Source organism: Topomyia yanbarensis, chromosome 2 (assembly GCF_030247195.1).
Source record: "Topomyia yanbarensis strain Yona2022 chromosome 2, ASM3024719v1, whole genome shotgun sequence".
Classification (NCBI taxonomy): Eukaryota; Metazoa; Arthropoda; class Insecta; order Diptera; family Culicidae; genus Topomyia; species Topomyia yanbarensis.
Genome location: NC_080671.1, coordinates 146,182,641 through 146,470,998, shown reverse-complemented (window position 1 = coordinate 146,470,998; position 288,358 = coordinate 146,182,641). Strand labels below are relative to the sequence as shown.

At 37.5% G+C, this 288,358-nt stretch overlaps 1 protein-coding gene and 1 long non-coding RNA gene across 2 annotated transcripts; one reads left to right on the top strand and one right to left on the bottom strand.

Annotated features, from left to right (window-relative positions):
- Nucleotides 1-78,438: 78,438 nt before the first annotated feature.
- On the bottom strand, nt 78,439-262,444 carry LOC131681653 (serine protease filzig). Its single transcript, XM_058962577.1, has 13 exons — nt 262,015-262,444; nt 213,143-213,441; nt 212,262-213,010; nt 153,178-153,337; nt 115,397-115,554; nt 113,776-115,336; nt 112,816-113,691; nt 112,170-112,715; nt 92,181-92,358; nt 91,951-92,103; nt 91,772-91,887; nt 79,662-79,817; nt 78,439-79,600 (listed from the first exon to the last, which is right to left on the bottom strand). Exons 4-13 carry the CDS (start codon nt 153,335-153,337, stop codon nt 79,440-79,442), a joined length of 4,065 nt encoding a protein of 1,354 aa, XP_058818560.1. The 5' UTR covers nt 212,262-213,010; nt 213,143-213,441; nt 262,015-262,444; the 3' UTR covers nt 78,439-79,439.
- LOC131681654 (uncharacterized) lies at nt 241,096-243,906 on the top strand. Its single transcript, XR_009303965.1, has 4 exons — nt 241,096-241,360; nt 241,420-241,626; nt 241,681-242,492; nt 242,555-243,906. It is a non-coding gene; the product is annotated as an uncharacterized LOC131681654 (long non-coding RNA).
- Nucleotides 262,445-288,358: the final 25,914 nt, after the last annotated feature.

Sequence of the window (288,358 nt, the reverse complement as noted above, 5' to 3'; positions counted from 1 at the left end):
TCGATTTTGATGAGCATTTGATTTTTGTTGTATGACCAATCATATGTATAGGTCAAATGTTCAAAAACAGTAATTTAAGGTCAAGATAACATCATTTTGAAACCGCCAATTTCGGAGATTTAGTATCTTCGATGAGTTTTACAAACGTTAAACAGTGCATCATTTGATAAAATAATTTTGACGGTATATCGTCCAAGAAATATTTATGGTGAATTTTCTCAGGTTAATATTCATGACTACAATAAAGTCTCAACAAATTCGCTAAAGACACGAACTCTGTTACTATTTTCTGAAAAATTAATTCTGCATAATTTTAAAACCTCAAAAATTACGGTTTCGGAATTATGCCGTTTGGACAGTAAGATCGATTTTCACCAAACCCCCACCAATCGTAAAATTGGTATTGTAAAAAAACGTAAGGGCGATACTTCAATGCTGATAGGTGTTACCGAAAAAGTAAAAAAGTAAACAATCGCCAAAGGGGCGATACTATCATTTTGTCAATTTCAATAGCAAACACAAATTTTAATTTAATAGCAAACACAAATTTTAATTCGATAGGATGTAAAAAACACAATAGTTCTTAAATAGGAAATAAAATCAAGTCTGGAAATATTCACTGTTGATTTTCTTTGAATGGTATCACTGCTAGTATCGCTTTTTTAAGAAAAAGCGTTGATTGCTTAGTTCTCAGTCGCGTTGGAAATTTGAGTAAAGTATGAACTTCAAATCGATTAAAAAAATCGATATTTTTGGCTCAGTACAATATAGGAAAATTCAGTTTTCCCACCACAATGCATTGATTGAGGAATTTAGATATTTTATTAACAGAGAATTAGCAATAATTCGTTTGTATGTCTATTTTATGGGCCATTTTTTCGCTTTCCCATTGATTTGGTTTGAGATTTCTAGCACTGATGTTGTCCTATGCTGATTTGAGCGATTCTCTAAGTCCTGTCACTATCCCATGTAGTATGCGTTATCAAAAACATCGCGAAGCATCAATTTCTAAATGTTCTCAAATGATATAATATCCGAAGAGAGTGATAAGAGTTATAAGAAATGTCTCATCACACTGTTAGGTGGATTAAAAACGTTTTTAACATTTATTTCAGTCGGGTCCAGGTAAATTGACCGAAAGCCATTTGGCCGAATGCCGTTGAACCGAATGTCGTATGGCCGAATATGTATTACTGAATACCGTTTGGCCGCATGATACTTATCCGAAAAGGTTAATTGTTCGAGTGCCATTTAGCCTAAAGGCCCTTTAGGATAAAAGGCCATCATTTGGCTGAAAGCACCATCATTCCGTCGAAAAGACCATTATTCGGCTGAAAAGACCAACATTTGGCCGAAATAGTGATCAATTGACCAAATAGCCCATCATTTGGCCGAAAAATCCATCATTTGGTGTAAAAGCTATCATTTGGCCGAAAAGGTCATCGTTTGCCTGAAAAGGTCATCATTTGGCAGAAAAGGTCATCATTTGACCGAAAAACCCATCATTTTACGGAAAAGACTATCACTTGGCCGAAAATGACAGAATTTCGCCGAGAAAAACCATCATTTGGCCGAAAAGGCCACCATTTGGCCGAAAAAACCATCATTTGGCCTAAAAAGCCATAATTTGGCCGAAAAGATCATTTGGCCGAAAATGCGGTTTGACCGAAAAGGCCATTTGGCCGGTAAGCCGAATTGGTCGAAAAGGATCAATTGTACGAAAAGTGATCAATTGGCCGAAAAGGTAATCATTTGGCCAAAACAGTAATCATTTGGCCAAAAAGGTTATTATTTGACCGAAAAGCCCATCACTAGACCGAAAAGGCGATTATTTGGCCGAAAGGCCATTATTTGGCCGAAAAGGCCATCATTTTGCCCAATATTCCAACATTTGGCCAAAAAAGCCATAATTTGGCCAAATGGACCATCATTTGGCCGAAATCCGTCATGTGATCATTTGGCCGAAAATCCGTCATTTGGCCCAAAAGGTGGTTTGACCGAAAAGGTCATTTGGCCGATAAGCCGATTTGGCCGAAAAGGTAATAATTCGGCCAAAACGTAATCAATTGCCCGAAAAGGTAATCATTTGGCCAAAAAAGGGCCGGAAGTCAGCCATTTGGCCTAGAGGCTATCATTTGACTGTAGAGAACACTATTTGGCCGGCAAGGCCATCATTCGGCCGAAAAGGCTATTGTTCGGTCGAAAAGGCCATCATTTGACCGAAAACACCATTATTTGGCAGAAGACGCTATCATTTGGTCCAAAAGGTCACCATTTGGCTAAAAGTCCATTATTTGGTCAAAAAGACCATCATTTGGCCGAATAGCCCATCGCTTGGTCGAAAAGCCAATCATTTGGTCGAAAAGGTGACCATTCAACCGAAAAAGGTATTATTTGGCCAAAAAGGACATTATTTGGCCGAAAAGGCCTTCATTTCGCCGAAAAGCCCACTAAGGCCATTATTTGTCGAAAATGCCATCATTCGGCCGAAAAGCCCAGCATTAGACCGAAAAGGCGATTATTTGTCCGGGAGGCCATTATTTGACTGAAAAGGCCATCATTTGGCGAAAGGGCCATAATTTGGCCGTAAAGGCCACAATTTGGTCGAAAAGGCCCATCATTTGATCCAAAAGGTGATCGTTTGGCTGAAAACGTGGCCATTTGGCCGAAAAAGCCGTCATTTGGCCCAAGAGGTGGTTTGACCGAAAAGGTAATTTGGCCGGTAAGCCGATATGGGTGAAAAGGTGATCATTCGGCTGACAAAGTAATTAATTGGCCGAAAAGGTAATCACTTAGATGAAAAGTGATAATTTGCCTGAAAAGTTGATCATTTAGCCGAAAAGCTGATCATTTGACCGAAAGGGCCTCATTTGGCCGAATTGGCTATCATTTGTCCGAGAAGGCCATCGTTTGGTCGAAAAGGCCAACATTTTGCCGAAAAGACCATCATTTGGCCTAAAAAGCCATCATTTGGCTGAAAAGGTAATCATTTGGCCGAAAGGGTGATAATTTGGCCAGAAAAGCCATCATTTGTCTGAAGAAGTCATCATTTTGACCGAAATGGCTATCATTCTGTCGAAAAGGTGATCGTCTGGCCGAAATACTGATCGTTTGGCCGAAAAAGTCATTTGGCTGAAAAGGCGGTTCAACCGAAAAGACCATTAGGCCGGTAGGTCATTTTGGCCAAAAATATGATCATTTGGCTGAACAGATGATCATTTGACCGAAAAGGTAATTATTTGGCCAAAAAGGTGATCGTTTGGCCTTAAAGTCGATCATTTGGCCTAAAAGGTGACCATTTAGCCGAAAATGTGATCATTTGGCCGAAAAAGGTATCGTTTGGACGAATAGGTGATCATTTGTCCGGAAAGGCCATTTGGCCGAACAGGCCATTTGGTCGAAAAGGTGATCATTTGGCCGAAACGGTCATTTGGCCGAAACGGTCATTTGGCCGAAACGGTCATTTGGCCGGAAAGTCGGTTTGACTGATAAAGCCATTTGGCCGGTAAGCCGATTCCACCGAAATCATTTGTTCGAAAAAGTCATTTGGCCTAGAAGGTCTTTTGGTCTAGAAGGTCATTTGGCCGAAAAGGCCAAATGACTAAAAAGCTCATTTGGTCAAAAAGGCCATTTGGCCGAAAATTCCGATTATTTGCGCCTGCGACCTATCTGAGGACTCTTTTACAATTCTTAGTCCAATTTGACCTAGACCGTGGCAGAAGTAAGAAGTGCGTTTGTTTGGCGAAGTGTTGTCCAGGTAAAACATGAGAAGTTTACTAGTCGAGTTATTTTTTTAAAACAAATCTCTCTTTCCCATCAATTAGCACGTACGATGAAACGTGTACGGGTAGCATAGAAAAACTTTGTTAGTGTCTGTGGAAAAATCCAGGAATATTATGTTTAGAAATAGTATGCTAGGTGGCTTAGGTTAACCGAACAGCCCTTCAACAGTGGTTTTACCTTAAAGGATTTCCGTCGCCGGTGAATTTTCTAGCGATCCGATCACCGTTTCGTACCTGCTTTACTACCATCTAAGTTCTATCGATGCATAGGCCAACGTTCAGCACATTGTTAATGTATTCAACGCACGGTTCCTGCGTCAACAAGCCAAGCACATTGATCGGAAGAGGCCCTATCGTTCTACTGGCGCAAATCAACTAGCCGTACAATTCTAACGCCGCTCATCATGGCGTAGAATTGACACAGAATTTGTCTAGGCGGTGAGCGTCCGTCGGATTGCTTTCATAACTAGGGAAAGTTAGTAGTTTATGTTTTAGTTTGGCCGCACTGCTGATTCTTTCCTGTGTGTTGGATGCAGAAAGAATGTTTTGATTGTGGTAGTGTATATGAAGTAAATATGGTGAAAAATTGAACCGTCATAACGAATGCTTTGATTAAAATAAAAGTATGTGTCAGTGTAATATTTACTATATTTGTGGCGAAATAACGAGATATGAGGCGGTAATTGCCGGCTGATATTCGCTGTTCGCATAAAGGATTAAATAGAATGCTTATTACACCGCAAAATAAATCTATGTAAGTTTTAAGCTCAACCGGACATAATTAAGGGGAGGCAGCGTTCGAATATTGATTTTTAAAATTCGAAAAAATCCAAAGGGAGTTGAAAATCGAATAAAAATTTTCGACGGAATGTGTCTGTAACTGGCGGAACAATTTTTTCGAGATTACTTCAAATCGAATTCCGATCGACACAAAATTCAATAGCAAAAGGAGAAGCAACCTCTCATGTAAACTAATGGCGTTTTCGTTTTTTCTTGGTGCTACACCGGTGTAGTGCAAAAAAAGAGATAGACTGATTACACCCAAGTTTGAATGAGTGTAGCACCGACTTAGGGTTGCCACCCCTCCGGGTTTGACCCGGAGACTCCGGTTTTCGGGAACGATCTCCGGGCCTCCGGGCTTATCATCAATTTCTCCGGGTTTGGTGGGAAGAAGCATAATTTCATTTTTTTTGGAATTAATAGTTTCTTTACAAAATATTTAAAAAGTCTAAGTGAACTATTACTCTGGTTCAAATTTATTTTGCCCGACTAAACCCTTCGTTTCAAGGTGGCGAAGAGTAGTTCAACAAATATTGCTGATTTCTTTTACAAAGCATTGAAAATGAAAAACAAATCAAATTAACTACAAATTAGGGAAAGTAATATTTCGCTATATGCTACAATTGAGTCATTAGGCCATATTCTTTTTTTTTGATTTTTTTCGATGCAGCCAACGTTAAAGATACGTAATCGAACTTCTTTTTCACATTTTTGTATGCAAAAGAACAAATACAAATTATTTTATAAAATTAAATTTTCATAATAAACACCTTCCATTGAACTACATTGATCCCTATACCATTGCTGGGATAACTGCTAAAAATGCTAACCTATGTGGCTAAATTCACCGTTAAGGAAGACCGATATTGTCAAACGAGGACGTATTTACATGTTTTTAGAAAATGAATTAAAAATCATTCTGAAGTTTTAAAGGTTGAGCATATATGTTGTCATATTTAGAAAGATGAGTTCCATTGGTAAAAGGAATAATATAAGAATTTTATTCTTCATTTTATGACCCAATTGAAGTGTTGCATCCCACTAAGTCACTTAAAATGGAGTAAAAAAGTTATTTTGCTGCAAATTTACCAAATCACTTCACTGTTAGAGGTGCTTATCACAACCTGCACCAAGGTATGGCCGATTTGCTCTAATTCAACTGACTAGGTCAACCGAGTTCTTGCGGTATTGTTGCTACTCCTGCAGCGACTCTTAACTATTGGCTTAGGAGGTGAGTTTTGCCCCCTTTGTTGCGACATTTGGTGATGAATAACCGACACCACATAGTGCTTCTCAGGTGATGCCGCTGTCATGCCCCATTTGCTCTCGTTTTCCCGTTAGTTATGACGGAGAGCAATGGACGTTCTACTTATCCTTCACAGCGAGAGTAGCTGGTGCTTTTGTATTCTTGGCACTTAGTCGGGGAAGTGAAATACTACACCAGATTAAACCGATAAAACGTCCTCAAACGCGAAAAATTTACAGCTTTACTTTAACGTAGTAATAAAAAGCGATGAAAGTGCTCTAAAATGCCGAGCAATCACTTTGATTCCAATTTCTGTCTAGTTCCGCTCAAAATCCACCACAAGGTCAGTGAAAATCTCCGGGTCAAAGCCTCTCCAGAGGTGGCAACCCTACACCGACTACACTGGTGTAGTGCAAAGTCAAAAACGAAAACACCATAAGTTTGTACAAATCAGTCTAGCCATCTCTGGAGCAAAATGAATGACATTGATACATACACACTTACATACTGAATTCCGCCACCTTATTTTTGGTTCTGCTCCCCGATCTTGTGTTGAACAGTATATTCGGGACATGTTACTTACAAGAATTCCGATTCAACAAAATGATTTTAGAAATATGAAATCTTTCGCTTCAAAATATAAATAAAAGGATTCAATCGGAGGAAAAAAGGATTATTGTTGTTTCAGATTTTAAATAGAGTTTTTCACATAAATATGTACTGAGTTATGAGTTTATCCGAAATTTACAGATTGAGAATGCTACAATCAATGCTCGACAAACATATGATTACGGCTTAAAAGCCAACTGTCGAAATTCTCTTTGAAAGGAAATTCCGGACAAACCGTTACTTGCTAAACACAGTTCATAGTAGTTAATGGAAGAGAAAAGTTTTCTCTTTTGTTTACTACCATCATCTGTGATTGGCGAGTAACGGTTTGTCCGTAATTTCCTTTCAAAGAGAATTTCGACAGTTGGCTTTTAAGCCGTAATCATATGTTTATCGAGAATGTATTCGACCGCCTGCGCAGGAACCGGTCATTGTGCTGCAAATCAGAATCTCTATGCAAACAAACAAATGTAGTACCTACGTACATTTCCCATCTGGCACGGACACCTGGCGTACAGACGTGCATGATGCCACTAGGTAGTTCAGGATCGCGATTAATATTTTTGTTTGAGAATGCTTGTTCGCGTGTCATGGAAGGTGAACTGTTTGTTTAAAATGATGGTGTTCTAGTTTTCTACACTCCTTGGATTGGCGAGCGACAAGCTGCCTGTTTTCACCTTTCAGATATTTTGACAATTCGCTTTGATTGTTATAAGTGTTGAAAACGCAGGGAACTGTATAAAGTTTTTTTATCATCGACAAAACGATAAGCATTTGATAAGCAAAATAATATACTATTCACTTTTTCTCATTCGTGTGTATTTTATAAATTATATTTCTCGCACAGATCAAATAACATGCTGCTAGTGTCATGGGCCATTCTTATTATTATCCCTATTATCAACCTACTCTTTTTTTTACCCCTATCAGCAAAACTGAGTACATTGGCTCAAACAGTGGGGTAAAAATTGTCTCGCTTAATTCGAGGCTCAAACGCGAGTATTTCAGCATTTTAAAACCTTTTCTGTTGTTAAACTTGTTTTGCCTTTCTCATATAGAAAGGTTATGCAATCACTCTGAAAAACGTCAACCTAATCCCGGCCCGGAGGGCCGAGTGTCATATCCCATTCGACTCAGTTCGTCGAGATCGGAAAAAGTCTGTATGTGTGTATGTATGTGTGTGTATGTGTGTGTATGTGTGTGTGTATATATGTGCGTCTGTGTCAAATAATGGCACTCATTTTTCTCAGAGATGGCTGGACCGATTTGCCCAAACTTAGACTCAAATGAAAGGTGCAACCTTCCCATCGGCTGCTATTGAATTTTGGATCGATCGGAATTCTGGTTCCGGAATTACGGGTTTCAGAGTGCGGCCACACAGAAATTTCTCATATAAACTATAGGAAAAATTAAAAATAGAATTTTTATTTTTGATGCTAAATGTGTTCAAGGTGCATTAAACGTCGAGATTTGATGCAAACTCAAAAAAAAAATTTGACGACGATTCACTTTTTTGGATTTTGGCACATTTTTGCCTTTCTCATATAGAAAGGTTATGCAATCACTCTGAAAAACGTCAACCTAATTTTTTTTTTCGACTCGCGTAAGGTTTCTGGATTTTATTAGGGGCATAGTTGATGGTTTACGGAGAGGGGTTACACCCCCCCCCCCTCTACTGTTCACTCCCCTCCTTTAAAAATCTCTTTAAATCACCCCTCAGACCACCACCCCTTCCAGCCCTCATACCCCTCCCTTTCAACCCCATCATCTAACCATCACTATATCACAAAGCATACCAATTTAAGCTGGGGAGTCGTTCGTTCATGGGACTTTCGCCCTCCTCACATAATGGACATTCCCACAATTATGTTGAACATAAAAAGCTTCCGTGCCATAGTTTAGAGAAATGAGAAAGGCACAATTGCACCGCTAGGTGGATTAAAACAGGTTTTTTGATAAAAGCAAAGATATTGATAGCAATCGACCGAAAGCCGAGGTTTGATCGAAATAGTGCGTCACCCTCCCAGATAAAGCCACGCTCTTTGCCTTATCTACAACTGCAATGAAAATCATGAGTCCGTTTTAAAGAAATCTTGAGCGTTTTTTCAAAACGTCATATCTGCAATGAGTTACTCTCTGTTTATACTTTCTCTTTCGATTTTTACGGCGTCACTATAACACTTTTCACTTATTTTACAGTACAGATCGAAAGACGGTGGTTTTAACTAGCATATTATGCAAAGAGCTGAGGGATAAATGTTAAAGTGACCGAATAATTAACAGAAGAGAAAGTAAACAAAGAGAGTAACTCATTGCAGATATGACGTTTTGAAAAAACGCTCAAGAAATATTTTAAACACTCGGTAAAGCTGTTCCCCACTGCCAGATGCGAAATGGTAGTGGGCTTGTACGATGACATGGGTTATCTTATCTACCATCATTCAACAACCTACATTCGTGCCATTTCTTTTGGTGTGAATGCCAAACAGTGTTACTGAGCAAGGATGCATTCATTATTTTTCATTGCCATTGACATCACTTTCCTTTGTGAGTAGAGCATCTAACCTACAGCTTCCACTGCGCTTTATTATGGTCTGCTGGAACTATGAACGTACTAGTGTTCGTCTGACAGACCCAAGACGCAAGTACCACAACCCACCCTCCTGTCTAAGTTCAAGCTCATAGTGTACATATTGGTCGGAGACCGACGTGAGTCATGGTGTGGTGACACGGGCGTGGCGGAATTCGATTTTAATGCTTTTTATTTGACTTTTAATGGGAAAATCCTTCGTCTCAGCTTTCCGGCTCGTTTGAATCAAATAGAGTATTTGTGTATTGATCCAAGCATGGCAGTGAAATTCGCTCTCTGGCAAGCATTAAGTATTCATTTAAGGTGAAGATTAATGGTTTAAGCAAAGAATGAATGATTTGATGATGAGTTATTTTTCTGACGGTATGATATTAGTTATTATTGTGATCGTGGTAAATACTACACTCGCACCACAAATCTAGCATAGCCAAGAAGCGCTGATTGCGAGATACAAGGGTTGAATTGAAAAATAAATTCTCGACAAACATATGATTACGGCCTAAAAGCCAACTGTCAAAATCCACTTTGAATGAAAAATTCCAGACAAACTGTTACTAGTCAAACACAGTTCGCAACAGTTTATGAAAGAGAAAACTTTTCTCTTTCATTTAATACCAACCTTTAGTGATTGGCGTGTAACGGTTTGTCCGGAATTTCCATTCAAAGTGGATTTTGACAGTTGGTTTTTAGGCCGTAATCATATGTTTGTCAAGAATTATTTGTTCTGTAAAACCGCAAGAAAAAAAAATTGTGTGAAAAGTCTAGACTGTGGTACAGAAAGTTTTAGGCATAACAAAATTCATGTTTTTGCCTTTCTCATATATAAAGTTTATGTAATCACTCTGAAAATCGCAAATCTAATGCTAATCCCATATCACATCCCATTCAACTCAGTTCGCCGAGATCGGAAGAAGTCTGTAAGTGTGTGTATGTGTTTTATAGTAAGGTTTAAAAAGCTTCAACAGCCTGGCCTGTATTGTATTGGCACGACTCACGTTCGTACCTAACCACCAAAAACACTCCGTCAGCTCTGCAATTGTCGGCTGTTTCGCTGTCTTTCACCTTCTTGGGCTTCCTCTTCCTCTCCTGGTGTTTCCTTTACTCTTTACACAGTTTGAGAATACCGGTTACCCTTCGGCGTCTCGTAGCGTTTTGATTTAGCTATCTACGTGGTCTTCAGATTTTTTTCAGCTCGCTCTAGTAACGTCATCTGTTCGCCTTCGGCTGCTGCTACGGCAGATTTGATGCTAATCACTAGATCCTTGATTTGTCCGTGCACGTTGCCCTTGCTTTTCACGAAATCGCAGAGTTCTTCGATTTTTTGCCTCAACTTCGTCACTTTAGATTACCCAGACTGCTGGTGTTCTTGGGTAAGGCTAGGCTTTGGCGTGCGTGCCTGAAACCCTAGCTTACCGAGGCGTCCAATTGGTTTGTCGCTGCTCGTGCTCGGTATGGCCTCCCGGTCGTCAAACGGTGAGATAACATAGACTTCCCTAAAGGGATTAGAATGGCAAGGAGACGCCATGTTCCGTTTGAAGTTTCAATTCAGCTGTAGAAGCTTATAGCTGAGTTCGGATTCAGGACGGAGCATGTCGTTTCTTTGTTTTTTTAATCTCTTCAATTCTCACAAGTCTCCTATAGGGGTGGGCGTAGCGTAGTTGGTAAATCGATTGCCTTGTACGCAGCGCATCTGGGTTCGAGTCCCGACCCCGCACACAGGGTTAGAAATTTTTCATAAGTGATTTTTCTAACCCGAGGATGCGAATGACCTTAAGGTTAAAACCTCTATAATCGAAATAAAAAAAGTCTCCTATCTTATGCCTCCATGCGAGTCTAAGTCTTTTGATGACATTTGGTACTTAGACCGGCGATGACTGGGTGCTATCAGCCTTCTGTCGATAGTAGCAGAATGAGAGGGTGCGAACAGATCTAATCAAGGAAACACTACCGTAAAAATAAATATCTGATCCAGAATCAGCCGCAACAAGACTTTAATCTGACTAGTATCGATGATCACGGGTCAATACGTACTGAAAATTCACAGCGTCTGTTTTTATGAATCTAATTTCAAGTTCCATTATCGCTAACCAGCCCGTGTATCAGGTTAACAATTCTTTGTATTTCTCTTCAATGGTCGTTATTATCGCTTGTATACGTGTATTTTACAAATTATCCGATACGTAAAATAGGAAATACATATCTTGATTTATAACATCTCGCGCTATCATAACTCTTTGTCTGTATAACGTGTTATCCCTCGGTAGTTTTCAACCAAATAAATATACCGTAGAGAAGTAGTAGCCAATTCTGTCCAGATACTGTTACAATAGATAGTGATCCGGCCCATTACGCAGATATGATTAGCTTTTCTAGGCTATATTCCCACGGTCGGCTATGTGGAGTTCAAATTGCTTTTGTTTAGGAAACATAGGATACTCTCAGTAGCGGGCTGCCCAGAGTTTAAAAAAACCAAAAACTAAACAAGATCTTTTCCTTTTTCGAGTGATCGTGTACTCGGAAACTAACTAAACAACTACCTAATAAAATATGCTTTACAGGTCGCATCGCTTATTTGGAGCGAATCCTAGACCTTATACTCTCCAAACCACCAACTCCACGACACCTATGGAAGAGTCTGATGAATCGTTGTCCTTCCGATAAGTAGGTGGAGCATCAACACTTCCCGTTTACCTTATCCTTTATCCTTCCCCGTGAACGATGGAGATGGGGGCGGCCGGCAATAATGGATATCATACTGTTGAGGTTTTAATATGGGTCGGATTGGTATGAATTCCTACTTACCATTTCCTAAGCGACAGCAGTCAAACATGATTAAGTCAGTGTGCAATCCGCCAAAATCATCGTCATAACGCAACGCATGTGCAAAATAGCCTTCGTGATCACCCTGCAATAATTCGGAAATTCGTTAGTAGCAGAGAACGATATGGTAGTACTCCCACTGACGTTTTCTTTGGAAACGGAAGTGCGCAATCTCCAGCTGATGTCGTAAATTTGTTTATGATCTCTTTCGCGGAGTGTTTAGAAGCGACTATACCGTACCTTCGGAAGAGTATTTGGAAACATTGCCATAGTACAACATAAATCTTCCTCGTTCCGTTGTAAGTCGAGCTGACGTCTTGAAGGCTCTGACTGCTGTTGATTCGTCGAAAGGGCTTGGCCCCGATCATCTCTCGCCCCAATTTATAAAAAGCTGTATCCACGTGCTGTCCCTTCCAGTGTGCTCGGCGTTCGTGAGTATAAAAAACACGCGCTCAAGCACATTCAGAACACCCACAGGTGTCCCGCAAGGCAATTATCTGGGACCGCTTATTTTTATTTTGTTTATTAACGATATCTGTAGTCGGATCAAGTCTGGGAAATTGCTATACGCGGACGAACTCAAAATCTTCCGAACTATCGCTTCGGCACTTGATGCCTTAGTATTTCAAGAAGATATCTGTATTATTCAAGAATGGTGCACGTTTAACAGAATGGAAGTCAACGTTAATAAATGCAAAGTAATTAGTTTTGGACGCTTGCTTACCCCAGGACTTTATGAATACAGCTAACACGGAAGAACAATTGAAAGCGTCGACTCGAACCGTATCTTGGGAGCGCTCTTCGATAGGAAGTTGTGCTTTTCCGACCATATCACCGCGACAACTGCTGAGGCTTTCGGAATGCTGGGATTTTTAAAGCGGAGTATACTGTGCAAGTGTGGGCACCATATCATTCCGTTCAAAGTGACCGACTAGAACGTATACAAAGATGATTTATGCGATTCGCTGTCAGGAAACTTCCATGGAATAAACCAGTTGTATTGCCTCATTATGCCGATAGATGTATGCTACTCGGTCTGCAGACTCGGGCGACTCGCCGTATCGTCCTGCAAAGAGTTTTTGTTTTCGAATTGCTGTCAGGTAATATCGACAGTCCAGATCTTCTCTCGGGCGTTAATTTTGTATGCGTTATTCGTAACACCACTCTGTTGTGGATCCTTAGATACCATACTTCATATGGACAAAATAATCCACTGGAAAAATGTTGCCGCAGATTCAACGAAATTTTTTCAGTGTATTGTCTTTTCGACGATAATTGATCTAGATTATTCCACGACCTAAGTTACAGTTATATGGAGCTGATCTGCTTTTACAACCCATGGATAAATGGTTTTAAAAGTTGAATCTATTACGGACGGGGAGAAATATGGTTAGGAGAAAAACAGAAGGATCAATATAATCGAAAATCTTCAAAAAAAACTATCCACAATATTAGATGGTTACAGAATTTGAACCAACGGCTAAATCTTTAAAAATTAAAATTTAAAATATTCTAACAGTTCTTTCATAGACTTCGATGGCAGTTGGATTGGAAAAAGACTTCACTATGACAATATTCAGTGATACAAGTGTATGTACAGTAGACCGGCAACAATTTTGACTTTTTTTCGGAACACTGCTAATTCGAATGGTAACTGGTAATGGTAGTCATGTGCCAAATATGAACTTTTTCCGATAGCTCTAGTTCACCCACAAGAGGTTTCAAGTTTCTATAGTAATGTATATGGAAATTCGGAAATAAAAACTTTAATTCCAATAAAAAATTCACAGTAAATCTTACGTAAAACTTACGGTCACGTAGTTTATTTTATAACGAATAGCTTTGTCGAAGATCGCATGTTGATTGGAAGTTCCCCTAAAAAGTTATTTTACTTTGAAGACCAACCAATTTTTTTTAAATTTCCTATTCTAAGCATGTGCGAGAAAGAGAGGCAACACATAACTTTATTTGAGAATATCTTTTTACTGCAAAATCGGATCAATTTGCAGGCTTCGGCAATGTTGATTCTTATACTTTAAGCTATATATCTACAAATTTTTGGATACACAATATGATACTGGCATTTTGTACTGTATTTATTGTTTTAATTGCCTATTTTTCATATATTTTCACATACAAACTTGAAAACTCTTGTGAGTGAATTAGAGTTTTCGAAAAAAGCTCATATTTGACGAGTGTTATGTGAAGCCAATTACCGCTTGGTTTAACAGTGTTCCGAAAAAAGTCAAAATTGTTGCCGGTCTAATGTACACTTCCACTTTCAATAACTAAAATTTTAAAACTCACTTATCGGCTGATTTTTCAACACTGTGTTCAGCACAGATGGCTTCGGTTCAATGCGCTCTCAAAACTAGCTCATTTTAAGGTGTGACGCTGTACAAAGTTTCACAATGCTAAGAAAACACAAACGTCAAAATGAGACACTCCCTTAAAAGAAATTATCCGCGTGATACTGCTATATCACTGTTGGCCAATACTAATTAACATTGCATAATCACCATTGAAAGCAAAATGGTCGTAGATAGCATATAGTTTCACATTGTGCTACCTTATTTGCTCTGCGCACGTTGATCAATCCAGAGCGACTGTGTCCGAATGCAAATCAGCTGTGAACGAAAGGCTAATAATAGTCCCCTCCCCTACATGTAGCTGTCATCAGGGCCGGCGGAATGCGCGGGTAGTATTGGTAGTACTACCCACTCGAAAACTACCGAGGGGGGAATTACCCACTCGAAAGTTTGGAACAAATCAAAACCTGAGATTAACCACGTATGTGTTTTTTTCGCACAAAATTCTTGCGTTGGAAATTCTAGATGTAAAACAATTGCATATTTTAATTGAGATACAAATTTATTTGCTTTACAATTTAAATTTCTTGAGAATAATTAGGATTTGTTTGAAATTTAAATATTTATTATATTTGTACTCATGGGAACACATTTTGACACATCTACATCTTAAAACAATGAGTTCAGATCGATAGACAAAAAATATTAATATACAATTTTATTCAGACTATGGAATGCAGTTAGAAATATTTTTAAGGACAATATAAACAATTTGTAATTTTTTAACATGAATATTCGTTTAACGCAGATCTGGCACCATACAACTAGAAAAATCGTGTAAATTTACGTCTCTTGACCATGACTATACGAGCATCAAAAATGAAATAGTTTTACATTTGATTTTAATTTAACATATCGTTGAATTTTGCGAGTCACGTAATTTTACTCCACATATGGCGTTTGTTTAAAATGTGTAGCTTTATGGCGCTGCGCTTGGAAAGTACATCTTTCATGTAAAATTAAACAGAACATGATTATATTTCGTCATTTCGTCAATTACGGTTTGTTAGATTGTGGTAAATTTCGAAATACCTCAACGGTCAAATTTAGTTTTTTTGGTGTGTAGAACACTAGGCGCATGACCAGACAACATGTTTAATGTCGCGATAGCCGTAACCGCAAGCGCAGAGAACGCTTTTTACGAACCCAATACGCCGGAGATGCGCATTCAATGTATAATGAATGGACATGACCCGAGTTGCCACCTGAAGGAAGTCACGACGTTCATCCATCGTTTTTAACCAAGGTTGGTTGATGCCTTTGGGATTCTTAAACTTCCATTATCCCACAAAATTTGCCAATTTTCGAGCGTTCTCTAACTCTAAATCTCACTGAAAAATTCGTTAAAGCTGCGCGATGTTTCACAACTATTACCTTCTAATGCCTAAGTGTCCGCCTTCTCATTACCATTCTAATCTAAGTGTCACTTTCCTTTAGTACCCGGAACAGATCAAAGCGAATGAACTCAAACTATTATTTATATCAGGCAATTCGGAACGATTTCAATATAAAGAATCTAGGCTCCTATATTCTCTCCGGGAAAATTAGGAGTGCTTTTCATGCTCCATCGATCGAAGCGCCTACTTGGAACTGTAACGATGTAGCCATGGTTGTAGGTAAATATAAAACCATAAGTTTTGTGGGGAAAATGTTTAGCACGAGTATCTTTTCTGTCAGATAAATTTGTGTGTTTGAAGCAATGTTGTATATACAGGTATGGCGAAGAGGGCTCTTTGGTATTCGTAAGATGAATCTTACATGAGTGGTTTGAGTGATCACAGAATAAATCGACTTGCTTTCGTCATACCGTTCGTACCGCTCCCATTGAATCGTGTGAACGCTATGACGTCGACCCGATGTGCTTCAGGATTGTTTACATATTTTTGGTTGCCAATACTAGCAAACCGTGTGATCTGCCACACCTATATATACCTCATTGTGTTTGAAGAACAATTATTACATTTATATACATTATTATAATTTCACCGCGAAACGTCTATCATTTGAATGTAAATTTACGTGGAATGCTGTTGTCGCCGATAAAGAATTCTTAGTTCCGTGTATTCCGATGAAAGTTCGAATCGAGTACACGACGTAGGGCCCAGCTGCTAGACGAAATATTGTTTCTTTCGTTAATCCGTTGACGAACCGGTGCCAATAACCGCGTTTTTCAGTTTGTATCAAGTTTTTTATTTGCGTTTCTAACGTCGCGTAAATTCGGGCGATCTGACGTTCAAAAAGTCCTCATAGGACCTTTTCGCAAACAATTCTGAGCACTCTCAGCTCACAACGGAGTGGAAAACCGTCCAAGATTGTTCGCGCCAGGTATTCGTTTCGTCTGACCTTTAATCTCGGTGTAGAAAAACAAGCCAGTCAAAACGTTGCACACTGCCACCGGAGGAATTTCTTATTTTGATTCGATTGTTTCGGATATAGTGGACGCGTAGCTCTTTCAATCAATGGGCACACTAATGAGGTAGAGTACAACGATAAATCTAACGCACTTGGCCGCGCTGGTAGGCATTCGTGTCATTTCCACTGTATTCAAGATAAGTAAGATAGATCAGTTATCAGCATGAACCCCTTGACATGCCGTGGGAGTTGAAATCTTCTCGAATCAGTTGAGATGCGATGTATATGGAAAGAATATCAATAAATCTTTGCCTATGATTCGGATTTAACAAGCGACAACTTCAATACCTGGTACCGAGCAAATGCTAATCCGATTGAAATAATAGCACGTTTTGATCCCCAAAACGTTCCTCAGTATTGTTTTCGGCCATGGCGAATAATGCTAAAATTGAGGAAGATCTACGTCGGAAGTAAACCTAGAAAAATAATAAGACTAAAATATAGAGACACTTGAAGTTTTGGATATCCCATGTGGACTTTCCGAGACCAGGAGTCAATGTCTTGATCCTCTCCGCATTTTCCACATCGCGCCTTATTTCTACAATAGTATCTTCAGTTCATGCCCGGGTTACAAAAATGCGAACAAGTAGACGAGCCCCGTTCAAAAAAATTTAAAAATCAAATTTTGGTAGAACAAATCCGGCGAAAGGCTCGAAATGAGGCTGATGGAAAATAAGTTTTCTGATACTCCTCGACTTTTACTGAACATACGTGCTTGCATACCAGAAGTTACACTGACTGAAACACAGGGATCTCGAAGGAGCCACCCCCTATTTCGCAATCAAGGCCCTTCTCGGAGTCTGCACCATCAATCTCTACTTCCCGGGCGGATACTTTTTCGTGCCCGGTCGAGTGTTGTTTAGTTGGATCACGCGATTTATCGATGACGTTAAATGGCTTATCTTTGGTCCGGAAGTAGACCATCCGGGGCCGGTTGTATTAGATATAAATTGTATCGTAAATGAGACTTATTGGTATTATTTTTACCTTCAGAGAAATATTCAAATCGACTTCCACTAAGCCTGAAAGGATGTCGATCGCCGGAGATACCCATCGGCTCAAACACAGCTAGCTTCAAAGCACAGCCAGAAAAAGCCGACTCGGAATAGTGGTGGGGTATTTCGGTCGTAGTTAAATAGAATTTTTTTCCATCACGAACGTCAACAGCAAGGTAGCGACTGCACAAAACATTAACAGTCCTTCCCGTCATGTACGGAAAGCAAGACATATAGTTTGGATCCACGTATGCGATCCGAGAGTCCAGACTCTTGTTTGGATCCAAGCAACAAATCTGGGCCTGGTTCAAGTCCTGACCTGGTAAGGGGAAAAGGGGATGGGCTAGATCCAGGGACTGGTCCATTACCAGGTATTGGTCCAGATTCGGGAACTTGTCCGGATCCGGAAACAGATCCGGATCGGGAACTAGTCCAGATCCGGAAACTGATCCAGATCTGGGAGGTCCAAATTTTAGAACTGGTCCAGATCGGGAGCTGTGTCGGATCCGGAAACTAGGCCGGATCCGAAAACTGCCTAAAATTTTTCTTTCACTATCCAAGTTACCCTATAAAAAATCCGTAATTCCGCCTATTTCTGCCAAAATTGGTGCAGATTTCGGCCTGAATTTGGGTAGAAATCCGCCAGAACTCCGGCTGGTTTGACTCAATACTAATACTAATCGACCGAATTATCCTACATCAAAGGCAATAGAATCTTACCCAAAAGTAATAGAAACATGTCCGTTGGATTTTGGGTGTAGTATTCAACAAACACATTTTCGCTGAGCCGTCGGACAAACAGCTCGGTTAACAAAGAGTGTTTCCAAATAGCCACCAGATATCAGGGAAATTTCATTTTTACTTACACACGACATATCTGAACTTTCGTTAGTACGAGGAGAAATCACTTCGAATCTTACTACCCACTCGGGAAAAAGGTGTTCCGCGGCCCTGGCTGTCATACTCTAGAAACAGAAAGACTATCCGTATCCCTTCGATGACGGAGTAGAGGGAAAGTTGTATTTGTATGTTTATTTGTGACGAAAGCCTGTTAGCGTATTTGCCTTATATCAGTTGTATTAAATAGAAAAAGTTGTATTAATTGTTGTCTTAATTTTCGGACCGCAAAATATGCAACATTAACTCCGTACAGACGTCTATTGGGGGATCTGCTAATATTTCATTATATCGAATGGCGAGCATGGAAAATGGGGCATGTTTCACACTATTACCGCGAGTGGGTAGTAAGATAAGAAGTTTTGTCCGATCGAGTTTATATCTTACTACCCAGGAAAAGTTACTTTTCAAAAATTAGACACTATGCATTCGTGATGTTTTCGTTTCATAATCTCATATATTTTGTTGTAGACCGTTGTCAACAAATACTACATATTCATCAATTTGGCGCCGATAATTGAAAGATATAGTGTCAAAGCATTTCCTCTGCTAATTCTAAAATGTCTTTCGATAGAATCAAAATTTATCGCGAAATGCACTCAGTAAAAGGGTTGAAAAGCGATACCAGCACGAGCCACAAGCAAATCTTAGCGGTGGAGACACTTGACACTATCCCCGCTATGGAAACAGTTTTCAATTATATTTAATATCGCATTCAACCATTTTTTGTCCTTTTTGCATCCCATCATAATTCTTTCGACAGGGGCTTAAAAACTCGACTGAATCGCACTGAGCGCGCAACCACAACGTCACGCACAGCTGCTGTTTCCCCATTGCTGCCAGGGGTAAATACTCCAATCCCCCAGGCGGGTTTGAACACATGTTCGGTAAAACGTCCGAGAACATTTTTCCGACTCAACCAAAAACAATTTTGGTGAGGGTTGTTTTGTTTTGCGGTTTCCACTTGTGGTGGGTGGCAAATAGGGTGTTGTTACGGGTGGTCGGCTCCACTTTACCGGACTCTTCGATGGTCGCCAAGCAAACCCAACAGAAAGCTCGTGGGAGCGTTATTAATTATCCCCGCATTTAATTGCGGTTTCAGTTCGTACGCTGGTCCCAGCATATGCTTTGAAATTTTGTACGATTTTACATGTTCCACACCACATCTAGGAGAGCCGCTTTAGTGTCAGGCGCGCGTACATGCATTTAGTGCGAACTGCTGGAATCGTTGGTTCGTGGTGGGAAACTTGTGCGGAGTTGATTTATATTTCATGCGCGTTTTAAATAATGATAGGGCACGTTTTGCTTGCTCGAAGACATGTTTATGGCTAAAATTTTAGTGCTAGAATATTTAAATCGTATTTTAATAGCTTCAAATGATTGAAGGGAAATTGGCATGAAACAAAATAAATAAATAGACGAAAAGTACGATAATATAAATTTGCCCATGATGGGAAGACTAATGGGTTTGATATGCTAATGCTAATTATTTTACAATCTGTGCGATCTTATTAACTTATTAATATGAAAATGATGTAGTAAAGTTAGGTATTAACATGTTTTGAATTACATTTATAAACTTTTCAGGCTTCAGTCATTTGATTTGATTTCGCAAATACTTTATGAGCTGGAGAAATGCCTTAAATTACTTTGGGTCACTAAATTCAATGAAATATGTCACTGGACACACTGTAATAAACTTATGTTAACACAATGAGAAAGGCCTAATTGAACTACATCATCGATTGAGATATTCCATTATTAAGCATAAAATCGATGATTCAAATATTGGTTGATTAGTGTTTCGGATGTTTGCAACCTTATCATTAGAAAGGGATAATTTAATATGGGTAATCGTTAACAATGTATATAGTACAAATTATGAAACCTTTGAACTGATTCTGTTGCTCGCCTATCGTATCGAACCGATTGTATGTTTTTTCGGTAGGAAATTAATTATGAACGTGTGAACTGCACGTCACTGAAACCACTTCCACTGACATCGATCCACGCCAGATTCCTACCTACTGGGCGAGATGAAATGTTCCACTGCCCTGCATGCTGTGCCGGTGTTTGATGTGGACTTCGGATGCTAGAAATAGCATCCGTGTGTCGATAGAATATAGGGCCCTATATTTCGATTCACTGATGGTGCAGTGGTATAGTTGTGGTTTTTGAGGAGGAAATTTATGGCAATATTCTCCCAAACATTTCAATGGTGCGGTAACCGCGATATGTTGGGAATTTGTGCTACGTGCGTGCTCGCATATGTTTGTGTGTGAAAGTTTTTGCTCTAAAAGTGGGAAGAGCTACTAATGAGCGTATAATAGATGTTAATAACGGGTAAGGGGTTCTGATGTTGAATTATACACACCATTTAATGGCCAACTTTTTACATAATTATAAATTATTCGTGTTGATTTGGCAGGCTCTGTTGGAACTCAGATAAACGGGGCTGCTCGCGTTTGAACGATTTTAAATTAACCGAAGCAACTAAACACCTTTCTATAATGCAACATTGGCTTATCTCGGGTATTTTCGAAGGATTTCGGCGATGATGGTTAATTGCTCATGTTGAAACGGTAGAATTTTCGGCGATAGATAGTGTCTCGGTAGGTATGTTGGAAGGTACTTAAAAACTGAAACGAAAATTTGAAAGGTTTGTAGGGAGAATAATTCCTAGATAAAGACAAGAGAAGCAAAGAGCCGAAAAATATACGCAATTTATTTCATTTGTGCATAATGAGATTTACAACAATATATTACAACAATGTTCAATAATTAAGTGGAACGTTTAAAAAAAGCCGTAAATTTTCTAATCTGGTGGGCGATTTGTTGATCTGGTGAAGTAATGATCTTATGAATTAAAAATATCGCCGACAGGTTTTTCTCGTTCAGAAAAATTTTTCAATTATTTATATATGGTAACTTTTTGTTTGTTAGCCTTAATGATCTTATAATGCTGAGGAAATATTTTGAGGCGGTGGTCAGCTATTTTCGTCCTCGTCTTATATCACCTATTTTATAAGGTGATTTATCAACAGTGTTATCTTTGAAAATCTTAGTTATGCAACTAATTTCCCTGATCGATTTTTATTGCAAGGAATTAAGTAGGTTTTATTTAATTGTATTCAGTATTGCACATATTTTATCGTATATAATTTTAAATGTTCTTTGATTTGATGGCATTATAAGGGAACACCATAGGCGGCTCCAGCTGGCTGACAAAGGAGGGGCACGCCTTTCTGACAAAATATTGTTTATAGATGAGATTTTAAAAATAAACACATTTAGAAGCGTAGACTCATTTCTTATTTCTTAACATGGTTAATATTTAGGGATTTGCTACTGGTGAATTAAACACCATCCATGAATGAAATCACTATACGGCTCATTGCGGTGTCTCAACGGAGCCGAGGGTCTTTTATAGATTTACAAAATATAACTAAAAACAAGACCAAATGTTATTGAGTGTTCGTCGGATTTCGTATGTACTACTTTCTATAGCTTATTTCGTGGCGGGGAAAGACGTGGCTGCTCGCCTGCTGTATCTTGAGGTTCATTTACTTTTCTCTTAACATTCACGTAAAGATGGGAAATCTGTTCGCGCACGGTTCAAGATAACTGGTTCTTCAAATAGAAAGAGTGAAAAGGAGTTCCTTTTCAACGCACATTAGTACTTACCTAATTTGCTTAGAAACGAATTGGTCAGTTCATCTAAAGCAGGTCGCCAAATTCAAAAGACCAGGCGAACGGATAACAATGAACTGACCCACCGTCCAACAAACTTTCGTGGATGCTCTCTTAATTTTGTACTGGAGGAAGAATGACATTCATGAAGAATAGAAAAATTCCTCAAACTTTCTATTTCTCTAATTTCATTTTAAACGACTGGCCCCCCTTCAACGAACCTGTGTAACAGTTCAGCTGGCAAATGCTCAATGAGAGTTTTCGCTCCGAAATTATACTGCATACGTCTTCCAGATCAGACTGTTTCGACAATTATTCGCTATATACAATGAAAAATTCAACTGAACGGTAAAATGGTTCATATCTCGACAAACATATGATTACGGCTTAAAAGCCAACTGTCAAAATTCTCTTTAAAAGGAAATTCCGGACAAACCGTTACTGCCCAAACACAGTTCACAGTACTAAATGCTAGAGAAAACTTTTCTCTTTTGTTTACTACCAACATCTGTGACTGGCGTGTGACCGTTTGTCCGGAATTTTCGTTCAAAGTAAATTTTGACAGTTGGCTTTTAAGCCGTAATCATATGTTTGTCGAGATATGATCTAATTCTTTTTACAGAACTAGTCTGCTCATCTCTAATCGGTAATGCCCGAACATGGCTCACGATCAGGTGGTTTTCGTTGTCTTTTGCACTTACAGGTCACTAAACCCGCACTGAAGGTGCTGGCTGTTGATGGTGGGGTGCTTGATGCTGTGTTTTCACTTGAATAGTTGCCACAAAATCGGTTGTGGTGTATTCTCCTAACCATATTCCGCGCAAGGTTTTCCGGTATGTCCCGTTTAATTACAGTACTTGCACATAGGAATCTGTAGCTCATGGATGCGTGGCATGTTCAATTATAGTTCCGTTGGGTTTTAATTGTATAGTCAAGAGGGAGTAGATCTTACGACCCGCATTCTCACCACTAGAACATCATTAGCCATATTCGGTAAAAAGTATCAGGTGAAACGGATTCTACTTCTCCAATATCCATCCATCTCCGTGTATTTTGCATTTGGCTTACGGGCGTTGATAGCTCATAAAACCTTACCTCTATACTGTAACTTTCAGTCACGTATTTTAAGTTGTTCTGCAAAACGAATATTTCTGAGTGGTATAGTATTAGTTGCCATTGATTTTGGGCAGATTCCTCGTTCAACGGAATGCAAATGCGCGAGAAATTAAAAAGTTTGAGCTCATCTCTGAAAGCCTTTAAAAGCCTTTTATTGTTTGTTTTGCTCGGTCTATTTATGTCACGGTTTTATACCAATATGGTGCCGAGTTATTTCTCAAGTAGGAGAAGAAAGCAAAAATAACTGTGAACAGTTACTCGAAAAATCTTCATAGTCAACATAGTCAACTCGGGAACTAGACAATTCTGAATGCAATGTGGCTCGAGCTCCCACTACTGCCATCCATTCTCGTCAACTGTGGTTGAAGGTCATTCGGAAAATGAAACCTGATCTCAATACCTTGAATTATGGTTTGGCGAAAAAACCTGTACGACGAGGTACTGACTCGATGGATGTGTCTTCAGCGACGATGAAGACAGAATTTCAAGCAAATCGGGGCTCAAACTCTACAACGCTTCTGCTCATGGAAAGGTTCGTAGAAGATGCAAGTTTGTTTTCGTGAGTAAGTTCACGAAAAAATGATTTGGCGAGGGCTCTGTTCCTTCAGCAAGAAAACCGGTTTTTTGTGACTGATTTGACTATGAATGTGGAAGTATTTCAAAGGGAGTGCTTCAATAAACGAATTTTACGCTTCATTAATTTGCATGTTAATCCAGTTACGTGTTGGTCAAATCTAGTAAGCTGCCATAACAGCAGGTCCATGTACAGAAAATTCTCAAGCCTTTTCTTACAAAAGAAAGGTACAAAAATTCTTAAACTCTGAAGATTATTTCCGAGCCGTGGAGGACCCAGTCTTACGTACAAATCGATTAAGCTTAACAAATTGAGACAATATCTGTTATCGAGAAGGATTCTTCAACAAACATCGCTGTCTGCTGGCTCGTGGTAGTATCGGATTCTTACTGCAGTGGTTTGTAGTAGTTACGCCTACCGACTAAACCTAAACTTCTTGTTTACCCTAATTCTCATCCCCCGGTTCCATCGTTAAATATTACTTCAGGATGGATTGCGCTCCTACTTTTTTTATTTTGTGTTAATCGTTTATGTTTTCTCCATTACTACTTTTCTAATCCTTCTTGGTGCAGCTCGTTTCTATTTATATGCTAGCTTGTGCTGAGAATTCCTAGGTGGCGGTATTTCTCTCGATATCGATGCCCGTTTCGTGTGAGCCATATAGCTCTCAATAACTCCGACGGAGATATCATCGGCAGTAAAATTTTTCCTGACAACGACATCCCGATTTTCTTCGACTTCGTGTGGTTCGTTCGTGTTTTTCCTTTCTTTAATATCCCGTTACTAGTTTGCTGACCGACATTTGCTGTGTCTACTCACAAATATTGCTAATATCGCATCTTGTCGAAACAGGGACCGATCCAGAGAAGCCGACCAGTTTGACTCACATCCCTTTCCCGCCACCCTCGCAATATTTCTTCCTTGATTTCTTCAACGGATTGTTTCTAGAGTGTCTGAACTCAAATGTCATTTTATGTTTCAAACGGCTTGCAATAGTGTTTCCTGTTAAGACATTTTTGAAGGTAATTATTCTAAATCCTCATGCGATGGGTCTGAACCACCAAAACCCTCCCCGTGCGCACGGACTGCGTGCTACAATTGTCCAAAAACATCGGAGTCATTTCATCTCAAACAAGCTGAATCCGCAAAATTGTTACCAGTTCCGTCCAATAGAAAAATCATGGGCGATAATGAAACTCGAAGTGTAGATGAAAGGAGCAATCACCAGCATCGGCGCACAGATGGAGAATCGGTTAGCTGAGGCAGTGACTAAAAGAAGGTGAGTGTGCCATTTACCGCATAGATTTCTGAAGGTGATGGCATTTTGATTCTCTTCAAGTTTTAGTTAGATATATCAAATAGAAACAATTTTATCAAAAGTTTTGCTTGGTACCGAATATACCGGTACATACTTATTTTTATTCCATATCAACATTTCCGTACCAAAAGTGGATCGGAAACAATACTTTGCGTATTGCTTGCGCAAACTCGAAATTGCTTTTATTGCCAAATTTAAGTCAATTAGCTCTTACTTGGTTAAATACAGTATTACAAAAAATAAACTGATCACCTTGATGATCACCTCTAGAATATTGACATATTGAAGTAGTCAAATGCAAATATCATTTTACCAAAACAGCTTCTAGTCGAATAGGGGGGCACGTGCCCCTGCGTGCCCCTCCCTGGAGCCGCCAGTGGGGAGCACGTATCCGCCGGTTGATGCTAATCGAGCTGATATTTCTTTGGACTGATCAAACTAATTTATTTGTTTAGTGTTTATTTGACTAACTAGGAAACTAATCCACGGAGCATTTAATGTGCGTGGAGAATACGCAAGGTCTTGTCTGAGTGAAATGATGACTGTTGATTAATATATTGGGGGTTGAGAATTGGCAGTTGGTGAGAAGACTCAGAAGCTATTTACCAATTTGTAGCAGTTATATCAACACGAAAAATATATGGTCGGTGTTGAGTCAGACCGGACTAAGTCGCAAAACCTTAAAAATGAGTTAATCATAGCACTGTATAAATAATTTCTTCAGCTCGCTTCGATTTTTAACTGATTTGAAATATGTTACAATAAGCAAGAATTATAGCAAAAATTAATTTCAAATTATAATGTAAAGGATGCTGCGATTCAAACTTTAAACTCGTTTTTCTCAATACAGTGTCGCTTAGTCCGGTCTGAATTAACACCGACCATATGTTTTATTGTCATATTCATTTACTTACTTTTAATCTCATAAATTAATTTAATGAAATCAAATTAATTAATTGTTCTCACTGTATGGAGTACTTTCAACTGTCATGTTAACTTTATTGCTTCATGAGTACCGTAAACCGGGGTGACTTTGATCATCGGGGTGGCTTTGATCAATCGAAACTTTTTTCGTAGATCACTTATTAAACCAGAATGGTATACCGAATCATTTTAATTTGAAATGATCTTTACTCTAAACTTACAAAATACTGATTTGCTATACTTTTTGAGTATATTGTTCGGTTTTTGGGTACAAAAACTACAAAAAACCGAAATTTGACTTTACCTTATTTTTACGAAGCTTCGTAAAGTGTCAATTTTTTATAAAACAAATAAATCTCAGATATGAGCAAGAGTAATAAAGTTTTTATTTTCCTTTGGATTGGGATGTGCCAAATTTAGTTTTAAGGGTTTGTTTATTTTAAATACATTTTTTGTGAAACTAGTTGGCAATTATTTCAAATTATTTTAAGCTAAAATTCGCAACATTTTTTATTGTTCAATATTCCAACGTGTTAAAATGGATGAAAGTTTTTGTACATTGATAAAACACTGAAACAAAACAATTTTAGCAGTTTTAAAGGTTTTCAGAACCCTTAATTCTAGTTGGACACAAATTATACGAATTTTGGTTACTCGAATTTTACAGTACATTGAAATACTTTGTATAATACCAATTAGCATCTATTTAACTATGAGTATTTTTCCAGAATTAGTTTAAACAAACATTTGAATGAAAAACATTGACATCAATAGCTTAATGTGGGTGAACATGCAGGTTATCAAAGTCACCCCGGAACACGAAAACGGACTTCAACTTGAAATCATTTTGGAAAAAATAGCTGTAAGCGGACAATTTTAGGTAAAACCATGCAATCTTGTTCTTCATACATCAGTACACGGTTTAAAAATATTAAACTTGAAAAAAATGTGTTGCGTCTAAAGATATGTAATGATTACTTCTAAAAGTGATCAATGTCACCCCGGTTTACGGTATAAAAATATTCTAGCTTGATTATTGACGTAAAAGGTGACATGTTACTTTCTTTTCGCTCTTATTGTCTGTTAACTTAACAACACGCGCGAATAATGATAACATAACAATCGGCACCATATTCAATTGTTCGCGGAGAAAGAAACCAATATATAATTGTCATTTTATTTGCTGTATAAATACCAAAGGATATACACGATAAATATACTTGTATTATGAAATCTTCAATTACATAGGTATTGCCATATTTATATCGACCAATGTCTCGAAACGTTAAAGGTAATCGCTTTTCATGGTATTGTTTTTAGAATGTCGTGATTCGCCGGAATAAAGAAACAAGGAATAATGAACTCGTGAACATACCGTTAGATTCAATCAAACCTGAGCAATACTCCCAACTGTCGGCAGTCCGGAGCTGAAGTTGCTTTTGTACAAACCGATCATTTCCAAATTAATTCAACAGACGATAAATCTATCATAAACTTTCGGCAGCCGGCTGCCCAGAGCAATAAACACATGATAACACTATTGAGAGTTGCATAGATCGTATCACTCGTCAAGGTGAATCCAGATTTGTGTAACTCTTTACCCCTTCCTACTAACAATAACTCTTTTCCGTGGCAAACGTGGAGATGCAGAGGTATACACGGTCTCCATAACAACGTTTGCTACACTAACATTCTTTTCCTTCTCCGATGACTGTAAGGATGTGGCCGGCGCCGTGAATGGCATTTCAAAGTATAGAACTCTCGAAACTTGCACATTGAGGATGGATAGCTACTACCATGCCCAATTCGTTGATTCTCGGTGCAATTTCGCTTGTTCTAGCAATTACGAATTATACGGTCATCATGCTCATGATCATGCTCATGCTCATGCTCAGTAACTAGCACCAATTTAGGACCAAGTTAAACTATATCTCAACTAGTACCCAAATTAGCATCAGTTGGTCAATCTATCCCAACAGTCACACGACATATACAACGCAGGTTTTTCATTATCAAGTAATTCCCATTTGAAATCTTTCGTTGCATCTGTTGTTGTTTCAATGCAAAAATAATTACCACAAATTAAACACACAGAAAGCTTAATCGTCAGCGTTATGAGCCACGTATAGTTTACAAATAATATCAAATTATCTGCATGAACCTGTTTGTTTGTCAGCAAACATTCATTGAAGCGAACATTAAAAAATAATATTTGCTTACATCGATATTAATGGAGAACAAACATTTACTAACAGCCAGCTCGCGACAAGCAGGACACTGGTCTTCCATCTATTTGATCCTAAATTAAATATAAAAGATCCATTGAGTTAGTAGGATCACTAGCTAACTAATCCTGTAATTGTCTCATGTACTAAGAGTTGACTGCAAAGTCTATCAATGTTAAAGGTCAAGTCCGGGATGGGATGTAATTTCAAGGCTTTGCTCTGTTTTTCGCTCTATTTTGTGCTTCCATTGCATAAATAAATGCAAACATCAGTTAGCCTTTGCCTGTAAAAGTCGGTCTTTTCAACGCTGCTCATTAAAATGCATAATCTTCAGCTGGCAAGTTATATTCGTTTAGCTGAAAAGTTTCTGAATTCTTTTCAATGTGGATTGAAGTATACCGTGAAGCTCAAAGCCGTATCTAGAAAGGGGTTTTTGTATAAGCAAAACGAAGCTAACGTTCTGCAATATTGTAATTATTTTGAAGCTTCGTTGGACTTTCAAAAAATATTAGCCTAAATTTTGCATTGGTTTTAAAATAGACAACTAACATTTTAAAATTTTGATGGTATGCTGAATAAACGAAATTACTCAATGTCTACGTATTTATTTAACCTTCTTTAGGTGTTAGCTTTTTATAATGAATAAGGTGTTGCGGGTCATATAGACCTCGATTTTGAACTCAGCTTTAAGACACATTTTAGTCAAATCTATATGTGGTCGGTAGTCGGCACACTTGTTTTTTGCTCACAACATTGCTCCAATTGTACAAGTATAATTATTCCACTCATTAAGTTCTAATGCTTTAGTTATATAACATATTGTCTATTTTAATTACTAAAATATGGTCATGAAATATTTATAATCGTTTGTTTACGCTTATGAGTTCGTGATGTTGAGCTATAATGTAGGAGGCTGCATAAGCAGAGATGCACAAAACTGGAACTACATGTACGACATAGCTTGGCTCATGAGGACAAGACAGCCATTCCAAAATCGGCAGCTAGACGGGTAATGAGCCAAGATTTTCAATGTCTACACTTCATCAGCCGTAAATACACCAGGAGACTGATAAAAACGGGTCTTTACTGTACTGGTATCATTTATTTCCAGCAACACATGGATTGTCTCTATCATCAATCCCTTTGATTTCATTACTCATTATATGCACTATATTTTTTATATTGTTCATCAACATAATTAAATTCATGGTATACATTATATTAATAGCATGTTGTTATATGATATTCATAATGAATCATAATTTCCATTACATACATTATCCTGATAACATGTAATACTGTAAACACACTACATAACAATTGAATACTGGGAAAGGATGGGAGCAACAGGGTATCATACGAATTGAGGACTGGACGAGGGAACGTGGATAGCCAGCCCAAGTCACTTGAAAGAAACTTGTTTTCTTCAGAAGGTCTTATATGAGTTTGACGCACCCTTCTCAAAACAAACCATCAGGTGGGTAAAGCATGTATAGCGAAATTGTTTACCTTTTGACTAGAATATTATTGTTGGAAGGGACTCTCTCCTCCTTTTCCCCTGCGGGGTGTGCGTAAGTGTCTCTGCTTATGGGCCCATCCAACCCTTTTTGATTTCCCTTTAGTAACAGTAATAATGTGAAGGTTTCACGATAAACTATTTCGGGCCTATTGTAAGTCTACCCGCATTCACTGGAAAAACCTTGAGCTGATGGTGGCTTCAAATCACGTCACACATCACTTCTAGGTGCAAAACTTAAAATGTTATCGCATTTTGAAAGTTCATTTTGGGTCATATTGACCCCAAGAATCAGGAATCAGTAGCGACTGACTCAAATGGCACGTTCCCCATGTTGGTCGGAGATTTGCGCCTTGCCATGATCTGCTTTTTCATCATTTCCCTGATGCGATGGGTTGGAGAAGTGATAAGGTTAGAGGTAAGGATAATTTTGCACCCCGGATGGATGCTGAACGATCTGCAGGTGCTACAATAGCAGAAATGAAACCTCCAACCCCCGGAGGGATTTAGAATTTTTAGTTAAACAGTGAGCGGATATATCAATACTTTCGAAAGGATATTGAAATAACAGAACTACAACACTCCCGAAGAGATATTGTCATTCAAAAATGGTTTAATGATTTTCACCACACTGGGTGAGGAGCGATAGCATATCCTTGAGTTTCAGCTCTCTATACATTGGTTCATCTATATAGGGAGAACCAATAATTCGGATACGCAATTGCATTACTGCTGGGCAGTTACATATCAAATGATATGACGTTCCGTAATCGGATTCACAAAGATCACACGAATAATACTCAGCACGTTGAATAGTAGATATGTTATAATTGAGTTTCCAATGTCCAATCAGTGCACTGACTAGAATACTGCAATTGTGTTTTCAAAAATGCAGCAAATTCACATTGAAAGTTTTAAAACGGAAACTACGTGTGAGCGTAAGGTCACAGGAAGCAAGTGTAAACTCATCCCAAGTAACCATTTGGGGCAACAGTCAACAGTTGCACGATCTGTTGGGTTACTGGTCCAAAGCCCAGTAACTTTAAGACGGAATGTACAAGAAAGTGATTCTAGTTTACTTATGATCAGATAACAACGGTTCGAGCTCGTTTGATATGAGCCAGTTTTCCAACTCTTACGTAATACTGTCAGAGCAGAGAATTACATCTAACACCTCCTCTCTGCCAGCTCGTGCAAATGTCGGATGATTTCCTACATCAACCCTCTAGTGCCCAATTTTTTTTTTGCTTAAAAAACTTTTTTAGGTGGGCTTCGTGATGAGAAAAACGAAAATAATGTTGATAATTCTTGTAAGTAATGGATTTTTCATTAAAGCCTTAAATTAAGTAGGCCGCCTACTGGTCGAATAAAAAACTAAAACTTTTTTTCTTCGAGTTACTTCAACATAGACGAATACAGACAGTTGCTTATATTTTGGACTTCATCAGAACGCAAATTACCTAAACTGTAAGGAGTATTTCGCTAGTACTTTGGTTGTTTAATTATTGACTTCCAATTTGTAATAGGGGATTCCAGGGTCTGCTGGCGATGGTTTCACTTATCATGTTTTATCTTTTTAATTTAAGAAGATGGTGTAAAAGAGAATGCGTTGCATAAAACAGCAGACAGTCGTCATATTTTTACATGAAAGTTTATTGGCACTCACAGAACTTCACCGGATAAATACAACCCATTATAATTTAAACCGCCGGAGAATGAGTGAATGAGTTTATCACGGCAGCTTTGTGCTCGCTGCCTTTTTGGCGCTATTCCAAACCACGACAAAACAAGTTTAACGTACTATGCGTACTTCTCCGTCGGTTTTCTTTGAAATTAGTATATTTTGACACATTTATAAATTTCCACGAAAATAAAATGTTATCACCTTCTCCGGTGAGAAGGAAAAAATCTGAAAAATTTTATCGGAAAAATTATTGCCACGCTGTTTGTGGAGACGAAGAATTTTGTGACTCAAGTTATCCCGGAAAAGTTGGACATCGGATAAGCTGCTTCTCGCGTTAGTGAGTGAGAATTACAATGCCTGGTGATGGGCTTTTGCATCACCCCCGATTATGAGGGAAAATCCATATCTGCCTCAGTATAATACAACCCTTTTGAAATCATCAGAAGGCGAAATATGCCGAACAATGGACGTATTTCTTGTTTATGTTGTCAACATTCATATTTACTGTGACAGCACAAATATCGCGTTGTGAGGTCGGTCGTGGCACTATTCGCAAGTATACATGCACGAAGCATTTCACGTGGATTTGTCATGCCATTTTTGTTGATAGCTATGAAGACGGGGTTAAGTAGCTTTCCAACGTAGAAGTTTTCTTTATGAAAATACGGTTCTTGACCCAAAGCTATGGAAGCTTTTCCTTCCTGCACAAGGCGGGATAGATTCATAGTTGCTGTACGTTTATGCTGAAGATTAATTTAAGCTACTCTAACCATAGTCGATGACAGCACTACAAATTTCACCATCAGCATTTGTTGTACAGCAGTTAGAAGATACCAAACACCTAGATGGGTACTAGGGACATGGCCGCCATTAGAATCCCACGATTTGAGATGAAACAAACGTCCACTGTGTCAGAGATTCATTTCACAGTAAGGGAAAGACCCACGACACGACACGTGCGCGATTGGCATATTTTAGTCCTGACAGTCATACAGTGCTCGACACGGAGAAACACCTTGACCTGAGGACTCCTGTTTTAAGTCACCGCTTACGACATAGGAACAGGAACCCAGTGAATCAATTCTTGGTTGAGATACTTCAATCCGCCGGATGTCACACGGTCTCTAGGCTGGTTTTGTCCGGAGAAAGATAATAGACTGTTATCAACCTCCTAGTGGACCCCAGCCACGCACCTAAAGAAGGTTAAATTTGATGAAGTGGGGGGCGTCTGGCGTAAAGTGCTCAACCCGCATGTTATTTTGTTTTTCGATTTTGAAGGCAAGGCAACAATCGATCTTTTGTGTAATGTTATGATTTATTTATACATTCATTGTGTATGGAAAAAAAAACATTTTCAGTCACACCATAAATTCAATAAGATTTGTAAAACTTAGACTTGTAGTTACTCGATGAACCAACAAAAATAGAAACAGTTCGAGTTTCGGAAAATGGTTTTACTGTAAAATTCGCTCACTTTTCTTCAAAATAATAGGGAGAAAAAAAAATTTAATTTCCTGTGGTTCATCGACAGGCTACACATAAAAAATCAAGTCAGCTCGTTGATTAGTTTTTGAGTTATCGTGTTCGCTAATTTAAAAACGCGGTTTCAAGGAAAACATTATTAAAGGGTGTCCCACATCAAATTGGGAAAAAAACCGCTGTAGAAAATAACTTAATGGGTACTTTCTCTTGAAATTTCCCTTGAAAAATTTTCTCTTGAAAATCTGAGTGTTTCACAGCAAATACGCGCATGGCTGTTTAAATCAGAAAGAGTTCAGCATGGCCACCGAGATTGCGGGAGACTATTCTAGAGATTCAATACTCACAATTAATCGGATAAAAAAGTCGCGTTTTTTTGGACTCCTACGTCAGATACCCCATTAAATGCTATAACTTTTGGAGCAGTACTCAGAAGATTTTGGTTTACATATTTTCATAAAGGAAATATTCAATCTCAGTATTTGAAAAGGAGTGTGCTCGTTCCTTAAAAACATTCCAACATTGGAAAATATTTTTTTTCCAAAATCGTTTTAATCTTAGAGAACTTCTTTCTTCTAAAACACCTTCCTACTAAATATTGTTACGGAGGGGACAGCCATGAAGCTGCCGAAGACAGGCCACCTCACTGGGCACACTAATGCTGGTTTTTAGCTTCAATGCATCCCTCTTGAAAACATGAACAAGATTTAAACGATTTAAAATGCACGGAACGCAGAGGTTCCGTTAAATTCGCACATGGAAGAAGACTAAAATGTCAAGCATTTTTTGCACGTAGCTACTTTAAAAGCTGTTTTGAAAGAGCACAAACAGCATCGTTCGTGAAGATTAAGATAGGTTCTATTTTCCATTCAACTAGCATTTCTCGGGATCAATTTCGCCATTCGATTTTCCGTGTACCTGACCAACAGTACGCTCCCCGTTTGAGTACAGATAGAAAATGCAGAGGATTTATTTCGGTTCCGAATTTTTGCCGGTGTGTTCCAGAGAGCTGGGCTGAAGATGGTCTGTAGGAGAATGAAACTCATGCTCCAAAGCACTGCGCTTCGAACGGTGAAAGCATCCATTCAAGACGTAGAAAGCGAAATTTCCATGAGCTGAAAGTTAAATAACCATAAATTAGTAAAGTTGTGGGAGAAGATAAGGGCCTGCTGATGGGTCGCACGGGGCATTGTATAATTTATTTGATTTATATCTTTCTAATGCGAGTTAACCTGAAGCATAATTGCTTCAGTTTGAAGGTTTTAACGATGCCGAGAATACGGATGAAGCAACTACGGGGTATATTCAAAACTACTCTGGCAAATACTGGCCAGGTCTTGAAAACATTTTGCTAAACTATGAGTAGCGTCCTTCTATAAAGTTTAATTTCAGTAGATAAAAGTTAGTTTTTGTTTCACCAACTTGTGCGGCTAACTTTTTTCTTTTACACCAGATTCCAGTTACCAGGAAGTGGGGACGAGGAAAATGTGCTCTAAAGTTTTGCCTTCATTCACTCTCAACACGAGACGAGCAGTACTGCATTAAATATGTATAGCATTCTTTGTCGTTGTGAAGCCCAGAGATGCTGTACAGAATTTCTACAGTCTCGGTGAAAAGGATAATGAAATTAATTTCATCCAAGCACTAGTTTGGCGTATTAGTAATTCACTCTCCGATTTTACGTGAAGCGAAACTAATTAGGCGCTGCCATAATTGGTAGGACTGGCGGCAGTTCCGGCATCATCGGCTTGTTTGTAAACGATAATCTTATTTTCTGTGAGACGATCCGATATCATGGAAGATAATCGCTTCGATAGTCATTTAGTCTTGGTATATAGGAAAATGTTGAACCGTATCGTTATCCTACCGTCAATAAATGCCTAGTGCCTTTGGCTATGAAAGCAAAAATGGTTGTATTACGGGAAAATTGGCATTTAGCTTTATGTTGTGCAATATGAGTTTATTGGTTGCACTGTAACAAAATTTTCATGGTCATAACACTAAGCATATTTTGTTGGTTTCGAGAACTCAAATCTGAAATCCCTGAAATGTAGGAAAATCGTTCTGAATTATTCTGAATTTAAAGAGTAGCCTTCAATATCAGAGGCTGAAAATAAATTTATGAAAGACAGATTCTGCTTCGCAAAATTTCTTTCGGCTATTACTTAAGCCAATTTTTACCCCCCAAGGTTATGTGTAGTACAAAACATTTGCTCAAAATAGTTTTGAACGTGAATCAAAAGATTGGATTGATGTTTGAATTTGTTCAATACCATCCTGGTGATCCAGGCGTGCCAAGTTTCCTACAGATGCAACTACTCCGCCTGCTAATTCGATGTACCTTTAACGCCTTGATTACTTGTGATAAGGCGCAACGTGCGATTAAGAGCTGCTGCTGATCCATTGTTACCACTAACTAAATACCAAAACGAACATCGTAACTATGACATAAATACGAGGGAGGCCCAATTACGCTGCAGTCGATATCATGCTGCATAGCTCCGTAACCTAATTAAACTATGTGTACGTACAACACTATACACTACTATTTCTTTATGTTGCAGTGGTTTGACGCTACTTTAATCCGCAAATCTCCTTTTTTTCAAATATACTCTTATGTCGAACCTTTTCACAGTTTCTGAAAGTAGATAAAATTTCTTATATGGTTCAAATGGTATAGTATTGGATGCACATTAGAGTGACAAGAAAAAACAATGACCCCTATCGGCCCACCCCTGAGTCGATGCCTAATCCTACCAGGAGCACTTGCTTCAAATTTCAAGCAAATCGGACAAGCCTAGTTATCGGACTAACGTGCCCGAAGTTTGTATCAGATTTTTCGACAATTTATATGGAAAAAACCCACAAGCTCGCATTTTTGCCGCTAGGTGGCACAGTGTGCATCGTATTATCACTGTAAGTGAAAATAAGACAGATAATTTAATTGCCTACAACTTTGTCGAAGGCTGCTAGTCAATCAGGCTTTTTTGAAGAAGTTATTACAGTTTAAGCGAAGTGATGTCTGAGCAGTTTTCCATGGGGCCTAGTACTGCCTGGTTGTGTATTAGGACAATCATTTATCAGAAATTATTTAAGATGTTTCACAAGGAAGCCACTAAGTACTACTCGTATCTGCTTTATTCATCAATAATATTGATTGAATAAGCTACAATATACTAAATAAACACCTAATTTTCCACTGGAACACTTCCGAGTTGAATAACGGGCCACGCTCCCCCTAGTTTATACAAAAACAAATTGTCCATTCAGTTTTAAAATAATTACGGTTTTATTGAAAATTATTATTACAAATACGTTCATACTAACGTTCCAACTAAACGTAATGTTTTCGGATGCATGACCCGACTCCATTCTCGCCATTTATTAAATAATATGAGAGCTTTAAAAACGAGACAGATTTCATTGCATGTTTCTACATTGTCGCATACGTATCATGCCATGTTGACTCTTTGAATTGCACAAACAGAACAGAATACACAGAGCTAGGTGTGGGACTGGGAATAACTTTTCTCACTACCACCCGCACTATTCACTGATAAAAGATTTATTTACTATATCCCACTTTTACAGTCGGAGTACGCTAAGCGCCAAGCAATTCCTATGTGCGAACAAATCTTTATTTAATCTTGCAACTGACCACGACTCCCTTTGGGATCGTTAGTAATTAAAATGTAATTTATTAAAAGGTGGTTTAAGAACAAAAAATATATTCAGTAATACCTCGATATAAAGCAACTCAAAAAATGTTTTCGTTACTTTTTATCGAGTTACGTTTTAACAAAAAAAAATCGTGATGAATCCAAAACTGTTTATAGTAACTTTATAGCTAACTAGTTAATACCCATCGCACGTTGCTGCGACTTTCAACGAAATAGGAGGCGGGCGGATAATCCCCAACCAATAGCACACAAACAGGCTCCATGACAAATGCCTACTATGTATACATTTTTACGGCAATTGGTTGAGCCAAAAATCATATACATACAAACATTGACTTTTATGTATTTAGATATGAAAATTGATAGTTGGTAGTTTGATGGGCTTTAGCAGACGAACCATGTTGAATTCGAGAAGATCCTTTCTTGAGCATATTTTTTTTATCTTAGAGATCCGAAATGCAAAAATAAAATTTTTAATTTTTTATTCGATTATATTCGAAAAATATATGTCCCGATTTTGTCATTGTCCCTGTTTTATCAACCTAAAATTCACCAAGGAGCTGATAAAAACGGGTCTTCACTGTATTTCTTGTCATCTAGTTGGTGTACTGGATCTTTCTTATTGAATTTTACTGAATTTGCTTGATATGTTCCAAAAGCAGTAATATCAACGGGTGTACCCCATTAGGCATAAATACGTTAGGCATACGGTCGTTTGGCATACGTACGTTAGACATAATGGACATTAGGCATAAAGACGTTAGGCATAATGGACGTTAGGCATAATATACGTTAGGCATAATGGACGTTAGGCATAAAGACGTTAGGCATAATGGACGTTAGGCATAATGGACGATTGGCATAATGGACGATTGGCATAATGGACGATTGGCATAATGGACGATAGGCATAAATTATCATGTTGAAGTATCACTTAAAAGATTTTTTTTGCGATTATGGCCTCGGGTGGTAAGAGTATGAATGTTTGAACTTTTTTGATGTTGAAGAATTCTACTGGAAACTGATCAACCTCGGTCAACATTTTATTCTGCTGTATATACTTGAAGGAATCTTTGCCCAAATAAAAGCATACTCAGATTGCGAAAATTTCTTGGCGTACAACCAATAAATTTCACATGACTTAAATAGTTTTATCACTTTTGTATAAAATCAATCCCAGATGTATCAACCCTTTCATGTTCATCTTTATTATAGTGCATATAAGGTTCCAAAATTATTTATCTTTGAAAAGGGTCAAGAAACACGGAAAACCTTTTTTCATAAGGATAGGTGCTTCCCTCGCATTGCTGGAAGCCGCTCAAATTTTGCCTTCTGCTCAATACCATTCTGCTAGAATAATTACAATAGTCTAAGTGCGCGGAAAATGCAATTGAAGACAGTTTAAATTGATAGGTTTTATCAGTTTTTAATAATATAGCAAAATAACGATGATATATTAAAATTTAATTTTTCGTTGTCAACTTAAACTGTCGCTGGCAGCACTGATTCATTGGAATTCAGATTCATTGCAATACGCAATGTTTATAAACAACATGAGCATGAAGAGGTTAAGGTATGCATAACGTACATTAACTTAGATTAGCTCTTACATACATGAATGGTGCAAAAGTCAAAGAAATGCCTTGAAGAACAGCTCATGAAAGAAAGAATGATGCATTTTATTATTTATTTATCTAATATAAGAATATTATAACTTATATATTAATTATCTTCAATACTCTTCAGATCAATGATTATATTCCTGAATCCATCAAAGAACACAAAATATATTTCTTCATTACGGACCGTTTTTCGGATAATTACTAAACCGCAACGTTCGTGAGTCAGTGGCAATACGAAAAAATAGCTGAATGTGACTATTGCACCAATTACGAAGATGTGCTTGCCGATAACACGGCAACTAGCATAATTCCTTGAAAAAGGCGCAATACATGCCGCCAAAATGTCGGATGAAAAGTAAATGTTTCGTTTGGTAAATGCTTCAAAGACTGGAAGCCCACCAACAGTCGTTAGTTTTTCTCACAATTTCAATATTTTGATACAATTGTATTAATAGCCTTTTTTTATTTCGACTAATATGTAGTCACAGTTTCTTTTTATATTTGTATATATTTGTATATATTTACACCAACAGGTCCCTTGGCCCCAATGATGACTGCTTATAGACTAATTACATCAAATTAATTTCAACAGAACACTTAATGGTAAAACAGATAATTTACAATCACAGTGGCAACATTACAGAAGAAATAAACATGATAATATCCACAGAAACATATTTCACATATTGCATAAATTAAACAAACAAAACATTTTTGATATTTTAATTTCACGTTGTCCGAAGCCGCAATCCATCCGAAATGTGCGGTGAAGTTTATCGTCCAGGTTTCCATGTTGTGTTAATTCGATTTTCAAATTTCCTACATCGGATGTTACGAGGCCAAGTTGTGGCTTGCAAAGCAAACGATTCCCATTTGTTGTTGAGCCTAACTCTGAATGACGCATAGTCAATGGTGTCACACGATTTCCAGATGGGCACAAGTTTTTTTACCTCAACTGTGTCACTTGCACTAAGGCCAAGACATTGTGAGACTAAAGCACTAACTTCGCCTTCACTTACATGGGGTTAATGTTTGACAGGTACAGAGAGAATTCTATATTATTCTCCCAAGCGTACAAACTGTATACAAACTGAAGCTATCCGACCTCCATCGCTTGATGTGTTTTGCAAATTGACGGATGAGACTGGAGTTGAGTGATGATCACACATTTGCTTATTAGGAACTATTTGAGATAAGGATTGCTCAATCTCCTCAATTTTTGTTTTCATGAGAGATATATCCTTCTCCATGCATGTTGATGGAAATTCCAATTCCGGTGAATCCAGTAGTGAAGCAGTTAAAGTTTTGTTAAAAGATTCCAAGCAGTCATCACATAACCAAATTATATTTTTTGTAAGAGCATCGATTTTTGCCTCGTTTAGTCCAACGCATTTGGCATGGAACCGTTTACTGCACCTTCCTCCACATATAGTAAACAAGTCCGCTTTGCAGTCAATCGCCGTATAGCATTTTTTGCATTCCATTATCCACCGCTACGGAACAATCGAAAACGAATAGCCAATGAACAATGGCTCCTCGGCAGTTGTAAGCAAACGAAACTGTTGGAGAATTATCGCACAAAACACTTTTTTTATTTAAACGTTCTTAATCACCACCTATAAACCACAATGTTTAGACGTTGTAAATTAACAATTTAATCTACGAACACCGCGTAGTTTTCGTATAACATTCAACTCAAACGAAGAGCAGAGAATATAACAGCCGATGATATGACCGATGCAACTGTTTACTGTTTTTAAAGACCTTTAACGATCTTCAATTAGCTAAAGATTACTAGTACTCAAGTGAGAGCAAGGATATGAAACATAGAGATCGGAAAACTAGAAGTGGCTTAACATCTTACGGATTAATCTTTTGTCTTCTGCTGGCAGGAGTCGAGCTTAGGCAGCATTACTACGAATCGCTCAAGTCTCCCAACATATCTCAAGGCAAAGACAGACTGTCCCTCTTTACCATGAGAACCGACGGTATTTTTGCTGTCTCTCGTTAAAAGGCATGGTATAGCAAGCGTATTGTTTTCTAAGCCGACAAAAGCGAGTTTAAGGTTGAGAATCATACAATAATGAAAGGTTTGCGATTACTCTTATATTTTTATGAATTATGCCTATCGTTCATTGTGCCTTAAGTACATTATGCCTATCGTCATTTATGCCTAACGTATATTATGCCAATCGTCCATTATGCCTAACATCCATTATGCCTAACGTACTTATGTCTAACGTATGTATGCCTAACGTACTTATGCCTAACGTATTTATGCCGAACGTCGCGCACCCAATATCAACTGCTTTTTACTCAATTTTCTTCAGTAACTCTGCATTTTGAAATCAACAGAATGTGGTATTTTGAAATCTCCGGTTCATTGTGCAATGGAAACATACCTCTGGTACAGTTGCACTTTATAACTTTATAATTTTGATAGTTAACAGTTTGACGCATTAACAGCGATGAAAGGGTTTTTTTTCGAAAAACTAAAATTGCACAATAGCGAACTGAATTAGAAAGTAAACCGGTACTGCAATAAGAAATTTGCTCAAAATGCAACTCAAACTAATGGATTTTAGTGCTAAAATTTCATTTTGAGTGTTTCCATCCTTAGAGCTATGATGTTTGCAAAAAGGCACATTAAAAAATTCCATAGAGTGAATTTGAAAAAAAAAATAAAATAAAGTGTTCTTAGGTCAAATTTATGTATTTACTCTGCATCTTTAAATCAGTCGACAGTGGAATTTTGATGTTTTTCGACAATCTTTTTTAATGTTTTGATGAACAACTTTGTCGAAGACAGCACTTTATAAGCACTAACCCTTTAATAGTTATATTACAGTGCCATCTATACAGCATAGTTAAATATTAGATCGTGAACTCAAATAAAATCTAGGATGTTTTAGCAAACTTTGCCGAAGATCTCGAATTTGTTGAACGTAAGCTATCAATTTCATCTTGTTAGATTGCGTAAATGGAACCATTGTCCCAAATATGCATTGATCAGAAAAATGACGATAAAGATGAGTGGGTATAAAACCGGCCACAATTTTGAAAACTTTCGGAACTTTGCTAAATCAAATGGTAATGTACTCCACATACCATAGGGAAGCCCGGAGCTAGTTGGCGGTTGGGGTAAGTTGGCGGAATCCCCTTTTCTCCGTTTCTATTAGACATTAGACATGTTTCTTGTTGTGAACCTCAAGTAATATGAAACGTATTATCCGATGTGTTTTTGTTGCAAAACATTTAGTTTTGTTGAAGCTGTGGGCGATATTGTGTTTTGAGCATACTTTGTAAATTTTCTTAATTCTAAACATTTTGCATAATTTAAGATGGTTTTCAATATATTCCCTGAATGATTATATTTTTCGATAGTGCGTGAAAAGCGCTTTCAGTATCCGTATATATATTACACCTATCCATACACAAAAGTAATTTTTGAGACCCTTTTTTATAAAATATGCGGTTTGGGTAAGTTGGCGGTAACGTACACGGGGTAAGTTGGTGGTACTATTTACAGTGCAAGAATATCATCAAATATTTTCATTTCTGGATTTCACTCCAAAGTAAGAGAAACTTGTGTTTCCCGTCAATGCAGGGGATAATAATTTCGGCCAATTGTCTGACGAATTTCGAAATTTTGCTTTCGAATATGGAGTACACGTTGAAGAAATGACGGGGTATTGAGACAAAAATATAATGAAAAGTGTCGAATTATATACAGTTTTATTGAAAAGATAATCGGCAAATTACTCCGGGGCTGGGGTTAGTTGGCGGCTTTTCCGAGTCACATATTTTTGTCTCTAGAAATGAAGACAACGTATCAAACTTTTTCTTAAAATTCAGAGATGTTGCCAACAGTCTGCCCTTTCATGCAACGTGTTCTATTTTGCAAGATCTACCAAAATCAAAGCGGTAAAAAATGAAAACTGAAAACACCGCCAACTAGCCCCGGTCTCCCCTATGTCAAATATGAGCTTTATTCCGATAGCTCTAGTTCACTCAGGAGAGTTTTCGGATTTCTATCGAATATGTATATGTATATATATATATATATATATATATATATATATATATATATATATATATATATATATATATATATATATATATATATATATATATATATATATATATATATATATATATATATATATATATATATATATATATATATATATATATATATATATATATATATATATATATATATATATATATATATATATATATATATATATATATATATATATATATATATATATATATATATATATATATATATATATATATATATATATATATATATATATGAAGAATCGGTAGAAGGAATTCAAAATTCATTAAAAAATGACAGTATTTCTGTACATCTCAAAACATATGACCGCGTTCAGTCTACTTTCTACTTCTGCCGCAGTCAGACGTACGATCGAGCGAAGTGAACAACAGGCCTCTCGATCTAGTGTGCATTGCCTCGAGAACAAAGGAAACATCGGATTATTCTTGTCATCATTAGTAACGTTGACGAAAAAGCTCTACTCCGACCCAACGCTGCGGTCGTTGACTTTAAGTAGTGTTTAAAACGACCGAGTTTTAGTGAAGTGGAATACCTTCTGAAGGCAAAAATGCAACTTAGACTTACGGAAGCGTTGTACATTCAGTATCATCGTCTTCGCAGGGCAGTGTTAATATCATTCAACACTTTAGCACAAGCCGAGCGTTTCGTTTTGAAGAACAACTTAAAACACGTGGTTGAAAGTGACAACGTTGGAATTAAGATTCCCGTATATATTGAGAATGATTATATAGATGTAAGGCCTATAACCTCGTGCCCCTCCTGAGCCAATTGCAAAATGCATGTCGCAATACGGAGAAGTAGAATCCGTTACACCTGATACTTGGAGAAACTTCTTACCAGGTACTCCTAACGGCGATTTTGTAGTGAGGATGCGGGTTGAAAGGCCTGTACCCTCCTACTTGACAATAAAACTTAAAACTCACGGAACTACAACTATGAAAACTACACTATGCACCCATGAGGGGCAAACTCCTACGTGCAAGTATTGTAATCAGACAGCTCATCATGGACAACCTTGCGCGGAAGATGCAGAGAAAGACGCATCTCAACCGATTGCCAACTCATCTACGGCAAACCAACCCAAAACAGAGTTTTCAATACCAATGCCTGAACCACAAACGGTGGCCAAATTTATGGCAGTAGTTGCACAGACCATAATGACAACCACAAAAGAAGCATCCAGTACCGCATAATCAACTGTAAGCAACATTGCCAAGGATAACAATAACAGTGACGGATTTACGCTGGTCAACAATAAATGCAAGAAACAGGGAAAACATCTGATCGCGGACACCAAGCCGGCTTCGACATGGACGTGAAAAACAAAAAGGAATTAAATGACCCCCCAGATGCAGATTGTCAGCAAACCCCGCGAAAGAAGGTCTCTGCTGGCAATAAAAAGTTGCGCGCGAGATCCAATATTATAATAATATTTGTTCATATTTTTATTTTTGCATTTGTAAACATATAAAAGATCCACGGCTCCATTAAGCTACCGCAATGACCCGTGTCAAATAAATGAATTATATAAAAAAAATATGACCGCGTTCCTTTTTTATTACAAACAGTTTTTTTGAAGGTTACATTGATTGGAGGTGACTAAACATTGGAGGTGATTGGAGGTGACCAGACATTTTTATAACTTTGAAGGTCAAGAGTATTTTTGAGAATATCTTAGTAACACAACAACGCATAACTTTATATTAGGATATATTTTTATTACAAAACCTAAGTGTCGTGATTGACCATTTGGCTTTCAATTCAGACATAATTTAAGTTCAACAGATTTATTTACGTGTTTTAATTAAGTCTAGTTAGTTAAAATAACAGAAATTTATAACAAATAATAATGCGAAATATAGTTTTGAAATATTTCGGTTATGTGTTTCTGATCGGGATGGGTACGATGAAGTGAGGTACTAAGATGAGTTGGGGAACTGTTACCACTCTCACGAGTTTTCCTACATCGCAATTCACTTCACTGAGTCTGCCGGTGGATGACGAAGAACTACCGCGGGACGTTTATTCGTGCTGGGCAACGAAAGTTACCTTTCGCTCTCAAAGACCCATATTCCAGTAAATAATAGCTACAATTCCAGCGACAATTTGAAAAAAGAACAAGTTTTGCTGTACATCGCCATATCAAAGCCGTGGTTCAAGCCGAGCGGTCTGGCCATAAATCAACAAGTGTACCAGGAGGAGTGTCGTGAGAAAATTCTGCTGTTCTTAAAGGAGTATCACGCGGATGGGAAATACGTCTCCTGACCGGACAAGGCGTCTTCCTATTAAGCCAAGAAGACGCTGGAGTATCTTGAGCAGAAAAAGATACAGTACGTGCCGAAAGAAAGGAACCCGATCAACTTGCCCCAGTACCGTATCATTGAGGTTTTTTATCGGCTCCCTCAGTGCCCTTGTGTGCAAAAATAATTGGCGGGCCAAGGATACGAAGTAGTTGACCACCAGGATCCCGAATTGTATCCGAAAGACGGACGTCAGTGCCGTCCAACGCTCTTGTGAAAGCATCGCGACTAAGTTGCGTCGTACGGCTGACCAGGGCCGCTTCTCCAATATTCATTGACGTTTTCTTGTGGAATAAACATTGTTTTAATAAAAAAAACTGAATTCGTTGAAAACGTTTTTTTGTTTTTTGCTTACTTGACTGAAGAAATTCTTATTTTTCATTGAACACCCGATAACTTTTTTCCTGGCGGTAATGCATTAGCTGTGTTGTACACCACAACTTGGGCTCTTGTCCATTTTCCTTCTCTTACGCCCATGTATTGATCGGCATAACTCTCATGATGTTCGTAGTTGCAAGTTCATATATCCTTCTTGCTCTTACGGGTTGTTATTGTAAATATCTCTTTATCGGTATTTATTGCGCTGGTTGTTGGTTTGGAGACACTAGACCAATTATTACTTCGTTTGTTGTTGGGAAAGAAACTTCTCTGTATTTCGACATAAATCTTTCAATGTACAATGTCGTGCGTTAGGTACTGTAGGAGCACTTCAATTTTATCGTCTTCTATATATTAAAGGATCTTGGTTTTAACGTTGTCATGTACGATGCCGCGTTGCATGTTGCTCTTCACAATGAAGTTTTCTGCTTGTGCTAAACTTTTAAATGTTATCCACACATAATTTCTCACGTGGTTTTACTGTATGTATGTCACTTTCTTGATATAAGAATCTGTTTTCACTTTCAATTACAGTTCAACATCATGTATTGTAGGTCAAAGAAGAGTTTATTTTCAGTCAATAGAAATTGTATTGCCCCGCTTTACAAGCACTTTTATTTTCTGGTGCTGGTTTATTTCACTGCGCAGACGGAGGTGACGGTATAATACTGTGTGTGAAGATTGATTTTGTTTGCTGTCAATATATTATATTCAATTTGTTGCGGAAAATCTTTAAATTTCAATAGCCAACTGGAAAAGATAATCTTCGCGGACCCCCAGAAACGTCCACGTGAATTTTTCTGGGAGGGGGTACAAAAATTTTCGCACTAGTCTACGGAACAGGAGATGATTTTTTGCTATTAACCTATTGTCACTGAAGAAAAATCTCAAAGGACTGAAGAAAAATCTCAAAGGACCAAAGGAGTGACTTTAACCTTCTTAGCCAAGTCACTCCCAACGATTCATTTATTATATCCCATTTAAATTGAAACGGTCGGTCCGGTTGTCCTCGTTTCTTTCGGCTTTAAGATTCAAAACAATTCGTTAATTAAATTATTCATTTAATGGATAATTTAATTGCCGTCTAATTTTGAAACATCTTCAAACCCAACTCTGCACAGTAGGCTAGGCCGTTTTAATATTTGCGACATGTGAAAATATGCTTCAAATATTAGTGTTGACAAGAAAAATACTACAGAATAACTGCAGTGTTTTCCAGGATGCTTTTCAATACCTACTGTGTAAGGGTTAGAATAGAATAGAATAGAATTAACCTATTTGCACTGAAGAAAACATATCTAGGAACTATCTAGGTTCTAAAGTGGTTTTATAGTCGCTCATAAAACTTACACTTGTAGCGAACTATAAACCTTCAATTGCTACTTGGGATAAACCGTGACGTGTTAGTCCCTTCACACAGTATGGTTAAGTAAATATCTGACAATCAGTAACATATGAGTAGGGGTAGTCAATGAGTATGACACGGTTTAATAACCTTCTTTACACTGGAAAGCGGAACATTGACTCACACAGGCATAAAGCGGTACTCAAAATATTCTAGTCATAGAAAGCTACAGTAGCTGGAGCCCTACGCAATACGAAACCTGACTGTAGTACCTATTGTGCAAGTGGAAAAGGGAACGATTGCAATTTCCCAACACTAGGGATTGTGGCAACCACATCCGGAAAGGCATGCGATAAAAATCATCGGTAAAATTGGATATCTACAACATTTCGGTAACCGTTGGAGAGTGCCACCAAACAATTTAATAATTTATAGCACCTAATCCATTGGGTGTTGGAATGTTTGGCATTTTCGATTCGGATCCGAAAATCGAACCAACCATGAGCGGTGGTTAGGCCTCGTTCGCAATATTTTCGTTTCTCTCCCTCCCCAAAGGCTATCGTTCTCGCCCTTCTGCCGGCCAGGTTTGACTAGCCATGAGCATACTTTTGCGGTTGGTAATAGCTGGGGATGTGGTTTTGGCCGAACTGATTTGTGTTGTTTTGTGTTTGAGGACCAACGTTTCGGATTGGGTTAAACTGGGGCGAACTACTGCGATGGGATTGCGGTTGATAACTGATTGACTGGATGTATCGTCGATGATGATTGATACTGAGATGAATGGGTATGTTGAATAATTTATTTCAATTGATTGTTTCGTACTGGTCAACAGCATATTAAGATGATTACGATTCGATAAAAAAGCATTAATTAGAAGATGGTCGCTTACTTTAAAAATGTATGATATCTCTGTGTATCTTCTTCGATTCGCGTCATTTGTGTACCGTAGAGTGCCCAGAAAAATAATGAATTTTCGAAAACTTAATCGGCCCACCCCGGAGTCGATTCCTAGTCCCACCAGGAGTACTTGCTCCAAATTTGAAGCAAATCGGACATGTTTAGCTACCGGACCAACGCGCCTGAAGTTTATATGGGATTTTTCGACGATTTACATGGAGAAAACTTACTAACTCGCATTTTCGCCGCTAGGTGGCACTGAATGTATCGTATTATTACTGTAAGTGGAAATAAGAAAGATAATTTAATTGTCTACAACTTTATCGAAGACTGCTAGTCAATCCTGCTGTGTTAAAAGAAGTTATTAAACTTTTAACGAAGTGATGTCTGAGTCAGTTTTGCATGGGGCCTAGCAGTGCATAGTTGTTTATCATTATTTTACAAAAATGTTTAGGTCGTGTGAATCGTGTACTGATACACAACTATGCACTGCTAGACCCCATGCAAAACTGACTCAGACATCACTTCGTTAGAAGTTTAATAACATTTTCTAACAAAGCCCGATTTACTAGCAGTCTTCGACAAAGTTATAGGCAATTAAATTATATTTCTTATTTTCACTTACAGTGATACTACGATGCATACAGTGCCACCTAGCAGTGAAAATGCATGCTAGTGGTTTTTTCATGTAAATCGTCAAAAAATCTCATACAAGCTTCAGGCACGTTGGTCCGGTAGTTAGATTTGTCAGATTTGCTTCAAATTTGGAGCAAGTACTCCAGTTGAAGTTCGTGATACTTCAACGATTAAATAATGTCATTGCACATTTCAGTTTTCGGGGTACCCAGGTACCCTTGTCAGAATGTTACGGGGTAAAAAAATCCACAAGTACTTCTTCAGGCCCCCATTTCCCACATCATCAATTTTATTCTGTCCAAATCTATGCTCGTTGATGTTCTAATATGTCAATAAATACTAATTTCCAGGTTGCTTGAAATCTGAAAAGGTACCCGGGTACCTTTTGGGACACATAGCGGTTAACTAAAGGCATACATTCGTATCGAACAGCAGTATGGTAACTCGCTTTTGCTTGCAGTTTGCCCTTCTCGTTCGTTCTGATGTATGAGGTAAAGGTCTCAAAAACAAACAATTTTCAAATAAACGCGTTTTTTGCGCGGGTGTTCCCTTTCAGGCGGTATTCCATGGGTTCTTTGCGCAGTGTTAAACTCCATTCATTTTTTGCTTCTGCTAAAGTGATTTCCCATGGAAAGACCTTTCACGAAATATGTAATCCAATTCCATCTGAAACCTTCCTGTCGATGCAAATAAATGTTTGCTATTACACTGAACGTATCAGTGGAACAATATTTTATTATTATAAACTTTTGCCACAGATTTGTATACGCGATTCTCTGTTATGCCATGGAATGCAATCCTACACCGGAACCGAACCGGAGAGAAACCGAACAAACGGATAAACTTTCAAGCACATCTAGATTTAATTTATTGTTTGCCCATGTTTAATGAGTGAATCCTTGCACGGTTGCCTGGCATTCGCGTACATATTCCGAGATACAATAGCTTCATCAACAACAATTTATCATCGGAAATATATAGCCTCCTTTGTTTCTCTTCGAAACCGACAGGTTTTCCGGTTTCCCGTTGGCTTTTTCAGCCCTTAATTACGTTTTATATTTGCAATGAGGTTTTATTTTCGTTAAAGCCAGTAGAAGTTTTTTTTCCGAACCTTCTGGCTGAACTGGAAAACTTGGATGGATAATTGACAACGATACTGAAGAAACACCAAAGCCGAATTAAGATGTTATCAAGAGCAATCAGTTTTTCTTCTACCACATAGATCCAAGTAGGGGTGGAGTGAGTGGAATGGGTGCGGGAAACTTGGCGGGAAAAGTTTCTGGCGTATTGTGTACCGATTTAGTGCAAAGTTTTCTCATCAACTGAAGCGGTATCAAAATCAAAACAGTCCGATGAGCTGCTAGGGGAGCGAGAGGAAGGTGACCGAAATATCCACTAGGACTAAATGATGGTGTTTTCAAAGCATAGTAAAGCATAGCAAGGATAGGAATGCATAGGATGGCATAACGCAAAGGTGAGCATTGGAAAGCATAGCATAGCAAAGAAAAACCAAGCTAGACATATAAAAGTAAAGCAGAGTTAAGCCTAGCCATGTCTCAATCAATATTGGTTTCATTACTGATCACCGGAACTTGTTGGAAAGAAGCAGACCATCGCCATCATCGATATCAGGCAGCAACGAAAAACAGTTTCCGTAGCAATTTTCTAGTTGACAAACCACCATGACCTACGAGTATCCGTTTGTCCTCCCCTGCTATTACCCTTTTCCGGTTCGGTCGAGACAGAAAGCAAAATTGACAAAAATAATACTCGTTTCGGGCAAGTTTTCTTCGGCGCAATGTTGAGGGAATGACTTTTTCTTCCGGTTTTTTATTCGTTTTGTGCTGCTGTATACAAGTTTTCGTTCCGATCTGAAACATCGATTCCTAGTCATCACTTGTACATTTCGCCTTGGAAAAACTGTTAAAGTAGAAAGTTCTGGTTGAGGAAAACGATTGTTTGTTTTAGTTTACCCAAAAACTCGAATACTCTGTTGGTAGAATTGCATGCAATAGAGATGAATCTTCTCACCTTTGAACGTAAAATAAATACAAAGATAATAATCGTATTACCACTCCAATGCATACTTAAGCTTTTCTTCAGACCAGTGACTACTCGCTCCCAGTTTCGCAGAATGTTGGAATTTCTTCATGATACTTTAGGAGCGGAAAAATGCATTAACGTTTCCTTTTTACCATTCTGCTATGCTCAATTGGAGAATTTGTTTATTGCTGCCGGGTTAGTCGGAAATATGGATGCCATTTTTGTTTGCATCGTTACACTAGAAGTCTACAAAAAAGTATGTAAATTTGTGGGTAGATGCGATGATAAGGGCAGGTTCATATTCAAAATTTAAAAAAATATATTTTATGCTTTTCATTATTTTAAAGGTATAAATGTCTACAATATTGTGTTAAACGGGTGTTTCGATCCGCGCATCAAAAAAGTTTGTGCAGGCCATTGTTTGAAGCGGCGTCCTGGCCGCCATGGGTCGCCGTCGGCTCGAAACGCGCGCCTCAGGTAGAAACCTTTTCATGGTATTATGCACGTTCCCATAATGCTCCGCGGTCTTAGGTAGTTCCTCCAATAAATTTAGTTTACTTTAGAGCCTTATGATTAGTTTTGTGTTCCAGCTCGATCCTGAGGCCTGCGCCTGAAAAATTAGTTATGGAATTTGGATGGTTTCGTCAGAATCCGACACTAACTTGGCAACAGAACTAAACTAGCACCTAATTGACGCCATTCCCAAAAACGAAAACACTGTTTGTGTTTCCGAGCCATCCCCTAGTCCTGCATGATGTCCCGCAATAAAAAGATTCACTAAGGAGAAATAAAGCATAGTGCATATTGCATTGGATTATTAAGCCTAGGTTGGCTTACAACTTCGACTTCATTAATTCTCATCAGCTTAATCAGTACTACTTTTCTATCGGGGCATCACGCAGGACTAAGGGTTTAGAAATCCACTATACTATGATGAGAAATTATTGAAAAATAAAATAGATCTTCCAAGTGACTCGAATTATAATTGGCATTTTAAAGATCATATAAAATTGACGCTAGCAATAGAAAATTAGATATTTCTTTAGAACTTCCATAACGACGCATAAATCGCGTGAACATTAGAGTGGCTCGCGGTTGTATGGGAAAACTTAAAAATGATTTAAACTAGCGGGCACAGCACTTTTTGAGTTCCGTTTGTGGTCCCAAATGCCTGTGCAAAATTTGGTAGCGATTGGTTGCTTCCCGGGTTTGCGCATTGCCTTCAAAGTTTGCATGGGATTTTATATGGGGAAATTAGTTTTTTTTATTTCAATTATAGAGGTTTTAACCTTAAGGTCATTCGCCTCTTCGGGTTAGAAAAATCTCTTAGGAAAAATTTCTAACCTTATGTGCGGGGTCGGGACTCGAACCCAGGTGCGCTGCGTACAAGGCAATCGATTTACCAATACGCTACGCCCACTCCCCGGGAAATTAATTATTTTGCATTTACGTTAATAAAGATCGCTATTTCACTGTATATAAAAAACTATAGTTCAAACCTTTGTTAACAACTTTGTCGAAGACCGAGCTACGGGTTTTCAAAAAATAGCTATAACGATTTTAAAACTTATGGTAAAATCCAAATGCAGAAAATGATTACTTTTTCCAACACTGCCTGTGCACCACTGACATCGACATTAAAAACTTCAATAAATGAGAATATATTCGTCGCAGAGACATGGTACCGTTGAATGAAATGTTCAGAAAGAATTGCTGAATATCATAGACGTAGTCAGAAAATGAAAAGAAGAAAGGGAATGGGGGGAGTATGTGTACTCCCCAGTCCCTTTTTAGATTGTTTTGTATAAGACAAAGAATCATTACGTCCTTGTAAATGTCAACGACTGAACTTTCTTAACATTTTGATAGACCCTAATATGAATCATACTACAATCTTTGTTGTGGGAAATAACATTTACAATATTTAGAATTTACACCTACAAATTTATGTGTTGTTTTTGCTTGGGGCAAAAACTAACTCAGGTCTGGAAATCGCGTTGGATTCTAACCTAAAGTATATTTCTGGTTCGCCAACATTACCTCTGTTTTGCGTGAACCTAACTTTCATCAAAAAAATTGTTTGAAATAACTATTCTGGTTTCGTTTCCAGATTCTCAAACGAAAACGCCAATAGAAACAATTCCGAGACTTCAAGGAATCTAAGGATATGCAATTTTTAAAATTCTGACTCTGAACGGCTAAGAAATAGGGTTTTCAAATATCTAAAATTTATAAACCGCTGTACCATTTTAAATAAGACAACAGTAGAGCTCTTAAATAGTAGCACTCAAACACGTAAGATTAATTTCTAATTCGGCGGTATGAACCTGCGTTGAAGATGTGCTCTTTATGTTATACTAAACAATCTAAACAGGGAACTGGGGAGTACAAAAGCCACACCCCCTCTTCTTTTCATTTTCTGACTACATCTATGTTATTCAGCAATTCATTCTGAACATTTCATTCAAAGATACCAAGTCTCTGCGATGAGTATATTCTCATTTATTTAAGTTTAAAGTATCGGTGTCGTGGTGTACTGACAGTGTTGGAAGAAATAATAAATTTCTGCATTTAGATTGAACCATAAGTTTTAAAATCTATTAATAACTATTTTTTGAAAACTCGTAGCTAGTTGCCGTCTTCGACAAAGTTGTTAACAAAGGTTTGAATTATCGTTTTATAAAGCTGTTTTTTCATATTGAGTGAAATCGCGATATTTATTAACGTAAATGCAAAATAATTGATTTTCCCATATAAAATCCCATACAAACTTTAAACGCAATGCGCAAACTTTGCCGTATCGGTTCAAATTGGACGGTTTTATGTAATTTTGGTACGCTGAATTCGTTTTGATATTAAATCAGATTTGAAATAATCATTTACTATTCATTGGGGTGTCTCAAAAATATGTATTTTAACGATTGTTTTAATTTTTATATATTATGTTTGGTGTGCCAAATTGTTTGTGATAATAACACCTTATACATGGGGGTGTCTCAAATTAATTATTTACGAAGGTTCAAAAATTGTTGCACACTGAATTCCTATTTTGATTATAAAAATAGAAATTAACTTTATTACTTATTCTGGTGGCTCAAAAGTAAGTATTTTGTCTTTCATAATGATTTTTTCAATAGTAATTATGGTACCCAAGTAACCATAAGCATTAAGTCATTGCACTATATTGACTATACATTTGCACTAATGTTTCATTGAAACTCCATTACAGCATTAACAACGCAATAAAGCTCTTTATTAGCATCAATAATGCATAACTGGACAGCTGACATATAGCATCATAGCTTGCTCTATATGCGTATATAAAGCTGGATCGAGGATCTTTAAAGCATGTAAGCTTTACAAGTGCATTTAATGCCATTAAAGAGAATATAAAAAGCTGATATAATGCTATTGTAATGCTGTGGGTTTATTTGTTATGCTAATCTTCTTGAAGATTATATTCGGCATATTTCATTTCAATCGAACATATGCAATATAGTCCAGGAAGCAAACGCAGCGCACTTACCGTGAAGGACGAGGCAAGATACCTCAGTTCGAGACTTACTAAAGGTAATTTTCGTAAACATTCATATCATGTGAGAACGAAAACCCATTAAGGATATTCAATACAATGCATTAGAAGTGAGTCAATTACGGTTTTAAACGGAATATTTTATTTTGAAATTTTTCGTTTTTGCTAATCATACCGAAAGGAAACATAAGAAATGGTTTTAAAACCATGGCGAACAATGACAACCAACTGAAGCTTTTTAATAGCATTAGTAGTGCCAATATTAGGCTTTCAAATTTGAAATTTTTGCGCTTTTGCTATATAATAGCATTAGTACTGCAGAAACGAGCTGTCAATCTCCGCACAGTAATAGCACTCTATTTCGCCTTTTCTGGCATAATATCGGCATTAAATAAGTATTTAGGGCTTCACGGCTTTTTAGGACAGCTTTATATGTGGATCTAAAGCAGATATTAGGCTACGTTATAATGCTTATTGGTTACTTGGGTATACTGAATCTATTTTCCACATTGAATCGAATTGATTTACATCACATTATGGTGCTTCAGAAATGATTATTTAGATTTTATGGATCAAATAAGATATGCTAGACTAATTTTGGAACGTTTAATTCATTATTGGGTTACTTGATATGAAAACACATTTTCTTTAATTTTCAAAATAAACCTTTTGAGCGTCTTAGTTGAATGTTTAATTAAATTCACTAATCAACAAGATGGTTAACGATTTTTTTCGCTGGTGTGTTTTAAGTTACTTAGGTTGCTTATTTCGTATCTTACATAAAAATAAATCAAAAACCCTTTTTCGCGTACATGGTTCATTTAAAAATGGTTTATTTTATTTGGATAAAATCGCTTACCCTTAAGATTTATCAGTGCTATACAAATTCTGATCAAAATAGTCTTACCAAAAGATTAGAACTCAACTGTGTTCATTCAATTTGGCAGTTATTGCGTAAGTTAGCGAGAAATAGTCCCAGAAACATTTCATTACATATTTCAATTGGTTGAAAATATTTACTGTTTTTTTAACATTCTGAATACCTTTACCATCTAAACCATACTTGCCACTCCGCTCCTCATAAATAGTAAAACTTGCGTAGGTCATGCTCTCAATGCTATCTGAAAGTTGTGCATGCATTCGTGTCATTATTCTAGCTATAAAGTGATTATTCAATTTCAATAATAGTAATAACCATGCGTCTCCATTCGCAGTTTTTTTTTTAATTTTGACTGCTTATCGCAAGTTTTCGCAAAACTAGCATAGACTTATTAGTGTGATAGCGGGTATTCACGGGCGTCGTTGTTGTTATCGCAGTAGAAGTTCGCATTCAATAAAAAATCACGACAAACAGCTATCTACACAATAACTAAACCAACTAGTGACTTATTTTTGGCGATTTTACGCTGTAATTTCATCACACGGATAATTTTGGTGAAGTAATGCAATGCATAAAATCAACCGTTTCTTTGAAAAACGAAAATAAGGGATGTAGTTCCTATGGCGCAATAATGCAAAAAACAGTTGAGCTATACCCTTCAAAAAGCTGTCAAAATTCATTTTACGTTCAATTCACCTAAAATTTCTCTAAAATGTCTCTAATGGCTCAGCTGATACAAGCAAAATACTAGCGAGAATATCGCGTATCCTTAATATATGGTTGTATGTCCGGGCTCGTCCCACTGTGCGTTGTGAATTAGGGAACTCGCAAGATAGTTGCTACAAACAATGTTGCTTTAGAATCTTCTTCGCAACGAAGCACGGTGAATATGAATCAGCTGCATTCGTCCCATATCGTTCTTCGCTCTTATATTCAAGTTGCTGTTGATATTCACCCACGAATGAAGCCGACGGCCAATCCGTGTTTATCCGAATGCCTTATCCACACGTTCTTGCCTTGCTACTCATCGAGCGACCGAATGAACTGCACGAGGAAGCTATGAAGTGAATGACGAATAAACGAAGCAGCAAACCATTCCTCACCATAGCGATGATCGCTTACAACTATTGGCGAAGATGACTACAATTTTATCTTCGCAGAATGATGACTGCCGAAAAAAATATTTGTATTCTGATGCGTTGTACTGTTCGGAACAACCCAATGCGCTACTTGTTTTTAGTATGTACAAAACTATGGGTAAAATTAACTGGTAGCCGAATCAAGGCAATATATGTTATACATATATAGGACAATCTTAATAGAAGCCTTGTTTATCAAGCATTCAAAGGAAATTGAATCCATGTCTGGTGATAAAATTCGGCATGAGGCAAATAAAATGAGGATGAAGTTTTGATTTTAATCTGCGCATGGTGATATACCATAGTAATTTAATCTATTGCTGATGTTTTGCTAGTATCACGACGAAATCGTTCAATCAGCACGACTGTTAACATATCTTAAGCAGTAGGGGAAGATGGGGTAAAACGCACCCCCGGGGCAAAATGCACCTCTTGATTATATCGAAAACAGCTGAAAGTTTCTAGAAAACGGTAACACCAGTCGGAAGTCCGCCATAGTAAACATACACTGTCAAAGTTTGGCAATTGTACATCAATAGCTGCTCGAGAAATAAACAAAAAACAATAACGTGCTCTTCTCATGTAATTATTGTGGCTCGTGCAACAAGGATTTTCAGCTCTTATAAACACTGTTTTACTATTATATTAGAGCATTTCAGTTCAATTTATACCGTTGCTCATTATTCTGTCGCACTACATACGAAAAATCTACTAAATAATTCACTTTTTGCTAAATTTATATCTCTACTCCATCGGGGGCAAAATGCCCTCTTTTCTGATTTATTATATGCTGGTTTTTAATCGAAAACAGAAAAATCGTTCTGAAAACCTACCAATTGCATAACCTAAGGCTATTTAATAGCACACTTTTGTAAAATCTCGTTAGAAAACAAAACTACTTGCTTCTTTATCGAGCATTCTGCCCCGTCGTTGCGATGCATTCTACCCCGTTGTTGTAGTGCATTATGCCCCGTTGTTGTGGTGCATTTTGCCCCCGCATAGGTGCGTTTTGCCCGCTTATTTTTCAAAAGGTGATTTTTAATGATTTTGAAAAATTGAATTATTTTCATGTTTTTGAATATTTTTCAAAGCGTTATGATTTTGATTACAGATGAAAATGTTGGCTACGCGATATCATTAATTAAATTCTCTCAATTTATGTTCTATTGCTTAGTTATGATCATATTTCCTTAGGGAGTGCATTTTACCCCATCTTCCCCTAAAATGAACAGTTTTTGGGGGGTGAAATATGGATAACGCAAATATTATTTTTTGCTCCCCCATGCGGGAGACTTGACGAAGAGTGTTGTGAAAAATAAAAATCATGCAAATAAAGGCATAAGAAAAAGGAGCTGCAATTATTTTTTTCAATATTGTCGAGATCCTTAGATACCAATAAAAATATAAAATGGTTGCATTTCATGAAGTTTGATTTTTTTAAATGCATTTCCTTTTAGGGATTATCTATACAGCATACATTGCATGCGCACACGTCTTAAATTCAGCCATAAGACTAACTGCTAACTTTGTTAACTAGTACTATAAAGATAGATTGATGTTTAGGGTGAGTTTTTTTGTGACGTGGTTTTCATTAACAGCAGGTACAAACATTTTGTATCTTTCTTCAGCCTATTACACAGTGGTCGGAAACACCAAAAACGTAAACTTAATTCACTAGAGGCCAAACCATCGAATATATCACAGGGTGCCTTTGGATGAATTGTTCGTATGAATATTCCCACAATCTGATAACAATTGAAATTAGGCATGGCTTACTATGATCGAACTAAAACAATTAACTTTTTATATTGATGAGGTATAAAGTTGATGTCTTCGACAAATTTGGAAATGCTCGTAGTGAAGAATTTTGTTGAAGAACTTGAGCTTGTAGGACTAAAGGTTATCGATTTATAAGGCGTTTTCTATGGCAAGTTGTAATTGAATGTCTAGTTTTTTTTAATATAACTTTTTTAATTGTGATTTTTCGTACAAACAATGTTCGAGACAAATGTGTAGGTATCAAAACTACATAATATTGTCGAAGACTGTATGTAAAAATACTCATTCGTTTCAAAGTTATTGAAGATTTTGACATTTATTTACACCAACTTCAACTACGTATAAGAAAGAAAGATGCAAACCAAAATGCACGAACAGGCTTTTTTTCACTGTCTAAACTATGCACAATAAAGGTAAGAAGGTTTGGTGCGTGGCACTCTACAACCCTATGAATAGAGTAAGCTTACTTTATCTTTTATGATTTCAATTTTTATTAGATTGTGGGGAATATTCATGCGAACAATTCCTCCAAAGACACCCTGTGATATATTCGATGGTTTGGCATCTAATGAATTAAGTTCACATTTTTGGCGTTTCCGTGTATTGTCACTTGGTTAAGTCTTCCCATTAAATCTTGGCCATGTCTCCCCAACATTTCTTCATTGAACGCAAATTTTAGTAGTAACTATTCCAATATTCCGATTTATGTAAAATCATTTCACTACTTCATAAGTAATAACATGATATGAGTTCCATAAAAAATAATTTACTCGAATAAATACACAAAGTTTGATTTAAAAAATACATCATTGAACGCAAATTAATTGATTACAGAATATTTTCTATGATGAAAGGATTTTCCATTTCACACTTTAAAAAAAAACCTTGAGTGATCGAAACAAGTATAAAAAGATTTTTTTAAATTTAAGTGCCAAATAGAATACGTTACAGCCAATTGTAGAATCTTACGTCAAGCCTCCCTATGTTCCTTTACTCTATTGTCGGAGCAAATAAATTTACGTACATTTTCGAAATATATTAGAAGTACCAAGTTCCAATCAATCGTAAATCTAAGATTCACCCACATAAAATAAATAACTTGATCAAACTGATTTGAAAAGAAATCCGAATATAATCTGTATTCGACCTATAGTCATTTGATTTCTTACATTTTGGTTATTCTAATATTATAAAACATACTGTTACTGAGAAATAAAATACATAATCTGCGTCCAATATAATTTGGCACCATTTTTTTACGACATATTTTGAACACTATTTATTTTATACTTCAGAGGTAAAAAATTACAAACGATCTTTTTCAAATACATAAAACTCACAATACAATTATTGAAAATCAATTGAAATGTACTATCAAATCCAATTTAAACATGCATAATTTCTCCCGATTCCTCATGGCAATCGTGGAGTTATGAATCGTTTTCTATGACATTTTCTCAACTGTGATTTTTGATTAAGTTGGAGAACTTAAAGATTAACTAATAATACTGAGACCAAACCAAATGAATTTGGAGGAATTAGCAGTAAAGGAGACAAATGTATGAAAAGCGTCCAAAATAAGGAGGGGTCCAAATTACGTAGATTATCTTATCATTCGTTCTTCAGCATCGTATTTCTATCTCTTGATTTTTGTGTAAATTTGCAATTTTTCTGCAGTCCGTTTTATAAGACTCCTTATCAAAATGTATTCCACATAACTTTTTTTCGCGTACGTCCATTGTTCGTCCAACTGGGAATATTTTCTACCAAATTAACAACTAATATTTTCAGTTAGGAGTATTTTGTGACTTTTTGAAAGTAAAGCTTTCGAAGTTAGTGTAGGGTATTGCGGTGTTTTGTGTTTCTCAAAGACAGTGACAATTGTTAAAGTTAGTCCAGATGCCAAATTTTGCAAAGGTTGGAAAATTTTTAATCCCCGCCAACTTCAATTCAAATTTTTGCCCTTGGCATTATGAACAAATATTAGAAAAAATACTATTATTAGCTTTTAGAAAATTACAGCTCATACATTTTTAAGCGAGCAATCTTAGTATTATAATAAGAAGACATCCATTTCTTGAAAAAAAAAACGAAGTTAGGGTTTTGGGGTATTTTGTTCCAAAAATTACCTTTGTAATAACATATCTGCTGTATGCTGTAAATCATACATCTTTTGCAGTTTTTCAAATCTTCAACAACTCTATACCGGTTGAGATGGGATTCCTAATGAGATGTTATGTGTAGAACGATTTTTTCATCAGATATGGCGCCGTTCTTATTGATAAAATCCAACATATTTTATGTCACTGTACTGGGATTATATATAGAAGTACTGCTGTTTTCCTTTAATTTTTTGGTGAATTTCCTTTAAGAAATAAAGGTAATTTTTACTACGAAAATGCGAAAAACGTTCATTTCATTTTCATGTGTCAAATTCATTGCAAATATGAAAATCGAAAGAAAAAAATATACAACTTCATTATTCCATTTTTTCAATTACCTGAAGGATAAGTAAATTAAAAGTCTTTCCTATTAACTGCAGCGGCAGAACGTTTTTGTATGTATAATGATGAAATACAGCTACATTTCACAGGACTGCAGTGCTATGCTAATATTTAGAGGAATGAAAATGTTTTACCTTGTTTCGAAAGTATTTGTCTAAAAATGTACGGCATTTTATTAATAATACTTGCAAAGTTGAATTTTTTCATAAATGTTACATTCTGAGGAGTCCGTCAAAGTTAATTTTCGTGTAAATAAGAATAAGATTTTATTATATATGGTTATACAAAATAAACGAATAATTTTTCAACACAATTTTAAAAAAAATACATGAATTTTACCGCATTACCGCGCGGTGCGGTGCAGTAAATGCAGTGCGGTTGCGGTAAGCGGAGCGGTTTTATTATTTTTTTTGCGGTTGCGGTGCGGACTATCCATTTACCGCCCACATTCGCACCGCAACGAACCCTATTGGTTCGGGTTACTAATTTAATCTGACGATGATTCGGCTAAGCTTGGTTTAAATCAGAATGCATTGAATTGACAAAAACTTGTAAATGAGCTCGATTACACTTCTATGGACACGGAAATTGTTTTTGATTACCTCGACCATTATGATTCATTGAAGTTCCAATAGTCTAGTGGATTCATAATAGGAAACATGGTGTTGAATAGTTTTCACCCGCGAGATATCCGCAAATTTACAAAAATAATTGATTTGTTTTGCTTTGCTTACGAAGCTTCCCGCTTCGACTCTGATCATTAACCAAAAAACATCAACAAGCAATCATTATGTACTACTAATGCTTCTTTATAACAAAAGTCATCCAATTTCGAACATATCAAGCAAGCATTTCTGTACAATTTCGGTCAAGAAACTGACCCTTCCAGCAATGAACAAGGAATTTGTTTTTCTATGACGCAATGCAGGAGGAATGAAGAACGAAGAATCCTAAGCGAAGAATGGCTAGTGGCGATTATCATCTAGGCCATTCGTGTGCCGATCGGCATGATGCGTGAAGATGAACATCGCATGAATGGTTAAATTCAACAAACAACGATGCGAACAAGCAGCGAACAGTAGACATCAGATTCGAATTTTTTGTTTCTTTGTGTTGTTCATTTTCGGTGATTCGGTGCCTTCGTGCGGCGAACGGGGTAGCGTTATTCGAAGCATGGGTGAATAACACAACGAATATCGCATTGAGGATGAACGAATGAACTAGTTTGGTGAAGAACATTTGCAACATTGGCTACAAATTATTGTAGACATACAAGATTCTTGCATTTATCTATCGCTGAAGTAGTTCGATTTTGGCAAGTAGCCAGAGGGAGCAGTTGGGAGGCTAAACCCCTTGAATTTTTGAAAAATTTATTAAAGAAAATATCATTTTTTTCGGTGACTCTTAACAAATTTGTATTTCGTTTTATTTTAACAATTGTATTGTATTGTATTGTTTATTGGGGCTTTAAGGGGGCGTCTGGTGTAGAGAGCTAAAATAATCGACATTTTTGACATTGAAAATGTCTTACTGCACTATATAGGGCAGGGTGTCATTCTAACATCCAAAATCAAACGATGTTTTTGCATCACTATTTTGCACGCTAGTAACTTTGTTATTTATGAACAGATTTCCGTCTGTTTATCACCAAACAATTCGGAATTAGCTGAAATTACGTTGTATTGCTATACTGTTTTTGTATTTCAATAGCACACTATTGAAACACAAGCAAAAATGAATAGATCTCGGAAAACGTGAAAACTCCCATACATCAGTCAATCTATCCCCGGCAGAGCCGTCAATAGGGAGCTCCTAAGCAACTCAATCAGATACGGGAGGTTATTTATAGAGGTACCGCGTGTTCGTTTGCGTCAGTCTTTGCTCGATTTTCGCACGAGTAGGATCTGGACAATAATGTCCGGACGATGCAATTAGTGAGGCACGACAGTGATGGCATGGCAAACATTGCACAGACGAACTCATTCGTGTGTGCAGTTTCAAAGGTGTTTGGTTTGAATACTGCAGGGTGTTTGTATGCCGCTTGTATGTTTGTGTTGGGATTGGGACAAATTAAGTTATTTTTATGATTGTGTGTGCGTTCGGACGCCAAATGTTTTTGGTGGTTGGTATGTACGTAGAGTAATGAGCCTATTGGCAAACACGTTTTATATTTCGGATATATGTAATGTGTTGTTGGCACTAATGTGGCATGTTTCTGTATGTTTAAAGCACGGGTAAACTTAATTGGATTTGCGTCTAATGTTGCCACAATTCAATCTGCACCGAGAGTTGAAAAATCTTTTCTATCTGTACTCATGTATAGAAAAATCTGTACCGGATGCTGTACCAAAAGAATAACAAGGTTGTTTAAAAATAATAATATTTGTTATACATATTTTTCCTTCGTGGAAATCAGGTATTCTGACTCGGTTGTTTTATTTGAGCTGGAATTCCGCAAGAAACCAATTAGAATCCCGGATGATTTTGACTGGGTAATGGCAATATCAGCTCCAGCTCCAATTCTCGCTACCACCTTGTTTGCAACCAAAGGTGGCCAACAGTGTAGCGGTGAGAAGGTGAGATGGGGCTGGTAATATCAATAGGATGAGAGAAACCTGCTTGCAGGAATTTAAATGGAGCAGGTCAAAGTAAACTTATGCACTCCAAAAAGATTCGGTCGGCTTTCACTTAGACATCATCCCTTTGATTTGCTGATTCTCGCATATCGCATTCTAATGTCCGCTTCAGTTCAAGCTCAATCAGTACTAGCTGCACTTCAAATTATTTCCATCACAGCTGCCTAACTCAACGTTTACCTGTTCTTGCATCGCAGGGTTACATTATTTTACCTTGCTGTCATGTAATCTGCACTTTTTTTTTTTTCAAAAATCTGTAATCTGTACGTACAGAAACTGTTTGCTTCAAAAATCTGTACCTTTCTAGATAAATCTGTACTTGTGGTATAACTGGTGGTCGTGTGTTCATGATGTTGGAGGATAAGCAAAGGTTTATGTTAGAGTAAAAGAGATTATAACTACTAGAGGGAACAAAGCGCTACTGCCTCCATGTATGCACTGACTGAAACATGGGGTCTCGCTCTAGCATATTGTATCCCATCACTTTGACATGTGTGTACCCGGGGCAATCTGTGTCAAACTAATGGGCCTAGCATATGTAAGAGCGAGATAATAAATTATCAGTGTTAACAGTGGCATGCGACCTCTAGTAGTTATATTCTCTTTTGTTAGAGCAGCTTCAGAATTGATCTTTGTTTTAAAAAGATTAAACTGAAGCGGACTTTGGTAGTCAACCCAAAAGTAAAGACGAAGAGACAACATCGTTTAGTTTTTATCCCAGGTTTGCAAGCATTACTATTGTATGTAGTTCAAATTCCGTAGGGCATATTAACCCTAGAACGTTGCACTTACATTTTCCACCCTAGAACGTTGCACTGGGGTACAAATGTACCCTACGGTTTGATCGCAATTTTCGCAGGTAAAAATGCAATCAATTGAATCAATGATATATAAATTGGTTTGAACAAAAAAAAAGAGTGAAAAAATGGCGGTTTTGACTTTGTTCATTTGAATAAAATCAAATGATTTTAAAAGTTGAAAAAAAAACGGTATAAAATGGAATTTCGATTTTTTTGAAAAAGTGCAATTATTTGGAAGAGTGAAAGTTTAAAAATCGGGTTTTGGAAAATACCACGAAATGGGGTGGAAATTGAAATGAAAAAAAATATTTCTGACCAGGAATACATTGGTAACACGCAACGTTACTGTTAGAGTAGTTACTGTGCGCAAATTATACTTGCGAGCTATTGTTTTGAAAAACTATAAAAAAATAAACACTTAAACAATATAAATCAGCAAAACTAAGAACGATTTTTTGTTTCTACTTCAAAATCAGATTAAATTAATTGAATAAATGATTAGAAACGGTTTTATAATACTAATTGTTGCTTACGTAGTAGAACAACCAGTATTTAAACTAGTATTGTAACGAGTCAAATTTCCACACGGGAACAAATCCGTTCCTCGAAATGAGAAAACTGACTCATGATTTTCGGAATATAGTGTTTTTTCATGTTATGAAAATACACCATGATTTCTGTGCATCATATCATGAATTATTTGTCCGTAACGCAGTATAAGCGTTACTCTTTTTTCGTCGACGAGTATAATTTCAGGCGTTTTAATGACATGAACTAATTTTCTGAAAATTGTCAATTTATTTTATGAAATTGAAAATAAATTATGCATTTATCAATCAAATTATAATTTATTTACTAATTAATTAACCTAACTAATTAACCTCTCACAATTACTATTATTAAATTGGCAGAGTTTTCATGCAAAAGCCTTAATTTCACCAGGGTTTTGGCTCAAAAGCCGTGTTAGAATCCTAGTGAATAGATTTTAAAATCGCTATGTTGAAAATGATTGAGCTGCAGTATTTATGTATTGCATGATAAATGATGCATGATGCAACGAATAACTGCTGTTTGAACATTTTAGAATAGTCCTTCGTGTTTAAACAAACCTGTCACCATTGAGATCCTAATGTGCTTATTGAATAGTCTGCGCAAAAAAAAAAAACAATACTCGCTTGATTTTCAAGTTAATTGGGAAATTGGTCATTATAAACAATCGTCATTGTGAGCTTTCGCAACCTATTTCTAACGCGCAATTGGACAACAGCGGTGTAGTGCTGATCGTACTGGTAATATTCCCTAAATGAAGGGCCTTTTAAGATCAGTGCTTTAGCCTCTGCACCACCAGCATAGGATAGAGATAACTTAAATACTGTTGCTATTTTTACTTCGTTGACTGGTTTGGGAACTTATGGCTTATCTATTTCTTATTTGGCATGCGAGAAAATTTTCACTTCTAAATAACACAAAACACCATGAGGAGAACTTTCGTAATTTTTAAATAAAGTATGCTGTAATTTTTCTGTAAATTAGTGCTAAAAATTCGCGATAATTTGCCTATATTCAAAACATATTAGCTTGCGAGCTGCACTTAGCCTCGAATAAACGCCCATGGCTAGTTCCTATTATACACTTTGGTTTGGGCCTAGAAACCAATTATAGTTAATGGACTCAAACTTGCTTTATTTACGTGATTTTAAAGTAGTGTTCATTGCGAAAGACTCAGAGTTTTTTTTTCCATTAACGTGACTTCAATTCTTTTTTATTCGTCGCGCAAAGGTTCGGACTGCATTTGTTCAATTTGACTCATTCAATATGATGTCCTGAAGGAAAACAGTTGAATGAATACCCCTAAATAGCGGCAACCAGGCTCTCACATGCCAAACATTGCCGGTATGTGTTACACAAGTAGCGACCATGATCTGTAATCATGGGAGTGCTTGTTATAGTTCATGATCTTCGTCTTTTTCATTATGATATTATGAACCATAATCATGACTTCTAAGGATGACAAAATTTTTGGTTTCATGATTTTTTATTCATGAAAACGATAAAGGATTTGTTTCCGTGCACTAACCACACAAAACCTGACGAAACGCTAACGGCAACCGTACACTGGGGTACAAATGTACCCCACGCCAACTTTGACACCTGCTTCCACGAAGGCTATAAGCAAACTGGCTATACCACCTTTTCCTACTCTCACTAGGAACTCTAAATTAAATTATGGTTAGGGTCCCAGATCGATAAATGCCGAATTCTCGCCTTCACACGGCTCCAAAGAAGGCATGTGATACATTTGTACCCCAGTGCAACGTTCTAGGGTTAAGCAGCGTAGTATTTTATATAGCTGGTTCAAAGCAAAACTAGAACGGTAAAAACCCTTGTGTATTGTTTTATTATTTCAAAAATTAAAACTGGTATACGCTGCCATTCTCTTTATTGCTTCGTTTGAAACACGTTTAGATCTTCTGCAGTACAGTTCTAGATTTATAATTGTGACAGTTCTATAATATAAAACTGAAAATTTCAAAACTTTAGTATTAGAAAGTGAATTTTACTATAACGTGGTAGTTTTGTAACATATTCTGTAAAAAAGAAACCCCGGCGTAAAAAGCTTTTGCAAATGCTGTGTCAAATAAACGTTCTATGAAAAAAAATGAATTATGGAAAATTTAATTGGAAAATAATATTTCCTATTTCGTTATTAAACCAAATATTTAATTTAGAGAGCGTGGGATTATCCTCAGCGTTCCAGAGCACTGAGTTCATCGATTATGTTTCACAAAGTTGCTAATTGTAATCGCGATTAATGGTAAGAGATAATTGATTAATTGAAAAAAAATCAATTAGATTAAAAGCATAGCAGAGAGTATGGTGTTGTACTAGAATTTGCGATTGTCGGAGGGCAAATAATAAATTATGTTTACGGAAAGGGTGTATAACAAATTGTAACATATAGAATCGGAGAGTAAACTAGCTTGTGCCGTAACCTGGTTTTACTGAAGACACGCACGAAAAAACTGCATTTTCAATGTCATTATGGTTGTGTCCTGTACACAACACTTTAATTTTTGTTTATTTCGACGATAGAGGTTTTAACATTCGGCTCGTCGGGTTAGAAAAATCTCCTATGTGCGGGTTCGGGACTCGAACCAAGGTGCGCTGCGTACAAGGCAATCGATTTACCAACTACGCTACGCCGACCCCTCTAACCCTTTAATTTAAATTTTTGTTAGTGTTGATCCTCTAGAAAGTTCTCCCGAAATCTCAGGGGCCACGCAGAACTTGTTTTGTTTTAAACAGCCATGCATTCCATGCGCGTATTTGCTATAACACACATAACATAACCATGGCCATTTTCCGAAACTGGAACTTTTTTTATATTTTTTGTGGTTCATCGGCTAAGTACAAGTCTAAGCTTTACAAATCTTATTGAATTTTTCATATCAGATAATTTTATCGAGAGTTATCGTGTTCGCCGCGGCGCTCTTCGACTTGGAAATGGTTGGAAGTCTACTCTTGGAACGCTCTGTGTGACTGGAAATATTTTTTTCGTACATAATGAATATATAAAGTAATCCTAACATTACACAAAAGATCTATTGTTGCCTTCCCTTCAAAATCGCAAAACAAAATAAGTTTCGTTTTGAGCACTTTACACCAGACGCTCCCCTTAAGGAAATAGTGCGGCACCTTCCATTATAGGATGAAATAGGCTCTTTACCCTACATGCTATGTCTGACTTTACAACTAGATTTTTTAACCGTTTTAAGGGGTGCGGTCAGTAATGTCAATTCTATTTTTAATTGAAACATGTTAGATAATATTAGTAATTCTTAATTTGCAAATTAATCAAACGTATCGAAACCTACAAACTAGACTACACAGAGCCAACAAAACAAGTGTTGCTCTATGAGAAAAAATGAAATACGAAAACATGCTGCAGTTATTAATAGCTTCATCCTTCTAGAAAACCCGATTGCGCGATTTGCTATTGCCTTCCTTATGGCGAACCCATCGCAATATCCCTCGATAGTTCTGCGCTGCACGGGATCCGGTGCAACTGCCGATTGTATAGAAAATCACGGTCGATTAATTTTTCATCCTATCCTTCCTTGTTTGGACCAATGAGTTCAAACTGTTCTTCGATCGTTTCGTTTCTTTCGCGGAAAAAAGGCTATGAACTGTTTGGTATAGGTTCTTATTCGATGGACGGTTGATAAATTTTGCATCAATGTTCTTGTTACTTGTTGTGAACATTTGATTCTTTCTTTTTCATAGAAGTCCCATTACGGTGCACATCAGTTGATGTATGTCCAAATAGTTAACGGTGACTACTTAGAATACCTTAGTTGATTTCTCAACCAAACAATCTGTTCTTTGAAATTCGTGAATGCTTCCGAAAAAGAATGTGATGTCCGATATTATCGTATGCGAGAGGCGAAAAACCAAATTTTGTAATCGATGGATATTTTTTTGCAAATATAGTAGAAAATATACGAAATTCAAAATTGTTTAAACGAGAGAATTCGAACGACTTCGAATTTGATTGATCAGGAAAAATATTAACATAATGTGAATAAAACAATAAAGTACTCATTAGTCACGATCCGATGAACAACAAATTTACTAATTCCCAAACTTTCATTTCCACGCGACTTGGTAGTAGTTGTAAGCGAAATAAATTAGATTATAATAATTCAATTAGAATGATTCAAGGGGCATTCAAGCTCAGCAATCAAACCAATCCATAGGATACTTCCCATTGACGAACGAATGAGCTACATTCACAGCTATTCGATGAGCTTTCCAATGTCGGTAGGAAGCTTTTTAGCTCTATGTTGGCATTGGCAGCTTTACGGAGAGGGCGATAGCAAACATGGAAACGCATGATGATTTCTTTAATAAGCTTTCACCACAAAGCTTCTACTCTCCCTATACTTTAATTCGATTCTAAGGATTTTAGGAACAAATCAAGTTTGTAATTGTGAGGTGATGCTTTCCTTTTAGTATATGATTTGTTTAGTTAGGGTAAAGCACTAACTTTGGCTGTATTAGGGAGGGTGTCACACTATTCCATTAATTACTCGGCCTACAAGTGATCAAATTCATATAATTCATTAACAAAAATGGCCTAATCCATTACCGAAAATGGATTGAAAACGGTAAAATGTCCTTGTTTGAGCACAACGAAAACTCGATTAGAGTGCCTTAATTAACGCACTGGCAAGTTTTTCCGATTTTGGAGTAAAAAGATATACTAATATTAAATTATGTGGCGCCGTTACCGCTCGCACATGGTTAGAATAATTTTTTTAACTTGACTTTCAAAGTTAAATAACTTTATCCAATCAGTTTGAAACCTTCAAAAAAGCAGGTCGTATTAAAAAAACCTGTTTTAATCCACCTAGCGGTGCAATTGTGCCTTTCTCATTTCTCTAAACTATGGCACGGAGGCTTTTTATGTTCAACATAATTGTGGAAATGTTCATTACATTCTTAGTACACTTTGCACTTATACACAATGGCATGCCAGCCACGAACTTGATGAGCTACGTGTCGACGGTGAAACACTTGAAACAAAAAAATATCATACTCCATTAGCCTAATCAGCATTAGATCAATGTTATCTGCTTGCAAACTCATTTTGTCATGCGGGGATGGGTATGTGAGGAGGGCGAAAGTCCCGTGAACGAACGACTCCCCAGCTTAAAATGGTATGCTTTGTAATATAGTGGTGGTTTAAAGATGATGGGGTTGAAAGGGAGGGGTATGAGGTGGTGGTCTGAGGGGCGATTTAAGGATATTTTTAAAGGAGGGAAGTGAACAGTAGAGGGGGGTGTAACCCCTCTCCGTAAACCATCAACTACGCCCCTGTTAAAATCCAGAAACCTTATGCGAGTCGAAAAAAAAATTTGGCCGGGATTAGGTTGACGTTTTTCAGAGTGATTGCATAACCTTTCTATATGAGAAAGGCAAAAATGTGCAAAATCCAAAAAAGTGAATCTTCGTCAAATTTTTTTCGTGTTTGCATCAAATCTCGACGTTTTATGCACCTTGAATACATTTAGCATCAAAAATAAAAAGTCTATTTTTAATTTTTCCTATAGTTTTTATGAGAAATTTCTGTGGGGCCGCACTCTGAAACCCGTAATTCCGGAACCAGAATCCCGATCGATCCAAAATTCAATAGCAGCCGATGGGAAGGTTGCACCTTTCATTTGAGACTAAGTTTGTGCAAATCGGTCCAGCCATCTCTGAGAAAAATGAGTGACATTATTTGACACATACGCACATACATACACACACATACACACACACATACACACACATACACACACATACACACACACATACAGACTTTTTCCGATCTCGACGAACTGAGTCGAATGGGATATGACACTCGGCCCTTCGGGCCGGGATTAGGTTGACGTTTTTCAGAATGATTGCATAACCTTTCTATATGAGAAAGGCAAAAAGTAATCCTAAGCTTTGAGATATGCTGAGTTACTCTGGCAGTTTTATTGAATTTTGAGTTTCCGATTTAATACATATCTGTACATACAGGGTTAAGAATCCCTCAAGGGTGATATGGGATCATATTTGGGGAACAATCGTTCTACAAGTTCCATAAAATCACAACCGTTACAGAGTTATGTCCTTGTTTATATTATCGCACATTTGTGTTCCTGTTTATATTATCGCGATACTCCGAGTACAAAAACCGATGATAACCATTAAATGACAGATCGTGATAAAGCGAAGAGAAATTACGAATATCATAATAAAACTGTCATGAACATCAGTCACATCACTACACGGTTCAAATTCGAAAGTAAACTCTAGAATAAAATATTATGATAACGTGCAAATAAATTACAAAAATCGTGACTAAGATCCTAAAATCAAAAACATAAATAATACTATGACAAAAATATTAAAAATCGTGACAGAGATCCTGAAGTCTGGACATAAATGACTCTACTCGTTACTAAAATATCACGAAAACGTGAATTGAAATTATGAAAATCGTGACGATGATCCTGAAGTCATGAGTATAAGTCACATTACTCACACAAAAATCGTGACTAGTATCCTGAAATGAGCATGAATCACCTTACTCATAGCTAAAATACCACGAAATAGAAATTACGAAAATCGAGACTAAGATCCTACAATCATGAACATAAATCACGCACTCTGACAGAAAAATCTGATACCAAACTCATGAATAAAATATCACGATAACTTGATGAGAAATCACTTCTGCAATCATGAACATCGTTTAACTGTTGCCTGTGTACTCCCAAATTGTGAACAAGGATCACAACAACATGTCCAGAGAAGAACCACAGTAAACCTACCAAACATTCGAATGTAACGCCATGAATATATTTGACGCTAACTGGTTTTTTGGAAACACAAATAGTTTCATGAATACGAGGATTATTATTCATAATTTCACGAACTTGGTTACGGTTTTTGTAAATCCTCCAGTTCGCGAAATTGTGATCTTGTTTTCATGAATTTATGAACGGATTTTTTTTCCGTGTGCTGGTGATAGGAGTCGGCAGCATTACTACGAATCGCTCAACTCTACCAAAATGTCTCAACAGCACAGACAGACTTGAGAGCCTCTCTAGCTAATTAAATGTTAGTTATTTACTATTTTGAAAATAAAAATAGTAAAAACGCTAATAACTAATAATAGCTAACTTTGAACTTTGCAGAAATAAATTTCTAAGAGTACTAAAGAGTACTTAATCGATTCACTGGGATCCAGTTTCCATGCCGCAAGAGGCGACTGACAGCAGGAATCCTAAAGTTAAGGTGTTTCTCCGTGCCGAGGACTAAATGGCTATGAGGACGAGTGGCTTACCATTGCTGTGTTACGCGAATCTCTGATACAATGGACGTTTGCTTCTTCGCAAATCGTGGAAATTCAAATGATGCTCATGTCCCTTATACCCATTTCGGGGTTCGCCTAGTCAATTATAAGCCAACGTGTTTGGAGTCTTCAAGTGGCTATACAATATTTGCTGATGCTGAAATGAGTAGTGGTGTGATCGAGTATGGTTAGAGTTGCACACAATAATCTTCAGCATAAACGTACAGCAACCGTATTTCCATTAAGTAAACTTCTATGTTGGAAAGCTACTTAACTCTGTCTTGGTAGCTTTCAACAAAAACGGCATTAGTCATGGGTGCGTTTCAACTTCGTGTCTTCAGAAACCGACACTAACTTTTTGTCGGAATAGATTAGCGCCGGCTTGACGCTAAATACCAAAAACTAACTTTGTGTGATTTTGTTCTCACTAATTTTTGGTAAAACCAGTCTTTGTGTTTGAAGGACCAGTTACATTTTGTTGTTGTCGGTCCTATGTAGGGTTGCCACCCCTCCGGGTTTGACCCGGAGACTCCGGTTTTCGGGAACGATCTCCGGGCTTATCATCAATTTCTCCGGGTTTAGTGGGAAGAAGCATAATTTCAATTTTTTTGGAATTAATAGTTTCTTTACAAAATATTTAAAAAGTCTAAATGAACTATTACTCTAGTTGAAATTTATTTTGCCCGACCAAACCCTTCGTTTCAAGGTGGCGAAGAGTAGTTCACCAAATATTGCTGATTTCTTTTACAAAGCATTGACAATGAAAAACAAATCAAATTAACTACAAATTAGGGAAAGTAATATTTTGCTATATGCTACAATTGGGTCATTAGGCCATATCCTTTTTTTGATTTTTTTCGATGCAGCCAACATTAAAGATACTTAATCGAACTTCTTTTTCACATTTTTGTATGCAAAATAATAAATACAAATTATTTTATAAAATTAAATTTTCACAATAAACGCCTTCCATTGAACTACCTTGATCCCTATACCTTTGCTGGGATAACTGTCAAAAATGCTAACCTATGTGGCTAAATTCACCGTCAAGGAAGACCGATAGTGTCAAACGAGGACGTATTTACATGCAATAAATTCCCAAAAGGGAAAAATTGGACTAAACCGCTTTGTGCGTTAAGGGCACAAGACCTAACTTAAATTAAGTTTTGCTTTTTTGTGTTTCGAATTCATCTCGTGAGTAACTAGCACCATCTGGGTGTCTAGTTAGACGATGTATCTAAAACTAGTACCCAAATTAGCACTAGTTAGACACAAAAAATTCCAAACAGTTCACACGACATATGTGAACGCCTAAAGCCTAAAGGAATTTTTTGTGTCTAACTAGTGCTAATTTGGGTACTAGTTTTAGATACATCATCTAACTAGACACCCAGATGGTGCTAGTTACTGACGAGATGAATTCTAAACACAAAAAAGCAAAACTTAACGTATTTACATATTTTTAGAAAATGAATTAAAAATCATTCTGAAGTTTTAAAGGTTGAGCATATATATTGTCATGTTTAGAAATATGAGTTCCATTGCTAAATGAAATAATATAAGAATTTTATTCTTCATTTTATGACCCAATTGAAGTGTTGCATCCCACTAAGTCGCTTAAAATGGAGTAAAAAAGTTATTTTGCTGTAAATTTACCAAATCACTTCACTGTTAGAGGTGCTTATCACAACCTGCACTAAGGTATGGCAGATTTGTTCTAATTCAACTGACTAGGTCAACATCAATCGAGTTCTTCCGGTATTGTTGCTACTCCTGCAGCGACTTTTAACTATTGGCTTAGGAGGTGAGTTTTGCCCCAAATTGTTGCGACATTTGGTGATGAATAACCGACACCACATAGTGCTCTCGTTTTCCCGTTAGTTATGAAGGAGAGCAATGCACGTTCGACTTATCCTCCACAGCGAGAGTAGCTGGTGCTTTTGCATTCTTGGCACTTAGTCGGGGAAGTGAAATACTACACCAGATTAAACCGACAAAACGCCCTCAAACGCGGAAAATTTACAGCTTTACTTTAACGTAGTAATAAAAAGCGACGAAAGTGCTCTAAAATGCCGAGCAATCACTTTGATTCCAATTTCTGTCTAGTTCCGATCAAAATCCACCACAAGGTCAGTGAAAATCTCCGGGTCAAAGCCTCTCCAGAGGTGGCAACCCTAGTCCTATGGTGTAAGTATCGCTTTCGTTGTTTCCGGAGTACGTTGCGTAGGCGACCCAGCTCGGCGTTCCACATCGGAAACTCATAATCTGCTTTTCTGCTGACACGTTTTTTTAGGAACATTAGGGTGGGTGCTCCTATAGTTGAGGTGTACCAATAGTTGCAGTAGAGGGTTATACGCCTAACTAAGGTACCAACCATCAACAAATATTTTTTTGTCGATTCATCGCACTAAAATTATGCGACAATGAAACTGTTATCCTTGAAATTTGCTCAAATAACTATTGAAAAAATTGATTTTCTTCGAATTTTGAGCTCTTTTGTCCATAGTATTCATAATTTTTTTAACAAAAGTTTTCCTTAAATATGCGACTATTGGTACATCCACCCTACGGCGAAGAATCTCATATATGGCATCATAGAACGCCGCAACTGCCATTTTCAGCCAGCATCTCACGCCAATTGCGTGTACCAATGGCCATTGAGACTTCATCGAAGTTGCATCAAGTAAAGTCAAAGTTTAAGTGGTTGTTAATTGAATCAAAAGCTTCACCATCATCAGAACGCACATCGAATCTTAAAACGAAAGGTTTATGGTGAGGGTCTCCCTTCAGTATAAATGTCGGAGGCTCAATCAGTTCGGACACGTCTGTGTCATTAACGAAAGCTAAATCGAGGGTCCGTCTATTTACGTTACTAAAAGAGCAGATTTGATACAAGTAGGGTTCGTCGCGGTGCGGATGTGGGCGGTAAATGGATAGTCCGCACCGCAACCGCAAAAAAGTAATAAAACCGCACCGCTTACCGCAACCGCATTGCATTTACCGCACCGCACCGCGCGGTAATGCGGTAAATGCGGTAAAAATCATGTATTTTAAAAATTGTGCTGAAAAATTATTCTTTTGTTTTGTATAGCCATATATAGTAAAATGTTATTCTTATTTACACGAAAATTATCTTTGACGGACTCCTCAGAATGTAACATTTATGAAAATATTCAACTTTGCAAGTTTTATTAAGATGGGTAAGGGTTTTGGCGTGAAAAAAACACTTTTTCACGATTTTTTTAAAACATTGCGTGAAGCGAACTGATCAAAACTTTTGTACATTATAATGTATCATTTCAATAACATGCTGTAATTTTTCCATGCAAAAATATCGACAAACGACTCAGTGACGAAGCTTTTTGCAGAACGTCTCTGGAAAAATATGATTTGCGGTGTTACCTGCCTTTCAAAAACTACTTAACCGATTTCTTTTAAACTTTGTATACAGATTCTATGTGAAATTACCTAACCCCTACGTTGAAGTTTCGAGATAAATTTTCAATTAAGGCAAAAACTGTCCAAACTATGCAAAATTTGGCATCTGGGCTTACTTTGACACTTGTCACAATATGAAGGAAGACCTTAAGGGAGAATTTGAGAAACACAAAAAACGCAATGCCCTACACTAACTTCGAAAGCTTTACTTTCAAAAATTTACAAAATTCTCCTAACTGAAAAATATTATTTGTTAATTTGATAGAAAATTCCCAGTTGGACGAACAATGGACGCACGCGAAAAGAAATTCATTTGGTTTGATGATGATAATTACATTCTTTGGATTGTTTTTAAGTCGTACCATTAGTGCATCTCTAAGTTCTCCAAATTAATCAAAATTCACAGTTGAGAATGTCATCTAAAACGATTCATAATTCCTCGATTGCCAAGAGGAATCAGGGGAAATGAAGCATTTTGTAATTGGATGTGACAATAAAATTCAATTGTTTTTCAATGATTCAAATTAATTTTTTTCTTTGAAGTATAAAATGAAAAGTTTTCAAAATATGTCGTAAAAATAATGGTGCTAAATTATATTGGACACAGCTTATAGATTTTATTTCTTAGTAACAGTATGTTTTATCATATTTGAATGACCAAAATGTAAAAAATCAAGTAGCGATAGGTCGAATACAGATTATATTCGGATTTCTTTTCAAATCATTGTCAAATCTATGGAAATTAGAGCAATTAAATGTTTATCAAGTTTCTCTATTGTAGGGTAATAAATAAAACTCGAACGTTCTGACAGAGAGGTTTTCCTAATAATGACATTGCTAAGCATTTGTTCAGAAAATAAATCCAGTTGCGTCCTTCTCAAATGGTAAAAGTCATAGTTTTAATTCACTTTTTAATGCAGACTGCAGACTTTATCAATTATTTTTTTAAATGCGGTTGCGGTAATACCGCGCGGTAAAAGCTCATTTCCCGCACCGCATCCGCGGGAAAAAGTGTCTCACCGCACCGCAGCTTTTGCGGTGCGGGTGCGGTAAATACCGCGCGGTTGCGGTAATTACCGCAACCGCGACGAACCCTAGATACAAGCCACCAGCGACCAACGTTTCTGTGATGGCCGTCTCTTGTTCCGATGTTGCATTTTCAGGAAGGTAACACTTATGATGGTAGTCAAAAATCCACCGAAGATGAGAAAGATTATAATCATCCTTACCAGGCCGACGAGGGCACCCTTGGAACCCACAAAGTGAAATGCTCATAACTATGGTTTCCTTTAGCCGACAAGTACATTGTCGCGCCTATTAAGTTGTCCAGGATGCTTGGGACTGCTGAGGAGTGAATGTTGTACAAGTCAGGATCACTGTTCGGCCTTAGATAAATATGGTGTTCAGAAAGCGGAGTACGAAAACCGTCTCTGCCATGTGCGTTCTCAGGATTACGGACTCGATGATCGGTAGCACCAAAAGTAGCGTTGAGGCGGCATACGGTAGCATTATCCAAAAGAGGGACACGATGCAACACGGAGTGAATGGGCGACGGGATTGTCAAAAAATTTGTGTAATACTCGCCTGAGATGGGAACCCGAGAGCTCCCTCGCTCCATTAAAGAGCGTGTTAATGTAGTGTTATACTCGGCTATTGATGTGCTGCTACTACGGGGTTATAGGTGTTAGACTTAGGTCCGCAACGAGATATTTGTGTAGAATATTCCTCGAACTGACGGAACAAAATCCCTTAAGGCCAGGTTGATGGAATCAATGAGATCGTTTCCAAGCCAGGGTCTGGACCGACTTTGAAGGAGACGAATGTCATGTTACTGATGTCCGTTCCTTTGGTAACCAATTTAACCTTCTCCGAATTCTGCGTCATATCTAGATTGGCCCGTACCATTGCGATAATTTCATCGTTGGTGACATCTGGTTGTATACGGGACAAGTTAAGCCAGAATTTATTCGCTGGCCTCGCAGATAGTGGGAAGCACAAAACATTTTCCCTTATCTGTTTTGAGCCAGACAGGCATTCTGATGTTTTTGTGCCACGTCTGGTCCCCGGGGACGTTTGGCTGCTCGGCGAAAGTCAATTGGAGGCCAACGGTTAACTATCGGTGTCGGAACGGATGGAGTTGATCTAGACAACTGCTTTATTTCGGTCTGCAAGTTGTTGAATGCATCCTTGAGTGATACCAGAGGTGACTATTCATCAACCACTTTTGTGATTGAGCGGAGATGCGAATTATCAAATAACCCAGCACAATTATTTCACATCCAAAATAGATTTTTCCGATGTGTAGTAAAGTAGCCCAGCAGAGCACAAGTAACACCTGAACAGGCCATATGGAACAGGCATCCACGGTACCCATGGCAGACAACTGAGTCGATCCCGGCGATTAACTGGTTGCATGGTTATTCATATTGATGAAGCATCCTTTAGACCGGCAACAATTTACTTTTTCTGGAACGCTCTTAAATCAAATGGGAATTGGCATCACATATAATTAATCAAATATGAGCTTTTTCCGAAAACGCTAATTCACTCACAGGAATTTTGAAGTTTGTATGTGAAAAAATATGAAAAATAGGCAATACAAACAATAAATTCAGTACAAAATGCCAGTGCTATTTTGTGTATCCCAGAATCTGCAAATATGTAGCTTAAGGTGTAAGGATCAACATTGCTGCGAACTGCAAATTGATCCGATTTTGCAGTGAAAAGATATTATCATATAAAGTTATGTGTTTCCTCTCTTTCTCACACATGCTCAGAATAGGAATTTAAAAAAAAAAAAGAATCGGTTGGTCTTCAAAGTTAAACAACTTTGTCGGGAAGCCTCCAATCAATATGCAATCTTCAACAAAGCTGTTCGTTACAAAATAAGTCACGCGAGCATAAGTTTTGAGGTATTCAGAGTTACTGTGGGATTATTTATTGGATGTTATGTTTTGATTTCTGAGTTTCCAAATATATTACTGTAGAAACTTAAAATTTCTTGTGGGTGAACTAGAGCTATCGGAAAAAAACCCATATTTAGCATAAGATCTGTGCATCCAATTTCCATTTGAATTAGCAGTGTTCCGAAAAAAAAGTCAAAATTGTTGCCGTTCTAGTACCCACACAATCCAGTTGAATTTTAGACGTTATTTGTCTGTAATAACCATATGTCTGTCTTATCCACAGTTCCCCTAAGTATCGACAACCTCATTCAAAATGATTATTTCAACTATGTCTGAGCGTTTCACGTATCTCAGAATTTATTTTTAATTTGTCTTCGTTTTGGAATTGATTCGCTTACATTTCAGCTAGTTTTCGTTAACTGTTGGATCGGTCATCTATAGTCGTCATAGCTGATTATATCATACATCAAATTTTTGAGTCCCTCTCGAAGTAAAATCCTGAGCACGGACTTGGATCACAGTTAATGTCTACTGGAACCCATAATATTATAATTATAAAATTGTTATTATAATATTACATTTTTTTTATTTCGATTATAGAGGGTCACGGTCTTTCGCTCTTTTTTAGTTAGGAAAAATTTCTTCAGAAGAATTTCTAACGCTTTGTACCCGGAGTTGGGAAACGAAGCCGGGTGAGCTGCTTACAAGGCAATCGATTTTATGCCCACCCCCATATTGCAATTCTCTTCTATATGCAGTCTTGTCATATGTTTATGATTTAAATGGTTTCGTTAACTTCAACTAGCTGTTCGATTCGGGACAAAAAAGTAAAGTGTTTGGGCTCTGTTTCAATCTAATCAAACATAATCTTGTTTTTGTGAAAATTGTACAAAATTTTATTATATTTTTTCGATCCAATTCTTAACAATTACCTATTTACAAACAATATCCGTTCATATTAGCATCCGCACGATCCACTCCACACTCTTCTTCATTTTTTGTGTGCAAAATAGTACGCTCGATCGCCCTTCTTAGTCGGCACAATGTAAAATTAACCCAGACCTCGCTTTCAACCGTAAGCGTCTTTGGTCTGTAGAATATAAAAACTCCTAGATTTGGGCTAGTTTTAATTAAGACGAAATGCTAAATAATTTTAATTTTAATTTAGATCATGTATATAAATAAATAAATAATTTCATTAGGTTTAAATCTAACGCAGCAAAAATTTGTTCATAACTAAGTCTCACTCATTCTTTCATACCGGAAATAAAAACATTCGAACCACGTCCATTCACAAATACATATTTATCACAACTTAGAGAAGACTGCCTTATACTATGACATAAAATTCACAATCAAACGCTCACATTCTCACATGCACTCGTATAAGTTAAACAATTGTGTTCTGTTAAAATGTCCGAATTCAGTTAAAAGTTTCGTACCGTTACATACGATCGAGATGATTTCGTACACTGGTTCAAGCTTTGAGCAATTTATACTCCCATTCAAAATAAATGTAAAATTTTTCATAGTTCCCTCACTTCCAATAGAAGGGTGTTTCCTTTCTCTCTGTCTATACTGTCTATTGCCAGTATCGATCTATCGATGAAATGTAAGTATTAACACCTAGCCTGACTTGGTGTTTAACTGGTTTAAAACTAGCACCCTTCAGTCGTCGATTCCATCGACAGATCAATGTGTTATTCCGAGTGGCGCTCAGGCCAGATTAAAACAAATCAACAACTCAATCAAAGTCTTCGACCTTGGTTCGACTTCTACCCCCCTCCCCGACCAAATCGACTCATGTGCCGCAAACACTGAACACTGCCCCTTGATCCTCCCGTTCGAAGGTCCGGTTCCAGAAATGCACGAAATGGTTGTCCTAAGAGCTTGTACGTAGATTCAGGCCGTATCTCTTTCTCAAAACTGCAGTATCTGGTTGATCCAATCCCGGAACTCTGATATTCGGGTATAGACACCGGGTTGATTTGGTTCCGCGCAACCAATACCCCAGGAAATGACACCTGCCAGCAGAAAACGTTTGTCTGGTCGCTGGATTACCATTGGGCCACCGGAATCACCTGGAAAATGTATAGGACATTGATTGTCTGTTTTCTCGTCGAGGTTTCAAGAATAACGTACCTTCACATGAATCATATCCGCCTTTTTTCCACCCAGCACAGATGAATATGTGCGGAATATGTTCAATGTAACCCGCGCTCCGGTACATAGTTTCACAGATCTTATTCTCGATCACGGGTACCGTTACTTCCTGCAGCACGCTGGGTAGTGGTCCATCTGGAAATTGAGATAGGTTTGATTATTTACGGAGAGAACGTCAGAATTACAAAAAATTAGGTTTCAGCTGGATGCTGATTTTTTATTGAGAACGCTTTGTTACGAGGTTGCAGCACAGAACCAATTTTTAAGTTTAGATGAGAACGTCGAACAGTGATTGTATACTTTACAATGAACCGGATCTTCCTATCATCTGAAACAGCATAATCTGCTGTTAGCAGCATACAAGCCAGGGTGATAAAAAATACAGAACAATTGGCATTTATACCGATTCTTCAGCCATTTTCAGACCAAGAATCTCTATATACAGATATACAGATTTTAGAGAAATCAAGTTACAAAAACTTCAGCTTCAATTAAATTTCCTTCTGTCTCTTGCAGCTTACCCATCTATATTTAAACTAACTGACCGGGCAAACTTCGTCCTGCCGAAAACAGTATTTATTTATACATCATTGAAATTATTTCGAGCATTCATGATATCAACAAAATGAAGAACAAATTGCGCAAATCCATCATGCCGTTCTTAAGTGATGCGCGGTCTTACGGACGCCAACTTTGTTTTATATATATATATATATATATATATATATATATATATATATATATATATATATATATATATATATATATATATATATATATATATATATATATATATATATATATATATATATATATATATATATATATATATATATATATATATATATATATATATATATATATATATATATATATATATATATATATATATATATATATATATATATATATATATATATATATATATATATATATATATATATATAGATTAACTTCAATTTTGAGAGTGTCGCTCATACTGAGAGGTGAAGGTTTGTAATACACTCTGGTTAGCACCCAGTTCAGCTTTGCTGAATTCTATACCCAGAATTGAAATGTAATGTTCTGTGACTTTGTTAATTCTCAATTTTTTGGATGAAAATTCGACAGCTACATTGGTCGTAAAATATCAACGATTTTTATTGGTTTTTTTACGAAAATGTAAATGTCTGATTTCAACCATCTTCGACAGATAATCCAGCAAAAGGCTAGACAACTCAATGGTTTCGATACAGATATCGATACAAATTTTTCAAAAATTGAACACAGATTAAAATATTTTGTAGGACAAAAATACAGATTTGCTTTTGGCAGCCTTGCTCGTCGGCACAGTAAAATTGAAGAATGGCGGAAGAACTACGAGCTGTATCAAGTATACAAAAACATACTGAAATTCGTAAAACTGCTAAAATATGGCAGACTACAGTCAGCTGGACATGGATCGCGAGAACAGCTCAAGTAATGTTCAAATGAGAACCAATTATCAATTTCGGACAGACACCGTGCAATCGAGGAAAATGCGCGTGCGGCGGTAACCCAGAAATCTGAAATGCTTTCAATGATAATTCGGAATACCCGACTACGATGATGATGACATGAAACAGCAAAACTGCTGTTTTGCTTCTGTATAGGTCATTAAATGAGTGATTGCAAAACTCTCGAGTTTTTAACCGTTGTTTGTCCAACAAAAAAGCATCTTTTACAGGCCAACGAAGGTATCCGGGTACCCACAAATTGAAATGCTCATAACTATGGTTTTCTTTAACCGATTTCGACACTTTTAGATGTTTTGGATTCAAGAGCTCGCCCAATTTCAATTCTGTGAAATTGAACAGAATGAATGTGGCTGGTTCTTGGTAATCCGGATTGCCAGGAATAATGTTTCATTACTAGGGTATGAGTATCAAAACTGTTCCAATTGTCTTGGAAGTCTGTTATTTATTTTTAGAGGACTATATGGCAATTTGACCTCACCCAGTACCGCGGGAGCCTGCTCCGGAATGTCCGTTCCGGGGTCAAATCCATTTGGTGTACCATAACCACGAGATTCAGCCTGCTAATACAATTCCAAAAAAATTTATACCCATATTGCCAGTATTTCATTGAAAATTACAAATAGTATCCCAACAGTGGAACATGCTTCCGGAAATCCGGATTCCCGTGAACCGAATTAATTAACCCGATTAATTTTTACCAAGTCTTAAAGTGGATGAGTTCCTGAATCCAAAACACACAGAAGCGTCGAAATCGGTTGAATATTGCCTTAGTTATTGGTATTCCAGTTTCGTTGGGTGCCCTCCTCACTTCCCCTCCCCACCCATACTATATCTACAATATTATTTACCTAAAAGCTTGACTCAGTGAAATTCTAAGATGTCACAAAGTTTCAATTTACAGCTATGGGTAAAACATTCGAATTTCATTATTTGAAACCTGAAAAAGTACCCAGGCACCCTGTCAGATACATTACGGTTAATGAAGAACAGCATAAAGATAAATAGCTTGGCCTATATGTTGTCATGAAACATCCAACTCCCTCTGTTCCATATGCTGGTGCATTATTCATGGAAGTACCCTAAACAGATGATGTATAAGCGTAAATCATCATATCTCGTCGCTGTTGTGCTATCTTATGAAAAAAGGCATTTTGGGGTAAACTGAGTTAGATATGCCACATTACTAAACTGAAAATTCTTTACAAAATGGCGTTTTCAGAATTCTGAAATTCTGCTTAATGAGGTATAGCGAGAAAAATGATGAGAAATTGTCAGTTTTTTGCTACAAATCACTGTTTCTTGAGACTGGCTCAAGTTATATAGAAGTTTTAGATCTTTTTATATGTAAAATTTTTCGAGGAACATAATGGAATAATAATTTTCAAAATAAAAATATACGTATTTCAAGATAAATGCAGTTTTAGCTTTAAATAAAAAATATTGCATATTTGGAAACACTGTAACCAAAAAATACTATTTTTTTTCTAGATTCCTGGACTAATTTTCTTTAAAATGCATCTCACCGATTGTTTCTAGATGCAGTAGAGCCGAAAATTGATATCCTAATAAAAGTTAATAATGGATTCTTTATTTGTATAGAAAATTTTCCATGTACAATTATGACACGTCATAGAAATTTTGTCATCAATACATATTTATGACACGGGTAGTGCGACTTTTGTTTACATTTTTAATAAAAACTCTCAATATAGTAAATCGATCTTCGTAATATTTTAGAGACCAATACAAAATAGATAGAAGCATCAATTGTTTTCTATGAATTGTTTCTACCATTTATAAGTTTCAAGATATTCAATTTCAAACTTTATAAATCGTTCTTCTTGAAATGTGAAAAATGGCGCTTGTCATAAGATAGCACAACAGCGACGATCTGATATGGTTTGGCAGATATTTATAGAAAAAATATTTCCATTTAGTTATGTACATACATGAATGCAAATAACTTGATCCACGGATTTCTGTAGGTTAGCTCAGTTGACTTTCCGATGACCTAATTTGTATACAGGGTAAGCCATATTCCAAAGTCACCTTTCCATCAACCAGCTCCGTCTCAATATAATGTTCATAAACATTTTTTTTTAAATTTTAACATTACAAGCAGACTTCCCATGAACATCGACAAGTTTGTACCTGTGTACAAAATTTCGTGCACGCACTTTTGAGATTGAGTTTGACATGTTTCGTCTTGATGTATAGGTTTGCCGCGTACGGTGTACAAACATTAGTTCAAACATCCATATATGTACACCGGTTGCGTACACAATAACGATCCGCACAAGGCAAAAAGGTCAACGCTAGTGATGAGGAGAGTGAAAAAGAGATAACTGGAATTCGGTTGTGCAGGCGAACATGTGCACGTGTTTTGGAAGTGTATCTAGAGATATACGCACGAGAAAATGATGCAATTTAATAAATATGAATGACAAAAGGCACTATAGCCCCACTTCTCATATTCGGATAAAAGTCGCAAAGGTTCCGTTTGATTTCCGAGATTTTTTTACATTATGAAAATTGCAAAATGTGTAGGGGAATTATGGTTAAAACCGACACCTTAAGCTTAACGCTTTTTCTAAGTTACCACAAAACCAATAAAATTATAATTTTTATGCAGAATTCTTCTTCAGAAAATTCTTAACAAGGCTTAATTTTTTCAGCGCGTCAAAAAATTAATTTCATTAAAAATTATTGGTTGTAAAACTTGGAAAACAAAGTGACTTTTTGTAGGCACTGCGGGTAAAACCGACACCCCATAGAGGTAAGATCGACACCCCCTTTAATTTATTTTCTTTCCACTTTATTAAAATCTTTATCTTTATTAAAAATGAGATATAGGGTGATGAGCCTATTCGTGCCATGTTTCTATTATCACCCTACCCATTTGAAACCGTTGGTTAGAGCAGTGTTTGCCATCTTTGTTCAACGCATTGAGTCAAATGGTAGCGCAACAATAGGGGCACTCGATTCGTGTTTTCGTTGCGCTCAAACACGAGAATGTCACTGTTTTCAACGCATTTGTGTTATTATATTGGATCTTAACAACGAAGCAAAGCGGTTGATGTCAATTTTGACGCACTCCATTGATTGTAAGGCAAGAAATTACCGAATTAGTGAGGCACCTTGCTTAGTATGGTGAGAAAAGGCTCATCACCCTATGCGTGATTAATAAAGTGTGAGTATGTATGATGCAAATATGTGCTTTTTATTGCTTCATCATGCAGTGAGGGGAAGAAAGTTCGAAAGCGTAGTACTATAAATAAGAGTATTTTATGCTATAGGATTATTTCTTCATATGAGTATTTCCAAATAATCCTTGTGCACATCATCGCAACCTCCAGTGTCATTTAATTTCATAAGAGAAGATTTGCAAGCGTTCTACGTTCTGCTAATTGGATTCATTCACTTATAAGTGACACACACACTTCTTAGTAAAACTATCTTTTTCAGATTTGATTTTTCGGATTCTGATCATCAACGATCTATTGGGGTATACATAAGATCATTGCCTCATTGTGATAAAGTTCGTCTATGACAAACCAAGAGAACACTATAAATTCGGTTTGATGAGCTTTTTGCAGAAATAGCAAAAGCTTCGATACAATCAGATAAGCAAAAATTCCATTTTTTGATTTTTTAAGAGACTTACAAGAAATAAACACAATAAAAGTATTTCTGCGTATTTCTGCTAATACTATAGTGTTCTAATAGGCTAATTGAAGTGGCACAAAGATCCCCAGTATTTTGAAATGGATCGCAAGTATACACAACCATCTTAACAGCGTGTCGGTTTTACCCCAACAGCGCACAATTAAAAATATTGAGTTTCTCAAACTCGTCTTCAATGCACCTAGTTGATCATAAGAAAGGCCGATAATAATAGGTGCTGAAAAATGTGGTGATATGAAAAGCTTTTGTTCGGTTAAAACCTTAAAATCTACCAACGAAATTTAACATCCAGACGAGTATGAACGCTGCTGTTGTTTATTTTTATCACATTCGGCGCACTAACGTAAATCAAATTTTTCTTCAAATGTTCTAAATAAACGTACTAATAACAATGTATCATTATGAAAAAAATAAAAATTTGATTTCTAGAAAAAGTTGTGGGGTGTCGGTTTTACCCACAGTGTCGGTTGTTCCTACAATTCCCCTATGATTTGCAGCACGGAGCAAAAACATATTAAAAATAGGGGGCTTTTGGGACAAAATGACTCAGTGCCTCATTTTCCCATATCTTTCGAGAAACGGAAATATCCTGAATCAAATACTAATGTTATTTCCTTCAAAAAGCGGTGTGAATTGTAATTTTGTTAGTGCAACTTCAGAAGTTAATAGCATTTAATATATTTTACCTCCCTATTTTCCAATAGTACCAATTTCAAAAACATCAAGCGAAGTGGGTGGGGGTCTAAAATTGTCCAAATGATCTTAGGCATCTGAGCTTACTTTGACATTTGTCACAATATGAAAGGGGGGACAGTGAGAATTCAACAATGAGCGATTTTTTGCAATGATCTAACGTATGCGGAATGAAATTTGGACAACGCTTCCAGTATTAAAACAAAAATGCAACCGGTTGCAAGGCATCATACTAAACGTCATACTCTAGGCACACTTATTTTAAACATCCAGTGTTAATTTCGACCCGCTAGGAGATACCATGTGAACGAAATGGCAGCGAACGCCCAATCTGGCACCTAGCTATTATGCCAAAAAAAAGTTTTGGCGCATTGGAGGATTATGGCATACGTTTTGTACAAAAGGCTGATAAACCTCCAAATGTACCAAAATTTCGCCCAAATGAGGATTTCTGGAATAATTTAAAGCAGAGAGTATATGCCAATAATTTTCGACCTAAAACAAACAAACGTGATAATCAAAATTAAGAAAGAAATTAAGAATATGCCAACATCAATTTTTTGACTCCTTTGCAAAAAGTTCCTGTAAACTATCATAAAGCTTCTCGAATGGGCTCAATTTTTTTCTACATTAAGTTAATAAGCTGACAAATGTTTTCATACAGAGAGAACATTTAATAAATGGTTTTCTACAAAAAAAAATGCCTTTTCAATTTTGTCCAAATTTTATTCCGCATACGTTAATGTGGAATCGAGACTATATGTCAAAAAGTCTATTGTATTGGGGGTGGGGGTGTGGCAGTGAGAATTCAAAGATGAGTGATTTTTTGCAATGCTCTAATGTGGAAGCGAGACTAAATGTCAAAAACTACAATGTATCTGAATTTTACCGATGTTAAATCTTATTTTATTTCGTTCCTTAAGATTTTTTATGTTTAATAAGGTACATTTATTAAAATTTTGTTGAAGAATATTAGAAATATATACACGAGAAAATGATAAAATCTAATATGTATGACGAAATGCTCTAGAACCTCAGCTTCTCGTATTCTGACAAAGGTCGCAAAAGTTCCGTTCGATTTATGAGACTTTTTCGCATTAGAAAACAGCAAAATATGTAAGATTTGCAGCATAGAGTAGAATTGCTATAAGGAATAGGGGATTTTTGAGATAAAATGCCCCAAAAGAACAACTTCCTGCATTTGTCGAGGATTAAAAAAAATAGTTGAAATGCTAAGAACGCTTCGTTGAAAAAAGGTATTGTAATTATCTGAAAACCACTTCAAAATTATAACAAACAAACACTTGTTCAAATACCTTGAATGTACACCGGGTGCGTACACAATAACGGATCCAAAAACATATTAAAAATAGGGATTTTTTGAGACAATATGACCCAGCATCCCACTTTCCCATATCTTTCGAGAAATGGAAATATCTTAAATCAAATACTAATGTTATTTCCTTCAAAAGGAGGTATGAATTGTAATTTTCTGAGTGCAACTTCAAAAGTTATAGTATTTAATATATTTTTCTTCCATATTTTCCAATAGTACCAATTTCAAAAACATCAAGAAAAGTGGGTGGGGGTCTAAAATTGTCCAAATGATCTAAGGCATCTGAGCTTACTTTGACATATGTCACAATATGAAAGGGGGGACAGTGAGAATTCAACAATGAGCGATTTTTTGCAACGATCTAATGTGGAATCGAGACTAAATGTCAAAAAGTCTATTGTATCTTAATGTTACCGATGGTTAATCTTGCTTTATTTTGTTCCTTAAGATTTTTTACGTTCAACCAAATGCATTTATTAAAATTTGGTTGAAGAATATTAGAGATATATGCACGAGAAAATGATAAAATTCAATATGAATGACGAAATGCTCTAGAACCTAAACTTCTCGTATTCTGACGAAGGTCGCTAAAGTTCCGTTGGATTTCTGAGACTTTTTCGCATTAGAAATACAGTAAAATATGTACGATTTGCAGCATAGAGCAGCATAGATGATTTTTGAGACAAAACGTCCCAAAAGCCCAACTTCCTGTATTTGTCGAGAAATGAAAATATTTTAGTTGAAATGCTAAGAATGATTCGTTGAAAAAGGTATAAACTGTAATTTTGCGAAAACTACTCCAAAAGTAATATTATTTATTATACTTTACCAATGTCAAAAACTTCAAGCGAAGTGGGCGGGGGTCCAAAATTGTCCAAATGATGTGAAATTTGGCATCGGAGTTTACTTTGATATTTGTTACAATATGAAAGGGGGCTTTGAGATTTAAAAAGTTGCAATGCCCTAACCTGCACCGAAATAACTTGATGGTATTATCTTTTCAACAATAGGCAGGCATCTCCCGAATCGCAAGATGGTTAATACTTAAAATGTAATAAGACTAATTCTCGGAACAGTTATGCCCAGTTAATTTAAATTCTACCTGTGTCGCATTCATGGATTTTTCATCTTTCATAACCTGCAGTGAAACTTGCCTCATTCTTATCTCGTGCAGAACTGATACTAATACTTTGTCCGCTATAGTTACAGTAAAGCAAGCAAACGATTTTACTTATAGTGCTTTGTTACTTATCCTCATAAACAATATTATGTCGTTGCCTCCGGTTGAGCAGTGAAACGAGTCAGTCACAAGAAATAATTGGCCATTTTTTGGAATAACATTATTTCGATCGAATTGAAAACTTACCTTAGGGCTACAGTTCAGTTAGTGGAACTACTAGTAAAAGTGAAAATAAAGGTTAAGCTCGAGGAAGTGACCGACATACAGCTGCATCATACGAGAAGCTGTGTATTAAAATGTTGTACAAGTTAGCACAGGCATAAAACTTCATTACAAAAAACAATATGCAACTAGACTCGTATACAACCTCAGATCCGCACACTTAGAAAAAATCGTGTATCTGCTGACCCTGACATATACGAGCATAAAAATGTTTCAAAATTAGACGGCAATTAAATTATTCATTTTATGAATAATTCAAATAACGACTTATTTTGAATCTTAAAGAAGGAAGAAACCGTACCGACCGTTTCATTTTAAAGGGGTTGTAATAAATCGTTGGGAGTGACATGGCTAAGAAGGTTAATGTCACTCCTTTGGTCCTTTGTAATGGGACAGAGGTATTTACACCTTGCCCTGGCTAATAAGCCTAGGTTAAAGCGCCTTTACTCGCTCTCAAATCCTGAAATAAAAAAAAACATTGCAAAAACAAATGTTGGTAAGCGGGATCGATGTTATTTCTTTTGGCTCACATGCCATTTTCGTTTTTGACAGTGCTTTACACCGTTGTAATCGAAACTGCACTTATTCAAACTTGGATGTAATCAGTCTATTGCTTTTTTGCATTACACCGAAAATGCCATTACTAGAAGCAGCCGGGCGCTAATCTAATGTCCGGTTTACCAAACAATTGTCATTTACAATGCACAAAAATGCTTCTTTGTAACCAAACCCAAGGCCTGAAAATGTCCAGAAACGAAAAAACCTTGACGAAACACAATGGAACGACAATGAAACTCTTGCGAAAGCCGGTTTCAAACATATCTCAGAATTAAATTCTTCAAGGCTTTGTAGCTGAAGATGTGCGCCGGTTGATTAGCGGCATCAAAACATGAAACAAAATGTTATTACCTTTGTTTCATCCTTATAAAGTTTTTCGATTAAATGAGTAGTTAGAAAGATATGAAAAACTGTCATACAAGGATAACATAAAACGCTCTCACCAGTATGCTGCTCTGAATATATTTGTCTCATTTTATAAAAACTTGAGTTCTTCATTGCCAATTCATTGCTGCATGTTGGTTAAAAGATTATCCTATTGGCGTAGTTACACAAAGGCCCCATTCCGGCCTCCATTGTCTGATCCCGCAGGTGGAAACCGCTTCACACTTCATCGATGCATCTTCCTTTTAGAGCGGGTCCTGCAGCGAATAAGCAACAGGACCGAAACTTTTGTTTGTATGGTACACACATCCACACTCTTACCTAATTTTAATTACTAAACCACTCAAATCTATGTAGAAAATCTGTCTCAAAATACAGATTCAAACCGATGAAAACTTGGCACATAAATCCACTATTTTTAAGAAAAACGACGCGCGAAAAAAAAAATTCGAGAGCATGTATTGTCGTTGATTTAGACGAAAGAGGCACAATCGTTATTATTCTCATCCATTTTCGTTATTGGAAAATTTCTTGCATATGACACCTTTGGAAAGGCCCCAAAGCATAGTGAAAAATTCAGCAAACCTTGCAACATTTATTATTTTTTTTAAATTCGTTTATTTTGCACGGCTCAAGGCGTTAGCTTCACGAAGCCGTGGGTCTTTTATATTTTTACAAGATGTAAAAAATAAAAATAATAAACAATTAATACTACTCTAAGAGTCTATCCGATCCCGTGCGCGCGACTTTCCATTGCGCGCGGAGATTCGTTTTCGTGTCGGTGAAATATTTGCATCCACGTCAACTGTATCATGGAGGTCAACCATATCTCTATCGTCGTCGCAAATGTCCGGGTCATCAGCGGGGTTACTGCCTTGATGTTCGCGATCAGGTGTTGTTCCTATCTTTTTCCCTTTCCGGGTCACGAGCGTGAACCCTCCGTCATTGCTAGTAGCTCCCTCATAGCTGTTGAGTTTGTGGTACTTGACGCGTCTTTCACAGTTGTCATTATTGCTTGGACAGTAGCCACAAATTTGGCAACCGTTTGTGGCTCAGGGAATGATATTGGAGAATGAGTGTTGGCATTTCTTTCTGTAGATGAGCTTTTCTTAGCGGTTTCTGGGCAGGGTTGTCCATAATGTGCCGTTTGTTCACAGAACTGGCACGTGTTAGTTTGTCCTTGGTATGTACATAGAGTTCGCTGTATAATGGTATCACCCCCTTCTGTTTTGTACTGCAGGGTAAGGTAGGAGGGAATGGGTTGGTCTATCCGCATTCTCACTACAAAAACACCATTTGCAATACTTGGAAAATAGTTCCTCCACGTGTCCTCCGTAATGGATTCCACTTCTCCGAAATACGACATGAATCTTTTAATGGCCACTTTGCAAGTACGTGGTGCCAAATCATGTAATTTGACTTCCACGTTTCCGTTATCCATATACACAGGGATCTTGATTTTAGCTGTGACACTGCACGTGTTTCAAGTTGTTTTGCGAAATAAATCTTTTCGCCTGGGCGAATTTGTTGAACGTTATCAGCACCGCGTGTCTGACGTGCTCCAACTGGATGAAGCTGACTTACGAAAACCGAAGCTGCATTTTCACCTTCAGCAATTGTTCTACATCACCAATACTTGGTCTTATGTGGAAAGACCGGAAGTCAATGGCCACCGTGTTAGCCCGAAGAATCACATTATGTTGATGAGGCTCAGTCATCTTGATAGATCACCACACACGAATAATAGTATCGGTTCCCTTTGTTCTCAAGACAATGCACACAAGAAAAAAGCAACTGTTTGCGCTGGCTTGGGTAGCAGCAGAGAACACACTGGTATTGTGACTGATGCCTTTGGTGGTTGAGAATAGACTGAACATTTATTTTTAAACTATTTGGAAAATGACAAGCGAGGTAGAAAAATTTCGAAAATGATTTTATCTTAAGTAGCAAACTAAATTCTGATTTTGACTGCAATGATAACAAAGCTGAAAAGCACACACGAAAAAAATACATTCTCTCTTTCGCGTAAGTCTAAACATAACAAAATTTAACAAACCGTACCAGGTTTCATTAAAGTTTATATGAAGAGTGTATTTTTCATGCGCAGTGCCATGAAATTATATCTTTCAACAATTAAAAAAACAACTTTTGTGACGTAAAATTACGCGGTTTGCGAAATTCAACGTCATGTAAAATCAAAATTAAAATTAATCGTTGGACGTAAATTTTCATGATTTCTTCTAAGTGTGCAGTATAGATATTACGTTTTCCTAATGAATCTGGTTTCAGTACCTCGGAGCTAATGAACTTCTAAGTTTAGCATCGATGAAAGTGGATTTAATAATATGCAAAACCAAAAAAGCTGCGTAAAAATGAGTTGTTTGAACAATTCTAGAACTTCAAAAAACCACTAGACATCTCTGGCACCATGTAGAAATTGCTTCTTAGAAAGCAACATTCTAGTGTTTGGCAAAAAATTCAAAGTGTTATTATTTCTTCAACTCTTTTTGTTTTTGAAAATCATCATTATACTCACCTTCATACAATCGTCCCCATCCGGTTACGAACGCCGTTCGACCGATGAAGTTTTCATCCCCATCCGGTACACAAACAGGGATAATATTTGGCTGGAATATCACTGGTTCGTAGAACCTAAAATAATTATTGTTGATCTGTGAACCCGTATTATCATCGTTAGTGCTAGCAAAATATCACCTCAACAGAGCAAGATCATACTCGAACGTCCGGGGGTCAAACTGTGGATGAGATGCCACAATCTGCACCCGTCGCTCCTGATAGCCGTAGGGTTCCTCCTCCAATGCTAAATCATACTCTCCAAGCCGTAGTAACAGGTCCGAGGGAGGTACACTGAAAGTGTCAACAATGTTGTAGTCAGTACAAAAAACAGCAAACAAATCTATATGATGGCTGAGTTGGTTACTTACTTATCCACACAGTGAGCCGCCGTGATGGCCCAGTTCTCGTTCAACAGTGCGGCACCGCACTTGTGCAGATAGGTTGAGGTTCGCCACTGGCGCAGCGAAATCTGCCAAGGCCACCGGCCGAAAGATGCCTTAGTTCCGCCGACTATTCGAGGCTCTGGGAACATCCGCTTCCCGCACACTGCCAAAACGAGAAGAGTTGAATTTAGTACGTTATTCATTCCAGGATTTAGGAGGACCAATAAAATTGTAGCAATCTTAAAATGAGCCTTCTGTTACAAAAGACGAGCTGCTGGACCACCGAGAGTCTAATTGATGCTGCTCGCAGTTGGTGGTAGAATGTTCCTACCATAAACCTGTTTGCTGGAATTGCTTCGTTTTTGCTTAAACACCGTATACGATTGTAGGAGGCGGTACTTCAGAAGCAATCAAGATTAATGCGCATTGATTCAGATTCGATTGCTGCTGATTTGTTCGCCGGGATTCATCCGACAAACCGGAGAAGCTGGGTTGTTTATTTTTACTATCGCAACTAATGTGGCTGATAAAAGAGATAGGGTAAACGGGGGTGATACGCCTCCTTTCAGCAAATGTATCTCAGATTATTAATTAAATATTAGTTCTAATTTCTAGTTTTTTGCTGCACCAGTATACCCCAGTTCCTCTGTAATATATGAATTTAGTAAGGCGTGTTATCGGGTAAATGCACACATAGTTACTAATAATTCTAAAAAATATGATTGTAACGTTAATATAAAAGTACATTGAAATATTTTTATCAAATCTGACTCGTTTAAAACTAAAAAGTGAAATGTGAATAGCAAAATGGCGGAAGCTTATATCGAAAGGCTTTTTTTGAAACTTTTGTGTATATTGTTGCTCTGAAGCATAAAAGCAATGTCAGACCAACTTATTACGTGAATTTCCTAAAATGTTTCTGTTTTTATATAATTTTTACGATTCACATAATTCTGGATTCCTGTGAATAGAGGTAGGGCGTATTTTACCCTCTTACCCTAGCCACTGATGGAGAGGAGCATGACTTGCTGCCAAGATCAATCCCTGTCTGTTGATTTCCCTTTCATGATGGCTTGTCTTGATTCATAGTTATTTTTGAACGTTGTCGATGGGTAGTTGAGCGTGATGGTAGGTGGAGAAGGTCTTCGCTGTTTTTTTTTTAATTTTAGAGGTCATTAGAACGAACATTGATTACAAATCGTTGTTTTGTTGGGAAGAGGTCAACATATTTAGCAGGGCCCAGCTTTTAAGCAAGATGAGATGTTCTGATAGGGGATTCATTTGGTTAATCATCAGTGCCTGTCAGTGGCATTTATTGCAAGACTGGTTGAGACGTCTGCTGGGACAGTGAAGATGAGTCGGTAGAAGCAGGAATCGAATTTAATGTCATTAGTGACTGATTTTTGGATTATTTTTGCGCAGCGGGAATGAAGAATATGCAAAAACTGTATATCTCTCCTCGAACATTGGATGCTAGACGAAGGGTGGGTTATTAAAAATGATTAATTAATTTTTGAAGTGGATTAAAAATTGGTTTAGGAGTGGCTTTGTAATAAATTTGGTATTGTTTAGAAAGCAATCAAATGGGTGGCCTGCGAGTCTACTTCCTAAAAAATAAATAAAAACCGATTTAATCCACCTAGCAGTGAGATGAGACATTTCTTACACATTTCACTATTGGATTAATTTGCAGAACTCACGAGAAGTAGGCACCCAACTAGAGGTGGAATGAAAACAGTTTCTAGTCTTGCACGAATAAAATCTCGAATAAACTGAATAAATTATAGAAATCAACAAAACGACCGAAATAAAAAAGTAAAGCAAAAAATTAAATAATAGGTTTTTAAATTCATAAAATGAATAGAAAAATTAATGTAAATCAAAATTATACTATACACGAACCAAATTAGATTAGGTTATTGAATAAAAATTAAGATTATATTTAGATAATATATTATATATAAGATTAATAGAATAAATTGACTCATACTAACAAATTGAATGAAATAAAACGAATAACCGAACATGAAATGCATGAAATTAAAGATATGAATAAAATAAATCAAATGAATCAAATGAATCAAATTAATGAAATGAATCAAATGAATCAAATGAATCAAATGAATCACACGAATAAAATGAATCAAATGAATCAAATGAATTAAATGAATCAAATGAATCACACGAATCAAATGAATCAAACGAATCAAATGAATCAAATGAATTAAATGAATCAAATGAATCACACGAATCAAATGAATCAAATGAATCACACGAATCAAATGAATCAAATGAATCAAATGAATCAAATGAATCAAATGAATCAAATGAATCAAATGAATCAAATGAATCAAATGAATCAAATGAATCAAATGAATCAAATGAATCAAATGAATCAAATGAATCAAATGAATCAAATGAATCAAATGAATCAAATGAATCAAATGAATCAAATGAATCAAATGAATCAAATGAATCAAATGAATCAAATGAATCAAATGAATCAAATGAATCAAATGAATCAAATGAATCAAATGAATCAAATGAATCAAATGAATCAAATGAATCAAATGAATCAAATGAATCAAATGAATCAAATGAATCAAATGAATCAAATGAATCAAATGAATCAAATGAATCAAATGAATCAAATGAATCAAATGAATCAAATGAATCAAATGAATCAAATGAATCAAATGAATCAAATGAATCAAATGAATCAAATGAATCAAATGAATCAAATGAATCAAATGAATCAAATGAATCAAATGAATCAAATGAATCAAATGAAGCAAATGAAGCAAATGAATCAAATGAATCAAATTAATCAAATTAACCAAATTAATCTAATTAATCAAATTAATCAAATTAATCAAATTAATCAAATTAATCAAATTAATCAAATGAATCAAATGAATCCAATGAATCAAATGAATCAAATAAATCAATGGAATCAAATGAATCAAATTAATGAAATGGATCAAATGAATAAAAAGAATGGATGAACAAAATGAATAAAGTAAAAAATGAATGAAATACATAAATAAAACAAACGAATCAAATAAACAAAATGAGCTGAAGTGAGTGATAAAATGAATAAAAAGAAGAAAATTAGCAGAATGCATTGATTAAAATGAAAAATTGAACAATGGTAAAAGGTTATTAATTAATATAGAGAAAAAATTGAATCAAATAAATTATTTGGATGAAATGATTAAAACTGAAAAATTAGTCAGACTATTAAAATGAAGAAGCTGAACAAAATGAATAAACTGGAAAAAATTAATAAAATGCATACAATGAATAAAATAAGTTAAATGAATGATATTAATCAAATGCACAAAAAGAATAAACTGATCAGAGTGAATGAAACGAATAAAATAAGTAAAATGAACGCAGATGAACAAAACGAATAAAAAGATGCGGAATGAAATAATTAATTAAAATGAAATGGTCATATATTTGAAGCTAAAAACATTTTTGAATAAAGAAAATGAATAAACCGGATTGTACGAATTTGAGAACCATTGCATCAGAAACTTTTGAAATGTTTTTGAAAATCCCATCTTCTGAGAAAAAGCTAATAAATATGCAATGGACTTTCTAGGGCTTCCATCTTTTTTTGGTTTTATACTTTTTGTTTTCATGCTTCTTTACTTGACGGCGTCGTTTTAAGATTATCTTGTGTTTCTACTTTATTGTTGGACCTTAATTAGTTATCAGGAACCTGGAACGTTCAATTTGCTTTGGAATTCGAAGTTTTTGGTTTTTGGTCGTATATTCCCGAAAAAAAGATTTATGTACAGAATAGAATTTACTGGTTCAGTATTTTAACGCGCAATTGAATATAGTAAAGTGAGACAAGGTCACATGTGCTTTCAAGCCCCTTGAACAGAGAACGACAGGGAGAATGCGATTCGTGAATGAGACAGGTAGATATTTCAAAATTTTTATTTGCATTTATGTGAATAGTGTGAAATGTCTACACACCTAGAAAAAATCGTGTAAATTTACGTCTCCTGACCCTGACATATACGAGCATCAAAAATGACTTAGTTTTACGTTTGGTTTTAATTTTACATGACGTAGATTTTCGTAAATCGTGTAATTTTACTCCACATATTGCGTTTGTTTTCAGTGGCAGTAAGTGTAATTTTATGTCATTGCGCATGTAAAGTATATGTTTCATGTAAAATTAAATGGAATACGGTAATGTTTCGTCATTTCGAGAATTACGGGTTGCTAAATTGTGTCATGTTTGCAATTACGTCAATGATAAAATTCATAATTTTTTGGTGTGTAGGCTATGTCGATAGCATAAAAGCCGTGCATTCATTTGATTGCAATGCAGTTTCTTTCCATCCATCCGTATAGCTTTCATATTGTTTCGTTCGGAATTCTCGTGCAGGAAATATGCATAAATGAGTCCAGACCAATACTGTGAAAAAGAAATGGTCCAACTAGTCAGTATATCCAGATATGGACGACGATAAGTTAGAAGACACATTGCAGTTGCATCCCCCATCGAGAGTGGGTACTTTGGGAGACTTCTTTTCCTAGATCTAATTTGTGGATATTTTTGGTCTTTGATCCGTTATTTTTCATGAAAGTTCGTACCAATACAACGAATGTGCAGCTGATACAACTCATGGTTCATTCGCCTGCGCAACGTTCCGTCTTCTATCTGCACGCCATCATAGATGGTACGCAACACCTTTCGTTCGAAAACTCCAAGGGCGCGTTGGTCCTCCACGAGCATAGTCCAGGTCTCGTGGTCGTAGAGGACCACCGATCTAATCAGCGTCTTGTAGATAATCAACTTCGTGCGGCGGCAAATTTTGTTCGACCGGAGCGTCCTCCGGAATCCAAAGTAGGCACGATTTCCCGCCAAGATCCGTCTCTGAATTTCTCTGCTGCTATAATTGTCGTCGGTTACCAGTGAGCCCAAATATAATAATTCGTCGACCATCTCGATTTCGTCACCGTCAATCTGAACTCGGGTGGGAGGTTCACATTGTCATCTTTAGAACTTCTTCCTCTCATGTATTTTGTCTTCGAAACGTTGATGGCAAGTCCAATCCTGCTGGCTTCAGCTTTCAGTCTTTGAGCATATATTTCATTCAAAATTCAATAGAGATACGAATAGTTTAAATATCGCACGTGGAATGCCTCTTTTGAAAATTTCCATCGTCAAGCTTTCATATTACCCAGTTAAGCCAAATATTTTTCTGATATAGCTATGAATTTCCTTAATTATAGTGTAGATACAGGCTTTGAATACAATTGAATTAAAGTTGAGTTGATGTAGCAGCAGACAAAAAATAGTTTTGTTTTCTCAAACCTTCACAATTACAATTAATAAATATTTCAGATTGGCAGAAGATCTTATCACACAACTTAGAAATGGATACAGAAATAGCTAGATAGATGCGATAGAAGAGAGACAGAGAGAGAGAGAAAGAGAGAGAGAGAGAGAGAGAGAGAGAGAGAGAGATGGGGGGGTGGGGGCGTGTGAGGAATGGCAAATGATGGTTAATGCAGTCTCATTATTTTTATAGGTATATTATGATTTCTTACATTCTTATCATAAATGATGTAAGGAGTGATTTTTGTGCCATAACCAGTATATCCTAAATCTTGCAAAAGAGCTAAATTTTCGCTAGATTTTTGGGCATCAAACATACAGTTGCTTTCGGTGACGCCACGAGTATAATTATATGAGAAATCTTTTATCTCACTACTAGGTGAATTACTTGTTGATCTGTGTATTGATATACAATCCAACATTTACCTCATAATTGAACGCAATGCGTAATCCAAGGAATAAATTACTAGAACTCACTGTTTCTTTATCAACGCATTATTTTGTCTTTGAAGTGAACTTATATATTGATTTTTGATAAATAGTTAATTTATTATAAAGGTAATTCACAAAATGTTCTCAACATCGAAATCCTTGAATCACGTAGATGTGTTTTCATACCCCGATATTCAAAATCGGTTTAGTTTTGCCCCCAAAACACCAGTAAAGCAATACTCTGTATGAAACAATCCCATTTTTAGTTAGTGAAAATTGGTAAGCGAGGAATAAAAATACAAAATGTTAATAATATCTCCGCCGCTCGTGCACGGATTTATACAATCTATAGCTTGTTAGAAAGGTATTTTTACAAGCTTTCTATTTATGTGCAGTTTGTGGGACAATGTTGTATTGTTCGAAAGTTATTTGCAAAAAACCTGCTGTGTTTTGACAAAATTGCCCATATCTCAGAAAATAAACAACATATCGAAAATCAAAAATAATAGTGTCAAATGGCAACGTTAGGCCTTTCATTTGAAAGTAATTTCATTAAGATCGGTTCAGCCATTGCTGAGATAATTACATGACATTTTGTACATACATACATACACACATACACACACACACACATACAGACATTGTCTCAATTTGTCGAGCTGAGTCGATTGGTATATGAGACTCGGCCCTCCGGGCCTTGGAAAAAGTTTTTAAAGTTTGAGCGAATCCTATACATTTCTTTTGTAAGAAATGTAAAAAGCTTTGCTCCAACCCAACGCTGCGTTGACTTTAAATTTTGTTCAACGCGACCTAATTTTCGTGAAGTGGAATACATTTTGAAGGTGACAGTGGAACTTAGGTTTACGAAGGTCCTTTATCTCATCATCATCACAGCAATGCAGTATTTGTATTATTAAACACGTTAGCCCAAGTCGAACGCTTTGTTCTGCGGAACAACTTAAAACACGTGATTGAAAGTGACAACGTTGGAGTTAATAGCGTTTTCGTTTTTTCTTGGTGCTACACCGGTTTAGTGTAAAGAAAGAGATAGACTGATTACACCCAAGTTTGAATGAGTGTAGCACTACACCGGTGTAGTGCACTGTCAAAAACGAAAATGCCATAAGATTCCCGAATACATAGAAAAGGACTATATAGAGGTAAGGCAACATGACTTATCATCACGTATCCCACCTGAGCTAATTGTAATATGCACGTCGCAATACAGAGATATAGAATCCGTCACACCTGATACTTGATGTTCTCGTGGTGAGGGTACGAGTTTAAAAAGCTATTCACACTTAAATCGATGAGACGATGTCGAAACGCGAATTCCTCAACTAATATAACTATAGGTTTGGTGCTCTTCACGCGCAAATATGGTTTTAAGGGGGGCGTCTGGTGTAATGTGTTCAAACCGAAAGTTTGTTTTATGATTTTGAAGGCAGGGCAACAATTTTTCTGGTAATGTAAAGATATATTTATACATTTATTGCGATCGAAAAAAAGAATATTTTCAGTTCACACGAGCGTTCCAAGAGTAGACGTTCAACCATTTCCAAGTCGAGGAGCGCCGCGGCGAACATGAAATCTCTTGACAAAATTGTCTGACACATGAAATTAAATAAGATTTGTAAAGCTTAGATTACAGCTACTTCGAAAAATGTTCGAGTTTCGGAAAATGGCTTCATGAAAACCGAAAAATCTCATATTTTATTGTAAAATTTTCACATTTTCCTTCAAAATAATAAAGAATTCTATTCATTATTCACTACACTACACTACTCTATCGTTTATCCTTCCCCGTGAACAATGGAGATGGCGATGGTCGGCAATGTTGGCCATCAAGCTGATATTACACGGAAAATAAAATAATTTCCAAAATAGTGAATTAAGTGTCATGAATTCTAGAACAATGACGTTTTTATGTTACGTAAAACAGGACCATGAACAAAAATCTTATAGAGACGGGCGTAGCGTAGTTGGTAAATTGATTACCTTGTATGCAACTCACCTGGGATTGATTCCCAACCCCGCTAGATTTATCCAGAGATTTCTATCCCGATAAAAGAGGCGAATCGAGTTTTTATAATTATGCTCAATTTACCTTCAGTAATGCCCGCATAAGGTTTTTATAAGTGGATATTGGTTTTGTTTTCTGATCTTCAATCACGGTTTCCACCATTACAAATCGAATTCGTGAACTATTCTATGAACATTATTCATAAACCAAGGGTGTATAACTAATGTTCCTAAATCTATGAATAAAACCACGGATCCGTTTTATTCATAGATTTAGGAACATTAGTTATAGTCCGACTATATCATCTGAAATTCACGATTTATTACATCTTGATTGGGATCTGTTTTTCTTGGATGTGAATTAGTTCACAAAATCAAAACAGTCGAAGTTTTCTCGTAAACTATTTCACGTAACTCGGAATATCACTCATGAATCTTTTCAATCATTGTTAACTTATTATTCCTAATTAATTGGTCGCGATTTAATATCCGTGCTCGTGAAATAGTTCACAAAATCATAAAATATTTATGTATTCACGAACTGGTTTATGATTCCTAGTATAATAGTTACGACTAGCCATTCATTCTCGTAAAAAAGTTTACAAAGTCCTAAAATATTCATGGATATTTGCACTAGCTCACCTTTCGTGCTCGTGAAACAGTGCACAATATCATGAAATATTATTCGTGTATTCGTGGACTGGTTTATAATTTCTTGTCTAATAGTAACGATTGACCATTTGTGCTGGAGAAATAGTCGTGAAATATTCATGGATTCTTGAACTGGTTCGTGAATCAGGATCTATCTAGCGTGCTTATGATATTTAGATAATATTTTAAACATTTTCAATTTTAAATTAATTTTAATTAAATTTTCACGTGAAATATTTTAGAAAATTCGGCATTTTATTCATGGAATCATTTTTGTTCCTGTATTTTTTCATGGGATATCATACAGCTATGTCTAGCTGCTTGCAACCAGTAGTAACCAATAGTACGAGCAGTAGATATAAGAAAACAATCAACACCTCGAGCATGGTTATTCATTAGAGAAGGTGAAGTGTGATGTCTGGACAGAATACGAAAGCTGCGTTGAGCTCCAAAAATACATTATAGAGCCACAAATCATGTTCGTGATTTAGTTCACAAAACAAGATACCACCCATCAGTCACCCTTATATGATACATTTCATATCGTCGTGTTACTCAGGCTCAAAAATTCGAAGGGAACCTAAAACTAATATATCACGATAAGGTCAGGAGAAATTACGAATATCGCGATTAAGCTGTTGATATTGAGCTGTCGGCTGTATGTATCCTTAAATTTTGATCAAAAAATCATAACAAAAACTGAATATGCCCAGGGAACAACCAATGTAACCCAACCTATCACACGGATGTAACGGCATGTATACTTTGGCGCGACCTTGTTTTGTTAGACATATAAAAAGTTTCATAAATCAGAGGTTTATTATTCCTAAGTTCAGGTTTCAGGTCATGATTTTTGTAAATCCCTCAGTTCATGATATCGTGATCTACTTTTCATGAATTTATGAACGGATTGTGTTACGTGTAGATCATCAACATAGAAACAAGATGAAGTGAGTGTGAAATCTACCACTTTACTACCCGTACTATTATGTGCTATTATAAGCTTCACACGTATGATGAATGTGACGAGTTCGTTTGTCTCATCGACGCCGCCGGACTTTCCGCATCGTCATTGATGCAATTTGTATTCCACCAGTTTCCCACTATTATAAATAATTCATACGTATGAATGTGGTGGAAGTTAAGCTTCACCAGAAAAAAATGACCAACGGGTGGTTTCAAGACTAGAACCGAAAAACATCTACTCGTTAAAACACTTCTTTACACCTTAGGCCATAACGACATTATAACCCCTATTTTTTCGAATGTTCTTTATAAATTTCACATCATCACAGCTCAGCGAGTTGGATAGCAGGAATATGGTGGCATGGGTTATTTAAGTTATCCATGAACGACGTGTAGCAATGGACTTTAATACTTTGTACGAGTTTGAGTGACTACTAACAAATCATTTGGGAGTTTTTCGCTCACAGTTCGAGAGCGAAGAAAACAGATGCACTTGCGCTTCAGAGGATTTGTTTTGGGTGTAGTAATGTCGTTGCTAAGTAGTCGCTAATACTTTATGGACATAATTCACTCTGAAAGCAAACATTTTTGTTAGCTGATGTATGTACAATGGAAAACAGTAAAAAAGCGTAGACGTGTTTTTTTTTTTGGAAAGGGCCCGCGATCGAAAATCTAACTCTCGTATTTTTTTACTTAGAGCAAAAAACTAACATTTTTTGGATCCCTCGGAACAATAGCAAGCGACGTACGTGTCGTAAATATCGAAAGCGATTTTTTTTTTTATAAAAATTAGCTGAAAAAGTCATTAAAATCGACACAAAATATTAATTGAAAAAATGTAGGGGAACCTATTCGGCTAACTATTCGGACCTACCTAAATTATCGGATAAAGGTCCGAATTGTTAATTTGAAACCTCAGCTACATTTTGGCCCTTGGCAGCTCTAGGCGACGATTCGCAAAACTCTTCGTTTTTAAATTCTTTTACAATGCAGGGATAATTAGAACCTCCCTACGGGGCAAACCAGACCGACATTTTTTTAACAATGGAATTATGTTTACCTATGAAATATTTACTAGATAAACTCCTTAAGAAGCAACAAAATTGCGTTACATAAACATAATCTGGTAAGTCACAACTATCGATTGGCGCATCATGTATTTTCATTGCTGTGGCGTGTGCAATCGTGAGCGTAGCCGCAAGCCGCTTAACGGTAGTTGATGGAATAGGGGGTACGAATAGCCCCGTGCACTCATTTCGCACACAAGTGGTGAGCATCTTGAAAATCTTTGTGTCTTCACCCAAATAAAAATAATTTCGTAAAATAGGAGCCTCAAACTTTCCAAAACGCTTTCCTGTTATTTTTTTCACTTTTATTTGTTGCTTTAATCACGGTTTTACCATTATATTAATTTTTGTTTTGAGGATGGCAAAGAAATGAAAAACGTTGGTCCGAATCATCCTCACGGTCTTAATAGCTCCGGGTCCCCTAATGTAATAAAAAATTAAATTCTGTGTACTTTGCTGGGGAAAGCAATATACTGCGAAAATTAAGAAATTTGTGACAATTTGTTAAATTTGAATAGTTTTTGCATTACGCTATTTATGAACGGTCTCTGGAAAGGAAATACAGAACGGCTAAAGCGTCTGCCTTTGATATTTTGCGTTATATAGTTTGCATAACCGTCAATAGTTCGGTTTCCGTATCATCTATGCATACAATTTCTAGTTTTTCTTTGCATGCATGTAAACTACTAACTCTTTAACAGTCGCATCATGACAATGTAGCAACATATTCGAAATTTATCCCACTAGCTAATGTCTCAAAAAGACATTTCAATCGCAATAGAAGGCTCTTGGTGGACCATTATAAGGGTTTTAGTCCGAGAAAAAAAAGTCCAACTGTTTGTCAAGTTATCCACAGGTTGTCCGAAATCAGCTCGTATTCCGATAGTTATTTATGTCATCGAAAGGAACATTTGGCTTAATTCTTTGCGTGCCATGAGGATAATGGTGAAGGTACAGGGAATTTGCGACTTAAAGTAAAATTGCAAGGCTAGATCAAAACGAGAACTATGAGTCGAGCGCCATAAGAAGACTGTGAACTTCCTCAAGCATAAAAATCTGGTGTTTCTGTTCCCACGCGAGAGCATCTTTACCCTACAACCCGTGTCCAATTCCAAACCGATCGTTTTGTAAGCTAACTTTCGGTAAAAGACGTGGTCAACGAGTACAGAATTGTGTACTTGACAAAGCATCACGCTAGTGTTGTGGTGTTTGGGTTGGTGGCTTCGGATGGTATAAATTGGATCCGGGGTTCATTTCAGAAAGCGCTAAAGTGAACACGAAGGTTTACATCGGCATTTTAAGTAAGTATGTCCATCCGTGGATCGAAGAAGAATGCGGTATGTCAAAAAATGGGGCTCCGTGTTCAACCTCAGAGGTGGTTGCGCAAACATCTGCCGTTTTGGGTACAGTATATGTGGCCACCTTCTAGCCCCGATATTAATCCTCCAGTATGGAGCGTAATGAAAAACATGGTTTGTTCTAAACGCCACACAAGTACAGCAAACCTCAGAAAAACGTTTACCCGTACCTTAGAGATGGATATATGAGCCCGGACCTGATGTGCGTCCCGGAAGCGAATTGAGACCGTAATTGCAGCAATTGGAAACTCAATCGATGATTTACGTAGTTAAGACTTTAAGAAACCTATCCACTAAATAAATAAGAAATAACTAAGTCATAACTAAATTTTTCTCGGATATTTTTTTAAATTTTTTTTCATTGCTTAAAGGTGCATTTAATATCACGCATACGGTATCGCATATAATTATAAGAAATGAGTCCAAATGGTTTTCAGCTTAAATAATCGCCAGCGGGCACGCATTCCATCAACTCGATCCAGAACACAACCCATTTCCAGCCAGTTCAATGCAGGCACTTTCAATTCCACTACATTACAGAACAATGCACATGAATACAGCCTGATATACTGGTTTACAAATTCATACCTTTCTTGCTCTTTATTCAGCGCCCGAGTTATGAATTATACTTGTATGTATTTACTTAATGTTCTCATTACCATCGGAACGGCGGAAAAAATTGATTTATTTCATTAGTCCCTCTGACTATGGACAATTCTGCTACAATGGATATGCGATCGGCCGGTCTGCTTTACCCCGCCGTTCGCATCATTTCGTTGATCACGCTGTGGTGAAGCGCCTAAACCTTCTTTGCCATTCCGAGGGTCTGAGCATTACCGCATCAGAACGAGTTCTGTTGAGCACTAGTGCAACACAGCATGTGTCATCCCACCACGATCCCCTGTTGTCACGATTCGTTTTGTAACATTTGTTAACATTATGTAATTGATTGTTGTTACAACAACAATAGCAACGATGATGTCCGCAGCGGCGACGACCACAGTCAGTGATGACGATGACCCTTAAACTGGATCGTGCGTCCTGGCGGCTGAATCGAACTGTATCCTCGTCACAGGTTATATTGAACTACGGAGAGGCAAATGGGCAAGACTCGACGTGGTGAATATAATTTCAGGCTTGGGTGTACTGGGATAGTTATTTATGAAAGTTTGGGCGGCACCCGGCGAGAAGTGAACAACCGGTCGGTAGAGTTGTGGCGTAGAAGAAAATAACATTACGTTGAAGTTCGGTTTGTATAAATCGAGCGGCGCTTCAGTTCCTGCCTTACGCAGTAAGATGATTTCAGAATCTAGATGTGTTGGGAGATGTACTTCCGCCTAGAGAATAATGTTAACTGTAGTATGACAATGATTTTTTCCTTTTATTAGCAGCGGTTGCTATGATAATTTGGCTACCTTAGGATTTCTAAACGGTCCACAGTTGGTTGCTAATATGATGGCGATAGTGTTTGGATTGATATTGTGACAACTGTAAAAGTAAGCTGCCAAATATCACATCATTTGGACAATTTTTAACACTCGCCCACTTCGCTTGATGTTTTAGACATTGATACTATCGGAAAATATAAGGAAAAATACAGCTATAATTTTTGAAGTAGCACTCGGAAAATTACAGTTCATACCTTTATTTAAAGGAAACATTTTTAGGATTCCAATGAAAATATTTTCGTTACTCGAAAAAGACGGAAAGTTGAAATTTTGGGACATTATGTTACAAAAAAACCCTATTTCTACTAACTCTTCTACTCTATGCCGGAAATTATTCATATTTTGCAGTTTTTCCAATATGAAAAGATCTTTGAATTCGAATGGAATCTTTGCGACCTTTATCAGAATACGAAATGGTTGGGTTCTAGGATATTCTGTCATTCATATTAAATTTTATCATTTTCTCGTGCATATATCTCTATTATCCCTCAATGAAATTTTATGAAATGTACCTTGTTGAACGTAGAACATCCTATAGAACAAAATAGAAGGAAATTTTGCTATCGATAAAATTCACACACATTGACATTTAATCTCGATTCCATAGTTTTCATTAAATAGTACACATCAACTTCATTTAACAATAAATTATTATTTAATTTTCTGTTGCTGGAGTATAAAATGCTTCGAAATCAGCATGAAAAAAGGAGGTTTCTAGACTAAATGTGAAAAATCTGAGGTTTCTGAATTTTATCGGTAACGAATCTGTTTTTATTTTGTTGCTTATAATTTTTCAATGTCCCAAAACTCCAACTTCCTGTATTTTTCGAGAAATGAAAATGATTCCTTTGAATTGCTAAGAATGTTGAGTTTGAGCGAATCCTATACATATTTCTTTTGTAAGAAATGTAAGAAAATAGGAGTCTTTGGGGACATTGTATCCCAAAACCCAAACTATTCGTATATTCATAGCAGTGGTGTAGCCAGATGGGATCTGAGAGGTTAATCCCTTCCCTCCAAACCGAAATTGGCTGGATTCAAGGAAACAAATTTATTGATTTCAACTAATTTAATTAAATATTGTACTATAATAATTTTAGAAGCATATTGTCTGATCACTCCATTGAGAACCTACACGCATACGAAATACTACCGAAAATTGAGTTATTTTGACTCAATTTTATCGTGGGTATGGAATGAGATAAAATGAGGTAAACCGTGTTGAAAGTAGTTTCCGTTTAACCACGGAAAAAATCACAGCTCATTGATAGGTTTGTTATACTCAACCTCGTGTTAAATATACTTGAATTTAAGTTGAATTTACATAATTTTGAGTATACCCCAACAAATCAGTACCTTATTCCACGGAAGACCTCGACTAAGTCGAATCTTTTGTTTTGTTTTTGGCAACACTGATAAGTTCGAAAACGACGCTAAGCCTCAAAAGTACGTAAATTTTAGTCAAAATAACTTATTCTTTAGGTTGTTTTATTTTTCAGTGTATTGTTTTTAGCATTATGAAGACTTTGGAAAATTAGGTCTCATGGTCGTCAAATTATCATAAGCTCTTTTTTACAGAGATTCTCCGACATATGGATTAGGAACAATGCCTCGAATGGGAAGCACAGTTAATGTTTATAAGCATAAATTTGCTCACAAAAAAGCGCATGCAGTTCAATATTTGCTAAAAATGTATTGTTTCGAGAATTGGTGGAGTTGAGACAAAAACTCAGTGTGATTAACAACGACAATAATATTTTGGAAAGTAGAAGTAAATTGATGAAAAATGACGTTTTCCGTTTGTCTTTAGCAAAGAGCCATTTTTCATGGGTATTTCTCGGTAATCTTAACGTTGTTTGTTCCCCCTTTCGTGTACTAAACTATATTGCTAGTTTTAAGATAACTGTAAAATATTTCGTAGAATACTATTACTCCCCCTCTTGTATACCAAAGTTAATCCCTTGTTTTAAATTTTTTATAAAAAAAAAATCTTTTGGCCCTCTCTTGTATATAGAATCTTATTTCTAGTCTTAAGATAGCTGTAACCTTTTTTTTCTTTTGTAAAAAAATATTTCATCATTGTAACCTCCTAGTTTTAAGATATCCAAAATGTAAAAACAAAAGAATTTGGCACCGCCAAGCTAACGTATTTGTGCCTATCAAATAAACGAAATGAATAAAAAAAACCTTAACGTTGGAATTTTTGGGTCGGGCTTAACTAATAAATGGTAAAAACTGATATTAGAAACCCTAACAATGCAGCTATTTTTGGAACGACTTGAGAAGGAAATGACAAAATTCGATATCTGAAGTTATTTTGAAGGTCAAGATTAGCTTCCGGCTGAGCAGATCATAGATATCTCATTACTAATTACTATATCTATATCTACTCTATCTTTTTCCATTTCCGAAAATGCTCATGTTGCTTAGGATATAGAGAATTGAAACCGGAATTAGCCATCTTGGCCATTCAGATGTCGATTTTCGTTATGCATTCGTCAACCGAATATTACGTAAAACACCTGTTTTAATCCACCTAGTGGTGCATTGTGCCTTTCTCATTTATCCAAACTATGATTCATTATGTTTATGTTTATGTTTATTACCTTCACCAACAGACCCCTTGACACCAACGGTGGTTGCTTAAATTAAGGGATCATCCATAAATGACGTAGCATCTTTTGAGTAATTTTAACACCCCTTCCCCATCGTAGCATTTCGTCGCAAACCCCTAAATACCCCCTGGTAATTATGTAACTTGACGGTAAACCTCCCCCCCCCCCTTGACCCCGTAAAAAATTTAAATAAATAAAAAAACGATGTCAGTTAGATGAAACGGGTAAAGCTACGCAGCATGACATGACCCCCTACCCCTCTGTCGTCACACATCATCACAAAATACAAAACTCTCCCCTCCCCCATATAATGCTACGTCATTTATGGATGGTGCCTTAATAAAATTCGTCTCCTCGTTCGCCTTTTCATCCCTCGTGTGATGAATTTCCTCAATTGTAAACAGCTTGGCCACACAGCCACTTACTGTTTTACCAAGGTACGGTGTGGCAAATGTGGGGGGTCTCATCAAGAGGATACATGCAATAAAAACTTAGAAAAATGTTTACATTTCGGAGAAAATTCACACGAGCTCCTCGCATGTCCCATATATAAATTGCGGGAAAGTAAAATTAAACGATCCTTGAAGGAGAGGTCTAAGCGTTCTTATGCAAAAATACTGAAAAATGCTACTCCTGAACCCACGGTCCCAGAAAACAGATGCGCTATTCTATTGCCGAAAGAGTCTGACTCTGACGAAGCGTCCGAAGGTACATCATTTTTTTTACCTAGAGGATCGAGGAAAAGAAAACCAATCCTTTTTTTCGCAAACTGCCAAGCAAGGGCCTTAAAATTTCTCCTCCAACAGTCCCTCCCGGTTTTGGGAATGTACAATCCAAACATTACTGGAAATAATAAAATTGCGACTTCCACCGAGCCTTAACCGGGGGTAGGTTTATTGAAATTTTCTGAAATTGTTGATTGGGTTTTCAAAGCATTCAGTATTTCTCAACAAGTAAAGAGTATACTTTCATCGTTCCTCCCAACAATTAGAACATTTTTAGAGCAGCTGATTGCTCAATGGCCCATTCTTGCAGCGATTGTATATTTCGATGGATAATTCACCTCCTCAAGTGAAAGATACCATCACTGTTTTACAGTGGAATTGCAGAAGTATCATAACTAAAATTGATTCCTTAAAATTTTTGCTGCAAAATTTGAAATGCGATGCTTTTTCTTTATGTGAAACATGGCTTACCTCAAACATTAATTTCAACTTGAATGATTTCAACATTATTCGCCTAGACCGAGACACCCCGTAGGGAGGAGTGCTTCTAAGAATTAAAAAGTGCTATTCTTTCTATAGAATTAACATCCCCTAGATTGCTGGCATTGGGGCTGTAGCTGTCTAAATTGGACAACGTCGGATTTTTGAGGTAGTGGAATCAATGGCAGCTCCGCGGCTGATACTGGAAGACTTCAACTCGCACGGAGTATTGTGGGGTAATTCAATCAATGTCCCTTATGATTTGACACGAAATATTGATTGGAAAAAATACCACGCTTTAATTTCAACTTCTCTTGTTTCGACGAAAGAGCTACCACCTACCGAAGAATATGAATTTCTAGCGGGTTTGATTCTTGAAGCAGCAGAACAAACCAGAATGAAATGCAATCGTGGCATGACAATGAATAACCGGCCTCCTAATCCCTGGTGGGACAAAGAGTGCTCGGATGCAAACAAGTTGCTTACAAAGAAATTATGAAACGGAAAGGGTGTACACGTGCGCACTTTGAAAATTATTCGATTTTGCAAAACAAATTTGACAGTCTCCGTCGTGCCAAAAAGTCTAGTTATTGGAGACACTTCGTTGATGGCTTGTCAAGAGAAACATCAATGAGTACTCTTTGGAGTCTACTTTCAACCTCTACCGCTGTCAGATCTACAATCGAGCCAAGTGAACAACAGGCCTCTCGATCTAGTGTGCATTGTCTCGAGAACAAAGGAAGCATCGGATTATTCTTGTTACCATGAGTAAAGTTGACGAAAAAGCTCTACTCCGACCCAACGCCGCGGTCGTTGAGTTGAAATTTTATTCAACGCGCCCGAGTTTTTGTTAACCTTTTGAATGTAAAAATGCAACTTAGACTTACGGAAGTGTTGTACCTTCAATATCATCATCTTCGCAGTGCAGTGTTAATATCATTCAACACGTTAGCACAAGCTAATCGAAGAACAACTAAAAACACGTGGTTGAAAGTGACACCTGCTACTTGGAGAAACTTCTTCCAGGGTACTCGCAACGGCGTTTTTGTAGTGAGGATGCGGTTCGAAAGGCCCATACCCTCCTACTTGACAATAAAACTCAAAACTCACGAAACTACAATTAAACAAACTACGCTATGCACCCATGAGGGGCAAAATTCTACATGCAAGTATTGTAATCAGACAGCACATCATGGACAACCTTGCGCAGAACATGCAGAGGAAGACGCATCTCAACCGATTGCCAACTCATTTACGGCAAACTAACCCAAAGCAGAGTTACCATTATACGTTGAATGCGCATCTCCGCCGTATTGGGATCGCAGAAGATAATCAATGTGCTTACGGAGAGGATTACGAAGACATTGAACATGTTGTTTGGCCAGAAGAAAACCACCCTATGTTCCTGTTCGTGATATCCTCGTTTTACGAGATCTTACATATATGGGCCATATTTTATATAATTTCCTGAAAACAATAAATATTTAAATATACTTATCCCCACTATGTTCCTAGTTTTTTCCCTTGCTATCTATGCTATGCTATGCAAACAATTGAGATATCTTCGCAGTTAGTTAAGTTAACAAAGGCTACAGAAAAACTATCAATAGGTTTATAATGAAATTCAAGAAAATAGAATAGAAATAAAAATATTTAAAATGATGGTTATCCTCAGTGTTAGCATTAGAAAACATTGAATTTTTTTGTTTAATAAAGTGAATTTTTGTTATAACGTGATAGTCTTAAGAACTTTTGTAACATGTTATGTAAAAAAGAAACCCCGGCGTAAAAAAGCTTTCGCAAATGCTGTGTCAAATAAACGTTTTATGAAAAAAAATGATTTTCAAGCTTCTCTTTTGGTTGCAGGGATATCGTGCTCCTTGCAAATGCTAGATAAACAAGAGCAATGAAAACAATCCTGTCCAAGTTTATGATAAATGGACTGGAAAACTGACTTTCATTTACAACAAATTTATTAGCCTTAGGACTCGACCCGGAGGTCTCCAGACATGTTAATTGCACCTAAACCAATTGCAATTGCTCATCGAAAAGGCGTTTCATTACAAAATATCAACATCCTACGGGAAGCTCTCAACTAGCGATCATCTCTCAATAAGTGCTGTTTCAAGTTGCTTTACATTATGTCAGACAACAGTCCCTCTACACCCACGGTTGTTTTCCTTCAAGCCCTGCAACTAATCGTGATATTCTACAATTACAGTGACGTTGGTAGAGGTGCAAATAATGACGACAACCTTTCCACCTCACACTCCTGACAGCGACTACCGCAGCAAAAACAAAATACCACCACTATCCAGCGCAGCAGAAATTGGTCGTGACTACGGCAAACATTGAACTTCATTCTCAAGGTTAAAAGTGTTTTGCGCTATTATCAATTATATTTGTTATATTTTTATTACCCTTCTCGTCTGCCTCGAGAAGATGAACCATTACGAAATGCTGCCCATCGATGATGATCACCTTATAGGTTACAGTTGTGTGTCGTCCTTTAGGGCAAAACAAAGACTTCTAGCTTGCGGATTGGTTGGTGAGGATGAGGAAAAAGAGGGGTCACTTAAGACGAGCGTTGGCCTGCCTCCACCACAGCGAGGCGAGAGATGAACGATAGCCGGTATGCCTCATCATCACGTGCTAGCCCGAAGAGAGAAAGAAGTTTCTTTCCGCGGGGCACGACAAGGAATGATAAAAATGTTTGACTCTGCACGACGCGACGCGACCGATCGACGACTCGGTGTTTGAGAGTGAGAACTTTTGTTTCACACACAATGAGCGAACTTTCGAACTGGGCTGAAAATGATAAACAAAAAGCATTCATTGCACTCACCGGCACGATAGTCGATGCCCTCCAGCGAAGGTACGGTCGAGGTGGTAATGAAGTCGGGTGATATCGTGACGCCGTCGGTAGCGGGACTGGTGGCTCCGGTGGCATTGTCTATGGGAAACCGGACCGGCATTCCGGTGCTGGTAGAAATGTTGAACATGGATGCTATCGATTGCAGCGAGCTGGTGATGTTGAGGGTTGTTGAACTGGTGATGGTAGTACTTTCGGTGCTGGTGCTTTCGGTTGTTCGTGGCGGCGAAATGGTTGTATTACCCCAATATTCCAACTCCGACAGTAGGATCGGTGTTGGACTACCTGGTTCCAACGTTGTTTCGTAACTCTCCGAGCTAGAACTTTCTTCCTCACCCGATACTTCCTCGCTGCCACTGCCTTCTTCGTAGCTTCCCTCCTCAGTGGTTATTTCAGTGATGAGTTCTACAGCAGTTGAGGGTGGTGAAGTAGCAGGTTGCGTCGAGGAGGGTTCCTTCGGAGAAGAGGTTGTCGGAGCAAGGATTTCAATCAGGATCGCCGGAGTGTTGGTAGCAGTAGCTGGCGGAGTATAATGAATGAATGATTAGTAGACGAGAAAAAATATTGACCGTAACGGAAAGATGGACAGATGGAAAGCTAAGTGAACCGACAGTATTACCCGATGAGGTTTCCTGATGTGTGATTGTGGAGGCGGGCGAAGTGCTTGTTTGTGAGACAGCGCCTGACTGAAGCTGTGTAAGAAGACCAGTCAACAGGATGGCAGTATCGTCAGTAACCGTATTGCTACTCGTAGTGTCGGTAGCTGAGGTACTTGTACTGATTGTAGTTTGCTCGCTTGTTGTTGAAACGGTTGTAGTCGACGTAGTTGTTGGTGGCATTGCTGTTGTGGAAGGTGTAGTAGTTGTGGGTGGTGTTGTAGTTGTTGGTGGCGTTGTAGTTATTGCTGGTGTCGTAGTTGGTGCTGGAGTGGTAGTTGCTGCTGGAGTCGTAGTTGGTGCTAAAGTCGTAGTTGTTGCTGGAGTCGTTGTTGGCTCGGGAGTTGTGGTTGTTGTGATATCTTCAGTAGCTTGGGTTGTCTCTGGACTTGTACTACTGCTTGTAGTACTGATACCGACTTTTTCTACCTCTTCGGTAGAAGAGGAACTGGCACTGATGGTCGTTGTTGGACCGGTACTTGTGATAGTACTGGTGCTGGGCTCTTTTGTACTGATGGAGAAAGAGCCCAAGGTGTCTTCTGTGGATGACGATGATGAAGCGAGTTGTGAATGAGAGATGAACTCGTCGGTCATGGTTTGGTTAGTTTCATCATGAATGGTGTAAATGTAGGCTGCTTCGGGCAGTAGCGATTCTAGCGCAGGCAGTGCAATGTTCTGCGGTAGTGATGGCAGTGCCTGATCTATCAGCGTACTGGACGACGCGGTTTGAGTAGGCGAACTGTGATTATTAGTTTGATTACCGCTGGTGCCGAGCACCTCTTCGGGGGTTAGTGTATGAATCAGTACCCAACTGTTTGAAGTAGTAGGACCTGCCGGGGCTGATAGGTGAACACAATTAGTGACTTTGGGGTTATTGACAAATTAATTGCGTTACTAAAACAGATATGAAAAGTGTATTTTACCTTGCTCCGGTGGTTGTTTTTCGCTTGGAACATAATCGACAATGCTGGACCAGGTAACTAAACCAACCCCAGCCGTTGTCTCGTCCAGAAGATTGTGCATTTGGGATGTTTCTGGCGGATAATCGATGTCTGCTGGTGGAGTGATCCGTCCAGATGTTGTTGTTTTTGGCCTGGATGTAGTCGTTTTTGCAGTAGAGGTAGTAGTTGTAGGGGAGGTAGTTGGTTTAACTGTCGTAGTAGTAGTAGTAGTAGTAGTGGCAGTGGTAGTCTTTTTGGGTGCGGTAACAGTAGTTGTAGTGGTAGTTGTAAAGATGGCAGGTTTAACAGTCGAAGTTGTAGTTGTTGTAGGTTTCTGTGTAGTTGTTGATGTAGTAGTTGTACTTTGAGTAGTGCTCGTAGTTGATGTAGTGGTCGTAGTTGGAGTAGTCGTCGGAGTAGTTATCCGAATCGTCGAAGTCTGTTTGGTAGTAGTTGTTTCTTTAGCCGTTGTAGTTGGCACGGTGGCTGTGGTTGTAGATTTCCGAGTTGTTGTCGTAGGCGTTGGTGTTGGGGTTGTTGCTTCTGTTATATTAACCGTCGTAATCGGATATCTACTACTGATAGTTTTAGCTTCAGTCGTACTTTCTGCAGAAGTATTCTCCCGAAGTGTTGTGGTTATTAGATCTTCGAGCAAGTGATCTAGAGACGTGGCTGGAACAGTGGCAATTTCTGAAGTGGGTCTAGGTCGTGGTCTTGGAGCTCGAGTAGTCTGTGGTTCCTCTGTAGTAGTCGTGGTTGGTCTCCATCGGTTGATGGGTCTTGTCATTGGCAGTATTGAGGGCGGTGTCGTTGGCCTTCTTGTGGGGAAAATTGGGTCTTCCACTGACAACGTTGGTATCGTAATCGGTCTCTTGGGAGGAGTAGTAGTTCTTCTCACAGTAGTAGAGCTTGCAGTGGTTGGTCTTACTGAACTCGTGGGTGTTTCGGAAGTTGTAGCTGGTCGACGAGATATAGTTGCCCAAGAAGTGTTATTCTTTTTGCTCGCTACTGTAGTAGTAACAACAGTCTTTGGAGTAGTCGTTTGAACTGCTGGAGCTCGTGTGTTGTTTCTGATGGGCATTGGTTTTCTCGTTATTTTCGTCTTGGTAGTTGTCCTGGGCGGAGGCTTCCGCGTGGTGGGTTTAGCAGCTGCCTTCGTAGTCGTACGACGAGTAGTCTCCGTGGTTGTAAGCCCAGGATATCTACTGCTTTGAACATATTGAAATGTTGCAAATTCTTGGTAATTAGTGGTCGAGGGTACATCATCTTTCACTTCTGCTTTCATTGTTGTAGTCGGGGAGGTCACGTTTCTTCGCGTCATCTTTGTAGTTGTGCGGAGGGTGGTCGTCGATGAAGTGCTGACGAGTTCATATTTCGTCCCATTTTGCGGCGCCACTGTCGTCGGCAACCGGGTCTCAGTGAGCGGTGGTTTTTTATTGGTATCAACCACAGAGTGTGATAAATGCTGAAAGTGCAAGCCGGAACTGTGATTATGGTCTATACTGTTGTCCGTTATTTCATGGTTGAACAGTAAGCTATCATCCTGAAAGTTCGAGGGCTCTTTGTTAGCTCACAATTTCGAAACCGGTAGGTTGGTACTTACGCGAACCTGGCAGCAGGAGCCGAAGAAAATCTTATCAATACAAACGCCCAAATGGGTACCGTTCGCCTTGAAGCAGTCGATGGCAAACATGCAGATTCCCTCATCTCCGGTACTTCGCACCACGCACGGTAGATGTCGCAGGTTTCTTCCGATCGCCACTGTAAGAAAACATAATGATGAATCATTGAGAAATCTGAATAATTTTGATGTATTAAATTACTAGATAACTAATATTAATGGCCATGACCATGCCAGCCAATACTCTAAGCGCGAAACTAATTCAGCCCAGAAAAAAAGTTTACAGCCGTGACAGTAAACATTGCACGCATTCGTGACGGATATATCTGGAAACGAAGATAAGTTCTAACTGGCTTTGCTTCTGTGAACTGGTGACTGTTCAGTTTGCTCGCTGTTCGAAGAAAAGATCCGCAAAACTGATTCACAAAGATCGTTTAAATAATACTCAGTAGTAGCCATGTGATAATTGAGTTGCAAATGTCCAATAAGTGCTCTTAATAGAAACTGCAAGTGTATTTGGAATTGTGCAACAAATTGTTTATCACTATATTTTCCGGAAAGATTTGCACTATTTTCAGCCGATTTTGACGTAGGACTACGTCTTTGTTTTCGATATGAGGGTGCACTTTGCAAATTCTACAAAAATGCTATGTAACGAAAAGTGGTCCAATTTTAAACGCGTATAGTTCAGCCATCTCACGATAAATTTTCAAATTTTTTGCGCATATCGCCCCGAAATACTTCTAAGAATAGATTTCAATAGATAAACTCAAAGATTTTTGATATCATGGCATTAAAACTTTAAATAATGTACAACCTAGTCAAAATATCGCGCACTTACACACAATATATAGCGCTTCCCAAGTCCGGCACGACAGATTTGTGTACCTAGGGCACTACGCTTCCATTTGGCTGGATAAGCTCAGTTGCCTGTTGAACGGCAGGTGGAGCAGATTACTGCGCTGTGTGTTTTCACAGCCAGTATAGCTAAGTTAGAAGTCCGTTACACTGGCTTTGGAGGTACGCTACCCAGTGCCGTCCAACACGCGACTGAGCTTGTCCGTTCAAATACTATGCTTTGTTTTGTGTTGTGCTCGTTTCCAGTACACTTTTATTTTTTTTATATTGTAACGACATATAATTAGCAAGGGACTGGAAGGTGAAGTATTTTTCAAATATTAAGAGCCATAGTACTCAAGGGAGAGCAAGGATTTGAAGGAAGAAAGTTTAGAAAAGCGTGGAGTAGGGTCAATGAACAAGCTTAGAGTTTCCCGGTTACTTAGCTTTTTGTCTTCTGCAGCGCAGTAGTCAGGATCTTTTGGCATTAAATGCGAATCACCTGAGTCTGCGGCATGTCCGGACAAGCGTAAAGTCAATTTAATGACGGAAAACTTCCACCCTAAGCATATTCACAGATTTTTCTGTAATGTCACAGATTTTTCATAATTTTTTATAACAGATGGCAGATTTTTGGCATATTGATGAAAATTTCACAGATTTTTGGAAATATTGTGATTTTTCGGAAATTTATCATAGATTTTTTTCCTCTTTCAGTTATCACAGATGGCAAAAAGATATTTATGACCGAAACATTTAAATGTGGCATCCCTGAATGTTAGCGGTTGCATGCGTAACCTGCATGATAGCAATCTGTGCTTTCGTTGCGCAAAGACGAAATCTTTCTTAGCAACAAATTTCCGCGGATCGATGGAAAGCACAACGAAACTTTATTATTTACATTCGATCAATTAATTGATTCATTTCCACTTTACGTGATTCATTTCAACTCAACCTATCCTATTCTGATTCTGCTAATAGGTACATACTACAAAGCCTATGAATGAATACACTGCCACTCGAAAAACCGTTGCAAAAACGCATCTAAGTCCATACATAAAATTGTTTTCGATTCTTGTATATTTATAGTGTCGATATATGATTGAGACCAATGCATTCGCTACATTTGTATGCGTACTTTAGGAAAGATACAATAATGGCAAAATATAACTAGAAAGCTTGGTCTTTACATGAAATGTGATTATATTGTTTAAAATTTGATATTTGTGCACCTGTCCGGGTTTTTTAACACACACAATCGAAAAGTTTTTACAATTTTTAAAATCTGATCTTGTGCTATAAAGATTTAGTTCCAGATATTAGTTTGGTCACGGTTTTCTGTTTTCTTTCTTCAGATCTTCTCAAACAAGTTTAATCGGATTCGATCACCCACTACTAATTAAATAACCTGATAACCAAGAAGGTTTGGTTCAATATGTAACGTACGATGTCGATTGGTTGTGCTTAAACCATACATAAGAAATATATTTGATTTGTATTAATCTAAATGTACGAAGAAAATAAATATTTTACATTAAGTAGTATAGTCCTACGTTTACAATTCGTGCAAGCCTATAGGGCTGCCCCTTGTAGTTTTCAATCTAAAAATAGATCCGAAAGACCCTAAGCTCCAAGCCTATATAAACAAAATGAAAAAAAAAAAATTGTTGAAGACATTCCATAACTAATTTTGTTGGAGACATGAATACTCCTTGTATTCAGAATATCGAAATATATTAGACTAAAACCGAAAGAAAACCATTAAAACAAGTTATTCTGATATTACTGTAATTGATAAATCTCATCTGCTAATTCACATTTTATTCAAGGTGGTCTCTGAAGCTTACAATAAAACTTTTATTGAAAAGATCTGGCTCTAAGAAAAGTTCTTCGAAATCGTTTTATATCTCGAAATAATGCATTTATACAGCTTTCATATTTTCAACAAAGTCGTTTTAAATGACATTATCAACAAGTCTGCTGAAGACACTAACTATAATACTATTTCTAAAGAGATAATTCTCCATAGAAGTAGAAGTAGAAGATTTTATGTTACAAAGCTTCTTCGAGTTTGTTAAAACTCCAAAGTTGATGCTTTCGAAATTATGTGTTTTTTACTGTAAGAAAAGTTTTGGAACATTTTTTCCCTTTTAAAATTACACTTTGTATTATCATACTTTGACTTAAGTTATATATTATAAAAGAAATTATAAAAGGCCTCTGTTGAACTAATTTTGTTTTTGAACTTTCAATTCAATCAACCTTGCTTTAAATTTAAGCATTTTCGAAAAACCAACGATTTTCATCAACCCCCCCCCCCCAAACCAAATTTCTGGCTCCGCCACTGTGCGATTGTATATGTACCGAGGTAAAACAGCCGGTTTGTGCCGGAGTTCTGGTTAGTTTCTGCCGAAATACAGACAGAAACCAGCCAGAATTTCGGAATTTTTGTCCGTGTTTTGTGTGATTCTACAAAAATTTAAATCGATACGATGCTTTGTGGCGGACTGATTAAGGATTCGAACCTAGCGCCGTCTTAAGACCCCTCGGGGCCGTTGGCCACAATTGAACTAAGAGGCCCCTATTACTTAAGTGTCGGTATGGAGAAACATCCTATTATACATCTGTTTATGTTATAGGATGTTTCTCCATGCCATTCTGAGATTCTTCCAAATTTGAGCCAAGTAGGCCAAGAAATCAAGATGATGTGTGAAAAAAATCCTGTCAAAAAGAAAGGGGTCGTTCCTTTTTTCAGTTTTATGGCGTCCAAGTTCATGGTTAAAAGATAAAAAGGTCAAAAAACATGTTTGGCTCCATGTCAGTCTAAGCCGGTTCGGGCATAGTGGAAGGTACTTAACTGTGTCAAGCCTTCGCAGGCCCGTGCGCAGAAAATTCTCAAGGGGGGGGGGGATTTTGATTTTTTTTAACGTTTTTTTAAAGAAACCCTCAAACTTTGAAGATTTTTTCAGAGGCCTGGACCTAGTCTTGTGAACCAAACGACTCTGCTCAACAAATTGGGTAAATGTTTATTATCGAGAAGAAGTCATCAAAAGACACCGCTGCATAGTGGTAGGAAACCCCAAAAACGTGAACTTAATTCACTAGAGGCCAAACCATCGAATATATTCACAGGGATACCCTGTGAATTGTACGTAAGAATATTCTCCGCAACCTGATAAAAATTAAAATTAGGCATGGCTAACTACGATCAAATTAAAAAAAATGAAATTTTTATGCTGACGAGGTAGAAAGTTGGTGTCTTCGACAAAGTTTTAGAAATGCTCATAATAAACAATTTTGTTAAACTAGTTGAACTTGTAGGATTTAATGTTAGCGATTTGTAAAGCGTTTTCTACGGCAACACCCTCAAATTTAGTTTTTAGTTTAATAACTTTTTCCACTGTAACTTTTCGTGCAAACCGTGCTCTAGACAAATATGGAGGCATTAAAACCACATAATATTGTTGAAGGTTGTAAGTAAAAATACCCAAGTAAAAACATTACAAAATGAGCTTAAAACCTTCTTACCTTTATTTTTCGTAGTCCGGACATTGAAAATAGTGCCGGCTCGTCCATTTTGGTTTGCACCTTTCTCTCTTATACGCAGTTGAAGTTGGTGTAAAAAAATTAAAATTCTTCAATAACTCTAAAACGAATTAGTATTTTTACAAGAGGTGTGCGCGGCGCTGCCGATTTCAGGTAAAATTTTTATATGCAGTGTTCAACAATATTTTTACATGCAGTCTTCAACAATAATTTAATTTTTACATGCAGTCTTCAACAATATTATGCGGTGTTAATACCTCAACATTTGTCTGGAACATCGTTTGCACGAAAAGTCACAGCGAAAAAAGCTATATTAAATAGCTAAATTTAAGGGATTTACCTTAGAAAACGCTTTAAAAATCGATATCATTAAGTCCTACAAGCTCAAGTTGTTCAACAAAATTCTTCAATACGAGCATTCTTAAAACTTTGGCGAAGACATCAACTTTCTACATCGTCAGTAAAAAAAAGTTAATTTTTCTATTTCAATCATAGTAAACCATGCCTCAATTTAATTTTTATCAGGTTGTGGGGAATATTCTTACGAACAATTCCTGCAAATGAATATATTCAATAATTTGGCCTCTAGTGACGTTTTTGGCATTTCCGACCACTGTGCGTTGAATGCTGGCTCGTGGTGGATTCGGATTGGTTTGTAGTAGTCGTTAATCCAACCGACTAAACTTAAGCCTCTTGTATCTCGTAATCCTCATCCATCCGGGGCAACCGTTAAGTACTGCTTTAGTAAGGATTGTGTTCTTGCTTATTTTGTTTTGTGTGAATCGTCATGTTTTTATCCATAGCTACTTTTCCTTACTTGCTGTCAAACCTTCGCGATATATCTTACCAGCTCAGGTCTGCTGCAAATATCGTACCCTGTTGAGACATGAACCGGTCCGGGGTGTCGACCATAAGAATTTACATCTGTTTACAACCACCTTCGCCGGGTTTCTTATCCTTCTTGGTGCTAGTCGTTCTTATTTATCTGCTAGCTGGTGCAGAGAACTTCTTGGCGGCAGTATTTCACCCTATACCGATGCCAATTTTCGCGATCCATTTCGCTGCCACTCTAACGGAATAATCATAGGCGGAAAAAAATTTCTACACGACGATATCCCGATTTTCTCCAACTTCGTGTTTTTCCTCCTTAACTGCCGTTGTTATCCCTCTGACCGACATCTGCTGTCTACTCACTACTTTTGCTAATATCGAAGCTTGTCGATACGTTAACTGATCCTTCAGAGAAGCCGTCCAACTTGATATACATCCCTTTCCAGCCACCCTCGCAAACTTTCGTCCTTGGTTTCTTCATTGACTTGTTTCTAAAGTGACCGAACTCAAATGACATTTTATGTGTCCAAACGGTTTGCAGTATATTTATTTTCCTGAACAGGAAGATAATAAATTTTTAAAAGTAATTCAAAACGATCATGGGGGGTTTGAACCACCCAAACCCCCTCCCCCCCGTGCGCACGGGCCTGAGCCTTCGTAACATGGCAAAAAGAAGAATTTGAAGGGGTTTTATTTTAATAATTTGTCCGGTGACGGTTCCAAATGTGATGAGGAGTTGAATCATTTTGCCACATCCGCAGAACGCTTGCCAGACACAGACTTGTTGGCCACCGTGTTTATCGCTACGGTTTGGTCCCTTCCGAACTTTGTATACGTGTAGGGGAGTTGGAAAGCTAGGGTTTCAGGTGCACACGCCGGAATCAAGCATGACCCCAAAAAATCAGCTGTCTGAGTTACCTAAAATGGCTGAGGCAATAAATCAAAGAGCTCTACGAGTTTGTTGAAAGAAAGGGCAATATGCACAGATAGATCAGTGATCAGCATCCAATCGTCCGTAGCAGACACCGAATGCGAACAGATGGCGCTACTGAAGAGAGCTGAAAACGTCGAAAAAGAACTGAAGACCAGAGAGGTAGCGAAAGTAGAAGCCTATGACACGCCCAAGGGTGACCAGCATTACTGTTCCGTGAAAATAGTGCGAGAAATATCAGGAAAGGAGAAGAAACTGAAGAAGCCCAAGACGGTCGGCGAAGGACAGCGAAACAACCGATAAATGGAAAGAGGACGGCGAACGGTAGAAACCGTAGAAGAGAGGAGGAAGAAAACACAAAGAAAAGGATGAAAAGAAGAAAAAAAGAAGAAAAAAGACCTTCGATCGTGCCAGGAGAGGTAAAGGGGAGACGCTCTAGTCAACAATGCAAACGACAGCGTGACGTACGCTGCGATCCTCAAAAGGTTGAGAGAGGATCCCAAGCTGAAGGAGCTTGGAAAAAACGTATTAAGAACATAGCGCGGGCGTCCGGCGAATTGGTGGAACGAAAAGCTCATCATTCTCCGTGCTGCCTGGCTAAAAGCCAGAAGCCGCGTTCAGAGAGCGAGATCTGAGGCAGTCAGAGAAGAGTGTGAGGTTACATTCCGGCCGGGTAAGGCCACTTTTAGTAGTGCTCAGTACGTCCACCTGCTACAAGAAGATGGGTAATGAAGCAGACGCTAACTCCTGAGATAACGCTTGCCGTGTCATGATGGCCAATATCAAAGTTCCAACGATGCCAGCTGAAATGTGCGCTGACAAATTGAAAATTGTCGTGGATGGTGTTTTACCGAAACACGACCCAATCACATATCCGCCTACACGCAAGACAGTGGAAAAGCTGGCGACAATCGAGACTCCACCGACGAGCTATTCATAATGGCAAAAGGGCTGGAAGCAAAGAAAGCTCTCGGTCCGGACGATACACCCCACATGGCAGTGAAGACTGCCATCCTGGCGTTTCCGGACATGTTCAGGATAGTTACAGGAAATACCTGGACGAAGGCTCCTTCCTGGATTGATGGAAGATCCAGAAGCTGATGTTGTTACCTAAACCAGTGAAGCCACCATGAGATCCAGCATCGTATAATGTACAACGGAGTGTTAACAACTCAGGGGAGTCGAGATCGTCCGCTTTGCATATGACTTTGTCCTGGCGATGACTGGCGAGATTCTCGAAGAAGTGGAGATGTTGACGGTAGGGACAATAGGCATTGTGGAAATCTTGATGGCCGATGTCTAGTTGCAGCTAATGTTATGTCATGCTTTAAAGTTATCGGGGAATTGTCGCCGAACATTTTATTGTCGCAACAACGTGAAGCCATTCTACGGAAATTATCAATAGAATATAAGCCAGCGCAGACATTACAATCCAGGAAAAATTTCGCGGTTGGATTTCCAGGACTTCCCGAATATCATAACCCATCTTGGCATATATCATGTGGAACGAGTTCCTACTGTACCCACGATAGATGATTCGTTCTGAGTCATGAAAGACTTTCGACTAGTTGGTACAAGCCATGCTTTTGAACGTAGAATTAACGCCACGCTGGTATGCAATATGCGCAGGAAAATAAATAACTCTGCCGGGTGTGATATCGTATGAGTCGATAGAAGCGACTTGCACGCAACGTTCGATAACTCAGCTGAGTGCGATGTGCGATAACGTCAAGTAAAAATAAAAATCGCAAAAAACTATCGCTTTCACGGAACAACAGTCACAGTAACCAGGTATGGTCCTGAATGAAGTCACAAAACTTCAATACACCCGTACAATCGTTTCACGAAAAAACATATAAAACAAAAATAAAACAACTTGCGATTGTAAAATAACTAAATATTTGAAAAACCTTAAGCTCTATTAACGACCGGGATATAGCATGATACCAAATATGTTATTTTTGCTCTCAATCTAGTGGAAACCAAGCTTGTCCAAAATCCAGAGCATTCTCTCAAAGCATGGAAGATCAAACTTTCACTCGTCGCTAAACGCTTACAAATGTCAACAAGAACCAGCAGCCTTCAGACTCATAAAACTAGCACGAACCACACCGACCCCCATGTCAGCAACTATTTACAATTATTATACAAGAACAATCCACACAGTCCCTGGTCCCAAAGCACCAATCGTCGTCGTGGTCGTCATCGTCATCGTTGTCATCGAGCTACAGGAAAGAAAGTAAAGTGACCCACTTAACAATTTACTTTTACCTTCGCTTTCTCCACCAGCATGATCGTGTCGGGGCGTCACATTTTTTTCTCTGCCACGCGTGGATCGACGGCCGTATCGCAAATACATCCCGATGGAGGCAATCCAGGCGGAATGTAGTCGCAGTGGGAGTAGCAAACAGCATCACGATTGCCCTGCGGATGCTGATCACGTGATCTTCTGGCGGGGACACGACCTGCCATGATTTATCCCATTGTTGTGAGGATTTTTTTTTTTATTTTTGCTTGTTTTACTTTTTAATGGAATATATGGTAATCGACTTTCAGCCTGTATTCGGAGTCAACAAAAAACGATTAAAGATATATCGGTACGTGACGAAAATGAGATTTGGGCAGAGGCAGACAACGAGATTCTCTGCATCATTAAGATGTAAATAAGCTGACAGTGTAATTGAGCGATACTGACCTATTTTGGCTGGCGCATGGTAATTTTTGTTCATTTCGAGGCCAAGGAGAAATGCACTCATAACTAGCTGGTTGGCTTGAGTCAGTGCATTGCCAGGTTGCTGGAGACGCGTGACCGACACACTTGCAGCCGGAAAAGAAAGTGAAGACTTTTCGTGCAAGTGGATTTGCGACTCGGGAATTGCGGGATGAGGAGAATCTGTTTTCCATACAGATGAAGTCAATTGAGAAAGCATTCAGTCTCAGTAGATGAGCCGTGAATGGAATGTTGCAGTGAAGGTTTTCACAGTTGAAACTGTTTTGAATAACTTTCAAGTTTTTAGTCTTGATAGAGTCTTTTTTCTTTTCAGAATTTGACAGCTGTATCATCTCTAGCTGCCATAACGTATAAATGTTTTTGAATGCTTGGATGACCTTATTCCGCCAATATAAAAAGTTATAATTTATTCTCGTAGAAAAAAATTAAAACAAATATAATTCTCATTTTGATATACATTTGTCCTATAAGTCAAAGTGTATCGAATGAACGGGACTATCCATAGATTTTGAACTGGAAGTTCATCATTTAAATTTTGTTGTACTATTAAACAAAAAATTTATCGCTTTTTGTGAAGTTTCTCGAGCAGTTTTGAAGTACATTTTAATGTTGTAAATTTCAGAAAGAGAAACAAATGTATGGGAAAGATATGTATTGTATGAGTTCTATCGATCTGTTAGTCTAAATTAACCACCAAATATCAAAAATTGTAAATTTTGTATGGATTTATTGACAAAAATGTTTGGCGTTGCTACAAAATTTATTGATAAGTTTAATTAAAGAGGAATATACACGAAATTATTCCAATTAATCAAACATATGCAGATAAATTGTATTTTTTTCAATTGCAAGATCACTTAATAAATTACAAAATAATAAATAGAATAAAATTTACGATTGTTTAAATAACTTTTGGAAGAATTATTCTTATCGAAAATTCACTAAAAGAAGTCTCGTATATGTTCAAACATACCCCGATTTTAAGGTAAAATAGTTTCGAAAATAGTGTCCTCGCATCTCACTAACTACGTCGTGATTGGCGGCAGTTTCCATGTCAGGTTTTGTCGCCGAGAGGAATCTGGAACTGTGGTATTTCTGGTTAGGTTCGCGTGTAAAGATTTATGCCAAAAGATAAACTAATAATAGGGGAGCCCCGGCCTAGTTCGCGGAAGGCGTAAGTTGGCGGAGTTCCTTTTTTTATCGTTTGTATTAGACATATGTCGCTGTCGCTCATTTTTTATTTCAAATTGTGTACAATTTGTTTTCATATGTTGCATTTCATTTTGTTTTGTAGAATTCATGGGTGACAGTTTTCGGCCGTAATAATCGCTTTTCCTTAATTTTGTGAAGTTTGTGTTATTTACAGTGAGTTTTAATCTATTACGTGGATGATTTCATTTTTCAATAGTCCACAATCTACTTAAATCAAAGAGATAAAAAATTAATATACTCAATATATACGCGAACGGAGGTCTTAGTGGAATGTACGTAATGTTTCAAAGGTTTTCTTCCATTTAATTCCACTAACATAGTGGAATTAAATGGAAGAAAACCTTTGAAACATTATGAATATACTGCCAACTATCCCAGGGCTTCCCTACTCCTTCGAATCGAATAGGTTAAATTTATTTATTCAATATGGGTTCGGGTCGGGCACGGTTTTTATTTTTTTTAATGCGGGTGCGGGTCGGATACGGGACGGGTTCGGATTCTTTTTCATTCACGGGTACGGGTCGGGTGCGGGTTTTGTTTTTTTTTATAAAATCCTGGTACGGGTCGGGTTCGGGTTAGCTTACAAAAATAATATTCGTGTTCGGGTCGGGTCCGGGTACGAAAAATCCCATACCCATCTCTATGGCACGACGAGTGACACAACCCCAAAAATCAATATCTTGTACGTCTTTTGTAAATATTTATTTTATTTTTCTTTCAGTTTGAATAAAATTATCTTAAAATTTTACGATAATCGGATGAAAAATGAATTTTTAACATGCCGTTGAAGCCGGTGATGTCGAGGACCTCTGTTTAATTCAATCCATAAGAATTGTTCGTACCATCGATCTTCAAATGGCGATATCTATAGAGCTTCATGGCCGATTGGAGTAGTTTTGAGTTAATTGGATAGCATTTACGTTTATTCTGCATCAAGTAAAAGCAATTGAGAAAGTTAATGTCATGTCAGTAATTTATCTCTATACGTCTTACAATTTTTGAGATGGTCTCCCATGGGTCACTTATCGTGAATCTGACTCAAAATTTAGTATAGTTTCAAGATATACGGACCTCATCTTGTTCATTTTTGCGCCGAAGTTTTTATATCTATGTTTTTAAAAATACCCATATGGAGACTAGAGTGGGACATTGTTATATGAAAAAAAAATTGGCTCCGAGTAACTTTTTGGGTTCCATTTAGCTCCCAGAACAACTCTGCAAATTTTTGGCTCGATCGGTGAAGCTATATTTTTGCGCCCGCGGTTCAAAGTTTACATGGGATTTCGTATGGGAAAATTGTCTTTTGTAAATTAATTCTTCCAAGAGTCGCCCGTTATCTCATAAAAATAAATGAATGTCTGTTTTTTATAGGAAATTTGTCAAGGAAATAAAGACTAGAAGACTGCGAAACTATCTGATGCATGTGGAAAAAGTTATTAAGCAAAAACCGATTGATGCCCTGGACATTGATGAAAATTTCACTTTTCATAGCATCAACCAACCGCATGTTACACGGTACATTTTATACTTGGTTTGGGAAAATCGGTTCAGTTAACACCGAATAAACGATATTACTTAAATTCTGGAATATGTCTGGAATAGATTTGTGTGCTTGTGCTTGCTTGTGCTTGTGCGACCACCCCTGGCTGCTACTCCGTTATCGATCTGGACTAGCTGAAGTTGCACAGGGAATCAGTAGATAATTATGCTTGGGAATAGCGGAACATCTTTCAATGTGCAACTCCTGGTAATCCTAAAGTGTTTATTGATCAATACCGACACCGGCCAGGCCCGAACGTAGATCGCGGAAGGAAAGGGAAGGAATGGTTAGTCCGATACTTGCTTTTGCTAGAGGCCGTATATACTACTGCGCACTCCACAAGTATCACAGGAGGAGGATATTTTTGTTAGTAAGGGTATAGAAGTTGGATCTACTTCTTCTTTACCGACGCCAGAGAGGTGACTGGACTAGATATCGATCCATCAAAAACTCATAGACCGGGGAGCAACGGTTTTACTTCCCTTCCGAAGGAAGACGTGACAACAGATTTTTTCACCTCAGAAAAATCTCAACGACCTCGGCTGGAATTGAACCCAGGCAAACTGGAATGAGTGGCGGTCACGCTTACTACTCAACCACCGGCGCCGTTTTGAAATATGTCTGGAATAGATCTGTGATGCAAAATAATTTGATGCCCATTTCAGCAGATTTTCAACCTCTGAGGTATTATGAATGTAATGGTTTCTATGGGAAATTCTTGTTAGAGCGTACTAACCAGCCTACAACTCCGGATCCAAAAATCAGATCGGAATAAAATTCAATAGCGGGTTATGGGATTGTCATATCTTTCATTTTTTTCGATGGAACATTACCTTAGGATTTCGGCAGGTTCTCCGGGGACATTGAAAACCGTTATAGGAGTCAAAGGTACTTTGATTGGTGATCGAGACCCGCAAATCCAAGTAATTTTGTTTATATTTTAATATGTTGCCTCATGCTGGTATCAGTTTATATGGGAATTTGCACTTGGGAATCACTCCACGCAATCAACGGTGAGTCGTGTGATCAGGATCACAAGCGTGTACTGAAAGCGTTTGAGTGGAATGCCAATGCTTCGGTGAGGCATGTGGCCAAAAGTTGAATCTGTCCAAGTCTTTTGTTACGAGAGCCAAGGACCGGGAGGGACTGCATACGTACAAAGTGCAGAAGGTTCCAAATCGATACGAACGGCAAAATACGGTGGGAAGGTCACGGTCCCGGAAACTGTACATCCAGATGGTGACGAAGCCTTATTGTCTCATCATGGAAGATGAGACTTACATCAAGGCGAACTTCCGGCAGCTCACGGGGCTACTGTTCTTCTCCGCCCAGCACATGTTTGATGTTCCGGAGGAAGCAAGGAACAGTTTGCCAACGAATACATGATGTGTTTCAAAGTTTGCCAACGAATACATGATTTGGCAAGCGATCTGCTCATGTGGCAAGCGTAGTGCGCCGTTCGTGACTACCAGGACTGTAAACGGTTAGTTCTATCTCAAAAAGTCTCTACAGAAGTGTGTACTTCGTCTGTTGAACGAGGGCCCTACAAGCCTCTGTCCGGATCTCACATCGTGCAACTATTCAAATGTTGTCTTGGAGTGGTACGAAGTCAACGGGGTTACTTTCGTACCCAAGGACAGGAACCCCCCTCTCCCCATCCAACGCACCGAAACTAAGGCCCATCGAAAAATACTGGGCAATTATGAAGCAATCCCCAGGAGGTCAAATCTGAGGAAGACATGAAGAAAAAGTGGGTTTCCGTACACAAGAAGCTGTTATATAGAACCTAATGAGTGGTGTTATGCGTAAGGTGCGAGCGTATGGTTATGGTATTGAAGTTGAATGAAATAAATATTCATTAAGCTTACTAATAAGTTATATTTTATTGTCTGAAAGTTTGAAAAGGATCGTTCCTCTAGATAATTTTCTACAGCGTTTTTTTTCCGTGATGCAATTTGATGTGGGACCCTTTAGGTTGGAATGACATGATAAAAATAAAACAACAAAAACCAGCACATTTACGTAAATCGAAACACTTTTATAGAATTAACACAATTCACTAAACACCGCAAGAAATTCGGGAATAAGCATTTAAATAGAATTTTACACACGGAACACAAACAAAGCACTCTCGAAACTCAATCATTCCATTGTTGTTGGTAGATACAGAAAAAACTGGACGTTGACGAAATTGACATCGGGCATGATTAAACTGTCAGCAATAGCCACGAAAAAGGAAGAGGAAGAGGAAGATAAAGGTTTTTGGAGCCACCGGCACATCATCAAGCAGAGTATACTAAAAAACGATCTCAGCGTATTTATAGCAATATGCCAGCATCCGCATGTTCCAACTTGGAATTATAAATTATTAATAATTAATATTTCAGAAACCGTGATTATTAAATCTGTCTATCCGAATCAAATTGTATATGACAAGAGATATGTCAGAAATTCTGATGATTTTCAGAAATTCTTAGATGCAAGTTGAATATTTTACCGTAACATAGATTATAAAGGATGTTTTTAAATCATTTTTATTTAATTTGTTCAGTGTCCATTAAAATTGTATCACGACAAAAATACACGCTTGAGCCTGTTCAAGTTTGGAATTTTCGATCAAAAATGGCAGTTTGATCAAGCAAACTTTTCGCCCTTAACTGCCCAAAAATCATCGTTTCATATTTGGTGTACGGGTGTTAAATAAACAAAACTGCCTATTCAGTTGATGGCTCATTGTTTCTAAATGTTATTACATAAGATCCTTTCGTCTAAATAAGATGGGGCAGCAAATCATGCGGTCGGTTTTTTTTAAGACGTTTTTGGATAGACGAATCCTATCGAAAAACGATTATGGCAATTGGCTGGTTCTTCATATTCTCCCATAGTGTCAACTGGTTAAAACTTCAGTCGAAGTAGGCGAGAGTCAGAAATTTTCGAAATGATCACTATCATTTGCCACAATATAGGAAGGGGAGGGAGGGGACTGAGATTAAGATTTAAGAAATATATTTTTTTAAGGTCCTAGTTTGCAGGCAATAAAAATAATTTGTAAGTTAGCTCCCATCCTATAGAAGAAGGCTACACACACCTATGATGAATACTGTCCCATTAGGTCCGCTGACCCGTCTCTGCGTCCACGCTTTGGGGTCATTGGAATGACTTCGCACGTTGCGCGACATCGACAGCAAGTTGCTGGCAGTGCCTGCACTACTGCAGTAGCCGGCTTTTGTGACCGGACACGAATTATGCAAGGCTCGGTAAGTGGTGGGACTGGAAATGACAGATGGTTTGTGTGAATTTCGTAGTCAAAATCTTGGTGCAGCGGTAAAAATACTCCAGACAGGTTTGATTAGGGCAACCAAGAATTGGGATTTGAATATCACTAATGGTAGAAAAAAAAGTCAACGAACTTTTTTGTGAAGGTTGCATCAAAAGTGACATATAATTCATTCAGAAACTTTCACTCGTAATTATTTCTGTAATGTTCATTTATGAATCATGGCGATCCTTAATTGTATTTACTGCGCGTGCCTACGAATGACGTTTCCGCAGTGCGATTTTCAGTGACTAAAATGGGTCGTCGCATCAATCGAAAATAGGCTAGTCTGAAATCGTGCATCAGCAAGTCCCTCGGCAAAAAAAGAGCACGAGAAGCAGAATTGAAAGGCACGCAATAATTTTCATTAAAAATGAACCACAGCACCGACAAAGCATAATAACTTCTGACGAAATCGGTCTAGACCCCAAATACGGCAAAAAGTAGATCCCACCGAATGTCCGTTATTTGGTGGTGTAACTGGACTCAGTGCTTTGTTACGTGTTGTATGTACACACTGAGCGAATAACAACTGTTGTACACTGGTTCTGGACTGTATGTGATCGCTTGTTCCCTGTCTGTGGCGTGTGGACCGAAGCTTCCCGCGGTGAACGGTCCTACTTGAGAGTGAGTCGAAACGGTCTGATTTTGACTTGTTCATACCGGAGATTAGACCAGTTTCTTGATTATGTCATAACAGTTTGTATATTATGGCGCGGCATTTCAGGATAGTGACCTGTTGTAAGTATAAAACACTTTTAATGGCTGGTTGATATACAATTAACAGCTGATATGGAATGCATAGTACCCGCATGATGATCAGAGATTGCACAGGAGGAAATAATTCAAATTTCTTTTGTTTCTGCGAGACGACAATTATGTTTTACATTACTTAAGAATTTTGTTCACAGATGTTTCTGGGTTTTACGAACAAATCTGTTTTGCGGCACTTTCATAATTTATTTACTGCAAATCTTTAATGGCAGACTCCAAACAATCATCGGTAGGGATAATAGAACAACAAAATTCTATTTTCTTGTACGCAGCAGATCACACATAAGGTTAGAAATTCTTCTTTTCCGGAAGTACCCTAAGGAGGACCCTCATTGAAATTTGTTTTATATTTTGTCAACCAAATATAAATCGAAAAGAAACATATTGAATGCGATTACATGGCGGAGAACTTGTCGGTAAAAAAGTTTTTCTAACAATAACTTCATACATGTTTTTAATTTTCATGCCAATTGACACACAAAACTGTAATTTTATTACAGAATATAATTCTTAGTATCGTTTTAAATTTAAATGCTTTCATCAAAAAAATTCCAAAATGCGATATTTGTCGAAATATTTGGAATTTTGCTCCAACAAAAACAATTAATTCGTGTAATTATGCCCTTTTTAAAAGTTATTAGCATTACCTCACCGTGAAATGTCAACAATCTAATGTCTATCGTTTTAAATACGTAAAAAAAAACTTTTTCAGTGTATGTGGATCATGGAAAAGCTTTCAATAAAAAAGTTTTCTTAACAACTTTTGACATATTTTTATAATTTATACTATCTGCAGTCAAAAATACAATTTTCATTTTGAATGTTTTATAATTTCTTATAACAAAAAATTTCTGAAAAGGAGTAGTTCTCGAGATATTTTAAATTTTGTTTTAACAACACAATTATTTTGTTTTATTACGACCTCTTCATTCGTTATTCGCTTTTCTCCATCAACAACATCAGGTTTTTGAAAAGGCCATAAAATTTCCTGTAACTTTTCTTTTGGCATCAAGACGATATTGTAAACTATTTGAAAGCGACACGAAAGCAACCAAAACATGATTCAACTACATAGTTTTATCATAAGACCCTATGGCGTTGGGTGTAATTAGTAAACATAAAGAGCGACTAAAATGTTGCTACTAGATGCAACGCGCATGCTCCCCGCGCCTAAGAGCGATCAATGGAAGTCGACATTGATAAATCTTGAAGTGATAGACTAATCAATAGTGGTTTGCATCATTGTTTGATTGATTTAGTTATTGTTTTACTTGGGAACAGAGAAAAGCCTACTGGAGCTGTAATTTTTTCTCAGGGTAGTGTCAAGCTTAAAACGAACTTAAGTTCATTACCGAGCCATTGACATATTGACGAAAAAACAAAACATAAATCTCAGTGCCTTTAGCTCAATGGAATTGGCATATTCTGGGTGGTTCATTAAATGTTGTCTATAGTTTAGCTGATGGATGAAATTAGATCGAGGTATCTTGTACTTATACTGAAACGTTGTGCGTTTGCAGAGAATCAGATAACAGGACAATTGGAGAGATTCAATCCCATCATGATGCACCAGTTTGATAAGATACCGTGGTCTGCTAAAAGAAGTATCTTCAAGAAAGTGTCTACCAAAACCAGTGGCTTAATTAGAATAAATCAATTCAATTTGACGGCTAATGCTTATTTAATGCGTTGCAAATAGAAGTTTACATAATTTAAACAGAGCAAGGTTGTGCAAACTCCAATTGGCCGAACTACATCGATCCGATAAAATTGGAGCCAACCCAGAAAAGATTAATAAAATTCAAGCAAATGATGCCTCGTTTTGATAGCAGCGGAGATAACAGATGGATAAAGGGAATGGTTAAAATTTGGTCAAACATGCACACCAAAAAAATCTGAATTTTATCGTTGACGTTATTGCAAACATGACACAATTCAACAAACCGTAATTTACGAAAAGACGGAACATTACCGTGTTTCGTTTAATTTTACATGAAACATATACTTTACATGCGCAATGATATAAAATTACACTTCCTACCATTCAGAACAAACGCTATATGTGGAGTAAAATTACATGATTTACGAAATTAAACGTCATGTAAAATTAAAATCAAACGTAAAACTAAGTCATTTTGATATGTCAGGGTCAGGAGACGTAAATTTACACTATTTTTTCTAGGTGTGTGGTTAAATGGAGGTTCTCATTCAAATGACCAAAAAGTAAGCAAAATTTGGATTTTTTGTAGGCCAATGAAAAAACATAGAAAAAAAAGAGTTTTGGGATTAAAAAGGCTTACATTTTCGTCTTCATTTACAATTTTTTTTCTAGACGAAAAACCAATTTGGTGCCGTGATGATGTTCTGTCTAAGGTTAGGTGCATATAAAATTCCTAAACTGCGTACAGTCTGCTGCGTCACGATCGATCTGAAATACAAAACTAATAATAACGCTCTAAAGTAAACTAAATTTATTGGAGGAATAACCTAAGAACGGGCAAAAAACTTCAAATTTGATGTAATGGTGTGATCTGAAACTTTGAAAACGATTTTTTAGCCTTTTCAACTATAAGGCTTTATTTAAAATAGTGAATACAAAGAAATTGTAGATTTTATTGGTCATTAATCTAAAGAAAATGGGTCTCTTTCGAGAAATCGATAGATGAAGTCATTAACCCATTATAACCCAGCCATGTTAAAACTTCTGATAATTTATAAAATACTTCGTGAGCCCTCATATTATGCCGAATTAAATATGAGAAAAAATAACCACTTTGGAACGTTTTGTTGTGCAAAAAACTAACATATGAAATTTCATACGCTGGGCTGATAGGGTATCAAAAAATCATTACAGAGAAAATTCGTAATATACTTATATTTAGCATAAAATCGAATAATATCTTCAACCTTGCAGCTTTTTTGAATGATTTTAACACTTCTCTCCTTTTTCGTGCCGTTTCGTCTTATGATAGGTTCGTTGCAAAAAACGATCTTTCCCTCAATCATTGCAATTATTTAAAAAAAAGAATATTTTCTTATAAGAATTTACATAAATATTCTTGTTAGAGCCAGGCATGATTTGCAACGTATTAAGCGATTATTTGTTAACCTTAAATGCACTGATTCAACGTTAAAATTAGCGAGAAATTTTGCCTTAGGAAAAAAAGATCAAATTTCATACCTTGAACTACCAGCAGAATTTTCACAATTGTTTCACCAATTTCTTCCATTTTTTCGCACTGAGTCACATGGGTTAAATTGAACTGTTTTCAAATAAGATTGCACGCAGTTTTGAAAAATTATTTTTGAAGTAAACGCGTTTAATGTTTTGAGAACACTTTCGATGAGTTATTCGTGGTAGAATGTCAATAATTTGTTAGAATTACATAAAATTATGGGTTTTGGATATCGCTGATTACGAATCTGAAGTCAGTTTTTCAAAATTTCAAAAGACATGGCGGATCCTCACTAAAAATAAGTGGTATTTCAGCTAAAATAGAGAAAAAGTGACTTATAACCACGAATATAAATCCCATTGATTTCTTATGGGACTTGTAACTATAGGTACATTAGATCAACTATAGGTGCAAGGGAGCTCAAAATTCAAAGAATATGAATTTTTTATTGAAAAAATTTATTTGAGCAAATTTCAAGCATAACAGTTTTATTGTCGCGATAAATTGATAAATCGATAAAAAAATATTTGTTGATGGTTGGCACCTTAGTTAGGCGTATAACCCACTACTGCAACTATTGGTATACCTCAACTATAGGAGCACCCACCCTAATATGTGACAAAATTAAAAAAAATGACAATTCCAATATGGCGAACTAAATTTGACTTTAACAATTTTAACCAAAAATTTTCGTTTTTCAATATTTTCTGTGGATTTTTGATAGCTTACGATTAGCTTGCGATGCCTCTACAGATCAAGTAAAGAAAAGAGTTAAGTGATTCCAAAATACAAAAAAAAAGAATAGGCTTCGGATATCCCAATTGCGTCTGGCTTTAGGTTTCGCACTCTCCGTCTGATACTGTACCACTGTTGTGTTCGTAGTGACAGAAATCTGGGCCTGGACAAAACAGCACGGAACAACTGTGATTCTCAAAAAAGATGATGGTGGCTTTTACAACATAAATTGATTGACAGTGAATATTTAATTTTTCGCATTTTAGGCAACATATGCAAATCGCCTGCCAAAGCAAGTATTTTTTGGAAGTTTTAACAACTTTCTCTGCTTAAACTTATCTTAAACCTTCCTTTTACCAGTAGCCGTGTAAATCTCTTGACCAGTGAGAAGCTCGAAATCTGCCTTGACGTTTATTATATCGTTCATTACGACACAATCCAACTAGGTGAACAAAGTTGTGTACAACATAGATATGTTGGGATTATGTTTGTGAATTACAACTTTGGCCCACTAGCACTTTAACTACGGGCATGATCGTCATCAGGAACTGTACTTATCATTTCAATGAACAATGAAATTATATTTCGTTTTTTCACTGCCTTCTTCGATGTTAGAAACGGATAGGGCCAAACCTATACTACTTTAAATTTAACGAAAATGATTTGCAGAAGTAGCCACGTTTGTTTTCCTATGTCCGATTCATTTATCTCATTCTTATTGGCGTTCAATCAATTTTAATGTTATTTCAATAAAATAAAATTACAGCAAATTACTTCATTGAATACAAGTAGAATGCAGTAAATAAGGGGAATATGCACGTCCATAGCGTGCGGTTGGCCCGCGCAGACATTCTGATCTGCTTTATAAAATAAGTCGAACTGAAAAAGAAAGCCGAAGTGAAGAACACAAGGACAAAAAATGTTCCCAATTCGTGGATGCATTTTTGAACAATGACGTTTATGATGGTTTTCGCCATTAGGGAGTTTTTCTGGCCGTGAACTAGTTTACGAAAAAAATGTTCCCAAAATCGCAAATTAAGTGCCAATTTTCGTATCGTTAACAGGCCAATTAATAAATATCGTGTGTTTTATAGTTATGTTCAATTTCCATTCAGTAACGCTTGTCTAATGCTTTTATTAGTGGAGATATTCGTTTTTGGTTTGTGAAATTTAATCACAGTATCCGCCATGTCATTACCAAATAGAGTTTCTGTACGTGAACTAGCTCCCAACTGCATAAACAATATTCATAAACACTCGTTCACACAGGTTCACTCGTGATTTTTCCTTAGACTAAGAAACATTATTCAGAGTCTGCCTATAAGACGTGAACTGAATCATGATTTATTACATCTGGATCATGATTTGGCTTAAGTGGTTGTGAATTAGTTCACAAAATCAGAATAATCTGGTGAACTTTTACACGACGCTCCTCCTTATTCAATAATCCTTTCGATGATCATGAACTAATTCATCATTACTGAGATATTAATCACGCTTGAATATCGTGAAATAGTTCGCATAAATTATTGTTCATAGAACTGATTCATAGTTCACGATTCCTAGCACAGTTCCTACTGTACACTATTCGTGCTCACGAAATAGTTCACGAAACCATAAAATATTAATCATATATTTATAAGCTGGTTCCAGATTTCTAAAAAGTCACGACCCACCATTCGTGATCGCAAAATAGTTTCCAAAATCATAAACTATTATTCATGGATTCGTAAAGATAACCCTAATTGTTTTAAATTTCACGCAACTCTGCACATGATCGGTGTTTGCAACCTTTGCGTTCTAATTTGAAATTTTTCCCATAATTATTGCTTACTGCCACATATTTCAAATCTCGTAAATGTCGAAGGTAAAATAATAAAATTATTTATCCAGTGCTATTATTTTCCCAGTTTTCAAGATTTTGTGGCTTAGTCCGGTCTGACTTAACACCGATCACATGGTCATCAAATATTCGCGTGAACTTTCACAAAATCTCATTTCTTACATGAATCGACATGAATTTATGAAGTTTTTTTTTCTGTGCAAGGGGCGCAAAACTAAGACACCGTCAAGGGCACCAGAAGACTACGCTACGGCCCTGGAAATATGTACACCCTAGTAACAAATGAGGTTTTATGGTAGTTTTATAGCCACTGATAAAGCTTAGATTGCACTTGTAGCGTGCTATAAAACTTCAATTGTATCTTGGGCGCCTTTCATGATTACTTCATGGAGCCGAACAGCTACAAATAAACATCGGTACTAGTTTATTTTTTGTTACCAAGCATCACAGTTCAATATCAAAGGAACAAAATTCATATTTAATACAAAACAAACCCATTGAAGAATGCAATTCAAGGCAAGATACACAACAAGAAGCAGCGCCATATGTCCAATAGAAACGGAAAAATTGGGACTCCGCTAACTTACCCCAACCACCAACTAGCTGTGAACTCACCGACAATGGTAATTAAATATTTACAGCAAAACGTTTGAACTTAAATATAATAGAAAATAGGCTTGTTTTCATCATTCATATTATAATTATAATAAATCAATAGACCCCGATTAAAAATGCGAAGGTGAAAGCTTCCGTCGTCAAGAGTCTATGTGAAATTCTTTCTAACAAATATGGAACTAAATATTTACAGGGTTCGGTTCGGAATGAAGGAAAGCGAACGGTGGGAGTTTTGTTACTTTCATTTTGCAATTAAGTGCTTACAAACCTCCGTCTGTTCACAGTCGCCCTGCTAAAAGCCGCTTCAGAAACAATTATCTCACGCCAAATATTGTGATTTGTTTGGGTTGTATATAAAAGTCACCCATTGTTTGGGGGTAAAAGTTTGTGAGTAACATTTTAAGCGAACAATTTCACAGCACATTGACAAACAGCTTTCGAGGGAAATTTGAGCATTTTAGCTATCAATGAAAGTTCAAGTGTGCGTGAAAATTCCATTATTGAGATACTCAGGTGCACGCAAACTAGCAATTATGTGCGTTTTGTCTTTCACTTCACATCCTATCATCAATTTTGATTCGATTCCAAAAATATAAGAGTGGGAGTAATCATGTGTGTAGGAGTCGTTATTTCCACTTAGTTTCATTGGTTTCATTTATTTTTAGGCCGCTAGATAATTATTACTACCAGAAAGGTAAATTTCACCCACTCAATTGAAGTTTCTGACGCATTTAGCATCTGCTTATTTCTAACGAGTCTTATGAATTTTAACATGAGGTGTCTAGTTTCTCCCTATTCTACTGACAAATGTGCATGTAAATATGCCACACCGGCGCCTAGTTTTTCATTTATTTTGACTCCGAAACACGAGCTTCCTAAATGCTGAATAGTATCATTCAACTGAACAGCCCCATCAACCAAAACTGCGTGTAATGAAAAGTGAAAGTGTAATCATTCGCTAAAATGACACATCAGTCAAGCTGGTTGCCATAGAGAGCTGGTCGATTGGCGGGTGCCTTGCTTGCCGGTGCCCGTAACAGTACGTGGATTGAGTGTCGGTCTTGGTGTCGGTAGGTTTGTTTTCCGCTGTCTAGATGTTAGCTGGTAAGCGCCCTGTCTATCGAATTTGCGTTGATAAAAAAAACGATTCGGCAACAGTTACTAGCAGATATTTATACAACTTTGTGCTTAAATTTTTTTTACGCCAAAAATTGCTTAGCTATTGCGGATCTAGCTGGATCTTTGTGAGGATATGCAATGAGTGTGTGCACTCGAGGGTGTTAATTTAGCGGGTGTCGGTATAACAGCATTTTCTTTTCGCCCAAATGGCTTACAACGTTTTCTTTCACAAATCGATCCTCTGCTGTACACTACACAATCATCAAGCCATCTTTACTGTTTTCAAAGATACTAATCTTGTGTATTCATTGATCCAATTTATTGATTAATTCTTTCCACGTGTCGTCACTCGATTGTAACGACTCGAGTGGATTAATCACAGTGACCAGGCGAGCCTTACGCTCAGTTTGACTTCTAGTTTTAATTTTATTAAGCTCAATATTCCCCGCCAAAACATTTGCGTAACGATTCTATCATTTTTATCAAGAACCGTCATTCTTTTTACCGTCGTCTTTATTCGTCAGATTTTTTAGTTTTCTTCTAGGATTACCATCAGATTCAGAATGAATCTTCCTATTAATACATTTTCTCTTTCTGTTCATTCCAACTAATTCAATTTCGCGCGTATCTTTTTTGCATTTCTCATATAAAGAAAGGCTATGCAATCACTCCAAAAATCGGTTTTTTTTTAAAATAAAAATCAACATCTTTAATCTTGCAAAGCTTGGTAACACCGTATTTCAAGCAAGATAATTTACTCTGAAGAGTATCATTGAAAAACCTGATCAGTTTCTGCATTACATTCATGCGATGTTCATCTGTGTTTTTTGGGCATTAGTGAGAGATTCAGAAATGCAAGTGAATTGTTCCATTTTCTTATCCAACCCAATGATTACATGGTGCTACAATATTAAAAAAATGAATGAACTTTTCAAGTGATGCAGTAAAGGTTGTAAGTTTTGCCAAATAGGGGAACATGGGGAGACTTGACCAATCGCGAAATTCTATTTTTGGCTATTGGCGTCTTCTATTCGATTCTTAATTTTTTTTCAAAAATTTGGTTATTCTTGTTTCGATCCCTTAAGGTAATTTTAAAAACTTGGAATGAAAAATCCTTTTCCTTCAGAAAATATTACGTGATTACTAAATTAGCATTAAATGATGTAACTTTTTATCAAACTTTTTATGGACATATCTACTCGACTACTAATTACTATCAATGTACTAATATTTCATCTTAATCCTTGTGAAGCAATGAAATGATTTTACATAAATTGGAACATTGGAACAGTTATAACTAGAATTTGCATGACATTGAACGAAATAACTAATGTTGGGGAGACTTGACCAAGATTTTATGGGGAGACTTGACCAAGTGGCAATTAGCTGAAGAAAGATACAAAATTCCTGATATTTATTATGCTTTGGTATCTACTGTTAATGTTAATCACGCCATAAAAAAATCTCACCTCAAACATATATCTTTATATTTTAGTATTAGTAAACAAAGTTAGCAATAGTAGGAGTGATTTCGTGTAGTGTGAACATTCAATGCAAGCAGTACAGTTAATCCTTAAAAAGAAACGCTTAAAAATCGAAATTTATCAAATGCAACCCTTTTATATTTTTTTCTGCTACTTAAGGATCTCGACAATATGGAAAAAAATAATTACAGTATGTTTTATGTCATTATTTTTTGTTATGATTTTTCAAAATTCTCTTGGTCAAGTCTCCCCACGTCTCCCCGCAGTGGGAAGACTTGACCAAAAAAACGATTTTTAAAACGATCACAGATAAACTTTTGTAACTTTCAAAAATTTAATTAAAAATTCTGTAAAAAATCACGAAGACGCACAACAACTTTGCACATTAAAGCTCAATGACTTTTGAGGGATTGAAGGCTTTTTTAGAGATTTAAGCAGTTTTACCTGAAAACCTGGTCAAGTCCCCTACAATACAAAATCATACAACCAATTCAATATACCCTCAAAGTCTTGATTTATGGCAAAAACATTATTTTGCGGGACGTTCGGCAGTAAAAAATTAGCTACGCGGTCATTTTGCAACGGATTTTAAAAGCTGTATATGCCACTCAGTATGCATTTGAAAGTAGATGAATCACTTGTATTCGGTTGTATTCATGTATTTAAAGAATTTATTTGTCAAGAATATTCATAAAATTGTTGAGATGAAGTGGTGGTACCTTCGGCAAAGTAATGGGTAATGTTCTTTTAAGAAACAATGCCGAAGAAACCAGTTGTCTATCTTTACTAGTTTCTTAGATACGGTGCGTTATCTATGGAAATCCTACTAAAAGCGATTCATTTGGTAATCGCGAATGCTTTGATTACTTGTTTAGAATTCGTCGCTGGTGTGCTATCTCATGACAAACGCCAATTTGGGGTGAACTGAGTTAGACATGCCATGCTACTAAATTTTAAAATGTCCACAAACTCAATTTTTAATTTCAGCTGGTTTACTGAGATATAGCGAAATACGATTATGACAATTGCCAATTTCTCGAGTGATCGGGTTGTGCTATATTGTGACAAAGAAAAAACAGACAATCCTAGATGTCTTTGATGAAATACGTAATTCCTATGCAGATCAACCATAATCATTGCCTAGGTTCTTGTCTTGAGAGCAAAACTTTTTCTACCATACCTAACAAATTTCGTTTTGATATTTTTACTATTTTTGGAAAGTATGCCGAAATGTAATGTTTGATTAAGCAAGAAGAATATTTTTTTCTTCTAGTCGCCTGTCAACAATAACATTGTTTGAAATATATATTGTCTTCACATTGTTAATGGAACTTTTACTTATTGTTTTCCCCGAATAAATGAGGAAAATTGTGAAAACTTTGTGTTCCAATACCATCATTTTGTAACCTGATATTGTTGATACCACATGGAAACAGTAAAATATTTGGCATTGTGAGCTATAACGCATAATTTTACAAATCATTTATGATTCTTTTTATATGAAATCTTATGTGTACATTTGTGACACGTCATACATATTTTATCATCAATATATACTTATGACACGTATGAGAGCGACTTTGGTTTACATTTTAAGCAAAAACTGTAAATATAGTCAAACGATCTTTGCATAAATCGTGAGATTGCTACAGAGAAGATACTAGATAAATAGTGTTACGTCAGATTTGATGTGCATCAAAACTAGTTTGTTTGTTTGAAGGATTTGTATTTGCGGTAATCGCGATGGTGAACAATAAACAAATTTCTATAAGGCAATAGTTATTATATTTTATAGCAAACTTAAACAAGCAAACCATTATTGCTAGTCACACACCATAAAACACCACCCTACGTTTTCCGCTGATCAGATGGAATTAAACACGACTACATTGGATATGAGCTATCTCAAACCTGCGTTCATAAATTATATTCGTCTCGATAAGCTCTAAAATTTGGTGAGGACGCTTTTGAAGGAAAACCTTTACTTAAAAATTTCTTGCAAAAAAAATGAATTTATTAGTGATAAACTATCATACATTTTAATAGTTGTAAAATTAAAACCGTAAAAGTTAAAAATATGACGTTTTTAGCAAAGTTACTTGACTGTTCCATCTCTTCTTATTTCAAAAATAATTTCCAGATCATACAAACAATTCAATTCTTCAAAAGAAATAAAGAGATTTTTGTAAACAAACTAGTTTCGTTTATTATTTATTAGCGGAATTGCATGAAAAATATATATTAATCCACATCTTTACCCTTCGTATAAGCATTTCAAAGGTTTTCTGCTTTAAAATGATAGCAAATTAAGAGAAATTAGTAAAACAAAAGTTTGTTTACAAATCTCATTAGCCCTATTTAAAAGTTAATATGGAATTAAGACCACCCTAATGTCAACTCTCTCAAAAGATGCCTCATTTGACATAGATTATTTGTTCGGAGATATGAAAGTCGTATAATCAGTAGTTTATTTACAAATGTTTTTGTCATCCTAAATTCGGGATTCGGACCACTGTGCATTGTTCAGTACAGGTCGGATTCGATTATCCGTAATTCAATAGATTTTTTTTGCGGGGAACGGGGGGTCTAGGGTTAATCTCCTCTCAAATTTTGACCTTGCTCAGAAATAGCTTATATATGGGTTATTCCGCGCAAAGTGGCCAAAAAATAAACCAAAATATTGAATCGACCTTCACGGATTGGAACCAGTTTTGAAGATATTGTTCATCTAGAGCCAATATATAATAACCTAAATTATTGTGTCGTTTGAACCACTCCTCCAATTTCAGAATTTCGATTGAATCTTTATCCGTATTTCTACGATTTTTCTCTGAATTTTAATGTAGGACTATAAAGAAGAGCTTCTCAAAAGTACCGTGGAAAGATAGAATTCTGCTGAAGATGATGATTTATTCAAAATGCTGTTTTCAATGAAATCTTGTAAAAAATCATGATGAATATCCTGCTCTGAGTTCCAGTGGACTCTGACACAATATTACTCTTTTCGCATTACCCCCTTCAACACTTAAATCCTGCTCAGAATTCCAATGGTATCTTCAAACCGTTCATGCCCGTGATATTGATAAACAACCACGTTTCTAAATGACTATAACTTTTGGTTTACACAAGGTATGTTTACAACGACAAGTGAGGCTAATAACTGGGACTAATATCTTTCTTTTGAGCACTAATAGTTATACATATTATCAGTAGAACAGAAGTTATTACAATTTATATGATTGGGTTCCGCTGAAGCAGTGCTGCCAGGGATAGTTTAGGTTAAGGGGGGCGTCTGGTGTAAAGTGCTCAAACTGAATGTTTGAATGTTTGTTTTACAATTTTGAAGGCAAAGTAACAATCGATCTTATGTACAATGTTAAGATTTATTTATACATTCAGTGTGTTAGAAAAAAACTATCTTCAGTCACGCAGAGCCACACATACGAGCGTTCCAAGAGTAGACGTCCAACTATTTCCACGTCGAAGTGCATCGCGGCAAGCACGATAACTCTTGATAAAATTGTCTGACACATGACATTCGCTCAGATTTGTAAAGCTTAGACTTGTAGTTACTCTATGAAGCAAAAAAATCGAAGAATAATTCGAGTTTCGGAAAATGAAAACCGAAAAATCTCATGTTCGCTCACGTTTCTTCAAAATAATAGGGAGAAAAAAAAATTATTCAGTTTTCTGTGATTCATTAACAGGTTATACATATTTTTCATTCTCATAAAAAATCAAGTCAATTCGTTTTTGAGTTACTGGTTTCGTGAAAAACTCTATTAAATTGCATCACAAAAAACGCTGTAGGAAATAACCCATTGGGTAGTTCCGCTTGAAAATTTGGGTATCGACTCCTTTTTTCGCAACGGTTGTACAAATGCTGGTGAGACTTAAATAATGTAAACATTACACATTGAACTAATTTAACCTAAAATGTCAATAGAGAACACCTAATGGAAAAAAGTTACAGCAATTTGAAAGTGACACAATTTGATTCTTTACACCCTTTAAATTGCTTAAACTAGATTTCGTGTAGTATGTGACCAGATCTCCCAAGTAACAAATTTAGTTTTATTGTACACTTGAAGATATCTTCAAAATTAGCTTCATAAAACGTAACATAAAACCAATTACTCTACAACACTGCTTCAAGACAACCATAAACCCCTCTTAAGACGAAAAAGGCCAATTCTTAAAATAGTTCTCAAGAGCATTTTCCAAGGCTTTCTTAAAACTTTTAGATCCTATCAGTACATTCTTATAGTGGTGTTCAAGAGCTGCTTAAAACTAATATTAGGCTACCATAAATCTTGATAGTTCTATGATATTTTTCAAGAACACTTCTAATGCGCTATGAAACTGCTGTGTTAGATAGAGAGGTTGATGTATAGATGAAAAGAATAAGCTTGGGAAAAAATATATCCAACATTTGATGTTCCATTACAAAATGGATACAAATAAAAATCGATAATATAAAAGGCCAGCTTTTTAAGCTCATAGTTGATAAAATTTGCTTGCGATTGTCAGTTTTCCGATAATATGCAATATAAAAGTGCGAAAAATTCAACGCGCCGTCAAACAATCTCTAAAACATTGATTTTTAAAGGAAACTAGCTAAAACCCATCGCGCGTTGCTGCGACTTTCATCGAAATAGGAGGAAAACACAATTTCTTCCGAAGTGCCATGCGGGCAGATAATCGCCAACCAATAGCTCACAAACACAAACGCCTACTGTGTATAAATTTTTATGGAAATCGGTTTAGCCGTTTAGGAGTCTATAAATCATATACATTCAAACTTTGATTTTTATATATATATATATATATATATATATATATATATATATATATATATATATATATATATATATATATATATATATATATATATATATATATATATATATATATATATATATATATATATATATATATATATATATATATATATATATATATATATATATATATATATATATATATATATATATATATATATATATATACTAGCTAATCCCCGTCGCGCGTTACTGCGACTTTCAACGAAATAGGAGTAAAACACAATTTGTTCCAAAGCGCCATCTGGTGGGCAGATAATCCCCAACCAATAGCACACAAACACGCTCCATAACAGATGTCTACTACATAGCAATTTTTACGGCAGTCGGTTAAGCCGTTTGGGAGTCCATAAATCATATACATACAAACATTTACTTTTATATAGATAGACTAGCTAATACCCATCGCGCGTTGCTGCGACTTTCAACGAAATACGAGAAAAACACAATTTGCTTCGAAGCGCCATCTGGCGGACAGATGATCCCCAACTAATAGCACACAAACACTCTCCATAACATATGCCTACTATGTACAAATTTTTACGGAAATCGGTTAAGCCGTTTGGGAGTCTATAAATCATATACATACAAACTTTGACTTTTATATATATAGAAGATAGAAGATAGAAGATAGATAGATAGAAGATAGATAGATATATAGATATTAAATCGTTTCGAAAATTCAATAGTATGTGTAATTGTTCATAATTGTCATATTTTGGATTAAACGCGTGCATAAACATTTTTCTAGTTCAGAAATGCATTTCAATCGGTGAGAATCGGTTCAGTATATGAAAAAAGTTATTATTTTGATTCTTATGCTAATGGCTACCATTTCGAAGCATTCAAAATTATACACGACGCCATTACATGTCAACGTGTATTATGCCAATCGTCAACGTCCATTATGTCAATCGTCCATTATGCCTAACGTATATTATGCCTAACGTCCATTATGCTTAACGTCTTTATGCCTAATGTCCATTATGCCTAACGTACGTATGCCAAACGTCCGTATGCCTAACGTACTTATACCTAATGGGGTAGACCCTGTTAAATAGAACTATATGAACAACTAACGACATCTCGCTATATGTGCAGCACCTACAGATTTGCAAAGTTGAATGATTAATTTATAATCATCGAGTTTGCTGTTTATACATGATCGTGATGTACCAAATCGGGTTGTTATAATTTTCGGGAAAAACCCAAGTTTTTTTCCCGGTTAAAACGGTTTTTTCGCGGGAAGATTGGGTTTTTTGCAATTTTTTGATATTCTAGTAATTGAACATTAATGTATTGTTATCCAAACATTTTTATTTTATTTAGGACCATTATTGTCATAAAGTATTGCATGTATATGAATTCTGAATGGTTTTCCTCGATTGAACCATTGTTATAGCGGTTATCCAACAATTCTTTACAAATATTGTGGTTAAATTAGTAGGGTTGCCACCCCTCCGGGTTTGACCCGGAGACTCCGCTTTTCGGGAACGATCTCCGGGCCTCCGGGTTTTATATCCATTTCTCCGGGTTTGGTGGGAAGACGCATAATTTCAATTTTTATTCATTACAAAATATTTAAAAAGTCTAAGTTAACTATTACTCTGGTTCTGATTTATTTTGCCTGACTAACCCTTCGTTTCAAGAAGGCGAAGATAAGTTTACCAAATATGTCTGATTTCTTTCACAAAGAAATGAAAAAGAAATCAAATTTACTACAAATTAAGGAAAGAAATATTTCACTATATGCTACAATTGAAATGTTACATCCCACTAAGTCGCTCAAAATGGTGTAAAAAATTTATTTTGCTGCAATTTTACCAAATCAATTCACTATTAGTGGGGCTGGAGCTGCACCAAGGTATTGTAAATTTGTTCTGATCGAACTGGCTAGGTCAACATCAAACGAGTTCTTCCGGTGTTGTTGTTCCAGCGATTCGTAACTGTTGGCTAGGGAGGTGAGTTTTGCCCCTTGTTGGGACCTCTGGTGATGAATAATCGACACCACATAGTGCTTCCCCGATCAGAATGAAATAACACGATTATAACAGAATGCAATTTTCGTAACATATTGTGTTATAAATTTGGTCTCGTTAGTAGTTAAAATAACAGAAAATTATTACAAGTACAAGTTACAAGTTCTGATTACTGTTCATACTAAAGACGATTATCAAGGCCACTCGCTTTCTGCATATTACTCACTTTTACTTTTCACCGAACTAAATAGTTATTTTCTAAATTTTGTATGAATACTTACCTTATTTCGCTAAAAGTATAGCAACCCCTAAAATGAGTAACAAGCAGAATAAAAGTAGTTTTGGCATCACACGATTATTCTAATTTTCACTAGTCAGAGTAACAATGACTATTGTTCCCAGTATTATGTGAAACAAGTTGGAATATGGAATGGACCGAAATTAAAGTCGCAGGAACAGAAATTGCTTCGTAAAACCCGTTATAAAGATACTAGAATGTGAAAATTGGATTTGAACTTCAAGTTTCAAAATCGGACCTTTTCTATTATGTCCTATAGAATAAAAACCGTAAAAAGTATATCCGGTTCTTACAAAGGATTTTTCTTTATCCAACTTTTAATCTTGAATGTAACGTTGTACGGAATTTTCGCGAAGCGAATTATACTGGATGTTCATACTTACCGACTTTTTCGGGTGAGAATATTCTAAGCGATTCTCATGCTAAAGGATCTCTGTCCGATTTTTACGCTTGATTTTTATATTCGATTTTTACATGCTAAGATATCTGGACTGGGTTCTACAAAGTATATTTTATCCTTGCGACTTTTATTTTCGGTCTCCCAAATGTAAATGCAAGATTCTTTAACCCTCCGGAAGTCGCGCTTATGGCCCACTGAACGAGCAGCCGCTGGTGCCCTAAGACGATTTCGCTAGATTTTCAGAACAGCGTGCACTCATTGCACTAGCGCGACTACCGAAATGTTATAAAACATTAAATGAACATCATACATTCGATAAAACGAAAAAAACCCATATTTCATCCGGGTTAAAATGATTTGGGAAAAAACCCGGTTAAAACCCAAAAATAAAAACCCGGGAAGATGGAATTTTTCCCATCGGTACATCACTGTACATGATTGAGATACATGTCACGTCTTCTCTGTTGGCATACGTCACATATCCCGTCAGTTGTTACAGTTTGTTTGTTTATTGTAGAACGCTCTTATGCAAGAGTAATTTCACTTCGTTTAAAGGTTTAAGGAGGTTTTATGGTAGCATTCTTAAGATACGTTATGCTTCAACAAGAATGTCATAAAGCAATCTTTTGGTTTTAAGGAGGTTAGAAAGTGATGTCTTCAGAAGGGGCTTAAGATTCTCTTAAAACTTCTCATAAGACTAATTATTCTTATGAAAAATGTAGTTTTATGGATATTTCTTCAAGAGTTCTTGAAGCACTCTTAAATCCCGTCAAGCATATAAAACTAAATGCCCTTTTCATAAGCAATGTTAAAACCAGATTCACTATGTAATGCCTTGATAAAACTACTATAAAACCTAAATAAAACCAATTAGCATTTGGATTGTTACTTGGGGCTACAACCTATACTAAATAACTAGAAAAGTACTCTTTTATTTTGTAGCACCGTGTAATTAGTATCATCGTATTCCTGAATCATATACTGCCGTTCTACGCACAATTTTCCCATGTTATAAGGAATCCCATAGAGCATGGGACAAATATGCTTTTAACGGCAGTATATTATAACTCTAAACATATCCTAGCGTTTAACGAAAACTTTAATTGTGAATTGATCATACATGAACTCTTCATACAAACTAAAAGTATGTCTAAGGACAATGTTCAATTAATTTGTGATGTAGTGAGATAGCAAACGATGATTGACCACAGCTATTCGAGAATTTTGCTAGCCACACTTGCATCCTGTTTCGATTCATTATTCAAGTAGTAGCGGACATTTCAAGCAGGTAACATTTGAGTTAAAAGTTATTGTTTACCGAAAGTTTTGAACAAATGTATAATCAATTATTGTTGAAAATAGCCTGGTCTAATCCCAGCAGATCTACTTTAGTCAAGTTAATGTTGCCACCATCTGCAATTCTTAATCCTAAACCAAGTCTCGTAAAATTATGGTTGACAACCCCCCCCCCCCCCGGGGTTTGACCCAGAGATTCCGGTTTTTTTGAGACGATCTCAGGGCCTCCGGGTTTTATATCAATTTCTAGTTCTAGTAGTTCTAGGTTCTAGTGAGACGATCAATAATTTTAATTGATTTTTTTTGCTTCAAGCTAGTTCTTCCAGTGCTTATGTTGTTTGCTCTAGCAGTGGTACTTAACAATTGGCCAGAGAAAAAAACTTTGCTCCTTTGTTGGAAACTACCTAGTGACTGTGATGATGAATAACCGAATTTTTTGTGCCCAGCGAAAATTTCGGAAGGCACCGTAGTGTGCTTTCTAGACATTGCCGCTTTTCTACCTGCTTCGATCTACTTCTGTCTGCTGTGGACGAATACAATCCTTGTTCGGTTTGTCCACCACAGCGAGAGTGACCGGTGCTTTTGGATTTTCGTTTCGTTATCCAGGGAAGTGAAATACCACACTTGTCTAACTCGACAGAACGGTTCACAAATCGTCGCTGTTGTACTATCTTATGACAAACGCCATTTTGGGGTAAACTGAGTTAGATATGCCACATTACTTGTCTAAAAAATCTCTACAAAGTGGCGTTTACAGAATTTTGACATTCTGCTTGGTTACTTAGATATAGCGAGAAACGCGCTGAGAAATTTTTAATTTTTTGCTTCAAATGGCTGTGTCGGGGGATTGGCTCTAATTATCTTTATGTATGAAATGTTTTTATATGTAACACTATCTGATAAACACAATGGAATAATCATTTTCGAATATTTGATGATTTTTTTCTATGGAAAATTTTCCATGCACGATTATGACATGCCATACAAATTTTGTCATCAATACACACCTATGACACGTGTGAGATCGACTTTTGTTTACATTTTTAAAGAAAACTCGCAATGTAGTTAACCGATTTTCGTAATATTTGAGAGATTAATGCAGAATAGATAGAAGCATCATTTGTCTTCTTTGAATTGTTTATACCATTTATAAGTTTCAAGATATTCAATCTCAAACTTTAAAAATCGCTTTTCTCGAAATGTACAAAATGGCGCTTGTCATAAGATAGCACAACAGCGACGAAATGCCTCATGAGAAAAGTGGAAAACAGATGTGTGTATTATGCTTTGTCAAAACAAAGCACTAAACGATGAATGTGAGTCATTTTTGCAAAATGATACCTCGACGAGCTTCAAAAAGAATACTTGTCTCCTTCAAGCTCAGCAGCCAGGTATACTTGCAACGTATGCTTGTGTTTCTATAAAGACCTATTCCAGGTCAGTAAGAATCTCCGGATGAAAGCCACATCGGAGGTGGCAACCCTACGTAGAATATAGGAACTCTCTTGAAATTGAAGTACTGATGAATTTTATGACAACTACTACTAGTTGATTGCGAATAACGACATCAATTGACTAGTCATTGTATATTTTGCTTTGCATAACCACCCACTGTACCACTTTTAAAGGTTCGAAACGAGATCATAAAAGTGCTACCAGCAATCCTAATGAGATGGTACAAACGTTTCTGTATTGATAGTTGGGTGAAGGCATTGTCAGAGGCCAATTGAACATGTTAACTGCCGGAGTGCATATCTTTTTCTTGGTGGATCCATGTGGTTCCTCTTAGCTTATGTTTTCAAGCACAGGGGAACCAATCTGAACAACATTATTCAAGAGACATCGAGAACGAATAAATAAAAAAATAACACCTTGTTGAATGCGTTCAGTTGAAGCTAGAACATTTGTATGAGATAATAGTATTTTTTCAGGATGCTTAGAGGATTGTGTCTCCGCCTATCTATGCGTATATAGTAATATATGGTGTATGCGGGAGCTGTTTCTTTCTTACTCTTACTATAGACTGTCAAAGAAAATTATAACAAACTCGCCGCCAAAACGTTCTGTTATGAATGTGTTAGGTTGCGTACATTTGATCGTAAAATTTATTTCAATAAAAAGGATAAATTGCTGCTGAAAAATGATGTGCTTTATACCCATAAGATAAAATGTTCTACGACTATCATTAACCCGTTGGCTCAATGCAGCATTTTCATAACTGTTTCCCATATGAGAAGCGCGATAGTGGAGCTTAATGGGTTAAGATAGGACAAAGGCAGACTAAACTCGAATTGGACAACAAGTATCAAGTAAATTTTACATACAATAGGACTAAATGAAGATGGATAGTGTAGACACTAAAATAAATATTTTACATATTTGAAGTGTTTTATTATTTGTGGGGCAGATTATATGAAGAGTATACATCCGTACATTCGTAAATCATGAAACATTCACTGAAGCAAAAAAAAAACGAATGGTGACAATGAAGCTCCAATTCGTCAGTCACGACTAGCCGGAGAAGCACCGTTAATCGTTAGTTACTTTTCGGCAGTGTGAGACATGACCGCCAAACCAATGAGCCGGACTGGGTTAACCCCGTGAGTGCCAGTGGTGGGTGTGTGCCTGCAACAGCGATTCCGCCTATCCAAATATATACCAAAACTGCCGTGTCGGAACTCCGCGGAGGGGTCTTAACGGGTTGGATTGGATTGTCTAGCTGTATTTACCTGTTGTGCTCGCTTGATACGAAAAGCTTAATCAACAATTGCGCCCGCACCGGCTACAAACCAGCTTTCCCGCTGAAATGAAAGTGAATTTCAGTTTTACCTACTTCAGTGCTAGTCAAATTTCTTGTTAATGGACAGCGAAATTTTTTGATATTTTGTTTCCGTCGTCGTCGTCGTCGGAAGTTTTCGTTTGTTGTTGAGCTGGCCTAATGACGCTCTCTCGTCGATACAGACAAGTCGTTGAACTCTGGAATATGACGCTGGGGGAGATGAATTGAAATTGGTGCTTTCCTTGAACTGCTGTTCGATATTGATATTCATTAATAGTTGCGTATGGTAATGACTGATTCAATGCTGGAGCTGGCGTGATGCCTGGACCGTTGTTGTCATGGCTCCAACAGGCGTCTATCGTGTGCCTTGGTATATGCTTGATGCATAATAAGTGTGTTCTTTCTCTACATAGGATCGATGAATGATGCAATCATGGCGAGGGATTTTGTTGTTTTTTTTTGCCGCATATGAGCTTGGTTCATATTTTTGTTACCATGTAATGAGTGTATGGATAAATTCGAATATTATTGAATTCATTCACATACGGCGTCATAATGGTTTTCATTAATACAGGTTCGTCGCTTGAACACAACTTTTTGTAGTGACTGCAAGCCTGTTTCGGAATTTCAATTATATTGGCAGTTTAAAAATATAAAATCAAATTCTTGTGAGTCATTGCAGGTCATAGCAAAACATTGGGAAAAAATGAATAACTAATTTTTCGTTTTAAACAGATATTTTTTGAGCATCACCTCGAAAATGTTGCAAATCGATACCAAAAATAAGGTCATGATTCATTTCAATATTTGCAAAGTTTTGTTGGTAAGAAGCTTGTAATATTTCAGCTGCCAAGACAATATACATCGTACTTAACACTCTCTTCAAACAAGCACACATTATTCGATGTGTAAACATATATTTGAAAATAAATAACCGCCTTATTTTACATTGCTAAGGTGTTATATCATTTAACTACCCAAAAAATGTTGCAATCACTTTCAATAGCTTATAATAAATAAATATTCAACATTTTCATCCATCCATCTTTCGTGAGCAGTAGCTACTGTAATGATCAAGAAAGTAAACAAAAACTCATTCCATCACATAACCGATCCATGGTTGGGCTCTGCCAAAAACTTCTTTCGGTCGGTTGCCTCGGTTCGGTTACCTCGGTTTGGTTGCCTTCCGTCAGGCTTCAAACGATCAGAAGCGCAAATTACCGCTTTAACCATGTTTATATTATTTTGATGTTGGCTGTGTCTGCAGTGCAAAGTATTCGTTTGATACAGTTGGGTAACTTTTCGACCCAAACTGAAGAATCTTAAAGGCACGGTCTAAGGGGCATGAAATAATTGTTGTTGTTTATTAATGCTTTGACCTTTCAGGTCATTCACCTGGGTGTGAAATTGTAAAACTTCAGAGGCAGTGCTTTTTACGAGTGGCTGGCATGTAGCGGAAAAAATAATGCAAAATACTTACGCGCCGAGGAAAAAGGATGCATCGGGTTCCCGTGAGCTGTGCTGAGCAGGTTGCTTAGAAATACTGTGAGGGAGGTTAGTAGCAGAGCATTGGTGGTACGGGAGGCAGTGCATCGCTGATGGCTCCATCGGACTGTCCCTCGACGCGGCTTACTGGACATCTGTTGGAGGAGATATAAAAATGAACATTTTTAAGTATTCTTTGTGTAAAGAACAAACGGTATAATCACTTATTTCGCAATTTTTTAGATGACATGATATCCCAAGGTCTTTTAATTCTTTTTTTTTGGGTTTTGATGTATGAGAATTAAGAAATTTTTGGTGATATCTACCAGGATAACAGATTGAAATTTTCATCATAGCCCAAGGATAACATAAAGATTTGTGCAGTGGGCTGGAGTCCCAATGGTTGTCGGCTCGAATTCTGTCTCTGGGCTGATTTTTTACACTTAAATGTTTTGATGTTTATCTTATCATTTCTATCTGTTTTTCCCGCGTTGGATTCCACCAAAAACCTCGAGGTTTTTGAAGCGATATAGCTATAGCTGCAAACAAGGTAATCGTTGAAATAAGTAATTATTGCTGGCTGAAAGATATGTATCAAAACATGCAAAATTCAACCATCAGACTGTAAAAATCCATCGCAATGTTGTTTACGTCAAATTTATTTTAATTTTATCTAATTCTGTATATTCACGCGTACAATCTCATTACAGCGCCTTAATGGGATGAAACGCACCTTTATTTCGATTTTAAAAACTAATTTATGATTATTTAACAATTGAATCAGCTGCCAAGCGCTTGAACATGTTTTGTTTTGTTTTTTTTTTTTTTTTTCATAAAACGTTTATTTGACACGGCATTTGCAAAATCTTTTTTACGCCGGGGTTTTTTTACATAACATGTTACAAAGGTTCTTAAGACTATCACGTTATAAAAAAAATTCACTTTCTAATGCTAACACTGAGGATAATCATCATTTTGAATGTTTTTAATTATACTATATTTTCTTGAATTTCATTGTAAACCTATTGATAGTTTTTCTGTAATTTTTGTTTATTTTTTTTCTTTATTTATATCGTTTTATCTAACTTAACTAACTGCGAAGAAATCTAAATTGTTTGTGGGTAGCAAGGGAAAAAAACTAGAAACATTGTGGGGATAATTATATTTGAATATTTATTGTTTTCAGGAAATTATAAATATGGCTCATGTATGTAAGATCTCGTAAAGCGAGGATATCACGAACAGGTACCTAGGGTGGTTTTCTTCTGGCTCGTAAGGAGTCTATTAATTGGGATCTGGCTTCACGATATTCAGTGCAAGACCAAACAACATGTTCAATGTCTTCGTAACCCTGATGGCTTTTGTGAAAGTGAATATGGTAACTTGTGTGAAAGAGTGCGTAAACATCAATCGGTTAAATCGTGTGAAATACTTTACTTTTCGTTGAAAACTTTGCGGGCGCCTATTGCTAATCGAAATATCATTCAGATAAGTATAGTGTGTAGTCATACAGACTATTATTGTTCTGTGATTTTCAGATTTCATTTCGCTGCGGCTGGCTTTATAAGCTTGCCCGCAGTGGAAGACGCAGTGTTATATTGTTCTTTGGTATTGTCCCGCTTCTCCAGCTGTAGTTTAATTTGCCTATAATGAGCGGCCTGTGTGCAAAGTGTACGAGCACGGTCAGTCTCGCCGAAGGCCTGGTTGTATGTCTTTTTTGCGGTGATAAATATCATCAAAAATGTTCCGGGCTAACAAAGGCCATGGTAAATTGGGTGGCAGATAATGCAAGTCTTTGCTACAAGTGTGCGAAGTGTTTATCAGATCAGTCTTCTGGTGTGCAGGATGTTAGTTCGATATCCATTGAGTTGAATAAGAAGATGGAACAATTCGCTTCCATTTTTGAGTCTTTCACTGATGCCCGAAAAAACATCGATGCACAGATAAACATCGCAGTAGAAAACGGAATAGAAAAACTGATCAGGTCTTTCAACAACTCTCTCGAGAGTAAATTGGCTAGCTTGGAAAACAGTGTTGCCAAAAAGTTGGAAGATTTGAAAAGTTGTTTAAATGAAAATGTTAAGCGTGAAATTGAATTAGTTGGAATGAACAGAAAGAGGAATTTCAGTAATAGGAAGGTTCATTCTGAATCTGACGGGAATCCCAGTAGAAAACGAAAAATTTTGACGAATAAAGAAGATGAACCGATGTTAATTGAAATAGACGATGATGGAAATAATGACGAGGTTTTTGATAAAAATAGTAGAATTACTTACGCGAATGTTTTGTCGGGAGCTACTGGGACGAATAAAATTAGAACTAGAAGTCAAACGAAACGTAAGGCTCGCCCGGTCATTGTGATTAAACCAGTCGAGCCGTTGCAATCGAGTGACGACACGAGGAATGAATTAAAAAATAAATTAGATCCAAAGGTGCACAAAATTAGCAACTTTAAAAACGGTAAAGATGGCTCGATTATTGTGGAGTGTGCAACTCGGGATAATATTGAATCGGTGAAAGAAAACATTGTAAGCAATCTGGGTGAAAAGTATAATGCTGTTATACCGATACCCGGTAAACCGAAGTTGAAAATAATGGGGATGAGTGATCGATACTCTGAGGAAGTTTTCGTTGACTTATTAAAGAATCAGAATGAGGGCATTCCGGTCGATTATGTTAAAGTTGTTGCCAATTTTGAAAATCCACGCTTCAAGTATAACAAATACAATGTTATAATTGAAGTTGATAAGAACACTTATAGCGGCCTGATGTCAGCCCGTACGGTGAACATTGGTTGGGATAGGTGTTCTGTTTTAGAGGCCTTTAACGTGCTGCGCTGCTTCAACTGTGGAGAATTTGGTCATAAGAGTACGGGATGCGTTAATAAAGAAACATGCTCCAGATGTAATGGAGCACATAGAACATCTGAATGCTCGTCAACTGATTTTAAATGTGTAAATTGTATAAAAAAGAATAGTGAACGCAAAATGAATTTGGACGTAAACCATGCGGCATTTAGTAAGCAGTGTTCAGTATATCGGAGACTGCTAGAATCGAAAAAAAGCAACGTTTTGTTGAGTGAATAGCAACTAACAAACGGGAGGCTGTCTGAAATATTATGCTTAAATATAGCTGGGTTGTCTACAAACTTTGTTGCAATGCGACATCTTGTAGAAAACAAACGTCCATTGTTGGTTTTTGTATCAGAAACACATATTGTTAATGCTGATGCATTTGATCAGTATAGCATTCCGGGTTATAAAGTTGCTTTTTGCCTATCTCATTCCAGACATACCGGTGGAGTTGCTATTTACGCCAAAGAATCGATTAAATTCAACGTTCGGTTAAACGAAGCAGTTGATAATAATTGGTTCTTGGGTATATCAGTTGAAAGAGGCATGCAGATGGGAAACTTTGCAGTAGTATACCATTCTCCTAGTTCTAGCGATCGACGATTTTTAGAAATTTTAGAAAACTGGTGGGAGAATTTCGTTGATTTAAGCAAACTTAATGTAATTTCGGGCGATTTCAATATTGATTGGCTCAACGATCAAAATTCGAATCAGTTGAAGCAGTTGGCTGAGTTTTTCAATTTCAAGCAAACGGTTAGTGAGTTTACAAGAATTTCCAGACACAGTAGAACATTGATAGATCACGTGTATTCCAATTTTGATGGGGTTCATTCGTATGTAGAGGCCGATTGTAAAATTTCAGATCATGAGACAATTTCAATTTTGCTGGAGAGTGAACCAAACCGTGAGGAGGATAAAGTTAAAATTAAGTGCTGGAAAAGATATTCGAAACAAGCCATGTCTCAACTGGTTTCGAGAAGCCTGGATTTTACGGAATTGAATGGAAATTTGGATAACAAGGCAGCTGTTCTAACTAATGTGTTAAAAGAGTGTACAAATAGTTTAGTTTCTCAAAAGTATATTAATTTAAATAACTCGAACAGCTGGTACTCTTTAGATCTTTTGCGCCTGAAACGTAAAAGGGATAAAAAGTACAAGAAATTTTGCAGAACTAATAGTGAACGTCTTTGGAATGGGTACACACACGCGCGAAATATTTATTCACGAGCTTTGAAAAAGACCAAATGTGAGTACATTCAAAGGAAGATCGATCAACATCAAAACAACAGCAAAGAGTTATGGAAAATCCTAAAGAATTTAATTAAACCTAAACCTAGTTCCTCGCAGTCCATAACTTTTAACGGGGTAGAAGAACAATCTGAGCAAATAATAGCTGAAAAATTGAACAGTTATTTCGTTAACAGTGTGCAACTGATCAATCAAAGTATTGAGCTGGTCAGTGAACCTGCGGAAATAACACAGCCGATTAATATTAACTGTAGATTTGATGGATTTCACCCAATCACTTTTGAACAATTGAAAGATATTTGTTTTTCTTTGGGAAAATCGGCTGGTATCGATAATGTCAATGCAAAAGTGATACAGGATTGCTTTCATGTCATCGGACACGATCTGCTGGACCTTGTAAATGAATCGCTACAAACGGGGCACGTGCCGACAGTTTGGAAGGAATCACTTGTGATTCCTATTCCCAAAGTTACTGGGACGGATAAAGCCGAAGAGTACCGCCCCATTAACATGTTGCACACATTAGAGAAAATTTTAGAACTTGTTGTTAAGGGCCAGCTGATGAGTTATTTGAATAATAATAATTTGCTAATTCCGGAGCAATCGGGATACCGAGAGGGACACTCTTGCGAAACCGCTTTGAATCTAGTGTTAGCAAAATGGAAAGAGAAAATCGAGGTTAAAGAGACTATTTTTGCAGTATTTTTGGATCTGAAACGCGCTTTTGAGACAATTTCGAGACCATTACTTTTGAAAACTTTAGAGCGATTTGGTATCGGAGGGATAGCGCATAAGTGGTTTGAAAACTATTTATGTGATAGAACTCAGAAAACTAGTTTCAACGATTTTGTATCTAGTCCTCTCGGCAATCCTCTTGGAGTGCCGCAAGGTAGTGTCTTAGGTCCTATTTTATTTATTATGTATATAAATGACATGAGGCGAGTTTTACGATTTTGTGACTTAAATTTGTTTGCTGACGACACTGTTCTGTTCATTGCAGCTAAGGATATAGATGAAGCCGTGGCGCATTTGAACGAAGATTTGCATTCCCTTGCTCGTTGGTTAAAATTTAAACAATTAAAGTTAAATGTTGCTAAAACTAAATATATGATCATCTCTTCGGCTAATACTAGGCCTGACGTTAACGTTGAAATAAATGGTGAGACTATTGATCGCGTTAGTGAATTAAAATATCTTGGAATAATCATTGATGACAAGTTAACCTTTAAGTCTCACATCGACAATGTCATCAAAAAGATTGCTAAAAAGTATGGTATATTGTGTCGTCTGAAAAATGATTTAACAATTAGTAGTAAAATTTTATTATATAAATCTATTGTTTCACCACATATTGACTTCTGCCCATCCATTTTGTTTCTTGCCAATCAAACACAAATATTGAGGTTACAGCGATTGCAAAATACAATCATCCGATTAATTTTAAAATGTAACACTTCCTCTAGTTTCATGTTAAGCGCATTACATTGGCTCTCTGTGAAGCAAAGAATTTATTACTTAACAATGGTGTTCATTTTTAAAATTATTAATGGAATGCTGCCTCGATATTTGTGATCGAATTGAAAGAGGAAGTGATGTGCATAGGTACAACACTAGAAACGCGTCGGATGCAAGAACACCTAACTTTTTATTTAGTAGATCACAGAACTCCTTGTTGTACAAAGGAATAAGTTTTTTCAATTCGATGCCTAGACATATTAAACGTGCAGCAACATTGGCGGAGTTCAAAACACTATGCATTTCACACATTTTTTTTCTGCTTTGTAGACAGATTTTTTGGATTTTTATATTTTGGAGTTATTTGAATAACTATGTAATACCTCGAAGATTGTATTTTTTTCACTTATAATATTTGCATTTAGTCACACTAAGTTATTATATTCGCTATGATGATGATGGATTTTTGTTACTTGTTTATTAAAGCTATTAAAAAATAATGAGATGTCTACAAAAGTCTGAGCCACGCGCGCGCTAAGCAGATAGAGACTAACTTGAAATCGAACATGGTGACCAGCACTAAAAGCTCATCGGGTTGAATCGAAGCTTTTAGACTTTTGTTGTGATCAGGGTCTGATTTGATGATGGAGTTGTGTTGACTTTGCTCGACAATAGAGTTAAGTTCGGTTATTGCTGCGATAGTGGTAATAACGGAGTTAGCTCGTTGAGTATGGGGCTTGATGACTCCTTCTGATAACTACTAGATATCGGGTTCAATTCCTGATCAATCAAGGATGTTCTCGGATAGGAGTATCCCTTGATTGCCTTGGGTTAATGGTAGGAAACTTTCAATAAAGGGGTCTGATGTGGATGATATAACTCGACCGGACTCTGCACTGCCACTAGGCTCGTCACTGCTCACCTTAGCAGGTGGTAGTACCGATGTCTTGGTCAGGCGGGAGGAGTCTTACAGAGAATTATCGGAAATGGAAACTATTGGGTTCAATTCCCGATTCTATCAAGTATCTTCCCGGAATGGAAATTTTCTTGATGGACCCTGGTTGTTGGCGGAATATTCGAAATGTATCTGGTTACGTTCTTTTGAAGGAAAGCTATGTCTGCAAATTGAACCAGTCCGTTTCTTTTTGTTAACTGGTTTTGTTATGGATCAAAATATTAATTATCTTTTAGATAAATCGTTCAGCTCACACCTTTGTGGGGGTATGAGGTGGGACCATCATCATCTCCGATACGGCGGAGATGCGCATTCAACGTATAATGGTTGGACATGAGTCTAGACATCACAAGAATGAAGTTTCGACTTACATCCAACCCTTTGAACCATGCCTTCGTTGATACTTTAAGGATAATTGAGTGCAACCACCGTCCCAGATCTCCATTGTCCCATGATGTTTGCCAACTAGTAAGCGTCCTCTGACGAGAAGCGCTATAAAATTCATTGAAGGCAATAGGTCTTTCATAGATGTCACCGTCCAGCGCCCCTATTTTGGCTAAATTATCCGCTCTCTCATTACCCGGTATGGAGCAATGAGCGGGAATCCACACTAAGGTAATTTGATAAGATTTATTTGTTAATTTAGTTAAGTATTCTCGTATCTTCTTCAAAAAGAACGGAGCGTGATTATCAAGCGTTAATGAGCGTAGTGCCTTTGTTTTGTTTTGTTTTGTTCTGATGCACAGCACATCAAAGTTCGATATTCATCCCTTTCTTTCCAAGATGAAAACTTTTATGTCGAAAAGGTAATAAATCCATCTTTCGTAGCCTGCAACAAAAATGTCATGGTCTAATGACGTGAAATGACTAGTACACTCATACCTACAAATAGTGCTATTGACGTACATATATCTTATTGCCAATCTGACAATCTGCAACATTTGTGTTTTTTTTTGCAATTAATCTGACTATTAATTGCAATTACAGAAAATACGTTTACCGTTCGGAATATTTGCCACATAATGACCTTCTGATAATTTAAAATGGATTGTGACACACTGTGGCAGAGACATAGATTTACACTTACAATCCATAGTAATCATCATTTAGGGCTGCTCAGATATCAATTTCGAAGGCTGTAAATTGATGGAATGCTTAAGAAGCACGAACTTGCAAATACTCAATGCAGAAAATCGGCCATGCACGCTCTGGGAGGAGAGACGTGTTTGATCTAACATTCTGCTCCGACATTATTACGTATCAATTGGCTAATTAACTCACGTTAACGAGTTCGAGCGTTCGATATTCTCCTAAGCAACTCGCCGTATGTTCCAGTCCCAGCCAGGAAGGAACCTGAAATTGACCTATTTACTAAGAATTGGCTGAAAGTGTGTCGAAATAGAAGATTAAGTTTCGCAACGGAATTTAGTACCAAGCTAATGTTGAAACTATCTATTTTGTACCAAATGTATGCAATACATCGTGGAACACAGCCAATAGCTCTAATTTCAACTTTTCTCAAAAAATTGTCAATTTTTAATGCCTCCTTGAAAAAAAAAAAGAAACAGTTCCATTTCTCCGTTTTATACCATTCTGCCGTGTTACGCAAACAACCGCAAAGTGGTCGGAATGGCGTATAAATGTGAATTAAATTCACTAGAGGACATCAAACCATAGAATATATTCACATTGCATTCTGCATCTGATAAAAATTTAAATTAATAATCGAACTAAAAAAATAATTTTTATACTAACAAGGTAGAAAATTTGTGTCTTTGACAAAGTTGTAGAAATATTCATAATAAAGAATTTTATTGACGAACTTTACCTTGTAGGACTAAAGGTTATCGATTTATAAATCGCGTACTCTCGCAACTCTCTTTTTTTTATTTCGATTATAAAGGTTTTAACCTTAAGGTCATTCGCCTCTTCGGGTTAGAAAAGTCTCTTATGAAAAATTTCTAACCCTATGTGCGGGGTCGGGACTCGAACCCAGGTGCGCTGCGTACAAGGCAATCGATTTACCAACTACGCTACGCCCACCCCATGCAACTCTCTTAAATTTAGATTCTTTAATATAACTTTTCCAAATGTGGCATTTCGTGCAAACAATGTTTCTGGCAAATGTGGCGGTATTAAAACCACATAATATTGTTAAAGACTTTATGTAAAAATACTCATTCGTTTCAAAGTTATTGAAGTCGTTTACATTTTACATTTTTTGAAGGTAAGAAGGTTTGATCCATTGCACTCTAGAGTAAGCTACTTTTTCATGCTTTTTGACTTTTTCTCTATGAAATTCAACAATTTTTTTTTGGTCAGATTTTTTCGTAAAATTTTTAAACTAAATCATCAAGTTTCATAGTGTTGGTCCGGTCAGAAATCCGGATTTATAGAGGGTATACCCGAAGGTTCCCAAGTAGCAGTTCAGGTTTTGTAGCGCACTACAAGTACATTGTAAGTTTTAAGTTTTAAGAAGGGTTTCAAGAGTGCCATACGACTTCAATTGTTACTAGGATTATTAAAAAAAATATTTTAAATTATTTTTCCAGTGTTTAGCTTGAAGTCTAGCATAATTTGAACATACATTTCTTATGCCTTCGTATATTTGAACAGTAGAAATTCATGTTAGAATCAGACCATTTGCGGATAACTTGGAACCGGTTTTGGGCTGGGAACCTAATAAGTCCGAAATGCGCCAACTGTGGATGTTAAACTTTTATATCTGAATATAACCGTCATGAGGCACTTCAACCATCATCTATGAACAATGCAAACACGTAAACTCTTCTGGGCCGACGGGGTCACTGAACGAGACGAAACCATTTTGTGAATAATTCCGTTACCCTGTGATTTTTTAACAATTTGACATGCAAATATATTTAAAATAAAAAAAATGCATTCTTAATTACAGTCATTAGGACGCATAAGGGCCCTTTATTTCTGATTCTGGTTATTTGAAATATGGAAGTTCAAATCAAATTATTTTAGTAAAATGCTTTTGATGAAGCACAATAAACTCTGTAGTCGGGGAAAAATGCAATTATATTCGAAGATATTTGGATACAGCGTCCCAATTACGACCGGTACTGGTAATCCCGGATTCCAGGTCTGCGGAGAAAAATTATTCTTGAACATTCCTGTTTCACGGAACATCACATTTCATTAACTCGGTTGTCTCTAAACTATGCAAGCACATTTTTTAACAAGTTTATTTGACACGGTTCATGTCGGTAGCTTTACAGAGCCGTGGATCTTTGATGTTTACAATATGTAAAAAATATAAATTATATATTTTTGATTATCCGTTGGATCTCATGCACGCAACTTTATATTGCACGCGAAAATCTTCTTTCGCGGCGGGAAAGCATTTATCAATTCGCTCGCGCATCATGTAGGTAGTTAGGTTCTCTCTTATCTTTCACGTCAAGGTCAACATCGTTAAAACCAGACTTCCCATGAACTTCGACAAGTTTGTACCTGTGTACAAAATTTCGTGTACGCGTTCAACCTCAAACAGGATTCGTCTCGACGTACAGGTTCGCCTCGAACATCGAACCCAAGTGAACGATGTGCAAACTCTAGTTCAAACATCCGTGTACGTATACCGGGTGCGTACACGAGAACGATTCGCACAAGGCAAAAAATCAACGCTAGTGATGAGAGTGAAAAAGAGAAGACTGATGCCACGGACCTATGCGTACGCACACCATGGGATTCGGTTATGCAGGCGAACATGTGCACGTGTTTTAGTACGAAATAGCGTGTTCGAGTTCGTACACGAAGTGTACGTTTAAGCACACAGAACCAGAGCGAACATTGTGTACGATATTCATTTGGTAAAACTGGTTAAAATTGTTTTGTTACTCGCGATTAAATGTTCTTCCCTGCTTCTTGCACTTGCGGGTAACCAGCGTAAACCCGTTGTCCTCGTTATAATCGTTTTCGTCGATGTTGCTTACAGTGAATTTTAGGGTGCTGGATGTTACTTTTCAAGTTGTCGTTATGGTTTAAACAGCTGCCTCTACTTGCATCCTTTTGTCAGAACCGTAGCATGATCTCTGGCGAAGAATCTGGTCTGGTGTTTACTTTGGCTTCATTGTTCAGTTCCATTCAGTTAATTTAGTGTTTACGTGGAACTGGCACGCTTATCCTGTTCCTCGGTTCGGGTGCGTGGATCCAAACCGTAGATCTTGCTTCCCGTACATGAGTGGAAAGATTGTGCATGTTTTGTGCAGTCGCTACCTTGCAGTTGACGTCCGTGATAGAAAAGAAATTTCAATTTAACACCGATAGATATACCCCACCGGCCACCACTATTCAGAGTCGATTTTTTCTGACTGTGCTTTGAAGCTAGCCGAGTATGAGTCGATGTTCAAATACAAAATACGTCGTGTAGAGAATATCAAAACTCGTCTGTATCCATTTTGCAAATTGAACAAGTGACAGTGAATCTCCGAGGCACCTCGGAAAAATGCGGTGTACACCGCAACTCAAAATCCACTGGACTAATCGTTTTGAAATTTGACACAGTTCTTCTGTGTTGCATCTCCAGCTAACCACGAGAGTTTTTTTTTTTGCAAAATTCTTTACTGTTTTATTGTTTTACTGCCAAAGTGCAACGAAAAATTCATAGGCTAAAAAATAGAAAAGCTTCCTTAGTTACCTAGAGAATTATTTGAGAATTTTCGAAACTATTAGTCCAGAAGATTTCGAGTTATGGTGCACAAGTTTTTTGCGTGGTGCCTTCGAAAATTCACTATCCACTCGCTCAATTTTCAGTATTTTCCTATAAAAATTTGCGAAAATATTGTCGACTTGTTGCTTTATGTTATGGAAATTAAAATTATTTCAAACCATATTCTACCATCAACACTGATTTTAATAAAATGAGGTTATTATCTTAGTAAGTAATGCACAATGAATATTTGCAAATCAAAATTTCAGACCCCCTCCGAAATTCTTTTCTGGATCTGCTCCTGATAGTTAACGAAACCAAGGATTGTGCCAAAAAACACAAATCTTAATATCCCGCCAAAATCTAAACAAATCATTTCCATGCATACCACTTCTGGCCAATATACAGCTAATTCCTTTATGCATAATTCAAAACTTTTTTCCTCTCAATTTCCTGTCCAGCGCAGCAGCTGATTGAATGGGTCGCCAGCGCGAAGGCAACGAACCGTTTCAAGATATCTACCGGCAGCAGTGAAACACAGCCTTCAACTTGAACCTACTTTACAGCAACTTCGCCGGTTGCCGCCGTTTCCGACCACCGCCAATCGTCTGTTCCGACTCTTTCTCATTCATTTTTTTTGTGTCTCGCGATACCTACATATTTACATTGAATTCATTTCTACTGTGGCTAACTCTTAACTGCACAAACGATGAGATTGTTGTTTTGCGGTATTGTTTTCGTTTCAAATCAGATGAGTGCTACTCACGGTTGATCCCAGACGGTGAATTAAATTAGCAACTAATTACCGTGAACCGTAGATCACAGTCAGCTACACAACTATTCATCAGTGTTATTGCTGTTCATTTTAAAGCCCCAATAATGTACCGAAACGGACTGCGGTTGAAACTCTTCAAGTCAATACATCAATTGAAGTAAGCTGGAGAAGGTGGATAGCAGCAAATTGAGGTCACCGACTTTTCTCGCCCAAAATAAAAAGTCAGGTAAATTTATTGGAAATGAAGGAATTTTAAAATGGCAGAAACAGGTCAGATGTAGGTAACTAAATATATGCAAGTGTTGTTTACGAAGACAACCGCGGGATCAATTGTCCGGTTTTACCACAGAGTTTTTGTGTTTCATCGCCGGTCGCTTGAAGATATTGTGTCGCTTGCCAACCCTTCCGTGTGAATGAGGCGAACTTTGAAATAATTAGGCTTCCGGCTAGATGCCCTTTCAATGCCGCTCCCACTAGTAGGTGTATTGCCGGAAGCCGTACGATCAGAGTAACTCTAATCAAAATAAGTCATGAGTGAATGTGATTCGCGCTTGGAACATATTATGATTAACTTTGTTCGAATTATCCAACACATCTGGGTGGAGGCCACTTATAGTGTTATGTTCTATTTCATCATTGTCCCATTTGATCACATTAGTTAGAGAAATGTTGGATGTTTTACTTCAACGCATTTGATCAAGTGGTAGGATGAGAAGGTGTGCTTTGGATTCGACTTTTCGCTTCGCTTAAACATGAGTATTGGAATTTAATATTGTCCAATCCAGATTTATTGAGCAAATATATTGATATCCATTCAAGAGTAGTCCAACAATTAAATGAATGGCTGTGAATAAAAGTCGCCGCAAGAACAGAACATGCTTTGTAAGACCAGTTTTAAACAAATTTGAGTATGATCTAAACAGATCTAAAACAAATAATTCGTACCAGTGCGTGCACACTTTTTTTTCTTTCTAATTTTCCATTCAATCCAATACATTTGTACGATGTAGTATGGTGAAAAGCGTATGTAAACACGTTGCTCTCAGTCGTTTCATTGTAAATTTTGCCGTGGGTCTTTTATTTACAATATGTAAAAACTATAATTAATTTTCAACTGTCCATCGGGTTTTGTTGACGCTGCTTGCTACTGCGTGTTCAGCTCCTCTTCCTTGGCGGTGAATCGTTAGCTACGTTGTCTGCCGCACCTTGGGGGTCATTCGGTTCATCTTCTCTCGCGTTTTCATTCACGTCCATGTCGTCATCGCTGCTGCATTCATGATGCCCATAATCCGATGTTCTTGTTTATTTCTTGTACTTCCGAGTCGCAGTTGTAAAGAGCGAACACGAAATTATTGCGACACATTCAACAGGGCATAACTTTTTTACCATAGGGTAAAAATCAACCAAATTTTTTCTCATTGATGTGTATTGTTTACATGCTGTCAAACTCGAAGTCATGTTTTTCGATTCAACGAAAATGGAGGTAAACCAACGCGAGTCGAGAGAACAAATTCTTTCCAAACACCTGGAATTTCCTGAACTGTCGCACCGGCAGTTGGGAAAAATGTTGAACATTCACCATTCAACCGTCTCCAGAGTGTTGAAGCGGTTCCAGGAGCGGTTGACGTTGGACCACGGCAAAGGAGCTGGAAGAAAACCGGGACCGGAGAACAAAAAGACGGAGGGAAAGGTGAAGCGGATGATTAAAGCAAATCCCAACGTCTCAAGCCGTGATTTGGCTAAAAAGATCGGCATGTCGTAGAGCTACGTCCAAAATGCAAAGAAGAGAGCTGGACTACATACATACAAGGTACAGAACTTCCCAAACCGCGATTGCGGCATTAATCGACGGCTAAAACTCGGGCACGGAAGCTCTACGAGAAGATGCTGACAAAATATGGCAGCTGTGTGATGGACGACGGAACGTATATAAAAGCCGATTTTAAGCAAATTCCGGGGTTGGAGTTTTTCACCGGCAAGAGCAAGTTCTATGTGGACGACAAATTTAAGAAGAAGAAAATGTCGAAGTTCGCCTCCAAATATCTCGTTTGGCAGGCCATCTGCTCTTGCGGACTGAGGAGTGAGCCTTTCGTGACGAAGGGCACAGTAAATGGCGAGATCTACAAACCTCGAGAAGCGCCTTTTGCCGTTCTTGCAGCAGCACCACGAAGCTCCGCTATTTTGGCCAGATTTGGCATCATGCCACTATTCTAAAAGTGTCCTGGAGTGGTATGAGGCCAATTCTGTCCATTTTGTTCCAAAGGACATGAATCCGCCAAACTGTCCGGAGCTGCGCCCGGTGGAGCAGTACTGGGCAATGATGAAGCGGGAACTTCGGAAGAGCAAGAAGACAGTCAAAGACGAGAAGGACATGTTAAGAAAATGGAAAAAAACTGAGAAACTGGTATCGGATGACACTGTAAAGACTTTGATGAAGGACATCAAACGAAAATGCGTTCAATTTTACACTCAAGGCTCCATCGATTAACTTTTCTTTTGATTTTTGAAGTAAATATATGTATAAAACTACCCTAAAATTTTGGTTTGATTTTAAACGTTATAAGAAAATTGGTATGACTTTTTCGGTGTCGCAATAATTTCGTGTTCGCCCTTTAAATGATTCTTCATCGGCATTTGATTCTTTGTTGGTGGTGTTGTTTGTTGATTTGGAGGCATTTGGTATAATCGTTGTTTCTTCGCTGTTGGTAATGGCAGTTGTTTTAGTGGAACTAGGACCGATCGTTGTTGAGCTGGTGTTTGTTACTGCCCCGGCCGCAGTCGTTGGTTTAGCATACGATGACTGTATACCGGCTTTAGTCGTAACAGATAGAGTTGTCTTAGCAGCCTCTGCGCAAGGCTTTCGTCGTGTAGCGGCTGATCACAATATTGGCACGTTGGAATCTGCCTTGGGTACGTGACTAGTGTTCATGGAGAAAATGCAATACCTTGAGGTGATCTGCATGAGGTGGCCAAATAGGGAACGCCATTTGCGAAGTCCTGGGGAGAAGTTCCTCCAAGTATCTTCCTTAACACTATCCACCTCACCGTATTTTGACATGAGCTGTTTGAAAGCGGCGAGGCTAGTAGGTGGTGACAGGTCATGTAGCTTTATTTCAATGCTGTCATTGTCTATACATATATTGGAATGCTGTATAAAATGTCAATACGTTCGACGACGTGTTTTAAGTTGTTTTGCGAAGCAAATGATTCTGCTTTATTTGCTTAAAGATGGGGGGGGGGGGGCTAGGGTTTTAGCGCGAATAAAAAAAAAAACATTTTTTTTCGCAATTTTTTTAAGAGAATTGATCAAAATTTTTGCACATTCTAATGAATCATTTCAATAACATTCTGTAATTTTTCCATGCAAAAATGTTGAGAAGCAATTCGTTGACGAACCTTAACCGATTTATTTCCAACTTTGCACACACACTCTATGTAAAAAGTTTTCGATATAATTTTTCCATCACTGCCTCTTTTTCGATTAGTGGGTGAGTTCGCTTGAATTGACAGCTGATTGCAGAGAGATTTTGAAAAGGCCGGAATATGTCAGTATGGTGTAAGTGTTTCTACAGATATTTGTTCAAAGGTTTACGGCTTAGAGCACGTTACGTTTTGTCGGTAAAATTAATGTCACGTAAGCCACACGCATATAAGATTCATTGGTGAAAAGGCAAATACGAAATTTCTTGTACATATGTAGGGCCAAAATAGTTGTATTGCAAACATGTCAAGAAAATTGAATTATAGACGCCTTGTTAGCAATACACATACAATATGGATATGACTTACGCAAACAAAAAAAAACTGATTAAATGTAAAGTGTTTTAAACAGTTGTACCAAAAATTCGATAGCAAAATCAAAAATTACAGTTTAAAACGGTACCATAATAGACACCTTTCCACGGTCCCAGTTTTTTTTGAAAATCGTTTTTCGCTGTTTCTGCTAATTCCCAAACATCGTAAATACGTATTAGTAATAGTTATAGAAAAACATATTTAAATGAGTTCTATAAACTTTCGTTTGCTGGCTCTAGAAAGGGATGTTGATATTGCTGCCACACCTCAGGGCTTGACCCGGTTTTTGGAGACGATCTCCGGGCCTCCGGGATTTACACCAATTTCTCCGGGTCTAGTGAGACGATGTATAATTTTAACTGAATTTGTTTGTTTCAAACGAGTTCTTCTGGCGTTATTATTGGCATGTGTCGCGGCCATTAACTATTGACCAGAGAGAAAGGTTTCGTTTTTTTGTTGCAATCTCCGTAGCGACTGTGATGACGAATAACCGAACTTGCACCCACCTCATACTTCCACAAAGGTGTGAGCTGAACGAATTATATATTTTATATATTCCGGAAGACATCGCAGTGTGCTTTCCAGACGTCGCCTTTTTCCTGTCTGCTTCACTCTACTTCTCCCGTTAGCTGTGGCAGAGGGCAATCCTTGTTCGGCTTATCCTCCACAGCGAGAGTGGTCGGTGCTTTTGGATTTTTTGTTGTTAGCCGAGGAGTTGAAATTTCACACCTATATACATACATCTTCAAAACGGTTTAGAAACGCGAAGAATTTACGACTTAATGAGAAAAGCTCAGAACAGTTGTGCAATGTTGCAAATATTCTTCGCCGAACTAGTTCATTCGTTCATCATCGATGCGATATTCGTCGTGTCATTCACCCATGCCTCGAATAACGCTGCGCCGTTCGTCACACGGAAGCACAGAATCAGCGAAAATGAATAATACAAACAAACAAAAAATCCGAATCTGATGTCCGCTGTTCGCTGCTTGTTCGCATCGTTGTTTGTTGAATTTAGCCATTCATGCAATGTTCATCTTCACGCATCGTTCGGATCGGCACACGAATGGCTTAGGTGATAATCGCCACTAGCCATTCTTCGCTAAGGATTCTTCGTTCTTCATTCCTCCTGCATTGCGACCAAGAAAAACAAATTTCTTGTTCATTGATGGAAGGGTCAGAGCTTCATGACTGAAGTGGTGCAGAAATGCTTGCTATGTTCGGAATAGGATGACTTTTGCTATAAACAACAATTAGTAGTACATAATGATTATTTGCTGATGTTTTTTATCAGATTTGAAACGGGAAGCTGCGTAAGCAAAGCAAAACAAATCAATTACATTTGTAAATCTGCGGATGTCTCGCGGGCGAAAACCGAATCAACACAATTATGAATCCACATAGGGTAGACGAGCCCTTATTCATCTCATTAGTCAGTATGTCACACTATTTCGTTGATAACTCGACTTGGAGTGATTGCATTATGCTTAAATAGGTATCATCATCTCTGCTACGTTCCTAAGAAGCAGTGCAGTAAAAAAATTTGCATGGAAAATGTGAAATGCTCGCGTTTGAGCGAAGCGAAAAGCCAAGTACAACGTACCCTTATTCACCCTATCATTTGAGCTAATGCGTTGAATAGAGATAGCAGATACTGCTCTAACTAATGCGTTTAAATGGGTGAGATGAATAGAGGAGCTAAGATGAATTAGGGAGCAGTAACCCTAGTGGTACTTCAAATAACTTTTTTTCTAATGATGAAATCAACACTGGGTGATAGTTTCCTTGAATCTACGTTTAATGATTTTCTTAGGACCATTTGGCACAAATAGCAACCGTAAGACGAAATACTCTTATATAATATAATTTCTATATCTATAGAAGTATAATCAAGCCACAAGTTTTTGACAAATCGATGCATTCCGATTTCAACCAAACTTAGCAAATATTAAACTTTTTGCCAAAACTGAACCGGTTAGTCTTATACCCTCGTATCAATTGAGGTTTTATCATACTTTTATAGCCACTATTCTATTAAGGGGCTACACCACTGTAGAGCACGCCAAACATGTCATAAAAATCGACACAAAATTAATTGAAAAAGCTAAGCAATAAAAAAATCCTACGTACGTCGCTGGAGAAATCAATTTTGAATATACTGTGAAAATTTCAAAACGTTCAAAAATCATTTGTTCGAGTTACATTTGTGGCCGGCTAAAAAAAGTGGCTTCGAGAAAAACGCGGTTAAAGTTTTCAGTACACACACATACACATACACACACATACACACACATACAGACTTTTTCCGATCTCGACGAACTGAGTCGAATGGGATATGACACTCGGCCCTCCGGGCCGGGATGAGGTTGACGTTTTTCAGAGTGATTGCATAACCTTTCTATATGAGAAAGGCAAAAATGTGCCAAAATCCAAAAAAGTGAATTGTCGTCAAATTTTTTTTTCGAGTTTGCATCAAATCTCGACGTTTCATGCACCTTAAACACATTTAGCATCAAAAATAAAAATTCTATTTTTAATTTTTCCTATAGTTTATATGAGAAATTTCTGTGTGGCCGCACTCTGAAACCCGTAATTCCGGAACCAGAATTTCGATCGATCCAAAATTCAATAGCAGCCGATAAGAAGGTTGCACCTTTCATTTGAGACTAAGTTTGGGCAAATCGGTCCAGCCATCTCTGAGAAAAATGAGTGACATTATTTGACACATACACACATACATACACACAGACATACACACACATACACACACACATACACACACATACATACACACATACACACTTTTCCGATCTCGACGAACTGAGTCGAATGGGATATGACACACGGCCCTCCGGGCCGGGATTTGGTTGGCGTTTTTCAGAGTGATTGCATAACATTTCTATATGAGAAAGGCAAAAAGAACTAAGGACAAAATTTAACTACGCACCAAAAAATTATTAATTTTATCATTGACGTAATTGCAAACATGACACAATTTAACAAACCGTAATTCACGAAATGACTAAACATTAAACATCACCGTGTTCCATTTAATTTTACATGAAACATATTTTCCATGCGCAATGACATAAAATGACACTTAATGTCATTTAGAACAAACGCCATATGTGGAGTAAAATTACATGATTTACGAATTTCAATGTCATGTAAAATTTAAATCAAACGTAAAACTAAGTCATTTTTGATTCTCGTGTATGTCAGGATCAGGAGACGTAGATTTATACGATTTTTTCTAAGTGTGTGTATAATCATCGGCAGAAATTTCATTTGCATCCTAATCTCGCCCAGTAGAAATTTCAGAATAACTTTTGGGAGATATTCAGAAAATCCGATTTGTTCCACATAATTTGCTTCGCTATATTCCACTTCCTTTGAATCTATTTCTTTGTGATGTAGAACTCAAAAGAATTTATAACCTCTTCTGGTGTGAATTTGTTCGGAGTTCCAACTATAACGCTTATCGTACGCATAGTTCCGATATGGCTATCTTCGAATTTTCTTGAAGTAAAATACAGTTCACACTCTGGAACTATACGGCCAACAAGTTCTTTGACAATCACATGACAGAAAATTTTTCATATACCTTGCGGGTTTGAAGCGAAAGTTTGAAAAGAAGGATATTGGCCTAACAACACGAAGGGTCTCAACACTTCTTAACTTGTAGAGCCGATTGTGACTCCAGTTCCCGATCAGAACAATGTACCACCAAGAGTCAAGAAATTTCTGTAACTGCTCCAAAACCATCGACAATTAAGCCGCCCCTTACGTTGGCAACAATAAATTCCATAACTAATTTAACAATCATATTCTGCCGCTGCAAAACACTTCAATTTGAGGTCTGCGTTTCCATGACCATGATGTACAGTATGTCCTCATTTTGTTTGATATATAAAATGTTCATGGCACAAATAAGAAATAGTTTCTTTTCTTATGAGAAGAATATTTTTCTTATCGATTTCATTTTTCATGCATGTTTTATGATATTACTTCAGAAAGGACAAACCTTCCCTCCCCTAGGTGAGAATTGGTAAGATATTTTGAAACACCCACTCCCCCCATATGTCCTTACGTAATTAGTGTATAACCCTAATTAATAAATTTGCGTTAAATGATGTATTTTTTATCAAACTGTGGTACCTACTGTTAATGTTAGCCACGTCACAAAAAATCTCACCTTAAACATCATTCTATCTTTATAGCACTAGTTAACAAAGTTAGCAGTTGGTTGAATTCGTGAAATGGGCACATGCAATGTAATCATTATAGCTAATCCCTAGAAGGGAATGCATTAAAAAATCGAAATTCAACCATTTTATATTTTTTGTTGGTATCTAAGGATCTCGACAATATGGAGTAAAATAATTACAGCACATTTTTTATGCCAAGTCTTTCCCGATGGGGGAACAAGAAGTAATATTTGTATTGTCCATATTACACCCACAACACACTGTTCATTCTACAGCTAATTTATTTTTAAGCTACCGTGCTGATTAAGCGATTTCGTCGTAATACTAGCAAAACATGCGCAATAGGTTAATTTTTTTGGTGATATAACACCATGTGCAGATTAAAATCAAAGCTTCATCCAAAAGAATTTTGTTTTGCTTATGCCGAATTTTATCACCAAGCATGGGTTCAAGCTCCTTTCAATACTTGACACACAAGGCTTCTATTAAGATTGTACTATATTTAACAAATATTGCCTTGATTCGGCTGTTAATTTAACCCATAGTTTTGTACTGAAGAACCAGTAGCGCATTGGCTTGTTCCGAACAGTACAACGCATCAGAATAAAAAATATATTTCTTCGCGAGCCATCATTCTGCGAAGATAAAATTGAAGTCATCTTCGCCAATAGTTGTAAGCGATCATCGCTATGGTGAGGAATGGTTTGCTGATTCGTTTATTCGTCATTCACTTCATAGCTTCCTCGTGCAGTTCATTCGGTCGTTCGATGAGTAGCAAGGCAAGAACGTATGGATAAGGCATTCGGATAAACACGGATTGGCAGTCGGCTTCATTCGTGGATGAATATCAACAGCAAGTTGAATATAACAGCGAAGAACGATGTGGGACGAATGCAGGTGATTCACATTCACCGTGCTTCGTCGCGATGAAGATTCTGAAGCAACATTGCAGTTGTGTACATAATGCTTTGCTAAAACAAAGCAATAAGCGGTGAATGTGAATCAATTTGGGTAATGTTGCCTCGACGAGTTACATAAAGAATGAAAGAGTTTATACTGGTCTCATATAAACTCAGCAGGTAGGTCTGGTTTCAACGTATACTCGTGCTTCTATAAAAACCTATCCCAGGTCAGCAAAAATCTCCGGGTGAAAGCCTCACTAGAGGTAGCAACCCTAGGTGTTAATGTCAGAAATAGATTTGATTTTTACAAGAGAATAAAATGCATAGTTCTGACACTATAAATGGAGTCTGCAATAGAGCCGGAATGAATCAGCTACACGCCATAAAAGTAAACAATCTGGCCTGGCCGGACCTTCCAATGTTGTCTTCTAAGTTTAACGGTATCGATGTACGCTTCATTGCATTCACACAGGTAACAATGAATAGCAAATATGCAGCAGAACTATCTTATCCCATTAATACCCAACCTGCTATATATAATGGGTAATTAGAATAACTCTTGTCATTCAAATAATAATGCAAAACACGCATCAACCAGTTAATACTGTACACGCCGGCGCTAGCTTAGTCCGTTAACTTAGTTAGTGTCGGATTCTGATGAGAGGAACTCGAAACGCTTCCAATAACTAATTTATATCATTAAATGTTTTTGTGAGAATACTACAAATAGGTTTCGTATAATCAATTTTCATAATATATATGAATGTTTCGTACGTAGTTAGAAGTTTTTATTTAACTATTTGACCGCAGATTCAACATTCGTATTATAAACGAATATTGTTCACAAAACAATTTTTACGTTTGTTTCATCAAATAATTCATGGAATTGACAAAATCGATTGATACGTACATCTATTGAATTTACACAACAATTGTGCGCCACGGCTTGTGTGCTGGCAGAGGGGAGAGATGATGACGGTCCAGTCAAACCTAAACCATATGCAAAGAATGGCGCTTATGGCGGTGCTTTCACCACAACTCCGACTGCTGCCCTTGAAGCCCTTCTAAATATCAAACCATTACACATACACCTTAAACAAGAAGCACTACCAAGTGTATACAGGCTGAAGCTTACTGGTCTTTGGAACAGTAACTATTTTGATCTTGCTGCCAGTCACACACGGCTGTGGTCACTAATGGTTACATGAGGTGAAGATGTTCTTACTCCCATGTAGTTTTCCTCACAGGACATTCTATTTCAAGATGCCTACTTGAGAGGACTGGTTGTCTGGTTTTATGGAGAGATAACAATAAACGCAATGGCATGTTACACTGACAGCTCTCTGATGAAGGGACGTGCTGGTGCTGGTGTCTACTGTCGTGAAATGAGATGGTAATAGTCTCACTCACTAGGTAAATACAATACTGTATTCCAAGCAGAAATCTTCGCTGTTATGTGCGGGGTACAATCCGCACTGGTCAGGCCGAAATCAATGCCTTTAGTTCAGACAAATCACGTTCCAGAATAGTGATCGCGTGCCGAACCCGAATCGAAGATCTACTTTGTCTGGGTGCCCGGACATTTCGGTATTACTGGAAATGAATAGGCTGGCGATGAACTGGCCAGGGCAGATGCAGCGATTGACTTCGTTGGTCCTGAGCCCGCCCATCCAATTTCGACAAGTTGGATAAGAAAAAAAAGGTCCTGGGCTTCGTTCGAGAACCGCAATTATTGGAGAAATTGACGCCAAACAAAGGCGTTTCTAGAACAACCGTGCCTAGTGATTTCGAAAAATCCCCAACATTTTTCGAAACTCCACGCGGTATGCTGACCAGCGCTTTAAAAGGCCACTGCAAACTCAATTATCACAAGGCAACTATTCAGCGCGCTGAGTCATTTTCATGTGATCTTTGTGAATCCAACTACGGAATCTCATAACCCAGTAGTAGCGCATTTGCGATTTAGAGTTTTCGGCCGTCTTTACATGGACGATACCGTGTTTGGATGACTTAAACTCAGAGACATACTGAAGCTCCTTATCTAATGTTAGGCTTACTCGCAGGCGATTTGAACTACTTGTGAGTTTAACTTTCCTTGTATGTTTTTGTGCGGCTGTGTTTCCAACTCTGAAAAATTTTATCGGAAAAAAATATTCCCATGCTATTTATGGAGACGGAGAATTTGTCGACTCATCTTATCCCGGAAAAGTAGGACATCGCATAAGCTGCTTCTTGCGTGAGTGAGTGAGATTTGCAATGCCTGAATCTTACATATTTTTGCCTTTCTCATATAGAAAGGTTATACAATCACTCGGAAAAACGTCAACCTAATCCCGGCCCGAAGGGCCGAGTGTCATATCCCATTCGACTCAGTTCGTCGAGATCGGAAAAAGTCTGTATGTGTGTGTGTGTATGTGTGTATGTGTGTGTGTATATGTGTGTGTATGTGTGTGTATGTATGTGCGTATGTGTCAAATAATGTCATTCATTTTTCTCAGAGATGGCTGGACCGATTTGCCCAAACTTAGTCTCAAATGAAAGGTGCAACCTTCCCATCGGCTGCTATTGAATTTTGGATCGATCGGAATTCTGGTTCCGGAATTACGGGTTTAAGAGTGCGGCCGCGCAAAAATTTCTCATATAAACTATAGGAAAAATTAAAAATAGAATTTTTATTTTTGATGCTAAATGTCTTCAAGGTGTAAGAAACGTCGAGATTTGATGCAAACTCGAAAAAAAATTTGACGACGATTCATTTTTTTGGATTTTGGCACATTTTTGCCTTTCTCATATAGAAAGGTTATGCAATCACTCTGAAAAACGTCAACCTAATCCCGACTTGACTCGCATAAGTTTTCTGGATTTTAACAGGGGCGTAGTTGATGGTTTAAGGAGAGGGGTTACACCCCCCTCTACTGTTCACTCCCCTCCCTTAAAAATCTCCTTAAATCACCCCTCAGACCACCACCCCATCTAGCCCTCATACCCCTCCCCTTCAACCCCATCTTTAAACCACCACTATATCACAAAGCATACCAATTTAAGCTGGGGAGTCGTTCGTTCATGGAACTTTCGCCCTCCTCACATACCCACCCCGCATGACAAAATGAGTTAGCAAGCAGATAACATTGATCTAATGCTGATTGGGCTAATGAAGTACGATATTTTTTTGTTTCAAGTGTTTCACCGTCGACACGTAGCTCATCAAGTTCGTGACTGACAAGCCATTGTGTATAATTGCAAAGTGTTCTAAGAATGTAATGGACGTTTCCACAATTATGTTGAACATAAAAAGCCTCCGTGCTATAGTTTAGAGAAATGAGAAAGGCACAATTGCACCGCTAGGTGGATTAAAACAGGTTTTTCTTTTTAAATTCAATCATTTGATAGACACGCCTTACAGCGAGAGCTTACTGGAGCCGGGGATCTTTGCTTTGCCCTCAATGTGTATGAAACATAAACACATATTATTGATTATCCGTTTAATCTTGTGCACGCAACTTTCTAATGCGCGCTGTGACCTTCCATCGTGGCGGGAAAACATTTGTCTGCTCATTTACTGCGTTATAGGGGTCATATAATTCTCTCTCGTCTTTGCCGTCAAGGTCATCATCTTAAGAGCTATTTTGGTACCCGCGATCAGATATTCATCGTTGCTTCCTCACTGATGTTGCTTAGGGTTGATTTTGGGGTACTGGATGCTGCTTTTGCGATTTTTATTATGGCCTGAACAGCTGATACAAATTTGGCAACTCTGTTTTGGATAAGTTGGCCATAAATGGTTTAACAACCGGTTAAGGTCCCGGTCAGGAAGACTTATCAAACAATATTTCAAAGCTGTATTTTGCGCTGATACTTGTTATTATTTTCTGATATTTTAACTACTAACAAGACCAGATTAATAACACAGCTTACTACGAAAATTGTATTCTGTAATAATCTTGTTATTGTATTCTGATCCGTATGCATTTTTCTCTGCATCTTCCGCGGTTCATGGTGCGCTGTCTGATTACAATGCTTCCACGTAGGAATTTTCCCCTCATGAGTGCATAACGTAGTTTGTTTAATAGTAGTTCTGTGAGCTTTGAATTATATAGTCAAGTAGAAGGGAGTAGGTTTTTTAATCCGCATCTTCATTGCAAGGACACTGTTAGGAATACCCGGAAAGAAGTTCCACCATATATCAGGATTCTACTTACCCATATTGTACTTATCCATATTACAACCAGGGGTGGATCCAGAAAAATAAATCGAAAGGATTCCGAAATTTCGATTTTAAAATGAACATTGTACAATTTGTAATTCGTAATAGTCTTATTTAATGAACATCAGTTTTGTTGGTCAAATTTGGTTTGGAATGATTATGAGTTTGAAACTAACATACAATTGAAACTCATTTAAAATTTCTCAACAAATAAAATAATTTCGGAGCGGGTCCGGACTCCCAAGATCCGCCACTAATTACAACATATATTTTTCAATTAGATCAGGAGAGGTGCGCGGTGAGAGGTCATGTAGCCTTGCCTCTATACAACTATTTTCTATATAAAATCTTAATTCCAGCGTTGTCACTTTCAACTACGTGTTTTATGTTGTTCTCCAAAAATAAATGCTCTGCTTGAGCTGACGTGTTGAACGATATCAACCCTGTATTGCGGAAATAAAGATGGACGACTTCCGTTAGCCTAATCTCCATTTTCACCTTCAGAATGTATACCACTTCACAGCAAACAAATTTAAAGTCAGCAACTGACGAATATAAGGATTTTGCGCATGATCAATTAAACAATCAAAGAAAAACGTTGATTTCTGACGGATGAGGATATACTTTTTTAAATACTGTATATAGACGATAGTAAAATTGAGGTTCGGCTACATGATCTGACACCACTTATTTTCAATGATTCCTGTCACATTTCGGTGAAATGAAATTCATTATTGAGTACACATGGATAAACTACTTCCCACATTCTGCAGTGCAAAACAAAATGTGGTAGTACCGTTGCACACATATCCAGGATATATTAACACGAGTCGATTTTGTGGACAAAAAGTGGAGTTAGAAAGTCTCCACGGGTTTTTGTGAGCCATATAGAATAAACGAATAAAACAATCTAAATAAGCGCCCTGGATCCAATACCTACGTTTTAATTAGAGACCAAAATTCTACTAACCACTATCCACAGACACAGTCCAACCCGCAATGACTGTAAAATCACTAACAAATGTATAATCAACAGTAACCACACCGAGATTATTTGTAGTTACAACGTGCACCTCTAAAGAAGCTTCAGGCTACAAGGAGAATAGTTTCAGAATCCTAGTCAACATGAGAATCCTAGTCCGGATGAGAGCGACGATAAGGGTAGCAAACTGTTTGATTAACGGGAGTTGTTGAGTGACGCCGAAAAGGCTCCATCGCAGAGAACGAGAATTTTCACTTGCACAGATTAATTGCGTACAATGCATTCGATACGAATTATGATTGTTTTATAAATTGGATCGTGAATGGTTTTATTATTGGCACGTGAACTATTTTGCGAAATATCAACTTATTATTCTTTGATCAATTTTTGCTTCATGAATAATCACAAACATTTCAGTGCTTGTGAATTAATTTACTAGTTTAATAGATTAAAATGCCCGCGAATAAGTTTACGAATTTTTGATTTTTGATTGTTTCGCGTAAATTATTCCACAATATTCTTAAGATTATTCGAGGACTCATGTTTGCCTTTTTTGGAAAATGCTGCATGCAAAAACTTCTACACCCTTTTGAAAAAACTCGCTGGGGTCAAAATGACCCGATTGGCTGTGTAAATGTTCCATACCGGTGAATCGTGTAAAATTTCATCGGAATCGAAGATGGTAGATTACGATTTTAAAGATTTTCGGACAAAACTTGCTGGAATTCCTCATGTGTAAATCCGATGGCATTTTTAGGAAAGTAATACCAGAGGAACTACGAAAATCGTACCTAAGCTACTGAAATCAAAATATGAAAGCTATTTTATTACAAAAGCTCATTTAATTCTCGTTAATATAGAAAATATATCTAGAAATTATGAATTTTAAACAAAAGACGAAGTATGTTCAGGAAAATGTTATTAAGCTGCAATAAACTTCAACCCTTGCCATGATAGCCATGATACCATGATTTTATTCGCAACTTCAGAATCACCTCATGCTTGTCTTTTTGGCTGAAAAATTCACTAACTTTGTTGTAATAAAATCATTTCTAAATACTTTTAAAACATCAAACTTTACCCAATTTTTCCTCGCTGAAGGGTATGTAACTCCTTAACTGAAAAAAATGTCTGGAGATATTTTTCTAAATCTGTGGAGTTTAATAAGTTTAAATAAAAAAAATCATCTTTCATTTCTCTAGAAGATTAGCTTTGAGTTAATTGATTAGAACCTATATAAGGAAGATATTTCGAAAGATTTACATAAGTAAATAAGTAAAAACAATAATTCAGCTACTTTGTTTGATAACGTCCGTCCATTATTCAAGTTCAAGGCAGCGAACAAAAACTTCTCAACGACTTGTGCAGAGTTTTGCGATGCTTGAATTTCTCACGCGGTTTCCATCGTATCGTAAATCTCAATCTCAAGTTGAACGAACGCCAAAAAATACGGCGGCCACTTTACAGCGATACGCTTTGGTGGCATAATCATACCATGGCTGTGCAAAAAAAAAATTGTCTCAACTCAGTTTTTTCAAAGTTTAGACACCGGAACTGTGCGCCTGTACTGTTGCAACTTGAATCGTTTACCACGCCAAACATAATTTCAAGACAGCGTGAAGCAGTTGAGCACCCGAAGGCATAGGCACTAATTCGTTTACTAGAAATGTGGGAAATGAGTTGGGATACAGAAGTTTTCCCATAACCAGCGTCAAATGAAGCATACCCAGCACTCAGTAGAAAAACTCGCGACTGACAGTGTGTATAGCAAATCGTCTAGTGATCCCAAGTATTTTTTACATTTTTTACAACTTCGTTTTGCTAGTTTCATTCCCCATGGGGTTTCTCGTCAATGCAAGCGTTGATGTCTTTCGAGTTGAAGAAGAGATCCTATAGCGTTTACATGCTATATGAAAACAAAAGCTGGAATACCAGTGAGTCCGAAAGGTGTTAAAAATCTTTTCAGCAACTGTCCGTATAATTGGATTCACTGGCATAACGAAGAAGCATAGCACATGTACACGTGGGTACTTGGGAAAATTGGCAATAAATTCGCTCGGTGCTGGACTACAGGATTCAAACCAGCCTACACTGACAGATTATCTCGAATTACAGGCGTTAAATTGGATGTAGTTTTTTCTCACTACCAATCCTATTAAGGAGTAATTTGAAACAACCAGCTATTTGCAGATCACTTGTGAAATGCTTGCAGTAACTATAGAACAAAACGAATTATTGAAACTGCGCATGGGTGTTCACTCAACTGCTTTTATATCTGCATTTCGAAGTAGTATAAAAAAACAAATAAACACGCAACTGACAGTGAAAAAATCCATTCTCTACCCATCAAGCAGAAATGCACTCTCATTTATCGACTATTATTAATCGATTTTTCCGAACGAGCCCGTTCTCGCGAATGAAGAAGCCTTGCGTCAGAAGCAACATACAAATTTGACCCATTTTGAGGATGATTTATTATTGCATTCCTCGATGGAAACCTGTTAAATGCTCCGAATCTCGCACCTTTTTATTACTCTATCTCGCTCACCCTTTCACAATTCACCTTTCTCTGCTAACTGCCACAGCATACATGTATACCCGACTGTGTCGTGGCGTGGCATCTCTTCCACAGAACAGGTTCACTGATCGTTTCCAGTTTCAACCGACGGCACTGACTGGAATGAAATGCTGCCCCTTTCTCGCTTCGCAGCATCATGCAGGGTGATGAGCATCAGAGAATGCATCTTCGTGTGATCAAATCAGTCAATCACTCCAACCGGGTGGATCGTTCTTCACCGGAATAATTGCCACCAGAAGATAATAAATCAACCGTAATTGCTACCTACTTGTTGATCCTCTACTAGCAGCCGCTCTGACACAGTCTCCACAGTCGAGCAAGACCCGCTCCCAATGCATATAAAAGATTGTCTATTTGTGAAGTGTTCGTACATCTGCAGTAAACAATTGGGGATGTTCGTGTTAAAACCATTTTTCTAATTACAAATAATAGCAAAACTGCCGTCTGATGGCCACTTATCGCAGCATGAAAACATACGTCTACCGGTGGAGTTTCCGGCTGTTTATGGGCGATCAGCGTGAGACGGGTCTTTTTACTAGATTGAAATGTGTACGTATATTGCGAGCCGAGGCGGACAAACTGCTCGTAAAGACGAACACTGGAATCGGTCGGTGTGTGCTGTCCGGGAAGAGGACAACCGAGTGTGTCAACTGTGCGCTTCAGCACCGAGCATGGAATGTTGAGGTTAGATTTGTGTTAGCAGGTCCATTGATGCTAATTGGTGATTTGTCAGCTGTGCGGAAGTGAGCGATGAATGGGAAGATTCTATCCGATGAGCGGCTGAAGTGGCGCAGCGGAAGTCGGTGCAATTAAAAGCGAAGACATTTGGCATGCAAGTCTATGAAAGTTAGTTTGTATTATTATTCATTTAGGTGTATTAACAAATAAAAATCATCGAAACCTGTTTTAATTCGCATTTACCTAAACAAATGCCTTACATTTACAGAAACATACATCCATATTTCACATTTCAAAAAACACCCAAAGACGCGATTTTGGCTGCCCCATTGTACATTTTTAGCTCAGACACTGACTGCGGGTGTGGTAGGACGAGGTAGTGGGCCCTATACGTCCTAGGCCTAAATACCACATGCCCTAAAGCAGCCCTGACAAGGCGAGTCAGCGCCGCCTTTAAATAAGCGCTTAGCCCAAATCCCTCTCCTCCCATTATCCTTCCTTCCTTCCTTCCTTCTGCGGCTGTTCGCCCATCTAAATATGGAAGCTGTTCTTCAATGTCAGCTTCTTTCACCGAACAGCCTAGATAAGCCGTGTAGTGTCGGTAGTGGTTGTTTCAACCGGCTAAGAATAACACTACGGACTACCTGTTTCAGTGGTAAAAATCTACCAAACAGGGAACCCCAATTCCATAGTGTCATGCGACCCGTGCTATGGGTAAAATTGTTGAGGGGGTTTAAAACATTCTCAATGGCGAACGGAGCCTGGGAAAAGTCGGGCGAACTCCCCAGTATGCTGCATTACGCAGCGGAACGTTCACTCTACACACCGATTTTTTTCACCGATGATCCACTTAATTTTGCCGAATTTTTGTTGGCTGGGGGTTTGCAGAGACTCTCGGCTGATGGTACTTCGGTGAAGTTTTGTTGAGTTTCGATTATCAAATTTCGATGTGTACAGATGAACCTGCCCAGAGGCCGTGTGGTATGCGGCCTAGAATTGAGCCACTGGAGTCCTGCTGCCATGTCGTAGGAGGCGACTGAAAGTAGGAGACCCTAAGTCAAGGTGTAGTTCCGTGCCGAGGACTTAATGATTGGAGGGTCTAAAATATGCCAGTCGCGCACGGAGCATTTTGGGTTTTGCCCTTGCTGTGTTATGCGAATCTCTGACACAGTGGACCATTATTTTCTTCGCAAATCGTGGGAATCAAATGATCATGTCCCATTTAAACCTGATATGGCTCGCTAAATGCGTTAACATCCCAACTCGCTTGGTGTCCTCTAGTTGTTGTGCAATTTGTGTTGGAGATGAAATGTACAGTTCTCTAATCAACAATGGTTAGAATAGCACAAGTCAATCTCCAACATAAACGTACAGCAACTATGAATTTATCTCGACTCATGCAGGAAGGTAAAGCTTCCATAGCATTGGTTCAAGAACCGTATTTCCATAAAGGAAACTTCTATTTTGGAAAGTTACTTAACACTGCCTTCATTGCTTACAACAAGACAGGCATGACTAACCCACGTGAAATGCCTCGTGCTTGCATTCTTGCAAATAAGGCTATTGACGCGTGTCTCATATCGGAGCTCACAACTCGCGATATCTGTGTTGTCACAGTTACATTGACTGTCGAAAACGTAGACAAAAAATATATATATTGTTCAGCATACCTACCGCATAACGAATCATCTCCTTCTGATGATTTCAAAAGCGTTGTATCATATTGTAGCAGAAATGGGCTTCCGCTCATTATCGGCAGTGATGCGAATGCTCATCACATCATTTGGGGCAGCTCAGACATCAATCTGAGAGGCTCTGAACTGATGGAGTACATAAGTAGTACAAATCTCCATATTCTGAATGTGGGAAACCGACCAACTTTTGCGAGGTCTGGGAGGGAGGAGGTGTTAGACATAACACTTTGCTCTGATAGAATTTTGCATGAACTGGGAAATTGGCAGGTTCCAAATGAAACTGAACCGTCTCTATCCGATCATAAATATATATTTTTCGAGCATTTTGATGTCACCTTCAATGTGGTGACCTATCGTAATCCTAAATCTACAAACTGGGACCTCTTTTTGGAAAACTTGGCGACTAAATTTCATGGATATTTTCCAACAATTAGTCAACTAGACGACTTAGATACGACAAACTCATTCATATTAGCATCCTACGAAGAAGCTTGTCCACTTCGTACTGTTAAATCGACTAGGGGAACCCCTTGGTGGAGGGCTGAGCTTGAAAGAATGAAGAAAGTTATGAGAAGAGCTTGGAATCGGCGTCAGCGTGATGACTCCAGGGCTTTCAGGTCAGCTCGTAGTGCATATAAGAAATGTCTTAGATCTGCAGAACGGGCTGGCTGGCAAAGCCTATGCACTAATGTCTCTAGTCTGAACGAGGCTAGCAGATTAAATAAAATTCTCTCCAAATCGAATGATTTTCAGATGAACTCCTTGAAAACCAGAGATGGTGTTTATGTGACGGACGAAAAAGATGTTCTTAATTGTCTCTTCGACACACACTTTCCAGGCTGTATCGATCCGGAGTTGATCAACGTTCACAGATCTCATTCTGGTGATTCGGACTCGTGGGCGTTAGCACGCACATTGGTTTCCACTGAATCGGTCAAGTGGGCAGTTGACAGCTTTGCTCCATACAAATCACCCGGAAAAGATGGGATACTTCCCGTGCTACTGCAAAAGGGATTTGATATTCTTAAACATGTCTTGAAAAAGATTTTGCTTTCCAGTCTTGCTACCGGGTATATCCCGAAAGCATGGCGAGAAATAACTGTTAGATTTATTCCCAAAGGGGGGCGCTCAAGCTATGAAGAAGCCAAGAGTTTTAGGCCAATCAGCTTAAGTTCTTTTCTTCTGAAAGCTTTGGAACGGATAATCGATCATCACATCAGGAACGTTAGTTTAGTTGAATATCCACTGCACAAAATGCAACATGCATATCAGTGTGGGAAATCCACGATCACTCTGCTTCACGATGTTGTTTACAACATTGAGAAAGCCTTCTCGCTCAAGCAATCTAGCTTGGGTGTATTCCTAGATATTGAGGGTGCTTTTGACAATGTGTCCTTCCAGTCTATTCTGGAAGCGACGCGCGGTCATGGGATACCTGCATGTATCTCAGGTTGGATAAACGCAATGCTTAGTAACCGCATGCTTTGCTCGTCACTGCGACAGGCTGAGATACGGAAGTTGAGTATTTGCGGTTGTCCTCAGGGCGGCGTTCTGTCACCTTTGTTATGGAACTTAGTAGCTGACGGCTTGTTGAAGAAACTCAATGAGCTTGGATTTCCAACCTACGGGTTTGCTGACGATTACCAAATACTAATTACTGGATTTTGCATCGGAACAATCTTTGACTTGATGCAACAGGCATTAAGAGCTGTCGAACAGTGGTGTCGACAAGTTAAACTATCAGTTAACCCAAGCAAAACTTCAATGGTTCTTTTCACGAAGAAGCGAATAACAACCGGGGTTCGTCCCTTGCAGTTCTTTGATTCTGAGCTACTGTGTGCGGATCAAGTCAAATACGTTGGAGTCATATTGGATTCCAAACTGAATTGGTCTGCTCACATTGAGTTCAGAGTCAAGAAAGCGTGCATGGCCTTCGGGCAGTGCAGACGAACTTTTGGAAAGACCTGGGGTCTCAAACCTAAATACATCTATTGGATTTACACGACAATTGTACGTCCAATACTGTCATACGGATGCCTTGTGTGGTGGCAGAGGGGAGAGGTGGTGACAGTCCAGTCAAAGCTAAACCATCTGCAAAGAATGGCGCTCATGGCGTTGACTGGTGCTTTCACCACGACTCCGACTGCTGCTCTTGAGGCACTTCTAAATATCAAACCATTACACATACACTTAAAACAAGAAGCACTATCATGTGCATACAGACTGCAGGTTACTGGGCTTTGGAACAGTAATCATGTTGATCTTGCTACCAGTCATATACGATTGTGGTCACAAATGGTTACATGGGGTGAAGATATTCTTGCTCCCAGCGATATTACACTCACTTGTAGTTTTCCTTACAGGACATTCCATGTGAAGATTCCCTCTCGAGAGGAGTGGTTGTCTGGCTTTATGGAAAGACAACAACAAACGCAAGTAGTCTGTTACACTGACGGTTCTCTGATGGAGGGACGTGCTGGTGCTGGTGTCTACTGTCGTGAAATGAGATTGGAACAATCTCACTCACTAGGTAGATATTGTACTGTATTCCAAGCAGAAATCTTTGCGATTATGTGCGGGGTGCAATCGGCCCTTCAACTGAGTTTGTCCGGCAGAGTTATAAACTTCTGCTCCGATAGTCAGGCTGCAATCAAGGCCCTTAGCTCAGACAAATCCCGGTCCAAGCTAGTGATCGCGTGCCGAACCCAAATCGAAGAACTAAGCATTGTCAACACTATCTACCTTGTCTGGGTGCCCGGACATTGCGGTATTACTGGAAATGAATGGGCTGACGAATTGGCCAGGGCAGGTTCAGCGATTGACTTCGTTGGTCCTGAGCCCGCCCTGCCAATTTCGACAAGTTGGATAAGGGAAAAAATACGGTCCTGGGCTTTGTCCGAGCACCGCAATTATTGGAGAAATCTACAAACGTGTCGCCAAACAAAGGCGTTTCTAGAACAACCATGCCCAGTGGTTTCGAAAAATCTCTTACATTTTTCGAAGCTCCACTGCGGCATGCTGACCAGGGCTTTAACCGGCCACTGCAAACTCAATTATCACATGGCAACTATTCAGCGCGCTGAGTCTTTTTCATGTGATCTTTGTGAATCCGACTACGGAACCTCATATCATCTGATATGCAACTGTCCAGCGCTAGCGCAATTGCGATTTCGAGTCTTCAGCCGTCCTTATATAGACGAAACCATGTTTGGTCGACTGAAACTCAGAGACATACTAAAGTTTCTTATCCAATGTGGTAAAGAGCTTTAGGATTATTCGCAGGCAAGTTGAACTACTTGTGAGTTTAACTTACCTGTTGTTTATTTTTGTTTTGTGCTGTTATTTTTCCCACCCTTCCAATTCTACTTCCCCACTCCTCCTTGTCCTTTCCTTCCACTCAGGAAATGATGAAAACACACGGCAAGGCACAAATCCCCGACTATGTACGGGGAACGTGCCATTTGAGCCAATATATTCTGATTCCTGACCGAGCATGGAATGTTGAGGTTAGATTTGTGTTAGCAGGTCCATTGATGCTAATTGGTGATTTGTCAGCTGTGCGGAAGTGAGCGATGAATGGGAAGATTCTATCCGATGAGCGGCTGAAGTGGCGCAGCGGAAGTCGGTGCAATTAAAAGCGAAGACATTTGGCATGCAAGTCTATGAAAGTTAGTTTGTATTATTATTCATTTAGGTGTATTAACAAATAAAAATCATCGAAAATGAAAATCATGTTTTAATTCGCATTTACCTAAACAAATGCCTTACATTTACAGAAACATACATCCATATTTCACATTTCAAAAAACACCCAAAGACGCGATTTTGGCTGCCCCATTGTACATTTTTAGCTCAGACACCAATTTAAGAGGCACCGAATTGATGGAATACTTAAGTAGTACAAACCTGCACAAACTTAATGTAGGAAATCGCCCAACGAGCTGGGAGAGAAGTTAGTCTAATAGTTTGCCAACCAATGCGTAACACCGTCAGAGCAGAGAGTTACATCTAACACTGGCTCGCACCAAACGAGGTGGAACCGTCGTTATCTGGTCATAATTACATCGTCTTTGATCATTTAAACGTCTCGCGAGATATCGTCACATATCGTAATTCCAAATCTACGAACTGGGACCTCTACAAAGAGGGCTTGGCGACTAGGTTTTATGGGTATCTTTCAACAGTTGAATCTCCAAGTGACTTGGATGAGGTGGTGGATAAATCAAGCTCACTCATAGTAGCAGCATACCAAGAGGCTTGTCCACTTCGTGTTATGCGTGCTTATAGAGGAACACCTTGGTGGAAAACCGAACTTGTTAGGTTCGAAAAGTTACGGTCGGATGCATTTAAGTTGGCTCTCAAAGCATACAGAAAAGTCCTTCGATCCTGTGAGCGAAGTGGTTGGAAAAGTCTCTGCACAAATGTCTCAAATCTCAACGAGACTAGTAGATTAAATAAGTTACTTTCATAATCGAAAGATTTCCATGTCAGTTCTACTAGAAGTGCTAATGACGATTACTCGTCTGACGAAGATTATGAGTTCTTTTCAGGTAGATCTTATTATTGGACATTTGCTCGTAGAATTGTGACCACCGAATCGATCAAATGGGCGATTGGAAGTTTTGCTCCGTATAAGTCTCCGGGAAAAGATGAAATCATTACAGTTCTACGTCAAAGAGGATATGAATACTTCAAGCATATTTTGAAGAAAAGTTCTTACTTGTAGTCTTGAGACAGGATACATTCCACTAGCGTGTCGTTGAATAACTGTTAAATTTATTCAGTCTAAAAGTCCTCCTTCCTTCTCACAACAGTGGAACGTTTAATCGACCACTACATTCGAGATGTTAGATTGGGCGAGCACCCGCTAATATGCAATTCAACATGCATATCAGCGGGGGAAACATGTTGTCACCCTGTTACACAATGTTGTCTAGAACATTGAAAAAGCTTTTTCACAAAAGCAATCAAGTTTACGGTTTCTCTCAATACTGAAGGAGCTTTTGACGATGTGTCTTTCGAATCCATTTTGAAAGCAGCACGAGATCATGGAGTACCTTCATATAACACGAACTGGATACACGCAATGCTTAGCAACCGACATGAGTGTTCATCGAAAAAACATGAAAATCCATGAAGAAAACAATCCATAGTAATTTTTTAAATTCACTTGAAATTTTTAATTGATTTTCTCAATTTAAATGATTTTTTCTCCTCTTTCATACTTGATTTTTTTGTTTCTTTTTCCATTTCATCCAGAGTTTGTATTCTTTCTATTTTCTACTTTCAATCTTGTTTATTTTTTTTGTATATTTTTCCTCATATTTTCGTTTTTCTATTTTTACCACGTTAGCTTTCCTTTTAAAATTTGTTCCATTTTTCGCACTTGTATTTTGTGTTGTACTTGCCCATTTTTTTAAAATTCGTTTGATCTTTTTACGTTTTTTCCATTTTATCTATTGTTTCATTCGTTTGTTTTGTATTTGTTTGTTTAAGTGATTTCATTAAATTTATTTAATTTATTTTTAACTAAACATTTATTTTCTATTATTTCTTTGTTTTTTTCATATCTTCCAATAAATTTATGTTAGTATTTCTCTAACCGCCTTTTTATTACATTTCTTATAAAAGAAATGTATAGCATTCGCTCAAACTTTCAAGATTTTTTCCGAGGCCCGGAGGGCCGAGTCTTATATACCAATCGACTCAGCTCGACGATTTGGGACAATGTCTGTGTGTGTGTGTCTGTGTGTGTGTATGTAACGGACAAATTCTCATTCGTGTTTCTCAGCAATGGCTGAACCGATCTTATCCAAACCAATTTTAAATGAAAGAACTGAAAAACAGTATGAACGCTATTAATTTGTTTTTGATTCTGATGTTTTGTTTCCAAGATATGAATGTTTTAGTGCGTCAAAATGGCGTTTTTTGCAGTTTTTTTGAATTATCTGCCGAAATTGACAAAATAGATTAACAATTTATAAGTTTTTAGACAGATTTAACGAATACCTTTCGAACAAGCTATAGATTGTTGAAATCGGACTATTATCAAAAGAGATATTTAACATTAAATGCGGACGAAAGATTTTTATCATTTCCCATTGCCAGAAATATGACCAAAAACATGTAATCTATTATTAACGCCAAAACGGCTTATTTTAGGTCAATAGTATCTTCGGAGAATTTAATGGAGGAAATATGCCCTTTCTTTTGGTATTGTGCTTTTGCTGATTAATCCCCCTATGAGTGAGATATTTTCACAAATTTTCTTGGAAGTAATTATATCGAAATGATGCCTTCTACAAATTTGTAGCTATTACTTTTGCGAATAACTTTACTGAAGACTTCAAATATCTATTTTGAATACTTTAAAAGTTATGGCTTGTTGTTTGTGGATTACTCTTTGTCGCCTATTTATTGTTCAATATAGAAATAATCCATTGAAATAAGCCAAACATTATTTCGACAAATCGAATTTTGTGTTTCATTTTTCTATCTACAACCGCTAGAAATAATCACCGCACCGAACACTTCCAAGTTGTCTGGAAGGAACTTGATAACTTATCAGTGCAAAAATGTTCATTTGTGCGAACCTTCTGACTGCAATTTTTCTAACTAATGACCATCGAATCGATCTGAAACATATCGGAAAATGAAAAGCCAAAAAATAACTCCAAGCAACGGCGTAGCCCAGAGAAGGTTTTGGGGTTTAACACCATACAACCCCCCCCCCCCCCCCGACACACCCAAAAAAAATATTGGATTGAAGTTGAAAATTTATTGATGCAGACTGATTTAATTCAATATTACAATAACAATTATCTGATCCGTAGATTGATAACCTGTTGTTGTAAACATCATGAGGACTTTTGATAAATTGTCGGAATGGGGTCCTGATATGTACCTAATCTATTGGTCTTGATTTCACAGTTGTCTAATAGCATCAATATCAAATTCCTGCCTGAAAACATTCCAATAGAAAATTACAGAGTTCTGTAATCAATCATAGTCATCAGATTTATTTTCAAATTGATCTCGTTTTTGTAGAGATGTACTGTAATAAGGGTCTTTATTTAATAGGAAGAGAAGTTAAAATTGATTTAATGTCTATGAAACATAGAACTGCTCACCAAAAAATGCATAACTTTCAACATTTGCCAAAAATGTTTTTGCCTTTCTCATTCACTCTAAAATTCGTCAATCTAATCCCGACCCGGAGGGTCGAGAGTCATATGCCAATCGACTGAGTTCGTCGAGATCGGAAAATGTCTGTGTGTGTATGTATGTGTGTATGTGGAAAAAATGTGACCTCTGTTTCTCAGAGATGGCTGGACCGATTTGCACAAAGTTAGTCTCAAATGAAAGGTACAACCTTCCCATCGGCTGCTATTGAATTTTTTTTATTGATTGGACTTTCGGTTCCGGAGTTACGAGTTGAAGAGTGCAATCACACAGCAAATTCCCATATAAACTGAAATGAAAAATTTTCAAAATCAAATTTGTATTTTGACTTTTTTTGGACTTTGGTACATTTTTGTCTTTCTCATATAGAAAGGTTATGCAATCACTCTAAAAATCGTCAATCATACCGGCCCGGAGGGAGTATGCAGTGAGGGGTAGCTACTTTAAAATTAAAACTAGTTTAAAATTTCTTAACAAGTTGAAAATTTTCGGCAGGATCTGGAGCTCCCGGACCTTTCTCCATGATCCGCCGCTGGTTTCAAGCGATGTTTCAGTATCACATAGTATCTCAAGATCGTGGCTGTCGATCCATTGTATGTATGTGCAAATCGTACTGAACATGTAATATTCATTTCCACCATTGTATTGAACATAACCAGCCATGGAATCGTAGTCTGGACAAATGAGACAAGCACAATTGCACCACTAGGTGGATTAAGACAGGTTTTTTTGGGAATGCGTCGAGTTGAGACGAAAACGTAATATGATTAATAACGAGGATAACACTTTCCGAATGTAGAGAGAAATTTATGAAAAATAACGATTTCCATTCGATTCTAGCAGGTTCTGATCGATTTTGATGAGCATTTGATTTTTGTTGTATGACCAATTATATGTATAGGTCAAATGTTTAAAATCAGTAATTTAAGGTCAAGATAGCATCATTTTGAAACCGCCAACTTCGGAGGTTTAGTATCTTCGATGAGTTTTACAAACGTTAAACAGCGCATCATTTGATAAAATAATTTTGACGGTATATCGTCCTAGAAGTATTTATGGTGATTTTTCTCAGGTTAATATTCATGACTACAATAAAGTCTCAACAAATTCGCTAGACACGAACTCTGTTACTTTTTTCTGAAAAATTAATTCTGCATAATTTTAAAACTTCAAAAATTACGGTTTCGGAATTATGCCGTTTGGACAGTATGATCGATTTTCACCAAACCCCCACCAAACCGAATTTCTGGTTACTTACTTACGACTTCAAGTAAGTAGAAACAAAGTCGTTCTACACTCGTTCACAAGAAACTTCTTCGAATGCTGAATATCTATTATAATACATTGAAACCCTGATTTTATCAGCCAAATATGAACATATGTTTGATGGGCTCTAGCAGACGAACAAGACTGAATTCGAGTAAATCCTTTCTTGAGCATGTTTTCCTTATCATGAAGATGGAAATATGCAAAAATAAAAAGTTCATCATAATCAGAAATAGTTATCAGACTACATCAAGGGACGGGAAGAATATTTTAACAGCTTCAGTTTATTATAAAGAAAAAAAAAATTGCCCGATTTAGTCAATATCCCCATTTTGTCAGCCTAAAATACACCATGAGACTGATAAAAATGGGTCTTTATTGTATGTATTATTCATTTCATTTTTGGGGATTTTTTATTGTATCGAACTACAACAATTTTTAGATAATTTTCAAGGGGTTTTTTTATAGACTTCTTCCAAAATTTGGCGAACCTATTCCAATTCGTATACCAATTAATTGGTATACTTAAGTGTTAATATGTTGCAGATAGAGAAAATACTGAAATTTTCAGCTTTTTTCTTACACAATATTACGAAAGATTATTAAACAATTTTTCTTAATAAATTTGTGAAAATTGTAAACTATTTGAAATTTTTTAATAGTATAATTTTTTTTATTTAACCGTGATTTTTTAATAAATAGTGACCATCGCTTCACAACGTAGTCTATTTTTCATGGCTTGCGGTGAGCACGATCTCTCGAATTGCTGAACTGAAAATTATGGAATAGAAATTATTTTTTAGTATTCTTTACTTTACTCGCCGCGCAGATAACTCTGAATTAGACCCGCTGGTGCCCTAAGACGATTTCGCTAGATTTTCAGTGCATTAACGCAAGTGACGGAAGGTTATCGAAAAGTTTCGTGAAAATGAAAATTCCAGTAATGATGATGATTTTCCCAAACGGTTCGTTTTCGAGAGGTTTTTATTTGTTCTTTGGCATTAGGATTAGCGATAATAATTCAAATCAAGGATACTACTGGGAAGTCACCTTTAGAAAAAGTCGATGTCGAAGTAAAATTTGGAACTATGCACGCATACACTTCAGAGATAGCGTGATATCAGGAGCTGCGATTTCATTTCAACCCTTTTTTGTGAAAATGGCGATACTTACAAATGTAAACATAAGGCTTTTTTCATACATGCGAATGAGGGCTTTGAAACGCAACCAATTAACCTAAAAATTTTGATTCTACGATATTGCTTTCTTAAACTACAGCAAAAAATACAACGGGCGAAACTGTATTTTTGTTTGTTTATTTAAAGTTTCGCACTCCACGCTCCATGCAAACAAACAGGGCGATACTTTTTTTGCTAGCAGTTTAGAAGCGAAACTGTCATTTTCGTACTTTTTTAGGATTATCAAGCTGATATCAGCTGTAAATAGTAACAATGATCGCTATTGAAAAAAACCCGGACGAAATCGGTGGTGTAGAACTGTAGTTATTGTAAAAAAACGTAAGAACGATACTTCAATGCTGATAGGTGGGACCGAAAAAGTAAACAATCGCCAAAGGGTAAAGTATAAACTTCAAATCGATTCAAAAAAATGCGATTTTTTTTGGCTCAATATATAACCCCTTTAGGAAAATTCAGTTTTCCCACCACAATTTAGATATTTTATTAACAGAGCATTAACAATAATTCGTAGCTATGTCTATTTTATGGGCCATTTTTTCGCTTCCCATTGATTTGATTTGAGATTTCTAGCACTGATGTTGTCCTATGCTGATTTGAGCGATTCTCTGAGTCCTGCCACTTTCCCATGTAGTATGTGTTATCAAAAACATCGCGAAGCATCAAGTTCTAAATGTTCTCAAACGATATAATATCCGAAGAGAGTGATAAGAGTTATAAGAAATGTCTCATCACACTGTTAGGTGGATTAAAAGCGTTTTTCATTCTAGGTTTCTCTCATTCTTTCGTCAATAAATATTTTTTTCTATTTCTTTTGTTTTAATTTTTTTGTGTGGTGAATTTTTCTGTTCTCCTAATACAAGTTTTGAAATAAATGGTTTTCTTTGGCATAGATTTTTTTCAATATTCTTCCATTTATGTTTATTGGTATGTTCCATTTCCTTTAGTATTTTCTTTATTACCCATTTGAATAATTTTGAATTCCAGGTTTTCTATTTTATTACTTCTTTCATTTGAATACTTTTCCAATTATTTTGTTTTGATCTTTATTTTTTAAATGTTTTCAGTTTTACATTTCATCAAATTTTAATTTCTTCCACTTTTACTTTATATAGATATATTTATTTTTTAACTCATTTATTTTTTAAATTTTCTCTTGTTTTTCTTTGTGATAGTATTTCTGTTTCTTCATTTCTTCTAGGGTTTTCATTTTTACCCATTTAAACCGTTTTGATTTAGCATGTTTTTTATGATTTCACTATTGTCTGTTTTTGGGCTATTTCCACTTGTTCCTGTTTTCTATCTTTTCTTCAATATATTCTGTCCAATCGTTCCCATTTATTTTATTTTCTTTAAAAAATAACGTCCATTTTAGGATTTTTCGAAGTTATTTTATAGTTATCTTTTTATTCCATTCCTGTACATTGTGATTTTTCCTATTTTAAAACATTTTTAACATTTTCCCATTTTCTTGTTTTCATTCTTTTTATTTTTAAATTTTCTACTTTTTTATATTTCAAACATTTTGTATAATTTTTATTTTTAGATGTGGACCATTTCGCGCGTTTCTACATTTATTTATATTTTTTGTTGTATTCATTTTTCTTTCTTTTGCCATTTTAACTGTTTTCCATGTTCATGATGTTTTATTTTTCATTTTGTCATTTACGTTTTTCATTATTTTACCTATTTTGCAAGATTTTTCTAATTCTTCAACATTCATCTTATATTCATTTTTCATTTTCTTCGTTTAATTTCATTGTTTCAATTATTCAATCTGTTTTTTTATATTTCTTCGAATAGTTTACATACTTTATTTTTTTTTAATTTTTCTATTGTCTTAAAACCATTCATTTTCTGTGGTTCCTCCGTTTTGGATTTTTTATTATTTGGTAGGTTTTTGACTATTTGCATATTATTAATCTTTTTTCATTATTTTAAGTTTCATTTTGTAGCGTTTTTGTTTTGTTTCACTTTATCCATTTGTTAGTATTTCCTCGTTTGTTACTTTTTTTGTTTGTCTCTCGCAATTTGTGAAAAGTTTTAATTACGAGTTGTTCAATAATATTGTTTCAAATAAGATACATAAATGAAGAACTCGCAAAAATCACCTGAACCAGTTTTCCCTGAAACCAAAAAAAAGTCAGCAATACTATCGAACAAATGAGTATTTGTATTTTCAGCGACTGGTAATGTTGTAGCACACCGACTTGGTCGACTGTGGTGTTACTTTATCGAATTTTATGTGAAACAAGACAAATAAAACCATGCAATACCGTTTGCCTGATGAGTATGGAAATATTGATCAATCGGCTAATTTCAAAGCCACTAAAAAATTGTGTATAGCCTGAATCCAAATTACTTGTACGCCAAGTTAGCGAAACCGTTAAAAGTGTTCAAATCAACTGTCACCAGCGTAATGGCAACTGGGAGGAACCGTGGCCGATATTTTCAAGCATATGAAGCTGTCGAAGTTCATACAGAAATATCTGGTTTGGCAGGCTCTGTTGTAATCTTGTTATTTTATTCTGATCGAGAAGCATGACCGCCGCTCAGTCCAGTGGGTCTGGTTTTAATCCCAGCCGAGGTCGTTGAGATGTTCTGAGGTGAAAACTCTGTGTCACGTCTTCCTTCGCAAGGTAAGTAGAGTTGTTTATCATGTGTTGATAAACCGATACCTGGTTGTGGAGTTACTTCTCTGGTGTCGATGATATGCACACAGTGCGGACAGAGACCGACATAAAATAAACGAAAAAATTGATCGTATCACTCTTTGAAATGAAAAAAGTCATTGGAATTAATTGCACTAAATTTATTCTCCTGTAGTCATGTGTTAGAAAAATCTACAATGATGGAGGAGGCCCTTATGCTGGATCCCCCGGGCCCGTAATTTCTCTCTACAGCCCTGTTTACAAACTTTTTGATTTGATGCAACAAGCCTTATGTGTTCTTCAGCTATGTTGTCTTCATATTGGACTATCAGTTAATCCAAACAAAATATCAATGGTGCTTTTCACGCAACGAAGGATTACAATCGGAGCTCGTCCATTACAGAATTGACTGTCAAAATTTTTTCGCAGATCAAGTTAAGTTCGTTTGGGTAATTCTTGGATTAAAACTTAAATGGACAGCTTACATCGATTTCCGTATCAAGAAAGCTTGCATGGCTTTCGGCCAATGTAGACGGGCTTTCGGCAAATCTTGGCGACTCAAACCCAACTACATTCGGTGGATCTACACAACAATTATTATACAAATACTGGTATACGGGTGCCTTGTTTGGGGAAGTTATGACATTCCAATCAAAGTTAAACCATCTTCAGAGGATGGTCTTGATAGCGACGACCACACAAGTCTGTGGCCCCATATAGTTACTTGGGCTATGTATACACTTGCTCCCAGTGACCTTACATTCGCATGTAGTTTTCCTTTTAAAACTTTCAATGTGGGAATTCTTCCTTGCAAGGAATGGCTGTCTGGTTGGATGGAGCGACAATTTTGAAGAATACGTAGTTTATTATACTGACGGTTTTTTGTTACAGGGGCGAGACATCAGCACCGGATGTCTAAATTGTCGCGAAATGAGAATAAACCAATCTCATTCGCTTGTAAATACTGTACCGTATTCCAACCAAAAATCTTCGCGATTCTGTGTGACGTACAATCGGCACGTTAACAGGGGATTTGCGGTAAAAGAATCTAATCTATTTCTGACAGTCAGGTTGCCTCGAAAGCACTTAGTTCGGCAGATTCGAAATCAAAATTAGTAATCGCATGTCGAACTCAAGTCGAAGAACTTAGCATTTCAAATGCTACTACCTTACATTGGTACCCAGTCATTCTGGTAGTACTGAAAATTAATGAGCGGACGAATTGGCTAGAGCTGGTGCTGCGACTACCTTCGTTAGTCGAGAGCTAGTTCTACCTCTGTCGATAAGCTGGAGAATGCACAAGATTCGCTCTTGGGATGCATCCGAATATGCCAGCCATTAGGGTAGCTTGAAAACTTGCATTCAAGCAAAAACTTTTCTGTCGAATGTGAGTCCGAAAATGTCAAAGAATTTGCTGCATTTTTCCAAGCACAGTTGCAGTATTCTAGTCAGGGTACTGACTGGACATTGCAAACTCAATTATCACATGGTTACTATTCAGCGTGTTGAGTATTATTCGTGTGAATTTTGTGAAGCCAATTACGGAACTTCATATCATTTAATATGTGACTACAGTAATGAAATTGCGTATCCGGGTTTTTGATTCTCCATACATGATGAACCTGTTGTTCCTAGCCCAGTGTAGTAAAGAGCTACAGTTTAAGCCGTATTTGAATGACAATATCTCTCCGGGGGTTTAGTCGTTCTGTTATATTAATATCCCCTCGGAGGCGTTCAGGGCCGTCGAGAGCCGCGTCGGGCCCCAGGGCTCGTATTACTGCCGAGCCCTTTTAAACCTAAGCCCTCTAGTTCAGTATGTGAGTCCGTGGTTTCTATTAGTCTCCGGTTGGCTGGCGGTTGTCACGCCCACAGATAGCGTGCCAGACATGTGATTTTGGAAAGCTTCTTATTCCGTGGTATCTATGGTAGTGGTACCAGTAATACCGTTACCGAAAAATACTGGGAATACCGACCCATTATTGGTCCCGTAATACCGGTACTGAACAAAAGTCTGAACCGGTATTTTCGGTACCATACACATTTTTTTATGAAAAATATGTAGAATCTATAGCGGGACCCGTTTCCATATATCGGTCTGCAAGGTGGCTTTTAGTTATATTTAATTATCTTCGAGATAAATCGTTCAGCTTACGCCTTTGTGAGGAAATGAGGTGGGGCCATTATCATAATAATTCTAGAATTTAAGTATTACTAACTCTTGTTGAACTGAATACTTAAATTCCTGCACTATCTGGTTTCAACTACCTTCTACTAAATTTCAAAGTATTCACATCTAGCATAAGAGAAAAAAATTGTTTTGATTTTATTTATTAGCGACATTCTAATTATTCACTGGTTGGCTGTGGCCTAAGTCACGTCTGTATTTGGTTTGCGCTTAAATTTTCACCTATAAAAGAACGAACATCGATTCAGTAGTTTACAATTTTAGATTTGGTGAACTGCTTCGAATGGAGCGATTCGTAATTTTTAGTGATCCGAAAATATGATTCTGCTGAATCATAAGTTTGAGCATTCAATTTCACTTTGAAGCGGTTCTCGATTCTTTTGAAAAAAATATTCGAGTACCAGTACTTTGCCGGTACTACCGGTACTGGGGGCTTCGTATGGAACGCATACGTATATTTGTTATTGTTCGAGGTCTCAATGCACTATAAAAAGATTCTATATTAACACTTAGAGTTTTCTATAAAAGCTTCATAGTATTTATTTTCAAAAGCTTTTTAGTACGATGTCTGTGTTGTGTATGTCGATATAGCATTACAAATACTTCTATACTGCCAGTTAGCAATGGAAATGCTAACTTATAGCTTATCTAGAGTTTTAAATTAGAGCTTATGGTTACTAGGGTAACGACATAAAACAATTAAAACAGAGCATTGTGTACCCCCGGAAGGATGCTGAACGATCTGCAGGTGATACAATAGCTAGAATAATATTTCCAACCTCCGGAGGGATTTGGAATTTTTATTTCAACAGTGAGCGGATATATTCTGTTTTCCGCCTGATTGATGGTCTGGAACATAATCAGCACGCTAAGTCTAACATGGTGAAATTGTATGGAGTGAACATTAGCCATCTTTAGCTACTTTTAACAATAGATCTTAAGGAACGTCTCGAAAAGTAAACAGGAATATAGTTTGATCACAATAGGCCACTTTCTGCTTGTAATCGTCACTCGGTTTTTTTGACATAGTGGGTTGGAACACGATATTTTGCTTCTACTGTGCAGACAAAACGACACACGGATTGATTTATTTTCTGGTAGCAATGGAGCAGTTTTTAGCTTTTGTTATATGCAAGATGAGAAGGTAAGAATTATGAAATCAGAAAGATTTTATTTCATATTGAATCCAAAAAATTCGTTTCTAATCGTAGATTTGGTACAAGTTTGATTAATAAACAATGTGATATGTCTAACGTAGGAGCCGGTTTTGATATGCTGTGAGAATATGTAGGGCCCGGCAGCAATATAGACACAGAACGCAATAATAAGACGCAACAACTTAAACAACTGCGAGCACAGTGGGCAACCAAGTACTGCTGCTGTTGGATGAACTGAACTGATTTGATTTTTTTATTTCGCACATTATAATTATGTTTCTTAAACACGCATCTTTGGCGAGGCCCAAAATCACCGTTCTATCTCAACACCATTCACTTTTAGAAGAAAAATTCCTTGAACGTGCTATAAAAATACAGAAATACAAAAAATATCTATTTTAATCACCGGTTAATTAAGGTCACTCGACCTTCTCATCTCGCCCAGAGTAGAAACTAGAAATCGTTCCGCTATAGATACACGGCAAAAACGACTGAAGACGATTTATGTTGCTATTGGTTTTTGGAAATGTCCTGTAAGACCAGCTACTCGGGAAGCGAAACAATTACGAAATGTGCTCAATCTGGTAGAAGTTACCGCCCTGCAAATGCACCATATCAAACATTAAAAAGCACAGTCGTTCGTTTCGCGGAACAACGTGCAGAACACCAACGAAAGCTGCTACGTTAACAATATCATCTCCGCAGAGATGGTCTTACACGAATTATCTCCACACGCCCCTGACATCGTGATTAACAAATTTATGTCAAGATACGGAGAAGTGGTTTCCATAAGAGCTGTAACTTCCTTTTTTCCCGGGTGTCCCTAACATTGTTATTGTGGTGAGAATGATTCCGTTCAAACCAACTTTTTCATACGCAACCATTTTATGCGGATCCACCGTAAATGAGACGTTTCATCAGACAATACTGGCTATGCAACCAAATGTAGATTCCTTTGCGTGAATTCTACTAAAAGACACTGCACAAGAAAAAACTTTGTGCAAAAGCACCCACCTACTATAACCGTAAACAGCACACCGTCATCTTATGCCAAACCACAAACGACTACAAAATCAATATCTACGGATCTGACAGGAACAAATATTTACTCAGCAACAATCACGCTCAGTGTCTCCAAACCAACAACCGGCATCATCAGCAAAGAAGCGAACGTAGAAGAGGACGAATGCGTTTGTCCGTGCGCTCGCATTCCTGCTTGGAGCTTTCTTCGAAAATACTTTGAATTGGTTTCTCAATATTTTGTAGTGTATTCCGTCGATTCAAGCAATAAAACTTGTTTTATAAACTTTACACTAAGTAGACAACTCCCTTGAGAACGTTTGTTTTAATCAATGTCAACTATCAAAAAAAAAGTTTTCATTTTTATGCGCTTTCATCATATAACAATTTAATAAGTCGAATGATTACAAAGAAATTACTATTGCTATTTTTATTGCCCTTCTATGAATACAGGACGTGTTCGCCTATCTTCCGGATAAAAACGCGGGCCCCCAAATACGACCCGGGCCCCACGGCAATTACCCTGGCTGTCTCCCCCTCTCATCGGGCCTGGAGGTGTTGCTATATTCGCTCACTGTTTAAATAAAAATTATGAATCCCCTCGAGCTTTCGGGGGTTGGTTATTCCTGCTATTGTAGCCCCTGCCGATCGTTCAACATCCTTCTGGGGGTGCAGAATGCTCTGGTTCTATTGTTCTGTGTCGTTATTTTCCTTACCCCTAACTGTATCACTTCCCCAATCCTTCCCATCAGGGTAATGGTGAAAAAGCAAATCATGGCAAGGCACAAATATACGATCAACATGGGGAACGTGCCAGTTGAGACAGTCTCTACTGATTTCTGAACTGTGAGTGTAATAATTCATTGTCTTCAGGATTTTTGATTACATAGATGGTATAATTTAAAGTTATCGGCGAATGATAGTTTCAGACACTTTACTGAAAAGTTCAAATCGTTGAGGTAGAGCAGTAATAGAAAAGTCCCAAGATGAGGGACTCCTGACAGTTGACAGCGGCATAAGAAGTGCTCCAGTCTCCAACTTTTTAGTAAAAATCCACTCAATCAGCGTCTATCCGAATTGGTAACAGTTATTTGAGAGTTAATCTCATCAAAGGCTGCGAAGAAATCGGTGTATATAGCGTCAACCTGCTGACTAGCTGCTAATGATCGGATGATGAGTAATGTGTAGGATGCAAGATTCGTGGAATCTGATCGGTGAAGCCGTACTGCTTTTGATACTCTTATTATGTGCATTGATTTAAAATTAATTTTCAATTTAATTATCGTTTCAAGCAATATATGTTTGTACCCATAATGGTTCCCATGTCATTTAAAGTTTAAACTTGGTGTTTGGTGTATATCCTTTTATGTAGGCATAATTTTGATGACACCCCAAAATGTAATTTCTGACCGAGCCCCCGAGTAATTGAGACAGAGGTTGAAAAAGACCTTTACTATGTACATAATCAAAAAGGTTCTTGTGATCGGCATCAAATTGTGTGATGATGCCAAGCATCTTCAGACTTCCGGACAATTCAATTTAGCCCATTAAGAATCTCTTAGTGCACAATTGTACTAGATATATTCATTCTTACTATACAATTGTTATAGAATATGCATGTAGTACATGCCCCGCCCTGGCTTGGAGGTTACCCGCTATGAGTAATGATACTCTTGTGGGGTCCAGTCTGTAGAGATTGATTGGCTCAATCATCATGTCTCGATCAGCTTATAGAGGACTCATCAAATAGCCAGCAAGCTGGTAAACGGGTAGTAGCATGACCGCTGTAAGATGTAGCAGAAGATGGGCATAAGATACAATCTCCCCACGAAAAACTGCAATCATGCGATTCGTTTTACTGCAGCCATCGGAGCCAATTTAATTAATTGTGTTGCCTAGAGAGCAGTAAGTGTGAAATTGCTGATCGTTATTTGATTTGTAAATTAGTTAACGAGTGTGCCGTCGGACGGTTACTGGAGTTTTGAAGGAGAATGCCATTTAAAGCTGTATTCTTATGCAAGCTTGCTTGAGCTAAAAAGTTCAACTTGTTTTTTATTCAATCGTGTATACCCGGGTTAGGATTTCTTAAGATTCAGTTGGATTGTTTCACTAGTCCTGTAATCATTCTGTACTCCAATGGTCGGATACAAAGCATTACAAAACACAAGGTCAAAATCTGTAAGTAGATGTAGTTTCAAGGCATCGCTTATCTCAATAGGAGTCGTAGCCTTCATTTGCCCTATATTTTATTTGATCAATGGTCCAGTGATATATTGCCTGTGTTAAGCCAAGCGCCATTTTGAAGCACCTGCCTAAAAATTGCTATCGCATCCAATGTAGCACATCATCCTTAATTTTTGATATATGATAGTGGTAAATTATCGAAAAATGAATTTTGGTATACAAATAATTATGGCGCTCAGTTCGGCTTGGCTTAGCGCAGGCCATATGGTATTGGTTGGTTCTTTAAACTAAACAGTATAAAAATTAAAAAGGAGTGGAGAATGCTTGAGCTGCACAAAAATTTAAGACCCAAAAACTGCAAGTTATGAATTGAGATTGGTTCCTTGTTAGCAGCTCTGATGTTAACAGCATGAGTTAACGTAAATGAGTCACACTGTGAAGACAGTACTTTGTAAATATTTATTGTAAATTCGAGAAAACATCTTCTAATAATGGTTTGGACTCACTATCCCTTGGCAACATCTGAAGTAATTAAAACGCATCTATGTATACAAGAAGGTTATCGCACTGATCTTCTGTCGTTGAGAAACAACGCCGATTGAATACGATTGCTAACTAACCTTCGCAAACGGAAGCAAATTCAACCCTCTTCTCAGCTTGATTTATGACTAACAGTTTTTGCCCCTAGTGCCCTAACTGACAAAATACTTGATGACTTCCAGCATGCGCTTTTTATGCCCATAATAACCATTTACTGCACTAGCGCGCCACAGTTGGACGAGATCAGCAGCAGTGGCGGTGATGTTACTCACTCTTACATACTTACTTATGGACGCATTTATTCCGCTAGCTTGGGTGTGTTATGCAACATTTCTTACTGGGAAGTAATGGTAACATTTCCACTTCCAGTTTCGAGCTCAGTCAACCAGGATACCGGGATGGTGCTATACGCTGTGAGTAGTCGTCGAATCGGAACGTTAATAATTATTACGAGATCCGTTAGTGGAAGATTCATGCGTGATGATTAACTTTTCTTCGGATGCGGTAAAATTGTGATTTTTGGTAGCTTTACAGGTAGGAATCGGCAGAGTGAGTCGTCGCATAGCCCCACAAAGTTGCAGTCCATAATTTGATGATAACATACTAGGAATTAGAAATTATTCAGAGTATCAAAACTTGCTTGGTATGACAAAAAGTTGACCTAAAAATATTCGAAAATTGTGAAAAAAGTTGTTGTTCCAAGACCTACAGATTCATCGTCTTCATCAAAAATGTATATTTTATTGCTTTTAACAACTTTGCACAAGAACGTTTTATTATGAAAAATAACTGTTAAATTATTTATTAGAAAAAAAAATCTTTTAAGGGGTTCACCGCAAGTAACCCTAGATATTTCGCTACCGTTGCTATGCAGAGTTTTAGTATCTTCAGCAAAGTTCTTCACAAACCAGATATTCTAGAACTTTGTTGAAGACCGCGAGCTTCTAGCTAAATTATTTGGAGAAATACATTTTATATCTTACTTTTAGTAGAATTAATGACCTAATCCATTATATCTAAAGATGCGTCTATTTATATCTAGAAACTTCATAGAGAAAGTCTAATATCTAAAACCAGTCGTTGAGGAGTTATTGCATTTTGATCATGAAAACGACGTTTAGAAACACTGTGCGATCTAACATCAGGAACTATTCCTCTCCAGACATGAATATATAGCACTGAGAGGGCAAAATACATACATTCTGTAGCTTTAGAAGTAGTACTCGATAAATTAGAGTTTAAACCTTTTTAAAAGAAGGCATCTTGGTATTTGAATGGAACTTTTTGAAGAATACAGAAAGTTAGGGTTTTGTGATGCTTTGTCCCCAAAATCTCCAATTTTTAATAACATTTCTGCTCTATGTAAGTGAAGTGAACATACTGGAGTGTAAACGTTTGCATTCAGCATCAGTCGCAGCTGACAACAAGAAAATATACGTCAACTCAGACTCCTATCGGGTGACATTCGCCGGTACTGCTCTACCAAACTACCTCCTCTTTGACGAGGTTCGTCTACCTGTTCTCCTGTTTGTGCAGCGGGTCATGAACTGTACTAATTGTAAACAATTGGGGCACGCAGCCTCCCATTGTAGCAATAAGGCCCACTGTGGGATATGTGGAAGGGATGTCTATAAGTGTTTCTACTGTGGGGGTAACCCACATGATCTTCCAGCATGTCCCGCGTACAAACAGCGCGAGGAGAATCTTAAGCGTTCCCTTCAGAGACGCTCTATACGATCTTTTGCAGAAATGCTTAAGATAGCTACGCCACCGGCTTCTACGAACATCTATACCAACTTGTTTACTGACGAAGGCGACCGTGATGAACCCCAGGAGGGAACATCTTCTACTGTGCCTAGCAGCAGAAGAAAAAGGAGAAACATTTCCTCTCCCAAGCTTCATCGTAAAAGCCAGAAGGTGTCTCTTCATGCCCCCCCTAAAATAATCACTCAAGAAAGTACTGGTGCCAAACCGAAGCAAGTCGTTTTAGGTCTCAGAAATCTGAGTTCAGAAAAGGAGTTCCCAGCACTTCCAGGAACATCAAAAACCACAAGTGTTCCCATATCTCAGCCAGAGAAAGAAACCAGCGCTGGCTTAATAAATTTCTCTGACATTGTGGACCGTATTCTTACAGCGTTAAACATTTCTGACCCCCTTAAAAGTATCTTGATAAGCTTTCTCCCCGCAGTAACAACATTTGATGCAGTTCACAACGAAATGGTCCCTCCTCTCAGCGATTATAGTCTTGGCTAATTAATCGAACGAGGACATGGATTTAATCACTTTTATAATGGAATTGCAGAAGTATTATAACGGAAAATCGATTTCTTTAATATCTTACTAAATAATTTATAATGCGATGCATTTGCACTATGCGAGACATGGCTCACTTCAGAAATAACCCTACACTTCCACGATTTTAATATTATTTGCTTGGATCGAGAAGAATCTTACGGAGGAGTACTTTTGGGGATCAAAAAGTGCTATTCTTTCAATCGAATCGACCTCCCCTCGACACCAGGCATTGAAGTTGCCGCTTGCCAAACCAGAATTAAAGGCAAAAACCTTTGCATTGCTTCCACCAACATCCCCCCTAGAGCCTCAGTTAGCCACCGACGGCTTTGCGATATTGCGGAATTCCTCCCCGCACCGAGGCTAGTTTTAGGTGACCAACTCCCACGGTACGGCACGGGGTTGCCTTCATGACGATAATCGATCTACCTCACTCCATGAGCACATGCATTTTTCGCATGGTGATTTATCGACATCACGAATTAGCTACATGGGATTTCCCCAGGGCTCATGTCGAAGCCTCCTTTTACTTGAATGACATTGACGAATGTCTTGTCAGTTCCTGCACGCTAAGGCACCTTGCAGATGACGGTGTGGTCTCTATTACAGATCCCAAAGCCGTCGATCTGCAAGGACCATTGCAAGATACCTTGGACAATTTGTCTGCTTGGGCCCTCTAGCTGGGTATCGAGTTCTCCACGGAGTAAACTGAGCTAGTCGTATTTTCAAAGAAGCGTGAACCAGCAAAACTACAGCTTCAATTAATGGGTCAAACTATTGCTCAGGTTTCAACTTTCAAATATCGCGGGGTCTGGTTCGACTCTAAAGAATCCTGGGGATGTCACATTAGGTATCTGAAACAGAAGTGCCAACAAAGGGTTAACTTTCTTCGTACAATAACCGGAATATGGTGGAGTGCCTACCTAGGATTTTGGGACCTCTCATATCGATTGCTCATCCGATGCGATATCTTGAACCAGTCAGTAACTGCAAATTTCAAGAGGCTTATCGAGCTCAACTCTCAAACCCGATTTATGTCCTTGTACTTCGATTACATGGCACAAAATATCAATCCTTCTTCATATTATCCCAACCGTGTCAATCTCCTTCATGCTTCTGATTCAACTGTATTCTTCGACACATCCATGAAAGACGAGATTCGTGGAATCCCAGATCACGTATGTCCGCTAGTGATCCCAAGCATCTTTCATAGTAAATTTCGAGAAGTCGACTGCAGCAAGATGTTTTACACCGACGAGTCAAGCCTCGACGGCTCCACTGGCTTCGGTATATTCAGTATCATTGGTACTTTGACCACCGATCATTACTTTATTGTCTCGGATAGCCTCAGCTCAGTCGAAGCTCTCCGTTCAATAAAACGTAGATCGTACAAGATTACCTTAGTTTGGGTTCCCTCGCATTGCTCTGTTCCAGCTAATGAAGAAGCGGACTCTCTGGCTAAGGCGGGCACTTTAAAAGGTGACATAAATGAGAAACCAATTTGCTTCAGTGAATTTTCCAGTATTATTCATTAGAGAACCTTCGAAAGTTGGTAAACTTCATGGAGCAATGGGGAACTAGGAAGGGTGCTACATTCGATAATCCTTAAGGTATCGACGAAACCTTGGTTCAAGGAGATGGATGTGGGGCGGGATTTCATTCGTGTGATGTCTCGGCTCATGTCCAATCACTACTCGCTGGACGCTCATCTACGACGTATTGGGCTTGCAAATAGCGGTATTTGCGCCTGTGGCAACGGTTATCACGATATCGAACATATTGTCTGGGTATGCGCCTAGTACTGTTTTGCCAGATCACAACTAATGGATACCCTTCGGGCCCGTGGAAGATCACTCAATGTCCCGGTTCGAGATGTACTGGCAAGCCACGATCTCCCCTATATTTTTTTTTAATCTTATGATTTATTTGAAACGGCTCAATGCGTTAGCACAACTGAGCCGTGGGTCTTTTATTTTTTTTTACAATAAGTAAAAATAAAAAAATCTAAGAATGTCGGTCTGCCAGATCACGATCAGAGGTTCTTATTTGTTTCATGTTTTTACGGGTCGCTGTTGTAAATCTGTCTTCATCGGTACTTGCTTCTTATTGGCGGTGCTAGTTGTTGGTTTGGGAGCGGTTGTCGTGGTCGTTGTACCTGAATTATTGGTTAATTGGATCGTTGTTTTTGGTTACTCTGGAGGTGTCGGTGGCTGCTTGTTAGAGTTAGCAGTAGTAGATGAGTTTTGACTAGATGCTTCGGCGCATGTTTTTCTGTAACTACAGTTTGTCACAGTTCACAGTTACAGTTCAGGATGTGGAGCAAGTAGTTAAAGTTAAAATGGAGCTTAATCTCGCTGAAGTTACGTACATTCAGCTACATCACGTTAAAAACTGTGTTTTGATCACGTTTAGAAGTTTAGCACAGGCAGAAAACTTCATTGAAAAGAACAACATGAACAACGCAAGAGAAGGCAGACTGAATGACCCCCAAGCGGCTTCACCCCCAAGAAAAAGAATTTCAACATGCAGCAGCAAACTGCGTCAACAAGATCTGGAAGACCGACATTCATAGCATTTTATTATTTTTTTGACTTATTGTAAAAAATTAAGAGACCCACGGCTCAGTTGTGCTAACGCATTGAGCCGTTTCAAATAAATCTTTAGATTACAAAAAAAACATTTACTTATTTGGTCGCCCTGGAGTACAAAGATATTCAACTAACTTAACCTCCCAGAAGTCGCGCTAGTGCACTGAGTGCACGCTGCTATGAAAATCTAGCGAAATCGTCTAAGAGCAGCTGCGTCTGCTCGTTCAGTGAGCCATTTACGCGACTTCCGGAGGGTTAAAATAAAGCTAAATAAGCATTATAATTTGATACAAGCTCTTTTTGTCTCTACCGAAAATACTTTTACAATTCTAGACACTTGTCGAAATGGGATTTTTACATTCTTATTAAACTTTACCAAAATAAATTAAAATTATTTTATTATGGCATGTTTCAGTCAATTTAGGAAATAAAATGTACAGCTTTTAGCTTTGTTGGATATGATATCCGGTGCACAGGCTCGACAAGAAGGGGAGGCAGCCAGGGCAATTGCCCTGGGGCCCGGATCGTATTTGGGGGCCTGCGATCTTACCCGAAAGATTGGCGAACACGTCCGGTATTCATAGAAGATCAAAAAATAGCAATAGTAATTTCGCCTTAATAAATTGTTATATGATGAAAGCGTATAAAATGAAAACTTTATTTGATAGTTGACATTTGTTAAAACAAACTTTCTTAAGGGAGTTGTCCACTTTGTGTACAAGTTTAAAAAACGAGTTTTATTGCTTGAATCGACGGAATAAACTACAAAATATTGAGAAGCCAATTTAAAGTATTTTCGAAGAAAGCAATAGAGTGTCAAACAGAAATGCGAGCCAATGGACAAACGCATCCGTCGTCTTCTACGTTCGCTTTTTTGTTGGTGGTGCCGGTTGTTGGCTTGGAGACACTGGGCGTGATTGTTGTTGAGTGAACATTAAATAATTATTTCACTTCCCGAGTAGCTGGTCCTACAAGACATTTCCAAAAATCAATAGCGACACAATTCGTCTGCAGTCGTTTTCGCCTTGTATCTATAGCGGAACGATTTTTAGTTTCTACTCTGGGCGAGATGAGAAGGTAGACTGACCTTAATTAACAGGTGATTAAAATGGATAACCTTTTTGTATTTTTATAGCACGTTAAGTTCAGTTCATCCAACAGCAGCAGTACTCGGTTTCCCGCTATACTCGCATTTGTTTAATTTGCGTCTTCTTCTGTCTTTCTGTGTCTATATCGTTTTCGGGTCCTACATATTCTCACAGCATATCAAAACCGGCTCCTACGTTAGCCATATCACATTGTTTATTTTTTAACCCTTTCATGCCCATCTTTTTTCTAGTGAATGTACGGTTTTAAAACTATTTTTCCTTATAAACGATGGGGTCAAGAATCATGAAAAGCCTTTTTTCATAAAGATAGGTGCTTTCTTCGCAGTGCTAGAAGCTACTCAATTTTTACATTCAAATGCCCAATAAAAACAGTCTAAATTGATAAGTTTTATCAGTTTTTAATAATTCAGCAAAGTAACGAAGATATATGAAAAATTCATTTTTAGTCGTTAACGTAAGCTGTTCCTGGCAGCACTGCTCCATCGGAATCCAATCAGGGTACTTGCAATAACTTCAGTTCTAGAGCTGATCCTTGTAACTGTATAAACTCAAATGAATGCCAATAATCACATTTATCAGCCTTACTTGTTTTTGTGGGCATGAATGGGTTAAACCTGCATAAAATCTACTAATAGTAACGGTTGTCTTGGATTCAATATGAGATAGACTTATATAAATTAAAAATATTTTTGATGTAATTATTTTAAACGAGAATTTCGAACTGCATCTGCTACCTTCTCATTTTGCTTACAAAAAAAGCTAAAAACTGCTCCATTGCTACCAGCAAATAAATCAGTCCGTGTATCGCTTTGTCTGCACAGTAGAAGCAAAATGTCGTGTTCTATACCACTATGGCCAATATTTACACCCTACAATTTCACCATGTTCCAGACCATCAATCAAGTAGAAGTGTTTGTTTCGCGAAACGAAATATATCCGCTCACTGTTAAAATAAAAATTCCAAATTCCTCCGGGGTTGGAAGTATTATTCCTGCTATTGTAACACCTGAAGATCGTTCAGAGGCGCAGAATGTTCAGCTTTAATTGTTTTGTGTCGTTACCCAAATAACCATAAGCACTAATTTAAAATTCTAGATAAGCTATAAGTTAGCATATGTATACAAGAATGCTTCAAGGCACCTAAAATGTAAAGCATTAGATCTAGCACTATATCGATATTCAGAACATAGACATCGTGCTAAAAAGCTTTTGAAGATAAATGCTATAAAACTTTTATAGAAAACTCTAAGTGCTAATATAGAATCTTCTTATAGTGCTTTGAGACACAATATCAAATATACGTATGCGTTCCAATAGTCACCTAAACTAAAGGTTTTCGACTGCGGATCGAATCCCATTTCTGTAAGCACTAATTCGTCAATTTAAACAGTCGGTTTGTCAAACAAAAGAAGAGAGGAAGGCTGGGTGGGGATCCATGGCAAGGCGCAAATTTCCGATCAATATGGCGAACGTGTCATTGAAATAGACGCTACTGCTTCCTGATTCCTAAGTACCCGCAAATTGAAAAACTCGTAGCTATGGCAATTTTACTCGATTTGGACACCACGGAATAAGAAGCTATCGAAATTCATCTGTCTGGCACGCTATCTGTGGATGTGGCAATATGAGTCAATTGGAGACTAATAGAAACCACGGACTCATGAGTTTCCCATGGCTGAAGAGAAACTAACTCATACTGAACTAGAGGGCTTTGGATTAAAAGGGCCCGGCAGTAATACATGCCTTGGGGATCGAAGCGACTCTCGACGGCCCTGCCGGTGCATAAAAAGTAATCATAACTCGTTCAACTAGAATGCCTATATGTGACATTTTGGAAATCATAGTGAACCATGTTCATGCGCCTACACCCAACCATTTGAAAATCAACATTATCTTAACTTTGTGTTGATTGCTAATTTGTGTCACTAGAACGAATAAAAGGGCTAGTGCCACGAAAGGGTCATCTACCCTACATTATTTTCACATTTACATCTCATACTCAAAATTTATCTTTTAAATGGCGAAAAAAGGTTTGAAATCTCGATATTTAGATATTGCCAGTGAAAATAGTACACGGAGCATTTTCTATTAAAATGCTTGTTTATTCATGATGCTGATCGACACCATTATAACAACCAGTCAAACTCTGATGAATCATGTTGTAGAATATATCGAACTACCTAACACCATATAATTGAAATCTATGAAAAACTAAATGCTAGATGTTATGAATGAAACTCGAAATTTTTATCAAAATAATGTCACTTGCCAGTACAAATTCTCAAACATTGATGCTTATTGATCTTGGCGTTGATGATTGATTGTATCAGATGCACATGTATTTTTTTTGCTTTGGGTTCGTCGCCTGTCGAAGCCATGTCTCTTAATCACTATAAATCTTTACTTGAAAAATACATTCATTCTCAATGGAAAATGAAATATTAATGAATTGATCGAAATTTTTGTTCGTGTTTATGTAATAAGTGAGCAGCCGAACAATTTACAGCCTCTATAACCTTGAATGTTCAAAATTATTTTTTTTTATTTTTTCTAATTACCAGTCAAGCAATCTGTTAAAAATTTCAATCGATCATAGGAAATCGACATGAGCAAAGATACCCTTGAATTAGAGAATAATAAAAAAATTGAAAGACGCAACATAGAAACACGTAGGCAGGTACAGCTTAACCCTAGCTCAAACTCACCTTGGCAGATCGTTTTTGACAGCGATGGACGACTCTTTTGACGATGGCAGAACTTGAACTCGAACTCAAACCTCACGACTCCAGCTTGAACCTCGCGTGCACCTGTGTCGGTGTGAATGGACGTAACGCGTGTCAAGATTTGCTCGCCGTGCTTCTTCGACCAATTCTTCGATACGCTCCACTGGACCCGTTAGATCTGCACGGTGATAGCCACCGGATGCGTCTGAACTGGGCCTGACTGTGTTCCACTTTTTTTTTTCCTCTAGCGTTAGAAACGCTTCGTACCACAAAGCCAGAGATCCAGTGGGGACGGACAGGTGGTGGCGATCCCGATTTATCAACCAAAAGGGAGAGATCGAGCGAAAGAGATCGAAGCAGTCAGTGGGGGCCTATTTTCATCTGTTTTGTTTCCCTCGAAGGCAGCGGAGCTAAACTGTGGCGACAGGAAATCGATAGATTTTCTTTTCTAGCACGGATGTTGTTGATGTGTTTGCAGCCCAAGATCGACGCGAACCTTCGACTAATGATGGGGATTATTACTGCTTGCCCCGATGGGATGCTGCGCGATGGTGCTACGATTACTGACACTACCGTTAGTGCAAATCGTTATCATTATGGACGGGTTCTTCAGTATTTAAACCACTCGCCACACGTCGCGAATTGAACACTTTCCTGCCAACGAGACACTTTTTTCACTGGGGAAATAAGCGCGGTTCACACGTTACTTGGACAAGTTCCGGGAAGGATGACTGGAAAAACGACACTGCACGTTATTACTATTCCATCACTGTAGTCACAATAGAGCACAGAGTTCAGCGCAGCTGCTGCGTCACCGACTGAATACCGAGACTCTTGGACGAACACAAAAATACCCAACTCACTCTTCGTCACTTGGCTCTCGCTTGCCAACGACACTCAATGTTTGACTAACACCATTATCAACGGGCTTCTTCTGGGATGCAAAGTGGCAAACGAAAGCCAACCGAAATTTCACTTTTTTTTTCCGATGCTTCAACCGAAAGCTCTTACTCACTTACGGACGCGCCAGGCTCACTGAGTAATCTAAAAAAAAACTCGCTTAATTTCACCTCGTGCTGCCGAAGCCGCTTCCGCTGCGATAGCCCGGGTCGTGTATCGACGCCACCTGCTCGAATAATTCGTCTGTGAGATGTTCGACGAACTGAAATTATATGCAAAAAGAAATGAAAATAAGTAGCTGGCCGCTATCGTCTTGCGCATTCACACTCTCATTCTCTCTAAATTAAACGTTTTGAAATGTGGATACACTTTTTTATCGCACTCTTCTCGTTATGTTTGATACGATTGGCATCTATAGGCAAAAACCAGATGAGCTGTGTAATTACTTAATCGACTGGTTTATTTTGAGTTCACGTGTTTTCATCAGTCGTTGGCGAAAACTTGTAGGTGCGGTTCGCGAAATGTGGTACTCTTCCGGTCGATTATTTCTGCCTACATTCGCCTTATTTTTTGGCACACTGGATGAAATGACGCGCAACCGGAGTATACGTTTTGGATAAACCACAAACATGGTTTCATAGTATTTTGACAAATTAGCATGGCTAAAATATGTAGATCCAAAAAAAATGTCCCAGACTCAAAGAAAGTTAAGGTAAAAGTGGAATAATTATCAACAAAAACTATCATGAAAAATATTTGATAATACAAATAAAGGTTCTTCCATGAACAAACCACAACCCAATAACTTTAACCTTTTGCGGCGCAGTGGGATGTATACCTACACCTACTAAGTTTTTATTGGATTTCCAGTTAGCGTTGACATATAAATACGAATTGTTTCTTTTAATTAACTCTTAGGGGTGTAACGAGTACAACTAGCGCAACAAATTATGTGTTTTTGTGAATTACTTATTAGTTATAAAAAATTAAAACTCGAAAATCCCGAGATCTAATTTTTTTATTCGAGTATCTCAAACATTGAACTAAATAATACATTTTTGGCAGAATTTTTCAAAATATGCAACAATGGAGTTTATTATTGTGTTGGTCTATAACAGACTCTGAGTGACAGGGTTAATTTCTCAACTAGCATGAAAATAGATTATGTGGTTTTTGAGGTCACTGATTACGATTCTGAAAACAGAATTTGAAAATTCAAAATGGCGGCTACACAATGGCAGCCATTTTTACGAAATTTGTGATTTTGTTACAATGAGCATAACACTCGATTTATGAGAGTTTTTGAGGTCGCTGATTGCGATCCTGATGTCAGAATCAGCGTCCCCGGAAAACCCCTTGTAAGACGTTTTAGGCCAATAGAAATCATGAAATTTATCCAGGGGGAGAATCCTTTTTGAGTTTGACATTTTCGACATCAGAATCAGAATCATCGACTCCGAAAACCCCCCTTAGACGTTTTAGGCCAATATGAAAAACATGAAATTTAGCCAAGCACAGTCGCCATATTGAATCCGCCATTTTGAATTTTACATTTTTATCATCAGAATCAGAACAGCTAAAATAACAGCAATAACAATAAAAAAATTCACGTCGCAATGGGTTAAATATATGATTCGTTACGGTTGCGGTAATTACCGCAACCTCGCGGTATTTACCGCACCCGCATCGCAAAATTGGTGGTGCTTGGTGAGGCACTTTTTTGCGAGAAATGAGCTTTTACTGCGCTTTATTACCGCAACCGCACTTCAAAAAAAAAAAAAACGATGAAGTCCGCATTGAAAATAGAATTAAAACTAGGACTCGACCTATCCCAAATAATACATTTATCCTCATCAAACCAAACGAATTTGGAAGAATTGGTAGTAAAGCACACAAATGTATGACAATTGCGTCCAACATAAATTTACCACCATATACAATCAGCTTTAATTTGTCACCGACATCTGTATGTTGACAACGAAATCCCATAGCAGCGACTACGATCTGTTCCGGTCAGCCAACAGTAGTATAAAACAATCAGAGCAATTTGTAGTTCCCGCATTTGGTAACACAGGTAAATGCAATGAATGTTATGTTCTTACGACGTAGGACATACAGATGCTGCTCCCGCTCAAAATCTACACCTTTTACAGGCGGACGCCACCACCACCGCCGCTCGTCTTTCTACCGCTCTACTATCTGGAAGAATATCTTAGTATCTACTATCAAAACGTGAGAGGGCTACGCACAAAAGTTGACCAGTTGTTCGTCGCTGTGGCAGAGGTCGAATATGATGATATTGTTCTGACCGAAACGTGGCTGAATGATCAAATCAATTCACTCCAGTTATTCAGCCTAAGGAACACGGTTTACCGTATCGTCCGCGATCTAGACAGCATAGCAAAAAAACGCGGCGGTGGTGTGCTTATTGCAGGTCCAACTGGCTCTCGTTCAAACATAAAATTGTAATAAACTCGAATAACTGTGGGTAGATATTCACTGTCGCGATACTAATATTTGTGTGGGTGTAGTAGTGTACATTTCCCCCGATTCCGTAAGTGATATAGATATTTTTCAGAAGCACACAAACTCAGCACTTGACATCGCAACTTCCATTGAACCTTACACGGCTCATCTACTGTTTGGTAATCCTTCTGAATCTATCTATTCGAGAGCGAGTATTGCCTAACTGGACGGAATGTCTATATTGAGCATGCTACAAATGTGTACAGTAAATAACAGACGAAATCGAACCATCCTGTTCGTAAATGAAAAAAACTTCTATTAACTGAGCCGTTTCAGAAGCGCTTGAGCCATTAGTTGCCTGTGACGCACATCGGCTTCCTCTTCTAGTAACGCAGATTTGTCCCCTGTTGGTTGTTTATGACGAAATGCTGGATGTCAGGAAGTTCAATTTTTCGAAGACTGACTTCTCTAGGGCCCCAAAGTTCACTGCAGGCAATTTATTGGGGTACTTTATTGGATTCAGCGATCGATGCAGATATTGTCGTAGAAAAACTTTCACAGATCCTGAAACAGTTTTCTCAGAATAACTGTTCCCTCACCCCGTCTCCGACCAAAACCGACATAGTTCTATCGTCAGCTACGTAAGCTGAAAACATTGCGAGCAGCTGCGCTTCGACATTACACCAGTCGACGAAAACCCCCCATTACAAAGCGAGAGTTTATTGAATCCAGCAACAGTTTCAAGATATATAATCGCTTCCTCTATTCAAGACACATCACACAAACCCAATCGAACCTGAAACAAAATCCAAAGTAGGTCTGGTTTGCTGTTGTCAGGAAACGCAAAGAAAATAGGCTTCCTTCCAGTATGTTCCTTGAAAATGAAACATCAAGCAAACGGCCTTTGTGACCTATTCGCTCAACATTTCTCGAGTGTGTTTAAAAAGCATTCGGCAAACTCCACACAGGTGGAATACCCAAGTAACAATTGAAGTTTTATAGCACGCTATAAGTGCAATCTAAGTTTTATGAGTGGCTATAAAACTATCATAATACCTCAATTGTTAGTAGGGTATGTCCTTCAGAATGTCCCGCATGATGTAAATAATTTAGGTAATATTCAATTTACTGACGCAGACATTATAACTGCCACGAGAAAGCTAAAATCTTCAACATCGGCAGGACCAGATGGTATTCCTTCCATTATACTCAAAAGATGCGCAAGCGCATTGTGTACGCATTTACGATCACTGCGTTGCAATAAGTGTTTCCCGTGTGTTGGAAAAAATCAGTAATCTTTCCCGTTTTTAAAAAAGATGGTAAGCATAATGCTGCGAGCTATCGTGGCATAACCTCACTCTGCGCTGGATCAAAGTTATTTGAGATATTAGTAGGAAAGGTGCTGTTTCGTGAGACCAAAGCATATATATCGAAGGATCAACATGGTTTTTTTCAGGAAGATCTACAACTACTAATCTAGTCCAAATAACTTCGCTCTGTATGAAAAATATTGAAGGTGGTTCTCAGGTCGATACCGTATACACGGATCTCAAGGCTGCATTCGATCACTCTCTTCTACTGGCAACGATAAAGCGGCTGTTTATTTATTTATTAACAGATTAAGGCCGAAGTGGCCTGTGCCGTATACAAAAGATTCCTCCACTCGGTCCATGGCCGCGTCGCCAGCCACGCAGTCTGCGAAGGGTCCGCAAATCGTCTTCCACCTGGTCGATCCATCGTGCTCGCTGCGCGCCACGTCTTCTTGTACCGGTCGGATTGCAATTGAGAACCGTTTTCACCGGGCTATTGTCCGACATTCTGGCTACGTGCCCGGCCCACCGTAGTCGTCCGATTTTCGCGGTATGACAGATGGGCGGCTCCCCCAACAGCTGATGCAACTCATGGTTCATTCGCCGTCTCCATGTGCCGTCTTCCATCTGCACTCCACCGTAGATGGTACGCAGCACTTTCCGTTCGAAGACACCAAGCGCGCGTTGGTCCTCCACGAGCATGGTCCAGGTCTCATACCCGTAGAGAACTACCGGTCTAATCAGCGTCTTGTAGATGGTCAACTTCGTACGACGGCGAACTCTGTTCGACCGAAGTGTCTTGCGGAGGCCAAAGTAAGCACGATTTCCTGCCACGATGCGTCTACGAATCTCTCTGCTGGTATAAAGCGGCTGTGCGCTACGTCAAATTTAACAGGGTGACCTAAATCATATCTCGTAAATCGTTCTTAATCTGTAAAATTAGGAAAAAACGAGTCATCAACTTTTCGGGAGGGCCTCAAGGGAGCAGTCTAGGACCGTTGTTTTTTGTTATTCTTCAATGACGTTTGTTATGTTATATCTCCAAGGTGTAAATTTTAATACGCTGATGATCTCAAACTATTTCTCATTGTGCAGTCAATAGAAGATTGCATGGAACTACAGCAACACTTATGCCGATTTCGGTTTTAGATCAGAGTCGCCCTAGGTTCGCTCTAATATTTACAAAATCCATACAAAAGTGACAGCTCAGAGCGAACCTAGAGCAACTCCGCTCTAAAAACGAATTCAGCATTAGATGCTTTTTGTAATTGGTATAATCGTGTCCAAATGTTCCATAATATCTTTTACGCGCAGACAAAAATCCAATACTGTAGAACTACACCATCTCTTGTATCTTGTGATGTTTTCAAAAATAGACTAAGAAGGTTGAATAAGATTTGTGATTATGTTTAATTGTAGTGTAAAATCATTGTAATCAGGTGTTAAAAATACGAAAAAATAATAGGTTTCTACGTCCATTTGAGGATTGCTTCTGAAGTATATCCTGCAATGGGCTTTTCCCAATCAAGAAACATATAATCTAGACCAACACAGGTCAGATAAAAAATATGAACAAATAAAATACAAGGAGGGGTGCAAATTAGGTGGATTACCCTATCATTCGATCTTAATCGGCGGTTCTCTTTTGATTTCTGAGAAAATTTATTCTGAATTTTTCTGCAATTCGTTTTAAAAGAATCTTTCTCAAAAAGAATGCTTCATAATTATTTTTCGCGTACTAACATTAGAAAGTTGATTTTTTTTACCAAATTAAGCCATAATATTTTTCAATTACGAATATTTTATCATTTTTGTGAAGTAAAGTTATTTGAAATTAGTGTTTTTATTGTGCAGGGTATTGCGATTTTTTTGTAATTTTTGGACCCACCCCCATCATATCATGTGCCAAGTGGTAAAGTTAGCTCAGATGCCAAATTTCACATAGTTTGGACAATTTTTGACTCCACCCACTTCAATTCGACAAGTTTTCGACATTGGCACTGTGGGAAAATATTAAGGAAAATATATTGAATGCTAGAATATTCGAACTAAAAATTAGAAAATTTCGCTTCATTCATTTTTCGGAGGGAGCAATCTTAGTATTTGAATGAGAAAACATCCATTTCTTGAAAAATACGGAATTTGGGGTTTGGAATAATTTGTCCTTAAAATGCCCTATTGTTAATAACATTCCTGCTGTATGCTGCAAATCATACATTATTTGCAGTTTAATGTTTCAGTCTAATGTTCAATAATTCTGTATCAGTTGAGATTGGATGAATTCCTGATTAGATGTTATGTGTAGAATATTTTTTTGTCAAATGTGGCGTCGTTCTTATTAATGAAATTCAGTATATTTTTATGTCACTATATAAGGACGTATGCGCTACCATATAGATGGCCTGGTGTTTCATTTTTAATTTTTTTTGTGACATTCATTAAAGAATGAAGTGGATTTTTATTACGTGAAAGCGGAAAACGTCTTTTTCATTTTCGTGTGTCAAAATCATTGAAAATTTGAAAATTGAAAAAAGGCAACTTCATTACTCATTACATTTTTGCCTTTCTCAATAGAAAGGTATTGCAATTGCTCTGAAAACCGACTTTTTAACGGAGGCCCGGAGGGCCGAGTGACATATACCATTCGATTCAGTTCGTCGAGTTCGGCAAATGTCTGTGTGTGTATGTATGTGTGTATGTATGTATGTATGTGTGTGTATGTGTGTGTGTATGTGACCAAAAATGTCACTCATTTTTCTCAGAGATGGCTGAACCGATTTTGACAAACTTAGTCTCAAATGAAAGGTGCAACGTTCCCATAGGCTACTATTGAATTTCTAATGGATCCGACTTCCGGTTCCGGAATTACAGGGTGATAAGTACGAACACGCAGAAAATGTCGATTTTAATAAATTCTGCAATGAATGTATCAAGGTGAAAAATTTTCCAAAATATGACCACAACTGCTTCGATTTGTAGTATTAGGTCACTAACATCCATTCAAAGTCTATTTGGCAACATTGGCCACCATCCTCGGTTCCGGAAGCCCCGGCGGAAGTATCTAAATTCAGAATAACAGTCACATCGGTTTCTCGGAGATGGCTAAACCGATTCGACTAAACTTGGCCTCAAATGAAAGGTATTGCGTCCCCGTAAATGGCTATTTAATTTCATCCCGATCCGACTTCTGGTTCCGGAGTTACAAGTTGTGGCGTGCGATCACATAGCAAATTGTGATTCAAACCGATACTCCGATGAAAGCAAAAAAGGTAAAAATTTCGCTAAAATGTCTCTCAAACAACTTAAATTTGCTGTTCTAGGTCACCGACGGCCAACCAAACTTTTGTTGACTACATTGACCACCATAGACGGTTCCGGAGGTGCCCGGGAAAAGCGGCCATCTTTCAAAATTTACGAACTCACATCAGTTTCCCGGAAATGGTTGGGCCGATTTTCACAAACTTAGTCCCAAATGATAGCTATAATATCCCCATAGATGTCTATAAAATTTCGTACTGATCGCTTATATGGGTCCGGAAATATAGACTAAATCGTCCGGTCACATATGAAATTCCCATATAAGTCGGAACTCAAATTTTTTTTCAAATGGGGGACCTCATGAAATTTCAGAAATCGAATTCGTATTTTTGATGCCAAACATCTTTAAAATGCATGAAACGTCGAGATTTTATGTTATCTCGAAAATTTTTTTTTATAAAAATCGACTTTTTGGGACTTTGCCGATTTCGCACCTTTTTTCAGTTCAATATTACCGTGGCTGTTTTTTCTTTTTCAAAATTTTAGAACTCGAATAATGATATTTTCCTGTATATAGTTGTCATGTGATGTATAATAATAAAATGTAATATATGCATTTAAAAGTTTTTAATGAATATAAACAACGCACACATTCTCATGATTCATGATTGAGAAAGGCACAATTGCACCGCTAGGTGGATTAAAATAGGTTTTATTTCATTTTTTTCAATTAACTGGTGGTCAACTAAAATAATCGTATTAATATTAACTAAAATAATCGAATTAGTCCTATTAATTGTTGCGAGGTAGCAGAACGCAACGAGGAGAGGGGAAATAAAAGTCGGTAAATTCTTTTTTTTTGTTTGTTAACCATTTTGTGTACATAAGAAAACCCGAAATTTCATGATCCGGACCCGTTCCCAGACCTAACCCATGCCCTTTTTTTCTTACCAGGTCCGTATCTGAGCAAAACCCAGTTCTGGGTTTAGATCCAGACAATTTAATTATGAATCCCGTAGTTTTAAGTGTTAAAACGTAATAACTTCGGCATAGTAAAACTAGCGCAACTAGTCAAAAAACACATTGTAGGGGAACATGGGTAGACTTGACCAAGCGCAAAATTCTATTTTCGGCTATGGCGTCTTCTATTCGATTCTCAATTTTTTTTCAAAAATATTTTTATACTTGTTTCGATCCCTTAAGATAATTTTAAAAGTTTGGAGAGAAAAATCCTTTCCTTGCAGAAAATATTACGTGATTAATGAATTTGCATCAAATGATGTAATTTTTTATCAAACTTTGTATGGACATATCTACTCGACTACTAGTTACTATTAATGTAATAATCTACCATCTTAATCCTTGTGAAGCAGTGAAATGATTTTACATAAACTGGAACATTGGAATAGTTATTAGTAGAATTTGCATGACATTGAACGCAATAACTAATGTTGGGGAGACTTGACCAAGATTTTATGGGGAGACTTGACCAAGTGGCGATCAGCTGAAGAAATTTACAAAATTCTTTATATTTATTATGCTTTGGTATCTAATCACGCCATAAAAAATCCCACCCCAAACATAAGTCTTTATATTTCAATATTTGTAAACAAAGTTAGCAATAGTAGGACTGATTTCGTGACGTGTGAACATGCAATGCAAGCAGTACAGTTAATCCTTAAAAATAAATGCATTAAAAAAATTAAAATTTATCAAATGCAACTCTTTTATTATTTTTACTGCTACCTAAGGATCTCGACAATAGGGAAAAAATAATTATAGTATGTTTTATGTTTATTATTTTTTGTTATGATTTTTCAAAATTCTCTTGGTCAAGTCTCCCCACGCCTTGATCAAGTCTCCCCGCAATGGGGAGACTTGACCCGAAAAAACGATCACAGAAAAACTTTTGTAACTTTTCAAAAATTAAATTAAAAATTCTGCAAAAAATCATAAAGACGCGCAATAATTTTGCGCATTATATCTAAATGACTTTTGAGGGATTGAAGGCTTTTTTAGAGATTTATGCAGTTTTAGCTGAAAACCTGGTCAAGTCTCCCCATGTTCCCCTAATAAAATTTATCTCGAACGATCTGTGTTTTTTAAAAAAAAACTAGATTTCAAAAATGGGGAATTCAGCAATATGTTAGAGGTAGAGCATGTTTCATACAAAAATAAAACATTTTCTCATTACTTCCAAAAAATTTCTTTTGCGAATGCTGAAACTAATTATGTTCGTTATCTTTTTTCATATATATATATATATATATATATATATATATATATATATATATATATATATATATATATATATATATATATATATATATATATATATATATACATATATATATATATATATATATATATATATATATATATATATATATATATATATATATATATATATATATATATATATATATATATATATATATATATATATATATATATATATATATATATATATATATATATATATATATATATATATATATATATATATATATATATATATATATATATAGGGGGAACTGGGCCAATTCGGACCTAGTAAGGGTTTATGAGATATAGAACTGAAACGTTTCAATAAGTAAATATTTTTGCCTGAAATACTGATCAATTGCGCATATTTTTTCTAAGGCGACTCTTTCAGATCTTCTACCTTATAGTGTTTAAATGGTTCTGCGCAAAAGTACATGAAAGGTCCGAATTACCCCAACTCTGTTCCAATTCGCACCACCCATTTCTAATCGATTTTTATGCAATATTCCTATTTTGGCCTAAGTTATTCCTATTTGATTCTCACTAAATTTCGAATTGCGAAATGAAAAGTTCTCTTTGATATAAAACTTTGTAGTAAATATAGCTTAGCTTAGCTTAGTTGACCGTCCCACAGTGATGCGACTCAGATCAAAAGTTGGCCAAAATCTCTAAATCTGTCGAAATCACTAAACTAGATTATTTTAGTAATCTGGATTCCACTTCGGCATATACGATTTCATAAAAAATGGTTTTGGATTGATTAGGGTGGTCCCAGCACACAAATAATAAATTTCCTACCAACATATTCTATGGCTAGTTTTGACTTTAGTGCTACAATATGGTTGAACGGTATATTATTCAAAACCAATAAATTTCTTGATCTTTGAAAATATCGTTTGTGCTTTCTATCCGTTTATAAATGTATCGTTTAATCACTTCTATTTTTTCGTTTGTGTTAGATATATTATATACGTCTTGTAAAACATATCTTCTTTTTAAGAAAATTTCTATATAATCAAGTAAACAAATGATTATAATAAATAAAACCCATCAGATCTTATCATTTCTTACCGTTATTATTCGAAGTCTCCCTAAAAATGAGAACTCGAGCCAATCAGAAAAACAGCTTCTTTCAATAGTGAAAATTTAAAAGTAAATATGTTTTACGCCTTCCGCGGTAAGCTTCTATCTGAACACTCTTCCAAATGTAGTTTCTTTCAATCTGTCAACGAACAAAGGGTAACTTTCAAATGCGCATACATTATTAAGAACTCCCTCCACAGCCTCGAAATATTGATTATTTTCAAAAACAATTGATTGTCATAGATGCGTTTCATCTTCTGTTATTATTTAATTAGAAAACATTTCTAAACATATTTATCGTACGACTTTTCAACATACTATAAAGTAAAACGAATAATAAATTTGAGGACGCAGTCGGATATTGTACCCTAGAATATATCTAAGTAACTAATTGCAGCGCCAGCTTGGTTTATGCAAAATTAATACGATAGGCAACACGCGTAGTTGCAACAAATTCTTGCTTCTCTTGATATTTCATCGAACCTTTGATGAAAAATAGTTACCTATCAAGCTTGGCGCAAAACGGCGCAATACACCACTATGATATTCTGAAAGATGGTGAGATTTCCTGTAATGTGCAACTAATGGCGGGTTTTCCGATTTTTCCTTCCTTAGCAAAAGTTATGATGAATATTCAAGGTTGTATGTTAGGACGGCATTCTTTATCATAAAATGCTAAAATTTCCAAATTTGCAAGCATTTTTTAATTCAAAGTTCATTTTTGTTGCATATTGAGGTACTTGCCATGAATATGTTCTAAATTCAATTATGAGTTAGAAGTGTTAAATGAGTTCGAAACCTGAAAATACCTCATTTCTAATCAGATCTTAACATCCAAAAAATGCTTAGAGATCTTCAAACACTTATATTTTTGATGATAAAAATTTCATTTCATATTTTTAATTTTGGCCAGCTTTGCATCACTGTGCGTCCGTGAGTTTCCCGTGTTTGATCAAAGCCTGTTGAAATTGCATATTGAACCAATTGTATGATACTTGGGAGTAGTACATCATACTCAACGTGCAACCTAAAGAGACTAAGATTATAATATGATCAATAACGTTGATGGCCACGCTCATGCAGATCAATTTTGGGATGGGAAGGAATGTTAGTTCAACATTTGTGACTATTATGACTGAGGAATTCTCTGCATCATCCACAAGTGTCGCAGGATAGGATTGGTGTTAGTTGGTAGGGAAACGAATCAGGATAAATCTAGGTAGATATTGTGATTTTGCTAAGTACTCACGCGCTTTGCCTTTCATTTTAGATCAATGTTTTCAGGAGTGCGACTTCCAGTAGAAATATGATAGCCGAATAGGCATTTTAAGAATTATTATACCATGGGGCTTTACATAACAGGATAAAGCCGCGATGAATACACTAGAGGTATTGATATTATCTTAGCAATATGTACGAAAGTCGCTTGCGATTAATTTCCGATAATCCGAACCAAGAAATTTGAACTCCGAACAGCCGGCCATTAGGAGTATTGCTTCTTTTAAACACTGTAATGATTATTTTCCAGTTCAAAGCAAGCGTACAAAAAGTGTAAAAGATATCCCAAAGGAATATGAAAATTCACTGCGAAATGTTAATGACAAATTGGCATCACCACTCTCTCTATAAGACACGTTTCCATAATTGGGTTAAATGCCAAATTGCAAACGACATGCGTAATAAATTTAATAAATACAACGACAACGACATGGATCAAATCCATCGGCGGTTCAGAAGAAGAATGGATGGGAGAAGAGCAATACCGGTAAAGACCGATTACCATATGAGCGGTTTAAACTCGAAAGAGTGACCCAGAGTACTGCACTGGATGATTTTGAAGATAGGACCAGGAGTGTGACTTTAGGAAGTTTTAGCTACCGGTAGCCCTACATTTTCTGACACAGTGAAGCTCTGGAGTGTTCAATGGTTACCACTGTTTAGGAAAGCAAAAGTAGTACAAAGCTAGTGTCAGACCTTCATGAGGCCTCAAGAAGTCTTCTGGAGGTATTCGTCAATGTAGATATGTCGGTAGACGGTTCCAGATTTAATAAAAAACTGGCTTATTTAGACACATCTACAGATCGCCTGCCACACGAAAAACTTTTTGTGTAATTCGACAGCTTCATCTTAGGCCAATTCAAATTATTTCCCACTTGAAAGATTGCTTTTTTAAATACGGTTTTTAAACCAAAGATTTGGAAGTTATACCTTGACGTGGAAGAGCCGGCATATTAATACATGCTGGCACTTAGTGTAGAATTATACTTCATCCTTCACGGCTATGGTACAACAGCCAGAAGAAACCCAAAACGTTGGTACACAATCGGGAATAGGGGATCAATACCTTGACTTAGGAACTCCTAGCATGTTGTTGTCGCCTCTTACGACATGGGAGCAGGTTCCCAGTGGTTCTATTCTTGGCTGAAATAAATGCCTCCTCGAAACATGAAATTTTGTTAGTCGAACCCAAGATTGCCTACAACAAGTGAACTATTTGACGAACGAGAATGGCAGGTTGCTTGATTTAGCGTTTGTTAGTAACACTGGCGTATGCGAAGTATTGGAGCCACCCGTACCGTTAATGAAATTAGATCGTCACCACAATCCGTTTGTGTTGAAAGTTGACGCTGTGTTTCCCGTGTCTATGAATGACGATGTTGATTTATTCTACGATTTTAATCAATGCGATTATGATGAATTGAACACTGAAATTTCACGAAGAAATTTGGTTGAGATACTAACGCAGGGTACTCTGGATGAATCTTTGAATAGATTTTATCACGAACTGGAATCAATATTTCAACAACTTGTGCCTAGGAGGAAACGCACGCGCCGCCCGGATTACAAACGACCTTGGTGGAATGCTTAGTTACGAAATCTTCGAAATCGGCTCAGGAAGGCTCGAAAACGATTTTTTTAGAACAAGAGGCGAAACCGACAAAACGTCCGTGAGGGATCATATGTTTCCCGAATTGAATGCAGCATGAAGGACAACCCAAAGCAGTTTTGGTCTTACCTGAGAAACAAAACGTGGAATTCCGGAATGCGTCAACTATCGAGACAGGACATGAACGTTACAGCGGAGTCAGCAAATCTATTCTCGTCATTCTTTCAAAACGTGCTAAGTAATAACTCACCACCTTTGTCTGAAACGTACTTGACTAGTTTGCCAATGTTCACTCTGAATTTGCCTGCAACATCATTCACCGAACATCAGGTACATATTAATCTTCGGGGGATTGACAGTTCCAAGGGCCCGGGGTCCGACGGGCTACAAGCATCGTTCATCAAGAATTGCTCTTCATCTTTGGCGCTACCAGCATCTCTATTATTCAATCGCTCTCTTGCTGAAAATGTTTTCCCCACGAAGTGGAAAGAAGCGTTGATAACTCAAATCTACAAAACAGACAACGTACATGATGTCACCAATTATAGAGGAATTTCAATCTTAAGCTGCCTCCCCAAAATCTTCGAGAGTATGTTGTTAGATGTTATCTACCCCACGTTAAAACGCATCATCACTTTGGACCAGCATGGTTTTGTAAAAACAGCGCTCGACAACTACAAATCTGATGAGCTACGTGTCGTCGCTAATTGATAAATTGTAAAAACGACAACAGATCGATGCGGTGTACATCGACTTCTCGAAAGCTTTCGACCGTGTTCCTCATCAGCTTGCTGTGGAAAAGCTAAGACGGACTGGCTGACTAATTGGATCTCCTCGTATCTTGCGAACCGTAGCGCTTCGGTGCGAACTACACTCTCGGATCATTTCCACATTTCATCGTGCGTTTCTCAAGGGAGTCATCTCGGACCTCTTCTATTTGTGCTTTTTGTGAACGACCTCTGCAGTCTCGTCTTCTAAAGTCATGTATGCTGATGATCTGAAAATTTACCGTGTCATAACAACTATGGTAGACTGTTGTGCATTGCAAATGGACGTCGATAGAATCATTGACTGGAGCAACAGAAACGGAATGAGTGTGAATATTCAAAAATGCAGTACAATCACTTTTACACGAGTACATACTCCAATTAAGTTCGAATACTCAATGTGTTCTGCTCCCGTAGAACGAGTTGTATCCGTCAAGGACCTTGGTGTCATTCTCGACTGTAAGCTACACTTTATCGCACATTACTCTTCCGTTATGGCTAAAGCCTACGCTGTACTTGGACTCATCAAACGCAACACTCGTGATTTCAATGATGTGTGTTGTCTAAAAACACTATACATTACACTGGTACGCAGTATTCTAGAATATGGCGTTACTATTTGGGCTCCGTATCACACCATACACATTAATCGTATCGAACGGGTGCAGAAGAACTTTATCAGGTTTGCACTTCGTCGGTTACCCTGGCAAAACCGTTTCCAGCTTCCTCCATATGAAGATCGCTGTATCCTCATCAATCTCCCTACGCTGCGAAACAGACGGATCTTTCTGCAACGACTTTTCATTTTCGACCTTCTGGCGGACAACATAGACTTTCCTGCGCTTCTAGCAAAACTCGACCTCAACGTTCCGGGAAGATCTTTCCGGAGAATTGATTTTTTCCGACGCTCAACACGTCGCACGCAGTACCGCCAGAATAATCCTTTGGATGTTTGCTGTCAACTCTTCAATAGTTTCTATCATTTGTTTGATTTTGATATTAGTAAAGAATCGTTTAAATTAAAAATAGGATTAAGTAAGTGTTTAGTGAGTAAAAATTTCTGAAGTGGCCCCCCCATTTTTCGCAAAGTGGCAAATTTAGCAAAAAATATTTTTATTTTATAGTTTAGGCATCCGCAAACATGTTTGTAAAATATTTTACCGATATTCAAAATCTTTATAATATTTTCAGTTATTGGAAGTTTTACACACCTTTTTTTTGTAATATTTGTTATAGCTAGAGTTTTATCTCGAATTGTATGAAACTTCTAGGGTGGTTAAAAAAATATTTGGCCTACAAAATGCCGAAAAAATGATTAGCAAATGTTAACTATTTCTACTATTTTTTAAACAATTTTTAAAATAAATGCCGTTTTAATCGGTTTCTTCACGCGATATTTATCCCGTTTTAATTGTAAAATGTTGCATATATTATCAGATTCGAATTCCAGAAAAAAAAATTTTGAGCAACTAGAAGGTTTTTAAAATATTTGATTTTTTCTGTTAACCGGCATGCCAGGCGCAACGCGCGCGCGATGCAGCCAGTGTTCGTCACGACACGCTTAGACATACATCGCACGAGCGAGTCGGCCGGTGCTCGCGCCGGCTCCAACTACATGCATACCTTATAGGATGATTTTCGGTGCAATAGCATGATCAATAATATCGAATGCTTATATTAATAATGACAATATGTATAACATAGTTTATTCATTATTTCTTTTTTTCTTTTTTCAACACAGTATTTATTACAGATTTTGTGTCCATCGAAAACAAGTTACACTCCAATTGTCTTCTATCAATTGGTTTAAAATGGTGAAACGCACGTGTATTTTTGATTGTCATTGCATTTTCAAACCGAGTTTTCTGCTGATTATCGTGAATTTCATGTTCGTTTACCGTGCAAAGTTGAAAGTCTATGTTTTTGAAAAAATTCTTCGCCCAATCAAACAAATTTCTAGCTGTTGTGATTCTATGAGTATTGACTCGCTGCAAACTAGCTTTATACGCATGTCTTTTTACGGTGCCACCAATTCCATCACAAGCTCCTTTTCCGTGCGAAGTGGCAAAGAAATTCCACTCTGCCTTTATGTTAAAATCTTCATCGTGGAGTGCTAAATTGAGAAAATTGAATTTGTTTTTATATTGCGACGCAGCTCCATCAGAAAAATAATAAATATTGCTTATTTTATTTTTTGGAAATTTTGTTATCAAATACTCAATAAGTTTTGAATTAAATAAGTGCACTGAACTTGTGTCATGAGTAGTTTTTTCTGAAATTATGACGAAATTCCGATTTTTTATCTGAGCGTGTTCCCGATAATAAATAACGTATGGATGAAGGGTCGCCTGGTCATTAGACCAGTGGTGAGATTGAATCGCGTTTTGCACAAAAAAAGAATAATTTTCGGCAAAATCTAGAGCAACGACTATTTCATCTTCTTCAATTTCTTCTTTCTTCTTTTTAAAATATGAGGCTTGAGAATTGGCTAGAAAATCGTGTTTTAGCAGTACTGGTAATTCCAACCGAAGTTCATTAAAAAAATACTTAACTGTAGTGTTAAGTTCAATTATTTCACACCTGTAAAAATTGAACCAGAATTATACAACCTGCATAGTAGAATAATTATTGTATAAATTTCCAGGGATCATAATACCTATCTGTGCTTTTCCACTGACTATACTTTATCGTTGAAATTCTGCTTTTTTTCAAGAATCAAATATTTTAAAAACCTTATAGTTGCTCAAAATTTTTTTTTCTGGAATTCGAATCTGATAATATATGCAACATTTTACAATTAAAACGGGATGAATATAGCGTGAAGAAACCGATTAAAACGGCATTTATTTTAAAAATTGTTTAAAAAATAGTAGAAATAGTTAACATTTGCTATTCATTTTATCGGCATTTTGTAGGCCAAACATTTTTTTAACCACCCTAGAAGTTTCATACAATTCGAGATAAAACTCTAGCTATAACAAATATTACAAAAAAAAAATGTGTAAAACTTCCAATAACTGAAAATATTATAAAGATTTTGAATATCGGTAAAATATTTTACAAACATGTTTGCGGATGCCTAAACTATAAAATAAAAATATTTTTTGCTAAATTTGCCACTTTGCGAAAAATGGGGGGGCCACTTCAGAAATTTTTACTCTAGTCTAAGTCTGTGCGATGTAACTTTTTTAAATCGAAGACAATACAATACAACAATAGCGCAAAAAAATAAGCCTGCCGGACACCACACGGCTTTATAAAACTGTGTAGTCAATGTAAAATAAAAAGTAAGAGCTCAGGCTAAATTACTTAAAAACAGGCTATGAGCTATAACGTCGAAAACGATTTGCGTAAACTTATGTTTTCCTGAAAGCTCCACCGACTGCGCACACATAAAATCTAATTCTTTTTCTTTTTTTTTTTTTCAAATGTATGTGGGTCAAAATAATATTATCAGAACATAGGAATAAAGAAATAATGAGTTCCTTGAAAAATGCATTAATAGAAAAGTAACTGTTGCACAATTAGGTTTAATGCCATCTTGAGTGGTTTTAAACTACGCCTACAAAACTTTTCTGGTTAATCTCCATTTAATTAAATTAAATTAAATTTAGCTATTTTTTTGTTCTTGCACGGTTTTACTTCCCCTGGAACCATGAACAACGTACCATTTTCCAAGCATGCGACCCAGCATGAAGAAGACGGTTGATGAGAACGGTCTAGTAATAATTAGTTTCAGATACTGTTACGCGAGTATCAAACTGGTGACGTCGATCTTTTCGTTTTTGTCGTACCAATTTTAATCACGGTTTTCATTATAATTTTTTCGGATCTTAACTGCCAGTGGCAGTCTGCCACAAATCTGCTTTGCATTACGTTTCTTTGTGTTGAAAAGAAAAACAAAAAACTCCACTTCTCGACTCCAGCGAATTTCGCTAGCAGAGACTCTTGCCTCGGGCAACCCACACCGGACATAGAATGAATCGATTTCCAATCGCTGTACCGTTAGTGGAAACAACCGTTTTTCTACGCAGCGCAGCTCGCCGCCACAGTGCAGCGGAGCTTTCTTGCCTTTTTGCTTGCCGGTTCTTTTTCGTTGTTTTGGTTTTAATATTTATATGCTTTGCTACGGATCGACCGGGTAGTGTAATTATAAATTCCAACACTCGACTGGTGAAAATGTTCGTACGGTGGCAAAACGCACACCAGCAAACCGAGAGCAAACATTTCCTGGGTTGGTGTTCTGACAACGACCGAAGTGGCCCCCGGCAGGGTAGGCTGAAAGCTGGAACGCTCTAGGTTAGATGAGTCTTTTCTTCATGCGCGACTTCTAGCAGAGCCAGGTGGAATGAGACTGACTAATGAGCTACGTACGCAAGACTGCACCAAATGGATAAGAAAGGTTTAAACATATTCACGCTTGGTATGGGTGTGAGGGCATTTGTAGGAACGAGGTGCGAGCGCTCAGTAATTGCAAAAATATCTGGCAATTTGCGATCACTTACAAGCGAAAACAGGTGGCACCAGCTTTGGGTGACGGCACTGGCGGAATACGGTTGACGGAATCGGGGTCATAATTTTTGCTATACATATTACTGCCGGGCAACTAAAAGCTTGTGTGAATTACATTATCAGGGTGATTGACTGACATAGTGATATGAGTACGAGAATTATGTTTGTAGAAAATATAATATAATTAAAATATAATTCTATCACATCTAATTCGATGCAGATCGAATAGAATTATTTATATTGGACTAGAATGTCCTTTAGGATCTTACAAAGATATGCCAATAAATGGCATGTAATAAGATTATTGAATGTTCTGTTCATCTCTACCGCTACACTTTTTACTTATACATACCCCGAGCATATTGAAAACTTATTTTTAGTGTGAAAATCATGACATGGCGATTAGTAAGCACTACAATATCGTATTTAACACATGGAGGATTAGTATTTTCGAAGATGAGTTATAACATAATATAACACAAGATCTTCTACAATAATCTTGGTGATAAATCCTCCTAGAAGTAATTATACAGGATAAAATCTTTAAAAAAATAGCTTTTCTTCAATATAACTTATTTATTGTAAGCTCAGATACTCATACCTTTGATAAAAATGTGCATTTTATTGTTCTGAATAACTTTGCAGAAGATCAATCAAATTTAAGAGTTTTCGTAATCAGTCCTATAAGAACAACTATTAAAGAGTTTTTCTGTAAATAGCCTAACTCCTCTCGGTGCTAAAGCTTGGTTGGTAGCATCGATCATGGTCATTTTTTCACCTGCTAAATGTGATGAGTTTTTCTTCCAATTGAAATTTTGTATGATGGAAAAAAGTTAACTGCAAAAGTTATTAACAATTTTTATAAATAAATTGAAATAACGGTGACTTCTCAATCGATTTTCAATGTCATTTCGGTCTAATATTATTGTATATTCCATAATAAATCATATACAAAATAAAAATATGAAAAGTTCCAAAACTATTGGCGTTTTACTATTGGCTTGCAACAAGCGAGAGTTCATCTCATGAAGCTCATGAAGCTTCATATCAAACTATATGCTTTCATCCATTGGATGAAACTTCAAAACAAGAAAAAACTGAATCACACCGATTGTAAAAACTTTCATATGTGTATTGAACAAGCCCAGGATAATCTTGAGCTACTTTGCAAAACCCCATTCCAGCATCCGCGTGAACGAGACAACCTGACACAGCAGTTCCATGCGATTGTCCTCTCATCAGGCGAAATATGCAAAGAGAAATGGGGGAATGCGACTACCTGCAGGCCGATATATTGAGGTTATACCGCGATCCGAGCTTAGTCATGTTGCCTTCAACCGCAACATTTCTTCGCTCACTGCTGTGGGGTTGGGTAGCTCATGTGTGAGCATTCGATTATAAACGGATGATGTCCGAACGCATTCGTTCGCCAACCGTGGCAGTTGGAGGACCGTTGGTTGCGTTTCTGTCACCTCGTCTGTCGCTTTTTCATCGTTATGAGGTCATTCGTTCTTCGTGATTTGTTTTTTCTTTTTTGCTTTCGGCATTGACTACTTTCCCCGGTGCAGCCGGTTTGAAAATCGAGCGGAATTTGCGTATGAGTTATACACGTTGGTATGTTTAATGTGCAAATCGATTTAAATGAAATTAGGTGTGGCACGGTTTATAGGACCTTCTTCCCAATTTAAGGGTTCAAAGATGCTTTGATGACAATTTAATTATTCGCTTCGACTCGGGATAAAAATATTAGAGGTTGCATTTTAAATGACAAGAGCTCTTTTAATACGTGTTGAGTTTTTTGGATAGGTCATGGGCTCCGTTGAAGTGAAAATTTTGATGGTTCAATGAACTGTGTAGTGCGAGAACTCAATATGAGATAAAAGAGGGATTTCATAAGAAACCGGCCAACCACAAAACATGACCATCGTCGATTCGAACGAAACTTTGAAGTTGTGTTCGGTTTATGAATCTCTATTATTTTCTTTGACAATTGCAATATTTTGACTCAAGCGCAATTTTTCAAAAGGACGTAAACATTTGTACATGCATTAATTTCAATTTTTTTTGTTCGCTTACTGTATTTTATACAGCGAAACTTTCAGAGAACGAGTTTGAAAGAATGAATATTTATGTGCGATAAAAATATACAGTTAAAAAAATGTTGTGTCATTTTTCACAAAAACAAAAATTTGTGTTAAAAATTTAAATTTCAAAAAAACCCATTTTTTCTAATTTTTTATATTTTAGAAACAAAAACCTAAAGAGAAATGAAATATTTTGAATGTGATTGTATGATGGAGAACTTATCGGTAAAAAGTTTTTCTAACAGTAACTTTATACATGTTTTTAAATTTCATACTAATTGACATACAAAACTGTAATTTTATTACAGAATATAATTCTTAGTCTTGTTTTAAATCAAAATGTATTTAACAAAAATCTACCAAAATGCGGTAATTTTCGAGATATTTGGAATTTTGTTCCGACAAAAACAATAAATTCGTGTTATGCCCTTTTTCAAAGTTATTCGCGTAACCCCATCATAAAATGTCAAAAATCTAATGTTTATTGTTTTAAAAACGTAAAGGAAACTTTTTCAGTGTATTTGGATTATGGAGAAGCTTTCACTAAAAAAGTTTTCCTGGCAACAACTTTTGACATATTTTACAATTCTTACTATTTGCAGTACAAAATAGAATTTTCTTTATGAATATGATTTAAAACACTATTTTAAATCAAAATGTTAATAACAAATATTTTCTGAAAAGTAGTAGTTCTCGCGATGTTTCAAATTTCGTTTTAACAACACAATTCTTTTGTTTTATTGCGCGCTTTTCAGAAGTTATTCGCGTTTCGCCTTCAAAAATAATAAGTTTTTCAAAAGGCCCATAATGTTTTCTGTAACTTTCTCTTTGACATCAAGGTGATATTGTAAACCATTTGAAAGCTATATGAAAACAACCAAAATATGATCGAACTAAATCATAAGACCCTATAGTTGAATAGTATTTTGATTGTTTTCGTATAGCTTTCAAATGGTTTACAATATCACCTTGATGTCAAAGAGAAAGTTACAGGAAATATTATGGGCCTTTTAAAAAACTTATTATTGTTGATAGAGAAATGCGAATAACTTCTGAAAAGGTCATAATAGAACAAAAGAATTATATTCTTAAAACAAAATTTGAAAAATCTCGAGAACTACTACTTTTCAGAAAAATTTTGTTATCAGCATTTTGATTTAAAATAGCGTTTAGAATCATATTCAAAAAGAAAATTGTATTTTTGACTGCAAATAGTAAGAATTATAAAAATATATCAAAAGTTGTTGTTAAGAAAATTTTTTTATTGAAAGCTTCTCCATAATTAAAATACACCGAAAAAGTTTCTTTTACGTCTTTAAAACGATAAACATTAGATTTTTGAAATTTTATAAATGGGTAACGCGAATAACTTCTAAAAAGATTATAATCACACGAATTAACTGTTTTTGTGGGAACAAAATTCCAAATATCTCGAGAACTATCGAATTTTAAAGATTTTTGTTAAATATATTTTAATTTAAAATAAGAGTTGGAATTATATTCAGTAATAAAATTACAGTTTTGTATGTCACCATTCTTCGCTACATCCGGCATCCCACAAGGAAGCCATCTCGGTCCAGTGACATTCCTCCTCTACTTTAACGATGTCAATATCATATTACAAAGACCCCGCCTTTTTGCCAACGTCATGAAAAATGTTCGACAAATACGGGATAAAACCGATGCCCAGCTTCTTCAGAAGGAACTGGACAGTTTTAGTACGTGGTGTGATCTAAACAGAATGATTTTAAACCCGAGCAAATGTTCAATCGTTACGTTTACGCGGAAACGCCATCCGACTCAGTCTAACTACCATTTCTTCGACTCGAGCATTCCAAGATACTCTCACATCAAGGATCTCGAAGTCATCACGGATTCGGCACTAACGTTTAAACAACATACTTCATACATCGTAGATAAGGCATCAAGACAGCTTGGGCTAATCGTCCAAATAGCGAAAAACTTCAGGGACGTTTACTGTCTTAAATCGCTTTATTGTACGTTGGTCCGCTCCATTGTTCTGCTCTTTGGAATCCGTACTACCAGAACGAGATTAACTGAACCAAGGCTGTCCAACGCTGGTTTACGCGCTTCGCCCTTCGACATCTCCCATGGCGAAATAGATTCGAACTGCCGGGCTATGAAAACCGTTGTCAGTTAATACACCTCGATGCACTCAGCATTCGGAGGGACTGCTCTCGAGCCTTGTTCGTCTTGGACTTACTCTCTGCCAGAGTGGATTGCACTACAATTCTAGAACGCCTGAATCAACAAGTCCGCATTTGAACACTGCGCACTAACTCTCTTCTGCGAGTTTCGTTCAGGAGGACCAACTACGGTCGCCTTAAAGGGCGAACACGAAATTATTGCGACACATTCAACAGGGCATAACTTTTTTACCATTGGGTAAAAATCAACCAAATTTTGCAAACTTTCTCATTGATGTGTATTGTTTACATGCTGTCAAACTCGAAGTCGTGTTTTTCGAGTCAACGAAAATGGAGGTGAACCAACGCGAGTCGAGAGAACAAATTTTTTCCAAACACGTGGAATTTCCTGACCTGTCGCACCGGCAGTTGGGAAAAATGTTGAACATTCACCATTCAACCGTCTCCAGAGTATTGAAGCGGTTCCAGGAGCGGTTGACGTTGGACCACGGCAAAGGAGCTGGAAGAAAACCGGGACCGGAGAACAAAAAGACGGAGGGAAAGGTGAAGCGGATGATTAAAGCAAATCCCAACGTCTCAAGCCGTGATTTGGCTAAAAAGATCGGCATGTCGCAGAGCTACGTCCAGAATGCAAAGAAGAGAGCTGGACTACATACATACAAGGTACAGAACTTCCCAAACCGCGATGAGCGGCAACAATCGACGGCTAAAACTCGGGCACGGAAGCTCTACGAGAAGATGCTGACGAAATACGGCTGCTGTGTGATGGACAACGAAACGTATATAAAAACCGATTTTGAGCAAATTCCGCACGGTGTCTTTTTTTAACAACTTTATGCAAAAAAATTCAGCATCTCTGAAACTTCAGGATATGAAAGAATGGGCTTTCCCCTTTCATTTGAAACCAAAATCAAAATAATCCGTCGGGGGGTCTAGAGCAACTTTTTTTTTTTGAAGTTTTTTTTCGTGAAAACATAGATTTTACAATGGAACTAGTTCATATTTCTGCCCCTAGATGGTGCTGTAGACATTCGAGCAACACTAAAAGTGAGAATCTGATAGATTATTTAATTGTCTACAACTTCGTTACCAACTAAAAACCGATCTGAAATTTTTCGGATAGGTTGTTTAATATTTTAACGAATTCTAAGTCTAAGTTACCCTCACAGAAGACCTAGTGGTTTGTCAATTCATAAGCACTTTTTTTATTTGCCAAATAGTTGTGTTTAGTTCAACAGTGAATTCAGCGGAATTTGAGAGCTTGGAAAGTCTCATCTTTCAGCTGAAAATTATAATTACCTGATACAGGGCACCATTAATATGTTTGAGATGAAAAGTCTTAGATAGGTGTTGACAAAACTAGTATGATATTAATATTCTTGTTCATGACGGTAAGTGATTCCTCATTTTTTCGACTGTTCTCAGGGATGACTTACATGAATCTCCTACTCTGTTGGCATCTTCGTATAAAATTCACTTGTCCTGAACTTCAACCTTTATATTCGAACAAACTCAATGAAACTTTTAACGCACCATTGCACTATTTCGCGGATTTCATTGCAACGCATGGTTAAAAACGCTGATTATCCGTTTGCAAAATTAACTCAATGTGACAAACAGTTAACAAAAAACTTTGAGTCTTTGGATCAAGATAATTTTTTTTGGGATATATTCGAGGACTTCTTTGTATACAAGGTTTTTGTTGTACTCATATCATATTTTGTTTTCAAAAGTAATACATTTCGCTGAATCTAGGATCAATTTAGTAACGATATCTCACATAATTGATAGGAAATGGCCGTAAAATCCAACTGCCACAATATGCTATGCGGAGAAAATTTGAATAAATCGTTTCACGCTAAACAATAATTTGAACAGTTACTGCTGTGGTTTGCGTTAAATTAGAAACGGTGTGTCCCAACATTTCGTCTTGATCGGAATTATAATAGCTGACTTAAGCGATCATAACCTAAATTATACGACGTATGGTCCGTTCTAAAACATAAATGTAAGCAAACCCTTGTAACCAAGCAATACCTTCCGATGAATGGTAGTTCCTTCGAAACTATCGGGAAAGATTACAAACCAAAAGCACAAATAGTTTTCTGACTCTGTCAAACATCCTAATTTTCAGAAGGTCAATTAGAATTGTTCAACGTAATGAATCCCGTCTAATATTTTCATGCCACTAAGCCTATTATATTAATTCTTTTTTGGTAATGTAATAAGTGCGAGAAAACATATTTCCAAACCACTAGGCCTCGTGTGAAACTATCTTAGATATAACTTTGTTAAAATCTTAAGCAACTTTTCCGGATAATTTCAGATCAATTTTTAGTGGTCACCAAACTTGTAGAGAATTAAGTTTTCTATCAAATTCTCACTTTTAGTGTTGTTCGAATGTATAAAGCACCATCTAGGGACAGGAATATGAACCAGCTCCAGTAGTAAAACCTATATCGTTACGAAAAAAAACTTCAAAAAAAAAGTTGCTCTAGACCCCCCGACGGATTATTTTGATCTTAGTTTAAAATGAAAGGGGAAAGCCCATTCTTTCATATTCCGAAGTTTCAGAGATGCTCAATTTTTTGCATAAAATTGTTCTAATAAATACACCGTGTCCGGGGTTGGAGTTTTTCACCGGCAAGAGCAAGTTCTATGTGGACGACAAATTTAAGAAGAAGAAAATGTCGAAGTTCATTTGGCAGGCCATCTGCTCTTGCGGACTGAGGAGTGAGCCTTTCGTGACAAAGGGCACAGTAAATGGCGAGATCTACAAATCTGAGTGCCTCGAGAAGCGCCTTTTGCCGTTCTTGCAGCAGCACGACGAAGCTCCGCTATTTTGGCCAGATTTGGCATCATGCCACTATTCTAAAAGTGTCCTGGAGTGGTATGAGGCCATTTCTGTCCATTTTGTTCCAAAGGACATGAATCCGCCAAACTGTCCGGAGCTGCGCCCGGTGGAGCAGTACTGGGCAATGATGAAGCGGGAACTTCTGAAGAGCAAGAAAACAGTCAAAGACGAGAAGGACATGTTAAAAAAATGGAAAAAAACTGAGAAACTGGTACCGGATGCCACTGTAAAGACCTTGATGGAGGGCATCAAGCGAAAATGCGTTCAATTTTACACTCAAGGTTCCATCGATTAACTTTTCTTTTGATTTTTGAAGTAAATATATGTATGAAACTACCCTAAAATTTTGGTTTCATTTTAAACATTATAAGAAAATTGGCATGACATTTTCGGTGTCGCAATAATTTCGTGTTCGCCCTTTAGCGCTGTGACCGGACTTCAGCGAGTTTTCAATAGAGTTGTTCCTACTTCCATTGGACTAGAAATATGATTAAAAGTAAGTTTTTGTCTATCCTTAAGTGTAACTAGACTAAGAACCACCATTGGGGCCAAGAGGTCTGTTGGTGCTGATACAACAAATAAATAAATAAATAAATGGCACGTTCCTCGTATGTAATCGGGGATTTGTGCCTTGCCGTGTCTTCTCGTCACGTCCTGAGCGGAAGGAAAGGAGAAGGATTAAGGAAGAATTAAAATTGGAAGGGTGAGGAAAATAACAGCAAAAAAATAAACAGCAGGTAAATTAAACTAACAAGTAAGCCTAAAGCTCTTTAGCATATTGAATAAAGAACTTTAGTATGTCTCTGATTTTCAGGCGTCCAAACACGGTGTCGTCTATGTGAAGACGGCTGAACACTCGAAATCACAATCGCGTTACTGCTGATCAGTTGCACATCAAATGATATGAGGTTCCGTAGTTGGATTCACAAAGATCACATGAAAATGACTCAGCGTGCTGAATAGTTGCCATGTGATAATTGAGTTTGGAGATTTTTCGAAATCGCTGTGCATGGCTATTACAGTAACACCGGGCACTCAGACAAGGTAGATGGTGTTGACAATGCTTAGTTCTTCGATTTGGGTTAGGCACACGATCACTAACTTGGCCGTGATTTGTCTAAGCTCCTTAGCTCCTCTTGATTGCAGTTTGACTATCGGAGCAAAAGTTTATAACTTTGCCGGATAAACTCTGCCGATTGTACCTCGCACATAATCGCGAAGATTTCTGCTTGGAATACAGTACAGTATCTATCTAGCGAGTGAGATTGATCCAATCGCATCTCACGACAGTGGACGCCAGCACCAGCACGTTGCTCCATCAGAGTACCGTCAGTGTAACTAACAGACCACTTACGTTTGTTGTTATCTCTCTATATAGCCAGAAATCACTCCTCTCGAGAGGGTATTCTTCTGTTCGACAGCTCATAATAAGTATTAAGTCAAAGATTGTTCAGATGCTAAGCCCAGTAATGAGTATTTGGTACTCGTCAAGTGCAGTTTTCTTTCGAACACAGGTGCTAGTATGGATTTCTTTCAATCCTCAGCGCAGGGCACCAAAATCCCGGGGCCCCTTACCCACGCCCAGTTTGCCTATGCTTAAAAACGGCACTGACGCTGTCCATGCAAAACAAATACACATATAGCGAAGTTCGCATACACCATTCGTGTGTGATCCAAGAATACCGGTTAAACACTCACTTTCTCCAACTAATCGCTTCCCAGACCATCTCACTTCAGACTCACACGCCATTGCATTCGTCACCACTTCACACCTATATCGTTGGCGGTTAAAGGTTCCCCCACACTGACGCGATTATGTCGCAGCGACTGCGAAAATTTCGCTTAGCGATTTCGTCGCGCTTCCTGCGACAGTGCGATTCGCATGTGTGCCCACACCGGCGCGAATTTCGCATTACAAGCGACACAAAGTGACATTTGCAAACTATAGTAGCTAGATGGGACAACCTCAATTTTAATCTCATGGTAATACGACGTATGTTGTCCTAAAATTAAAAAAAAAAATTTCGATTGTTTTATCAGCCATTCAGTGAGAATAGTGTATTTGTCCGCGTGTCTTTATATTTAAAACATCTTTGCGTGAAGCAGGTCGTTTGCTCGACACAATCTAGACACAGTAAGAAAACAAACAAGAAGAGAGGATAGTAAATCAGTTCAATATTAATTCGTCAAAAGGGCGAAAGTGTTTTTTGTAAACAAACTTGTTTCGCTCATTAGTCTGCTGCAGTGTGGAATTTCATGAAAAATATGCGTTAATGTAAATTTTTACCCTTCGTAGAAGTAATTTCAATTGTTTTCTGCTTTGAAATTATAGTAAATTAAGAGAAACCATCAAAATAAAAGTTTGTTTACAAATCTTATTCGCCCTTTTGTAAATTTAATATGGAGTTGACTATAAATATTGCATTATTCAACAATCTGTTTTCAACTATAGTATACCAAGAAGCGCAGTGCTAGTTCAGCAACACAGAAATATACCTCAGAAGAATCAACTTTCACCGCTGACCAGGTTCGTGTTCTTGTCCGCGAATGTGACATTCGAGGTCGTAAACTACTGTTTGATTCCAGTGCGGTCGAGAAAATTTCCGGCGAATCCAATGCAGCAACAACGTCCACTTTCAGTACCGCAATACAAAGCGATCCAACAGCGTGGGAAATTTTATCGCAAAATTTTATATCAGCGCAACAGCTATGTATACCAAAAGCGATACCACGTCGATGGCCGAAATGATTTTTGGTTCTGCACCTATAGTCTTCCAGGACAGCAGTTTGAAGGTACATTGATTAAAAATTCGAAAAACCATTGAGTATGCTTACGTGTTTCAGTAGCCAACAGTAGCAGCAACAGCAGTAAAAAAGTATCCACTTCCACCTACTTGGGCTATGAACTGCCAAGTATCGGTCAGAATGCACTATACAACGGCCGACATACGTCGGAAAGTGATCGTAGCTCCATAGGTACAACGTCACTACGGTCGTTTACTGTTACTTCGTCCACTTTGATGTAATATGATACTTCGTACAACCACAGACAAAGGCCACCACTGCCAATCGAGTTTGCGCATTTGGAGCATCTGGCAGATCCGAGACTTTCAACCAAAAGTGGCCTTGACTCAGGGTATGGTGGAACGGAACCTTGGGCGTTTTCATCAAGTCAACCACGCCATCGCACCGAAACAGTCTAGCATCAATTTCTAGTGATTTCGAGTGTTTTCGAAGACTTAGTTTAGATACCAGTATTGATATTTCACAGTCTCTGAATTGCACAAGTTTAGACGACTATAGTCAGTATGGCAGCTTTCATCGAGGTCAATACGACCGGTTCGGTGAACATTAGCAGTCAAGTGACAGCGAGCGATGGTTGCGCCGGTGGTAAAAATCGACGGAATAGTGAAACCATAGTACTGACTAGACAAAAAGCGTTTAGCGGGGAAGTTCTTTCCACTGCAACCAATTATCACGGGAGACCTTTGCACAAAAAGGCACGTCTAGGAATTGTGCTGTGCGTTCAACTAAACGATGACATGCTGCAGGAAATTGAAGCATTCAGCTCGGAACACATGAGTATATTTGAATCAATGCTGTGTCGTTTAAGAATGGCGGCGGAAAACGCAAGCTACAGGTAGCCGCAGTTACTCCAGGTAGGCTTGATAGAAACCCTTCACTTACCTGTTCAAACAGTTGTGTTAATTTATTGCTACAGATAATGCTGGTTGCCGGCATAACGCAGCAGTGCCCAGTGGATTTTTTTACTGTACCCAAACTGGTAAATCCCATGTGGCTAACGCTAAGCAGTGGTGCGTGCACTCTTGGAACTCAAAGCAGTACATGTTCTAATCGGGCTGCGCTTAAAATTGATAATAATTTTATGAACGATCTTTGTTACCTGCTATTGCTGGCCAACATTAAGGATACACATTTTTTCATCAGCGCACTACTAACGGCGATATTAAAGTACTACCTGGGCTGGGTGAGTACCATTGCCCCTGTGAGTGGTTCCGCTTACGAAGCAGATACAGATTGTGCTACAATACAGCGATAGAAGGAGAAGCGGTGCAAACTAACTACCAATCACCCGTACATCATACTGTGGGTCCAATGTAGCTATTTGTATGGAACCGTCGGACACCCGGTGAAACTGTCGAGAACAATGATCTGCAGAAGCCCCCAATTGAGCAATACCATGGATAAAATTCTAAATGAGCTATCTTACTTCGTAAGATGTAGCGAGATCAAGCGGGTTGTCCTCGTAGAGGCTTTCGACGAGTATAAAGCTGAGCAGGCATTCGCTGCGCAAAAGATTATAAATAATTGTTCGCTCCTTATGTTAATTGTTAACTTTAACCAAAAATGCTTTTCCTTGACCTGATGTACAGTGTAAACTAACAGATTTTCGTACGTAATAAAACTGCAAAATAACGAAAAATACAAATTATAGCAACAGTGTCATAAGGTTTGGTGGAAATAACTGTGGAGAAAATAGAGGATTACACAAATCCCCCAGATTCTTGCGATCCGGATCAGCGATGGTTCGTTCGGCAACCACGACCAAAGACTAAACTTCGATGGCTGGTAATGAATAAGTCTTGCTGGGAGCGAACTGGTCGGAGTTACGTCAGACCGGGCTAAGTGACAATATATTGATTTCGAGAAAAGCAAGTTTAAAGTTTAAATTGTAGCATACTTTATATTGTATATACTATTGAGGAAAGGATAACAGTTGACTGAACAGTTCCAGATTGCCATTCGTATTAGTTTCCAGACAAGTGTCCGACTGAAAGTTGGGAAGGGCGTATGCAAGTTGGTTACTTATATGGCTGAAACTAGAATATAGTTATTGCGTTTTTTGCTATAGCATACCATCCGAGAATACACAATTGATAGCTTCATAAACTAACCGGTTCCATGTAATTTTACGGTGCGTTCTCCAAATTGCAATCTTCTTAACAATCTTTTTTTCAATAGTTTTTTACAAATCTCGTACATTCAGTGCATTTTTGTACAAGTAAATTCCATCGTGAATACAACCGGTGGGAGCTTCATGAGATCGATTGAATAGCGGTCTTCAGTAGGCTGATTTGTTCACATCTAGTTGCGTCAGGAACACCCGGTTCTCTTTTTGAATATTTCCCTAGACGTTGTCCTGATTGACAAAGTAGTAAATTCTACTTAAAGGACAGTACGTATCGGAGCTGGACTATTTTTTACCGCTGGTTGGATCTACAAAGTAGAAATCGTTGTTCTCTCGTATAATGACAAAAGTACTATCGCCTGTTAGGAGACTTTGTCCTAAGATAAGATACACATCGTACTCCAAAAAGATGTAAAACAAGGTAATAAAACACCTTAATCCTTCGGCGAAGCTTGGCTTCATAAATATTGTCTATCTTTGGAACCGATTAAAAATTACTCGGTTAGTGGACCGAATTCCAATTTGTGAACATGCGTCCATGTTGTAGTGAATAGGAATTGGCGAAACATATCGCCTATATATCATTAGCTCCACGTTTTCATCGATCACAAAGGGAACGTTGGTCGGACCAAGCAGCCTTGTAACGCAGACCCTTTCGCCACTGATCAACATTGCTAGCGGTAGCATCCCCTCCTGGGAAACTCGCTGCGGTACTCCTCTCCTCACAGATAAATACGCACCAGTCTGCTGCAACACCACACACTCCAGCCCGTTGGTGCCGAACTTGGGAGTCTCCACATTCGGTACCAGGATTATAAACAAGGAGATGTAAGTTAACTCTCGCATATACGGCAGATTAGATCCGGTTAGCATAGAGGCGAAGACTACATATTAAGAAGACTGATATCTCTTTCCTTCCCCCATACAAACGAGAAGCGACAGAGGTTACAGCACCTCTATTGTCTGAAGGTAGGAAGCTTAATGTTAAAGTGTATATGTGTGTGTGCATCACTATGGGAAGTACCACCTTTACCCGCAAGTGGCGTTGCTGTTACTGTCTCCAGATTCTGGACAGAGTTAGCAGTCGTCTTGATATGCAGTCTTCGATAGAGGTGTATTCAGATGATTCGTCGTTGCTGCACGTATATCCGACCAGAAGCAGTGGGGTTTTGATTGCGAATGTACATATACTCGTGAGAAATTGAGCAGCTATCAGTAGGTCTGTTCCAGGAGAAACTGGAAGTACTCCGGAGAAAATCGTTCCTTTACTCTCTTCTTCTTTTTTTTCTTCTTCTGGTAGCAAACCGGAGTAAAAAGGAGCAAGAATTTTTTGCTCCTGTTTACTCCGGAGTGATTTCCTTGTACTGGAACAAAGCTAGTGTGAGTATATTTTGATTTGATGTGCACTTGCTCTATTGGGTTATACCGTTAACCAACATACAGAACTTGCTCGACGAGAGGTTGCTATTTATTCGTCCAGCTGAAGAAACATGATTATCATCTGATCGCATGGGAATTCCGATCGAGTCCGTACCCAAGATTTCATCGATTATCTTTATGTTGTGGGGAACTTCAATCTCCCGCTCGATTTGCGGTATGAACTTTATATTCTTATATTTCAGATTGTTATGGAATCTTTGGCATAACATGTTCAACCGTTCATTGGCGTTTTCTTCCCTCAAACAAAATGCTAAAACATCTTCGTTGAACAAGAAATGATCGTCCTTTTCTGGGAGGCCTTTCTCATCATCCGTATTATTACCGACGTTTCGTTTTTCCAATGCTTTCACTAATTCTTCTACGTCGGAATCGTTCGGTTCGTCGAACTATTTTTCGATCAGCTCTTTGGAAAGATGAGTCCGCTTTGGAATATTTTTTATTCTCGGAGGACTTGAAGCACTGGATTATAGTAAATAGCTCTAACCACCCTACTTTCAATTCAATTTTACCGCTCCAGTATTTATTCGATTTACCTGGCTTTTATACGGTATGTAATCTTCGTTTTCAAATAGTTTTGTTGGACTTGGTAGTGGTATAGAAGCGTCCATCAGTTTGGTTTTGAAATTTAGGCGATTTTTTTCGTATAACTATTTTCATTTTTTTCGGAATTCTGGTCAACTTATGTAAAGTTGAGATGCGCCAAATGACAATAGTTGATTAGTCTGCGCCATCTTGAATATCTGGCGAACACCCAGCGACTGTGACACAATGCTCGCACGCAGCGATTGTTCAAAAATCGCTGCAATTTCGCAACAGCCGACGCGAAAAGTTCGCGTCAGTATGGGAGCGCACATCTGTCGCCATGAGCAGAGTTGCTAGCGACAAGTCGCTTCGCGAAATTTTCGCAGTCGCTGCGACAAAATCGCGTCAGTGTGGGGGAACCTTAATACTTTCATTCAAATACACCTACCTTCAGCATACAGCGACGCGGGACCATTGTTTCACTCAGTCACCTTTCAGTCGCTTTCGAATAGATGCTATGGTAATTCACCAGGGAATCAGCGGTAGCCGGAGTTAGAGAGGCAAAGAAAGCTTCGGAAACAATTACACGCAGACAGATGAAAAATTTGTGACAGCAAGTACCAAAAAAAAAAAAACAATGCACCATTCAAGTAACAGTAAAAGGCTACCCATAGCTTCTGGTGTCAATGAACAGACGTGACGTTAAGTTGTTTATACAGAGGGTAATACGGGGCCTATCATTGGCAGCTTGTCTGCAGAATGCTTTTGAGCAACAGGCCCATAGTCAGTATTTTATTGGGACATAATTATGACAGAATTCTATCGAAATTCATAGGTCAAAAAGGTTAAACCTTTAATTAACAACAAACACAAGATCCCACTTATTCCCGATTGGTTTTACCTGCCAAAGCTAAACATCAGCGTACCAAATCGTTGGAACAACTTTAAATAGCGATAATGCCAGATAAATACAAAAGCACCAGTAACCTCACTTATTCGCTTCCAACCGATTTCGAATCTTCCATGAAAATATCTTTTTATCGATTCGTTCCCTTCATACCTCGTTTCCAAGAAGTGTCAAAATGGGACACCCATTTCTCAACCAACTCTCATACAACATGCTTTCCACCTAAACACCTACTCCCAATCCAATTGCTGTCGAATCCCCCCTACAATCAAATTCCCTCGCGTCGGCATCGTAACCGAGGGTTAAAGTGAAACTAATTCCATACCTTCTTATCCACCATCCATCAATTACATGAATCGAGAGAAAATCGAAAGTGTTGCCACGCTCGACCTTCACGCAAGTTGGACGACCTCGCCGCTTGTCTAGAACCAGAATTCCAAAACCATTCCTGAAAGTTAATGAAACCTGTTTGGTCCATTATTGAACACCTCCGCGTGTTGGTTAGGCGCGGATTAGATGGGGTAGGTAGTGCGGGTGAAGATTTGCTTAACCCAGTCAGCTTTGTCGGTCGTTGTCCGATCCACCGAAACCTGTCCGTTTTTCAATCCACAGCTCAGTGAACTAGTGAACGAATTGAATATAGAAGGTGTTTATTGTTTTCCCGTGGGTGAAATTGGTCTTTCCATTCGAACCTGTTGCACAGACCAGCTCAGCGGGCGAGGCGTGGTCCATCGGTGAAATTGAAACAACCACCAGACGTCCTTCTCAGCATCTTTTCTCGCACATCGATACGTGCTAGAGACATCGTCTCGAAATATCTTTCGCTTTCTCTTCTGGTGCCTGTGTTTAGCTATTTGTGTTATTCATCCACTGTTTTTGATCTGCTGGTGAGGCACATGCTTTTAGAATCATCATACCACCGCGGCGTAGAGTTGATGCTACCGATGCTGTGGGTGTGAACACAAGCGTGGGCAAACAACACTTTAACGATTGACCTACATTTCTGCAAGTGGATCAACGGAAAGAATTCCGAATTCGTTGGGTCTTATGTGGTGCTTGCAGATGAGCAATACCTGAGTGCTGGTCAGGTTCAATGCACACTTTTACTTGATAAATTTAAAAATGCCGTTTGAAATCAATTTTTCGAAGACAGGCAGATAGTTGTTATGTTATGTTTGAGCCTCTACAAATACTGTACAACTATTGCAATCAGTCAAGTTTTCTGTGAATATCAAGATATGTTTCACGCGCAATTCAAACAACCCTCTATTAAACGATTTTTCCGTTCAAAATCTTCAACAATCTTCCGAAATAAGTATACCAATCTTCATACAATACCACTTTCCTCTTTAATTTCGCTGCTACAATAAGTACGCTTACTGAAAACCAAAAAATGCACTCCAATGCCAGCATGAGACACGGTGTCATGAAAGCACACCGACACGGTGCTGAAATTTCACTTTCACCCGGCCTGAGCAATTACAACAAAATTGCTCATTAATCGTACATCTTTTCCCTGTATCAAAAGTGCTTTAAATATAGATAATCCCAATCATTGTATTAATTGAGTGTACCTTTGAAGCGTATTTAAATAAAGTGTTCGTACCTAAACTGTAAATCCCCTTAGCGTAGTCAATAAGACGAAGCTCTGCTATAGAAAAACCGACTGAGCGGTAGCAGGAAATTGTCCGTTCAAATCGATACCGATCGGAGGCGTTGTTGGGTTCTGTTGTGCTGTGTTTGGTCTAGTCCAGAATAATTGGTGTAAAACTCCTCACTGTTGAATCAACGGGAATCGGCGCAGATATTTCGCAATGTTCTAGCTGTTTTGTTAGTTTTGTTTTCAACATGCTGCTAATTCGCTCAGTCAAACTGGACCTGTTCATAAGCATCAAGGCTGGTGCTTGGCAGCATCACAGAGAACAGACATATATGATCGAAAAAAAATATATAAAATGTGTGTAAACATTTGAACGAATATACGTTAAAACACCAGCGCCGGTACAATAGCCTATCCCAACTAGAGGTATAGTAGTATCAGCCATTTTGAAATCTATATGTGATCAGCCGTAAATTCAGTCAAACTCACACACAAAACGAAATGGCGACAGTATCGCACCTGGTGATGATATCCCAACTACCTTTGACTACACACCAAAAAATAATGAAATTTAAACGACATGTAAATCAATACGAATGTAAACATACAAAGCTTGAATCAAAAAATTGATTGAAAGTTACATTAAAATCAATGCACTCAATTGGAGCGTCGAAAAGCATACAATTTTACATTTCCATTCGTGTAATATTACATGTCATTCATTTTACAGCCATGTTCGAATAAAAATACATTGAAGTGCATTGGTTTTCCGTTTAATGAAACTGTAATATTCAATCCATGTGTAAAATTATAATGAAATTCGCTGAAGAAAGAACGACAACTCGTGTGTATTTGTGGTGAGACTTAATTTTACATTTATATTCATGCTCCAAATATGTGCATGAAAATGAACTTAAAATCCCAAAATATTTTTTTCTGTGTATAGACCTTTAATTTTTACACAACTTTTGCTCTCGAGATAGACGTCTATTTTCTATGGTAAAATGTAGATACACGTCACGATGAATGCAATTTCACGATCACAATCCAAATTCCGCTCAGCATCTGCGCAAGTGTTCGTAAACGTCGGCGTCTGTTACTTGCAATTGAATAATTGTGTTCATAGCGGCTAAATTTGTTTTCTGTAGTTCCGTCGTTGGATAATACAATATCTAAAATTGGCTATTTTTTAGAATAGTAGCTGTTCAACGGTTGAACTGTCTGCAAATTCTGAAGATTTTGTTGCGTGGAATTGAGCTCCAAATACTTTAACTGAATCTTTACAAAAATTGTAGGGGAGAGTGAGGACACTTGATCCTTGGGGATATTTGATTCCCTGGCCATATCTCATAATCTATACATCAAAATTTAGCACAATACAAAAAGAAAATGAAATATTTGTTCGTTTATGATGTTTAAAAAACAAATCTAACGTATATCATTTGGTTTGTAAAAGTTATGCAATATTTTAGAAAATATGTGTTGATATCCACCTCGAAGATCTTTCTACAAATTTTTTAAACGGTTGTCTGATATCGGCGAGCTAATTATATATGAATATATTCAAGTACGATTACTTTCTAAGGACTTTTGTCTAGAAAAAAAAAGTTTTTCGAATAAAAAGTTTCACAACACATACAAATTATTTTTTTATTCGCCTCATACAGTAGGTATCTTTGATCCCTGTAACACTGGGTACAATTGATCCCTATCATTAGCTCTCTCAAACACTTTTGAAATGTGTAGAAATAGAAAAACATAATTTTAATAATGTACCTGGCACTATTAATTGATCTAAAATGTTTTTTCCGTGAACAAATTAGGGTATAAGTTACTGAAGGTTGGAGAAGCCAGTTAAACAGTACTGATTTACCGCAAATGCTTGTCGTGACTTTCTACTGTGATTAAAGTTTGTCATGCATCTAAAAAGATAGTCTAATTAATTAATTTGTCAGGACAGGTGATTAGCTGAACATTCGTGTCTATTAGTCATAGTGTGCTTTATTTCTTGAACCCTAGTAGGCAGGGGATCAAGTTACCACACGTTTTTACAAAAACCGCGTTTTGACATGATTTTCAAAATTGTTTATATTACTGACAGTGCATAGTATTCGGATTTACATATTATTCATAGCTCTTACAATTCAAATTGAGTACAAAATGGCGAGTTTTTCAATTTAAATTTTTATTTCATTGAAAAGTTATGAGAAAAAAACAAAAGTGGGATCAAGTGTACCGACTCTCCCCTACCTATTGCTAAATAGCAGTAGATCCACGTGTACTTCCATTTAAGAATTTTGAAAATGATTTTTAGATTTTTTGCTATTAGCAGTCAACGTTGACCATGTAGCAGTACTAGCTGGCGTCCAAAAGGGGCTAACCCCACATTGAGCCTTATGGAAATTCAAGTATTTTTGTTCGTTTTCCGAGGTTTTAAGAAAAAGTAGTCAATCGATTCGCAATCAGTAAAATTTGTGTTGTAGCTCACATATCGGTGAACTCGATATAATACTGTGTTTAGTTGGATTGCATTGTACGTTGACGTTTCGTTTCCACACCCACAAAATTAGTTTCAAATGAAAGGCCTAACGTTGCCATTTGACACTATTATTTCTGTTTATCGATATGTTGTTTGCTTTCTGAGATATGGATGATTTTGTCAAAACACAAAGCGTTTAAAGCAGACAACTCCCGAACAATGAAATCATATAGTGTGAACATAATTAGAAATATTGTAAAAATACCTTTCGAACAAGCTATAGATTGTCAAAATCCGTTCACGAAGAGCGGAGATATTAAACATTTTGTGATTTTTACTCCTCGCTTACCAATTTCCACTAAATAAAAATGAGATAGTTACATAAAGTATTGCTTTACGGGTGTTTTAGGAGCAAAACTAAACCGATTTTGAATATCGGGATATGAAAACACATCTACGTGATTCGATTCTGAAAACATTTTGTGAATTTACTTAATAATTGATTGACTATTTCTCAAAAATTAATTCGCAAGATTACTTCAAAGACAAAACAATGTGCAATTTCACTTCAAAGTGGAAATTTGTCCAGAGTTGAAGTATTTATCCGTTGGATTAAGCGTTGCGTTCAGTTGTGAGATGGATGTTGGATGGTATATGAATGCACAGTAATCCACCTAGTAGTGAGAAAATAGACAATCTAACATAATTCATATTCATATTATACTCATAGCATTACCGAGAGCAACTGTGTTTTTGAATAACAAAATTCTTGTGCTTCTTTTGCAAGATTTATGTTATACTTATCATGGCGCAAAAATTATCGGTTGCATTATGTATAATAAAGATGTAAGTAATCAAAATTTCGCCCTATATGCAAAAATAATGTCACAGTAATAACCATCATTTACCATTCCTCACTTCTAGCACCCCCCTCCCATCTCTTCCCAATCGTGTTCCTGGCAACTGTCATGGCTCAGATATTTCCTGCTATTTTCAAATCCATTTCTAAGATGTGTCATAAGATTTTCAACTAATCTGAAATATTTGTTAGTATCCAAGCTAATTTAATCTTGTGGTGTATTTGTTCAGGTTAAAGAAAACATGAATAGTTTTCCATTTTAGTGTAGAACAGAGCCACGTGCGGAAACAAACTAAATATTACATTCTACTTGAAAAAGAAAATATTTGTGGTCCAGGCAAAATTTGCAAAATATTTGTATTATGAGAAAACTATAACTAATTTACTGTGCTATTCTCTGAAGATGAGGGGCTATTTCTTCGAAACGTTGCACTAAGGAGAGTCATATAACCGAGAACTATATCCACTCCAATTTAATTCTATTCTATACTGAGTGTTTGTATATACTATAGTTACGTAAATCTTTGGGTATTTCAAATTAGGTAACATGGTTGTGTGAAGACAAACATGTTGAAAAGAGGCCTTATTTTGTAACTATATGTATATAGCTTGTCAGTGCTTTAGGAACAAGTCCGATCGAACACGATTTACTTACTACATCAATACGATTCTGAATTAAATGTCGTATTAAAATCATTGTTATACGATTTGTGGTTTGCTGGGATGTTTCCGCATAGAGAGCGCTAAAACTAACTTCGAAGTCGATTGTTGCACCGACTCCTCTAATGGGAAATCAACACAGGCGTCAGTTGACACAACAATATAACATTGAATATAATCGACGAAATCTGATGAACTCGGTCTAGTTCGACAAATTAAATCGATCGATTAGTTGGTAAAACTAAAAACCAGATTTTTACAGATTAAATCTGGCGATTAATGAATTGACGAAAATTGTTCATCGACGAAACCCTACTTAGTTGGTAAATTAATCGGTCGATCTCCAAGCACCCGATTTTGCCGGTCGACTGGAAAAATTTCGCAACTGTCAAATTTTCAATGGAGAGGTTAGCATGCCGTGAATTTGCGAAAAATTATTCACAAAAATGTGAATAAAAGGGCCATGAATTCTCGAACATTACGTTACATTTTTACGTTACGAAAACTGGACTATAAACAAAAATCTTGCATTTCATAATTATGTGCAAGTTCCTTACAGTAACGCCCGCATAACGCTTTTATTTGTGGAGAAATTTGTTTATGTTTTGTAAACATCAATCACGGTATCCGCCATGTGATTACCAAATTGATTTATGAACATTATTCATAAAAGCGAAGGTTGACTTTTATAGATTAGGACCAATATTCAGAGTTCTACTTTACGAAGTAAACTGATTCATATTTCACTACATCTCGACCATGTACTTATTTTCGGAGTTTCGTAGTTCACAAAATCCAGTGAATCTGTATATATCCAGATTCACTGGATTTTGTGCATTATATTACGAAACTGAAAATTTGAATCATGAATCCTTTCAATTCCCGTGAACTAATTCATGATTGCCAATATATTAGTCACGATTCAATATTTGTGCTCGTAAAATTGTTCACAGTATATTCCAATATTATTCATATGTTCGTAAGCTAGTTCAGAAATCCTAGTGCATGATTCACGATCTACCTTATAATATTTAGAAGGTACCCTTACTCAATTTCAATTCCACTGAACTCTGCATATGGTAATGTAATTTTAACGTGAACTATTTCAATAAAATTTGGAATATTACTCGTGGAATTATTTTCGTTGAATGAACTTTTTCATGAAATATAAATCCGTGCAGTTGCTAGCGACCAGCAATAAGTGCGAGTATTAAATATAAGAAAACTATTGGGACCTCGAACATCATTATTCATTTGATAAGTTTCAGTGAGACAGAAAACGAAAACTACTCAGAGCACCAAAAATACATTATAGAGTGACAAATTGTATTCGTGATATAGTTCATGAAACAAGATTTCGCGGAGCAATCACACTTTTACCATTCAGTTCATATTGTCATGTTACTAGTAAAAAAAGCTAATAGTAACCAAAAAACTAACTATCACGATATGGCAAAGAGAAAATCGTGACTGCATAAATTACACTACTCGTGTCAATATTAGGGGAACTGGGCCAATTCAGACCTAGTAAGGGTTTATGAGCTATAGAACTGGAACTGGTTTCACAACTAAATTTTTTTTCCTGAAAGTCTGATTAATAGCGCACATTTTTTTCTAAGGCCTCTTTCTCCGATCTTTTACTGCATTGTGTATATAAATGGTTCTGCGCAAAAGTACACGAAAGGTCCGAATTACACCAACCCTGTTCCAATTCGGACCACCAATTTCTTATCGATTTTTTCAATAGAAATGAATTTCTATTTTGGCCTTAGTTATTCCTATTTGATTTTCACTAAATTTCGAATTGTGTAATGAAAAATTCTCTTTGATATATACAACTTTGCAGTAAATATACAATAACAAGCCTTAGCTGGGCTAAATTATCTAAAAATAGATTATGAGCTATAACGTCGAAATCGGTCAACCGATTTGAGAAAACCTATGTTTTCCTGAAAGCTCGACCGACTGCGCATACTTTCCTTCCAAGCGGTTTTTCGCGATAGCGTGTAAGATCGTATATACAGCAAAAGGTCCGAATTGGACCAACCCATATTCTATTATTCACACTCCGATTAAACGAAAACATTTGATAGTCTCACTCAAAACAAGATATGAAATACTGTCTATTCTCAACCACCAAAGGCATCAGTCACAATACCAGTGTGCTCTCTGCTGCTACCCAAGCCAGCGCAAGTAGTTGCTTTTTTCTTGTGTGCTTTGTCTGAAGAACAAAGGGAACCGTTACTATTATTCTATCAAGATGACTGAGTCTCGACAACAAAATGTGATTCTTCGGCCCAACACGGTGGCCACTGACTTCCGGTCTTTCGGCATAAGACCGAGTATTGGTGATGTGGAACATTTGCTGAAGGAGAAAATGCAGCTTCGGTTTTCAGACGTCAGTTTCATTCAGTTGGAGCACGTCAGACACGCGGTGCTGATAACGTTCAACAAATTCGCCCAGGCAAAAAGATTCATTTCGCAAAACAACTTGAAACACGTTCTGGATTGTGACACCGCAAAAATCAAGCTCCCTGTGTATATGGATAACGGAAACGTGGAAGTTAAATTACATGATTTGGCACCACGTACTTGCAAAGTGGTCATTAAAAGATTCATGTCGTATTTCGGAGAAGTGGAATCAATCACGGAGGATACGTGGAGGAACTACTTTCCAGGTATTTCGAATGGTGTTTTTGTGGTGAGAATGCGGGTAGACCAACCCATTCCCTCCTACCTTACCCTGCAGTACACAACAGAATGGGGTGATACCATTATACAGCGAACTCTATGTACATATCAAGGACAAACTAACACGTGCCAGTTCTGTGAACAAACGGCACATTACGGACAACCCTGCCCAGAAACCGCTAAGAAAAGCTCATCTACAGAAACAAATACCACCACTCAGTCTCCAATATCATTCCCTGAGCCACAAACGGTTGCCAAATTTGTGGCTGCTGTTCAAGCAATAATGACAACTGCGAAAGCCGCGTCAAGTACCACAACCTCAACAGCTAATTCTAGCAACGAGGGAGCTACTAGCAATTACGGAGGGTTCATGGTCGTGACTCGAAAGGGAAAGAAGTTAGGAACAACACCTGAACACCAAGGCAGTAACCCCGATGATGACCCGGACATGTGCGAAGACGACAAAGATACAAATGACCCCCATGATATAGTTGACGTGAATGCAAGGATTTCCCCGACACGAAAACAGATCTCCGCGCGCAATGGTAAGTCGCGCGCACGGGATCGATCTTAGCATTAATTGTTTATTTTTATTGTTTACATCATGTAAATATATAAAAGACCCACGGCTCCGTGAAGCTAACGCCTTGAGCCCCGTGCCAAATAAACGAATTAAAAAAAAAAATTCCTATCGTTTTACATTTCTTACAAAAGAAATATATAGGATTCGCTCAAACTTAGAAAACTTTTTCCGAGGCCCGGAGGACCGAGTCTCATATACCAATCGATTCAGCTCGACAAATTGAGACAATGTCTGTATGTGTGTATGTACAAAAAGTCATGTAATTATCTCAGCAATGGCTGAACCGATCTTAACGAAACTAGTTTCAAATGAAAGGCCTAACGTTCCCATTTGGTACTATTATTTTTGTTTTTCGATATGTTGTTTACTTTCTGAGATATGGGTGATTTTGTCAAAACACAGCAGCTTTTTAGAAAATAGCTTTCGAACAAAGCAATACTGTCCCATAAGCTGCACATAAATAGAAAGCTTGTAAAAATACCTTTCTAACGAGATAGATTGACAAAATCCATTCACGAGGGACGAAGATATTAAACATTTTGTATTTTTATTCCCCACTTACCAATTTTCATTAATTGAAATGGAAACCTTTTCATCCACAGTATTGCTTTACTGGTATTTTAGGGGCAAAACTAAACCGATTTTTAATATCGGGGTATGAAAACACATCTACGTGATTCAAGTAATTCTATATTGAAAAAAAAATTGTGAATTATCTCTATAATAAATTAGCTATTTATCAAAAATTAATATGTAAGTTCATTTCAAAGACAAAATAATGTGTTCATAGTGAAAGTTTTTCTAGAGTTCATGTATTTATTCCTTGGATTAGGCGTTGCGTTCAATCGTGAGGTAAATGTTGATGGGATATTAATACATAGATCATGAAGTAATTCACCTAGTAGTGAGATAAAAAATTTCTCATCTAATTATACTCGTGGCATCACCGAAAGCAACTGTATTTTTGAATCCCAAAACTCTAGCGAAATTTTTTAGCTCTTTTGGTTATTTATACTGGTTATGGCGCAAAAATTGCTACTTACATTATTTATAACAAGGATGTAAGGAATCAATATATCGTATAATATAACTATAAAAATTAGGTCACTGCATTAACCATCATTTGCCATTCCCCACACGCCCTCCTCCCCCCCCCCCCCTTCCTCATATCTATCTCATTCTCACTCTCTCTCTCCCTTCGTGTTCGTGGCAACTGTCACGGTTCACATCTATCTTACTATTTCTTTATCCATTTCTAAATTGTGTGATAAAATCTTCTGATAATCTGAAATATTTATTAATGTTCAATCATGTGTGCGATGTAATTGTGATGGTTTGAGAAAACAAAACTATTTTTTGTCTGCTGTTACCCTATAAATAGTTTTTTTGCATTTTGGTGTAGGAGAGAACCACTCGCGGAAACAATTTTAGTAATACATCCTACATGGCAAATACAATATTTGAAGTGCTGAGAAAATTTGAAAAATATTTGCATTATGGGAAAACTATAACTATTTTCAAATGTTCACATCCTCAAGATGAGAGATGTATCCCTACGAAACGTTGCACTATGGGTAGCCAGGTGACCATCGAAAAATACATAAACTCAAATTTAATTCAGTTCTATTCAAAGATTATTATTACCAAGGAAATTCATGGCTTTTTCAGAAAAAAAAACATTTTGCCTAACTGGGTAATATAAATATTTGACAATGACAATTTTCAAAAGAGACATTCCACGTGCAATATTTAAACTCTTCGTATCTCTATTGAATTTTGAATGAAACATATGCTCAAATACGTCATGTGAAAACGAAGAACACCTTTTATGTGACGATATTATTGGAAATGCACATTCATTGTATTGGTATGAACTTTCATGAAAAATAACGGATTCAACGGGATTCTATTCAACGGGATTGAAAGCACATGTGACCTTGTCTCACTTTACTATATTCAATTGCGTGTTAAAATACTGGATCAGCATATTCTATTCTGTCCAAAAAAATTTTTTCAAGAATATGTGACCAAAAAGTAAACTTTTAATTCCAACGCAAATTTAACGTTCTAGATTCCTGATAACTAATTACGGTCCATCAATAAAGTAGAAACAATAGATAATCTTTAAACGACGCCATCAAGTAAAGAAGCATGAAAACGAAAACTAAAAAAAAAAAACAAAATACGATGGAAGCCCCAGAAAGTTCAGTGTATATTAATTAGCAATTTATCAGAAGATTGGAATTTATTTGACACAATTTATCTTTTGTATTAATTTTCTATTAATTTGACCTTTCAATATCGTTTAATTTTTCATTTCAATCAATGCATTTTATTCTGCTCATTTTCTACTTTTTATTCATTTTATTAATTTAGATCATTTTGTTTATTTGATTATTTATTCATTTCATTTATTATTTATTTTATTCATTTTGTTCATTCCAATCATTTTATTCATTTGATTCATTGTATTTACTACATTCATTAAATTGATTGATTTCTTTCATTTTAATCATTTGCTTCATTTCATTCATTTGATTTATTTCTATTTAACTAGCTAATCTAATTTGATTCGTGTAGTTTATAATTTACATTAACCATCCTACTCATTTTATGAATTTGAACACCATTTTATTTTATTTTTTATTTCGTTCGTTTTAATGATTTTCTATAAATTATTCAGTTTCTTCGAGATTTTATTGGTGTAGGACTAGAAACTGTTTTCATCCCACCTCTAGTTGGGTGCATACTTCGCATGAGCTCGGCAAACTAATGAATGATCCAACAGTGATATGTATAAGAAATGTCTCATTTCACTGCTAGGTGGATTAAATCGGTTTTTTTTCAATACAAATGATTTTCTATTTTGGCCTTAGTTATTCCTATTTGATTTTCACTAAATTTCGAATTGTGAAATGAAGAATTCTCTTTGATCGCATATACGGCAAAAGGTCCGAATTGGACCAACCCATATTCTGTTATTCACATCCCGATTAAACGAAAACAGTTGATGGTCTCACCCAAAACAAGATATGAAATAAAATATATTATCTGGCAGATCCAAAATCACGATAATGCACTTGATTTAATTAATTGTTGTTGCCAACAAAAATCTTGTTCTTCGGTTTACACATTTCTCAAAAAAGCGCTCCGAAATAACCTTCGCTCTTAGCGCACACACACGAAAACTGAGAACCGCCAAATTTTGTGAGATACAGATCTGCATGACAGACATGAAAATGATATAAATGAAATGCACTTTTCATAATATTCCAATAGCTGAGAAACAGCTGGGGGCCGAATTGGCCAGCGGTCCAAATTGGCCCACTTCCCCCTATCCAAAATGTTTACGGATCTGAAATCATGAACACCAATTACTCTACTAAAGACTAAAACATCACGATAACGTAAATAGAAATTCTGAAAATGCTAACTAGAATCCTGTAATTATTAACTTGAATCACATTACTCGTGCCTAAAACATCAAACATCGTGGCAAAGGTTCTAAAATTATGAACATGAATAATTATACTCGTGACCAAAATATCACGATAACGTGAATAGGAATTACGAAAATCGTGACTAAGTTCCTGAAATTATGAATATGAATTACGCTAAAAATCCGATAGTTCACAAATAAAATATCACTGTAACGTGATGAGAAATCACGAAAATCGCGACCAAGATCCTGAAATCATGAACATCGTTCAAATGTCAGTTCTTTCAGTTAATAGAGTTTATACAAACAGGAAACCCAACTAAACATTCGAATGAATCGCCATGTATATATTTGGGACCAACTAGTTTTTTGGAAATACAAATACTTTAACGATTACGAGGTTTATTATTCATAATTTCAGAAGCTTGGTCACGGTTCTCGTAAATCGCTCAGGTCACGAAACCGAGGTGTGAATATACGGACGAATTTCTTTCCGTGCACCATTTCTCAAATTGTACAAATTATATCCTTTCAGACAAACTTTACTAAAAATGACTTTTTCAATAGAATGATGCATAATTATTATCAAAATTGCAAAACATCAGTAGGGGAGAGTGGGTACACTTGATCCCACTTTTGTTTTTTTTCGCATAACTTATTAATTAAATATAAATTTTGAATGCAAATATCGTCATTTTGCAGTCAATTCAAATTGTAAGAACTGTGAATAATATGTAAATCCAAATACCATGTCGTGTCAGTAATATGAACAGTTTTGAAAATCATGTCAAAATGAAGTTTTTGTAAAAACGTGTGGTAACTTGATCCCCTGCCTACTAGGGCTAAACAAACAGAGCACACTATGACTAATAGAAACGAAAGTTAAGCTAACCACCTAACTTAACAAAATAACTACTAACACTACCTTTTTAGATGCACGACAAGCTTTAACACCAGCAGAAAGTGAAGCCAGATATTTGCGGTAAATCAGTGCTGTTTGACTGCCTTTTCCAACTTTCAATAACTTATATCAAAATTTGTTCGCGAAACAAACATGTTAGTTTCATTTATACTATCGGGTACTTTATGTAAGTGATTATTTCTATTCCTATGCATTTCGGAAGTGTGTGTGAGAGTTAATGATAGGGATCAAGAGTACCCAGTGTTACAGGGATCAAAGGTATCTGTTGTATGAGGCGAATGAAATTTGTTTTTTTTTGTAGAAGTTATGTAACTATTTCTTCGAAAAACGTATTTCTCTAGACAAAAGCCCTTATAAAGTAATTTCAGTTGAAAATATTCATATATAATTTGTTCGGCGAACTCATACAATCGTTCAAAAAAATTGTAAAAAGAACTTCGAGATAAATTTTAACCTATATTTTCAAAAATATGATGCAACTTTTCCAAAACAAATGTAATATATTCAATTTGTTTTTTAAACATCATAAACTACCAAATATGTATGTCATTTTGTTTTTATATTGTGATAACTTTTTGTGTTTAGATTATGCGATATGGAAGGGGAATCAAATATCCCCAAGGATCAAGTGTCCTCACTCTCCCCTACAGATTCCTAAAGCGTGGACTCGGCTTGATAAATTGAGTTATTAACAAATTAGAACAATTTCATCAGGATTTCGTTATTTTGAAACAGGTGCTCGACTGTTTTCCTTTACTATGTTCTCATATCATTCTGCTCTTCCCGCAACCGTTCCTATAGGAAAGCTTTTTATATTCTTACTAGAAATGGACACTTTAACCATACAGGAATTTCCCATTTATCCATGCTCATCATACAAGTACTAAACAACTTCCCCAGCAGCAGAAAATAACGCCAGAAGCAGGCTACAATGTAGGTATAAGCGAGAACACATTAGCGGGGATTTTGAAATCATGAACCAAGATGTACAGTTACAAGCACTGCCCAACATGTGGTAACTGTATTTAAGTGTGCGCAGCAGTAAACCGAAAAACAACACGCTTAAACCGCTCATTAGCAAATGCATCTACCTTTTCCCTGAGAAAGTTCTACCAATTACACTGTAAACAACAGTATGTACTCGCAAATTGAGCCCCCCGATCACGGTCCTGCGTTGGAAGTGATCTTCTTGGAATCATCATCCAGTCAGCAAAGCTATCAGCTAGCTAGCTTAATACAAATGATTTTCCATTTTGGCCTTAGTTATTCCTATTTGATTTTCACTAAATTTCGAATTGTGAAATGAAGAATTCTCTTTGATCGCATATACGGCAAAAGGTCCGAATTGGACCAACCCATATTCTGTTATTCACATCCCGATTAAACGAAAACAGTTGATGGTCTCACCCAAAACAAGATATGAAATAAAATATATTATCTGGCAGATCCAAAATCACGATAATGCACTTGCAATTACACTGTAAACAACAGTATGTACTCGCAAATTGAGCCCCCCGATCACGGCGGCATTTCCTGGCCACCGAAAAATGCTACCTTTTCCATCGGGAACAAAACATTAATTTATTTCTTCTTTATCTTATCTTAATTAATGGTTTGCTTTTTCCTCGCTTCCCTTGTCTGTCACCTTGCCCGAGCACACAGCATCCCTGTTGTTTTGCGCTGGTGGTGAGAGGAAAAAAAGAAGCAAAAAGATCATCCAACATCCCGGTCATCGAGAGAGGAAAGAAAGTCATCGAGCAGAAGATACGATGTCCGAACTTGTTTCTCGGATGATTTTTATGCTTCCTTTATACTTTGTGTATTGATGCTCACACCACTGGCAGGTCCAATCGAGACGACCCTCCTCACTCTATGTGTCCATGTTCGAACCTAGGCCCGCAACGACAGCTCGGTGGATTGCGAAGTGTCCCCCTTCTCCGAATCCGGCCGGGGCCAAGCACAGTTTTTTTTTTAAATTTAGTTCACAGTTATTTCCACTCGAAAGTTGTTTTGCATCTTTTTCTTCCCCGCTGATGCTGAATTTCTTTCGTTTGCTTTCAGCGAGATTGCAATAATCACATAACGTTGATCAACCTTGCACTGATTCTTTAATCTTACAGCTACCACTAGAGGATAAAATGGAACTCACTTTTAGCTTGATCGCGCTTCCAGAGGAAGGTTAATTACATCCAGGAAAAACCCAATCTTCGCAAATCAGCTTTCGAGCAATCGTTGCCACTTCACTTGCACAGTTGGTAGTCTCTTCTTAATAACCACAAACAGTGGCGCTTAGATTCAATCCATTTGTATAGTGTACATTCCTGTCAGGTTTTCAAGATCACTTCAAAGACAACTTCACAAGTAACTGCAACTCACTCACCAGGTGCAAAAGAACAAACAGCCACGAAAAAAGTCACTTCCAAAGTCAAAATCATACACTTTTTGGAACTCTGTAGCACCTACTAGGGATGGACCACTCGCTCACTGGCACTCCGCTGATGTCCACCGGTGCGGTTACAGTCAGACACCTTCTACTTCCTAACCGCTACAGAGAGAAAGATCCAAGAGACCTTGACACTGAAGACGTTAGACCTATACTGACTGACTCGGAAATGGAAACCGTGCTCGCTGGCAGCCGACTTGACCGTGATGGCAGCAATAACAGCGACGGCGACGGCGACGGCGACGGCGGCGGCAGCGGTGGCGGTGGCAACGTTGCGATCCAAAGGAGGTATGTTTATGTGCTAGTGTGCTAGCACTCACTGTGTTGATCGTCGTCAGTCAGCAGCGGCCGGTGGCAGAGGATCGCACCGAGAAAGAAAGAGAGTGAACCAGCCGCCTTGGTTCCGAGCTTCTGCTGGTTGGCCAATATAAGAACCAACCGAGAGAGAGAGCAAGCGAGAACGGTCAACCTGCGTGGTTGGATAAGGCAAACGGGCGAGGAACCGCTGGAAAAGTATGTTGTTAGAGAGCGAAAAGTCACTCCGAGGAAGAAAGGTGGCGAAAAAGAAGCAAAAAAAAAACAGTTTCAAATAGGAATGCAGGTAGGTGGTTGGAGAAGAGGTGGGTTATGTTGCTATGCTCGACAGTGTGGTGTTTGTGTGCTTTGTGTAGAGATAATGCAAACGCGAAGATGTTGCTGAAGTTGATTGTGGAGAGTAGGTACGTTCGTTCATACCGTTCGACGCGAGAGGATTTGCGTGACTTTTATCTATTTCCCCTAGAGGTTCGTCGTTTCCTCCGCATCGAAGTCGTTTGCGCACGGAATAGTGTAGCTTGGCATGAGGTGATCTACGATAACCGCGAAAAGTTTTTACAGTGAGTTGAGATCGGAGTCGAAGTAGATTAGCGGAACAAAGTTCCGATAGCGTCCACTGTGTTAATGCACTACAAATTGCGTATGATAGCAGACGCGGTCGCTGGTCTGACTTGATTTATGACCGACGCCTGCAACTTAATTCTTATTTGAACACTGAACGCATATATCATTGAGTACATGATTTTCGTTGCTTTTGAATCACATTACAATGAAGGTAGAAATATGATAAAAAAAACTTAAAACCACCTAACAGTGTAATAATTTTTTTTTGTCTCACATTAATTGGGGCACCTTTGTCATTCAAATAGAAATAACAAACTTTGCAAGACTCAGAGCGATTCTACTAAGGTTGACGGGTTGTGACAATGTATATATGTGCATATAGGTGCTCAACTTTCGGTCGGTTTCTCAGGACTGACTAAGCCTCTAATATGATAACCCTGTTAATAATATATAATTCATGTCTAGGAAAATGTGTATGTCGATAATTAACTTTGGGACTCGAGTTAAACGTCGAGTTTAAAAAGGGGTCGGCGTATGTTCGAGTCCCATCCAGGGACAATTCTTACTGATCGTTAGCACCGTGTCACAAACCCGACAAATATCGTGTATACTGAGAATTGGTTACGAAATCCGTCAAAACAGAATGTCAGGTTTCAAAACGTATTGCTTTTATATTGAAGGAACCCAATCCGAAGTTTATATTTGAAGTTGATAACCGACTTTTACATTCTAATAACATTCTATGAAGCGTGATCTTCCTTCGGATTTTAATGAATCGTGCATCTGTTGTTTTTTTAAATTCAGTTCGTTTATTAGATAGGCACAAATGCGTTAGCTTGGCGGTGCAAAATTCTTTTGTTTGTGCATTTGCATTTAAATTGAGAGGAAGAATTCTACAGCTATCTTAGAAATACAATTCGATATACAAGAGAGGGGGCAAAAGCTTTTTTTATGAAAAAATTTAAAACAAAGCATTCAGTTTGATATACAAGAGGTGAAATAATAGTTTTTTACGGAGTTATCTTAAAACTAACAATATAGTTTGGTACACATAAGGGGGAACAAGTTTTTTTTGAGAAATTTCACAGGTATCTTAAAACTAGGGATACAATTTTATTTACAAGATGGAGGACAATAGTTTTAATGAAAAATAAAAATGGCAGCAATCTCAAGGGGTTATATACAAAGTTGGAACCCAAAAAATCGAAAAAAAAAATTATTGAATATTCTGAAAGTACATACTTTTGAAAATATCTGTGCGATATCCAGATCGGAGCACTAGATTTCAAACTACAGACGTTCGCAGCGCGCTGGTTTTTCCGCGAATGAAAGTAACACAAAATATTAAACACAATTATCTCGGAACTAAGTTTTTTCAAAATTATCGTTGCGGTGAACGTGATATCTCAAAAACTATTCATCCGATATTCATGATTTTTTTAAATTGTTTGTATTTACATTCTCGTGTACTTGAACACGAGAATGTAAATACAAACAATTTCTCGTGCCAAAATTTTCGATACTTTGCACTGAATTTGTGTTTAAAATTTTGAAGGCTCAATTTTTTGGTCAACATGTTTTTTTTAGAAGGAAAAAAAAATTAATTGGACATCGATCCGTTCATGTACACCACAATACGTTTTTCTTCAATAATCTTTTTTGTTTTTTGAATTCAATTGAGCAGTTCGGCTTGGAGAGCGTTCACCGCCAACCTCTGCCAAAAGAACTCGCTTCGGGAGGTGGGTCATAAATCTGTCAACCTTCAATATTTTATTTAATTCAATTTGTTTTTTCAAACATCGATAGGACTACCAACGAGCTGTCTTTTGCTTTTTCAAATAAAGTTTGCATAGAACACTTTAAAAAAATCACGAACATAGCACACTGTTTCGCCACAACTTTGTATATAACCCCTTGAGACTAGGAATATAGAATACAAATTTTATTTTTTAACAGAGAATTATGCTTGGCCATGGTATTCAGAGGGAGGTTTCCAACATCGGTGTAGCAACAGTTGTATCAAGGACAAGAGAGAGAGAGAAGCCGTATATGGTGTTACCGGATTAGCGGATGGTATTCTTTGGACCCGCGGGGAATCCTTCAAAAGTCATCGGACCTCGAGTCGCTCTCGCTTCAGTTTCCTTCTATGCAGACGAAGTGGGCTCGATGTCGTGGAAACCCTCATCACAAGCGTACAGACTACTCTCTGCAAGCCCAAAACGCTGCAAATGCGCATCCTACGTGTAGTGGTTAGGCACGAATGAAATTCCGACCCACATCCATCCCCCTGAACCAAGGCTTCGTTGATACCTTCAGTATAATGGTATGTAGCCATCGTCCAAGTTCCCCATTGCTCCACGAGGTTTGCCAACTGTCGAGTGTCCTCTGACGACTGATACTGAAAAATTCGTTGAAGCAAATTGGTCTTTCATAGATGTCACTTTCTAATGCGCCCACTTTTGCTAAAGATTCGGCCTTTTCATTTCCCGGTATGTTGAAATGAGAGGGGACCCAAACATTTACATTTTGGATATCTTAAAACTAGGAGGTTATAATGTTGAAATTTTTTTTATGAAAGAGAAATTTTACAGCTATTTTAAGACTGGAAATAAGATTCTATATACAAGAGAGGGGACAAAAGATTTTTTTCATGAACATTTTTAAAACAAGGATTTCAGTTTGATATACAAGAGGGTGAGTAGTTGTTTACGAAATATTTTACAGTTATCTTAAAACTAACAATATAGTTTGGTACAAAAAAGAGGGAACAAATATTTATGAAAAATTTCACAGATGTCTTAAACTAGGGATACGATTCTATTTACAAGATGGAGGACAATAGTTATAATAAAGAGTAAAAATTACTGCTATCTTAAAACTAGGAATACAGAATACAAATTTAATTTTTTTAACGAAGACTTATGCTTGGTCAAAATATTCAGAGGGGGGCTTATCTCCACATCAGTGTAGCAGCAGTTGTATCAAGGACAGGGGAGAGAAGGCGTATATGGTGACCGAGAGAGAAGAGCAAAACTTGCAACTTTCGGGCAAACGGGAGATCAGCGAAACAAATTAGCGCCTCAGTCTAGTAGGTCGGATTGGCGGATGGTATACTTCGGACCCGCAGGGAATCCTTCAAGAGTCATCGGACCTCGAGTCACTCTCGCTTCAGTTTCCGTAGTAGTAAGGGCGACGGCGGTTACATATTGGCACTCTGGAGCTGATCGATTCCACGAGGCAGGAGGAAACTTCTAAAAACGAGAAATATAAGAGAGAGGCTAAATTGGGATATTTATCGTTTTTATGAAAGTATAAATAAGAGACATGTAGGGGAAATTGCGAATTGCCAGAATATCACGAACTGGAACATTGGACGGTTTACCTCGGGCCCGAAGGGAATTCTTTAACTGAGACCTGACGTCACAATACCCGGCGCACACCCAAACAACGTGCTCGATGTCGTGATAGCCCTCCGCCATTTTAAGTTTCATCCAGATACTGATTTTTGCGAAGCTTCTAATAATAAATGAATTTTACCATCAAAACCGAAGTTTTTACACCTTTTCGATATTTCACAAAAAAATTAAGAAATTTTACCTTAATTTTCTCCAAGACAAAGAGAACGTTCCCGTAAGATTACTATTTCATGTTTCCATAATCTGTGAAGTTGAGTAGAGGAATTAAATTATCCTATATCTGGCATGCAACTCTCCAGATACGTGAATAAATGGGCCATCGCTTTAACATAACAAAAGCAAAAAGACATTCCTATTTAAAGTGTGATTAAACGATGAAGAATCATTTAAAATGCTTTCGAAAACTAGTACCCCACTTCTGTACTGAATAATTGCTTTCGAACCACGAGCGAATATACGAACAGGAAGCGATATTTTCCCACCAGTTTGTCTAATCGCCGTAGATACAAAGTAGTTTTCCACTGATCGCATGGCCTCTTTACTATGGGTTTTTCTTCTTCCATTTCTGTGCTAGAGCGTACTTTCCTTTGCTCTATCAAAGCTAGGTTGATCTCTGCAATTCCCGGCAATTTCCTGTAAGTTCTACACATCATCATCATTCAATTACTGCCGACAGCATGTGCAGGGCAAAACATTTATTCGAGAAATAATAATGTAAAACCATCGTAATTGCACTACATAAACGATTTTTACTATACAATTCGTGATATGTACCATGCATGGGTGCTGCTGCTTTCCCATTTCGCGATGTCCGATCCAGTTCGAGCAGCACTCTTGCGGGCAATCAATAAGGTCAATCGCCGACCCGGGATGTATCGACCATTAAGAATGGCATCGGTATGAAAATTGAACAATCCTCTCGGTTCCGGAGGTTTCAAAGGGTTTTGCGAGGTCGGCTAAAATGGCGCCAATGATGAAAGAAAGAGAGAACCGATCGCGGTTTCGCCGGTGCTGTTGGCAGAAATATGCGGGTCAGGGTAAATAAATTAATAAAATAAAAGAAAGGCAAAAAGATAGAAATTGCGATATGAAAATGCTGGGATCACTCCGGGGGCGCAGTTCGGCTCCAGCATGTGCACGCCGGGTCCTGGTCCTGGGCCGTATCAACCGTTTATTAGTATTTGTGTATAATTGCGTTTGCGCACGGGGTGGCGGGATATTGAGCAGATGATTCCAGTCAAGATAAATCCAGTTTTCTCCGTTCAGCGATGCTCTCGAACCAGCCTGCAACACTTCAGCGCCCGCGGGATCAGCCCAGTTCAGCTTAACGCGCCGGTCATCCTCCGGTGCAATTAGTTCACTTTGCGCCGTACCTCGAGCGAATATTTCCCTTTAATGAATATATGCTTTAACGCAAAATTGATGATGAGTGATCCGGAAAATGGGCCTGGATGTGGCACAGCAGTTCAATAATGATTGAAAGAGCCTGTTGCTTCGAGCATCTACTGATTGTGATAGTGTTTATTTGTGAAGCCCGTGACCCAATATTTACCTTAGCTCATTCGATTGCAATCGTATAAACCTTTGAATTTGAAGTAAAATCAATAGTTTCTTCGGGAAAGTTGTAAATGTAATGATTTAATGTAACTGTTTTGTAAATGTCACTAATTATTGTCTTATTGAAATAAGCAAATTTTTAAAAGTTCCATGCTATATACTCCTTAAGGAGAAAATCGAGTTGAAGCTATTTTGTGCATAATCTAATTTTAGTATTTATGAATAATGCGTTTCGATTTCCTCTCAACAGTATCTGATACTGATTTAGATATCTAGTGCTAAATCAGTTCCAGATGCTGATCAGGCGACGTCGCAATACATATTACTCGAATTTCTACAGTTTGATTTTAGGCAAAAATATCCGTCCGTTTCACTGTGAATTTCATCTGCAAACAGAACTTCTGCGCCTGTAGAATTCCATTGTCAATTTTTCGACGTACCAACTAATTTTGACAATTCATGTTCTTCAGCTTATGAATCACAAGTTTTTATACCTGAGATATTTTTCAAATATTTTTAATTTTTACATAAACATGCTACGAGTCCTAACCAAATTGAAAACATATTTATTTATATTTTTTAATTACCATTCTCAACAGTATCAATGGCCGTCATTGCGTGTTAAACCAGAATGTAGCCGACGAGAAATACAGTTATTAATTTTACGGCAGAGCAACTTCCAGCGGCGATTTTCCCCACATTTGCTTCGTACGACTCGATCGGAATAACAACATCCAGAGTTACAAATCATTGTCGAGACTGCCGGTCCTTCACGCACGCTACCAACCGCGAATGTTGCTCTTGAGCCCTATTTGCGGAAAACTGGCTCAACGGGCTCATATGTGGAAGCCACAGCAAGAAACATGACTCTGCACCCATCATCAAACTTCCCACCCCCTTCCATGATGATTACCGACGGCCCACGGTGCCAATGAAATCCCAATGCCATTTTCCTAACACTGCCACCGCACCGGAGAAAACCAGAGTCACGGAATGCAGCAACAGCAAGCCAGTGCACAGGATGCGAACGTTGCGTCCTGCAGCACCCATCGGCCAGTGAGCCAGCCAGCCAGCAGCACCGACGCTCTGACCGATGATTGAACGGATTGGAAATGCATAACACAGCTTCTCAGCTTCGCGGCACATCGATCGGCTGTCCACCGTCCATCGAAGGAAGATGATAACCACTGCCCCAATGGCTAAGTCATGCCAGCCTTGCCCCTTGCTCTGGGGTTCGCTCCGGTCAATTTCCAAAGTCAAGATCAAGTTTTCTTTCCTCTCGCTCGGTTCGGGTGTAAATTTCTCTTATACATTTTGCTCACTCTCTCATTACCACCACAGAGCACGGATCGATGGTTTTAACACCGATAGTAATCCAAGTCGTTTTCATTTGCGTTGCGTTGTGACGATGATTTAGGCGGATTGCACACTGACTTCATCATGTTTGACTGCTGATTATCTAATAAGAGTTGCTTAGGAAATGGTAAGTAGGAATTCATACCACATTAAAACCTCAACAGCATGATAGCCATCATTGCCGGCCGCCCCCATCTTCATCGTTCACTGGGAAGGATAAAGGATAAGGTAGACAGGTAGTGTTGATGCTCCACCTACTCAACGGAAGGACGACGATTCATCAGACTCTTCCATAGGTGTCGCGGAGTTGGTAGTTTGGAAGGGTATCAGGTCTAGGATTCGCTCCAAGCAAGCGATGCGACCTATAAAGCATATTTTATTAGGTAGTTGTTTAGTTAGTCTTCGAGTGCACGATCACTCGAAAAAGAGAAGATCTTGTTTAGTTTTTGTTTTTTTAAACTCTGGGCAGCCGGCTACCGAGAGTACCCTATGTTCCCTAAACAAAAGCAACTTGAACTCCACACAGCCGACCGTGAGAGTATTGCCTAGAAAAGCTAATCTTATCTGCGTAATGGGCCGGATCAATATTCATTGCAACAGTATTTGAACAGAATTCGCTACTTCTTCTCAACGATACATTTATTGGCTTGAAAACTACCGTATGATAACACATTATAAGGCAAAAATAGCGCGAGATGTTATAAATCAAGGAAAGTATTTCTTATTTTCCATATCGGATTGTTTGAGGAATACAAGTATACGAGCGATAATTAACACTGAAGGGAAATATAAAGGACTGTTAACCTGGTGCACGGGCTTGTTAGCAATAACGGAGCTTGAAATTAGGTTCATAAAAACATGGCAATTTTTTCTCGGCTAGATCTGTTCGCACCCTCTCATTCTGCTACTATCGGCAGAAGGCTGATAGCACCCAGTCGTCGCCGGTCTAAGGACCAAATGTTATCAATAGATTTAGACTCGTGGATGTATAAGACAGGAAACTTGTGAGAATTTTGTTATCCCATCGTTTGACGACCGTAATCCAAGTCGTTTTCATTTGAAATGGTGAACTATTTGATTTTCCTCTAGTTTCACGTGGAGATCCGCAAAAATATATTTCATCTAATGTTTCTAAATATATTCATATAACTTTCACACGAATAGAATATATTTTTCTATCTAATTCTTTTATAATTTCCTTTATAATATGTCACTTAAGTCCAAGTATGATAATTTAAAGTGCACTTTTAAAGAAGAATAAATGTTTGAAAATTTTTCTAACGGTCACATAATGTCGAAAGCATCAACTTTGGAGATATAACAACCTCGAAGAAGCTTTCAAACATAAAATGCAATAATTGTGATGATTGGACCTTCTAGAAGGAATTAGGGAGAATTACCTCTTCACAAATAGTAAGAAACTTGGTGTCAATTTTGTAGAAAATATGAAGGCTACATAAATGCAGCATGGAAATATTTACGGCTCTACAGTCAGAATAAAATTGAACATAACGTTTTAGAATCCATATTTTCTCGCTGTGTCCAATAGTTGTGATACTAAAGTGAACTAATTATTCGAACAGATTAACCAAAAGTACTGCAATTTTTCATCGCTAATAAATTGAAAGATATTACCACCGACAATAGACCGCATAGAAAAAGCGACGGACAAGAACAATACAAATAATTTCCACTGATGAAGACCGAAAAAAACGGTCGAAACGTTTGGAAGTTATTAAACGTTATGTTCAATTTTATTCTAACTGTTGAGCCGTAAATATTTCCCTAGAACAAAGACAGCGGGAAAACACCAAATAAATGCAGTATATTGAGATATAAAACGATATTTAACAAATTTTCTTAAAGTCAGTTCTTTCCAATATTTTTTATTGTAAGCTATAGATACTACCTTAAATAGAATATGAATTATATTGTTGTACACAGCAGATGAGATTAATTAATTACAGTTATATCAGAATAACTTGATTTGAAGGTTTCGTTTCACATATAGTCCAATCCTCTAGTTCCCAACACCGCCTCTAGGAGGTCTCTATGTAAATCTAAATAAAACTACTAAAACAGGATTGTATGTTGTCACCCGCACTAGCTATTCATCCCAACGCTTACAACTTTCATACACACACATTGATTGAATATTCGAAACTTTCTGTCAAAGGCTCAAAGTTGCACTGGGTTACAAACGCACCCCACGCGTTTGATTGCAATTTTCACAGGTAAAAATGCAAACAAAAGAAATATATAATACACCAAATTCGTGTTATTTCGAGAAACCGTGTAAAAAAATCCGTGCTGTTTCGAGAAACCGTGCAAAAAAAATCTGAAAAAAAAATTATTACCAGCTATTTGGTTATGGTATTTAACAATAAATGTAAGTTTTTTTATTCGTTAAAAGAAGCTATTGTCGGTTGAAAAGCAATAGTTAAAATGGTAAAATGCTTCAACTATTTAGAGTTTGTCAATTTTTATAGATTACACTGTGCTACAGTGATTTTGAACTTTTAAAATGAACTAGTATAGCAAATGCGATACAACATAATGTGCACACGAAATTTTGAAGCAACATTTTTTGGGACCTTCGTCACAACAAAATTAGCTACGTTGTCATTTTCAGCCGATTTTCAATTTTGTAACATTTTTTAGAACGGACCTTTCGAACAGTATGCTGTCATATACAGTTTGGTAAGAAACATTGTTCGATTCTGGGACAACTATATCAAAATTGTCATTTTTTGTGATTTTTTCATGTAAATGGTTATCTTCTCATTAAAAGAATTTTCAGGAAAGGTTAAAAACAAATCATTTTGATACAAAGACTCTCTTGCGTAATTGAAATGTCAGAAATTGTCAATTTTCAACGGCCTATTGATTGGCTTTTACTTTATTAAATACTCTTTCCTGAAAAGTGGCAGCATTTGCCATTTTGCAATATTGACAGACCCCTTCTTTGCATTTAAAATTTCCAAATCTGCACTTTGATTAAAAATTCTTTCCTTAAAAGTTAAAAAATTCGCTATTTTACACTTAGTGAATCTAGTTTTTTAACGACTGCGACCTATGCCTTGGTGGATATCGGTCCGTCCCGCGAGGTAAACTTTGCAAAATCGTACGAAATGGCGACTGTGCATGTGTGTCTCAAAAAGTGTTATGTCCTCTAATTTGTCTACTTCTAAAAAAATTAAAGGGTTGTGTACAGGGCACGACCACGGTGACATTAAAAATGTAGCTTTTTTCAAGAGCGTGCAAATGAATTTTATCTATCACACATATCGACTCACGTTCTTGTTCACTCGCCTGTTTTCATATGTTACAATTTGCTATATACCCTCGCCATCAAGTATCAAGTATCTCACTAGGTGATTGGCATTATTTGGTTGATCCATCTAGTAAAAATAGGCTGGTCTGTCCAGAATATATATTCAAAAGAAAAGTTCCATATTGAGAGCTGTGATGAGGAAGCCCACGCCCGCCAACGAAAATATACAGATTCTCCATGAAATATGAAATTTCATTTTCCATTTAAATTTTCAATAATGTACTAATGAACTTAAGTAAACAATCTTAAGTTTAAGTATTTCTTGATCGATTAGTGGTGGAAAAAATGAAATTATTTGATAAATTACATTGTTATGCAACGTTCGCACTACCAGTTAAAACGGGTTTTTATGCTATCTTGGTGACATTTTTCTTGTTGCTAATTATTAAAACGTGTTATAACTCTGTAGTGTAAACATTGTATTATTAAACCAATTCTGCAGCGTTTTATGTTATATAGGTGTTTTATGTAGTAATAGGACTGACATAATTACATCTTCAGTACAGCGGTTTGTTTCATAATTTAAAACAGATTTATTTTAAAATTTAAATTGGTATACCTAACTGTTCTATTTGTTGTATACTTTGAAACGCGATTAGAACTGTGTTTTAAATACATAGGGCAGGACAGATACTCTGACTGCATAAACTGGGAAAACAATTTTAAGTCCAGTAACGCTTAAGACAAGGTTTGAATTTTAATCGAAAAAGAACACCCGCTTAAACTGCTGCTGGGACGGTAAGTTCTGTTTTAAAATTTTCCGTTTTGTACAGTACGAAACAAAAGTGTTTGAAATTAGAAAACAAAAAGTTCTGCTGGGAATATTATTGTTTCCGATGTAATTACACTCAGATTTTTCACGCAGGGGATACAGGCCGTGTAAATGAAAACCGCGTAAATTAAAAAAAAAACGCGTTAATGAAAACCGCGTAAATTTCAAAATCCGAGTAAAAAACCTGAGTGTACTCTCCTATATAAAATACTACGCTGCTGAACAGTGCAATAACTACAGAGGCACGTTGTCAGATGCCTTACTGATAAAAAACATATAACCGAAATATGAAACATGAACACCAATAGGCTCTTTACCCTACGCAGCTACAAAGCGCCGTAAACATGGATTAACAAGTTACAACGCACACGCACGCATAAAAATATATTTTTTTCAAACGCAACACTCTTAAGCAGCACACACCGTATTGAATTAAATTCAATCCACCCCGCCCACCCACTTTGCAAATGATTCTGTGACACCGTGCTGGTACCCGAAAAATCCGCACACGGCCACCGCTGCCGAAAATGTATAGCGTCTACCGCTTATTGTAGTGCCCAGACGCTGCAGCCATGATCTTACCCGTTCGACATAAGAACAAAAACTGATTCAAACGGGTACGCGTCACCTCTATTTATAAACTAACCGTATATGGTTTAGTCACTTAGGTGCGAGTGTGTGCAAATGCCAACGTTACCGAAAATCGATAGCGCTTATTGCATCGCCCGGAGACGATGTTGCTCATTTGGGATAAGAGCAACAACTGATTTAAACGGACATGCGTTGCTTCTATTTATGACTTTTCGTGTTTCATTGAGCAACTAAGCTGCCCTCTCTTGACGGCTGTGTCTGAGAAATCTGCCTCACGAATGGTAATTTTCCCGTTTTTCGTGAACTTTTTAATTTTACCAATTTTCAAAAGTCTACTTTTATTGGGGAGATATTAAATTATTACCTATGTTTAAGTTAGGTGTTTCTGAATCGGTTGGTGTATGAATGATTAAAATCCATCTAGTAATATCGGAGTTATAAGCGTGCAAACCTTACATAGTTTCGTTACATGGGAGATAGTTTAGATTTTAGAATGACACCTAGCCCCAGATAGTGGAGTAAGACATTTTTAATGTCAAAATATTCTCCTGCCAGTGCGTTTGAGTCGTCTATATCTATACTAAACCAATTTAGAATTAGAACCGCCTTTTGTCATGTTCCTATATTTCTCGATCTTAAAACAGAATTTGAAAATCTCTGTTCTAAATAGTCGATATTGGTAGTTGTTATGATGTACAATACATTAGGAAAATATGCTAGACAATATTTTTAAGTTCTATAGATACAATCTCCCTTTATTGGATACTTCAGAGTTATTCGCATCTGCTCTCGGAGACCACCAATCCTCCAAACGACTCAATCTGCTCGAACCGAATGCACATTTCAACCACTGAGTATTCAATTCCAACATATCACACCGAGGAAGCGATTTGTTATTTTCAAGAACCAAAGGTCGAGTGAAACAATAACCATTCCCGCCGGTGCCAGTCCTGCACACCTTCTTGGAACCAGCTAACATGCCCAAGCTCGACAGCTAGCAGAAGTCACATATATCTCCTCCCAAGCGAAGTGATCAACTCACTTGTAAGTAGGACTACTCATCCACAAACCAGTCATGAACACATCTGTACCAACGAGAATGGATCATGCCAGACGAAGGCCACAGGTCCAGCACCAACTTTTCCCATCTCAGTAAAAAATAGACTTATGCCTGTCCCTAACTCTTTGAAAGCTTTATTTAATCAGAGATCACTAAATGGTTGATAAAAAGAAACATCAGTTGTTATCTACTCAGACCAAACAATACGTATTGCGTATCACTGCATATTAAAATCTCCGCTATCAGTTTCTAGCTTATCAAACTGAACAAGCAAAATTAATATACTTTGTGCAGTGGCACTACCCGGGGGAACTTGGCCATATACCAATTGCTCCATTGCCAATACGATGTGATATATGAACCAGAATATTAATTGATATCTAAAAAGCATAAAATCCTATAAAAACCATTGCCCAACATTATTGATTTTCTACTACCATAACTTGAATTTTGATTAACAACTCTTTTCCTAAAATTCAAAAATACGCGATTTTTACACATTGGCGGATCATCCCCATTTTCATTGTAAATATCCAATGCCATTTATTTTCAGCTGCCGTTACTAAATGCCAATTAAAAAAAAAAAAAATTTTTTTGCACGGTTTCTCGAAATAACACGGATTTTTTCACGGTTTTTTCACGGGATGATCAAATCATTACACTGGTATATCGAAATAGGTATTTTATACATAAAAATCGTGTTATTTTGCAAAACCGTACAAAAAAGTGCGTGCAAAAACAGAATCCGGTGTACATCATTTTCTTCCTTTTTTAATTGCGAAAACAGCTGTGTAGGTGAAAGTCTGGAATTTATAGAATCAATGATACATAAATTGGTTTGAACAAAAATAAAATTGAAAATATCGCGGTTACGACTTTTTTCACAAAAATTACCATAACTTTGCGAATTTTCAACCGACTTGAAAAAAAAAAAATCAAATGATTCTAAAAGTTGAAAGAATGGTCTAGAAATGTTTTAAAATGTAATTTTGATGTATTTGAAAATGTGCAATTATTTCGAAGAGTGAACGTTTAAAAATCGGGTTTTGGAAAATACCACGAAATGGGGTGGAAATTGAAACGAAAAAAATATTTTAGTAATACATCGGTAACACGGAACTTACTGTGTTACTGTGTTACTGTGCGCAAATTGTACTTGCGAACCATTGTTTTGAAAAACTATAAAAAATAAACAATAAAAAAAATCAGCAAACATGAGAACGGTTTTTTTTCTACGTCAAAATTAAATTAAATTAATTGAATAAATGATTAAAAACGATTATATCATACTTACGCAGTAAAACAATCAGTATTTAAACTGGTATTGTGACGAGACACATTTCGACTGACAACACGAAATATGTTGCATTACATTCTGCTTCGTACACGTTGGAAACGATATTGAGTTTTCGAGCGTAATAGAGAAAAGAGCCTATTTTAGCCGTATTACTACAATTAATGGAATGTGTATGAATTGGCACCAATATCTTTAGCTTTCTTGTATAGAAGCGACATGATAACAAAAATCACACTGCCATTTAAGCCAATGCGTTGAACAAAAACCTATTTTAATCCACCTAGTGGTGCAATTGTGCCTTTCTCATTTATCCAAACTATGATTCCTTAGCTGATTTTTTTCTTTTTCATTAGCGTCTTAGAGTGAGTCAATCTTTTTTCCTTTTTATATTGTAACGATATTTAATTAGCAAGGGACAGGAAGGTGTGAAATATTTATCAATATTAAGAGCCATAGTACTCAAGGAAGAGCGAGGAGTTGAAGGAAGAAAGTTTATAAAAGCGTGGAATAGGTCATTTGAGCAAGCTTAGAGTTTCCCAGTTCCGGCAGCATAAGTCATTAAGTGACTTTACGCTTGTCCGGGCATGCCGCAGACTCAAGTGATTCGCATTTAATGCCAAGATATCCTGACCTCCGCGTTGCAGAAGACAAAAGGTTAAATCGCCGGGAATCAAAGCTTGCTCATACGACCCTTTTCCACGCTTTTCTAAACTTTCTTCCTTCAACTCCTTGCTCTTTCTTGAGTACTATAGATCTTAATATTGAGAAATAGTTCACACCATCCAGTTCCTTACTAATTGTTCAATATAATTGTGAAAATGTGTATTACATTCTTTTTATACGTAGACCGTCTCCCGCTACTACGACGAAAGTTGACGCTGGATCACATAATCAAAAAAGTATAATATTTAATTGACTTTTTCTGCCTGAAGTCAATGTTATAGTCATGTGATCGCATTTTGAAATGTTGGTGGAATGGGTTTATAAGTGGAGGGGTGGGGTTTAATGGTCTGAGAATGGAGGATGCGTCAGAAACCGTTCATCTTATTTCGATGTACGAGGTGGATGAAAGGAATGCTGGTGTGAGGGGGGTCCAGGAGGGGGGGGGGTAGAGTGATGAAACGGGAATGTGTACGGGTTAGGGGGAGGGGGAGGCGATGCTACCTCCAACTGCATATTATATCTTCCATTTGACTTGTTTAGAAAAAATCTATTCAGTCATCATCTAAGAATCGATGTGACTTTAATTGTAGAATATGCCCGGAATCTGGAACTTCCGGAATTGTCGATAGTGTACAATATATTTGAAGAATGTTTGAGTGGCAATCAGTGATCTAGACATGCGAGTCGAAGTAATTTGGAATTCAATAGATTTATGGAGTTGTATGCCAAGAAAATCCAAAAACATGTTCACGTAAAAATCGATTATGAATGGATGGTGTCTAAGAAGGAGTAACTAACATTTTACATTTTTTTACAGATAACTAGAAAACGGGTCGCCAGCTTGCACGTGGATGCACGTTGAACGAATAAAAATACAAAAAACCTGTTTTAATCCACCTAGTGGTGCAATTGGGCCTTTCTCATTTGTCCAAACTACGATTCCATGGCTGTTCAATACAATAATAGGAATGTATATTACATATTCACTACGATTTGCACATACACACAATGGATCGACAACCAAGATCTTGAGATACTATGTGTCGACACTGAAACATCGCTTGAAACCAGCGGCGGATTCCCGAAAATTTTCAACTTGTTAAGAAATTTTAAACTAGTTTTAATTTTAAAGTAGCAACCCCTCATTGCATACCCCTACCTAAGCCGTTAAAAGTCAAAAAAATTAGGTTGACGATTTTTAGAGTGATTGCATAACCTTTCTATATGAGAAAGGCAAAAATATGCCAAAGTCCAAAAAAGTCAATTTTTGTCAAAAAAACATTTTTTCACGAGATTTCATCAAATCTCAACGTTTCATGCATTTTAAAGTCATTTCGTCGCTATTGTGCTATCTTATGACAAACGCCATTTTGGGGCAAACTGAGTTAGATATGCCACATTACTTGTTTGAAAAATCTCCACAAAGTGGTGTTTTCAGAATTTTGAAATTCTACTTGGTTACTTACATATAGCGAGAAACATGATGAGAAATTGTGAGTTTTTTTTGCTTCAAATCACTGTATCTAGGGATTTGCTCAAGTTATATTGAAGTTTCAGATGTTTTTATGTGTAAAAATATCTGAGGAACATAATGGCATAAACATTTTCAAAAGAAAATTGCACGAGTTGCGAGAAAAACACAGTTTTAGTTTTAAACTGGAAATAAAGCATATTTGGCAACGCTGTAGCCAAAAATAACATTTTTTTCTAGATTCCCTGACTCATTTCCTTTAAAATCCATTTCAACGATTATTTATAGACCATATGAAGGCAAAGATATGAATAAAAGTTAAAAATTGATGATTTTTTTTCTATGCAAAATTTTCTATGCAGGATTATGACACGTTACACAATTTTTGTCATCAATACACGCCTATGACACGTGTGAGTGTGACTTTTGTTTACATTCATAGTAAAAACTCGCAACATAGTCAACCGATTTTCGTAATATTTGAGAGATTAATGCAGAATAGATAGAAGCATCAATTGTCTTCTTTGGATTGTTTATAGCATTTAAAAGTCTCAAGATATTCAATCTCAAACTTTAAAAATCGTTTTTCTCGAAATGTGCTAAATGGCGCTTGTCATGAGATAGCACAACAGCGACGATTTGGCATCAAAAATTCAAATTCAATTTTGAAATTTTCCCTTACTCCCCTCCCCCTTTGAGAATTTTTCATTTCATTAAAAAAGGCATAGACGTCAGTACTCTGAACTTCATATCCTTCAAAGTTGGAGTTCACCCAAAGTACCGTGATGCAGCTCTTAATCCTGACACATGGCCGCAAGGCAAACTGTTCAGGGAATTCAGGGGTTCAGGGAAGCCGTACCCAGAACATTTGGAGCCCGCCGACTGATTTTCCACCGCCTCCAGAAGAAGCATGTACCTCTCTAATGCAACCCGGCCCATCAATGGTCCTGCAGAGGACTCCGCAACGATTGGCCATGCCACTATACCAAGCCACACCGCCCTTGTGAAGGAGTATCGATGCCGATCGCATACTGGGATGCAACGCAGTTGGTACTATGGAAGCCCTCGATCCCCCCGCTACAGTCGAGCCCTTGCCGCCAGCGTTCATCAGTCGTCCCGGTCCTGTATGTGTGGGTGGGGAAAGGGTCTTCCAAGCCGCCTTTCTCGGCAAGTATTATAAAAATTGTAACGATACAACGGTTGAACCGATTCACGCTTCTAGCTCATCGTACGACTCTCGCCGCAAGCTGCTACCACCCCGTTCCTGCTCTCCGCATTCCGCCATCGGGTTCCAACGCATACTGGGACGCACCGCAGTTGGCACTATGGAAGCCCTCGATTCCCCCGCCACAGTCGAGCCCTTGCCGCCAGCGATCATCAGTCGTCCCGGTCCTGTGTGTGGGATGGGTGAAAGGGTCTTCCAACCTGCCGCAAATGGCAAGTATACATCTGTTCCGAACACTTCAAGCGCTGATGTATTCTTCGCTTCCAGTTTTTTGCCTTTTGCTCCGACATCTTGTTATCAGATGCCAACCATTTCTCTCGACGACGACGATAGTCGTATTTTGGGGCGCGACGCAGTTGATTCGGGATGCCTCGAATCCCTCACCACACCGGAACAAATCCATTCCCCGAAATGAGAAAACTGACTCATGATTTTCGGAATATAGTGTTTTTTCATGTTATGAAAATACACCATGATTTCTGTGCATCATATCATGAACTATTTGTTCGTAACGCAGTATATGCGTTACTATTTTTTCACAACGAGTATAATTTCAGGCGTTTTAATGACGATTCTGATTCCAGGTAACATGAACTAATTTTCTGAAAATTGTCAATTTATTTTATGAACTTGAAAATAAATTATGGATTTATCAATCTAATTATAATTTATTTACTAAAATTGTTAACCTCTCACAATTGCTATTATTAAATTGGCAGAATTTTCATGCAAAAGCCTTAATTTCAAAGTGATGCCTATTCATTCACCAGGGCTTTTGCTCAAAAACCGTGCTAGAACCCTAGTGAACAGATTTTAAAATCGCCAATTATGTTGAAAATGGTGGAGCTGTAGTTTTGTTTAAACAAACCTGTCACTTTTGAAGAGATCCTAATGTGCTTATTAAATCTGGATAAACATGTGAAAAGGGCATATCGCAAATGAGAGCCTCTCTGTGTTTACTCCGTGTTCTTCCGTCAATAACTAGACTGCGTTTACGTTTACTCCTTAACTCTTAGCATAATATGCTAGACGACATCAGTCTTTCGATATTTATTGAAACAATGTTGGAAAGTTTTATGATGACGCCGTAAAAATCGAAAGAGAAAGTAAACACAGAGAGGCTCTCATTTGCTATATGCCCTTTTCACATGTTTATCCAGAAATAGTCTGCGCAAACAAAAAGCAATACATATTCGATGGTTTTATTTTCTTGATTTTCAAGTTAATTAGGAAATTGGCCATTATTAACAATCGTTATTGTCAGCTTTCGCAACCGATTTCTAACGCGCAATTGGACAACTGCGGTGTAGTGCTGATAGTACTGGTAATATTCCCTCAATGAACGACCTTTTGAGATCAATGCTTTAGCTTCTGCACCACCAGCATAGGATAGAGATAACCTAAATATTTTTTTTGGTAATTTTTCCGCACATTAGTGCTAAAAATTTACTATAATTTGCCTATGTTCAAAACAAATGAGCTGCTTTAAAACAAGATTGTAATATTGATCGTCATAGTATAACAACTGTGTCCAAATCCTCTTAGCCTCGAATAAACGCCAATGGCTAGTTCCTATTATACTCTGGTTTGTTATTGGACTCAAACTTACTTTATTTACGTGATTTTAAAGTTCTTTGCTCATCGCGAAAGACTCAGACTGCATTTGTTCAATTTGGCTCATTCAATATGATATCCTGAAGGAAAACAGTTGAATGATTACCCCTAAATAGCGGCAACTAGGCAAACACTGCCGGTATGTGTTACACAAGTAGCGACCAGAATCAGTAATCATGGGAGTGCTTGTTATAGTTCATGATCTTCGTCTTTTTCATCATGATATGATGAAACATTATCATGATTTGTCAGGATGACAAAAATTTTGGTTTCATGATTTTTTATTTATGAAAACGATAAAGGATTTGTTTCCGTGCACAGCCGACCAGGCGACCGTGAACCGTTCCGATACTATTCGTGGGATTGACGAAAGGATCTTCCTACATGGCAACATGGTTTCGCTCTCTGTTGTACCTGATCCGTCCTCCAACAACATCGAGGTTTACTACCAGAATGTTGGTGGCTTAAATTCATCAACGGACAGCTATTTGCTCGCGACCACGGGTTGCTGTTACGACATTATCGCCTTGACCGAGACGTGGCTCGACAACCGTACTCTGTCTCGCCAGGTCTTTGGTTCAACGTTCGATGTCTACCGCTGTGACCGCAATGCCCTCAACAACCACAAGACATCAGGCGGTGGTGTTCTTATCGCCGTTCGCCGTGGTGTAAAAGCCCGAGTGATCAACGATGACCGGTGGGCGAGCTCCGAGCAAGTGTGGATATCAGTGAAACTTGCCGATCGCAATCTGTTCCTGTGTGTTGTGTATTTTCCACCTGACAGAATTCGTGATTCCAGCCTGATCGATGTACATCTTTCCTCCGTTTCTTTTATCGCCTCGATCGCCGCCCCGTCTGATGATATCGTTATACTGGGCGACTTCAACTTACCTGGCTTGACGTGGTGCCAAGCAAGTAATGGTTTTCTAAGATTGGATATCGAAAAATCTGCGCTTATTAACAATGCCAGTTGTATTTTGGACAACTACAGCAGCGCAACTCTTCGGCAAATTAATAATGTCACCAACGAGAATGGACGTACATTGGACCTCTGCTTTGTAAGTGCCCGGGACTGCGCTCCGTACTGCTGCACTGCACCGACTCCTTTAGTCAAGCAGGTGCGCCATCATCCCCCACTACATCTTGTATTCGCTGGTAACTTAGGAGTGAATTTTGAAGACGTCTCAAGCTCTATCGTCTACGATTTTAAAAACGCTGACTACGACAGCATCGTTAGCACGCTGTTGGATATAAACTGGGATGAAAATATTAACAATGACGACGCGAACGAAGCAGCGATGACGTTTTTTAGTATTCTTAACTACCTTATCGACCGTCATGTACCAAAACGAACAATTAGTACCGCTGAACACCCTCCCTGGCAATCAACCGTCCTTAGACGTTTAAAATCTGCCAAACGAGCTGCATTTAAAAAATTCTCGAAGCATAAGACACTTGCATTACGAAATCACTACTTTCAACTCAACCACGAATACAAACAACAAAGCAGACGCGCCTTTTTTAGACACCAGCGAAACGTCGAGCGTCAACTGAAATCCAAGCCCAAGTCGTTCTGGAAGTATGTTAACGAGCAGCGAAAAGAATCCAGTTTGCCATCTTGTATGTCGTTTAATGGAGTTTTAGGCACTGACACTAAGGAAATTTGCCAACTGTTCTCCGACAAATTTTCAAGCGTTTTTTCCAACGAGCGCCTGCCACCACAACAAGTCGCTGCCGCCGCTAATTTAACTCCTTCTCTAGGACGAACCATCAACCGGATTTGTGTCGATAATGCTGCCATTCTTGCAGCAAATGCCAAACTGAAAGCATTTTGTTCTCCGGGTCCAGATGGTGTTCCATCGATTTTTGTCAAAAAATGCATCAGCGGGCTTCTTGAACCACTTCGGCGAGTCTTCGAGCTATCACTCAGTACTGGTACATCCCCTTCCTGCTGGAAAGCAGCGCACATGTTTCCAGTTCATAAAAAAGGAAACAAATCGAACATTGACAATTATCGGGGAATCTCGTGCTTAAGTGCTGTATCAAAACTGTTCGAGTTGATTGTGTTAGATCCTATTTTCTTTCACTGCAAACACTACATTGCAGATGACCAACACGGTTTCATGCCTAAACGATCGACAACGACACACCTGCTCTCGTTCACAACATATGTAATGGATGGATTCGCTGACGGATTGCAAACCGATGCTATTTATATGGATCTATCTGCGGCCTTCGACAAAATCAACCATGATATCGCAATAGCGAAGTTGGACAAACTCGGCATTCATGGACAACTTCTGCGCTGGTTTCGTTCCTACCTCGATGGAAGGCAACTCCAAATCAGCATTAAGGACTGTCTATCTGCACCATTCTTCGCTACATCCGGCATACCACAAGGAAGCCATCTCGGTCCAGTAATATTCCTCCTCTACTTTAATGACGTCAATTTCACATTACAAGGACCCCGCCTTTCTTTCGCCGACGACATGAAAATTTTTCAACAAATACGGGATAAAACCGATGCCGAGCTTCTTCAGAGGGAACTGAACAGCTTTAGTACGTGGTGTAATCTAAACAGAATTGTTTTTAAACCCGAGCAAATGCTCAATCGTTACATTCACGCGGAAACGCCAACCGACTCAGTTTAACTACCATTTCTTCGGCTCGAGCATTCCAAGACACTCTCACATCAAAGATCTCGGAGTCATCATGGATTCGGCATTAACATTCAAACCACATACGTCATACATCGTGGATAAGGCATCACGACAGCTTGGGTTCATTTTCCGAATAGCGAAAAACTACAGGGACGTATATTGTCTTAAATCGCTTTACTTCGCGTTGGTCCGCTCAACGTTAGAATATTGTTCAGCTGTTTGGAATCCGTACTACCAGAACGGGATTGACAGAATCGAGGCTGTCCAACGCAAGTTCATACGCTTCGCCCTTCGTCATCTCCCATGGCGAAACAGATTTCAGCTGCCGAGCTATGAAAACCGTTGCCAGCTAATACACCTCGATAAACTCAGCATTCGGAGGGACTGCTCTCGAGCCCTGTTCGTCTCGGACTTACTCTCTGCCAGAGTGGATTGCCCTACAATCCTCGGACGTCTGGATCTTCAAGCCCGCGTTCGAGCTCTACGCAATAACTCCCTTCTGCGAGTTCCGTTCAGGAGAACCAACTATGGTTGCCAGAGCGCTGTTACCGGACTCCAACGAATTTTTAACAGTGTGGCGATGGCCTTTGACTTCAACAGGACGCGGAATGCGATAAAAGTGGAAATGTTTTCAATACTAAAATGTAATTAGTGTAAGCAACCACCATTGGGGCCAAGGGGCCTGTTGGTGAAGGTAATAAACAACATAAACATTTCAGTTTATATGGGAATTTGCTGTGTGGTCGCACTCTTCAACCCGTAACTCCGGAACCGGAAGTCCAATCAATAAAAAAATCAATAGCAGATGGGAAGGTTGTACCTTTCATTTGAGATTAAATTTGTCCAAATCGGTCCAGCCATATCTGAGAAACAGAGGTCACATTTTTTCCACATACACACATACATGCACACACATATATACATACATAGACAGACATTTTCCAACCTTGTCGAACTGAGTCGAATGGCATATGACACACGGCCCTCCGGGCCAGGATTAGATTGTTGATTTTTAGAGTGATTGCATAACTTTTCTCTATGAGAAAGGCAAAATCAGTTGTTGAAAGGTATTTGCGAGAGTCTAGTGGAGACCACATTGCTGCGGAAGGCCAACCGATTGTTGGTAATATTCTCCAAATACTCCCGCGTCTACTGTGTTATCGTCTTTGGAACCATCGGTATAGACAACAATTGAGTATGGATGGTCATCGTTTTTTTCGGTGAAAATTAAAACAAACTGCATTTTACCGGACGTTTCGACCTACTAACATGTTCAGTCATCCTCAGCGGCTTACTAGAATATAATATTTGTTAAAATCTAACACTAAACACAAATTTAAACAACAACAAACAAAGACAACAATTGAGCGACTGAAACGATCTGTCTGCATCCCCTGAACTACTGGACGAACAATTTCCGAATGGTCTCCAGCTTTCACGTGCTTTTTTACGTCCCAAACGATTGGTACCAACTTCCGGGCGGTTAACCGTGTGCGAGTACAAATGTGAAGGGACGCTCCCACCACCTCTGTCAAACGACCGGAAGCCCGGTGCACCAAGGAAAGAACAGCGTTATCCTTGCATTTTTCCATCATGCGGATTGGCAATCGTGCAAAGTAGGTATCTGCTTCTGCCACAATGGCGAGAATTAGGCTCGCGACATATGCTCCGAATGCGAATCTTATCATCCTGTTGTATGCAGGTGAGAGAGTTTGGATGACGGCATCTCCTCCTCTGCTTACGAGCCCGATGCCGTAGAGCAGTCGAGAGGTAACAATTGCAGAGATGGCGCCAACACTAACTTTTCAAAGAAAATAGATATGGTATCGACATGTTCAGAAGAATTATTGCAAAATACCTGTTCTATAACTTTACAGAAGATATCTAACTATCTCTTTCCGTTGAGAAGTTGGTGTTGGCGCCCTCTCACAAGTGAAACTAAAATTATCCAACTAAAACATGGCTCGTGTTATTTATTTTAATTATTCTAAAATTCGAGCAAGAAGGCTTTTTCCATGTAAATTGTCGAAAAATCCCATACAAACTTCAGAAACGTTGATCCGACAGCTAAACTAGTCCGATTTGATTCAAATTTGGAGCAAGCACTTCTGGTAGGTCTAGGAATCGACCCGGAGGTGGGCCGATAAGGGTTATTTTTGTTTTTACTGGCGATGGTATACCTGTAAGTCATACCCCAGGATAGAAGCCTTCCCAAAACACCAGATTTGCGCCCAATTGAAAAGTATTCAGCAATTATTAAATGAGGAAATAAGAACAAATTAGAAACAAATTGTAGGCATAAAACGCAAATCCCGACAATTCGCAATAGAAGAATGAGAAGCCCAATCGCATGTTATTTTGTATTTTGTAGTCACTGATCTTTGCAAAGAAATATGCTTTATCCATTTATATAGCAACATAATCAGCATGCACTTGATCATGTTTGATTAATTTTCATCTGTTCTGGTCTTTAATAAATAAATACTATAAACCGTTTAAGTATGTGATCGAATAAAAATAAAATTTGATACACACTCATCCATCGTTAGTGAGAATAAAAAAACGATTAACTTATATGAAACTAGCATCCATTAGCTACCACAGGAATAAACCATATTGAAGGCAATTCCACCATAAGACCACCCATTTGAACTTCACCCCTCGTTCATGAACCTTCTCGTCTGAAGCGGCTTATCTGCGAAATAAAAACAAACTCACGCTGCTCACACACCTCACCCATCAATGAGCCCGTGGATGCTATCGAACGAATAGTTTAACGACAGGTAAAACGTGAAGAATAACCACACAGATACGAAGCAAGATCTGGCTCATCTTCAGTTTCTTAATCAACAGCGCGACCTGTGCCCACCACCCTTTGGCTCACGCATGCCGTTCCGGTTGCGTGCGATCAGTTCCAGCGTCCCTATGAGCAGCATTCATAATGATGACAGTCGCGTCGTCGTAGTGCTGATCCTGGCGCGAGTCCCGCCGGTCATCTCAACAGCCGTCAGTGCGGATGATGATATTGTTGTTAGAGCGAGGAGGACGTTGGTGGATGATGATGGTCATCGTTGTAAGTTCGTTCAACTAATATCGTCAATCGGTTCGTGAGAAGTTGCCGATGATGGTATGATCGAGTGGCGGGAGGATCGCGGGGACAGGAAAATAAAAGGACCGGCGCTTCTTGGCTGTAAATAATTATGCCATACCTACCATCACTGGCTGATCTGATCCCGGGGATTTCAAGCGAGCACAAGCGGCGCGTTTGCACACATAAGCCGACCTTCAATACCCATGCGATGACAGCATCAGTTCTGTGGGGAGCTTAAAGGAGATTTGTTTAATGAGCATGAAATCGGTAATGCTGTACGAGATGCAACCTATGTCGATACTAATTACGGAAAAAACAGGACTGATTGGTATGATGAGTGGAGCATACCTAGAAACAATGCATGGTGAGCACTATTAATAGGTGCAATTTGTAATCAATATTATATGGTCCTAAATAGTGCGATTTGTTTGCTATAAATAGAATGTGTACCAGAAACAGTGCAAAATGTGGTTTGTACGATATGGATCAAGTTTAGGAATGGGATTTTTCAGACTCAATTACTTCAAATGCAAAATTATACTGAAGTTTCCTATTTTGCATAATTTTTGCCTCTCTGGCCTATGCTGAACTATATATTATGGTTACTATACTGATTATGAGAGAAAATTTGAAGAATTTGCATTTCTTTGCTTCACTCCCGAATTTTCCGCAATTAACCCCTTCATGCCCATGTTGTTTGTGGATAACGATATTTTTAAACAGCTTTAACTTTTGATTGAGGCTGGATTTTCTCACAAAAACAAGTAAGGCATATAAATGTGACTTTTGCATTTCATTTCAGTATTAACAGTTACCAGCATTAGCTCTAAAACTGAAGTTATTGCCATTAGTCGGATTCGATTCCGATGAAGCAATGCTGCCAGGAACAATGTACGCTAACGACGGAAAATGAATTTTTCATATATCTTCGTCATGGTGCAATATTATTGAAAACTGATAAAACTTATCAATTTAGTCTGTCTTTGGTTACGTTTTCCACGCAATTGGACTATTGTAAATATTCTTGGAGAATTGTATTGAGCATTGGAAGGTAAAAGTTGAGC

Excerpts from the sequence above, each read along its gene's own strand:
- LOC131681653 (XM_058962577.1), bottom strand. The coding sequence starts at position 153,337 with ATGTCCAGTAAGCCGCGTCGAGGGACAGTCCGATGGAGCCATCAGCGA. Across the intron at positions 115,337-115,396 it reads GCTCCTGCTGCCAGGTTCGC|GATGATAGCTTACTGTTCAA; the intron begins GTAAGTACCAAC and ends TCGAACTTTCAG. Across the intron at positions 79,818-91,771 it reads ATGGGGACGATTGTATGAAG|ATGGACCACTACCCAGCGTG; the intron begins GTGAGTATAATG and ends CTCAATTTCCAG.